The sequence below is a fragment of the Daphnia pulicaria genome, chromosome 5 (genome assembly GCF_021234035.1).
Source record: "Daphnia pulicaria isolate SC F1-1A chromosome 5, SC_F0-13Bv2, whole genome shotgun sequence".
Lineage (NCBI taxonomy): Eukaryota > Metazoa > Arthropoda > Branchiopoda > Diplostraca > Daphniidae > Daphnia > Daphnia pulicaria.
Window position 1 is genome coordinate 101,044 of NC_060917.1, and position 243,793 is coordinate 344,836.

At 41.4% G+C, this 243,793-nt stretch overlaps 21 protein-coding genes, 6 long non-coding RNA genes and 1 other non-coding gene across 54 annotated transcripts; 14 read left to right on the forward strand and 14 right to left on the reverse strand.

Annotated features, from left to right (window-relative positions):
- The first annotated feature begins 23,626 nt into the window (after positions 1-23,626).
- Positions 23,627-24,528, forward strand: LOC124340478. The gene is made up of 3 exons (XR_006918053.1): positions 23,627-23,822; positions 24,021-24,118; positions 24,318-24,528. It is a non-coding gene; the product is annotated as an uncharacterized LOC124340478 (long non-coding RNA).
- Positions 24,529-34,530: 10,002 nt separating this feature from the next.
- Positions 34,531-38,011, forward strand: LOC124340454 (forkhead box protein G1-like). Its single transcript, XM_046792976.1, has one exon. It carries the CDS (start codon positions 34,855-34,857, stop codon positions 37,006-37,008), a length of 2,154 nt encoding a protein of 717 aa, XP_046648932.1. The 5' UTR covers positions 34,531-34,854; the 3' UTR covers positions 37,009-38,011.
- Positions 38,012-41,559: 3,548 nt separating this feature from the next.
- On the forward strand, positions 41,560-41,665 carry LOC124341641. The gene has a single exon (XR_006918557.1). It is a non-coding gene; the product is annotated as a U6 spliceosomal RNA (small nuclear RNA).
- Positions 41,666-43,914: 2,249 nt separating this feature from the next.
- Positions 43,915-53,523, forward strand: LOC124340692. Of its 2 annotated transcripts, none has more exons than XR_006918172.1 (4): positions 43,915-44,005; positions 44,191-44,293; positions 44,357-44,541; positions 53,336-53,523. It is a non-coding gene; the product is annotated as an uncharacterized LOC124340692 (long non-coding RNA). The 2 variants fall into 2 exon arrangements; XR_006918171.1 differs by lacking the exon at positions 53,336-53,523 and adding an exon at positions 52,108-53,302.
- An 8,810-nt stretch (positions 53,524-62,333) lies between these two features.
- On the forward strand, positions 62,334-87,894 carry LOC124340632. Of its 4 annotated transcripts, XM_046793213.1 has the most exons (8): positions 62,334-62,506; positions 62,669-62,776; positions 62,983-63,164; positions 83,407-83,614; positions 83,678-83,933; positions 84,014-84,433; positions 84,518-84,859; positions 84,924-87,480. In XM_046793213.1, exons 4-8 carry the CDS (start codon positions 83,432-83,434, stop codon positions 87,176-87,178), a joined length of 3,456 nt encoding a protein of 1,151 aa, XP_046649169.1. In that variant the 5' UTR covers positions 62,334-62,506; positions 62,669-62,776; positions 62,983-63,164; positions 83,407-83,431; the 3' UTR covers positions 87,179-87,480. The 4 variants fall into 4 exon arrangements, with proteins under 4 accessions (XP_046649169.1, XP_046649170.1, XP_046649168.1 ...); XM_046793214.1 differs by lacking the exons at positions 62,334-62,506; positions 62,669-62,776; positions 62,983-63,164 and adding exons at positions 82,965-83,221; positions 87,809-87,894 and having other exon boundaries at positions 84,924-86,865; XM_046793212.1 differs by lacking the exons at positions 62,334-62,506; positions 62,669-62,776; positions 62,983-63,164 and adding an exon at positions 82,965-83,221.
- LOC124340641 (outer dynein arm-docking complex subunit 2-like) lies at positions 87,490-91,353 on the reverse strand. Of its 2 annotated transcripts, XR_006918143.1 has the most exons (11): positions 90,494-91,353; positions 90,074-90,430; positions 89,688-90,004; positions 89,487-89,592; positions 89,312-89,422; positions 88,891-89,247; positions 88,531-88,827; positions 88,271-88,459; positions 87,985-88,206; positions 87,755-87,900; positions 87,490-87,684 (listed from the first exon to the last, which is right to left on the reverse strand). XR_006918143.1 is itself a non-coding variant. In XM_046793230.1 (10 exons), the coding sequence occupies exons 1-10, from the start codon at positions 90,734-90,736 to the stop codon at positions 87,805-87,807; spliced, it is 2,295 nt and encodes a 764-aa protein (XP_046649186.1). In that variant the 5' UTR covers positions 90,737-91,353; the 3' UTR covers positions 87,732-87,804. The 2 variants fall into 2 exon arrangements, 1 of the variants encoding a protein (XP_046649186.1); XM_046793230.1 differs by lacking the exon at positions 87,490-87,684 and having other exon boundaries at positions 87,732-87,900.
- Positions 91,354-93,161: 1,808 nt separating this feature from the next.
- On the forward strand, positions 93,162-106,741 carry LOC124340623 (apolipophorins-like). The gene is made up of 32 exons (XM_046793187.1): positions 93,162-93,322; positions 93,456-93,497; positions 94,756-94,955; positions 95,615-95,794; positions 95,862-96,011; positions 96,075-96,276; positions 96,343-96,592; positions 96,657-96,729; positions 96,800-96,892; positions 96,956-97,291; positions 97,354-97,501; positions 97,563-97,846; positions 97,907-98,116; positions 98,191-98,831; positions 98,897-99,836; positions 99,908-100,040; positions 100,099-100,274; positions 100,359-100,564; positions 100,649-101,041; positions 101,118-101,499; positions 101,563-101,826; positions 101,895-102,450; positions 102,519-103,135; positions 103,206-104,682; positions 104,745-104,896; positions 104,958-105,110; positions 105,181-105,330; positions 105,396-105,558; positions 105,629-106,089; positions 106,159-106,331; positions 106,396-106,547; positions 106,629-106,741. The coding sequence occupies exons 1-32, from the start codon at positions 93,265-93,267 to the stop codon at positions 106,631-106,633; spliced, it is 9,420 nt and encodes a 3,139-aa protein (XP_046649143.1). The 5' UTR covers positions 93,162-93,264; the 3' UTR covers positions 106,634-106,741.
- Positions 106,629-108,514, reverse strand: LOC124340660 (secretion-regulating guanine nucleotide exchange factor-like). The gene is made up of 6 exons (XM_046793274.1): positions 108,150-108,514; positions 107,724-108,089; positions 107,503-107,647; positions 107,213-107,434; positions 107,028-107,150; positions 106,629-106,968 (listed from the first exon to the last, which is right to left on the reverse strand). The coding sequence occupies exons 1-6, from the start codon at positions 108,165-108,167 to the stop codon at positions 106,781-106,783; spliced, it is 1,062 nt and encodes a 353-aa protein (XP_046649230.1). The 5' UTR covers positions 108,168-108,514; the 3' UTR covers positions 106,629-106,780.
- A 223-nt stretch (positions 108,515-108,737) lies between these two features.
- LOC124340685 lies at positions 108,738-110,087 on the forward strand. The gene is made up of 3 exons (XR_006918159.1): positions 108,738-108,889; positions 109,167-109,423; positions 109,606-110,087. It is a non-coding gene; the product is annotated as an uncharacterized LOC124340685 (long non-coding RNA).
- A 986-nt stretch (positions 110,088-111,073) lies between these two features.
- LOC124340691 lies at positions 111,074-113,203 on the reverse strand. Of its 2 annotated transcripts, XR_006918170.1 has the most exons (6): positions 113,126-113,203; positions 112,927-113,056; positions 112,688-112,809; positions 112,002-112,482; positions 111,280-111,383; positions 111,074-111,210 (listed from the first exon to the last, which is right to left on the reverse strand). It is a non-coding gene; the product is annotated as an uncharacterized LOC124340691 (long non-coding RNA). The 2 variants fall into 2 exon arrangements; XR_006918169.1 differs by lacking the exon at positions 113,126-113,203 and having other exon boundaries at positions 112,927-113,114.
- Positions 113,204-113,550: 347 nt separating this feature from the next.
- On the reverse strand, positions 113,551-127,094 carry LOC124340631 (ensconsin-like). 8 transcript variants are annotated; one of them, XM_046793207.1, is made up of 9 exons: positions 126,964-127,094; positions 120,784-120,929; positions 120,296-120,591; positions 120,014-120,150; positions 119,346-119,615; positions 118,112-118,762; positions 116,489-116,639; positions 115,268-116,323; positions 113,551-115,206 (listed from the first exon to the last, which is right to left on the reverse strand). In XM_046793207.1, exons 1-9 carry the CDS (start codon positions 127,010-127,012, stop codon positions 114,531-114,533), a joined length of 3,432 nt encoding a protein of 1,143 aa, XP_046649163.1. In that variant the 5' UTR covers positions 127,013-127,094; the 3' UTR covers positions 113,551-114,530. The 8 variants fall into 8 exon arrangements, with proteins under 8 accessions (XP_046649163.1, XP_046649164.1, XP_046649166.1 ...); XM_046793208.1 differs by having other exon boundaries at positions 120,784-120,926; positions 126,964-127,053; XM_046793210.1 differs by lacking the exon at positions 126,964-127,094 and adding an exon at positions 126,134-126,374 and having other exon boundaries at positions 120,784-120,926.
- A 2,194-nt stretch (positions 127,095-129,288) lies between these two features.
- Positions 129,289-133,443, reverse strand: LOC124340646 (protein-methionine sulfoxide oxidase mical3a-like). Of its 3 annotated transcripts, none has more exons than XM_046793239.1 (14): positions 133,217-133,443; positions 132,112-132,200; positions 131,946-132,053; positions 131,795-131,863; positions 131,574-131,713; positions 131,405-131,502; positions 131,269-131,337; positions 131,035-131,203; positions 130,688-130,976; positions 130,348-130,627; positions 130,209-130,285; positions 130,039-130,135; positions 129,823-129,968; positions 129,289-129,712 (listed from the first exon to the last, which is right to left on the reverse strand). In XM_046793239.1, the coding sequence occupies exons 2-14, from the start codon at positions 132,160-132,162 to the stop codon at positions 129,485-129,487; spliced, it is 1,821 nt and encodes a 606-aa protein (XP_046649195.1). In that variant the 5' UTR covers positions 132,163-132,200; positions 133,217-133,443; the 3' UTR covers positions 129,289-129,484. The 3 variants fall into 3 exon arrangements, with proteins under 3 accessions (XP_046649195.1, XP_046649197.1, XP_046649196.1); XM_046793241.1 differs by lacking the exon at positions 133,217-133,443 and adding an exon at positions 132,726-133,095; XM_046793240.1 differs by lacking the exon at positions 133,217-133,443 and adding an exon at positions 132,710-133,095.
- Positions 133,444-135,316: 1,873 nt separating this feature from the next.
- LOC124340664 (proteasome activator complex subunit 3-like) lies at positions 135,317-136,835 on the forward strand. 2 transcript variants are annotated; one of them, XM_046793280.1, is made up of 6 exons: positions 135,317-135,428; positions 135,671-135,703; positions 135,850-135,998; positions 136,060-136,228; positions 136,304-136,474; positions 136,533-136,835. In XM_046793280.1, exons 1-6 carry the CDS (start codon positions 135,408-135,410, stop codon positions 136,719-136,721), a joined length of 732 nt encoding a protein of 243 aa, XP_046649236.1. In that variant the 5' UTR covers positions 135,317-135,407; the 3' UTR covers positions 136,722-136,835. The 2 variants fall into 2 exon arrangements, with proteins under 2 accessions (XP_046649236.1, XP_046649237.1); XM_046793281.1 differs by having other exon boundaries at positions 135,318-135,428; positions 135,853-135,998.
- LOC124340661 (myeloid leukemia factor-like) lies at positions 136,832-138,737 on the reverse strand. 2 transcript variants are annotated; one of them, XM_046793275.1, is made up of 6 exons: positions 138,590-138,737; positions 138,030-138,264; positions 137,884-137,967; positions 137,604-137,805; positions 137,293-137,539; positions 136,832-137,218 (listed from the first exon to the last, which is right to left on the reverse strand). In XM_046793275.1, the coding sequence occupies exons 1-6, from the start codon at positions 138,631-138,633 to the stop codon at positions 137,143-137,145; spliced, it is 888 nt and encodes a 295-aa protein (XP_046649231.1). In that variant the 5' UTR covers positions 138,634-138,737; the 3' UTR covers positions 136,832-137,142. The 2 variants fall into 2 exon arrangements, with proteins under 2 accessions (XP_046649231.1, XP_046649232.1); XM_046793276.1 differs by lacking the exon at positions 138,590-138,737 and adding an exon at positions 138,328-138,512.
- Positions 138,738-138,832: 95 nt separating this feature from the next.
- On the reverse strand, positions 138,833-140,215 carry LOC124340668 (pollen-specific leucine-rich repeat extensin-like protein 3). Its single transcript, XM_046793286.1, has 4 exons — positions 140,125-140,215; positions 139,802-140,003; positions 139,712-139,742; positions 138,833-139,615 (listed from the first exon to the last, which is right to left on the reverse strand). Exon 4 carries the CDS (start codon positions 139,610-139,612, stop codon positions 138,923-138,925), a length of 690 nt encoding a protein of 229 aa, XP_046649242.1. The 5' UTR covers positions 139,613-139,615; positions 139,712-139,742; positions 139,802-140,003; positions 140,125-140,215; the 3' UTR covers positions 138,833-138,922.
- On the forward strand, positions 140,034-142,613 carry LOC124340652 (pancreatic triacylglycerol lipase-like). Its single transcript, XM_046793252.1, has 14 exons — positions 140,034-140,190; positions 140,249-140,331; positions 140,396-140,418; positions 140,490-140,546; positions 140,627-140,789; positions 140,908-141,008; positions 141,119-141,246; positions 141,325-141,477; positions 141,552-141,662; positions 141,734-141,857; positions 141,933-142,054; positions 142,126-142,240; positions 142,302-142,484; positions 142,550-142,613. The coding sequence occupies exons 1-14, from the start codon at positions 140,136-140,138 to the stop codon at positions 142,608-142,610; spliced, it is 1,479 nt and encodes a 492-aa protein (XP_046649208.1). The 5' UTR covers positions 140,034-140,135; the 3' UTR covers positions 142,611-142,613.
- A 213-nt stretch (positions 142,614-142,826) lies between these two features.
- On the reverse strand, positions 142,827-143,570 carry LOC124340463. Its single transcript, XM_046792995.1, has 2 exons — positions 143,323-143,570; positions 142,827-143,259 (listed from the first exon to the last, which is right to left on the reverse strand). Exons 1-2 carry the CDS (start codon positions 143,568-143,570, stop codon positions 142,827-142,829), a joined length of 681 nt encoding a protein of 226 aa, XP_046648951.1.
- Positions 143,571-143,806: 236 nt separating this feature from the next.
- Positions 143,807-145,511, reverse strand: LOC124340612 (probable methyltransferase-like protein 24). The gene is made up of 3 exons (XM_046793177.1): positions 145,485-145,511; positions 144,301-144,841; positions 143,807-144,236 (listed from the first exon to the last, which is right to left on the reverse strand). The coding sequence occupies exons 1-3, from the start codon at positions 145,509-145,511 to the stop codon at positions 143,833-143,835; spliced, it is 972 nt and encodes a 323-aa protein (XP_046649133.1). The 3' UTR covers positions 143,807-143,832.
- Positions 145,512-145,997: 486 nt separating this feature from the next.
- LOC124340671 lies at positions 145,998-148,481 on the reverse strand. Of its 2 annotated transcripts, none has more exons than XM_046793288.1 (2): positions 146,595-147,010; positions 145,998-146,519 (listed from the first exon to the last, which is right to left on the reverse strand). In XM_046793288.1, exons 1-2 carry the CDS (start codon positions 146,921-146,923, stop codon positions 146,171-146,173), a joined length of 678 nt encoding a protein of 225 aa, XP_046649244.1. In that variant the 5' UTR covers positions 146,924-147,010; the 3' UTR covers positions 145,998-146,170. The 2 variants fall into 2 exon arrangements, with proteins under 2 accessions (XP_046649244.1, XP_046649245.1); XM_046793289.1 differs by lacking the exons at positions 145,998-146,519; positions 146,595-147,010 and adding exons at positions 147,520-148,024; positions 148,103-148,481.
- A 1,752-nt stretch (positions 148,482-150,233) lies between these two features.
- LOC124340663 (cell wall integrity and stress response component 3-like) lies at positions 150,234-152,185 on the forward strand. Its single transcript, XM_046793279.1, has 2 exons — positions 150,234-150,750; positions 150,838-152,185. Exons 1-2 carry the CDS (start codon positions 150,320-150,322, stop codon positions 151,172-151,174), a joined length of 768 nt encoding a protein of 255 aa, XP_046649235.1. The 5' UTR covers positions 150,234-150,319; the 3' UTR covers positions 151,175-152,185.
- A 657-nt stretch (positions 152,186-152,842) lies between these two features.
- LOC124340654 (cell wall protein DAN4-like) lies at positions 152,843-154,429 on the forward strand. Of its 2 annotated transcripts, XM_046793255.1 has the most exons (3): positions 152,843-153,222; positions 153,286-153,807; positions 153,896-154,429. In XM_046793255.1, exons 1-3 carry the CDS (start codon positions 152,933-152,935, stop codon positions 154,236-154,238), a joined length of 1,155 nt encoding a protein of 384 aa, XP_046649211.1. In that variant the 5' UTR covers positions 152,843-152,932; the 3' UTR covers positions 154,239-154,429. The 2 variants fall into 2 exon arrangements, with proteins under 2 accessions (XP_046649211.1, XP_046649210.1); XM_046793254.1 differs by having other exon boundaries at positions 152,843-153,807.
- Positions 154,430-156,268: 1,839 nt separating this feature from the next.
- LOC124340647 (mucin-2-like) lies at positions 156,269-158,438 on the forward strand. 2 transcript variants are annotated; one of them, XM_046793244.1, is made up of 3 exons: positions 156,269-156,772; positions 156,812-157,765; positions 157,863-158,438. In XM_046793244.1, exons 1-3 carry the CDS (start codon positions 156,333-156,335, stop codon positions 158,233-158,235), a joined length of 1,767 nt encoding a protein of 588 aa, XP_046649200.1. In that variant the 5' UTR covers positions 156,269-156,332; the 3' UTR covers positions 158,236-158,438. The 2 variants fall into 2 exon arrangements, with proteins under 2 accessions (XP_046649200.1, XP_046649199.1); XM_046793243.1 differs by having other exon boundaries at positions 156,269-157,765.
- Positions 158,439-158,871: 433 nt separating this feature from the next.
- LOC124340680 lies at positions 158,872-165,772 on the forward strand. Of its 4 annotated transcripts, XR_006918147.1 has the most exons (14): positions 158,872-159,082; positions 160,006-160,068; positions 160,132-160,408; positions 160,492-160,735; positions 160,918-161,168; positions 161,244-161,349; positions 161,420-161,450; positions 162,215-162,412; positions 162,487-162,775; positions 162,866-163,083; positions 163,152-163,897; positions 163,967-164,042; positions 164,101-164,189; positions 164,598-165,772. It is a non-coding gene; the product is annotated as an uncharacterized LOC124340680 (long non-coding RNA). The 4 variants fall into 4 exon arrangements; XR_006918145.1 differs by having other exon boundaries at positions 161,420-162,412; XR_006918148.1 differs by having other exon boundaries at positions 161,244-161,324; positions 161,420-162,412.
- A 319-nt stretch (positions 165,773-166,091) lies between these two features.
- Positions 166,092-167,573, reverse strand: LOC124340690. Of its 2 annotated transcripts, XR_006918168.1 has the most exons (6): positions 167,422-167,573; positions 167,164-167,292; positions 166,814-166,955; positions 166,473-166,743; positions 166,314-166,414; positions 166,092-166,244 (listed from the first exon to the last, which is right to left on the reverse strand). It is a non-coding gene; the product is annotated as an uncharacterized LOC124340690 (long non-coding RNA). The 2 variants fall into 2 exon arrangements; XR_006918167.1 differs by having other exon boundaries at positions 166,314-166,743.
- A 1,719-nt stretch (positions 167,574-169,292) lies between these two features.
- Positions 169,293-171,594, reverse strand: LOC124340655 (P2X purinoceptor 4-like). Its single transcript, XM_046793256.1, has 8 exons — positions 171,079-171,594; positions 170,772-171,003; positions 170,535-170,710; positions 170,389-170,464; positions 170,024-170,319; positions 169,751-169,898; positions 169,592-169,690; positions 169,293-169,514 (listed from the first exon to the last, which is right to left on the reverse strand). Exons 1-8 carry the CDS (start codon positions 171,207-171,209, stop codon positions 169,464-169,466), a joined length of 1,209 nt encoding a protein of 402 aa, XP_046649212.1. The 5' UTR covers positions 171,210-171,594; the 3' UTR covers positions 169,293-169,463.
- Positions 171,595-173,195: 1,601 nt separating this feature from the next.
- Positions 173,196-181,040, reverse strand: LOC124340639 (disintegrin and metalloproteinase domain-containing protein 10-like). Its single transcript, XM_046793227.1, has 12 exons — positions 180,627-181,040; positions 178,647-178,928; positions 178,051-178,260; positions 177,226-177,886; positions 176,853-177,127; positions 176,584-176,718; positions 176,341-176,505; positions 176,059-176,246; positions 175,760-175,984; positions 175,564-175,680; positions 175,200-175,485; positions 173,196-175,129 (listed from the first exon to the last, which is right to left on the reverse strand). The coding sequence occupies exons 1-12, from the start codon at positions 180,688-180,690 to the stop codon at positions 175,014-175,016; spliced, it is 2,724 nt and encodes a 907-aa protein (XP_046649183.1). The 5' UTR covers positions 180,691-181,040; the 3' UTR covers positions 173,196-175,013.
- A 142-nt stretch (positions 181,041-181,182) lies between these two features.
- LOC124340678 (complex III assembly factor LYRM7-like) lies at positions 181,183-181,943 on the forward strand. The gene is made up of 5 exons (XM_046793296.1): positions 181,183-181,287; positions 181,381-181,453; positions 181,538-181,608; positions 181,672-181,753; positions 181,826-181,943. The coding sequence occupies exons 1-5, from the start codon at positions 181,219-181,221 to the stop codon at positions 181,879-181,881; spliced, it is 351 nt and encodes a 116-aa protein (XP_046649252.1). The 5' UTR covers positions 181,183-181,218; the 3' UTR covers positions 181,882-181,943.
- Positions 181,938-222,741, reverse strand: LOC124340627 (zinc finger protein GLI4-like). Of its 3 annotated transcripts, none has more exons than XM_046793197.1 (10): positions 221,733-222,741; positions 218,169-218,459; positions 201,054-201,252; positions 192,646-192,938; positions 187,769-187,891; positions 187,301-187,498; positions 186,401-187,176; positions 186,167-186,331; positions 184,394-186,085; positions 181,938-184,326 (listed from the first exon to the last, which is right to left on the reverse strand). In XM_046793197.1, exons 2-10 carry the CDS (start codon positions 218,182-218,184, stop codon positions 182,698-182,700), a joined length of 5,091 nt encoding a protein of 1,696 aa, XP_046649153.1. In that variant the 5' UTR covers positions 218,185-218,459; positions 221,733-222,741; the 3' UTR covers positions 181,938-182,697. The 3 variants fall into 3 exon arrangements, with proteins under 3 accessions (XP_046649153.1, XP_046649154.1, XP_046649155.1); XM_046793198.1 differs by lacking the exon at positions 221,733-222,741 and adding an exon at positions 219,517-219,611; XM_046793199.1 differs by lacking the exons at positions 218,169-218,459; positions 221,733-222,741 and adding an exon at positions 203,098-204,025.
- Positions 222,742-243,793: the final 21,052 nt, after the last annotated feature.

The following is a 243,793-nucleotide window of genomic DNA, read 5'->3' on the forward strand; positions in this document are numbered from 1 at the left end:
TTCTGGAAGACTTCCAGCAGTTGTAAAGAATTGCGACTGATCTATCCTTTAATTGCTCGTTCGAAACGTTTTCTTGTTTCTGTTCAAAGAAAAAGTATTACAAGCAATGAAGGAAAATGAATGAATGCATGCATTCCCGTCGTCGTTAAGTCTGTGGAAAAAAATCAATGTATATAAATATGTAGCTGCACCTTTTAAAGACTTACTTATGACAACCTGTTGAACGACACTATCTAATGCGATTATGTTTAATCAACCTAAACTTTAAATGTGCATCGGCCTATTTCACTTATGAGCAATTCAGTTCATTTGTCTGAAAATTGGTTTTCATTTTGAATAATTCTGTATGGATGTAATTAGTAAATCTGCTGTCGTCATGAGCTGGATTGGTGAGCCGAAGAAGGAAGGTTTAACACTTTCTCCCGTTTACAATACCATTTAAACTGTAGGCCCACAAAATACCGGCCTTGTTGGATGGGCTACAATTTCAATCCTGAAAATAGTTGTGTCTGTGTGCACATTTATTACGAGTTGCTGGGTGCTGTCGTTTTCTACCACTAAATCTCACATCAATCAAGTCTTCGTACGTATAGTCGGTTAACTATAAAAAACTCCTATGGTGGTACATTATAACCTTTTTTTTTTCTTCATTTATCATGTTAACTTTTCGAAATATTAAAGAGCATTAACAAGCGATTTAGAATGCTACGAACTGTGTCATCAACTTCCAATTGCGTGTGTGATAGAGCGATAGTCATATAACTATTAAAGTGAAGATGTCGTCCATCAATTATCTACCATATAAACATTGATATTCTGAAGAATTTCCAGTCCAGTTAGGGAATAAGTTACTGCCGCAATAATCACTTTAAGAAAGGGTGGAGCTGCTGGGGGAACAGCGCACCGTAATCTTTTGTCTGAATCCTCGATGATGTGAGGTTGTAGCAGTTCCGTACATTTTTATTATATAGAAATCAATGTATTTAACCGTGTAGCAACCCTGCATGAAGACTGACAAAAGTCAACCCATGAACATCAATTGTATAAATGCGATTGTACTCAGCCGGCATATGAATAAATTTGTAACAGCCTTACAAGTATGACGCTTACAAGTAATTCAGTTCGTTTGTCTGAAATTTGATTTTCCTGTTAAATAATTGTCCATAGATGTAATGAGTAAACCTTGGCTCGCCATTAAAACCCTTTCCTTTCGGACACACCCCAAGTAAAATTTATTTTTAAACCCCGTTAAAGTTTCGATACTAATACTACTGTCGATGTAGTGGCTATAGAACTGGCTTTGTGAGCCAGATATTACTCATATAAGCCTATAGCCTAAGGATGGTTAAAATATTTTTCCCGGTAAAAAGTTTATCAATGATGAAATGAAATGATGACGTTACAATAGTAGGAATATAGGATATAGATAGAAGGCTCGGTACGCACGAAAAAGTTTGAAAAAATATTTTCACACCAAAACACGACACAGGAGGGTTGTGGGATATCGTTATTTGACTAAATGTCACATCAATCAAGTCCTCGCATTATAACCAGTTAACTGTATAAAAAACATTTAAGGTGGCTAATTGTTTTGTTTCTCATCATTCATTTTTGGAATACCCGAGGGAATACCTATGAGCACTAAGAAGCGTCTTGGGATGACACGAAATCTGACATCTACTTCGAATTATGAAAATGATTGAGCGGCATAGTTAAACCAGTAAACTGAACATGACGCCATACAAATATTAACTAAAAACCGTTAAAATTCTGGTAACTAACCAGTGATTACAGATCTGCGTGTGCTTGTCAACTTGCCGGGAATCCGACTGAATACGTGAAACCAGGAGTATTCTTTCGTTGCAGTCAATAATGCACCACGATGGCACGATCACGATATAAACGTTACCAAACAAATCAATATAGGTATATATGCGTTAATTCGTAGCTAATCAAGGCTGGTCAAAGTCGGTTTAATGTGGATCTCTTGTACTATGGCGTTTGTATTGAGTCAACATAAAATAAATTTGCATTGCCCCATCACGCCTAAGAGCAATTCAGTTCATTGGTCCGAAATTTGATTTTCCTTTTCTATAATTGCGTATGGATATAATTGGTAAACCTTGGCTCAACATAATTATTTTTAAATTCCGCAAAAGTTTTTTAGAACTGGCTTTCTGACCCAGATATTACTCATTATCTCATTATCTCATATGAGCCTATAGCCTAAGGATGGTTCAAACCTTTCTCCCGACAAAAAGTTTATCATGATATCGTTATTCAATAATGAAATAAAATGATGACGTTAAATAGGATATAAATAGCCAAGGCTCGGTACGCACGAAGAAGTCTGAAAAATTTATTTTCACGCCAAAACCCGACACAAAATCAACATCAATCAAGTCCTCGTATTATAACGGTTAACTGTACTAAAAAAAAAAAAACATTTAAGGCGGCTATTTATTTTTTCCCCTTCATTTCTTACCATTCACTTTTGGATTATTAATGAGCATTAGGAAACGTCTCAGAATGCTACGAAATCTGATGTCAATTTCGAAATATGTAATGATGATTAAGCGGCACAGTTGACCCCTTATATGAACATGAAGCCATTCAATCTTAACTAAAAAAGGTTTACATTCTGGAAGCTATCCATTTTATTAAAGTACTCGTCTTTTTCTGCCGAACCATTGATCCTAAATCATCAATCAAAATTCTTCTTGCATTATGATATTGACTGTCAATGTAGTACGATTCCGTCGAAATGAATTTTATATATACAGTTTAAAAGTTAAACCGCAGCTAATAAGGACTGGTCAAAGTCAATCTAATGTGTGTCGCTTGTACTGTGTCGTTTGTATTCAGTAAACTTGAAATAAATTGGCATCGGCCGTTACGCTTAAGAGCAATTCAGTTCATTGGTCTGAAATTTGATTTTCCTCTTGTATAATTGTGCATCGATGTTATAAGTCAATCTGCTGTCATGCTAGGATGGTTTAAACCCGTGCCCCGTTTACTGTACAGTACCTATAAACTTTAATCTCACAAAATACTGGCCTTGGACTTGGACGGGCTACAATTTCAAACCTGAAAATAGTTGTGTGTGGGCGCACATTTATTACGAGTTGCTGGGTGTCGTTCTCTGCCACTAAATTTCACATCAATCAAGTCTTCGTATGTATAGTCGGTTAACTGTAAAATAAATCATTTAGAGCGGCTGATTATAGCCTCCATTTCTTCTTTCGTAGGTTAAATTTTCGAATTTTTTATGAACATTAACAAACATCTTAGATTGCTACGAACTCTGACATCGACTTCTAACTGCGTATATGATTGCGTGGCAGAAAGAAGTCTATTATGTGATCATAACGCCTTTCAATTTTCAACTAAATACTACGATTGATATTCTGGAAAATTTCCAGTTCAGTTATGGAATACCGTACTATTACCGTGTCCATTATTTCTTATGTTGATCAGCTTGAATTTTTCGCATACTTCAGATCATGATTTGAAAGCCTCTTGTTCCAATAGCTGATTGGCAGTTTCGTAAGTGTTCTGATAAAAAAAGTCAATGAAGTTATACCTGGATCAACCCTACATGAAAACTGATAATATTCGAAATGTTATTTACTCTTGTAAAAATGGCAAAATGCGATTGTTTTCAGCCGGTTAAAAAATAATATTGCATCTGCCCATTACGCTTTCAAGTAATTCAGTTCGTTCTCTGAAATTTGATTTTTCCTTTTGAATGATTGTGCATAGATGTAATTAGTAAATCTTGGCTCGCGACTAAAATCTCTTTCATTTCGGACTCACACCAAGTAAAATTTATTTTTAAATCCTGTTAAAGTTTTGATACTATAATACTACTGTCGATGTAGTGGCTATAGAACTGGTTATGTGAGCCAGATATTACTCATGTTATTAACCCTAAGGATGGTTAAAACCTTTTTCCCGGCAAAAGCTTTATCATGATTATCAATGTTGAAATAAAATGACGACGTTAGAATCGGTTAGAATAATAGCAAAGCCTCAGTGCACTCGAAAAAGTCTTAAAATAAATATTTGTTTACGCCAAAACACGACACAGACGGTTGTTGGATGTCGTTATTTTCCACTGCATGTCACATCAGCCCAGTCCTCGTACATATATTAATCGGTTAACTGTAAAGAAAAAAATAACATTTAGGGCAGCCTATGTGTGTAAACATACACACAGCAGGACCCACAAAGGAGCAAACCGGAGCAAACGATTGCCAGCTTCCTTCCTTGAGTAAAATCACCGACAAACGAACGGGAAAAAAAATTTGTAAGAATGTCTAAACAAACAAATCGAATATTAATTTTTGTTTGCCTAAAGATCTTTTTTGTTTATGTTTTTCAAATATCTCTCCCTTCCGGAGCAGATTTATTCCGTCTGATGGAGAAACTGAACCAGCGCATTAAACGAATCCCCTATTAAAATCATGTCGTCCACAAATTCCACGACAAAATCTGCTCGGAACAAAAGCATCGGGGCTTCTTATCGTTGGTTTTTCAGAGTGGAGATGAGATAAAGATCAACTTGAAAACAATCGCCCCAATGGCTCCGCTGATGAGGATCATCAGATTTCAAAATTGATTCGCCAGTTTCTCTCCATGGCTCTCCGCTGCGACTCGTCGAAAATGGTGAATAAACGCAGATGAATAAAAATAAGAAGGGGAAAAAAAACTTTCGGTAATTATATATCTAAGCCTCGAGAGAAAATACCCCCTGGTATATATATCTTTGATTGTTGGCGGTCCTTGTACATAGCCTTTCGAGCGCCCTGCCAAGACACTCGTCGGTGTACACAGAGATAGTATAGCGGAACAGTAGTATAGTTAGTGTTTTGATGTGTACGTGTGTACGTATAGAACGCAGTCAGCCGTTCACAAGCGGAGAGGAAGAATAAAGCTTTGAAATATTTTCATTTGGAAGAAAAGAAGAAGAAAAGAGGGCGCTGCTGAATTAAGCTTTTTGCTTAAGTAGGTGTGAAAATCTCTCGCAGCCGGCCGGGCCGGCGGGCCCCCCTCCGTCTGTGTCTTTCTTCAGAACATAAAGAGGTCCTTGTGTGTTATATTCTCAATTTCTCATTTCGTCTTTCTCTCTTTCAAACCATTCTTTCAATTCACTGATTCTCCTAGGAAGCCACAGCACCGCAGCGGCACGCACTTTGAAGCATTATATTGCCTTTGCCCGTTTGTTGGCCGGCACATCGCCGACGCCTTTATAGACGACACAGAAGAGACCACCCCGGCGGCCGTGTGGAAATAACCACTTCGATCATATCGGTCAATTACAGACATACTGTATACAATATACATCCCTTTTTCTTTTTTTCTTTTACATTTGTTGTTGCCATATTATTTTATTATTTTCGGGCCTCCCAATGGTGTCGATTACCTGCGCTACGGCTATTATTATTGTGTATAGTAGCTTGTTTTCATTTGTTGTATTACTGATCGCTTCCTCTTATTTTTTTATTTTCTAATTGGTCCCGGCCAAACACATATTACTGTACTCTAGCTCGAAAAGGGTATGCTCCTTTCTTCTGGTCTTTTCTTTATAAAAGAATCTGTTTGGGTGTGCGCTGTTTACCGACAACACATTCTATTGAGTGAAAGAGAAAGGGCAGCACACCGAAAGGAGCCGGCGCTTCCGATAGGATTGCCCGCGTCAACTTACAACCAATTTAATGCCGAATTCAATTCCCATACTGCACTGCAGAGCGGCGGTCGGGGTCTCAAAGAAAACGTTTACACGTTCATTAGGGTAAAACAGCGAACTGGGACACGGCCGGCGAAAACGCGAATTGGGACACAAATCGACTTTTTTTTCTTAAAGTAAAATACAAAAAAATTTGTGGTTTATTGCAAAATCTAATTAATTAAATTTAAAATATAGGGGGGGATACGCAATTAAGCAAAAGGGCGTCATATAATATTCAGAATTAAATGAGATATCGTTAATTGAAATTTCAGAATTTTGCTTACGGCCAAGAAATTTGGGCTCTGTGTTGGCTGTTAGCAAAAATAATTACGGCATAAGGAATATCTAGAGTATAAGTGAAGTAATCCCTTAAATAATTATATCAAAAGATAGAGAATGAAAAGTTCTACAATATTGTAAAAGGTTTTGTCAGTATTTTGAATATTTATCGAAATATTTCATTACCAGGAAATGGAAGGAAATTTTTTCGTTATTTCGCCTTGTCTATACATCAATCGACGCAGAATTTGAAGGCGAATCGATTGATGTATAAGGTTTAGGGTTTTATTTTGTCATTTAAGCATTTTTTGAAAAATAATATTTCGGGGACTCAGGATCGATTCTATCCAGGTTCAAGAAAATTGTCATTTCAACTTATTTGTTTTTTCTTCTTTTCATAAAATGGCATTGATAGCGAATAGGGTTTCAGGAATTTTCGCGAAAATTTTTGAATTTTATGTCAATATTTGAATTAGATAATGGCTCTTCTTTCTCATAGTGCCCTATCTTATGTCCCAAACTATAGCCCCTTATTATTTTATTGGCAATATTATTTAAGTCTTAACTTTTTTCATTAATCCCGTACACTTTCATAAAATGTTTGGGATTCGCTTTAAAAAATGCAAAAAGAACGAAAAACCGATAATTTTTTGAAAAAAATAGTTGCAGTTTTGCTGCCATAAGGTGCTATGATGCTAATTGGGACAGCCGAATGGGGGACTTTGTCTATACTAATACTCTATCGCAGACATCTTCGAAACAAATCGTAGCTCCGAGGTTTAATGCTAGATTGGAATGCGCGGTATCCTTGGGGTATGAAGTTCGAATCACATATCCGGTAAAAACAAATAATTAATTCGTGGTTTAATTCCCAATTGCATTTATATCTTTAAAAAATTCCTGATTAACGTCCATTGTCAAATGAATTTTTTAAAAAAGTTATTCTGTAAGAAATCCCGCTCTGATCCCACTATATATCACTAGTAAGATCTTCAACATATTCAAGGCTTGAACCTTCGACCTTTGTAGTAACAATCTACTACCATATCCACTAGACCACCAATAACAAATTTTCAAAAACAATAACTTGTTAACATTTCATTAGCGAAACCTAAGCCAACCACCCAATTTCATTTCTATTTTCATTTGATATCGCAATTTCATTTTAAATGATCGCAATTATCAAAGAGAATAAGAATTGTTGCCGATTACATAATTAAACATTTGGTCATTTATGAGTATCGAACTCACAACAATCTTCTTCGTTCACCGTGATTATACCGCTACGCCATTATATATTAATGAAACCCTAGGTAAAGCTAAACCTTGTTTTGCGTAAGTTTGGGACATTTGCAACACGGTCGTCCAACTTCCCAATCGAATTTCTCGATAAATGAACAACAGAATTTAGTTAAGTTTTTTATTTTGTAAATCGTATGTTATACCTTTTTGATTAAGCTAATAAGTTCATAAGATTTTCAAAATCACATTTTTGTGCTGCTGAACAGTTTTGAAACACGATCGAAATTGTTTAGCAGACTGAAAAACTTTTTGACAGCTCAATATTTTGATTTTTTAAATCAGAATATCTTAATATTTTTCTATTGCACCATACTTAGTGTCTTAAGCAATTCGATTCAGAAAAAAATTCTGCGTCGAATGAAATAATTAGTTTTTAAAAATAAGTCTGTCCCAATTAGCATTTTTTGTCCCATGATTACACGTTTTGTCCCATAATTCGCATTTCGTCGATACACGTAAATGCCATAAGAAAGTCTATTAGGAAAAACGCTGTCCCAGTTCGCTGTTTTACCCTAAATGTTGGACTTGAATGTTGGAAAAAAATAATAATCAGGTCGATTTAATTTTATTAGGAGTAAATGAATTACCATCAGGTTGAATGTCACCAACATTTTCATATATAGAGTCGAGGGGAATGTTTTTTAACGGCGCGGGATGTTAAGACGGACGGATTTTTTTTTAATTTTATGTCTACAGCGCTGGCTGTTTCGACTGAATACATAAGCCGAGTACAGAAACTGGGATAACGACTAGAGAACATTTAATCTGCATAAATAGACGGGAAGAGGATGCTCGAGGCTGTGTGTGAGCGCAAGGCACAATGAAATCTGGGCATCTCGCCAAGTGGAATGTCAACGGACGTTCTCGATAAAGTTAACAATAAGGCTCGAGTGTGTGTGCGCTGCAACGACCAACCGACCGAGAGTCCGCGAGAGTCTATATTGCATAAGAAGTTATCATGGACCATTATTACCGTGAATATTTTACCATCGATCCTTTTGGCTGGTGCTATAGAAAACCAAGCGGATTTGTTTTGCAACTTTTGGCAAACAGAAAAGAAAAAAATTAAAAGCAGCGCGGTCGATAATAACAAGAGCGGAGAATGAAAATAAAGGATGTTATGAAATCCCGAAATGAAACCGCATCCTTCTCTCTTGGATACGCCAAATAAGTTTCGCACAACGCCATCAGCGAAATCGAAAGTTTCCATTACCAAAGGGAATGCTATTGTCTAGTCTTTCTTCTTAGAAACCATAACACTAAATCATCAACTAATTGATGAATAAGACGCATTTTTCTTAGTGATGGGGGAACTTAAATCTGATACGTCCTCATTTTGAAACCCAAATTTTTGATTCATTACCCGATATTTCCCACGATTTTTTTTAAAAGTCGATCAGTGCCGTTCCGACAACTTTTGTCAGAGTTGAGGCCAGCACAAGTTTAATCACGCGCCATATCTTAAACTACGTATCTCTCTCTATTGGCGCATATTAGAAAAACAGAGAGAAGTCGCAATCTAAACTTTGTTCCTTACATATATTTGCTTGTCACTGTCACAACTGTGACGGCTCCTAAAGTCAACGGGGACTCTCACAATAATATAAGCCAAATCGACCAACTATCTCAAAGTTTGTACTCATATCAAGTTGTATAGTCAACCGAGTAGTGATGTTTCTCTCGACTGCCTTCCGACAACCGTGCACACTGCACAGCGCGAAACACACACATCATATAAACACATATCAATTTGTCCGGGCGCAAATCATCCACCACCCAAGCGTGAAGTACATATTGGAAAACGCGCTCAGCGATCCCATTGCCGCCGCACCCTTTCTCGCTCCTCTAGCGCCCTCGTCTCCCACACACCTCTGCCATAGGCGCCTCGTGTGTAATAAACTTGTTGCCATGCCGCCAGTATATAGCTTATTTCCCCCCCCTCACGTTTTTCAATATAATCAGATGAGATAGGGTGGAAAACAGGTTGACACTTTTTTTTTATTTTCTATATTAAGAAAATAATAACGCGCTGATGCCAGCTATATAGACAGTCGGATATAAAATATAAAGCCCAGCCAGCCGTCAGGTGTTCTGGGTTCGATTCCCCTTTTTGAATAAATATAAAATTGACATCAGATCACCCCAACATGTATCCCATTTATTTTTTGTCAGAAATTTTGTCGTTGTCGTCGTCGCCTTAGATTTGTTATCGTAATCTTGTTATTCCGTTTCAATTCGTACACGCATACGTGTTTCATCCACGTGATTTTTGACATCCGTATATTTATATTACTCCCAGCATGCGTGAGTGGGTGATATTTGTCGCCTGATGAGAGAGCCAGACACGTTATTACTTGCGCCTTTTGATTCGGCCAACATGGGGAGACACACACACACGCTCCGGCTCATCCGCTAATATGTGATAAAGGATTTGTGATATTATTTTATTACCACATCCGAGAGTAGAAACGTTTCATCGCCTATTGTGCGTCGCTGATGCAATATGACAAACGCGCAATCATTGTTTTGTAATAAATATGTCGACCGCGTTTTTGGTTTCAATTACAAAATGATGAGTTTTTGGGCTAATATATATTTGTTGTTTGAATTTTTTTCGTCAAGAAGCTGTGGCGCTCTAACAGCCGGATGTGGGCCTAGTTTGTCAACACAGCATATCCCCTATCCTATTTAGCTGATAGATTGAACCCCTGGGACAATCGTATAGGCTGGCCAAACAATAAAGGAAGCTATAAGGCCGAATCTCTCTCCTTTTGCTGTCTAAGTTCCACCGGCTATACAAAACAATGGGCGGATACTACTATACATTCAAAGAGAAAAGCCCTTTTTATACCGATGCGGCTGCTTTTGTGTTGCTGCTGGAACCCCCCTTGACGAGTTTGCACACATTGTATATATGTGTGCCTCATGTTGAGCTACTGATTCCTCCTTCCCTGTGTTCAAAACATGTACACATATTATAGATAGGTTACTGGCCGGTTGCTGGACAGAAGATCTAAAAGAAACCCCCGGAGTATTTAGAGATGCAGTTGTCTTCTCCGCTGGATGGGTTTGACCCCTTTTGTTTTTATTCTATGACATCATCAGGTCCAGCGGCACGCTTCTTGTGTCTCTGTCTCTGTGTTTTTAATAGTCCAGTTTCCGTTTATTTGAATGACGCGCCTTTTTCTTTTGGGCGCTCTCTGTGTGTGTGTCTGTTTCCGAGCGTGAAAAGAGGGGCTTTCTTCCCTGCATTTCGTGCTGTTTGCGCACACAAAGAAAAGGGAAAACATTCCTCCATCATATAAGGCCAGCCGCCGCTGTTCGGGTGACTATAACAACGTCCAGCACAGCATCCAAATAAAATGCTGCATGTGCTGGGCGGCGGGTGGTGCAGATTGTGATGCCGTTGGCCAGCGAGGGACAGCCGAGAGCCGAAATCAAAAGGAACTTTTGTCTTTTTCGTTTGTTGCGCTGTCGATTCGTCGAAATGGCCTCTGGTCCGCGCGTCCCGTTTCAAATCCCAGCAATCGGCCGTCTGGTTTTTCTGTCGCTTTTCCTCTTTTGGGGTTTTTTCTAGAGACGCGCGTCCCTTGCTGTGTGTGCCGCATAGTGCCGCAGACCAATATTTATACACGCGGCCACTCCTTTGTAGAAAATTTGAAAGAAAGAAGAAGAAGAAAAAACGCGTTGCACACAACATCAGACACAGCGCACAAATACAAACCCCGACGACTATAAAAAAAAACAGAACGGACTCTATTGTGCGCTGTCCGCTCGCGCCGTCTTTGACGGCCATCCTACCCGTCTCTTTTTGGTTGAATAAAAAAAAAGTAAGTAAAGTGCAGTGAAGAAGAAGATAGAGAGAAGAGTTTTTATGGACACGTTCTATTGGAAGCTTTCTTTCTTTTTTTTTTATCTGTGGTTTGTTTGTTAAGTTTTTCCGCTGATTGCAATCGTATTTCTCAAGTAATCTATACAATAATACCTCTACAAGAACAGTTTCAACAGCGGGTTATTTTGTGAAACTTAGTGCGTATTATTAGAATGGAATTTCTTGGTAGGCCTACGGAAAACATAAGGCTTCCCGAGTCAATCAAGCAATAAAGCATCGCCAGATTTATTACAGTCTGACAAGTAGACAACTAGACATGAATTATTTTTATTTTTCAATTCATGTCTTATGTTATACAATTAAGTTATAAATGAGCATTAACAACCGTTCTGTAAATATTATGAAATCCAATGTATCTTACAATGGCCCCTTAAGCTCGGAGAACTTAAACAAGAATACATAGTATAAATGACGTAACTCAGTTTCTATGTGTAATCTAGTTGAAATTCTGGATTATATTCATTTGGTTATAGGTCTGACCATGTCACCATGATCTTCGTATACACATCGAATATTAGTGGTAAATTACCTGCTAATTACTAGCTGGTGAAATCACTAATATTTCAGGATCCGAAGATCGATGACATTTGCATCATAATTTCTACTTAAAATTAACTTGTATTTAAATAAGAACTTACACGTTATAACGAATGGTGAAGAATTCAGTCGTTATAGTTCATTTGAATCGCTGCGTTTCTATTCCATGAGCAAAGAATTTAAACTAATGAAGTCCGTTACTCGTATGCGTCTCAGTTCATTAATCTAAAATATTATTTTACACTTGAATAACGGTACCTGTGAATGTAAATAGTAAAACCCTACCTCATCACTAAATATCTCTCTCCTTGCTAGACACACCCGAACTGAAATTTCTTCATCACCTGATTTGGACGGGCTACAATTGCAACCCTGAAAATATTTATGTATGTTCACTGGATGTCGTTTTCTGCCACTAAATCAGTAAATCTCACATCGATGAAGTCTTCGTATGTATAAACGGTTAACTGTATTAAAAACAATTAGGGCAGCTTATTGAAGCCTTTTTTTCTTCTATCTTACGTTAAATTTTCGAAATTTTTTATGAGCAGCAACAAACACATTAGAATTCCATGAACTCTGACATCAACTTCTTTCTGCGAAAAGGATTGGGCGGCAGAATGAAGGATATTGTGTGATCATAACGCCTTTCAGCTTTATACTAAATACAATTGATATTCTGGCGAATTTCCAGTTTAATTTACCATAATCGCCGTACTACTGTCGCGGAATACTTCAAGGGCATGTCGAGGAAGAACGAATGATATTCGTTACGATCTAGAAAGAGCTTCATTTGGAGTCAAGCGACAGTATCGGTTAAAATAACTTCTAAAAATTAATGAAATTGAACGTGTAGCAACCCTACATGAAGACTGATGAAATCAAACTGTTATTTACTCTTGTAAAAATGCGGTCGTATTCAGCCGGTACAAAAATAAAATTGCATCAGCCCATCTCGCTTACAAGTAATTCAGTTCGTTTGTTTGATTTTCCTTTTGAATGATTGTGCATGGATATAATTAGTAAATCTTGGCTTGCCACTAAAACAATTCCTTCCACTTGAATAACGGTACATGTGACTGTAAATAGTAAAACCCTACCTCATCACTAAATATCCCTCTCCTTCAGGACACACACCCCAACTAAAATTTATTTTTCCTCGGTTCACTCTAATCTGATGTTTCAATCTTCTTAGAATTTATAGCCTACTTACAAAGTCAATCAAGACATATAGCACTATAGGCTGATTGCAGTCTTTTTTTTTCTCTCTTCAATTCTTACCTTTGAATTTTTGATTTATAATGAACACTGACATTCGCCTCATAATGCTATGAAATCTGGCATCATATACCGACAGCGAAAAGGATTGAGCGGCTGAAGGAAGCTCACATAATGAACCCGACATCATTCTATATTTAACTTAAATACTGTTGATATTCTGGATAATTTCTAATTAACAGGGAAGGCTGAGCACTACCACCAACGGGTTGTTGATTATGAAAACTTATCGGGAATAATCAAAAAATTCCTCAAGTATTCTTCTTCACAGCCCCTTGCGGAGTGGTAGGTCAATGAGTATATTGAACTAAATAAAAACAATTATATATGTAGCAGTAGCAACATAGCTTAACGAGTGATCATAAGTCAACCATGCCAACACTCTCCTATTGATATGTTTCTAATCAAGTGTAAAAGCCACAAATTTACAGCGGACCGTTACGTCTGAATTATTCAGTTCATTTGTCATAAATTTCATTTACCCCTTGAATAATATGGTGCATGGATGAAAATAGTCAATCTTGGCTTACCACTAAAATTCCTCTCCTTCCGGACACACACCCCAACTAAAATTTACCCTCGGTCCGCTCTTATCATGTGTTTCAATCCCTTCTCATATATTCTTAAAAAAAAGATACAACATTTTTGTCTTTGACTTTCCGACTGTCACAACTGGCGCAGTCGAGCTGCTCAACACGGGAGGAGAGCCGAGTATTAGCTCGCCGGCGTCCCTCACACACACACAGCCAAACGGTAACATTAACAGCTTGTTTTCCAGATTTGACTGCCCGCTTTCCCTCCTATTTGTTTCCCTCTTGTTCTGCCCAGCTCACGATGGTCCATCACCAAATGACGGTGATGGGAGTCCATATAATATCTAGACTAACGCCTCGGCGTGTGTGTGACGCGCGACCGTGTAACTTTAAAACCAACACCGACTTTCTCCCGCTGATTCTGTGTTGATTTGGGCTTCTGCTCCTGCTGCTTCCAAACTCTACACCACGGTGGTCTTATTCCCTCCTCTTCGTGTTTGGGTTTCTCCTTTCTTGGCTGTTTTCTCATCTACGACTGACTGACTCGTATACATATCTTCGAAACCTCAACGTAAAGATGTGTAGCACAAGCCCGGCTTGATATACTAAACACATCTAGCCTATAACTTGCCATAATATATCTACAGTATAGACCAGGCAGAGAGTTTGAGCGAGTTTGAGTCGATACTATAAATTTCGTTTGAAAAAATTTAGAACCCCGAGCCGCTCTAGCTGCAGCAGTATGTAGCAGCAGTGCTCTGCTCGGGCGATGATTGTCTAAATATTTTCACAGACTGTTTGGTTTTTGTTGCTGTCGATTTTTTTGACCCCCTCGTCGCTGGCCCGGACGGCCGGATTTCGACTCGTTTTCACTTTTGGGCGTCTGTGTCTCTCTGTTGTAGTTATTGCATCACATCTATAGACTATATATACTACCGCGTTAAGTATACATATACGTATGCGTACTATTTATGTGTCAAGGTTTTTTTTATTGAATAGCGTGCGTGTGGGGTGTGTATATCTATATCTATATAGGCCTGGTTGCCTGCCCATGTCATGTCTTTTATGGTTTGCGTGTGGCTGTGTAGTACCGTGTGTGATGCAAGCCATTTTGCTTCTGGTTTTCAGGGGTAGAAGTTCCTTTTTTCTTCCGGCGATTTTTGATTCTAAATGTTGTAACCATACGAAAGACTATGCCATAGATACAGGCAGAATGAAAACGATTCGCCCAAAAATAAGCAAAAGAATAGCAAGACTTCAATTTTACATGTTGCAATCGATGGGATCGACAATGGCGTGATTCGACTAGTGAACACTATTTATCGTTCCTAAATGTCACATTTTAACTATAATCACCTTAGGGAAATTACGTAATCATACTTCTCACTATTCGATTTCTATTATTCTACATACTATCGTACATGGTGTATATCTATTAGTTTATATTCTGGCATTTACAACCGGTTAATTAGCTTGTTTCGGTTCGTTCGTAAATGTTCATGTAGTGCAGTTGCCCACGGTCACAGTCAGCAACTAACAACCACAACAACAACTTACGAATCAAATACGAAATACAAGTGTAATTAAAATAAAGGTTTTCGATCCCAACTTACGATGCGCAATGGTAACTAAATAATGTGATCCGCTTTATGGCAATAAACGAATCACCAACAAATTATAGTTACCTATCCCGATGCTTGATTCTTATCCCTATCTAGCTCGTGATTTATAGTGTAGATTATTTTTGTGAAACTCTGCCATAAAAACGAAAATATCCTAAAAGAACGAAAACTCATTCATCTATCTATTGCACTTTTGTGTTTGTGCGGGTTCAGACCTGGAGAGAGAGAGAGAAAAAACCGCGACGCATTGAAAAGTGTCTGAATAAATATTTATTGTTATTGGAGTAATTTTGACTAATGAACTTTAACTGGCGGATTTATAATTTTGTTTTCGATTCGCTGTTACTTTTTGTTACATTTGCATTAGAGCGTGTTGAATAACATCTTTTCATAAGCATTCAGCATATGTTATACATGTCATGAGGATCAATTTAGATTCCGAGTTTTCGACCATATTTTAAAATAAACTTTGGTTGTAATTGCTTACGGAACTTGTACGGTTGTATCTGATTATTAAACAATTATTTTAAAAATAACTATCACAATTACATTTCTTAGCGACTATGGTGGCAAGCAATCTACCTCACATTCGATCGCAACTAAAATTAAAATATAAAGAGATATCATTCTTAAAAAGAAATTGGTTTAAACGGTGAAATGGTAATCTCCAATCCGCCTTAAAAGATTGTCTTAGAATATCTTAGGATGACGTGCTCACCTTTTTTGTTAATCGGCTCATTTTTTTCAAATAACAATATTATATGAAATAATCATAAATAACTAGTATATTAAAATGGAGTGAGGGGGGGGGAGCAATTAAAAAAGAACTCACTCGATTGATTTGATTTGACTTGTATAGTCTCACACCTTACAACTAATTTGAACAATTCAATTCGCCATCCACCAAATGCAGTCCGACGTTGGCATATGTTTCTTTCACTCGTTATCGTCCAATATCATTCACCACACACGCTATATATTATTGCCTATCCATATTTCTACAGTCGAGATGACAAGGGCTAGGTTGCGTCACATTTGTTGGAATAAACTGGCCCCCACAAACACACAATTTCTCCTGTTGATTTACATTATTACTGCGGGGGCCTGTATAGACGCTGCATTGACATGTCGTCCGCTGCGATTCATTTATGATGTTTGACCAGCCAGAGAAAGAAAAGTCCGTTCCCCCATCAAGGTCCCCATTGCTGACCATTGTCGGCCGGTGACAAAACGGCGGAGTCATGCAGCACGCGCGTCGTCCTTTTGTTATTTGTCGTCTACACACTATATTGCAGTATAGTCATACAAACGAAATGAAACACATTCCACACGTCTAAAAAGGAAAGAATAAGCGACGAAAGGGGGGAAAGAAGTTGGCCCCGGTATATACTCTGCTCTGATGTTCTATGTGTGTATACACGCGCTCTCTGCTGCCCGTCCGTGTGTGATGCGCATGATGCGCCCGGCAGGCGAGAGTTTTGTGCTTCTTGTCAAAAGACAATATTGTCGGCCGTCATCATCACACGTGTCCGTTATAATATTGACGTATAATAATCCCCTTTGGCTTTTGTCATCAAAGGCCAAAAGAATTCTCCGTGTATAGTACGTACGGCATCAACAAGGCAACATCCTCTTGTATATGGCGCTATATAACACACCACACAGCATTTTGCTTTGTTTTTTTGCTGGCCGTCATTTTGGTTTGTTTCTTTCGTCGTCCTATTTCTTGTTTTTTGTTATTCAGAGTCAAAACACATCATGTTCCATTAACCCATTTTGCGCGCAGATTATGCAATCGGATCGTCGGATACATAGGAGGGCGATGCAATATCAATTCCAATAGTCTAAACAGTAGATCGACACTGTCGGACGATGTTTCGGGTTTAGATATGCGCCTGAATTTCAGCGGGAAATGCGAAGCCGTCGATGCCAGTCGTAATTTATGGATCGGATGATCGCCTAATTGCCAGCGGGTATTTGCGGGGAATTTTATGAAAAAGCGACATCAGGAAATTTGGGGTGAAATTTCGTCCATTATTCATCTCTATTATATTATATACCCATCGTCAATTTAATATTGGCTGCTTCCCTAAAATATTCCATTAGCCAATATGGACTATAATACACAGTATGTACTCCCCCTATATAGTGGATAACAATATAAAAATCTGATTGTACTGATGTATAAGGCCACACACACAGAGGCATGTACCTATACCATGTATACACACATATATGTACTGGCTACACAATTTATAAATAACTGGCGGACTACACAGGCGAGGTGTGGGGGCTGTTGAGGAAATAAAAGGGAGGGTGTGTGCGGACGAGGTATTTCTCCAGCAGCAGCAGCAGCCTGTTGTATTGTATACGTATAAATATATATTTGACGATAGTATTGACTGATGAATGTTATATCCACTGCTGTGCATGTGGGTGGCCCGTGCCCAGCCAGCGCCCAGCAGCAGCGGCGGCCAAAGGTTTTCTCTCTCCTTGTGAAACATTTTGAAGACTGTTGGCTGCTGCTGCTGCTGCTCGCGGGGGTGCGCGAGGTATACTGGCAAGAGCAAAGAGCTTATTCAATATATGAGCAACGATGCGTGCTTATATCATCAGTTGGCCCCTTTTGCTTCAAAGAGGTGCAAGATGGGAGGGGAGCGGAGGGAGGGCGTTGGCTGGGCTGTTGTGTGATGCCATGGCGATGTCGTATCCCCATCAAGTGGCGAATGTCGAACGCGCCGGGTGTCGGTCTGGAATGCACAGCAATTATGAATACCGCTCGCTCGTTGACGCTCGAAAACTGACTCAAAGGAGAGGCACGCGGCTATCAAAGAGCATCAGGGGAGATATATATATATATATAGTGTGATGCTGGTGGTGGTGGTAGATATGTGTTATGTCTAAAACTTTGTCCTCTTCTGTTCTCTTTGCTCAACAAAATAAATAACCTTCGCTCTCCATACTCTCCGCCGCTCTCCGCGCTTTTCAAAGTTCTTTTTTATTGCTTTTGATTGAAATCTATGCCCCATCTTTTCCCTACTATTGTCCTCCTCCTTCCTGCAGCAAAACTATACACATATTTTCTATCAAATAAAAGATCGATTCGAAAATATTCCGAGCCGGTTCTTTTTATTTATTTTTCTCCCGACAACCAAACTCTATGATGATGCTGCTGCCCCGGCTCTCAAAGTGGTCGTACGTACACTACACGGACAAATAATTTGTTTTCCCTCTTGCTATGTGCATTCTCGGCATTTATTTATTTATTATTATTCCTCGATTTTCCTTTCTTTTCTTTCGCTGTTGTTGGTGTGATATGGCGCAATATCACCAAGAATAAGCAAAACAGCGGATGCAAGGAATTTCTTTTGTTGTCTTCTTATAATATCCACATTCAGTTTTTTCTTTCACCAAATTTTTTTTAAAGTTTATTTTAGATCGGCTCTATCTTTATTTGCGCGTTAAGTAGCTCTCACTCAACTTGTACATACGCTGTAACATTTGGGTCCGTCCTTCTTCTACACTTGTGCGGATATCGGTCGTCGTTTGACTCGAAACTTTTCGGTTGTGAATTTCGATCGATCGGATGGCGTCAAATTTTCCGATCAAGGAAATTCGACTCGAATTATTGGCCGATATGGCAGCCATCGAGCATTGATAGCTATATAGCTATAGCTTGTCTCGTATCTTGTGATTTGTTTTCTAGTCCATAACAGATTGGATTTCCGTTGTTCCTTCGACTCGTTCCCAGTCTCATCTTTCCCGCTCCAGTGAGCGCCGCTCTCCTTTTTCTAATATTCTTTCAGACTCGACACTTTAAACTCTTATATATTATAGTTGTCCATATCACGCCGGCCCATTCCAAACGTGTGCCGAGCTTTACAGAACTGGGCCGTCGAAGCATATAACTCGGAGACGCGGCCAATACTTTCTCCGTGTACAGTATGTAGGTCGTCTCTCCGACTCGAGTTAATCAATATATTGTGGCGCTGTGTCTTTTCAAACTCTTTCCGATATCAAAGCCGTTTTCTTTGATGCTGCTGACGGCGACGTATTGATTTGGCATGTCATTTTGTTTTGCTGGGACTGCTGCATGCAGATGGGGGATATGTAACACACGTTTAACAAACCGAAACAAGCTGAAGACTGTGTACCCGACATACCCGAACGCACCGATTATTGCGGTCGATGAATGAATAATTTGACATAGCGCCGGCCAACAACAGCGGACACTGGGACACAGCTGCAATGTTTTTACGAATCGCTGACTCGTCAGTCTGCCTTTTTGCATCACTCAAGTCTCTCTGTGTATGTAATATTACCATATAGGGCATTGTCAAACGAGAGGACACTGTGCGAAGAACAATGAGATACAGTCTGTGATATGCAAATCGGTGACATAATAATGAGAGAAAGAAAAGGATATGTATTAACGGGTTCGCAATGGTTTTTTTTATTATTTCATTCGCATTTCGGGTGTGCTTGTTGTACAGTTCAGTCCAGGGGTCGAAGGATCAACAAGAGCAGAGAGGGATTATGAATAATTCGTCGATCGAGTTCATATTTGTCTATAGCGAGTGAAGTACACTGATGCGCTTCTGTGGAGAGAGAAGAGCATACATAGATGATAATGATGCGCACCCGTAGTATTATTTTTTTTTCAAGTGCGCTATTTAGCCAACTGGCTATGCGCAATAAAATAAAATAAAAAGGCCTTGCTGCGTATGATATAGTGCACACAGAGTTTGGCTCGCGCTACTATATTGTTAGTTGCCCGTATTATATTGAAAAGGGCCGTCTCTACTATATAGCAACCGCGAGAGAGACTCTTTTTATATTGCATTGTCCCGAGCGTAGACATATATGTACACACATATGTGCATATATTTGTCTGATCTATATATAGCTGCCACGGGGATTTTTATTTTTTTTCCCCAGATGATAAAGAGGATCGAGCCCCCCCTGCTGTTGCCCTTTCTCCGTTCAACATCTATAACACTGCTGCAGCACATAGCCAGACTGGAGGCTGTGTCTATGTGTGTGTGTGTTGACCGATGAAACTTTTCAGGCTCCACCCCTATACAAAATGCTGGAGCCTCTCCTCTCGCCTATTGTTGTCCATTGTATTATACTTATAGACTTGCGCATCATCTCCAAACACAGTGGTGCCCTCGCTTATGTACGTATATATGTGCTGGAGCCCACAGTCGGGAAAAACTTGTGTCTCTCCCCGTGAATCTTCACCAATAACTTCTGACCCCCCCACCCCACCCCATTCAGCCCTCCTGCTCCTCTTATTCCCTCTAAGCTTTATATTAGAAAAATGCCATATTTTCTCTATGTATGTATACAGTGTATATCTACTCGCCATCTTTTTTTTCTTTCTTTATATTCTTCTTTGCCCTTTTTGTCCTCGCCTTGTTTGCACTAGCCTCAGCCCTTTTCTCTGCTGCTGCTGCTCCTTTTATGATGCCATTCAGCTCCTCTCCGCTGTGGCTCCTATTGTTGTGTGTGTTTCGCCCGCATCGATGCGGAGGAGGAGGACGACCGACGCTTGTTTGCTCACATCAAGTCCTCATGCCCTACCCCCCCACCCCTTGCTGCTTTCCCATCTTGTCTATACGGGAAGATATAAGAAAGAAGAAGGCCATTGTTGCCCCCGTCGCTCCTTGGCGAGGGCTTAATCGCCTTCATAAGCCAATCGACGGAGCTCTCGGCGGTCGCTCCAATAGCCTTTGCTCGCTGGCGTCCCTCGCATCAGCAGGTCTTCTTTATCAATACACTCAATACTCACCGATAGAGTCGCATCTGTGTAGTGTACAGAGCTGGGTGGAGAGAGTGGGGCATGCATAAGTCAATATGTAATATGTGTCTGTGTCTGTGTCGTCTGCGACGACAGATCTGATGTGCGGACGATGATGAATGTAAAATATCAAATAGAATTTCCAGCCATCATCATGTTTGTCCACTGGTTCAAATGCCACACAGAAAGTCAACAACTTGTGCTCTAGATGTTACAGTAGTAGTATAGCTAGTCTACCACACACTACATGCTGATGGGGAGCTGTTTGCAGGTTATATAGGCCTATAATTCGAACGAACCAAAAGTTGATTTCTAAATGTCACTAAGGAAGAGCTAGAGCTGAGTTTAATCGAGTATGAATGTGATACATAAATTGGATGTGCTGAATTTGGATAAGTGAACTGTGGCCAACCCACCCTCGACGGGATTAAAAACTCTGAATTAATTTACAATTGTTAACATCCTTCGTGGGTTGTGGGAGTGAGCGATATAAGATTGACTATTCTGTATGAGGACTGATCGATTTCATAATTTGAACAAGATTTTGTATTTTAATTTCAGACTGGTGATTTTACTGTCCGATTTCAGCAACACTAATATCATTATGGCCACTTCAAGACGGTTCAATGTCTTTTATTGCCTTGGATATCGTGTTTAGATAAACTCGTACAGGAGTGCACATAATTAATTGTAACAATAGAACTAAATAATTGTATGCCATTCAGTTAGCTTGATGGTGATACCGATGCTAATCTGTTCCTGAAAAACTAAACGTAAAATGCCCATTGGCAATTTTAAAAAAAATAACAAGACGAATCGTACGGGCAGTTAGCAAGCTCATAGTTTAGAACTTCTATACAAGCAAACCAGCACCAATATATGTCAATATGAAAGTCACAATCGATGGCAGTCAATCAAAAACAAATAAAAAGAATTCCTCCTTCGGTGAAAAGGTTGCGCCCTTAACCATAATAATTCTGGAAAAAGCCAAAGCTATTAGCTATCAAATGTCAGAGACTGAGCAAAAGGTTTATCGCATAGTTTAAATAGTGAGCTGTGTAGCCATTTACGTGATTTATCATCGACACTATTTGTGTTACAATTTGGCACAGTTTCATGGGCGTTAAGAATAGCATCTAAGTACAGCTTGCATATTCAGGGTTGATGAGGGGAATCATTTCATATTCTGAGCTCGGGGCCCAGTTAAGTTGAGAATAATGTCCATTATTCAACGATAAAAGACTTGTGAAAGACTTTCCGCATCAACTCTCACATTTCATAGGATGATGAATGTAGACTGTAGAGTGATGCGTTTAAGAATATCCAAGGCCTTTTAATCGGACAATAATAATCTAGCTCCGTTAACAAGCAAACAATAATCGTGAATTCGTTGATATCTTGACCCGGCCTCGCCCTCTTCCACTTTGTTTCCCGAAACAAATAGACTTCTACTTCACCATCTGGCACCCCCAAAATACATAATCAACACTTGAATCGCCGTCGGCCGTTGGACGTCACCGTTAACACAAGAACATTCAAACTTTAATGTCTTCGCGCTCGCTACTCGACTTTGTTTTGCGTCGACAAGTGAGTCGGCGGAAGCAAAAAAGCAAAGAAGCTGGTGCTGTATGAAGGTTTTTTTAGCCTACTCCCAACGAACCAAAGCTGATTTCAGAATGACTTCGTCTTTTGTGTTATTACTGGCTATCAAATGTCAAACATTGCGAATACAAGGTTTAACACTGAAGATAGCAAAATTTTAAATAATGAACTGTGGTGACATTTAGGTGGTTATCCATATACCTTAACTGAATATCAAGTCAACACAGTTTCACGGATGTAAACAAAAGTGTGAAAGTTAATTTTTCACAACTGAATTTAAAATGCTACATGATTGATATTCTGAGCTCTTAGCTCGTGTAACAGGTAATGATTGTGAAACATTCAATAAATCCCGGAGTTAACATACAGATGGTCCAGATTTCATGGTGGCCAGTGATGATCTATGACATCAGGCCTTGAGAAGACCGATGATGTCACCCGAGATCTTGACTAGACAACGGAAGTCTGTATCAGTCTGTTGAGAAACTCCAGTATTATAAAATCACTACTATTAATAATATCACCAACATTTTATAAGGCATTGACAACACTGATTATCGCTGGTCAATTTGCTGTTCAATAAACGGTGCCACGTGTGATTCATAGCAGAGTAGTTAGTAATACTATCATCCTAGCTGATGTATCTTGTCTTGTACAAAATAGCTCAATTTTAAATTACAATGTGTATTATTAACTTTAACATCTGTGTTAGTAGTAACTAACGAAAAATATGTTTCCCTGTTGGCTGCCTAGAGGGTCCTGGAGTGACTAACTGTGGCAGTTTCGGTTTTTAAAGTATATTTATCCGTGAGTTTCGTGAAAATTTTACTTTATCTTGAGAGTGGTAGGAGAACTTAATTTGATGAGAACTGTTTACTATTAGATAGGAAAATAATTCCGATCCTTCCGTTTTGTCGTTTTTGCGCGGTTTGGATTTGAAGGGGGGCCGATTTTTAATGTCTATCGATTTCTAAGCGAAGCGTGGCTAATTAGAATATTAGTGTCGTCTGCTGTCGTAAGTTTCGTTTTGTTTTACAAAGTTTTGAAAATGAGAGTTGTTTGGAGACGCAGTTTAATAAAATAACAAAGAAAACACCAAAACGAAACGATAACTTTTTACGTAAACGTGGCTGCACGAAAAATAGCACAAAAATAAAATCACAAAAATGTGGTCATCGTGTGAAACTAGGAATCTTTTGTCATAGTTGTGGCTCCATGCTCTCCACTCTATTTTATTAAGCAGGTAAATAATACTAAGAATTCACAATTTCACATAGATTATTTTGGGAACTTAAATAGAAGACAAACCTGTTCCACATTTGTGAAACATTATTTAGTTTTTGATTATAGGATTTATCATGTGGCATATGAATGCTGGGCTTGTATAAACTGTATGTAACCTTTAAGTTTTTTGCACCATGTTACCATTTCCTTGGTCCAGATTTTAGGCCTGAGCCAGTCGTCACAACAACAAGATGCCAGTTTTGCTTGTGCTGCTGTTGACCTGTCATCAGCAACAATCTCATCATCATCTCTTGGGTAATCACTTTCGTTACTTAAATTACTCCTGCAACCTGCTACATAAATTTTAATGATGCATGACCTGCATGAATGCAGTGTATTAGTATTACGTGGAAACCATGAATTCTCCTGTTCATTCAACTGTTTTATTTTCAACTTTTCTTTACTGATTTTGTAAACATTTTTCGTAACCCATTTTTTATTTTTCATTTATTAGATAAACAGCATCCCAGTTGATTGGAGAAATTTCCCTTCTTTAAATATCCTCTGTCCTTGTGTACACCCATGTGTGTGTGAGTGTATTCACGAGGACCCCCTTTTTCCCTATCCTGCCTGGTGTGTTCAACTCTTCAGGGAATGGATAGATGCCTGGCTGTATTTCCCAGGCTTAAAGGTAGGAAAAATCTATCTCAACCCTCCTTTTTGACTAGTTGGGGGGCGTAGATTATGAATCGTTCATAGCATGGAGTACGATTATTCCTGAAATATGCGTTTTGACTGTTTTCTCTTTGCTGTTTTTGTTGACTCAGTAAGGGATCAGGCTCGGTTTTGTACCTTACAACTTTGTCTGTGGGTAAACGATCAAGTTTGAACATTTTTTAACTTTTGACACTTGAAGTAAGAACTGGAAAATTGTATGGCCAAGAGGTACCTGCCACCACACCGGCACCTCCTCGTCTATGGCTGCGTCAAAACAAACAATTATCGTGAATCGTGAACTCATTGATTTTTAGACTTGACCCCGCCCCCTTCCCCTTCGTTTCCACAACGAATATAGGCTTTTAATCTTCATTATCTGGCACCCATAAATAGGTTGACGTCGTCCGTCAACACAAGAAAATTCAAACTCAACGTCCTGTGCTCGATACTCGACTTTGTTTTGCGTGGTGATAGGATAGGAGCGATGGCGAACCCCGAATATAATATTTTGAATGACAACGATGGGCTTGGTCGCTGTTTATTTGTTTGTGCCTAAATTATCGCGAAAACCACATTTTTCCCCCACTGAGAAAACACGGCGACGCCTTCACGCTCATTCAAACGGCCCATTTAACATCCACATCCGTCCGTTTCCCCCCTCACACTTAGTCGTATTTTATCCAAACATCATTAAGTTGACTGGGAGCCTTTTCTGTCGTGTTTGGGTCAATAATCATCAGCGGCCAGGAGTCTGGAGCAACATTATACATACAGCCTTGTGATGACCGTTGGTGTTTTTGAAGATTATTCGATGGTCAGTTGGCGTTCGTTTATAGCATCCAGCTAAAAGTTCCCCCCAACATAATAACGCCAAACGTTCTATTATTCGTCCTCGTTTGATTATTCCGGTTCTCTGATTTATGTATTTACACAGGGATGATGTCCATACACAGGAAAGATATTGTCCAGTGTTTGGGCCGGGCATCGACGATGTTGATCCACCTGGTCCACTTCTCATGGTCCACATATATTTATAGTTCTCCGGATCAGAGAGTGTGTGCAGCACAAACTTGTTTCCTCTCGGAAAAAAATAATGTCTTTCAAACTCTTTTGACACTCGACGCCTCCTACTCCTTTTTCTATATAGCTCCGGGGCTCCTGCTGAGCTGTCCCACCCTGCCCCGCGGATAGTGTGTACTATATGCCCGGCCGTTTTGCTATGCTCGTTCCTGATCCTCCCAACAGATTTTTTTTTGTTTTTTTTTATTTTAACGCGTCGGCGGCGACAAGCAGTCTGCCGAGACGCGTTGGAAAAGAAAAAAAGAACCATGTTCTTTTGGGGTTTGTTTTTTTCTTATTCTCCCCCCTCTGCTTTTAACTTCCCCCATCCATCCGGATAGAGATGACCAGCTCCGCCTTCTTCAGTTTCTCTCAGAAAAGAAACAAGTTGATGGAGAGGACATAGTCTTGTTATAAGTGTAATAGCAACTTCTCCGCCCTCTTTCTTTTTTGTTTTAATGTTCCAGTTTTGCGCCTGCAGGTTTTCTTTTGGGGGGATCCCATATACTTTTGCTCCAGTTGGAAAGATCACGTTTTTTGTTTTATGGAAGAGCCGAAACCGGCCTTTCACCTATGCACATAGAGCGCAGTTGGTACACTGGTCCTACGCATACATATACATAGATGACTTCCATATGTTGGTGTTGGTGGCTAATTAGGTTTCCGGTGCTCGCCCTTTACGCTACTACAAGCAACAGCCTTCTCCTTATTCCATCTGAGGAGGAGTTTTGGGTTGTTCCACACTCTTTCTTACAAAAATGTACTCTACATACGCACGCAGCAGAGATTTCTGTGAGTGACTTATTCGCTTTTCCGTTCCGCTCGAGCTGCGTCAGATATACACTTTTCTCGGTACACACACACACACATGCATGAGACGCGCTCTGCCGCCTCTACGCCGACATTTCAATTAACTTTGGATACAACCAACCCTGTAGTCTCTTCCTTTTCTCGATTTCATATTTTGAATCCGTATGTTGAAAAGACCGCCCCTTGTTTCACTTAGACTTTTGTTTCAAGAGAAGAAAAAAGGGCGCGGAATTTGAAATGGAGAGTCGTAGATCTCTAGTCAGCCCGTTGCCCCCAAAAAAACCAAAGGTCGTCCACTCTTGTCAAGTTGTTGTACAACAGGACAGTTGCGAAGATGGCACAACAACATGGAGAATTGGAGAGGAAAAAAGTGAACTCTGTATATTGATCCGGGTCTCAATATACGGTTTATTACGAAAGGCAAGACAACGATTAACTTTAGACGCAACTACCTTACATGACCGTACAAGTTAGACAGAACATCTTCAGCATCTGTAGTAAGCAGGTTTTTTATTTGTTTTATTGTTCTCCGAAAGATCGACACTTCAATTTATTTTTGGATATTTTCCCCTCGTGATGGTGAAAAACTTCTCTATCGCCCCCCTCTCTCTCTCCCTCCTCCCTCCCACCAAGTGGAAGATTTGACATGTTCAATTGTTCTCGTCACAGTTATTGGAGTTTGGTTCCAAGCTTTTCAGCGCATTATATAAATACCCTCGTCGATATTTATGAATTCAGCGCCCTCTTTTTTTTCTCCTGTGCCACCCCTTTCTCTTTTTCTATGGCATACAAAAACCCTAGACTCTATTCACTCATCTATTTATAGTGTACAGTTCATATCAAGAGCGACTATACACTACTCCAGTGTTTGATTGCTCCGAGACTGGCTGTCTGCCTGCCTGCTGGTGTGTGTGTAGTATAGGACAACGTCATCAAACTCTGAATCATCAGTTTCTTATATTCTCATATCGTCGAGCTTTTTTTTTTTTCTTTTTATTATTATTGCCGAGCCAGGCGCATAATAAAAGCGGTTGACAGAGTTCCTTCTTGTTTGTCTGAACCGTCTACACACCGTTGGTTTGTCATGTATAAAGTGGGAAATCACTTTTCAGCACAATTTGTTTTTTACGCTCGCTCTTCTTCTTTTTTTTGTTCAAATAAATATCACTTTCTATTTTCCCCGATTTTCCCGGGGAAATAATATATCGTTGACGGTCGCAGATGTGTCGACGATGGCCAGCAGCAGCTCTCCACCAGTCAAAGCGCTGCTGAATGTATAACATGAAGAGTATCGGATGATGGAGAGCAGAAAAATGGGAAACTCTTTGGCTATCTAATGTACACACACACACACACACTGCTGGTTTTTTGTAGCCATCAAGCGTGAAGAGTATCTTCTCATGTTCGCTCTCCATCGACTCTGCTGTTCTTGTGAGAAAACGATGGGCCCACCAGAGAGTTTGGTTTCCCTCCTTTATACTTTTTCCAAAAGTTTTTTATGAACCACCAACTTTAATATGGCCAGCGCGCTCACTCTTCTATATACACCCCATGTGGGATGCTGTGAACCCCATGGAAGATCTTGTTCCTATACTATATATGTGCACAGAGAAAAGAAGCTGAGCGTTGTATGTTGTCCGTGATGAGGGATCTTCTTTCGTCTATTTTTTTTTCTTCTTTCCCCCCACGTCTTTTCCGTTCCTGGTAGACAGCCTGTCGCCAGCAGAGAAAGTCGCCGTCGGCGTGTTATCCTCTAGATGGTTATCAAAAAAGAACATCCGCGCCTCGTTTCTCTCTTAAAAAAGGGAAAACTCGTTTTTATAGTCTTGGTCGCATTTTTCTTTTCTTTTTAGTCGCATTTAAACTTCCCGCCCATCTTTTGACAGGACATGGATCGAAGGCCGTAACCCGTTTCGGCAACTTTTTTCTAGCCAACTCAGAATTCTCGTGCAAATGTTTACATCTTTGAAAAAGGAGCTTTAATCATATTGCTATGGACATTTTATTTTTTTTGGTAGCGATTGCAATTGGTTACGGACAACCTCGATACCAGGTGAATTTAAATATACTGATAGATTACAACGTTTCATCCAAAAGCAAAGTTTATATTTTGGCAGTAATTACCAATCGTGAAGGTAGAAAGATTTATTGTCTCGCTCAGCGTTTTTCTCAGACGTACCTGCTGATGTAGATTAATGTATCAGAAGCAAAGTACAATATGGAAAACTACTGTGAGATGAGTAAATCTTCATGTTTTGAATAAAAGTAAAGCATCAATTTCTAAAAGAAATGATTTAGCAAAATGAATCGACACGGATGACCTTAGTTAAACATCGTTACTTTTTTGACGCGCCAGAATTAGAAAAATTACCATGAATATAAAAATGCGCGTTAAATTGATTAGTACTGTTCATTTTTGGGAAAAAAAGACTGATCGCAATTAAACGAAATATTTAGTTACCAAGGAATCAATTTGATATTATTCGTAATAAATCAGCATCATGGGCACATTTTTCAAACAGTATGATTATGAAGCGTTCTCGACTTTAGTTAGCCTCGTTCAATCGCCTGAACCTAGAAATCTTATGATCCCGTTTAGAAAATATCAAAAATTTATAGCTTCAATTTAACTTCTTTCCTATCTTGGACTTCTGTTTCGACAATAATTTTTAGGCGACTCAGAAGCCCCGTGCAAATTTTTCAAGTTTGAAAAAAGAACTTTGACCGCATTGTTCTGAACTTTGACATTTTATAAAGATAATTTAAAATTGACTTTGATAATCTCGATGCTGAGTGATGACTATATCAGATGAAACACAATTTAGTTTGATCTATAAGCCGCATTTATGTTCTGGCAGTTCTTACCAGTTATTTACTAGCAATTATAGCTCGACTAAGTTTTTTGCTGTTTGTGGTGAAATGTGTTACGTTGGTGTACTCCTACGAATTGCTATTCGTTTCCACTTTCCAACATGAATCTACAATGACAGTGAACCTTTAGAAGAGACTTAATTTGTATAGAACCAAGAATAATGCTCCGTTATCTAAATTTTCAAACCCTAAAGACTTTTTGGACAAGGTAAATACTTTATAACCATCGTTAATGTTAAGTTACCTAAGAAAATCAAGATGTACTTAGAATGTAAATTGCAAATTATAATAAATAACCTAGTTCATTTTCCTAGTTCATTGTTTTAGGTTGACAGCCGATCCTTCTCTCGTATTCCCTCCTCCTCCTCCTCCTTTTTTTTTGCGGTCGCTTATTATGTCATCCATCCTGTTTTGTTGGCCATCAGATTCCATCCAATTACATTACAGCCCCCGCCAGCTGCCTTTGCTGTGCAGAGATAAGCGGAACGTGTGCCGCCGCCGACTCGACTCTCGCGCGGGTGTCCCCCTCCATCTGAACCCGCCGATGACGAATGTTTGGCCGCAGCAGCGGCAGCACGAATTCCGGCTCTATTAGGTACATATCGCTATCCGTAGTGATATGCTGCCATCATCGTTCATCGTTGATCAAAAGAGGCGGATAGAAAAAGCGCTATCAAGGTACATTTATTTATAGACCCGAGAAGAAGAAGAAGAGAGAGAACAGCACAGAGTATAGGACACGCTCGAACGGGTCGAAACGACCTATTAGATTATCGGCGAATCGGCCCGGCCCCGCAACCTTTTTTTCCGCACCAGATGACGACTTGAGCCTTATAACATCATCAGCACATCAGAGAGCCAAGCAGCCTCGGCATCATCAAATTTGTCCGACTGCATACAGATGATTGTTGTGTGCGATGGCATAGACGTAATCCCTCTTCAGTTCAGTTGGAGCCCCAACCGCATCAGAGCGGCCCACCCTCACCCGCTCAACCGCTGCGCACTGTGTATTGTAGGCTAGCAGCAGCAGCAGCAACTGAATATAAAAGCATTCGTTTTTATTGATGGATGATGCCCCCACAGAGCTCTCCGGATGATGCCCGTCTGTCAGCCTGCTGACGAGGCCCACTGGTTTTTCAAGAGGTTTATTTTTTGCGGCTCGATTGTATAATGAAACGTCATCTCCTTTTGTTCTTGACTCAGTTTTGATTCCTTTTTTCCTGCCGATTTATATGAGCTAGAATGGATCTGTAGCCGAAAGAATGGCGGATGCACGTACTTTACCTTCTGTACATGCTGTGAAATCTTGTTTGAAAAATGCGCGCGTAAACACACACGGGGCGTTGTCCGGATCAAAAGGAGCCAAAAAGGGCTCGGCTTGATGACTAATAAAGGGCCACTTGGGCCCGTATGGCGTCATCATTAACTATACTAGCGCTTCTTGGAGAAAAAACAATTAAATGAGCGAATTATTATTTTTTTTTTCAAAATTCCAAACTGATTGAAAAACAAATTGTGTCACTTGAGTTGCACTAAAGTTCTACAATCTTCTTGCGCGTGTGTTTAAATTTTTTGTTTGCACCCTTCCTTTTCCAGAGCCAACTCTACCGATAGTGCCGAAGGGAAATGCACGGGAATGTATTCGAATTAAAGCTACACGTTTGAGATAACAAAATAGGTCGACGAATCGTTATTGGCGGTTTAAAAATTACTCTTTTGAAAAGTGAACAGTCAGCACACATATAAAATATTAGAGCATTTCGTAATTGTTTGATATACACGAGTCATTTTCCGAATCACAATCGGCATTAACTGCCCCGCGACATACAATCATCGATTGCTCATAGAATTGTTATTTTACGGTCTTACATTTCCGTTACAATTGATTGTTACTGCTATTATCTTGGAGAGTGGCTAACGAGATGAATCCCTGAATTGAAAACCCTATCAATCTCAACAGAAAGTTTTTTGTTCATTTTCATCGTCGTTACCACAAACACAAAGATTCATAAAGAACAGCTTAGTAACTTTATTATAATTCAAAGATCTTAACTTACCATCTTCTTAAAAGTAGATGATAAATTTACTCTGCGTTATAACCTTCATGTTCTGCTGTGTCGGTGCCACGATGAAATCAGATTGCACGTCAATACGCGAGATGTTTTGATTGCTATAACTCATTTACAGAAACACTTGGTTGTCGGCGTAATCAGAATTTTATTATCATCCACAAATAAGTAGAGCACCTTAAAAATATTCAGTGGTCTTGTAGCCTGGAGGCACTCGTTTAGGCTATTACCAAAGCTTTCAATTTCTTTTCACTTTTTTCATCAATACGTTCAACTCAATCTCCACAAAGCCACTTTTCAAATGCCGTAGTAAAAACCCAGAAAAGCAACTGCTTCCATTGGTCCAAATGTTAAGTTTTGTTTTGTTTTTACTTCCCCATGCAGAGCCATTACTCTACTGATAGCGCCGAAGGGGAAATGCGCAGGAATGTTTGCGAATTAAAGCGACTCGTTTCAGATAGCACAATAAACCTGTAAACTACGTTATGGGCGTTTAAAAATAACAATTTTGAAAAGTGAACTTTTAGCAATTTAAGAAGATATTTGAGGAATGCTATTTATCTTTGTAATGGATTTGTTAAATACCGAATTATTTACCTTATAACTGAGCTAAATCGTACAATCGAGAATCGCCCAGAGATATATTATTTATTTTATGGAGTCATACCCCTTCGAAACTAGACTTATTCCTACGTCGCTTTTTGTCTTTCTCATTTTCGGTTGCCAAATGTGCAGTTGATTCCCCATGAAAAGTGTGAATTGAGCGAAGAGATGCAGTAGAGTAGATTAAACGTTTCAAAAATAAACATCCATTCATCAGCCCTCCATCTGCCAAAGATTCGATGGTAAGATTACTTAACATAACATGTTACGTGCCGGCCGTATTGATGCCAATACAGCGTAAATTTGTATGCGTAAACGTAAGATGCTTAAAATAACAGAACTCGTTTTTCAAAAGGTGTGATATCCCGCGTCAATGTTCATCATGTGAAATTTTGAATCATCATGTTTCAATTAAGTAGGGCACCACCTTGAATCTGTTATGTCGTATGACGTATGAAACATCCAGAAAACCAACTGGAGAACTACTTACTCATTGGTTCAAATATTTTGTTGTATTAACCTGCTACCCCCTACTTCCCCATGCAGAGCCATAACTACCGATAGTGCCGAAGGGGAACTGCACGCGAATATATATGCGAATTATAGCGACGCGTTTCAGAAAGCAAAATAAACCAATAAAAGCGTTGTGGACGTTTCAAAAGTTTCAGTTTTAAGAGTGAACTTTCAGCAACTAACAAGAATTTTGAGGAATATTAAAACTTTGTAATGGATTTGTAATAACCCGAAATATTTACACTTTTAACTGAGCTAATCCGCACAATCGAGAATCGTTCATAGACAGGTTCTTATTGCGGAGTGAGGCTCCTCGTTTCTAATAGGGAGACTACTGTAAACACTCGTTGGTAGTGACTTATCTATCTGGGCCATGAAATTGACGAAATTTCTGGTCCTAAATTAAGAAATTCCCCTCCAGCTGTAACGTGTGTTACAGTACAATCAAATACAGAAAGAGAAAGTATCCATTTATCAATCCACCATCTTCCTAAAATTAGATGGCTAGTTTCCTGTACGGTAAACCCTACGTGCCGGTCCTATTGGTGTCAGTATAACGTAATTTTGCTTGCTTTAACGCGAGATTCTGTAATTAACAGAACTCGTGTTTCTAAAGGTAGATATGTGATGTTGTATCGCAGTGGCGGCACTAGTTTAGGCTAATAGCAATGCTTTCAATTACTTTTCACTCGTTTCCTCAATATGCTCAATTCAATCTACATAAACTTGTTCATTGGTTCAAATATTTTTTTTTTGTTAACCTGCTGCCCCCTACTTCCCCATGCAGAGCCATAACTGTATCGATAGTGCCGAAGGGAAAATGTGGCGAAATGTATGCGAATTATAGCGACGCGTTTCAGAAAGCATAATAAACCAATAAATGTGTTATGGGCGTTTAAAAAATTACATTTTTGAAAAGTGAACTTTTAGCACACTAACAAGAAATTTGAGGAATGCTGTAACCCTTTGTAATGGATTTGTGCTATTCCAAATTATTTACACTTTTAACTGAGTCACTTCATACAATCGAGAATCGCTCATAAACCTGTTATTATTACGGAGTGGTGCTCCTTTCAATTTAGGTTCATCTGTAAACACATAAGTTTCTTTAGTCTGTGGATCATTTCTCACCATTAAATTGAGATTCCGCATTCCTCGATCTTCGGGAATGGACAAAGACAAATAGTGTTTATCAGGATATGTTAATTAATAAAAAAACAAACACCCAAATCAATCCACCATCTCTTTACAATTAGATGACAAGCTTACTGTACGTTAAACCTTGCGTGCCGGCGGCGTCGGTGGTAGTTTAACGTCAATTTGTCCGGCTTAACGTAAGATGCTTTTAAGAACAGAACTCGTTTTTCAAAAGGTGTGCTTTCCCGCGTAAAAAATTATCTAGTGAAATTGTGAATACAAATTTTAAATTAAGTGAGGAACACAATGCATTCCGCTGCTGGGCCGATGCTATTTCGGCCAATTCGGCTATTTCGGCCAATTTTCAATTGCATAATAGCCCGTTTGACAGCCTATATAGATTATAAGAGAAAAAATAAAAAAAGAGTTCTTTAGTCAAATTGCGCGTCTATCGCCTAAACACATTAAAGGCAACACACAGCAGCGCCTATCATGTACACTAGAGTGTAGGCGAGGAGCTTGTGTCGAAGTTGAGTAGAACTCGAAGAATAATTTTCTATACGACAGTTCCGTACCGTGCGCCGCGCCTCTGCTGGCAACTTCCTTCCTTTCTCTCTATTCCATTGAAAAGGCTACGCCCATCCGTCCCAGCGCTAGGTCAACCAATGGCCGTTTGATTTGGCAGCTGCTCTGCCTTTTACCATTGGATCGACAAACCGCCCCTCCCACACCCCACCCCATCCGAGGGAGAGAGGTACAACCGAGAGCTGTAAAACATGTATACACACAAACATGTATATATATACACAGTATACACACACACACACACACACAGGGAGAAACAAAAAGGGGGTGGGAGTTTTGGGTGGGTACGGTACACTTTTTTGGCAGGAAGCGCAGCAGCAGCAGGAGCAAGCGACCAAACCGAGCAATCAAAAACCCGCTGCGCTCGTTAATAGACCGGCATTATCTGGCTGGGCTCTCCACGCAGCTGACCGGCTCCTCTCGCTCTCTCACTCTCGCCGGAATCGCCAACGGTTTATATACATCGTCGTATATACTCAAGTTTTCTTATATCAGTTTGCTGCGATTGTTTGGTTTCACTCCGCAGTGTTAGTTTTTCTTTCCACACCAACATTTTATCTCGACATTTTCATTTATTTGACTTGTGCAAAAAGTGTCATCCATCGAATTTCGATTGTGTCGTTTCAACTATTTGAATTTGTTTTCGCTACAAAACCCAAAATTCGTTTCGGTGTCGATTTGCGACCAATGTGCCAAGTGATGAACGATGATCTTGGGCCCAAACGTACGGCCAATCATTCCAGCCATCCATCAGTCACTTCGTTCGGCCATCCGCATCAGCACCGCCACCAGCAACAAATTAACAACAGCAGTTCGCTCTCTGTCGCCATGAACGGGCACGGCAATCTGGTGATGAACGCCATGTCTGCTGGCCGGCAGTCGTCTTCAGCTTCCCACCATCACGGCCTGTTTGCCGCAAATCACTCGTCGATGATTCCGCTCGACTTGCGGGGAGCGGCCATCGGTGGCAACGGCAACGGCCTCGTTCCTCCGCCTTCTTCCGCTTCGTATCCGGCCAGCGATGAAGGCGACGCCCTTGACAGTGGGACGGAAGAGAACCACCACGAAGACTTGTGCGAAATCAACGTCGACTCGGACGATTCCGACGACGCCGGCGAGGAGATGGACGACAACGACGGGCCACTCCACGGCCACCACAATTTCCCGTTTCCCTTCGATCCGCACAGTCCGTTTCTAGGCCAGGCGGCGGCCTTTTTCGGAGCCGGCGGAGGCGTTGCCGGAGGACTCATGAATCCGGCCATGACGGCGGCGGCGGCCGCTCAGGCCGAGTGGTTCATGCAGGCCGCCATGGCCAATGCGGCCACCATGAGCCAGCAGCAGCAAATGCACCAGCAATTGCCCTCCTCCCATCCGCATCCGGCCGGATCCTCCGACATGATGTCCAGCCACGGCGGCAAAGCTTCTCACAGCAAGTCGTCCAGCCGCCATCACCAGGAGAAATCCGGAAAGGACCAGCACAAGGACGGAAAGAGTCACAACAAGAGCCACAATCGGAGTTCCGGATCCAGCGACGGCGAAACCGGCGGAAGTGCCGTCAGCGGCAGCGGCGGTGGGGGTGGCAAGTCGAAGAAAAGCGGATTGGTCAAGCCGCCCTATTCGTACATTGCGCTCATCACCATGGCCATTTTGTCGAATCCGCACAAGAAGTTGACGCTGAGCGGAATCTGCGAGTTCATCATGAACCGGTTCCCTTACTACCGCGACCGTTTTCCCGCCTGGCAGAACTCGATCCGGCACAATCTCAGCCTCAACGATTGCTTCGTCAAGATTCCGCGCGAGCCGGGCAATCCGGGCAAAGGAAACTACTGGACGCTGGACCCGATGGCTGAGGACATGTTCGACAACGGCTCATTCCTGCGCCGCCGGAAGCGTTACAAGAGGCAGCAGTCGGACTTTTTCCGCGATCCGGCAGCCGCAACGGCCGCTTTTCTTCATCATATGGCCGTTACAGATCCGTACACCCACCAGGCCTTGATGGCCGGGCATCATCATCCGCATCATGCGGCCATGGCGGCGGTGGCAGCCGCTTTCCCGCCTACTCCTCTAGCTACTCCGCAGGATCGGATGCCTCCGACCCAGTCGGCGGCGGTCAACGGACCGGCCAACGGACCCGGTAATTTCTTGCCACCGTTCAATTTGAGTGGCTTGGGTCTTCCGTCGGGTTTCTCACTGCCTCCGCAGCAACATCATCCGCACAACATGGGCCATTCATCCGGCCAGCCACAGCATCCACTAGGCGGTGGCTTCCATCCCAGCCCATCCGGCGGTCAGGAGATGCAGCAACTTGGCGGCCAATTCCAGGCCGGCAACAACATCCTCAAGCCCATCGCCGTTCCGGCCAGCAGTAGCAACAGCACGTCTTCTGGCATTCAGCGATCGCCTTCCATCGGCCGGCACGTTTCAAGTAAGGGTCCAGCCGTCCCCCAGTTTTCTCCGGAATCATCCGGAACGCCTGGCAGTCCGACGACTCCCAATTCGCCCGGCTCTTCTTCCGTCCCAACCGGCCGGAAGAGTGGCTCCAGCAAGACGACTTTCAGCATCGACAGCATCATTGGCAGCGGTAAGGGCGAAGCCATGGCCTCCATCACGTCCGTCGATGCCGAGCTGAAAGCCACGGCCACGGCGGCCATGTCACCGACCAGCGGAGTGACAGGCCCAGCCTCGGCTGATGGCCTACCGTCCATCGTCGAAACCGAATTCAACTTATCCAACTTGTCCAACGGCGATTTAGATAAACTGCGCCGTTTGGCCATGGTGTCCGGCGTCCAGGGCCTGTCACGATTCGCCAACAGCTTGGCTCCCGTCACCTGGGCAAGATGAAGATGAGACACTCCCCCCCAAAACTATAGAGCCTATCCCCCCCCCCCATATACTCCCCATGCTCATTTGCAATTTCTAGTTCGACAAAGCAGCTAAGCGATTCTTTTCCGTCGCAATTTTAATGTGTGTGTGCGTGTGTTCCTGTGCAAAGGGTTTTTGTTGTACGTTGTACGTTAGGTGGGATTTATTTTAGTTGTTGGTTCTCTCTCCCTCTTTTTATATAATATCCTAAAACAACCCACTCTATACCGTTCGCGTCGTTCGTTTCGTTTTTTTTTTTTACAATCAGGCAAATTGAAGGAAAAATTGTAATTGCATTATTATTGTATTATATATATCAAATGTACATATTTAAAAAAAGAATTTGTTAGAAATAATAATGGCGAACCAGTTTCGATTCCGGAGCAGGAACGCGCGCGGTTCATTTCAAAAATATTTTGATCTCAAAATTCAAACAAAACATTTTTTTTTTTTAGAAAACTGATAACGACAGAACCATTGAAAATTGTAGACTAAAAAGAAAAGCAAAAAACAAGATTCTGTTTAGGCCCGCGAATGTGTCTGTGAATGATGATTGGAAAAATTGCATAATTGTCAGCGCACTTGCGCTATATATTACCCACCACTACATAGTTGTATCTATACATAATAATAACAGCCACGTTTTTTTTTTATAAATATAAATACTACACATAATTTATGTCATAATACGCGGTATACAGTTTCATTTGGAAAAACGTGCTGTCCTCCTCTTCCTCATGTGTGAGCGCTCCACCATATAATAAATTAAATGTCTAACAAACCGTTTGCGAGCTCTCCTGTTCTCTCTCTTATATTATTATATCTCCCTTCTCTTTTTGTCTCCCGACCTTGTTATTTTTTTCTCCTCTGAATTCCTCCGCCGAGCGTACATCTGAAATTTTGTTGTGCACATGTTGTCAATGTCGATGTGCTGCTGCCCATGGAAAAAGGCCGTTAACAATATACAATCCCTCTGACAAAATGGTTTAGTTTTTTTTTTAATTTTGTGTTGTTATTACTACCAAAATTATTGATATGGTAGTACATGGTGTATGGTGGTGATGTGTGATTTATGGCGCAGCCTCTCGTCTTCTCTGGCGAGGTATTAGTTTCTCGCCTTGTCACACGAGAACAATATGTGCCGAAATGGTTTTCTTGAATGGAAATGGCCATCTAGAATTCCAAGTGTTAGTGTCTGTGTCCTGTACAAACAAATGTATAGCCTATACAGGGGCTATCAGAGACTTGGGTTTTTATAGTTGATAGTGCTGTTAAATCCGATCCGCAATGGATATTATTATGTGTGTTATTCGGCCCACATAATAATAATAACAAGGTCCTCTCAGCATATAATCATAAAAGGCGCTCTTATAACTTTCAAAAATATGTTTGTTCATTTTCGGAAGTCAACAAGAGTTCATAATAACAAATCTACAGCATAGACGCTGGCGCGTGAAATACTAGATATAGCTTCTTCATCATCATCGTTCCCGCTCCGTCAAAAATAGATATCTATCCAATGCTGCTGCTGCTGCTGTGTGGTATTATTATGGTCTGTTGGTGGTGCTATGGACGGGAGTCATTTGTTGATTTATGTTTATGGCTCCAATCAGCCCCAGCAATCATCTCTCTCTCTCTCTATGGCGGTGAACGCCGTCTTATTATTTCTATTTGGCTTCCTTTTTCAGAGCTGTCAAAAGTTTTTCCAATGTGTGTAGAGAGAAAGAGCCGAGCGTGTGATGTATGGACCATTGACACACATACCGTACTCTATACACACATAGGCCATAGTACGTATATTACACAGCGATACCCTCCCCTTCAAAGTTGGTTAGCTATGCGTTCCTAGGCGGAATGCTGTCGAAGGTTTTCCCAGTGTGAAGAATGATCGGTGCGCGTCGGTTGATGATTTTTGTGTGAAACCAACAGGAAAAATGACGGAAAACCAAACACAACAACTTTCGGTCGTTGTCGTCGTCGTCATCATCATCATCATCATCACGCCGAAGTCAGTCGAAAAGCAGCGGGGTCACTCGGAAGATGATGGTGGGAAATGGAGACATCAAAAGGCCCAGCAGAAAGACGAGACGAATTGATGAATGGCCGCCGCTCTCTTCTTCTAGTCGCCTTTTGTTTGGTTTAAAAACAAAACAAAAATGCGACCGACTTATGAACCAACTGATTACACACACACACACACACACGGCCACTTGGGGGTGAACGACAAAACGACTGTGTGTATGTTCAAAGAGGAGAAACGGATCCCGACGGAAAGAAACATCAGGCCGGCCCGTTTGTCGTTGATGAGGCGAGGCCCCCACAGCCAAGAAAGCGCAGCGCCGAAAAGGCGTTTTGTAAAAATCCAAGTTTTTCCAACCGGCTTGTTGCATGTCTGCATGTGTGTGTGTGGATTCACTTTTCCCAAGTCTGGAACAGCAGCACAGCCGTTTGTTGACATAAAAAAAGCCAGTCAGTCAGTCAGTCGGTCGGTATAGAGTAGCGAAGCGCAGGGGAAAACATCGCGGCGCAATCGAGCAGCAAAGCCGAGTCGAACGCGCATCAGCGGCGGCGCGCGGTTTGAATGGACCAGAGGAATAAATAACTTGCGATGGTTTTTTTTTTTTTCAAAAGCTTCAGCTTATTCAGCCCGTCCCTTTTTTCTTTCTTTTCTTTTTCCCCTCATTTTGTTTCGTGTTTTTGGCCTCCGTCACCAAAAAACGTCCACGTCACTCGTTCGTGTGTGTGGACTCGTTGCTCTCCGGTTGTTGTTGTTCTTTCCCTATTTTTTCTTTCTCTCTTTCCAGTTTTAAACTTCAATGTTATCGTTTTGTACAACACACGCGCACGATCCTGGTCGCCTTGTTTTCCATTCTCTAAAATCCCGACGACGACTCTATACAACCCGTTGTTCCAGTTAGGACAAGAGCAATAGAAACAACCATAACACACACACACACAAACAACACAAGGCATGCGTGTGTGTGTGTATGTCTGCATCTGCTGTTACAACTGCGTGTGTGTGTATATAGGACTTCTTTCTTTTTTGATTATATATCTTAGATATTCATTTCGTTCCGTTTTCTTTTTGTCCCGTTTCGGCTATTGTTTTCACTCGGCTGCCCAACAGCCAGCCAGCCAGACAGCAACAGAGAAGTTCTCTATTTCGATCCGTTTGGGATTTTTCTTTCAAAACAAGAGACAATAAACAAACAAGCCGAGCTGCTGACATTCTTCCGCTGATGAGGCGCATATTATAATATATTGTATGTTGTGTGCATACTGGCTTCGCTTGCCTGTGCTGTTCATTTAAGTATATCAAGGCACTTTTGCCCTTCCGCCGTGTCTCGTTTCCATGGCTATTACTTCATTAGTCGACAGTCGACACAGACAGAGCAGCAGCAGCTATCGCCCGGTTGGCTATTGTGATTGCCATATACACATAAGCCAGTTTGTGTTATTGTTACGTGCTATGTACAAAGTGTTGGCCTGTGCTTATAACGTGAGCTGCACCTCCCCTCTCCTCGATGTGTTGCCCCTTAAATGTAATATTACGATGGAAAGAGGAAGAAAATTGACTCGATTGTTTGCATAGTTAGCGGGTCCGCGAGAGCCGACCGCCGGGCCTCGACCGATTTGTCTGATGCGGATTGGATTACTCCTCTGAGCCGCTAGACGACGACGGTTACACACACACAATCTCTCTCTCTTATTGCTCTTAATTTATTTTTCTTGGCCGGATGAGATCGGATTATATGTTTTATTGTATACACACACACACACACACACACTAAGGGGAGTGATGGAGACAAATGTTCAAGACAACAAAAACAAGACAAGTTCCAAGAAAGAAGGTCAGGGACTTTTGGGTTCCGCTTCATTTTACATTTTGATGCGAATCGGGCAAAAATATGTTTTCTTATAACTCGGAGCAGATTTTTGTGCGGATGCGTGTTTTAACAATTGTTAACACGCACATTTTGCGGCACAAGTTTTTCAAGCGGTTTGCGATTACAAATATTTTAAAAACAACTTTTTATTTGGCAGTTTGTAAACAAACTTAAAAAAATTTGTGCTACAAGTTTGTTGCATCTTCTAACTTTTTTTAACGCTTGCGCAATAGTACCTGATCATTCCCTGCCCAATGATTGCTGTGTCAAGGACAGAACCGGATCTCCCCCCACTAGAATTTACACCCTATGGGTAGGCTATACCCTCCCCTCCTCCTATACGTATGCGGAGAGGTGGAGCGGGGGGAGCGCCAAAGACATTAGACAGAATGGCGCCGCGCGTCGCCTATTTGAATTATACTGAATTGACTTTAATGCAGTTCGTGTAAAGCCTTAAAAAAAATTCTAACTAACCAAATAATGAACTTTGACAATATTTTAAGAGGCTACATGGCCATTTAAATTGATTTCCGATTGGTTGTACAGTTTTAACAAATAAGAATTATTTGATTTAATAAAAACACCACTCATGGTTTGGGCGACGTGGATTTGTATAAATACCATGACTGGACATCATATAAGTGTATTCCATACGGAATACATATACTAAAATTGGAACGATACAGAGAAGATTAGCATGGCCCCTGCGCAAGGATGACACGCAAAATCGTGAAGCGTTCCACATTTTTTGCTAATTTTTGCATTAATAAATATTCGTGAGTGAGTTGCCAACAAATTTATCGCAAAAGATTCGCCGTTCGATGCTTCCCGGCGCCTGAAAAGGAGATTTTGTTCGTCGAAGTTGTCTAGCCTGATCTAGCCTAAAGCCTATTTCATACTCGTGATGAAGCGCTTAAACCTTTAAAACGTTAAAAACAAGTTAGTGGAATCCGCTCGAGAAAGACGGAGACTCGTTCAGCATGAATCAAATTTACAACTGGAGATTTGAAGATAAAATTCGTCTAACCCAACCAACGTTCTGAAAAGTTCAAGTTACGGATCCTCAACGATCACTAAGATCAATTCTGAGAAATGAAGGAAAAGAGGAACATATATGAGTCATCCTTCCCGCAGAAAAACAAAAAAAAATCAGTGTCCATTTTGCATGTCCGCACAGGCTTATCTTTTAAAATTTTCGTAAAGTAATTAGCAAAAACAAAGAAAATTAAACGAATAACAACAGCTACTTCCATTTGTGACACAAGCAATAAAATGTTTGATGATGACGTTACGGCTGAATGATAGCCATACATCGTTTCTCTGCGATTATACATATTTTAAAAAATGAACTGCACTACCTAATTAAACGTGCATATATATAATAATAATAATTTTTCTAATTCTGATACGTCTAGAATAGAACGGTGCTTAAAGAGGGGCGTCCGTGCTATTTGGATTAGTTAATTCAATTCTTAAATGTATTGAGGCAATGTACGTGAACTATATGATTAATTACTCGTTGATCAGAAGAAATGGAGGAGAAATTAAAGTAATAGATTCTCTTCTTGATGACTTCGAATCGCTGCTATCTGAAGGTTAACCAGCTGGGTAATTCAAGAGGTAGATCGACATTGACGATTAATCATTTTTCACACAATAATGGCGAAAATTCCCATAATATGAATATTGCATGTGAAGAAACGAGCTGAGGTTTATTTGTTTGTTAAATACTTGGTCACCGAGTTTACCGTAACCAATTCAAATTTAATAAATAAAATTGTACATGTTCATAATAATGTGGAAAAAGTTCTTTTTTCAATTTAGAAAAATTTTGCGTGGGCCTTCTGATATGCCTAAATAAATTGCCAAAACAGGGTGATTGCCTCATTTCCATGTTCTACAATGTCCAATATCTGGCGTGAAGTTGAAACCAAGACTTAAGACGAGAGAAAAGGTGATAAAGAATAAAAGCGAGTTTTTCGTTTTAAAATAAATGGATTCTACGTTTTACCAATAATGAACTGCATTACCCAATTGAACACACTTTTTATTTCAAAAGTTTTTTTTTCTAATTTTGACACTCTAAGAATTAAACGGTGTTCAAATAGGGCTGTCATTGTAGGTTGGTTTTGATAGTCTAATTCTTTTAGATATGGAAGCTTTACTAATTATTGTTCATGAAAGATTGCTCGTTATCCTTATCAACAGAAGTGCATTGACGAGATAACTTTGTCAATGTTGATGAAGACACGAATCGTTTCATCCTTTATTTAAGTGTATATCTGTTGGTGTACACGAGCAATCGATTTGATATTCAGTATCGGCAATTACTGCCGAAATATAAATATTGCTTGTGGAAGAAACGAGCTGAAATCTTACTGTTTGTTTTTTACTTAGTCATCGGGGTTACCGTAACCAACTCAAAATTTCTTCTCAAATCATCACATGCTCATAATAATGTGATCAAAGTTCTTTTTTCAAACTTGAAAATTTCGCACGGGGATTCTGCGATGCTTATAAAATGTTGCAAAACGTATTTACGGCATTTATTCCATGTCCTGTGCAATGTCCAAGATGGGCGGGAAGTTTTAAACCAAGCCTAAGACATGAGAAAAGAAAATGATGGTCAAGAATAAAAACGAGTTTTCCCTTTTAAAGAGAGAAACTAGACGCGAATGTCCTTTTGGTAACCATCTATAGGGGATAACACGCCGACGGCTGTCATACCAGGAACGGAAAAAAAAAACTTTTGGGAAAGAATGACACGCAAAATCTTAAAGCTTTCCCATTTTTTGCAAAATTTTGCACTAATGAATATTCGCACGAGAGTTGCTAACAAACTGATCGAAAAAGTTCGCTGTCTGAGCTCTGAGGCTTCCCCTTCCCGGCGTTTGAAAAAGAGATTTTGTCAGATGAGGACGAGATTGATTATCTTAAAATAATTGGTCGATTTTTTATTTCTATCGATATCTAAGCAATTGCTAATTAAAAGATCAGTCACATCAGTGTCGTCTGCATTTCGTTTTGTTTCGAAAAAAAGTTTCGAAAAAAATTACAAAATTGTGGTCACACTCCACGCAGTTAAACAGGTAAATAAAACCCAGAAAATTAAATAATAAATATTACGATTATTATGGGAGCTTAAATAGCAGAGTAAAACCTGTTTTGGAAACCCCAAATGTGTAAAATGTTTGTTCCTAAATCCTGACTAGCAAGCCCCCTGTCAATGCATGGCAGTCTGTTTGCACTGATTGTAACCTTTTCCTTTGTGCAGATTTTAGGCCTGATTAAGTCATCATCACTACAATATCTACCAGCTTATTTGCTTGTGCTGGTGTTGCCCTGTCATCTGCAACAATCTCATCATCATCGCTTGGGTAATGATTTGTGTTAATTAATTGTAAATATTTTTCGTGACCCATTTTTAATTTTTAATTTAGAACAGCATCCTGTTTGATTGCAGAATTCCCCCATCTTTAAATATCCTCTGTCCTTGTGTACACCCATGTGTGTGTGGGTGTATTCATGAGGACCCCCTTTTTCCCTATCCTGCCTGGTGTGTTCAACTCTTCAGCGAATGGATGAAGCACTTGTGGATGCCTGGCTGTATTTCCCAGGCTTAAAGGTAGGAAAAATCTATCTCAACCTTCCTTTTTGAATAGTTGGGGGCGTTGATTATAAATAGTTACAGAGTACGATTACTCCTGAGCTAGGCGGTTGATTGGAACTTGTTGTTGGTTTTCACTTGCCGTTTTTGTTGACTCATTTTACCCCGTCAATCCCATTTTACTGGTGCGCCCTACACTCTCCTGTATGCGCATTTATTTTCTAGCTGTTTTTGAAGGGTGGTACAGCAACACCACGGATGCAACAGCGGTTTTGACACCGCCGGACTTTTGACATGTGAGAGTCATCGATGGACGCGTAGTGTACGAAAACGAACAAACTCGAAAAGAGCCCTCGTCGTTTGTTAAAGGCAGGCAAGCCCGAAGGAGAGTGGGGTGGCAATACAGCAAACGAAATATGTCCGTGCCTTATATACATATAGGAAAGGAAAAGAGAGGGAATATATAAGGATACTCTCGGAGAGTGTAGGTGGGGAGATATGGAGCAAAGCGAAGGAGGTGTTGGGTTGTTCCGATTCCAAAGTTTCAAATGGCCCTCCTCTCTCTCTCTCTCTCTCCGATGTCGTTCATTTCGACATTTTCCCTTGGCTGCTAGCTGCTAGGCTGAAACACGGAAAGCTCGTTATGTAGGTTCCCCCCTTATATACAGTCAGGCAGTTTGCTTTAGCTTCTGTTGCACAGCACAGGGCAGCTTATAGGCATCAGGCCCCGTTGATGGTCTCTACACTCACATAAAAAACGGGCGGTGAATAAGGGACGAGAGGCTGCTGTGGCAGCACAGCAAACTTGATGAGGACGACATGGATATGTTGTTTTTTTTTTCTCCGTCTCTCTTTTTCTGTATGTGTATGTAGGTTTTTCCTATCTAGACCTCAGTTTGAAACGCTCCTCCTCTTTCGACTACTGACTTTTTTTTCGCTCGTATTTTTCTTTTCACATTTGTGAAGAGAGAAAGACCCCACGGCCCCGTTTTTCGCTTGTTGTTTCTTCTTATTCCCAAACTCTTAACTCCCTTTTTCCCTCTTTATTTTTCTCTCCAGGGATAAATGACAAGAGTTTGGGAGCTTAGAGCCTCTTGAGTATAGACCCCGTATAGTATCCCCCCAGCACTGTATGGCATATATATAACGACTGCAAGTCCATAACTTTTACAAGTGTAAAAAAAAGGAAAAAGGGACATTTGAAAAGACGGCGATAAATCAAGGAGAATACAAGTGAAGTGCAGGGAAACCACATCGGGACGCGTTTGAAATCCGGACGTCCGGGATTCCAACAAAAAAAATTTCATGTCCTTCATTAACTGTCAATCGTACAGCCTATCAATTTTGATTTAACTTTGAACTCGACTATAACTTTTATGGAGCAATAACTGATTATTGAGTAGCTATCATTTTTGAATGATTTACGTCGGTCGTCAATTGTCGCTTTATACCGTCACACCTGGAACCTGCCAATCAACAAAAAGGGTTATATAGCGGATCAACTTGCGGATAGATTGAACGCTATAGGCAGCAGCCAGTCCGTCAATTCGGTTCTGTTTCCCGTCTCGCTTTGCGTTTGTTGTATATGACGGACTCGCCTCCCATCCAGTTGATGAATCCCAAACATTTTGTTTTGGTTTTGTACGTTTGGCTTTTGCATTCTTCGTTGTATGGCGGAATTCAAAAAGAAACTCACACGCCGCTCCTGTTTTAACCTCTTCCATGCCAACCCCCTCTTCCAACTCTCTCTGATAAGTACAAATAAATATATATGCGGCATAGGAAAACAAAGCCTGTCTCTTCTTTTTCTCCGAGGAGACCACACGTGGATCGTTTATGGTTATAAGGGATGTAAACGACCTATATGTACCCGGAGCTTCAACTTTTCTTTTTTTTTTTTTCCTTTTTTTTTCCCGAGCTGCTGGCTCTCTTCTCGCCGTGAATGCCAGTGTGTATATCTCTTTTGTTGCTCTTGGTGAGCTTCCAAAGTGTACAGCTGCTCAGATCATCAAGAGAGAGAGAGAGAGAGAGAGTGGCAGGGCCCTATAGAGCTATATCCTTGCGTGCTTGTGTACACTCTCCGGTTCTTTTTCTTATATATTTGTATACACACACAGAGAGCACACACACACATCCACATACAAACACTTTCAAGTTGCTCATTCCGAGTTGCTATACGGGCCATTACATCGCTCTCGATTGTGTCTCACGCGCGGGAATATTTGAAAAATGCAAAGGTGCGCTTTAAAGGTGGAATGTGTCAGCTATAGCAAATAGAGACAAATAGGACAAGAGGAAATGATTATTCTTCCAGCGCAAACCGAGTCGGGTTGTTTTGTGTATGTGTAAAACACATGTGATAACAAATGATATTGGCCAAAAACTGCTGATGCGCGCTTCGCCATCTTTTCTCTCTTTTTTTTCTTTTTGGCTCTGGTAGACAAACAGTCGCCGACTCGGGGCTTGAAAACAAACGACATACGATGAGGACCCCCCTCTTGTACTTGTCTCTCATCTCCGTTTGTAGACTATACGCGCCTATATACACGTCGGCCTGATTTAGTGCGCACTCTTTTTCCCTTTTATTTTTCACAGGAAGTCGCCAAGCTGTCTGACTCTCTCCTTCGTCTTTTTTTTTTTTCCACCCTTCTCTGATGTTAACCCACCAAAGGTCTCTCCCCAGCATCTGCCTATGGGTGGGTCTTTTTTTTTGACCGGACCGGGGGACTCCCATGTATGCTGTTGCTCCGCATTCTTTTCTTCCGGAGCGCGGAAAAACAACCGAGAAACTATCCATCAATTCTAATAGTTACCAACACACATTTACAAAAGAGTGAATGTGTACACTTGATTCGATTCTTCCGGTGTGGAGTCTATATCCAGTCCACCACACCGGAATGCCGGATAGCCAGGGGGAAATCGCCTCAATTAAATTTTTAAAAATGGTTAGGAATTACAATCGATATTATTTTTCGGGTGTGTAAATGCAATTGGGGTTACGGCGGGGTTGGTTAGAGCGTGTTCTTTTACGTACACATGTTGTCTGACATAATAAACTCGAGTGACATGGAGAGAAAAAAAAACGGAAGATGGCCAAGTTGTATTTTCCTATGTTTCATGTGTTTATGCTATGAAATCTCTTTAACGGAGGGTTTTGAAAAAGAGTTGAGGATGTGGAGCTGACAGCGAAAGGTTTCGGATGGCCAGCGACGGGAAAAAAAATCCAAGAAGAAGAAGATATGGGGGTGGTCCCCGGGATTGCTGGAGATCCCAGCAGCTGTGTTGGTCTGTTTCACACTCTCTCGTCTTCTCTCTTTTTCTTTGGCATTGCCGACGCTCTCTCTGCCTGCCTCTCTCTGCTCTTGTCGTCTTGTAAGCCTCATCATCATTTCCCCCCACGGTCGGCCCAGACAGCTTGGCACCAAATTTTTCTTGTGAGTTTCTTATAGTGCAGCCCCCCTCGCCCTCATTCGACCTCTCAACCATCTTGTTCTTCTTCTTCTCGGTGACTTGACTGCCATCACACACATTCTCCATCGTTTTGTGTGTGTGTGTGTGTGTCAGGGAAACACCACACCGACCCGGGTTCTATGCGGATAATAGAAGATTTGTGTACTCGCCTTTCCGCAGTACATGCACTTTCCGCCGTACACATTTTTTTTCGCTCATGTGGACTGTTATAACTAGGCGAAGACAATATAACACATGACTCTGTTTTTCCGCCGTTCTTTCGGTGTATCATTTGTCCAGCCTTTCCTGTTAGGATACACCAAAATGCATCAGCCTATGCAAAATTCAACTGTCAAGTTCTATTTTTTGGGGGGAGAAAATTCAGGAATGCGCTTTGTGGTGGTCTGTATTGTTGAGAATTAGCGTCCAGGATGTGATGATGTAGGTCCATTATGTTTGCGTTTATTACATGATTGCGTCTGAAAAATTTCGTAGCGCGCTGGGAAATGTTGTAAATAATGACGTAACCAATGCGACGACCCGGTAGAAGACGGAAGGAAACGCTGGGTAGAGGAAAACAAAACAAGGGGAAAAAGAAGAAGAAGACGAAGAGAGGATGGTGTCGATGGAGGAAAATGTATAAAGAGCAATGGACCACCCAAGCAGCGAGAGTATAGGTATATAGGAGAAATAGAGAGAAGAACGCGCAGGAGCATCTTATTCTTTTGTCAGATGGTTATCGTCACTCTCCTTCTCCTTCCTTGGGCTTGGGCTGGCTGCTGCTGGCCTCGTCTGTTGGATAATAACCGAAACGGTTGTTTTTCTTTGTACAAGGCACACACCAAAACACACACACAAGAACATGGGGATAATGGGATATATGCTGTACGTAACCTCCTACTTTTTACTTCCCCCTTTTCGTTTTGTTTTTTTCTTATTTTCTATCCGTTTACCAAATTTCATGTCCGGTGTATACTGATCCAATCTTGTAAATGCCACCCACAATACGCGCAAAATTGACCGCATTCGCACGGTGATGATTCAATTATAAAATTGAGTCGGGATAGAAATTTTTTAAATTTTGATAGCACATAATAGGCTATTTGATTTTTTTTATTTTCTAGCGAATCAATCGTCTATTTCTGTCTATTTCGAGTTATAACTTTTTTTTATTTGTTAAACAATTCTGACATCAAATTCCCAGTTGATTGGGCCAACGGGAAAAACAAATGCGCGATAGCGCCTCCTCATTTGCCTGTTGTTGTTTTCCGAAAGGAGTTGCCGTCAAATTGTTTTATCGTCTGCCCAGTTGCTCTGCTTGCGTGTGTATATACAGGATTCACAAGTCCTAATTGATGATCCAGCCACTCCCTGCCCGTCCCAACAAAACGTTACGTATTATTAGCTTCTCTAACCAAAGTGTCGTCCTTATAGGATCTGTTGTGTTTCAAAAACAAAAACCCAAACGAAAAAGACACACAGCACAACAGACAACACACACACACTCGACTCGGGCGGAGGATTAGTTTGGCGTGTCTTAACGCGTTGTTTTTGCATCGCCATCGTTTCTTTCTCTCTCTCTAGATCTGTTAGACGGACGCGGACGGAGGGATCCTGAGATGTAGCACATCTCCTAAAGTCCCAGAGTCCGTGCGGGTCTCACCAGCAAGGCGCGATCCTGCTGCTGAAACCCGAGTCATTTGAACTCGTAAGCCGGGCCTCCTCGTCGTCGAGAGTTATGCTGTGAAAAAACACACGGCTCGGTATGAAAACAGATCAGGAATAAGAAGAAGAAGAAGTCTTGTGTGTATGTGTGTGTGGTATAGAGATTGTTGATTTTGAACAAGGGGGTGAGACATTTTTCAGTTTGGCCACTTGAGTTGACTGTTTCTCAAGCTGTAAGCTCTCCGTCTATATCTACCGCAAAAGCCTCTCTCTCTCTCTCTCGGCTGCCCGTGTGTGTGTAGTTGTTGTGTGTGTTGGTCGTTGGTGGCTGGGTGCGAGTGTCAAACAAAGCTGGGCTGATTTGTTGTTCAATCTTCGACCGTTTCTTTTTTCTTCTTCTGGTACTTTTTTATTTTTTTTTAGGTTGCGTGTGTGTCAGGAGCCAGACAGTTCTCTCTGTGTGTGTCTCTCTGCTCCTGTTTCGTCATGTTGTTGTTGTTGTTGTGTTCCTTTCTAGAAATCCCCAGCAAACGTCTCGACATACCCAACAGCTCCCGACGCGCGCCTTTCGACAGGCCCCAGCGCTTCGTCTCCATCGTCACTCGCCCCGCGTTTGTCGATCGCAGCTGGGCGGAGGGAATATAGTAAGAACAAGAATCAAAGATCCTTGCCCAAAAATGGACAAGGGAAACATTTTCTGCCATGTGCCATTCCTCATTAGATATATCCGTAAGCATTCGATCGGAGAATAGGTATACTAATAATTAAAATTAATTGTCCATTATCGACCGGCTATGAATAAGCTTATTCGATCCCTATGCGGAGTGTACAAGGAGCGAACGTGTTTTGTAATCTAATTCCGGGAGTTTGATGAAGATGATGGATTTGATTTCTATCATCGCCGTCAAACATTATCACGTACCGGGTAACCTTCTGCATGTGTCAAAGACAGGCCATCGGGGCCATCCAGCAGGATTCGACTTGGTATAAAGAAATATACGTCCAGCAGCGCCTAGATCTAAACTATATACACCAGTACATCAGGGAAGTTGAGTCTCATCCTTCTCCTTCCATAAGCTGAGCTATATAATGAAACTTTATTACACAGAAGTAAACTCAATCTATGTTTCGACGCCTCCTCACGGCGCCTATACAAAGTACAATTTAACGCCCTGACAAAATGTTTTATCCAAAAGTCAACGTTAACTTTGATTGCGTCTCACTAAGGGCCTTGATTTTCACCTCGCGATCGCATAGGCCGCGCTGTCCCCGTACCGAATAAAACGACTAATTAATCCAAGTTTGACAATGAACCAGCGATCTCCAAGTAGCCTGATTTCAAGTAAGCGGGGTTGTACAGGCCGTCGATGTACATACGTAAGGCAATGTTAGATTCACTTGTCTAGTTAAAGCCCAGCAACGACGAGTCGAAAAGTTTTGCCCAGATTTTGTAACACAATGTAAGTCCAATAATTTGATTTGTTATTGCTGCTGTAATAGAACTTGTTATTTGGAGAATTGTCTTCGTTCCGCTTAAACGTTCCGCCTTCAACGACCGTCAAGCCCATTTCTTCTATAGGCCTATCAAAGTATAGTGTCTATATATGTTTTTATGCTAGCAGACTCCGGCTGCTGGAGATTATAAAGAGCACGCCTAAAGGCCTAAGAAGGTAAAAGGGATTTATGGATAATGCTCGTGATGGAATAACGATAAACGGCCATGGCAGCTGCTATCCACACAAGTCAAACGCCCAATGACAGTTCAACTATATTTTCATATGCAGTTAACCCAAACGAATATTGCGCCACCAGTTATGCATAGAAATATAAAAGTGGCTATGCCAAAAAAAGATGCCAGTGGGTCTGGCATATTATGAGGCGGGCTAGATCGTATAAGAGCAAAAAGGGGGGATAAGCATTCATAGGCGAGCCGGAGGAACGAAATGACGAGAAAAGTTGTAAATGTTTGTTGACAGAAATCTTTTGGTCGTTATATTCCTTTAGGCCAAGTAGCCTAGTTAGTCTATAGGCCTTTTGCACCGGGCCCAAAAAGGGTCCTCTCCTTGTGTGAGCGCTGTTGAAGGAGATCCTGGCACCGTGGATTGCTGATGGGATGACAGTTAGCGCGCTCGACAAGCAAACATCTTTTAAAGCCTAGCCTGGGAAAATCTAAAACAAATAAAAACGAGAAAAGAAGAATTTCGAAGAGAAACTAGTCGAAGAATGTCGTGTCAAATGGGTGTCTAAGGTTTTCTATCCACCACGGCCCAGCCATTAGTGATATGTGGCAGCCACTGCGCATCGTCGAAATTCTTTCTCCACGTTCACACAGCAGCAGAGATACTAAATACAAGAGAGAGAAAGGCATGTTATCTATGTCCAATAATCCGGCTGCTGGTAGAGCCTAAACTATTAAGACCTATTTGTGAGGCTAAATGATTGTTTTCTGTAAATGTCGTCGCTATATAGGCGCAGCAGTACCGGCGTGTGGGGGCTCTATGGCATCGCGGAGACTGTGGGAAGAAGATGAGGAGATTATCGCAAAGTAAAAGTCGAACACACACAAGAAGTTTTATACACCGCGCGCCGCTTCTGTTTGAATTGCTGGGGGATTTTCTTCTTTTGCATCTGCTAGCTGCTCTGCTGTGTGCCATGATATTCCCATTGGTCCTATATTAGTTGATGTCCCTGTGCGCATTCGTGTTCATCCTCCTGTGTGTTTTGTGTCCAAACAGCCAGGCAAACATCATCCCCCGCGCAGCACGGAAGGAAAGCAGCCGAATTGCTATATGATGGTCATTCAGTCCCAGCAGCACAGCAGCGGCAAGGATTTTCTCCTTCATTAGCTATCGCGGCCGTTATTGTTGTTCCGTCTCTTTCTCTCTCTAGTCTGTTTTCCTCCACGCTGGCTTTTTTCTTCCGCCAACAAAAGCAACACTGTTATATTTTTTTTTCTCTCTATGCGCTTCTTCTTCCTCATGATGATGATGTGGCCCTGTATATTATGTATATAGTAGAGCTGATTCAGCCGGTTTGGCAGCTCCGGCTGCGTGGGAGGGCGGAGTATATATCAACACAAACGTGAAAACAAGATATTATTTTCTATACATACCAAGCCAGCATTTTTCTTTTACGTGATATACTCTATAAGCTTTAAGGGGGGTGGGAGAAAAGTCTACATGGTGTATATAAGAATGGGCGGCCACGCGACGAAAACCGTGACGTGAAGACGGACGGACATACGCGGATCATTCCGTAAATAGCCCCGGAACGCACATCAGGATGCGGAATATAGTATGCGGAAAAGATTTTCAATTAGATATAGACCGACGGGGAGGGATATTGTATAATAGCCATTCGATCTGCCTGTTAAATGTTTGCTTGCGCAGCGGATGATGTGATGATGACGTTGTCGATCGACTTGATCCCAACAATGGCGGGCTATTTAAACATTCATATTTTCTGGATGAGAATCTATTAGCTTTATACACAAGGCGTTTGATTGTGATATTTTAAATTGACGGGTGGATGAGGGGAGTTTTTGAAAGTACTTGAATATTATTATCAAGTGAGTATTTAGAGAAAGCTGTACGTTTATTATACGTGTGAGAGACAGACCACCCTTATTACTCTTGTGCGCACTGGGGGTTTGTAGAACGTACGTATAGCAGCACACCCTTTTTCTTTTGCTCTCCAGTTGCTCTCTCTCCTTTCTTCCGGATGAAAAGACGGGACCTACTCCAGAAGCCAAACATTGTGTGAGCACTACTCTTTCAAGTTCTTTCTCCTCTAGCTCTTTCATGAAGGCGGTTCACTCAAGCGACAACCATGAAGAGGTCCCATACAATCGTCTGTTATACCATTGCCTACTACTACTACTATACTACTGTGTGTGTGTGTCTAAAGAATATCAGCGAACAACAAAAAAAATAAAAGAAGGAAAAACCTTTTTCTTATATTTATATTTCTCAAGCCGGGCGGCGGCGGCGATTTTACAAGAGGTTGGTGATGATGGTGGTTGGCATAGAGAGGGGGTTTATAATACTGGAACACTTGAAGCAACACATCCAGCAGCCCCAACTCTCTGTGAGATCAGTTCGACAAACTCCCTCCCCCTGTGCATATAGTCTATTCTCATTGAAGGAAAAAAAGGAGATCTAGAAGGAGAATCTAGCAAATACCCAGATCATGGTCGCAGCGGTGGTCTCTCCTTGACAATAAAGGGGGGAAAGAATCTATAAAGAAAAGAGAGAGGCAAAAATACAATCAATCGATTCAAATGTACGTCCACAACTGCGCTTTAACTATAAGGCTTTTTTTTTTAACCTACTCATTTGGCTTCAGTCGAGCGTTATTGCCTTGAGTGTATTAGTAGCTGCACAGGGCTGAGCTCTTGCTTTATGTATAGGTATAAATACAGTAGGGTTTATAGATGATATCCTTCTGTTTGCGACCTATTATACAGCAGACTGTATCATCGCGGTCGTGATGACTAAATAAGAACATCTTTTATTTTGAATCGAGTGCCACTGGATGGGATATCCATAATAAGGATCTGCGGCTGTGCTGTGTGGTGATGTGGGCGGCTCCGCATCGCAGTGTGTTACTGTTTTCTGTGTGTGTGTATAGAGACAAGCAGCAGCAGCAATGGCCGTGTGTGTGTCGCCGCCATATAGGCAGCGATGGGGAAATGCGAGTTCATTGGAGGAGAAAATCGGCGCAGGCCGATAAAGAAGAAGAACTCGCCGCCCGCTAAATATTTGGATTTCGATGCCTATCGTTTGTATACACATACATACATGTATATCTCTCTATATACATGTTATTGTGTATACACACACACAAAATACTGGCCATCAAAACAAAAACATTTGCGACCCCCCAATAACGCGCGCTATTCATTCATTTTTCATCTTTAGATCAATTTTGGACCATTTCATTTCATTTTTTTCCCACAGTATCCCACCGCCATAAGCAAACTCCTTGGGATGAAAATATTGGCGACCGCGGGTTCTTGTTGTTGAAGGATTTTTATTTAGTTTAGTTCAGTATACAAACGACGAGATAAAATGAGAAGTGAAAAAAGATCAATAAGAAAAGATAAAGTCTAGAAAAGGGATAATAAAATCGAAGAGTACGAAACTTATAAGAGGACGTCTGCCCGTCTAGCGCCAGCACAAAAGGAGGACAATTGTGCATTTAATGCGCAACAGCAGCAAAACACTTGGAGAAAATAAGCCATAAAAGGGACTCGGGTGCATGCGAGTTTCATTGTATAAAACGTTGTACAACATACACGCAGCCGAAAAAGCCTAAACACGATTGGTGCGGGCGAGAGTATTTATAGAGAGAAAGGACGTTCTAATTGATCAAAGGCGTGATGGAAATAGCCGAGCATCGAGGCGGATTTGACGCATATTATTCTTTTTTTATATATATTTCTTTGTGCATAGATATCGTTTCGTTTGTAGTCACAACAAGAACCCAGTAACCTCCCGTCGCGGTTACTGTTCAATTCCGATATAATCTGCTCTCACATTCTCCGGCGCAGTCTATAGCCAGCAGCTTTTATTCACAATTTTGAACAACCTAAATTTGCTCTATAAATTACTAACACCAGCTCGGCCAAAAATAGAAATGAAAAATGCAACGGACGCGTTGATAACTTGATATCTAGCTCATATGATTGCGGCACAACGAACAATTGAACATATGTGTATAGCATATCAGCTCAAAGTGTGTTTTGGTCTTGTTGACGTGTATATAGCTTGTAGTTGCAACAGATCGCCATCAGCTGTTTCCATTGGGCGCGGTATAATAAACCAGCACATGTTCACAATCAAAGTAAATGTGTAATACGCGCCATGTAAAAACAAAACAAGCGGGGTCGGTCGAGTTTGGGAGATTACCGCAACGTAATCATTTACAGTGCGCATGTACTTCATCACACCTATATATAATGCCTGATAAAGCCGGCCATAAAAATTCACTTGAAACCGGTCGGTCGAGTTTACCCGGCCGAATGTTTTTACGACATCCGCGCGGCAAAGTTTTTCGATTAAAGGTAAGCGCCTAAAACCTACAATTTGTACGTGAAGCTTAGAGGAATACAACGAACTCGATAACCACACCCCTGCCGCACCCGCTGGCCAGTGTCAACATGTACAGAGCAAACAGAAAATTTATTATCACCATTTTTACATGTGGTGGTTGCTGGCGAGCTTGCCCGACATGCAAAAGCGGTTTGGCTTTGTTCTTCTAACGCTTTGACTGCAAAATGTAACGTGCATTTAACGCACGATCCTTGTAAAACCTTCATTTTTTCTGGTCGCAATATTCTAGTCGCATATTTTCATTATTAAAAAATGTTGGGTCGCCTGTAATTCGTTATGGTGCAACAAGTCACATACGGCACCAAAAAGCTTGGTATTGTAACGCCACGCATAACAGTTGACGCAGTTGACGCTATGTGAAAGTTGGACAGCATATTACGACGAATGTTCTGAGGGGTTATAGCCAATGACGAGTTTTTGAACACATCTTTTGATTGAAAATGAATAACTAATAGATTTTTTGTGCAAATTAATTTTTCGGTTGATAAATGGGTATTTTAATTAACGAGCAGTTTACAGTGGTGCACGGTGCATCGAATTATTAAGCCACTGGCAGTCGGTAAAGTTAACCTTTCGTTTATATATTTTAATTCGTTTTAGTTTTTATCAGAATATTGTTTATAGTCAGGCAGGTTAACACAGATTAAAATTTGTTTTATTGTAAAGGTGATTTACTCTCGTTTGGACTTTCATTGAAAGAAGATCAAGAAGATGGAGTAAAGACGGTGATTTGTTAAGAAATCACGTAGCATCTATGATCTATCTCCGTTAATCATGAAATTTTTGTAAGAACGAAGAGAGTAATTCAAGTTACGTGACGATAATAAAAGAAAATACTTCAATTCAAGGTACTACGCGATGAGCAAGTAAGGTGATAAAAATGATAATTCAAACGTGGTAGGGAAGACATTTCCACTTATGCTAACTCCAAATTTCAGTACTAATTATGACTTTAGATTGCCGTACACGTAATGTTCATTACACACCGATTGTGCATCCTTGTAAAATTAACAGCTATGGAATAAAATTTTGTCACTTCATCGACATTGGATGGCCGTGTGGTCACGTTGTTATAAGCTTGCCTGCGACTGTGTAGCAAATTCACCGACAGCAATACTATAATCTTGCCTAAATTAATTCATTAAATGGTACCAACAAGCTTGGTAGTTTACACCTAAGAGTTGACGCTCTTATGTGATAGTTAGTCAGCATACGACGATTGTGCTGATTGAAAAACGCAAATAGCAAGAGGTGATGGCCAATCATGAGTTTTTCGAGTTTTTGAAAACAGGGATATCTAATAGAAGTTGTGAGCAAATTAATTATCGAGTTAAAAAAAATGGGCAGTGCTTATGAATTTATGATATTAAATAACGAGCAGTTTAAGGCAGTGTGCGGTGCATCGTTTTTTGCGAAGACTCTGGCAATTGGTAAATTTAACCTTCAGTTTGAACATTTAAAGACGATTCAATCTTTGTCTAAACTTTGTTTCGGAGTAAAGCATATATTTTCTGAATTTTTTCTTTTTTCACATTCAACGTGTTGCACTAACTTCCTCAACAGATTCTCCCTGAATTCTCAGTGAAAATCTATGTGGTGAGGTGATCAAGTGATTAATCACGGTCTGGTACATAATTAATGAAAAATACTTAGTTTTAAGTGAGAACGCGATTAGTAAGCATGGTGATAAAACTAATATTTCAATCATGGTTGAAAAGGCATGTAAACTTCTGCTAGTTACAAATTTAAGCAACAATTTCAACCCCAGACTGACGTACACATAATGTTCAATTGTTCATTAGCTACATAGCCTACCAATTACGCATCCTTGTCAAATAAACATATATCCAATAATTTTGTCACGCAATCGACATGGATGGCCGTGTGGTCACGTTTTTACAATAAGCTCAGACTGCGTCTGCGTTGCAAATTCACCGACAGCAATACTATAATCCTGTCTAAATTGCTGCTGATATTTTCATTAAACGATATTTTATTATTATTCGTTACGACGGTCGAAGATGATAATAATACTGCATACGACGACTATGCTGATTGAAAAAGCTGATAGCAAGGGTGATGGCCAATGATGAGTTTTTGATATAATAGATTTTGCGCAAATAAATTTTCCGAGTTGATAGATGGTAATTTTAAGTAACGAGCAGTTTAAAGCAGTGCACGGTGCTGCCTCGAATCATGTTAAGCCCCTGGCAATCGGTAAAGTCTTACATCTAACCATGTTGGATCGCCTTGTAATTCGTTATGGTGCAACAAGTCAGATACGGTAGTACCAACAAGCTTGTTAATTTTACACGTAACGTAACGCGATATTTATCTGAAAGATGGACAGCATGCGACGACTGTGCTGAGGGTTACAGCCAATGACGAGTTTTTGAATACAACTTTTGATTGAAAATGAATAACTAATAGATTTACTGGGCATATTCATTTTTCAAGTTTATAAATTGGTATTTGAATTAATGAGCTATTTACAGTGGTGCACGGTGCATAGAACCATGTTAAGCTTCTGGCAGTCGGTAAAGATTACCTTTGATATATATATAGTAATTGGTATAGATTTTATCAGAACATTGCTAACAGTCAGGTAGATTTATTCAGATAAATTTTCATTTTTGATTCACACGGTGACATACTCTCAATAGAGACATCCTTTTCAAGTTAACTGTCTGGAATTCAAATGTTTACCTGCACAGGCATATGAATCCAGCTTGAACATTGAGAGTATTCCGAGATTCCTAATGATAAGAAAGTCAACCATTCTTTTTGAGGTGTCAAGCGATGAGCAAATAAGTTGGTAAAACTGATAAATCAAACGTGATAGGGAAACAATTTTATCTTAGCTAATTCAAAATTTTAGTACTACTTATGAATCTAGATTGCCTTTCTCATGATGTTCATTACACACCGATTGCGCATCCTTGTAAAATTAACAGCTATGGAATAAAAATGTGTTACGTCATCGACGTGGGTGGCCGTGTGGTCAAGTTTTTATAAGCTTGACTGCAAGCGTTAAGCAAATCATCGACGGCAATACTACTATTCGGTGCCCTATAATTATGCCTACCATTGCGGCTGATACTTTAATTGAACCATCATTTATTTCATTCGTGTGATGGTTTGGCAATATGACGACTGTGCTGATTGAAAAAGTTAATAGCATCATGGGGTGATGGCCAATGACGAGTTTTTGAAAACAACTTTTGATTGAATATGAATATCTGATAGATTTTCTGGGCAAATTAATTTTTCAAGTTGTTAAATGGGTATTTGAATTAACGAGCAATTTACATTGGTGCATGGTGCATAGAATAATGTTTAACTTCTGGCAGTCGGTACAGTTTACCCTTGATTTAAATACATTTATTGGATCAGATGTTATCAGAACATTAATTTCAGTCAGGTAGATGATTGTATTTCGATTCATTTTCGTTCTAGTTAGTTTCGGAATAAACTCTCGCAGATTCTAAACTACTTCGGATTGCAATACCAGCACAAATAATTTCCAATTCCAATTGTAAAACCTTTTCTGGGTTGACCTTAGAGAGTAATTCGAGTTTCTTGAAATATTTATAGTCAACCCTTCGTTTAGAAATACCACGCGATGAGCAAGTAAGGTGATGAAACTGTTAATTCAAACGTGGTAGGGAAAACGATTGAACTTACGCTAATACCAAATATATGTACTTATTATGACTCTAAATTGCGTTCCCATAATGTTCATTACACACCGATTGCGCATCCTTGTAAAATTAAAAACTATGGAATAAAAATGTGTTACGTCATCGACGTGGGTGGCCGTGTGGTCAAGTTTTTATAAGCTTGACTGCAAGCGTTAAGCAAATTCACCGACGGCAATACTGCAATTCGGAACCCTATAATTCTGCATACATTGTGATATGCATATACATATCCATGCACAATATGACAATGGCCACCGAAGAGTTTTTGAAAACAACTTTTGATTGTCTATGAATATCTGATAGATTTTTTGCGCAAATTAATTTTTCGGGTAGATAAATTGGTATTTGAATTAACGAGCAGTTTACAGTAGTGCACGGTGCATCGAATCATGTTAAGCCCCCTGGCTGTCTGTAAAGTTTACCCTTGATATACACAATAAATGGTTTAGATTTTATCAGAACAATGCTTACAGTCAGGTAGTTATAATTGGATTGAATTTCATTTTCATTTTAACGGTGATTAACTCTCGCTTGATTCTTCGTATTCAAGACAACTTAAAGATATTTTCATTCATCCCTGACAAGATATATGAAACTTGTCTTGAAATCTGAAATGAGAGAGTTACTCCAGGAACATATTGATAAGTAAAGTAAACCCTTTCGTTTAGACTTACTACGCATGAGTAAAGAAGGTGATAAAACTGATAAATCAAACGTGATGCGGATAACTTTTCAACTTGCGCAAATTCAAAATTTTAGTATTAGTTATGACTCTAGATTTCCGTTCCCATGATGTTCATTACACACCGATTGCGCATCCTTGTAAAATTAACAGCTATGGAATAAAAAAAATGTTACGTCATCGACGTGGGTGGTCGTGTGGTCAAGTTTCTTTAAGCTTGACTACAAGCGTTAAGCAAATTTACCGACGGCAAAACTAAAATTCGGTGTCCTATAATTATGCCTACATTGCGACTGATACTTTAATTGAACCATCATTTACTTTATTCGTGTGATGGTTTGACAATATGACGACTGTGCTGATTGAAAAAGTTAATAGCATCATGGGGTGATGGCCAATGACGAGTTTTTGAAAACAACTTTTGATTGAATATGAATATCTGATACATTTTCTGGGCAAATTAATTTTTCAAGTTGATAAATGGGTATTTAAATTAACGAGCAATTTACAGTGGTGCACGGTGCATCGTATCATGATTAGCCCCTGGCAGTGCGTATAGTTTACCCTTGATCTATACATAATAATTCCTCTTAAATTTTATCACTACATCGTTCATGGTCAGGAAGGTATAAAAAGATTAAATTTATTTGTAAAATTCAGGGTAATTGACTCTCATTAGATATAGAGTTAGATTTATGAAATTCATTGAGAATTTCGTAATCATATCAGCTCTGAAACGTCTTTGAGAGCAAATGTACTATTTGTCAATGCTGAATAGAATTATAAAATGTAAAGGTATTAAGCGTTGAGCAAGTAAGTTGTAAAACTTCGGATATACACACGGATGAGAAGACATCTCAACCTATGCTAATTTCAAATTATAGTACCCATAGTGACTCTACATTGAAGTCCCCATATTGTTCATAACATACCGATTGCGCATCCTTGTAAAATTAACAGGTATAGCGAAACAAATGTGTTACGTCGTTGGCATTGATGGCCATGTGGTCACGTTGTTATAAACTTGACTGCGACCGTGTAGCAAATATATTCACCGAAAGCAATACTATAATTCTGCATACATTGCGGCTGATACTTTCATTAAACGATCATTTATTTGTATTCGTGTGATTGTTAGACAGCATATGACGACTAACTGATTGAAAAAATTAATAATAGCAAGGAATGATTGCCAATGACGAGTTTTTGAGAACAACTTTTGATCAAACACGAATATCTAATAAACTTTTTGTGCAAATTAATTTTTCGGGTTGATAAATGGGTATTTGAATTAAAGAGCAGTTTACAGTAGTGCACGGTGCATCGAATAATGTTTTGCCCCTGGCAGTGGTTGTAGTTTACCTTTGTTCAATTAATTTAATCCGTTTCAGTATTTATCAAAACATTGTTTATGAATCGGGCTATTATATTGAGATTCAATTATTTCCAGAGTGGTATGTGAATTACTTGCTTGCACAGATGTTCCTCTTTAAAAGATCTACCAAAAAAAGAACCTTTTTTCGTGGTGGAACAATATATTAGGCTTGCAGCAACAAGTAAAATATTCCAACTGATAAAAATGAAAATAAAAATTAATAATATTAAGACAAAAAGCGAGAGTAAAGCGCTGTGGTAAACCTCACAACTTAAACATGATTGAGAAGACATGTTAACTTCTGCTAATATAAAACTTAAGTACCAATTTGGGCTTTAGATCAGCGTCCACATAATGTTCATTACATTACATACCGATTACTCATCCTAGTGTATCCAATACAATTTTTTTTTCGACATGGATGACTGTGTCTGGTCACGTTGTTTTAAGCTCGACTGCGACGGTGTAGTTGCAGCAAATTCACCGACTGTCAGCAATCCTATAAACTATAACCCTACCTAAATTGCGGCTGAAATTGTTTTTCTAGTGTCGGTCTCGGAGTCTCGGAGAAAATATGTAGATCCGAAATGCGAAGTTGAAATATTTATGGGAACATTGTATTGGGTCACACGGTTGTATATTCAGATTAAATTTCTTCTTGATTTGAAGGTGTCAAGTAACTCGAGAAAACCCTCTTTTCGTTTTTAGAGCGTTTTGGGTTTGAGGGTCGATTTAATTTCTATCGATACTTAAGCAAGACTAATTGCCTAATTGGCAAGATTAGTGTCGTCTGCATTGAATTTTTTATCGTGTTTCGAAAAAGAGTCGTGAAACATTACAGAGAAAATAGAGAGATAATTTTTCGGAAATGTACACATAGCTGCACGTAAATTAGAACAACAAATAAAATTACAAAATTGTGGTCGTAGTGTTAACTCTGGTCGCGTCTCTTTATAGAATCACTCAATACAGACTCCAACCATGCTGTTTGTGGCAGGTAAATCAAACTAGGAATACAAATAAGAATGATTGTGGGAGCTTAAATAGAAGAAACCTGTTCCAAATTTGTGAAATGTTAATACCTAACTATAGCATTTATTATGTAAGCCCCTGTTGATATATGCCAGTCAGTTTGTACTACGTAAACTTTTCTTTGCAGATTTTAGGCCCGAGCCCTGCCTGAGACAGTCATTCCAACAACAAGATACCAGTTTTGCTTCTGCTGGTATTGGCCTGTTATCAGCAATCTCAGCTTATCATCACTTGGGTAATGATTTTCATTATCCTGTGACGTGTGACAAAAATATTTAAATAATGCATGATTTTCATCAATGCAGTGTATTACATCAAAACCTTAAATTCTCCTATTTATTTACAATTAGGGTTTACTCAGTGTCTCAATTCAAAATTTTCCCTTACTGTCAATATTTCTGTAAATATGTTTTCGTAATCCATTTTCTATTTTTTACACAGATAAACAGCATCCAGTTTCATTGGAAAAATTCCTTCTTCAAATTTCCTCTGTCCTCGTGTACGCCCATGTGTGTGTGGGTGTATTCACGAGGACCCACTTTTTCCTATCCGGCCTAGTGGATTCCAGCTTTACTGCGGATGGAGCAGTTGTGGATGCCTGGCTGTATTTCCCAGGCTTAAAGGTAGGAAATATCTACCTCTGTTCTTCCTTTTCAACCATCTGGTAACGTTGATTATCAATTGTTACATAGTACAGAGTACGATTACTCCCTAACTATCCGGTTAACTGGATCTGTTTTCACTTGCCTTTTTTTTTACTCAGTTAGGGCTCTTTAAATAACTCATTTTTTTAATGACTGCAGATCAGGTCTGTTTTTGTACATCACTAGAATTTATCTGTGGGTAAAAAATCAAATTTTGAAAATTTATAACACCGCCGTTGAGTTTATTTTTATTTTACCGATGGATCTGACCTGTTGCAAGCGTAAAGTCTCTCACTTCAAATGTCCAACGAAGCGTCCCGCGATCGCCGTGTATAATAAAAGGAGATTTATATTGCATCATCCAATGATATGGGTGTATAAATGAGAGAAACGTTCCCCATCGTTTGACAGCGCTTACAGTGTAGTGTTTTTCAAGCTGGCGGAGCATCAATAACGTCAGCACAGATAGACCTTTCCCCCTCATGTTTTATAGAAAGAAAAAAAATCCCCCAAAATAAGGCTTCTGGAGGGCGAGGGAGATGGGCGTATAGGTGTATGATGTGTCAATAGATCCGCGACCGTGTCGTCATAATAAGGCGAAATAAAAGAAGAAGGAAACGGTGGACAACATCAACAAACAAAAAAAAAGTCTCTCTTTCTCTCTTCTATCGAGCATAGACCACATTAGATAGAGACGTCCAATCCTGTCAAAACTAATCCCTTGTTTGGGAGGGTCTCCCTTTTTTTGTCCGTTTGTTACGTTGTCTCTGTGTGTGTGTGTGTGGATATCGTTTTGCGACGGTCGGGCGGCGTTTGCTTTCAAATCCGGGGCAAACACAAGCATCGGTTCCACTCGGACGGATATAGTCAGGCCCCTATCTTTGATACAGAGAGGCGGGGACCCTGTGTGATGTATATCCCCCCCACTTATTCACGTGTGCCGGCGCAACGAGGGGGAGTGCGCTCAGCAGCAGTCCGTTGATTTTTCATCCAAATAAAAAAAAAAACAGATCTTAATGTAAGAGGGTCGTTTACAGTCTATATTGCACGTGTCTCTTTCATATGTGGAATATTGCCGATATATTTCGGTTGTCACACTCTTGGTGCTGCTGGTGGTTGCCCTTAACAACCTTCAAGTGAATAGACGCCAGCACCTATTACCAGAGTGCGCATCTTTTTGATTGCCTTCTTTTTTTTGGCGCAATGTAACAGAGATAGATAGAGAGAGAGCTTTATTGGAGGATGGCTTATATCGAGTTGCTTTTTAGCGCACAGGGTTCGTATTATGGTACATGTCTGTGTGTCTCTGCGGGGGTTCTTGTTTATTTGATTTGGAGTTTCATCGCGCCCTGTTTGTTGCGCAGCTGCCGGGTGATAAAAAAAGGGACTCAAAGGAAGAGCTTCGAAATCTATGTAGCAGCAGTACAGGTATACTTGAATAATCAAAGGGTATATTTGCTGGATATGGCGTGGGCGAATTGAAAGGGATTGTGCGTTTCTATTGGCAACAAAGTTCTTTGGGGTCTTTTTCGATTTATCAAGCAGTTATATCTAAGAATTAAAAAACAAACTCTTTTGTATTCGTTGGGAAAACGGCAAACAATTATTCGGCAAATTGATTGGCTAGTTTGGTCGACCAGGTGATGTGTGTTCCTCGGCGCATTCGCCGACAATTGTTCGCCGATTCCCAGATTTTTATTGGTTTAACAATTGGGGTATAAAAATGAATCAAATGGTTACGAGCTTTTCGCAGTGTCAACCCCGAAAAAATCGTTTCGATTTAGATCCTCAGAATTTGACAGAGAACTCAACAAGCAACAACTATCAAGTTTAAAGAAACTGAACAATATACAGCATTGATAGTTAGGAACTTCAAATAAAGTCACACGACCTAGGGCAACATTTATTTCCGTCGCCTATACGTCTAGACGTATCTAAAGTAAAGAGTTGAATAGTTTTCGTTTCTTCCGACTTTTTTTTCCCCCATAGCTCCATGGAAAACTTTCGCAAAAGGTTGTCAAGTCAGAGTTGTTAATAACGAGCCATTAAAAAAGTCGAACAAAAAGAAATCAGTTAGATAACCATGTCGAGCGCATTTAACTGCGGATAGAGAGAGCAGTGAATCAATGTATCGCCAGCACAAAAGAGAATAAGAGTTATTGTTGAGAAACGATAGCGCCGAGGTTGACGCCCCATCCGAGGGCGACTTTGTTGTATCAATATGTGTCCGGTGTGTGTTCTGTGTGTGTGTGTGTGTCGCCCCTATAAATAGCCATTAAAGAAGGAGTCGAGAAAAAACAGACGAGTTGGAAAAAAACATGGAACTAAGAAATAACAAGAGAGAGAGGAGAAGACTCATCGGCTGGGCGACTCATTTCCGGCGCATCCAACGCATAATGGCCGCGCTCTGTTTCAACCGCCAAAATAACCTTTTCCGCTCTCAGCAGTCTCGGGAGTCGTGCTGTTTTTTCTTTCTTTCTTTCATTCCCGGCACATCTCCTCAATTTAGACTTGTCGCTTTTTTTTTCCCTCTTCCCCCACTACATCCAGCTCAGCCCATCATCTCATCCGTCTGCGTGTGTAAATATATACAATACTGCACTATATAGGACTACCGTACACACACACATACACTTCTATATAGACCGTATAGGTATATTTATATACATTTACCCGCGAGATGTGTTTTGCTAGAATCTGACTGCCGCGAGTCTCAGTCGACCGTGACACGCTCGTCTTCTTCCTACTCAGGACTCCTCCTCCGCCGCTGACGCCTTCTGCCCGAGTGCGGAATGAGATGAACGGAAGAAGAGGGGGACGGGGGAAGGGAGGGGAACAAAAAAAATCAGGTTTTTATTTTAAAAAACATTCGAGAAATTATTTTTTGTTAATTTCACGGGTCCGTGCAAACGAGGGGAGTCATCGGGTTGACACACGTCATATCAGCCGGTCGACGAGTCATCCGGCAGGGTTGTAGGCCGGATACAAGTTTTTCGTGCAAAGCGTGCGCTTTTACAACCGGCTAACTACGCCAGCTATCCAATAACTATTAGTCTCTTCGTGCTGTATGATGACACCTTATTATTCTACTGCGTGAAAATCTCAATGATTAAGCCAGATTAAGCGCTCAATTGAACCACAAAAGTTTCTTATTCCGATTCTGTTTTTACTGTAACTCTATTCGGTACCTTTGAACGTGATTGGGTGATAGTTTCAGTAAATTGCGTATTTATAAAGGTTCATAAACGTTACAAATGAGTTATTCAAAATTTTTATTGAGAACCCTTTTGTTGATTTGTTATTGCTCAAATATATTCAATTTTTTTCTGGAGGAGTGCGTACATAACAGAGAACGAGAACGACAAATCGAGTCGCTGCTGCACAACGTAATATTGTGGAGTAACTAGGTTTATATTTTGAATCTTTTATTGATTTTTTGATAAGTGACTCGCCGGTGTGTTAGGGGCGTTGTAGATGAGAGTCAGTTTGCGTGTTGTGCAGCAACCACCGTAACACTGCTCTTTTTTCAACGCCATCAATCGTTTCGGGCCTCCGGCCGAGTCTACTTAGTCTACAATTTACATGCCGATACTGGTGTGAATTTTAACCTTTTCTGAATTCAGAAACTATCATGTTTAATTGTTACGTCTGTTCAATTTTATTCTGTGTCAACTCTCGTCGACAACCGGAAATTTCTAGACGCCAAAGAAAGCTTACGTTGCTATTAACAAAGTTCACAGCTACATAATTTATGTTTAATTGGAAACTAATGTACGTTTATACCGTTTGCAAATCTCGGAGACAAGCGCTCGATTGAAAAAAATTTTTTTATTCCGATTCTGCTTTTTACCGACTCTATTCAGCCCCTTTGAACGTGATTGGGTGGTAGTTTCAGTAAATCGAGTACTTCACTAATTCATAAAAGTTACGAATGAGTTATTCAAATTATTTTTATTACGAACGTTTTTGTTTATTTTTTATTGCTTGTGCTAATTCCAATAGATGCTTGATGAGTGCGTAGGTTTACATTTGAGAACGACATTTCGAGTTGAGACTGCATCACTCTTAAATGTGGAGTGACACGGTTGATATTTTTTATTGTTATTCACTTTATTTAGGGTAGTGACTCGCCCGTTAAATTACAGCCAATGTCCCATTGTAATCGAAGAACACGTCCTCTATGCTTTACAACGCCTCGAGTCCCTAGACAAAAAATTCGGTTAAATGAGGCAGAGTGAATGGATTCGCCCCTGCAAACGAGTCGACTTTAACATCAATTGACATTCCGATACTGGTGTGAATATAAACCTTTTCTTAAATCAAAGTCTATAAAGTGTAATTGTTACGTTTGTTCAATGTACCATGTTATCACCTATCGTCGATAATCGGACATATCCAAGTGCCAAAGACAGCTTATGTTGCCAATAACTAAGTTCACTACTAAAAGTTGATTTATACTGATTGCAAATCTCAGTGATTCAGCGCTCGATTTAAAAAACATTTATTATTCCGATTCTGTTTTTACTGTAACTCTATTCGGCATTTCTGAACTTGATTGATTGGTAGTTTCAGTAAATCGCGTATTTTTACTGGTTCATAAACGATACAAATGAGTTATTAAAATTTTTTATTTGAACGTTTTTGTTTATTTGTTAATGCTCAGAAATATTAAATTTTTTTCCTTGAGGAATGCGTACATTTAGTTTTGAGAACGAAAAATCGAGTTGTTGCTACACAAAACCTATATTTTGAATGTCTCGGTTTATATTTTGAAATTTACTCTTTTAAAGTACTTTAGATTAGTGACTCGCCCGTTTGACAATGACATTGTTGATGAAAAGCAAATTAGGTGTGCATCTATACAACAACCAGAAAGAGCACAAACAAAATTCTTTTCCACGTCAACGGACGAGTATACCTTCGTTTAAATTAACATGCCGATACTGGTGTGAATTTAACCTTTCCTGAATTCAGACACCATCAGGTGAATTAGTTACGGCTGTTCAATTTTCTTCTGTATCAACTCTCGTCGATAATAGGAAATATCTAGACGCCAAAGAAAGCTTACATTGCTATTAACAAAGTTCACAGCCATATAATTTATTTTTATTAGATACTAGATGCTAAACTTTTATACTATTTGAAATTCTCAGAGAATAAGCGTTTGATTGAAAAAAAATATTATTCCGATTTTTTTTATCGATTCTATTCGGCCCTTTTGAACGTGATTGGGTGGTAGTTTCAGTAAATTGCGTATTTTTACTGGTTCATAAACGTTACGAGTGATTAATTAAAAATTGTTATCAAGAACTTTTTTGTTTATTTGTTATTGCCCAGATAGAGTCGAATTTTTTCTGGAGGAGTGCGTACATTTAGAACTGAGAACGACAAATCTTGTTGCTTTTGCATAACGTAATATTGTGGAGTAACTCGGTTTATATTTTCAATAATTTATTATTTCTTTTTTATGGGACTCGCCGGGTTGATGGAGGTGTTGAAGGCGTTGAAGATGATAACATCACTGTGTTTGCAGTGCAGTTATCTATCCAACACTTTCCTTGTTAAACATCTTCCCTGTCTCCGGCCTAGTCTAATTATGTTATAAATAAATAAATAACATGTCAATACTGGTGTGAATTTTAACCTTATCTGTATACAGAAACTATCAAGTATAGCTGTTACGTATGTTCTATTTTCTTCTGTATCAACTCTCGTCGATAACCGGAAATATCTAGACGCAAAGAAAGCTTTCGTCGCCATTAACAAAGTTCACAGTTCGCTATATAATTTATTTTTAATTGGAAAGTAACGTACGTTTATGATGTTTGCAAATCTCGGAGGCAAGCGTTCCATAGAAAAAAAAAATTATTATCCCATTCTGATTTTGCTTTTTACCGACTCTATTCGGCCCCTTTGAACGTGATTGGGTGATAGTTTCAGTAAATCGCGTACTTCACTGATTCATAAACGTTACGAATGAGTTATTCTAATTTTTTATTACGAACGATTTTGTTTCTTTGTTATTGCTTGAGGTAATTCCAATAAATTCTTGATGAGTTCGTAGGTTTAGATTTGAGAACGACATTTCGAGTTGCAACTGCATCACTCTTAAATGTGGAGTGACACGATTGATATTTTGGAATGTCATTCTACATATTTAGATAAGTAATTCGCCCGTATTATTAATTCTGTCCCGTTGTAGTTGAAGAATACCACTTCTTTATACAACGACTCGACGTGGAATTCAGATAATAATAAGGCAGAGGGAGCAATCTAGCCTCTACATAAACGAGTTGACTTTAACTTCGAAATTGACATGCCGATACTGGTGTGAATATAAAACTTTTCCTAAATCAAAGACTATCATGTGTAACAGTTACGATTGTTCAATGTACCATGTTATCACCTTCGTCGATAATCGGACATATCTAAATACTAAAGACAGTTTATGTTGCGAATAACTAAGTTCACTACTAAAAGTTGATTTATAGGCCTACTGATTGCAAATCTATGTGATTTAGCGCTCGAATTAAAAAAATTCTTATTCCGATCCTGTTTTTACTGTAAGTTTATTTGGCATCTCTGAACGTGATTGGGTGGTAGTTTCAGTAAATCTCGTATTTTTGCTGGTTCATAAACGTTACTAATGAATTATTCAAATTTTTTATTTGAACGTTTTTGTTTATTTGTTATTGCTCAGAAATTTTCAAATTTTTCCCTCAAGAAATGTGTACAGTTAGATTTGAGAATGACAAATCGGGTTGCTGCTGCACAACACATGTATGTGGAGTATCTCAGTTTATATTTTGAATTTTATTCTTAGTCTTTAGATAAGTGACTCGCCCTTTAATCAGTGGCGCTATATCAGGAAGCTTTCGCAGGTGTACCTGCGTACAGCGTCAAGACAACGCTTAACCAAATAAATTTTATTTGAATCGGACGAGTTTACTTTCGTGACAATTAGCATGCCGTTACTGGTGTGAATTTCAAACTTTTCTGAATTCAGATTGCATCAAGTGTAAATTTACGACTGTTAATTTTATTTTTTATTAACTCTCGTCTATAACCGAAACTATCTAGACGACTAAGAAAGCTTATGTTGCTATTAACAAAGTTCACAGCTATATAATTTATTTTTATTAGATACTAATGCTATAATTCTCAGAAAATAAGCGTTTGATTGAAAAAAATATATATTATTCCGATTTGGTTTTTACCGACTCTATTCGGCCAGTTTCAGTAAATCGCTTACTTCACTGATTCATAAACGTTACGAATGGGCTATTCAAATTTTTTATTAAGAACGCTTTTGTTTATTTGTTATTGCTTAGGTTAGTTCCAATATGTTCTTGAATAGTGCCTAGGATTAGACCTGAGACTGACAAATCGAGTTGCGGCTGCATCACTCTAAAATGTGAAGTTTTACAGTTTATTTTTTTGAATATTATTTTATTGAAAATGACTCGCCTGATTGATTTCGTCTATGATGGCGCAACGCTGAACATGAATAAGATTTTTAGCTTTTTTGTGGGCGTTTCTAGACGAGTCGATTTTAACTTGAACTTACATGCCGATACTGGTGTGAATTTAAACCCTACCTTACTTCAGTTTCTATTAAGTGTAATTGTTACGACTGTTTAATGTACCACGGTATCAACTTTCGTCGATAATCGGACTTATCTAAATGCCAAAGACAGCATATTTTGCTATTAACAATGTTCACTACTAAAAAATTGATTTTATACTGATTGCAAATCTCAGCAAAGCGCTCGATTGAGAAACATTTATTATTTCGATTTTGTTTTTACCGAGTTTTATTCGGCACCTTCGAACGTGATTGGGTGATAATATTAGCAAATCGCGTATTTATATTGACTAATAAATGTTACGAATGAGTTATTCAAATTTTTTATTGAGAACATTTTTGTTTATTTGTTATTGCTTGGATAAATTTCAATATCTTCTTGATTAGTGGGTATGTTTAGATCTGAGAAAGACAAATCAAGTTGCGGCTGTATCACCCTTAATTGTGGAGAAACACGGTTTATATTTTAGAATTATTATTCCAATTTCATAGTTTAACGATAGCTTCCTCACTCGCCCATCCAGCGGCGATGATTAAGGAACATCATCGCTCAGTTCGTTGACAAGTCAGCTGGCGAACGTGGATCGATTATGAATGACTAAGCTATTACATCCTAAATTCCTATACAGGGGTGAATATAATTCTTTTCTCAAATCAGATTCTATCAAGTGTAATTGTTACTACTGTTCTATGCACCACGGTATCAACTCATTGATAATCGGAGTTATCTTAGTGCCACAGACAGTTTATATTGCTAAAATCAAAGTTCATTACAAATAATTGACTGCTATTAGATACTAATACTATACATTCATATTGTTGACAAATCTCAGTGATTAAGCGCTCGATTGAAAACTATTTATTATTCCGATTCTGTTTTTACTGGTTTATTCGGCACCTTTGAACGTGAATGGGTGGTCATTTTAGCAGATCGCGTTTATTGATACTGATTACTAAACGTTACGTATTAATTATTCAAATTTTTAATTATGAACATTTTTGTTTATTTGTTATTGCTCAGATATTTTCTCTTTGTTTCTTAAGGAGTGCAACTGTTTAGATTTGAGAATTACTTAACGAGTTGCGGCTGAATCACTCTTGAATGTAGAGTAAGACGGGTTTATATAGTTAATATTTATCAATGAATTTAAATGTTTACTTTAACGTTCGTCCGATGTATGTTTAGCAAAATAGAGGGACGGACCAGTCTCCCGTTGAATGATAAGCTAGGAATTCCTATGATTATCTTATTCAGGGACAAGTCACATTGCATTTCAGCATACATTTCGTAAATGGGATGAATTTTAACCTGATATTAATACAGTCTTTATCAAGTGTAATTGTTACGAAGCACAATGTACCACGGTATCAACTCTTGCCGATTTTTGACATATCTGAATGCTAAAGACATCTTATGTCGCTATGAACAAAGTTCACTAATAAAAAATGAACTATTATTTGATTCTAATACTCATTTATACTGCTTGAATCACATCTCAGCGCTCGATAGAAAAATATTTATTATTCCGATTCTGTTTTTACTAGTTTATTCGGCACCTCTGAACGTGACTGGGGGAGAATTTCAGCAAATTGCGTATCGATACTGATTACTTAACGTTACGTATGAATTTTTCACATTATTTATTGTGAACATTTTTGTTTAATTGTTACTGCTCTGATTTTTTCTCTTTTTTCTGAAGGAGTGCATTGGGTTAGATTTGAGACGGACGAAACGAATTACGACTGTATCACTCATAAATTTTAAGTGCCATGGATGATATTAGGCGTTTTATTTCTTGGTTAGCTAAGAGACTCGTCCAGTATTGCAAAATTCTGCTCTCTATCGGGAGGTTATCCGAGAGTTAACTTCTAAAGTCTTATTAGTTTAAGTACCTCTTAAAGGCACTAAATAATATTCTTTAGAAGAATAGTTCTCGTCCATTAATGGAAGAGTCTTCTCCATGTATATCACATACCGTCATTGGTGTGAATAATAAACGTGTGTTTTTTTCATTTCATCATGTGAATATGTTAATAGAATCTAGTTTATTTCGTTACAATGTCTTTTCGATAACGGGACAAATTTAAATGCCTTACGAAGCTTAAGTTGCCACCAACAATGTTCACTACTAAACATGTTGATATCATTAATGACAAAATTATTTAAGACCGTTACAAACATTGCTTTAATTTTACAGCATCCTATACTTTCGGCATTTGAATTTCGCTCATTTGTTGGGTTATCGTCATCGTCAGGTCTGATAACACGAACAAAATGCAAACAATTGATTTTTCACTACAAAAAATTGACTATTATTTGATACTATACATTTCTAGTGTTTGCAAATCTCAGTGATTAAGCACTCGATTGAAAAACATTTATTATTCCGATTCTGGTTTAGTTTCTTCGGCATTTTTGAACGTCATTGGGTTGGTCATTTTAGCAAATCGCGTATTGATACTGATTACTAAACGCTATGCATGAATTATTCAAATATTTATTAGGAACATTTTTGTTTATTTGTTATTGCTCAGATATTTTCTTTTTATTTCTTAAGGAGTGCATCTGTTTAGATTTGAGAATGGCGAAACGAGTTACGGCTGCATCATTCATAACTGTTGGGTGACATGGTCTATATTTTACATTTTATTTAACTTCGTAAACTCGTCCAAGAATACTTGCAAGGTTCCGGAATGGGTATAGGTTTCCTCCTATATCAAAATTCCAGGTCAACAAGTTTGTGAAATTCCTGGTGATATAAAGGCAACAATGCACTATCCTTGAACGAGTCTTCTTCACTTGATCCGCATGCCGATATTGGTATGAATATTAAACGTTAGTTATTTCACGATCATTGAAGTGAAAATGTCAAGATAACCCAGTATAATTAGGTATGATGTCTTGTCGATAACCGGTCATATTTAAATATCAAACAAAGCTTAAGTAACACTCAATAATGTTCTCTAATAAAAAATATGATATTAGGCTATTCGTGACAAAATTAATTATAAGACCGTTACAAACGGTTCTATAATTTTACAGCATCCCATACTTTCTGCATTTTAATTTTGCTCTTTTGTTTGGTTATCGTCACCGTCAAGTCTGATAACACGAACCAATTGCAAACTCATGTAACGGTCAAGCAGTACACCGGGGGAAAATCACATAACACAGACGACCGGACGAATTATTTAGCGCTTGAATGTGTTATTGCATAACAAAGCTTCCAACATCAGCGGAAGGAGGCTATACTGTGTACACTGTATTGTGTTACCGAGTCACTCGAATGGCTGGAGATCGTGCGCCGGGCCTGCTATGTGGTGATGATGATGTTGCCCCGGCTGTTATTGACAGAAAAGCGATTGGATTTCGATCCTATACCCGCCACAAAAAAAAAAAAAAAAAGAGGGCTCGCGTCCTCGTTGTTATTTACCCAGCAGTGCAATATCTTATTTACATTCCGGCTTTTCCAGCAAAGTCATCATCCTTAAATATTGCGAGACTTTTTTCTTTTATATTTTCTTTTTGCCAAAGCAATTGAGAGTTTCCTCCGGGTGTTACTCGTCGATAGCTAATATACCCTGTCTGTAAACGATTGATACAAACGGATCGTATTATCCATTTGCCGTTCATATGAGATCCGTTTAACTGTCTAAACGCCAGCAACGGATACGACGATTAGATTTGTTTTTCTTAACCAAAGAATCAAGAGATGGGCGTGTTGCAAAAATTCCCCGTCGGCGTCATAATATCTTCTTATTTTTCCCGGCTGTAGCGCCAGCGTTGAACGGGAAATCCGCACTATCTGCTTCATTCTAACGCGGCGTATCTCGTAACTCAAATCAAACTTTTGACTGGTCGAAATTGTATATCTGGAATAAATTTTGAAAGGGCCAAAACGTTTATTGCTTGCGCTCGTTCAGGGTGATTTTGCGAAACACGAGCTGACGTTTTTTGTGAAAACAATCTCGTGCTTGTAACTCGGATACGTATAATCCAACCTTTGAATTCGTATATGCAAACTACACGCGTGCAATTGGGCAGGAAGTGCGGTATCGTGGCGGTATCCGATCAAATTCAAAGATATCTCCGTAGCAACACATCCAGTAGCAGTAGATATACGTGTACATGGTTCAGCTTGTATAATTTCTCACTTTGTGGCTCATATTGAATAGCTCATAAAACATGTGCATATGAAAACTTGGTGATTTGTCTGTGTGAGGTTCAACCGGGAGCAGAAAGGCAAAGGTTTCGGTTGCTTTGGTTATATTGCATCACTGGCAAGACTCAGCCAGCCAGGGGAAAAGCAATAAGTTGACAGACGAAGCATAAGCCAAGCCAAGACTGAAGAAGAAGAAGCTGTGCTCTGCTGCCAGAGCTAGCACCCTACTACTGAATGTCATAAGGTGACGGGTAATAAATTGGATGAGCAGCCAGCACGCGTGCGAAACTGACACGCTCCAGCGACACAACGCGTATCAAACGCTGCCTGAGATGCTGTTCCAGTTTTGTCGGTAGATAATGAATAATAATAGGAGCACACAGTGCTGCTGCAGCATATGCAAAGGAAAGCTTCGTCCTCGTTCATCTCCGCGTTTCCTGGAGCCTCGTTCCAGTTTGTGGAATCTAGGAGGATCAATCCTACGCTTACAAAATATCGTGCAACAACATATACGGCACACAGCACGTATTATGATGCACGTACGTCCAAAAAATAGCGAAATAATCATCAACAAACAGAGCGCCAGCACACGACGCAAATAGAAGCAACACGGTGATGGACGAGGAGGTGTCGTTCCTGAACATATCTGCGGCTTTCCCAGCAAACGGCATAGCACAAAAAAAAAGATGATTAAGGATAGTGTTATACCGTGACGAGCCAACGCCCACCTCACACAGCAGTATCATACCCACAGCGACTGATAAGAAACTTGCGCGCTGCTCGTCGTCCGCGAGTTCAACATTTACATATTTCCGTGGTGATGAGCTGATTGCCGATGCCAAATAACTCCATCGTCCTATACAGAAAAGAAATACAGAACTCTCAGTGTTATTTACGATCCGACTTGTTGACACCATTGCCGCTCTGTAATGTCAGGCAACAACCCGAATTATTTCGGAAACGACCCGGCCATAAATTATAGTCTAGCGAACAAAGAAAAAGGGACAGCTCAAAGTGAATTATCTGAGTTATTTCAATTGGTTTCTGTATAGCTCACCGTTCGACAAAAAGGAATGACGGATGGTCTTGTTGTTATTTATATATGTTGCGCTCTAGAATCTACATGCTAAAGACAACGGATGCAGCTTAAAGTTGGTTATAGCTTTCTTATAACTGCGGCCACTCCCTAAATTTATGGGCGGCCGTGTTGCCGCCTATATGCCGGTGCCGGGTAAAGGTTTCGCCGACAAATCTCTCCGAGGAGGCCAGCGAACCTCATTCGTTAAACAGGAGCGAAGGTTACGCTACGTTCATTTTTCCAAAAAGTCTTACGTATCGCACTCGGTGCGAGAAAATAATCCACAAGTCAACCAGCTCCGGTAAATTTATATACAAACGGGCACATTGGGAAGACGATGAGTTGCCGGGAGATGAATGTCCTGTCGGGAAAATATACAAGAACATCTTTTTTCTATTTAGAAAACGAGGACAAAAACGCGAGGAGAAAGAATCATTTGTTTTTTAAAGGCAAAGATAACTTGACAAAAGAGCTCATAAACATGCGGGCATACAATAACAGCAAAGGCACACACAGGCGCGAGAGCCGAGCCCAGTTTTTCAACATCCTGCCGAGCGCTTGCACAATATTTGCACCGTTTCGTCGCGCTCTCTCGCTGTATTTATTCTCCGTCTCAAAATAAACATCTCTCATAGAAACAATGGCAGTCAACTGTGTTTATACCCAAGGTTATATGCACACTGCGTCATTCCTGCGATGTTGCTTATCGCCTTTCATTTGAAGGTGATTGTCCCCGCAAAAGATTCCACCGGGAAATCGACTCATAACAAATATAGATAACGAGGAAACAATTGTCTGAACTTTGCCTGACGATTACGTTTGTAATTCCTGTCGATTTTGTTTTTTTCCTTTTGATTTTCTGAGCTTCGAATTGCATCTGAGTGCAACTATCTTCCGTCCGTGCATATGAGGGAAACATCATTGCGCATCGTGTCCCGTGTCCATCTCTTCCGGTTCCTCGACCCCTGCCGCAATTTCAGCTGCACATGCTGTCATCCTCTCTCACGTCTAGAACTTTTGATTTGAACAAGAGCGAGAAATGGCTACGGCCAAGATCGATTGTGCATGTATAGCTGTACCAAGTCACTTTTGTATAACACGACGACCTTTGGAACGGACGGATGGAGCCTATATGCGGACAGCGTTATATACATACTGGATCAAAAGCGGATAGATGTATATAATGTACATATTATGTGCGGCCGTCATCAAATAGTCTAGGAAACGACGAGCCGGTTCTCGAGATGTTATTGCACACGCTTGAACAAACATTTCAGGCCGGGGCCGTCCGGTCACGTCGCGCTTATTTCTTCTATATTCTCCCGTTTCGCTTGTCCTTTTTCGCTTGTTGTTGCCATGTTGATCCTTACGTATTATATCTCTTTCTTGCCTATTGCATTCAACAAAAGGGCAAGAAACTGGAGATGCGGCGACCGGTCGACATCGACGCCATTTGCCTTTTTTGATTAAAAACTGATAGCAACGCACCGCGATTGGGGGCGTCGTCGCCATCTCGTTTGGCTCGATATACTGCAACGATGACCGTTTCCAATTGACACTGTTTGTTGGTTGCTATACCAACTACCGCAGGAACGTGAACTCAGCAGATTCGCATGGCAAGCGCGTTCTATAGACGGGGCGGGAGGGAGGCCCTTGTTATTGTGCGACACTTAATACTTCCTCCGATCCGGTTGCTGCTGCTGCTGCTCCTGAAACTGCTGCATGCGGTTTCGGCCGTCGTGGAATTCCACCGACGGGCAGAATCAATCGACGGCACATGGCCACAGCAAGCGCTATGCCAGTGCTTGCGCACCTCGTGATGCTGGATTGGAGTTGTTATATTCTCTTGTTGCACGCATATGGGACTGAGTGGATCGTATGGATATGTAGAATACAGATCGCTGCTGGTCCCGTTGTTTCAACATCCGCGCCAGATTATTGTAGTTATGATTCCGCCCCGCTATTACACACTCGTGAATTCCGAATTGAGGATAAATAATACAACACGATATACACCACGGGTGTATTAGTCGCGATGCTGACACCCGATCTCAATCGGTTGACACATCGACAGTGTCCAACTAAAGAAACCGCCAGCAGTTTGAATTGCGCCCTCAAATCTTTTAGAATGTGATCGGAATGCCCCCGTTCAGATTCTTTTTGATTTTTCCTAATAACTTTGGGTGTCCCAATTGATTCTTAGTAGTCTAAATAAAATTAGAATAGCGTTCGAGGAACTGGACTATACAGAACCATTTTATTATTTTGTTCATCTCACGTTGCAAATTGATTTTAAAATATGCTCATCTCAAGACGAATCAGTACGTGTTAAATTTAATTAATTATCGGAATCACGAGATGAACTGTTTTCTAGTTGGGTTTCAAATTCCTATTTTCTCATTATCTAAGAAATTACTGTCATATTGCATCACACCGTCGGTAAAATTCTCAAATGACAATGACGAAACGGACGCCCTCAACTATAACATCACGTGCGAATTTTTCCTGAACGGTTGATAGCTATAGCTAGTGATTACAACCTGATATGACGACCTTATACTATATTATTAGGAGACAACAGAAGTTCAAACAGCTGTTTTGTCTCATTATCTTAAACAGTCGGCACTCTTGTTGTATTTCATTTTTTATCTATACGACTGCCAACAAGTACGCGCGTTTACATCCATACAACGTGATGGCCTAAATTACTCAAAAAATTTAACGAACACACATGCGATTAATCTATTTGTACATGACCTAATGCTCGAACAATTCCACAGGTTGGTGCTGCGCACATCTCATAAACACACGCGGGAGAGGGGTGTGTTGAAACGAGCCCGCTCTTTTGCTCAGTCTATCGTCCTCTTAATCCCGCGGCAATTGCTGGATTTGTGGGCGCCTGTTGAAACACAAACACGCAAACTGTTTGCCCAGCCAAGTCCGTTTTGGGGTGGTTGTGATAACGCGACGAAGGCGGATTCCTTTACAACTTTGTCCCTATTGTCAACGAGTCCGACAACAGCATAAAAGGTGCTAGCCTGGGATAAAACAGAGCCGCGTGTGTACATGGCTGCGTGTATAATATGTTTTTCCTGGTTTAAGAACAACAAAAAAACCTTGTCCAAAAAACTTGTGTGTATACGATCTGGCGCCTTATCATAGGACGAGCCTACGCAAATAATTACACGTGCACACAATGCGCTTTGCGTTTATAATACGACGCACACACACGGGGGTGTATACGGTATACCGGACGTGAAGGATTTAAAAGATTTCCTTGACAAGGTTTTTGAGTCAACAACCCCCCACCGGTGCTGTGCAATAAACTTTGCAAAGATACGCAACGCAGCAAGTTGAAGTTTGGAGTGTCGGGAGGTCCTTTTGGTGACCAATGTTGTAAGAAAGAAAGAAAAATCCGGAAATGGTTTCATTATAGTTTTGCTGTGCTACGTTTATTTAATGCGCGCAATATTTTTGGATCTATAGATAGTATAATGTAATAACACGGGAGTCGGTTGCAGCACCGACTGAGCGCACTTCCTCCTTTTTCCAGCTGAATATAAAAGAGCGGCCGAGCGGCTCGACTCCGGTTGCCGCTCTCTTTTAGATGGGAGAAATAAATCCCCACGTCAGCGGACGTGGATAATATAATAATACAATATTAATAGAAACCGACAGGTCGGCCAACTCTCCCTATTACTTTCTCCTACCGTTTTCTTTTGTGCTGGATAAATAGCGCAGCAAACGGGGTGTGCTGCGCAGAAAAAGAATAATGAAAAGAAAAATCTCCTCTCCATCAGAACGGCATCAAAAACAAGCCCGCCATCTATTGAGATTCGTTTTGTCTGTTATTATTACCAGCGACTCTTGTATGCAGTATCTCAGTGATGACCTCATGAGCCTTTTGAGCGGCCATCTCCCCCCTTTTTTTAGCTTTCTCCATAATGTTTACTGGCGATTCACCTTTTCCCTTGTTACACACCTTTCTATTTAGCCCTCAAAGAAATACCCGCGCACGTTGGTTATATGTCTCTCTATATAATATACCAAGGCACAACAAGAGATCCGATATCTGCCTCTTTAATAACGCATCGGCAGTCATCAACCGTGTATGTTATTAACCATCTATATTTATGATATCATTGAGGCCTTCCATGTATTCACCCCCCTCCACAGCCCTCTGCTCTCACCTATCGTTTTTCCACGCGACCGGCTGACTGCCGATTGGGGTGCGCAACATTTGTGAAGGACGGAAGAAAAAAAAAGAGTGTGTGTTGTACTCTCTCACTCAATAGATGTGTTTCCGGTTGGACGACCTCTGTTTTTCCAAAATAGTGTATAGGCGGTCTTACCTCGGATGGAGCCGTTTGCAAAAGCAGACTCCAGTGTACTCATTCACTCCCCTCTCTCTATGTTTCTTTGCCGCGTTAGATGTTGAGGGTTGAGGCGGAGCAGCATATGGAAAAGAGTATCGAATTCGACCGAGCATCGCAACAACAACAACAACTGTTTTCCCGTGCGCTAATGAGAGTGAACGCGCCACTGCTCCTAACGTACATACGGCGCTCGCTGTTGTGTTTAGATATACAGCACGTAATACTTTCTGCTTTACAACACAATAATTCGACTCTTTTCAACTTTTCCAACATCCTATTGAAACATTTTAAAGTGAGACTAAAAAATTCAATGAAGAATTCGTTTGTGAAATATTGTTCGTTCAAGTGTTTGAAAAACAAACTTCCGTGTCCTTCGAATTTTGAAAACTTTAGAAAAATCACAAAAAGGTGTTAAAGTAAACACTTGAAAATGATAACAAGCTATCAGCAATTGCGTTTAGAGTAGACGGGGAGTCAATTTTGTACAAGGCTACGTACATATATAGCTTACTACTTATTATGAGAATGGCATTCAAAAAGCTCTGTGTAGTACAATAAATAAACGTCAAAGCTATTGTAACGCAATACGTTGATACGTGTTCGGGTGGAGCCGAAAAAAACCAGATCAGAGACGGCATTATATAGCTCTAGCATGTGTGTATACGCTTTGACACAGGATAGGCGCTAAATCAATAAAAACAAGAGATTAAAAAATTTTGAAAAATAATAAAAAAATGTGTGGATTATCCACAATGCCCCGTGATGAAATTCTTATTGCGTAAAAGCATTTTTCAAAAAAACCATTTAAATCTTTTTACGCACGGCAATCGCAGTCAACGTTTGCCATCTCTGCACAGTATTGGTTACTAGGGTCTAATTTGAGGGACTGTTTGTTGTAGCGATGACGTGTACCGGTACCGACAATAAAATGAGATTCGTGTATAGCGGATGAGTTCAAGAAAGATGCTAGTGCGGAGCTGCAGCTGCGGAAACGGCCAAGGTCTTGTAATCACGCAAGGAATAACGCCTTATTGATGGATATTCGCTATTCGATCTGCTGAGCAAAGGCAGAGGAAGGTAGGTCAAATTCGGCTACACTCGGCATTGGATTCACTGAATTCCGAACACTTACGAACCCAAATGAAAACAACACCGGGGAATTTCGCAACTAGGTATAGGCAGTAAGGCAGTACGTGGCTATATTCTGCTTCTTATAGGATACATGGATACAACGTCCGAGTCGACTATCTGATCTAAGTCACGTATGTATTCGAGTGAAATTCATTTTTCGTTTCTTTTTGTTTTCACACCACTCCAATGTATACTAGTCTACACGTGGAGGCAAAATGATCCATGGAGCGAATTCTACTCGGAATTCTAATTTCAAAAATTTATTTTTTAAATAACCGTGCAGTCCTTATTAAACGGGTTGCAACTCGAATTTCTCGACAGTGTAATAGGAAGAGAATGAATAATAGACAATGTGAAAACTATTTCAAATGTTGGATCGGTGCCGTTCTCTTTTTGCACTCGTTACAGTTACAGAGGACTTCTTGGAATAAGTTAACCAGTCATCACTGTGACTTCAGCTTCAAAAAGGAAATGGGAAACTTTCTTGACCCTTTACGGCTTTACTCAAGAACTATTTCGCTTGTGTTGAACATTTTTAGAATTGGCAGAAATCGGAATGGATTGTGAGTTTAAATAAAGTTGAATTTAAGTTAACTGTTATTTCATCGTATGTCTGCGTTCTGTTGCCTTGATTAACCCCTCCCCTAAAACGTAATTAGGATACCGTAAATTGCGTAATTTATTTTGTAGAAACTTAAAAAAACACTCACAGAAAGTTGATCCTATGGAGAGGAACTCTTGTGCACAGCAAGGAATCCAATTTTTTAACGGGATACAGTTTGCACCCTCTATCGTATGAATACCGAATCAGCAGCAAGGACTGTAATGAAATAGCTTATTAAATTCAATTTCAATCCGTTATGCGTACAATCCAACGAAATAATAGCTCCACAAGAGTGCAGTCGAAATATGAGCAGTGAAGCCCAAGCCAGGAGCAACTGACCAGTGAATGAAAATATAATGGGTTTAGGGAACGTTTAACCTGGTTTAACTTCTTCTGTGATGCTGAATTCAATCAACGCATTCGGTTTAACGCCAGCTCTGTAAGACGCGGTGCTCTCTCATCAGATTCCTAATGAGATTGAACGAGTAAACTAGTCACAGATTTAAAAGTGACGATTGAGATTAGATCGCCATTAATTGTTGGAAATTAAAAAAATGTAATTATCAAAATAGTTAAAGTATTTCATAAATCATAACTGATAAACACAGTCGTCATGTGCAAAGCCGCTATGTAACTTAAAAATTTTTGACAGTTAATTGATGAACCTGTTAGTTGCTGGTTACATTTCAGTCCGCAGTATTCATGACTTGCGGTTTGAAATTATCAATGTGCTCATCTCCTGATTTCTGATCATCTGAAATTATATAATTTTAAAATATCGACGAAAAATTGAGTTAGCCTATTTAAGGGAATCTTGCTATGTTGCACTTTATAACGACAGCAAAATGGCTAGTAGAACAAGAAGATGAGCTTTCGTCTGCTACCAGTCATTTTAAGTTCGCTCTTTTAATAAGAGCACGTTTTTGCGCAGTTTTGTCACGAAGATTGAAGATTTTTTTCATTTTCTAGCCGAAAAGTGAAGAGTAAAGAAAAAAACTATTAGAACAATAAAAAACGAAATTCCCACCCGATGGACGAATAACGAAAAACAAATGAATTTTGTATCATAGCTGTTACTGATTCTCAAGCTTTTCTCAAGGTATGTCTCCATGCTTCCATGCACAGCTTATTCAATGCTTAAAGAAATGCGTTTAAACTTTACAGTTGAGTCATGGTTGAGTTGTGAATAAGGTTAAATGCATTTACTGGGAAGTGGGAACAGTATATTTTTCCTTTTTACCGTAGTCGCCGTATTCAAGTAAATATTTCATTTACATGAAACAGGTAGCCTAATTGCACCGTGTGAAATATGAATTTGGAAAATTGTGAATCTGAAACTGAAGCTGAAAAAGAGGAGTTCTTCTCTACAGAGGAAGCTATTCAGCAACACATCTTCGAGTCTACAGCAACATGCATTCTACTAGATGAAATTGTTTTGAATAATATTCAAATTCAAGAAGTAGGTGACATCGCAATACCTGTGTCTCTTCAGGTAAAATAAAGTATTGGGTTCTATTCTTATGAATGATGGTGATGAAAAAAATTTACTTCGCAGGATGTTACCAAACTACAGGGAGCTTCAGAAAATGGAAAATTCACCAGAGCTTTTGATCCTTCACTAACACGAGCATGGGAAATTGATTCCTCTAAAATTCTAACAGAAAATCTAGACTTGTCATCACTAGTCATCAGTCATTTAGGGTTACCTGCTGACAAAATTATGGTTACTCAAGCAAAGCTGACTAAACTGATAATGTATCAAGCAGGAGGACGGTACGAGCGTAATCTCAACAACTCGGAGAAAGAATTCGGTATGATTAGATTGCGTAGAATCGAATTTTTCATTGTAAATATAATGGACATTTATTCCAAATCTTGTTTTTGGGATTAGGGACATTCCTCACGGCTATCCTTCAATTACCAGTGGAAGGGGGATACGAGGGCGGAAGAGTGAGGGTTGAAAGCAAAGGGAAAAGCAAATTGTTTGACAATCACCGAAACAGCGACACTCTTTTCTACTTAACGGAGTTTTATGACAACTTTGAGTATATTGTGGAGCCAATTACGAAAGGATGGCAGTTAACGCTTGTTTTCGATCTTTTTTGGACAAACGCCAAACGCCCGATTGCGAAACCATTTGATGCTTCAGTTTCACTTGCCGCTCTTAGTGAATTAGAAAACGTGGTAAATCATTGGACTGCCATTTATCCGAACAATCCTCCAGTCGAAAAATATGAAGTGCCGTCAGCGGAAAACGAAAACGAAGCAAGACCAGCTCCTCTACCATCAAAGATTATCGCAGAAGAATCAGGTAGTGAAATCATATCAGTACCAAAGAAATTATTTTTTATTTATTTTTTTTTCCTGGTGATCGATTTGGTCTATCTTTTTCTAGACTGTACTCGTTCATGGCGTCCAGCTTTAAAATGGCAGGAGCTGGCCCGAGAACAGCTCAGCCGAGATTTACATCAGATTATCGCATTTTGGTGTGCCAAACCTCAACGTGTGTGGATTGAAGACCCTGATTTGGAAAATGGAGAGTTAACGTTAAGATTGCTACGCCTTTGCATCACATTGCGAACACGCGAAGGGGGCCTTGCTCTCTTGAATGCAATCGGCTCGGATTTTAATTCGCCTACATCTGCTGAAGACGGTTCTAACTCCCTACAGCTATTTGAAGGAATTCAAAACGAGCGAGTGGCCCAGGCGATTGCAGAGTTCAGCTGTCAAGTCTCAGGTTAGTTTTTTCTTTTTCTTTTGTTGCATTGAGACAATGTCTGATGCTTTCCGATTTCGCTTAGATTTTGACGAATGTGCTGATCTTGTTAAGAGAATGATTTCTCCCAATCGGCTTGCAAAGCAGTTTGTACCCATAATCAAATTAGTCCATTCCTTTCTCGACAACGACTGCATTCGAGGAGCAATTACGATTGGGGACTGGATGGCGGCATCGGTTGATGAGATGGACAAGTCTATGGTCACCCACGTGGACCAGTCAACTGCAGAAGCTTACCTCGACTCGATTGTTTCATTGGAAACGCATTCTGAATTTTTCTATGAAGAAAGACTCCCCTCGTTTGTTACCTTTTTTCGGAAACTTCAGATATCGCTGCAATTTCATTTGGTGTTGGGTTTAAAGGCACAGGGTACTTCACGCTTCAAGGGAATCAAATCCTTCCAATTCACGTTCCAAAATTTATGTAAGGCTTTATGTGAAGAATTTTACGTTGATGCGCCTTCCGTTAGCGATATTATCGTCGATATGATAACATTTTATATTAAACTTCAAAGCGTCGAATTTCTTCAACGACTAATCTACAAGATTTGCCCATGGGGTCGTTCCGCCAAGGTGTTTTTTGGGAAACTTAACGATGCCAAAGACGTTGACACTAAGATGGTGCTGCTGAAGAAACTCGTGTTATCTGAAGAAATGTGGGAATTATCCAAGTCATCAAAATTAGGAAAGACCACACTAGCATCGTTTGTTGGAAATTACTTTACTGTGCTACTGGAAAAACTATCGTTCATCACCAAGGAAGAACAAGAGTCAGCTATATCCCAGGTGGAATCAATTGGTGATGCTCTTCTCTGCGATTTTTCATCTTGTCTTCAGTTTGTAATACGAATGCAATTCAACCCTCAACTGTCAAACGAGAATTTTGCGCAGATAGCTCAATTGAGCGTTGATAAATTATGGCACCTTATGAACGACTTGAAAAATTCAGAAAGTGAGCTCTTCAAAAATCATCCTTTTTATGTCAAGATAATGTCTCATCTCTGCTCTTCCGTGGTGAATCAGTTGAAAGTGAAAACAAGACTAATGCCACGTCGAGAAACGATCCTGAATGTAGTGATATTCTTCGTTGAATTTCGTGGTGAGTCATCAGTAAAATCGTTAATCAAGACCGTTTGCGCTAGCGAAGTGACTGCGCCTTGGGACCAACATTTCAAGTATGAATTGTTCAATGCTCTTCTCCATTTTTCTGATGTGTGGATCAAACTGCCTGTTGTTTCGAAGACGAATATTCTGAACTCGTGCGCCAAACTTGCAGAATCATGGATTGCTGAAATTAGTATAGTATTGGACTCCATAAACAACGATTCTTCGATTGAAATTGAACATCTTGTTTCCACGGAATCAAGAATTTACGAATGCGCCAAGCTTTTCATCTCGTTGGAGAATAAACGATACGATGCGCACCAGGAGGACATTACATCTGGTATGGCTCACGCTCTTCTTGATCTTTCTCAAAAGCTTTCCCCGTCACAACTATTGCGGATGCTGGATTGTGTTTTCAAACCTCCTCCATTGCAAACGGCTAGCGTTCCCTTCGAAGGTACTACCGTCTGCCTTGATTGGTGTCACGAAATGTGCGAACTTTTATTTTCCAAGGATGTGTTGTCTCTCTCCAATTTAGCAGAAGATGCTTCCAAGATTATGGACTGGCTGTTTTGGTTAGATGACGATCGATGCTGGCAGTCTTTTACAGACAACGTTTGTGCTTCCCCCTGTTCAGAAAGAACCCATCACTTTATTCGAGTTTTTTTGCTGAATCCCCAGATTGAAGAAGCCATTGCTGAAAATCTTCCGGCGTTCACCACTTTAAATCGGGTCGCTGATCACTGTGCTTATAAATGGAAATCCCTTGAAGTACCAAAGTTTAGCTGGCAGATGCCTAAAGCTACTGTTCCCGATCACCCTGAAGTGGAAAAATTTCTTCGCTCTTCAGAAAAGACTTTGAGGTACACCAATTTATCTGACAACGACCAAATGTACATTCTCGCAACTGATCTGGAGAAAAATGGTGCCCGTATGGGTTTCAGTGTTTCTGTGACGCCAGATGAAACATTTCCTTGTTGTGAAATTGTGAAAACTCGAGAATACTACACGCGTGTCGCTCGTGATTTTAAAGAAATGAAATCAGAGTCGGACGAGTTCACAAAGCTGCGCCAAAAAGTTAGTCTGATGCGTATTAAAAAACAAAATACCAAGCGATCGGCCCCTAAAGCGCTTTCTTCCACCCTCGTTCCTCCTGCTAAACGTCGTACCCTTTGAATAACCTTTTCTCCTTGAGTTGTGTAATTACAGTTTTCCCCTCGGTTTCCTTATTTTAAATGCTCTGCCCAATACTTGCTTTTGTGGTAGATATACTATTGTATTCCAGTTGTTCGATTGTATTTACATCCAACTGTGTTGTTGGAAATACCGTTTCGTGTGTGACCCTTGAAACTTGTGCCTTTTTTTTGGGTAAGAAGATTTGATAATGGATATTTCACAAGCGGTATTTTTTTTACTCGGGCGTAGGGTACTTCTGTACCATTTTTTACAGGGGACATGTTACAAACTGATTTTCTACACACCCTGTTAATGTTTGTCCGATTTTCGGTATAATTTTCTGGCTTTGAATCAAAAGTCACGTTGAAGTCATGTTTAAGTGTTTTCCCAGGAAGTACACTAAAAGTTTATGCAAACAAAATTTACGCATTTTTCTTCGCTGATCTATTTGTAGACGGTTGCATTGATGTGACGCAACTGAGACTGAGGATGTAGTCATTATTTAACTGTGGTTCAATAAGTAGACACATACATGTAAATTTTCAATTGATGTACTAGAGGCACACAACAACTCACCTATATTCTTCTAAAATTTCAATTAAACTAAAAGGAATTTTCGTTTCGTTTCAGGCATTGTGAATAAAGTTACGGATGTTACTCAAGCAACCAGCCGCTGCCGACTGAATCTCCACGTCACCACATCCAACCAATTTCAACAGGAGCTGAGTCATTCAGTCGAGTTCGAGAAAAGGTATAATTGTTATTATTTTTTAAAAATCAGTATGTAGCATTCGTGTTGATATTACCATGACAGCCCCGTGATGATGAAGTATAAAGCAATTTTCACGATCAGATGAGACTTGATGAAGGGCCCTTGCAGCCGCCCTCCTCAAATCGAGATGACTCGATCGAAGATAGCCAATAAGTGGTTTGACTCCTCCACCTTGGCCCAGTTGAGCTGGATTGCCTGGCCAACGGCAACATTCGGCAATAGCTTCGGCCACACGTAATTTCAAATCTCGATTTTTCTGTGAAGATTAATTTAATAACGGTGTAATTTGCTCTATCATAAAGATTAAAATAAAAACACACGTGTCTAACTAGCGATGCCAGGAGCGAAACCACATGATGGTCAGACAGGACGGCCAGCGTCTCATCTTCGGTTGCCATCCTAGCCACAGCTGCAGCGGCCGCCGTCACCACTTCTAGTTCAGGAGCTCGAAGAAGGCTCACTAAAAGTTCCAGTCCACCAACCAAACTGCGGGCTACTTCACCAGCTCTCTACGGTACGTCAACGAGAAAAAATAGAATTACAAAACAACTATTTGTTTTGATAGAGGTATAAGACTTACTTTTGAACGTTCAGAGAAAGCAGCGATGGCTGAAGCCGCACCAGCTTGCACTACTGGAGATGGGTGCTTGAGAAGCGACCACAGAAGCCTGGCAGCATCAATAGTTTCCAAAAGCTCCAGAGCATCTACATCTGCTGTCAAATTGGCCATGGTTAGTGCTGCAGCTGATAGCAATCCAGGGTGATTTCCCGACAATAACCAGACGAAACGTGGTACAGCACGCTCCGTACGAAGTAGGGCTAAGTTCTCCTGATCGGTTCCAATGACAGATATACTGCTTACAATGGGTAATAGAACCTGTCAATCATATGAGAAATGGTTCTTGATCAAGACATGTTTAAACGTGTTCATCGTTTGTACTTCTTCTGTTGGTTGATTTAGGTGGCGAATGAAGATGCGGACTATGCCCAGCTGTCTGAATCGATCACGAGCTTCCGGCGAGAGAGACAATTTCCAAACGGCAGTGGAAACAGCTTTCAATAGTGGTATGTTAACTTGTGGTTTTTCTACTGGTTTTTCTTCTTGTGGCGCCGTTGTTGGGCGGCCCTGAACTTGAAGCTCTAATGGTTGTTCTTCTTCATACTTAGCGCGAGCCATTGCCGCTGTGTAACTGGAAGCCAACTGAAACTGATATTCACCTTGCTTAAGGACCCAAACGAGAGTCTCCGTGGCTTTAAGTTGGGTCAGAACCTTACGGTTTGTCTCATCCTCAGCAAACTACGTGGAAAAAGGTAAAATGCTATTACGTCAATTTTGATTAGTAGGATGATTTCATTCCTACGTGAGCTATGGTCGACGCGCAAAGTGTCTGTAGTTGCTCGCAATCGTAACGCATATGTCGTAGAAGTTGGCCTAGTAGGATGTCCGCCTTTACTGAAGCCCGGAATACGTCCTGCGTGAATAAAATTCTCAAATCACTGCAAATATTTCAGTAAAGGAAACAAGTAAAAACGTACATCCGCCGCGCATTGATGAATAACTCCATTGACTGCTGTCAATAACTCAAAGTCGAGCTCGGAGTCCGTGCTGGCGGAAGCCGCAGCAGCTTTTTTATGAGCCATTCTGTATTTAAAATTATTATTATTATTATTTTTTAAATAATGTAACAGATGTAAGAGGAAAGGGCAGTGCGACACAATTTTAAAGATGATCAACACCTTGATTTCACATTAACAGATGGCTTTTGACCAGTGACGGTGCTGGCAACTGAAGGAGCGCGGTTTGTTGTTCCCAACGATGAATTGAGATGCTGATACTCCCGCTGGATGCCGCCAATCGAAAGAGTCAAACGAGTCAAAAGTGGTATCCCTCCTGCCAGATACAATTCACGACGGGCCGACGCGCTGTAACTCAACGATCGCAACGCTTTGGCGGCCGCAGTGGCCGCTTGAATTTTCTGTTTCGTCGCGGCTTTAAAGTTGAATTCGTCGGTTGTCACGATCACCGGCCCACTTTGAATGTCTAGTAAATCCACCTGAGACGATCATGTGATTGATTGAGACGATTGATTCTAATTAAAAAGTGGACGATAATCGAAAAGCACCAGCAGAGGAACGGCGCCAGCTTTACGGGTGAGCATTCTGGATCGGTGATTATTGACAGCGTGCGCCAACGTACCGGCAGCTAGACATCGGACATCTGGTTCTGCCTCTGAGAGTAAGCGTACGACCGTTGCGATTCCGGACTTAATAACCAACAAGCGCTGGAAATGTTGTATTTTCACCAGATTTTGTAATACTCTTAGGGCTGCCACTTTGCACTTATGGTCTTCGGCTTCCAGAACGTTGATGAGGACATCGACAGCCTCGGAATTCTCCAAAGCTTGCTGGCACATTGGAAGAGTGAGGTCGTAGCGGCTCAGTCCGCATAGTGCCAGTAACGTGGCTGTCGGACTTCCAAACTTTTTCCCGTCATTCGTCGTGAAATGTTAGAAATCCTTTGAAAAGATTACAATAATGATTACCTTGATGTACTTGACGACTTTGAGGAGAAACCAATATTGTGGAGAAAGTTCTGAATCCGGAATGGATTGCCTAGGTAAAATAGGAAGTTCGTCATCTTCGGATTCTTCGGATTCTTCAGCCTTTTCTGCCGTCTGGCCACTGGCGTAACCAGTTTGGGACATAGCGAGTGAAAGAGATCCTGTGGAATGCTGTGAAATTCTTCTTCCCCCATTAGGGTTAAGTTTACGTCTTGACCTCGCCATGCTGCTCACTACAAAGAAACTAGTTCCAGAACCAACAATAGCCGCCCGTATTTATAACAAGAAATGCCCAGGTATTGATCAAACTTCGTGGCTGTTAACACCTCCGCTGTTGGTATGGTAACTGAATTGGTCTGACTTACAATCGTACAGGTATGTAATGCGGTAGACGCATTGACGTTACATTTAGAAGTTGATAATCGATTTTTGATTATTAAGTCTAGTTTATTTATCCTCTCCACAGTCAAAGCAGCTCTCGTCCACTCCGAGGAACGTCTAGTTATTCAGAAGATATCTTAATGCTGTGCATCAAAGAGGACACGCTGAGCAAATCTCAAGGCTTTTTCTACAACTTCTTGAAATGCTGACACTACACCACGTGAAGTTAAGGTTAGTGCGACATTGGACGCAATTATTGACATACTTTCAATATTATTTCGCCATTAAGGCAAAGGTTCGATCAATTCTGTCATGTCTCAGGCGAAACCAGGTTAGGAGGTCACTTGCTTTGCCTCATTTCATGATTGCAGTTCGCAAATGTTGCTCAGTTGAAAATTACTTGGGGGTTATGTGGGGCGGGTTTTTTCGGGGTTATGTATGATTTTCATGAGCACGCAGCTAGGCACTGTTTTCATGTCATCGCTACTTGTTGCTTGGACGTTCAGCGAATTTTTCACGGTGGACATGTTTGTCCTTGTTAGTCGATGGGCCGTACGTAACGAAACAAGGGAATTGGAAAATTCCGCTGAAGTATCAAAACGTTTTGTTTCATTCGCTTTTTTACATTTAGTTTGTATAGAAGTACATCCGTTTGTAGGGCAAAGTTCTTCCTTCTCTCAATTATTTTGCCGACGTCACCGGACGGAGCTACGTTTTGCTGATCACAAGGAGCATTTAGGCCATCGGCAGTCCCCGAACAGATTCAGATGTAGTGATTAATATCCCACAATCGACAGTTCTCACTCTTTACTATTTATTTTCCACAAAGCACAACAGACACAAAATTGTGCTCGATGATCTTATACATCCGCTACCATTTCGACGAATCTTTTTGCCATTTTGGCTTTAGTTTATATGTGCGTTTGGGGGAAAAAAAACAACAACTAATTAATGTATAATTTAATTACGCTTCACCTTGGCCTTTGTAGCCCCGGCTAGAAACAGAAGTCACAATGTCTGTAAAAAAAAAATTCCGAAAAAAATAGTGTACAAAGTAAACGAAACAAAAGATAGTTCACCATCTATGCGAGGGGGGAGTTTGGCCTTGATGGCGGCTATACGGCGATCCCTGGAAGAAGAATCACTATCAGCGGAAAGTTGAGCGACCCGGTCAAAGTTTCCTCTCTTCCATGCTATTATCGGTGGATGCAGAAACACTCCTTGCTAAATAAATTGAAGAAATTTTATATTTCTTATTTTCGTTTAGGGAAAATATGATCGCCATTTCATTTCGGGCCGTTAGAGACTAAAGAAACTTCTCGATGTCGATAGTCATGCAGTGCGCCAAGCGCTATTGACATAGCTTGACTAGATACCGAGTCTCCAGAGCATATATACAAAAAATTGCTTAACACGACTGTATTCCCCCACTTCCCTCCTTCTCATCTCCACGGCTACACACAAAGGCGATAAGCGAACGCACTTTTGCACAGTCCAACTAGCCTTTACCGAAAGTGGCAAACAAAACCAATCCTGTTGGCCTGTTTTCGTTACAATCATGATAAACACGAGTGCACCGTTTCCCTCATTTAAAATGGGTCCACATTATTGCTGACAATTCGGTTTGTAAATTTTTAAGCAAACAGAACCAATCAACGATATATAGAACAGAGAGAGAGTGAGGAAAAATAACTCTAAGGTTTTGAAAAATGTCAAAAATTGGCGCCACGTGATTAAATGAACTCGCGTGTTAGAAAAATTGCGATCAAGTACGACATTCAATGAAACAGTCGCTTATAACGATGACACAACATCAGATGTCTACACTATGTGACCTTGTATCCTCAATTCTACGTTTGAACATAAGTTGTTACATTCAGTGAGTGGCATACTCATTGCAGCGTTTTCTTGAAAAATGTGCCGACTATTGGGAATCTCTCGAACCATATATTTCTACTATATTTCTTTATGAGTAGAGTTTTTTTTAAATCGAAATTCAAGGTTATTTTTTCTGGGTGGTAGCGCATCTCATTCTGTTTCTACAGCATGTACAAGACGTGGCTGTTTTATCTTATTGGAACAGCTACGCTTTGGCGAATCAGAACCGAACGGGTGTTTGTGTGTGTTGACTCTTTTGCCGCCTACTCTTTTGGCCCTCTTACATGCTTCCCAGCAAGTTCTCGGTGCTCGTCGACCTCTTTTGTCGACCCTCCCACCAACCCACCAGTGATGAAAACAACTTAGCTACATTGAAAGTCAAGCTCTTCGATAAAGCCCTGAGGTGTGTCGATAGAGCAGTCTTTCTTATAAAAAGGGACTGACTCCAAGTGACTCCTTGTCTATCGTTGGTGCGTCTCTCGTACGAAACCAACATGGGAAAGACGAGCTCAATGTGGGCCTTGCTCCTCCTCGTCCCATGTGTCCTTGCAGGTTTGTCGCATTCTATTAGTCGCGAAATCGGGCTTTAGCGCTCCGCTTTTATTCGCATTAAACTCAATTCATTTAACTAAAAGATCTTTTTTTCATTGTTTCTTTCATGTTCTTGACTCATCCGGATTCACAGGACCCATTCTACAAAACTCTTGCGCTACGGAATGCCGATCACGTAAGTACCAAGTAACTAAAATCATTGTGGGGTCTGAATTAAGTTGATTTTAAACGGTCCGTTTTCAGTAAAGTTGTGTAGTGTTCTTCGTCAGGAAAATTTGAATTAATCCAAAGTATAGGTCTAGATCAATCAAGCGTTGATTTTTACTGGCCCAAGATTTACTTTCAATTGTAAATTAGTTTCGAATTCAATTAGGTTATAGTTGTTGGAGAGGTTTGAAATTTGACTTGGAAATTAACTTTTAGCACTTCAACAAAATTGCGCATTGAGCATTTTAAAAATCACTGCAAAATTTTACCAACTTAAAGGGGATGTAATAAATCTGTTAGTGATGGGCTTTTCTAGGCACGTGTGCATATCATAAAGATTCAAAGCTTATGAGACTTACGTTCTTTTATCTCCCTTTTAAAACAACATATAATTTCACACTAGAGATAATTCATTCTTCCATTACGTAAATTTTCAATATTTGTGGGTCTGGGTATCATAAGAGGTAGGAGATATGTCTGTGCCCCCCCCCCTTCTCCTTATCCATCTAGACTTCCGGTGCAGGCGCCACAAGTTAATTTAAAAAATAATATTAAATGCTACAGAATGTGCGTTCTGGATTTGACATTTTGTTAGCCAAGTGGTTTCAAGGTTGATTATATGTAGTGAAATTAGACGTCGCGACAGTTCAAATGTCTTTATCGGCTTGAATCTAGTGATACGACGTCAAACTCTGCAGACACACAGACCAAGTCTTTATCAGCCGAATTTGCTTTTTGCGTAACGTGAGTCGTCATTCCAGCCGAATGGGTCAAATAGGTCGTAAGCCAGCGTGAGGCGAAGGTCAACTTTGCTTGGAGACAGTAGCGAGAGTTGGTGCGCTTCTCTCACTCATTTGGCAATACATGTAGTGTCTGGTTACGATCAACAAGTTTCAAAATTCATGCTGAAATAATAGACGGCCACACCCGACGACATTGGCGTAGGCCTTGAGAGATATCATTTAATTGGGAGTTAGATTTGGGAGTTAGATTTCCTCACAGTTAAAAATGACTTACTCTTCTTGGATAGAAATGCGATATGATTTTTTTTTTAAATCTTACGTAATGGTAGTTCATCTAGCTTCTAGACACAATATATAAACGATATCTCTTCCTGGTCTAAAAGGATGTTAGTAAATTTATATTTCTCTACAAACTGTATTCATGTTAAATATTAGAACTTTTGTTAAGTTATATAATCAACTTTTTGGTCTCCTGTGAAATAGCATTGAATCCAAAATTCCGTTATGCCGCTGGCCAGACCTACACTTACAACTTCCAAGCAAGAAGCAAGACCTGGATGATGGGAACTTCAGATGATGAAGCTGTCCTTGAAGTCAAAGGCCAGGCTCTTGTCACTTTCCGTGATTCCTGCGACGCCGTTCTCCAGCTCCGACAAGCCACCATAAGCGGCTTGGACGAGAAGGTTGGTGTTGTTATTGTCGTTACGGCATTATTTTCTTCTTATGAAACTTTTTTAATTGAAGAGGCCACTATATTCTTGCATAACAGTCGTAGTCAAATATCAGTCTTCGTAAATAATATAATTAAAATGATAATCAAGGATCAACAAACGATCTCAATGTCCGGTTAGATTTTTATGGTTTTGACAGAGCCGTTAGTGATTGTAGCACCGGATGGATTTCGTTTTACAGACGGTGTTTTGATATTGGTCAGCATAATATCATCTCCTTTGCAGAATAGCAGTTTAATCAGGTCAATCCCGGGGTTCACTTGTTAAGTTTTAAATAAAATCGAGCAAATCATTTGGCTCAGCAGGATCAAGTTACGAAAGGAGTTCTAGTCAGCAGCGTGCTATCTTCTTGTGTCTAGTTACTTGTTCAGCAGCTTAATTTCCACAATGATGATGAATCAAAAAGGGCGATTGACCTCATATTCACAAGAGTCATTCCATTCGTTGTTTTTCATGACCAAGCTTCTTTAAAACTCGGTTGTTTTCCCAAAGGTTCAAAACCCCCGAGGAATTGTTTCCACGTGTTGATAATGTTGAATTAGCTCATCACTGCAAATAGTTTTTGGTTGAAAGGGAAAGTTTTTAAAAATTCTTTTCATTCCTACAATTAGGTGGAAGCCATCGAACTTGAGAAGAGACCTCTTTCCTTCTCTTGGCAAGATGGTACGGTTGACTCGCTGTGCCCTGATAAGGAAGATCCCGTCTGGGTGGTCAACATTAAGAGGTCTGTCCTCTCTATGTTGCAACACACCGCCCAGTTCCTCGAAGTCCCCGAAACTCACGTCATTGAGGTAATGTAGTACTATTTATTTTCTTACACATTCCAATTAAGTAATTAACACAATCTTTATTTTTCAGAGTGACGTGATTGGTCGTTGCCCCACCGAGTACACCGTTGAAGGTACTGGCAATTCGATCAAGGTGACCAAGACCAAGATCCCCAACCAGTGCAGCTTCCGTATTGACCGTCAATCATCTATCCCTACCGTCTCCTACAATGTTCCTGCCGTAAGTTTAAAATAATCAATTTAGTGACTTTATCTTGACTCATCGAATTCATTCACTTTATAGGAAATCCAGACCATCCCCTTGATGAACTCTACCACCATTTGCGAAATGCAAATCAAGGATAATGTCATTGAAAAAACCGAATGCCGTGAGTCTCATCTTTTCCGTCCCCTCTCATCTGAGGAAGGAGGTGCCCGTACCGAAGTCACGTCTTCCGTCTCTTTGGTCTCTACCACCAACGCCGGCGCTGCCGCTAAGCTGTCAAGTAAAACTTCATCAAGTTAAACTATTCATTCCGTGTTTGTTGCATTACAAGTTTTCTCTATAATAGGCAACCGCGTTTCCAGCACCTTGATTTTGGATCCCCGTGGTGTTCAGCTTGAATTCCAGGATGCCAAGGATGTTAACTTGGTCGTCCGCAACATCTGCCAGCAACTTGCCGGTGATGCCCCACCAAAGTTTGTCTCTCAACTCTTCACTGAGTTGGTTCACTCTTTGCGCAAGGCCTCCGTCAGGGATGTCAAGACCGCTTACAACAATCTGCGTGGCAAGAAGATCTGCCCTGAATCTACCAAGACCGAGTAATTTTTCGATTAATTTTCAGATTTCTGAAATTGGTTTTTAATGGATTCTTTAAAAATTCAGGAAACTTTTCTTGGATGCTCTTCCTCAAGCCGGAAACACCGCTTCCATCTCTTTGATGGTCGATATCCTCAAGGTAATAAAACACAGTATTTCAAAAACTCAGTTCAAGAATTCCCTAATCAACACGAATTTTTATTTTACAGGAGAACAAGTTGAGCGCTCGCCAAGCCCTTGGCTGGTACCTGTCCATGCCCCTTGCCAAGTTCGTTGATCTCGATTCCATCAAGGCTGTTCTGGTAAGCTCCATAAATAGTAAACAGAAACTGTAATATTTCTAATTCTGGGCGAATCTAAAACAGCCTTTGATCGAGACTGCATCAAGCTCACCCGTTGCTCTCCTCGGTTTGACTGGCTTGGCCCGTCGCTACTGCAGCGAAAACGTCGAGCAATGCCAGACCAGCCCCGAAGTCCTTCAATTCTCTACCAAGTTGAGCAAAATGCTCGGCAACAGGTGCAGAGCTGACGCCAAGGAAGAAGTTAAAATCATCTCCGTTCTGAAGGCTCTTGGTAACTTGGGTGTCATGGCTGCTGAAGTCCGCACTGTCGTTGCCGATTGCGCTAAGGATTCCAAGCTGCCCGCTACCATTCGTTTGGCCGCCATCGAGGCTTCCAGGAACAGTCCTTGCGTGAAACAGGTAATAGAAAATACGAGCAATTATTCAAACACGTCAAACTAATACTAAACACATTTGCCTAGGTGAAGGATAACTTGTTGAACATCCTCGAAGATAAGAATGAAGAGGCTGAGATCCGTATTGCCGCCTACCAGGGCGTTATGCGCTGCGCTTGCTCGCACTCTCTCCTCCGCATTCAGAATGTTTTGAATGCCGAAGAAGTCAACCAGGGTAGGATTAGTTGTATTACGTTAGCCGATGATTTCTTCGTTTCAATGTTATTTTGTTTTAGTTGGTAGCTACATCAGCAGCCACTTGCAAAACATCAGGTTGAACCCTAATCCTGGCAAGGAGAGGACTCGTCAATTGGTCAAGAAATTGAGCTTTGACAAATCTTTCCCGGCTGATTTGCGCAAATTCTCTCGCAACATGGCCGTTTCGCACTTTTGCAACATTAACAACGCCGGATGGGATATCGACACCAACATCATCTATGCTCCCAAATCCTTCATTCCTCGTTCAGCTTCTATGAACTTGACCCTAGACCTTTTCGGCCAATCCGTCAATCTTTTCGAGGTAAGGACAACGCAGATATTTAAATATGAAAATGAATCCAAATATTTTTCTGTTCGCCAGGTTGGTATGCGCGCTGAGAACTTGGAACGCCTTTTGGAGGCTTACTTGGGTCCCGATGGTGTCGTTGACAAGGAAGGAGTTTCCGGACTTTTGGAGAAGACCAGCGACTCAGTTAGTCAGTTTGGTGAGGGCATTTGGAGCCGTGTGGCTTCCTCCACCCGTTCCAAGCGCGCTAATATCAAGACCAACGAGCTCAGCAACTTGGACAAGGTACAATAATTAGTCTTTTCTTCATTTCGAATTGAAGTTAACTGTTGCAATGGCATTCTATTTCTGGGGATTAGATCGTTAACTTGAAGGACAAACCCGCCAACATCAAGTTGGACGCTTTCCTGCGCGTCTTCGGCTCAGAGATTGGCATGTTCGCTTACCGTGGATCCGGCAACAGCCAGTCCAAATTGGAACTTATGGAGGGCATCCAGTCTCGTATCGCTAACGCCTTCCGTGACCTGATTGAAGGAGCTAAGCGCGTCGAAATTGACGTTGCCCGCTCAGTGATGTTCCTCGACACTGCCGCCACTTTCCCCACTGTTGCCGGTTTCCCTCTCCGCTTGGCCGTCAATGGAACCAGCACTGTTGGTCTCGGCCTAGAGAGCCAGATGGACCTGCCCGCACTCCTCAAGGATCCCCTCAACGCCAACATCAAGTTGAAGGTGAACCCCTTGGCCGTGACTGAGCTGTCCGCCTCCATGACTGTTGACATCGCCGTCGCCAAGACTGGTATCAAGATGGCCGCTACCATCCACTCTTCAATGGCTGCAGATTTCACCGCTCGTGTCCAACAGGGCTCCACCGTTGAAGTCAAGCTGGACCTTCCCAAGACTAAAATGACTCTGATTGACTTCAAGTCCGCCATTTTGCTTGTCCAGCAGACTACCGACAAAGCTGAGCGCAACAAACCCGTCAAGATTGTCAACGAAGCCACGTAAGTTTTATTTCACGATGTTTATTTATTGCTCATTTGTAATGAATCCATTAATCAATTTACAGCTACGCTCGCGGTGGATGCTCTGATCGCATGAGCGCCATCACTGGTATGCGCTTGTGCGCTTCTTCGTCCGTCTCTATTCCTCGCCCGTTGTCCGACTCTTCCAAGGATCCCGCTCCTGCTTTTCCTCTGAGCGGCTCTGGCTCATTCGCCATTGTCTTGGAGAAGACCGAACCTACCATGAAGGGTTACATTCTCTCAGCCACCACCAGCCAAGAGGGACCGAAAGCCACTTCCTTCTTGATGACTTTCGATACTCCCGGCTCCAAGACCAACCGTAAGGTTTCCGTCAAGGGATTGTTGACTTCTGCCCCTACCATGACCGTCAAGGTTGACTCCAAAGCTCCATGGGGCAATTTGGCCGTTGAGGCTGAAATGGTCAACGAAGCTGATGTCAAGTCAGTGCTGTTGAAGGTTCTCACTCAAGAGAAGCGCGAATATTACGGTAAAGTCAATGTTGCCGTTACCCGTGAGGATCGCAAGTACTCGCTTGCCACTACCGTCGAGGCCGGCTGGCCCCAACAGGCCCGTGCCATCATCTTGGAGGGAGGTTTTGGTCATGAAGTTGGCCGAGCCGTCGAGTTGAGCCTCAAGCCTAGCGGTCCCTACGCCAAAATGCCATGGGCTTTCCAGGTGACTGTTGGTCGTGAATTCACCGCCACCACCCAGAAGGTTTGGTTGAACAACTTGGAAATGACCACTCCTATTGGCAAAGCTCTTTTGTCCACCGAAATCAGCCGCCAAGATAAGAACCTCGTTGCCGCCTTCAACATGAAGTACGGTACCGAGCAGAAGATGAACGCCGTCAACTTCAACGGACACATCCAAAGTGCTTCCCAGTCAGACAAGTCTATCTCCTACAAGACTAACGTTTTGTACAAGTCTAGTCGCTTCCCCGCCATGAACGTCGACCTCAAGTGGGACATTATCACCTCACCTACGGTAATTGATTTAATTAATTTTGGTCACTTAATATGCAAATGTATTAAAATTCTTTACGATTGGCGTAATAGATGTTGAGCAACGTTTTGGTTTTGGTGCACGGTCCGGAAGTCGATCATTCGACCAACAGACTTTACATCAACAAACAAGTCCAAATGAAGGGATTCGGCACCAAAGATTTCGTTTTTGACAACAAATTTGAAGGTAAGCAGTTAAAGTAGGTTAAAAGAAGTGACTATCTAATACTTATGGTGTATTACAGTGACCTACCCTCGTTACGCCTTGAACCTTAAACTGGATCAGGCTGTCAAGATTGACCAACGCCTCATCAAGGGAGTGATGTCAGTCCAGATGGACAATGTCAAGGTTGTCGACAGCGAATTGGCTTTGGTTATCGCTCCCAAGGATCCCAAGAACCTCTACGAGCTCACCGCCAAGGTAAAATAATTTAAACAACAAATTTATTCTAACATTTAAAAATGTTTTAATAACCTAATTTACGTTATTAAATTGCATTCTTAGTTGGCTTATCCTGGTCGTACCTTCAGCTTGGTCGACACCGGTAAGAAAATCGACAGCAACAGCTTCTCCGTGTCTCCCGTTCTCGAAATCCAACCCGGCACCAAGATTGAACTCAACGGCAAAGCTTCTCTGATCAGAGATCAAAATGGCATGTCAGCCAACATGGACTCTGAAGTCCGCATCCGTGGATTCAACAGCCCCATTAAGTATGTTCAATTTTTCTAAAATGAATAACAAAACCCCCAAAATTGTAAATTAAAATGGATGGTCTATATCAATAACTTAAATAGGGTCAGCCACAGCTTCCAGTATACCGGAGATATGTCTTCGATGACTACCACCAACAAGGTCGAATGGGCCGGTCAGCCCCAACTCGTCCTCGACGGTAAACTCTTCTTCCGCACCCGTAAGATGCCCGCCGTTGAGCTGGCTTTCTTGTGGAACAACCGTTTGGATGCCAAAATGGAAGCCCGCCTGTCCAGAGCCGAATCCAAAATGGATTTGGATATGAACTTGATCCGCCTCCAGAGACGCGTTAAAATCAACAGCCAACACAAATTCTTGGGAGATTCCAGCTCTGGTTCTCTCAATGTTGCCTGGGACGCCGATAGAGATTCCACCAAGCAAGTCGGAGTTGAAGGATCCTTCACCCTGTCATCGGCTCAACGCTTGGTTGATTTGAAGTGCGTCCATATTGCATTTCTTGTCGCGTTTTTTTAAAGCACGTTTTATATCAATTTTTACTTTTTTCCAATCCAGGGCTACCGCCAACGTTGAAAGCCGTGTCTACTCCTTGGGTTTCAACGGCAAATTGGGAAGCGCTGATTTCACTAACGGTGACCACACCGTTCGTATGGAACTCCAGTTGCCGACTACTAAGAAGATGTCGATGACCATGAACCTGTCTAACGTTTACCAAGCTAGAACTTTCAGCAACCGCTTGGAAGTTGAAACCCAAACCTCTACTGGTAACACATACCAGATTAACTTGGGCAACAATGTCAACGACTGGGACCGCAACATGTACACTTACAACGCTAACACCGACGTCTCCATCAAGGGCACTGGTATTGAGGATATCAAGTGGAGATTGGACAGCAAGCGTATGGTTAGATCTGACAAACGCAATGTTGAATTCAAGGTAGCAATAAGAGCAGTACTATTTGAGTTAGTGTTATTATATCACTTTTAATACCTTAAACAGAGCTTGCTCATCGCACCCAAGTGGGGCCAAAACATCGATAGCTCCATTACCGTCGAAGTAACCAAGGATTCCTTCCGTGTTGGTACCAAGTACCAGCGTGGCCCCATGCTTGTCACTGTTGATTCGGCCGGTAAGAGGAGTAATCAAAATGGCAAAGTGAACGTTGATGGCTTCATCGAAGTTAAAGCCCCCAAGACTACCTGGCAACAATCCAAGATTGCTTTGGTCTCTTCCTATGACATTACTTCCATCTCAAACTTTGATGTAAGACGAGCATCTTTGTATGTTTATTTTTATTTGGTAATTGAAATTGACCTCTTGGGTATTTACAGATCAGCGAGAAACTTTCCATCGAATACAAGTCATCCCAATCCATCACCCTCGACGCCAAGATGAAGCTTTCACCATCAACTGCCGATTTGAGCTTGATGTTGGAGACTCCCTTCGAAGTCGCCCGCCGCCAGGGTGTTATCCTTAGCGGCCGTTTCGAGCCTACCAATCCTCGCAGCGAAGGTTCTTTGGTTGTCATGTGGAGTTCCCCAAGCCAACGCCAAGCTCAGGAAGCCCGTGTCGAATACGAAATGGAACGTCGTCCCGGTCAGGTGCGTTTCAAGTTGACCACCGCTACTCCCATCAAGTCCTTGGAAAGCAGCGAATTGTCTTTTGATGTCCGCTCACTCGAAGATAGCCAAATCTATGAAATCGACATTGTCGCCGGACTTTCGGAAGATAAAGCCAAATTGAACGGCAGAATCAACCTGAACCCTGCTCAACGCGAAGTTGATGTCACTGTGACCCTGCCCAACTACAACCCTCTGCGTGTCCTTATCCGTGTTGGATCTCAGCCTTCTCTTTACACCGTGGAAAACCGCATCGATTGGGGAACTGGTACTTTCTTTTTCCCATTTTCATCAATAGATCTGGTAATAATTGCTTGATTTCACGATATGTTTCAGGTACTTTCACCGTGTCAGGCACCACCAAATTCATCAACAGCGGTAACTTTGAAGTTCAGATGCAGATCCACAGTCCTGAACTCGGTATCAACAACTTTGAACTGAAGGGAGCCAACAAGATGGAAAACAACCAGCGCGTCATTGAATTCACCGTCGTGAGGAAATCATCCACCGTTGCTAGCATCAAATCCGTTTACGGATACAAACAAGACAGCACTGGTGTCCAGATTACCGGTAGCGCTCAAGTTTCTACCCCCGAATCTCCATTCTCCGGATCAGTCAAGTACTTGATTGAAAGCAAAAAGATCGACAGCGCTGACGATAAAGGTATCCTGTACAAAATGGAAATCGATGTGACCGCCGACGAATTCGTCCTGAACAAGGTGAACAGCCACCTCCGATTGACAACCAAAGAGAAGAGTGGATCCCTCGTCCTCTGCGCTTCAAGCAATCAATGCTACGAAGGATCTTTCGGCTTCAAGAACTCCGGAAGCAGGACTATCGTCGCTAAGGAGATCTACGCTTTGTTGAAGACCAAGAAAAGTGGTGTCGAAGAGGTTCGCGGCATGCGCGTGAAGCTCTCGTCCAGCGCCACCAAATTCGAACACACTTTTGAGGTGATTCAATCTTGATTACTTTTTTTTTACAGACCAATTTTACAATGAAAAAATATTCTTTTGGTTTCAGGTGTTGTTTGATGAGACCAAGAACCGTCTAGTTGGTTACAAAGTGTACAAGAAGGACAGCGAATTGGGTTTGGAAATTTACACTCCCAAGCGCATCACTGGAGCTGCTCTCGAGATTGTTAGAGGTAGCGGTCGCCAGGTTAAGAGTCAGTTCATCCTTACCGTCTGGTTGGATAAATCCAAATCCCCTGAGCGCAAGCTAGTCGTCACTACCACCGCTGAATCCAACAAGATGGGCGATATGGAGGGATACTCGACTACCACTACCATCAAGCACCCCATGCTGTCCCGTGAACTCGAATACAAAATTGAATTCCACAAGCTCCCATCAGTGAAAAGCGGTCGTGACCTCGTCCACTTCAAGCTCGATGCCGACGTTATGGATCCTAAACACCAACGCTGGGTCTTCGAAACTTACGTCAAGAACACCCTGGCTGACAAAAATGGTCGCAACATCACTGTTGAAATGGAATTGCGCAGCGTTGGAGCCCAATTGTCCGCTCTGCTCACCGTTTTCGGAGGAAGAACTGCCGAAAATGTCCTATTGGCTGGAGCTAACTTGAAACTGAAAGAAAAGGAGCGCATCGAGAAGGAACTTTTCGTTCGCGCCGATGCTTCTGAAAGCTCGGCTTTCTTGACTCTCGGCAGCCCTGCCAAGCAGATGACCGTGGAAGCCCGTATGAGTGTTGATGACATTGTCAATTACAAGCGCCTGCAGTTGTCCGCCTCTACCCGCATCTTTGGACTGTCACCCACTGTCTACATCTTGGACATGAACACTTCTCCCCATGTTGACATCCGTGTCTTCAGCAAGGGATCGCCTGAAAACTACCATCAGCTCGCTGGAGGTCTTATGGACGATCGCCGTTTCGAACTCGCCTTGATCCGCCAGCTGAACGTCCAGAGAAAAGAGCTTGCTGCCGTCTACGTCACCTTGAACACCTCAAACTTGTTGACTGAACGTATTACCTGGAAAATCGAAGATCTTCGCGCACTCCTCACCACCGTTCGTGCTCGTTCCGAAGCCATCGTTAGCGAAGTCAGAAGCATCCGTACTTCATTGACTCCTGAATTGAACACTTTCATGCTTAAGTGGCGCTCTTTCGGAAACTTCAAGAACATTTACGAGAAGATGTCCGTCGATTACTCCAAGCAGTGGAACCAATTGAAGGGAGAAGTCGAATCAGACGAAAGCCTGAAATCCGTTGTTGACCTGATGGTGATGATCAACTCTTTTGTCCAGAAAATCAGTGAGCGTCTCGAAGCTGTTCTGGAACAATGGGGAGATAAGAGCGAAATGGTCGAAGCTGCCCAGAAAGCCATTGAGAACGTTATTGAAACTATTGGCGAACGTCTCGCCGAACACATCAAGACTGCCAGAAAGAACGCTTCTCAGCTGTTGGAAGACCTTATTCGCTATATCGAGCAGTGGAAGATCCAATACGGTCAGGAGAAAGGCATTCTCTCTGCAATGAAGAGTAAAAATATAAAAATTTATTAATCAGTTTTACATTTAAATTAACCCAACGTTGACTACTAGATTACTACGAAATCAAGTCTGAGGAAATCCGCCAATACGTTGCCAAGTTCAAGCTTAGCATCGACGAACGCTTCCGCAAGCTGATTTCATGGGTTGAGTCACTGAAGATTGGCGATCGCAACGTCCTTGCCATTTGGAAGGAGGCCATCTCTGTAACACTCTATGACAGTCTGATTTTTTACTGAGTTTCAAGAAAAATTTGTAAATTTTTAGAATGCCAACATGGACATCATCCGCGAGAGAGTTGCCAGCTTTTTGGACGAAACTGTTCTCCTGCCCTCCGAAGATTTCCTGAATGAAATTGTCAAGGCATACCCCGAAACCACTCGCACCGCCTACCGCTACGGCAAAGTTCCCATCAGCAAGGTATTATATTTCGCATCATTAAAGGAAAGACGTGGTTTAATAACGGCAATATGTTTTGATTCGAACATAGATTCGCTTCTACTTGAAAAGGACTAGCCAGCTCACCAAAAATATCAGCCAAGCCGCAGAGTCTTCCATTGGCGACAAGGGAAGCCTTTGGACTTCAATGATCGGAGAGGTTGTCGTCTACGACGTGAAAAACGGAGAAATCAGTTACCAGGTAAAATTTGTTTTACCATTGATTGGAAATTCTCAATTATTATATCTTAATACCTTAATTTTCAGCTGCCTCTGAGTCGCAAGGTTAACAGCCTACGCGATCTGCTCAGGGTTTATGATATGGAATCCTCCCCCCTCAAGGGATTGGTCATCTCTTCTTCGTTGAGATCCATGTACCGCGAAATGCGCGCTAAATACCACCCGGCTTTGGCTTCTACTCGTCTGAATGGTACGTTTAGTTTATTAATAATAATCATCATTTTCGTTTTTTGATTGTACTAATTTTGTATTTAATTTAGGATATGCTTCGTTGATTGGTTCCAAGGGTGTCATCACCTTCGATAAAAAATCATTCGATTTGAGCGGCGGCAGCTGCCAATACTTGCTTGCCCGCGACTTCCTCAATCAGGACTTCGCTGTAGCCATCAACTTTGAGCAACCTACTGGCGATCGTATCAAGAAATCAATCATTTTCACCGATGGAGCCGACCAAATTGAGATCAAGGATGAGCAAGTCTTTGTCAACAACAAGCTTCTTGCCGTCGCTCTGCCCGCCAAACTTAAACTTAAAACCATCACTGTCGAACGCGAAGAAAACATTGTAACCGTCAGACGCCATTCAGGTGCCATTCTTCGCTGCAACGTTGTTAAAGATGCTTGCACTTTTGAGCTGAGTCCCTTCTATGCCGGCCGTACTATGGGTCTTTGGGGCACTTTTAGTAATGAACACTCTGATGATATGAGCGAGCCCAACGGAAAGGTAAAAATCATATTTTCTCTACTCAATTACTTATCGAATAATTTATACATTTTCTTTCTAAATCAACAGATCAGCAAAGATATGATAAGCTTCGTCAATAGCTGGAAAATCAACAAGAGCTGCAAGGACAACGTTCAAACCGTCACCGACTCTCGTCATGTTCTGTTGCAGTCGATGTCGACTTCCGGAGTTGATTCTAACGTTTGTGACAATCTCTTCGACGACAAGGATTCCGATCTGAGGTATGATAACATATTAAAGACTACTCAACTGAAAATTTTAAATTCTTATTTTTTGGTTGATCAGTTCCTGCTTCAAGATCGTTTCTCCTGCTCCTTATCACGATCTGTGCCTCATGTCTGCTTTGAAGGCCAAGAAATCTGAACCTGCTTTCCAACGTCATTTGGAAAGCTTGATCGCTGGCTACCGCGCTACTTGCCAACGATGGGATGTTTCTCGTAAGTTTTCAAACTAAATTTCACAAAAAACAATTTCAATGCAGGGAGAATAATTATACTTTAATAATTTCTTTTCTGCAGTGTAAACATCAAATGGGAAAACGGCACTATAGAGAAAAAATACTTATTATTATAATACTTTAAATGTAACATCTATAATTTCGATATTGATTGGAATACACCATTTCAAGATGGTCAAATTGTATTAATTTTTGCCACAAATGACCGATGCTTTATTCAACAATCGCAAAAGAATGACCAGCGCCAGTGCCAATAGATTGGATTCTACCGGGAAAGTAATGGCTGATGTTCACAGGACGGAATTGGTTTTCGGTGTTTCCGTTTCCAAGACTCCCATGCTCGTTCCATCCCCACGTCCACAGCTGGCCGAATTTATCGAGAGCCATCGAATGCTCAGAACCTATTTTGACAATACCGTTCCATATTATTAAAAATTACGATCCTTTCCAACTGAATTACCAGCAGCAATCAACGTGATCCCCTCCAACTCAGGAATTCTTTTTGGGAGAAATGAATTATCATACGACGCTCTGCCTAGTTGGCCATAGGTATTTCTCCCCCACGAATATACGTGTTGGCGATCTACCAAAGAAATGTGACTAATCAATCAAAAGAAAAACTAAATTTTAAGCAATGTATAATACCGGTGAGTACCAAAGAGTGAGTCCAACCAGAAACGACGTTTTCTATTCTTCCATTGCTCTCGTCCCATTCAATACTCAATGGCTCTTTGATATGTTTTGTAGTTGTACTGCTTTGACCACATTGCCCATGATTATTTCCTCCCCAGGCTAGTAGCTTATTTTTAGTAGTTAAGGCCACAATGTGTCGTTGTCCGCAAGAAGCTTTAACTACACCGGTAACATCTGGAGGAACAAAATAAAACTTTTAGCACATTTTCCATAAATAATCAAGTAAATAATATGATAAGGACCTGTAAGCTGCTTAACATACTTCTCAATCCCCCATATTTGTAAACAGCCTGTGTTTGTTACAGCTGCTGCATGTCTTAAGCCAGCAGAGACTTGAACAAATGGTTCATGGTCTAAACTATGTAAATTTATTAATCCATTCACTACCTAACATTTTTTTAAATTAAAGAGAGTTAACAGTGGTGAAACTTTTAACCAATAATGAATAAGTGTTGTTTCATACTTTATTTGTAATTCCTAATTGATGAAACGTGTTTGAGCCACATCCATAAAGGTTTCCATTGGATGCAAGAAATAAAGTGAAGTCCCAACCACATGCAACAGAAGTAACATTACAGCCAGCCAGGGCATGAATTTCAGAAAAGACGCTGGCAGATTTTTTCTCAGTAGAACATATTTGCCCTGAATTGTCTAGTCCAGCAGCCCAAACTCTACCATTGCTAGTGACAATAGAATGGTTGCCTCCTCCAGCTATTTGACAATTATAAGCTATGGATTGTTGAAGTTCCTCCGGAATGTGAGCTGCTGTTGGAACAGATAAGAGCTCTGATTCAAATCCTTGTCCTAGTTGCCCATGGCTATTAGTTCCCTAAACAAATGAAAATTTTTATAATGTATGAAAAGTTATACATGTAACATTAAAGTATACCCATGTGAAGAGTTGCATTTCAATTTTAGGGTGTTTTAGAAAGAAGTTCTCAACACAATGTTTCTACTTTTCTAGACTATCCGTATTAAGTGCATTTCGATCGTTTACAATTTTGAACGGTAAAGAATGAAAAAAAAGCTATAGAGAATTCCACCTTATATTCTAACTTAAGTAAAAAATGGATAAAGCACCCCAGAACGTACTAAAATAAGGGGGTTTCACAAAGCAGTAACACTCAAAATATTGTATGTTTTGAAGTTGTCGAACTCGATTGTCAGTCATGGAAACAGACGATGCCAGACATTTTTATTGTGCTGCACGACTTGAGTTTGCTTGCGTGTCTTTGGACTTTGGAGTTCTAGGGTTCTACTGTCGCTGGAGTTCTACTGTCGCATACAAAAAAATTTTAAAAATTATTTAAAATATTGGGGTTCTATTGTCGGTGGAGTTCTTCTGTCTTTGGGATTCTACGGTCGCCATAGGCCTCCTACCTTGCCTGATGGCTGTCACTAGGTGGATAAAACTATGTCCGCTAGATGGCGCGAATGAGTTCGTGAGTGACGAAAATAAATCTGCCATTTCTTTTAAAGACACTGAGCAGAAAGGTACAGTTACTTCTGTGTGTGTTTTTTCCATAGTTTTTTCCTGACATATTTCGTGGGTGTTAAAACTGTTATCCATTTTCCCAAAATGTCTCTTGCTCGTTTCGTCACATGCGGAACACTTTCAGAACAATTGAAGTAATTATAGTTTCAGATCGCTACCGATTTAGTTAATTTAATTACTTGAGAATAGACCCCTTTGCTTCTCTGTTGCAATTGTGAGTTAAAACCATTATGGAAATGTGGTTTGCATTTGTTATTTTTAAATTGGAAAACTTGACAACTACAAATTCCTTTGTAAGATTTATCAAGGTAATTCTGAGAGATTGTATAGTTTAATTTCATACTTCTGTCCTTTTGTTACATCACATGAGATTATGTTCCTTGATAGTAACTTTATTTTGTTTTTCAATAGCCAGGTGAGGTGAAGTCTGCAGTTCTTTGTTGCAGTCTAATGTGCACATGGATTGGTTGCAGTCAAACAGTAAAAGTTGTGAATAAACTGAGCTGTTGCATGCAGTCTTTGGTGCTGATGTTGTCCTGGAGTGTGGGGGAGTTCCATGCTTCAAGTCTTATGGGATCAGCCATATCTGGTTGACGCTGGATCATGCTGCATTTTGGTTGCCAAAATGTTAGACATCTAGTAGAACTGCAAGAAACCTTCTTGAAATGGTAATTTGATAAAGATTATAAGTTCTAACTTGGGAAGTATCATGCTTGGACTACTATAATTGCTTACATTCAGATAATATTGCCATAGAATATATGGGTTAACTCCATTTGAAGTGATGTATTTGTTTTTATTTTATACAAAATTCCCATTGATGCAAACATTAATTTCATTTTGGTCATAGGTTTATGTTTACGTAGCAGTGATGTTGCTGTCCAATATGGCCTGCTGTTGCAGCCTATACTGGTGAAAGATTTTTTGCATCGAGTTAAACTGTTGCTGTTCCTTGGTGTTGGACTGCTGGTGTTGTGCAGAAAAGTTACATCCAGTTTTAATTGTTATTTGTGTCTATACAGTTAACTGTTTATATGTTGAAAAGGAACAGAAACAGTTCCTTGGTGTTGAATCGCTGGTGTTGTGCTACAGAAGTTACATCCAGTATTTTTTATCTAATTGCTATTTGCGTTTATGAAGTTAACCGTTTATATGCTGAGAATGAAAAAAACAAATAGTAACACGGGGAATTTTTACGTTGAACAAATAATAAACATGCCTTCGCGATTGGGAAATCAACGAGGAGATTGGGTAGGGGGTATTTTTATTTTCATTAACTAAAAGTTGTGGTTTGTTTTAATGAGCTAGTAATAAAATCCTTTGTTAATCACATCCATATACCCACCTATAAATTCACATCTATTCCTCAAATTCCATGACATCCACCAACATCTATCCCCCATTTCCCCATAAACGTTTGTAATCTGTATATATTATCTATAAATAAATAAACTATTTACATAACATGTAAATCCCATTTATATTCTGGAACGTACATAAAATAAACAATTCATTAAACAGAGCGTCCGGTTCAAATCAATTTTTTTTTGTGCGAGGCTTTTTAGCAAGTAATCCGCCACCCAATTTGACAAAAAGTGATAGTTTGTTTTCACGAAAATTGCGTTAGACGGTTAAAAAATTTCTAGTTCAACAATCTCATGTAGAAATTTGCATCTAGTCTACTGGTGCAAATTGCGATTCTTTAAGCATGATTATTTAGGAGATGTGTAAAAAAATTTTGAGTAGCCAATAAATTTAACTAATTCGCTTTTTCAGAAAATTTGAAGATAGATCACAAGAAAGTCTAAAAACAACAAAGTGATCTAAAACCAAAATATTCAGAAAAAGTGGATTAGTTCAATTGTTTAGCTAGTCACAATTGCTTTTAACACATCACCTAAATTAATCAAGCTTAAAGAATCGCAATTTGCACCAGTAGACTAGATGCAAATTTCTACATAAGATTGTTGAATTAGAAATTTTGTAACCGTCTGACGCAATTTCCGTGAAAACAAACTATCACTTTTTGTTAAATTGGGTGGCGGATTACTTGCTAAAACTCGCACATGCAGTGTCGGCGTAGATCCAGGGAGATTACCTGGAAATGGAAGAAGAGAGAAGAGTGCGAGGCAAGTTTTACTGGGGAGCGATTAGTCATACTAGGCTTCCGGGTTAGACTCATGACCCTCTAAAATTTTTCGACGGATCATGCGCCTTCCAAGTCCCCGTTCGACCAGAGCCCTCCCCTCCTCCTGGTTTCACAGCGGGTGAGTGACCACCGGCGGGCGTTGGTTAGTGGTTAGTTAGGGAAACGGGGCCACAGAAAAGAAGGGAGCCCAGATATGCACTTTCAATTTATCCAACATCTACACAACTAATCAGTCTTGAATTACGGCGGTCTCTCGTCAGTTTTCACCAATGGATGAAGTCCATGATAAGCAGCGAAGGAGTTACCCTGTAAGCAGAATGAACAATTTATTTGGATGACAGTAATTTTAAATAAGATTGCGACAGAAAGCAATACCTCAAATCAAGAAGGCCCCTTTAAGGAAGTGAAAAGGGTAGCAGCCAAGAACATGACTTCTCATAAAGTCTGTCATGCAAATTTAGATACCTGTAGTTCAGAACCTGTAAATAAAAGAAAAATAAGTCATCTTGTTTATGATTTGTGTCATCAATGTGCTTGACGTCTAGATCTAAAAGAATAATTAAACAGTTATTAGTATACACTCGAAATCGTCTCTTAAACATTAGATGGACTTTAAGGGAAGATCAATACTTTAAAATACTAACAAAACTTGAACTGCGCACTTTAATTAGCTTAAACCTATTAGACACCTTAAGAAATGTACATAGAATAAAGCTCACTTGCTGTAGTTCAATGCAAATTTGTGGAAGTAGACCGGAAGTAAGTAAGTGATAGCATTAACTGATTTAGAAACCGGAAGTAAACGAAAAGCACATTATAAAAAATCTAACAAGTGAGCTTTGTTGCTAGAATCCTAAGGGTAAAAAATCACCTCAAATTTTCTTACATTAACTCCGACAAATATATATAGAAATGTGCAAAATAACAGTAACTGAAGCTTTTGCTTCTGATAGCTGAAAAACAATCTTAGGCCATGCTATAGCCATCTAATGTTAAAAAGAAGAAATGCTTTAAACAAAAATGTCCCTGCTTTATCTCATCGACACTCAAATACTCAAGAAAACAAATAACTGACTAAAAAAAAACTAGATACTCACGTAATATTCTCGTCCCCAAATTCACCATCTCGTCGTCCTCAAGGAAACACCATCACACATCAAACAACGGCCAAACAATCTGAAGATGAAAATTCCGTGCTGTGTCGAATGATGCTGGCTGCGTAGCTGGAGCAGGCAGAAGGCTCAACTCCCCCATTCCTCGGAGCACGAAAGAGGACGGCAGGCAAGTGAACAGCATTGCTGAATGACAGCACGTCAGTCAGTCGTCGCTAATCTCTCGTCAGGTTCAATGAACGGCACAAGATTAACATGAAATGAGAATGGATGTTACTTTAATTACCCAAAATTTCAGGAAGATTGTAGCGACACCAAGCAATACCTCAAATCAAGAGCGAGCCTGAAGTCAAAGAGGGAAATTTAAGGTAGCCAACGGGTAAACAAAAAAACAACTTAGTCGACCGTGTTACTGACCTTTTAGTTTTGGAGAGAAAACCAGATGGTTCTCATTCAGTCTGTAAATCTAAATAAACAAAAAAATAATCGAAAGTGCTGTCAGCATAACGAATTCTCAAAATTCTATTGTATAATCATAACTTAATAGATAATCTGTGATAATAACAAATAAAATAGAATCTTGGTTGTTGCCATCTTCTTCACTGAAAATAGCCACAAACTGTTTTCATTTACACATTTAGGCAAGAACTAAAATAGCAGCACAGTTTTACCTTTGTTTGTTTTTGTTGCAAGGTTTTCTGCATGCTTTTTGCTGAGAATGCCAATATGACAGTATATATCACTACTTGATCAATTGCTTTGGAAGTACAAATAACTCGAATTTAGAAAGAATCTGTCAAATGAAAGAATAAAATCATATCGTTTCTAATTTGTTATCCTCAATGTCAAGATAGTCCTACAACTTGTTAATGTGTTCGATGTGGTAGTAAAATGATAATGTTATGCTTACCTATTTTTCGTTCATTGACAATTTTTGGGTTATTAAGGTGATGTTAATTGAAGCTGAAGTTGTGGTTACTATGAAGTACTCAGGAACTTGTTGTAAACTGGAAATGCCAACAATGATCCATGAATATCACCTGATGAGACAACAACAGACACAATATGAATGCAGAGAGATATAACAACGATCACTCTAGACACATTACACTTAAGGATTTCCATATGCATCAAATTATGTTGAATTTGGTTACTAACACCATGCTAACACTAGGAAGTAGGAAAATCGAACAGAGAGAACGAACTAACCAGACTAAGCAACATTAGATTTGTTCGCCGGGAGCGGCCGTGAGTGAACAATACCAATCGCCATCTAGTGTCGAAATTTGCAACATACTTTTTTGGCCGGACTGCATTGTCAACTTGACTCGATTGTTGTTTGTGATAATATTTGCTTTTTTAAAAAATCCAAATGCATAAGATTTTCAGTAATTCGCTAATAGCCGTAATAAGACAATAATAAAAATAGTAATCCGACTATTATGAACGGTCTTGACCAGAGCTTGTTTAGAATTAAGGTGCATTACAATTACAACTAAGCAGAGAAGCAGTAAAAATAAAACGATGAACGCGATGAGATTACAAGAGTTTATTCATCTTTTACTCCAACACGCCGGAGAAAAACGAGTGTGAAGGGGTTGTACACATTTAAATCATTCCTGGAACTCGTTTCCTTTTTTATTTCATTTTTTTAAAGTTCTAAAGACACATCTCCCCTCATCACAACTTCCAAACTCTCCAGCCCTGCCGACAAAAAAACACGCACTCGGAACACACACAAAAAAGAGGGTGGGGGTGGGGGGGTTAAGACAGGGGAGGACACACCTTCATTGTTAAACATTGAAAGGTATAAGTTATCTTCTTCTATGAAGGACAAGGAGAAAACATGGACAAAGCGGGGAGTGAAACTAAAGGAAAAATACATTTCAAAATTATATAAGAATTGAATCAAGAATGTCTATAAAACATCCTAGAAAGGAGGCAGTTTGATAGGAAAGGGGAAATGAAAGTTCTCGTCGGAACATAGACATGCAGATGTTTATGAAAATAGTTAAAAACTCATCGACCGCGATTCGAAAGACGAAAAGAAAATAGAAGAAAACATTAACCAGCTGCAACTTTTCCTCGCACAATTTTCCTCGTGAAGAAAACTCCTTTTCTTTCAGTTTCGCTATTAAAGCCCACGACCAAGAAAAATGTGGAATACAATAAAAAAAAAATTATGTAGAAATAGATGGTTACCAGTTGAAAAGTAAACAAACAAACAAGGACTTTTCCTTTCGATGCGAAGAAGAAGCGATCATCTACATTTGATTTTTCTTCACTTTTAAATAATTCTTTTTTTTTGGGGGGTCAAAAAAAAGAAAATCGAGGAAAACGATGGCCGTGATTGATCCGTCTAAACCCCAGCGCGCTGAGCTTCTTTCTCTAGCAAGAATATTAAGAAATGGATAAACGACGTTTTAAAAAAAATCAAAAAAAGGAAAAAATAAGGAAGGACCAAAAAAATAAAGAAAAAGGAGGAAATGGGGGATACAGCCGAAAGTCAACTTTTCAAGCTAAAAATTCGACAGGCTCGACTTCGGCGGTTATGTTGTTAGTACTGGCAATCGAGTTGACGCTGTCGCTGTCAGCGTTGGCTGTGACGTTCGAGATGTCTGGTAAATCACTGGTGGTGCTTGCTAGGGAGGAGGAGGAATCTGTCGCGTCGATATGTTGGTTGTTGTGATGGTGATTGTGGTGTAGGTGGAAGCCATTGTTCTTCTGCTTGGTGGTGTCATCATCCATCAGCGAGTCGTCGTCGGGCGACAAAGACGATTGCCCGTTGCTGTTGTTGCCGTCGCCAGAGCCGTTGCTCGTGCTTTTATTTACAATATCGCCCAGCAGATCGGGTTGGCTGATGCTGTTGTTCATCATCCCGACGCTGGTCACGTCACTGGCTGACTGGTCGCTGCTCACAGCGTTGTTGAGCTCGTTGCCGCTCTTGTTGTTGCTCGACCCAGGACCGCTGCTCTTGCCTCGCGTTCGAGCCATGATAGCCTCAACTCGCTTTCGCCTCTCCTGTCGCTCTTCTTCTTCGCGACGCAGACGCTCCTCGTTCTCTTTGCGCAGCTTCTCAGCTTCTTCGCGAGCCTTGCGATCCTGCTGCTCCTTCTCGACCCGCTGGCGAGCTTCCTCCTCCCGGCGGAGGCGCTCCTCCTCTTCACGGCGCTGCGTTTCCTCAATGGCTCTGACAAAAAGAGAATAATGTTATTGATTGAACAACAACTTGTGATAAAACATTTATATACTTTTGGAGGCGTTCCTCTTCGGCTTGACGAGCTTCTAGCGCCATCCGGTCCATTTCTTCTTCAGCCAATTTTTGCTCGAGCTCTTCCTGCCTCTGTCGCTCCTCTTCCAGCAGACGTTCCTCCTCGGCTCTAAGGCGCTCGCGTTCGGCTTCGCGTTCCATCTGCTCGCGGGCCAGGCGCCGTTTTTCGGCCAGGGCCGCTTTGGCCTCCTCTTCAGACGAAATGATTTTACGCGACGTCAACGACAAAGGAACCGAATCACCAGATACCGAGCCCGTCTCCGATGGAGTCGTCGCTCCGGACGGAATCGAGTCGACGGAGACTTGTCCCTCAACGTTCGATACTTCCGACGGAGTGGAAACGACAGCCACGTCATTGTTGGTGGTGTTGACGGGAGGAAGAATTTCAACATCCGGAGCATCACCGGACGCAGTAGAGTCCGTCATCGAAATCATTTCGGTCTCGTTGGCAGCCGGAAGCGTTTCAACAGCTGTGGGATCGTGGCTTTCTTCAACTTTGACGTTCACCACTTCCTTAGATTCTGGCTGGGAATCGGCTGGCGGAACTGTCACTTGAACCAGTTCTGCTGCCTTGACGGCTTCCTCATCCGCCTTTTTGGTTGCTGCTGCTGCTGCCGCCACCGATTTATTATTAGCTTTGCTAGTGGTAGCAGCTCCTTCTTCCGTCTTGACTCCTTTGGCGCTCTTGGGGGCCTCGGCCGTGGCTTTGACGGGCGTTTTAGTCTCTCTGGCCGACGGATGTCTGCCGGCGTCCCTGTTTGGCCGTTTGGCGTGGCTCGGCTGCGACGGAGCACCTTCGGGACTCGACTTGTGTGTGGCGGCGTTATTGTTGTCTTTACGCATGTCAGCACTTCGCGCTCTGGCCGGACGTGGCGTTGTCGCTGGCGTCGGTTGCGTCTGGCGAGTTCTCTCGTTCTCCTTCTCCTTCGTTTCTTTACTCCGCTCGCGGCTGTTGATGTTTTCACGTGAGGCACGAGAGGTTCGAGCCGCCTCGCTGAGCGACATACCCGTTCCGGCTATGCTTACTGGACGTGGTCTAAAAAAATTGAATATTATCATTATTATTAAAACATCTACTGCAGCATATATATACTGGGAATGATAATGAGAAAGAAGTTGCAATGATCACAGTCATCTCGTTTCTCTCTTTTGAAAAACGAATTAAAAGAAAAATAATGGGGCACGGGAAAAAGCGATTTACTTTCTGCCTCCGGCCGGAGCGGTACGTGCTCGGACGTGTCCACTGATGCTGGCACTGCTGCTAGCCACCGTCGTGCTCACGCTGCTCACCTGACTCAAGGCACTCAACGGCCTCGTCGGCGACGATGGTGTTATGTCTCCACTCCGTAGACCTATTCGTTTCCGATCGTAAAACAAAAAAAATTAGAAAAAAGAACGCACAAGATATCAAATATAAATACACGGAGGTAAAAAAGTGAATAGGAAATGAACGAGTCGGCAATCAAAAAAGTTCTCTCGTGATCATAAAAAAGAGAAGAAAAAAAGGACGAAACGCCGAAGAGCCAGAAAAAGGAGGTCGAAAGTTCCTGTTGAAAGAATTAGACAACATGGAAGCAGTTTCCAATATATAGTGGAGCCAGGGAAGGAGGAGGAGGGGGGAGTAGGTAAGAGCGGATGTACATTTAAAGCAACAGCAACAGTGCGGACGGTTGAAGACGTCACGGTGAATGAGGTTGAGCCCAAGATGAAAGCTTCTCTAAATTACGACAACAACAACAACAACCACCGAGAAAGAAAATACTAAATTGTTCAAAACAAAATGAAATAAAACGAGAGAGAGAACCCGTTGCGGTTTTTTCTTCTTATATCGCGTGGCGGTACGAGGAAGATGACGATCTTCCTCCATTTTCCATCCTAATACCGCCGTCGCCGCGTCACGCCATCATCTTTCCATAAGCAAATCGGATTGGCCCTGTTATTTCCCCGAGCAGACACACAACAGCAGCACAGACGCGCCAGATGTTTACCCGACAAGAGCGGCCCTTCTGCTCCCTATTTCTATTTTTTTTCCGTCAGACCACGTCGTGATGCTATTCAGTCCGCAAAATCGCGGATAACTGGCTGCGCCGTTTTATTTATTTTTTGCGGGTTTTTGTGTGCCAACCGACTGTCGCAGCTGCTGTGACGCAGTCCCAGTTTTTATTTTCTTTCTTTTTTTTTTAAACCCGACTTGTGTACTTGTAACTCTCTAATAGACTGGTTTAGACAATCACGTTAGGGTCAAAGATTACTATAACGAAATGTTGCCGAAAAAGAACATTTTCTACTTTGATCTTTCGAAATTAATTCCCCCCTCGATCATCAACTTTTAAAAAAGACAATTTTTTCACCCCAAATTTCTTTTTTTTTCCTTTGACGACAGAGAAAAAAAAAGAGAAAAGGTTTCACAATTATTCCACTTTTTCTGCTGCTGCTGCTGCCACCGCTTTCCGGGTTGCCGGCGTTCTCAATGCCATACAAGGCCGATATCCAATTTTGTGGTCAACGGACGAAAAATAGAGAAGCCAGCGGACGTGACGGCGCGGATGACCAAGACACAAATTCCCCCCAATGTTGGGAAACAATTGGAATTTGTTTTCGTTATTTTTTTTTCCACCAAAGCCGAGGCGTGAAAGGAAAAAGAAAGAGAAAAAATGTGAGCCAAGAGAAGCGACGAGAAGAAAAACTTGCACCGAAAGCCGTTTGAGCGCAGACTAAGACAAGACATCACCACCAGTCCACGGGTGAGGGATGTTGCGTGTTGTTGGATTTGTCTTTCAAGCGCCCGTATATACCCGACACCAATCGAAGCCAGTCATAATACCATGTTGAGGGCGTTGCGGTGCATGCTGCCGCGCTTTCTGGCGCAAACGCTCGGCTCGCGTCGTTGTTGTCGTTGCGCCATTACGTGGCGGAGGAGTCGAGCCGTCGACTGATGGAGCGCCGGCTTTATTAGCCGAAGAAGAAGAAGGACGGCCAGGAGCCAAATGGGACATGCTTTTTGACATGCTGCGATTGCCTCGTGCTGCAATCGTTCCTTGGGGAGACGACGGAGACGACGCGGTTGTTGTTGTTGTAGCCGCCGACGAGTGGTGCGATCGGGATGCGGGTCGAGACGACCGTGTGGAGGAATTGGAGGCCGTTTTGGTAGTAGAGGAGGAGGCCGTTGGTTGTGGCTGTTGGGGCTCGGATTCGTGCAAGGGCTGTAAGGGAGTGGTGGGGGAGGGCAATTGGTTTTGCGAGAGTCGACGGCGATGGTGCGACAATTGATCCAATCGCGACATCGAGACCGACATACCTGTTGAGCGATTGACGGATCCCCGGCTGGACGAGGCGCCGGACGACGAGCCGTAGAGAGGCGAGCGCGGCGATCGATCGCCTTCACCCCGGTGGATTGGGATCGTCGGAATCAGATCCGTCCGTTTCCTCCTGCCGCCTTGAACAGCTGAAGTCGATTGCGTCATCAAGTCATCACCTGCGAAAAAGGCAATCGACAGACCAAAATGAGACGACGCGAATAGGCCAATTTAAAAAAAGTTACACAAAACATGCAAACGAAACCCGAAACGGCAAATAAAAAAAACAAACGATTTCATTCCTCCCGTTAGTTAATTGGAATTGGGCGTCAGCCAACATTGTTGTTACGTTCGTGTCAAAACACACACACACAAATAAAAAGAAGAAGAAAAAGCTTAAAACAAAAGGATGCAACGGAGCGTGAGTGTGTGACAAATGGAGGATTGAAAGGAACTAAACAACGAACGAAACACAGTATGGTAATGAAACAAAAAACAAGGAAAAAGAAAATAACAAACAAAATAATAACGATCATTTCTTAAGCCGAGTGTGTGGATAATAATAGTGTTTCTTGCCAGAGGCCATGCAGGATTCATCAGAGCGGATCTTTTTTGGTTGTAAGCATTCCATGGATTATAAGGAGAAGATTTTTCTTATAATTTTTGTTTTGTTTCTCCCTCGATCAAAGGAAGCCGATCAATTTTTTTTTTTTTGTGTTTCAAGTCAACGATCGTGCACCACCGGATAGTAGAAGGCCTCACCTAGAAAGAAACATCCGGCACCAAAGAGTGAACTTGTATGAGGTCGACCAGCCGACCACCTATTGTAGTTGTGATGGTATTGGTAGTATGGCTGTTGCTGTTGTTGTAGTTGGTGTTGTTGGCCCAAAGCCGAGATCTTGGCTGTGTCGTTACCAACGGCGGTCGTCGTCGAAGGGGACGACGTCATCACTTCTGATGCTCGACGCCGAGTTTCCCATTCAACGACTTGAGTCCCCCGCTGTCGTTGCCCGCGGTCGTTGCTTTCGTCATCTTCTCATTTTCGTATTCATTTATTTTGTGTTTTGTTGTTTGTTGCCCCGTTGGCGAAACATATGTCATCATCAGCATCGTCGATACGCATGTTTAAGATGATTTTCAGTATTTTTTCACAAGATGGATGACGTGTCAAAAATAAATCGAAAGAAAAAACGCACGCAGCATAACAACAAACGGACCGGTATGTACAAAGCCTCAACCGAAACAACATGACGACGGCGATAATAAAATAAAATTTGCAAGTATGAAAATGAAATGAGCAAAAAAGAGAAAAAAAACCCAAAACGAGGCGACAACAAACAACCGATTCAAAATGGCGGTGTGTATAAATAATAATCCCCTTCCCACATTTTCTCGATTAACAAAATGAAATGAAAAATGTATTTTTTTACCTTGATTCTGATCAAGTCCAAAGACTGAAGAGGCTCGAAGTTTGTTGTTATTGCCACCGCCATTGGGTGTGGTAGCCTCGTTCAACGTCACGCGTCCGTGACTGGAGGCAGACATGACATTGGTGGTTGACGTGGCCCTGTGTCATTTTTGAAATCCCAAAGTCAAAAACGAGAGACGGAGAGAATGAGAAAAGGGGAAGAAATTCAATTTAGAAAAATGTAAATGAGCCATTCCAGAAAATATGCTTTTGGCAATGGGTTTTTCCTCATTGACGTTGTTACCTCCTGGAACCCCAATAACTTGAGCAGCTGTCGACAGGCTCCAGCATCCTCGGCGTGGAGCTGCCAAAGGCAAAGGCGATGGATCCGCGTTCGTTGCGGCGCTTCGTCTCCTGTCGGATGCCGCGGTCTTCACTGCGACGCAGCATGGCCTCCCGTCGTTCGCGTTCTGCTTCCAGGATGGCCTTTTTGCGCTCCTCGACCTGGGTGCGCCGTTCCAGGTCGCGTAGGCGCTGCTCCTCCATTCGGCGACGACGTTCCTCTTCTTGCTGTTCACGAAATTTTTGCGTCGCCAACGCCTATTACCATTTTTACCAACAGAAAACCAAACCAATGAATAATGATGACGCTACACGCACACACACAACACAGTTGAGTTGCCAAAGAGGACGGGCCAGGCCGAAAATGACCCAAGGCAGCAGCAGCACAAATGAATGAATAATAATAAAGAAGAAAAAAAAAAACCATTTAAATAAGAGTCTTTTGTTTACTTGTTGTTTCAGCTCCTCCAACTTGCGCTGGCGCTCCTCGTTCTGTCGCTCTCTCAACACTTTGGAGCGCTCCTCCCGCTGGACAGCCGACGCTGCTGCTGCTGCGGCGGCGGCAGCGGCTGTTGCAGAACAGCTTTCCTGCCCTGCTGGTATACATAATGGGTGGAGAGAGAGAGAAAAGAGAGAGAGAAACATGAAGTTCGACGAACTGAGAGAAAAGTAAGGCGAAAGAGAAGATAACAAAAAGGAAAGAAACAAAAAAAAAGAGAGCCGCACATACGCACACATCCAGAGTCAGCGATCTGGATCCGTTTCTCTCAGCGCCTTCCACACAGACAGAAAACAGCGGAGAGAGAGAGAGATACCAGAGATAGATAGATAGATATATATACACAAAAGAAGAACAAGTGGGAGCAGAGAACAGCGAAGGGGGGTAGGACTAGATTCCAATTGAGTGGACACCCCGGCCCACGTGTTCAACAGAGCGAGAAGCCCTCGTGACCAATACGTCACCGCAAAAATGAGAAGAGGGAGTAAGCAAGGAGGGAAAAATAACCAACGGACACCACTCCCACCTTCTCATTGCACACGCCATCAACGGGCGAACGAACGAACGAACGAAAAAATACATATAACTGTACACTCAACTCGACAACAAAAAAGAAAAATGGAAACAAGGACGGACAAGACCAGTTCGGACCAGTGGAGAGTCTCATCTATTTTTGAAGAAGAATAAACCGGATTCTTTTTTCTATTTTAAATCAAAATATTCTATCCACAATCTCGGCACCCTTAGAATAAAAATAAAATGCAACAAGACAAAACAAAACAAACACACCTGCTGCTGTTTGCTTGTGTTTCTCGGATAAATAAAAATAAAACAGAATGAAAAGACAAGAAATGCATGACGCAACTGTGACAAGATACTGTTCTTCCGGTCATAACGCGACATGTCGTAAAAGAAAAGTCTTTCGTGAACGCCCCAAGAGATAGCAACTATCCAGCGCCACCAACACTGTAAAAGTTCGTTCCATTCTTCCAACGATTTTTTTTTCTTCGGGAAAAAAATAGAAGAAGAGCCAGTCACGATCACAAAACCGGATGATGGGATGACACACCAGACGGCTGGCCTACGTGTCGAACACAAGCTAGGGAATAAATAAACATAAATTGATTGATTTCCGCCATTTGGCTCGATTCGACGTCGAAAATCTTGTTCTTCGCTTTCCCATACAAAGAAACATTTGTTCACGCAGGTCCATATTTATCATCGATGACCGAGAACCAGTCCCGCGTCTCACCCCGTTTTTTTTTCTTCTCTTTCTTGTGTATCGCTTTCCCAAAAAAGAGCATTGCGGTCGAGCAGAGATGAAACGGGAGTGCGAAGGAGGGAGGTAAACCAATTCCCGCGTGACCAACAAGGACGAACAAGAGACCGAAAAAATGTGCTTCATCTTGGATGGACTTTTGGTCCGTCTCCGAGCCAAAGCAGAGAGAGAGGAAGTGGGCGTGACGTGGACACGGCCGCCAATTGGATGTCACGGCCCGACGACCAACAGCCCAGAGCCTAAAAAAAGCTCACAGAAAACTGGAAGAAAAGAAGAAGAAAAAAAAAGCCACTTCCGGAACGGACAGTCGACGTGATGAAGCCGACGCCACTATGTAACGCGCAGGGGTATTACTACCGACTACCGAGCTACACACGCGGGGGAAGGCCATCATTCAAAAGACAATTCTCCTCTCCCATACGGCCGTCCCCGGTGCGCGTTCACACACCAATTAGCTGGCACCGTGTGGATTGTTGTTATTGTTGTTGTTACCATTTCAATTCCACAGTCCTCCCCTCAAGACAAGAAAAAAAAGGGAAAACATCATTTGTATATGTATATTTCCCCCCCTTTTCCTTAACGACACGTCGGCTGGTCACCGTGGCCGCACATGTCACGAGCCAGATTACATTTTTCAATTGGCCATTTGATTTCCGACTTTCATTCACTTTTTTTTCTAAAAAAGGACTTGGAACAAATCGTAATGGGACACTGAATGAAAAGGCCCTCAAGCTTCTCTACACACATAAAACGGCACGCCAATTCATGGGAATCTAACGGCACAAACGCGCAGAGATTTTTCAACTTTGATTCTCCAGAGCGTGAAATCAGAGGGAAAACACACATACAGACAAACAAGAAAGAAAAAACATTTTTCCTCCTCCTAATCGTAACTGATGGAAATAATAATCTCCAGTTAAGAAAAGAGTGGGTTCGGTCTGGCCCCGTCACGCTCGAAAGAGGATCAACTCACAGGGCTGGACAACTGCTGCTGCTGTTTGCTATCCTCCTCCTTCGTCGCTTTCGAGCAAGTTCAGTTCACATGCAATTGACCGTCAATTTTTTGGATGAAGACGAGCTGCTTCCAAGTATTATACGATGGCCAGCACACACACACACAGGCGCTGGGGCCAGAAGAAAGGGGCAATGACTGGACAAATACACGCACGGCTAGTTGCACACACCTCACTCTGTAATCCTTCCCGACACTCGGAGGGACGAAACCGGCGAGAAAAAAAGCAACAACAAGAAAAAAAAAAAGAAAAGAAGAAGAAGAAGCGAAAGCCAATCATCGGCTATTCAACGCACTGTTACCTTTCCCTTTTTTCATTGAGCCACGAACACCACACGACGTCTCTAAACTTTAAATCCAATCGTCGATTTCGACCGAGACAAAAAACTTTTTTTCCCCTTCACTCCCGAGCGACGGGAAATTCAACGACGGACGCAACTTTTATTTTCGAAAGTTTCTTTAGAGTTGACGAAATTGGACGACATTACGCCAATCGACCAAGGACACGCCAAGGCGAAATTCAATTTGAGTTTTAAAATAAAAAGACAAAATTAAACCAGGGGGGAATGTTATTCTTTCGCTTCCGCTCGTTAGTAACCGTCAAGATATTTTTCATTTAAAAATAGAAACAAAAAAAAAGCGAAGAAATCGGAACTTTTTTTTTAATGAATCCGAATGCGAGGGGTGAGAAGGGAGGGGGATCGCATCGTGAATTCCCAAGTTTAATTGGCTTCTTCTTCTTTTATATAAAAACAAGAAAAAAAAAGTTCCAAAGTTTTATAGCCTTCCCGCTTAACATTCTTATGGGTTCTCGTGAAAAAAAGAGGGACTCGGAAATGTTGTTTTTAAGGTTTAAAAATGGAATAAAATCTCGAGATATAGACATTCCTGGGTTCGCTTGTCACTATCGATCCGACGCGTTAAGCTTTTTTTGTTGTTGTGAGTTAGTGGATAACTAATAACAAGTATCCTTTAACCTTCCCCCCCCCCTCAAACCCCCCTCCTTGTGTGTGAGCTCTATTGTTGTTGTTGTTGATGTTTGGAATCCAGACGACCAGAGTCTAGGACACGGCCCCTTTCCGACACAATAATAAAAAAAAGGCCGAGGGTTGAAGGAGAGAAAGAGGAGAAAGACTTTAACTCTCTCCCAAGAAGAATGGAGATCCGTTACGACTCCCGTGGAAAATATGTCAGGCCTCTCTCCCTTTTGTTGGGAGTCTTTCACATGGGCCAGCTCTGCAGCCTAAGATTCAGAGCCAAGAAGAAGAAGATGAAAGAGGAAAAACGAGTATAACTTACGGTCGGCTGATGTGGCTATGGCAACAAAAGGAGATTGTGGCTGGCCTGCTGAAGAATTGACCAAACTCCAGTCTAAAGAGCGTCTCCTGCTGTGAGGGAACCAGCTATCGGAGCCGTCATGGGACGAAGAGGAGCGTTCGTGCGGGTGGGACAAGAAGGGAGTCACTGAATAGTCCCTACCGCTGCTGCTGCCGTCACCCCTGCCGTGACCTATGACGGAATGGGCCAGAATCTCGGCCAAATCGGCTTGCAGCCAACCCGAGTCCATCGTCAGAGCCCGTTCGGGCAACAGGATCAAGTGATCCACTTGATCGCCCAGCGTGTCCCAGCACTGCACCGACCAAGTCGGACTGATTTGGTCATGTTCACTGCCACCGCCGCCGTCCAGGCCATCGACGCCAGAACCGGGAGTCGCGTTAGAACCAGTCAGGTTGACACCGTGACCCAGCGTCACATGACCCCGTCCTATCCCCATTCCCACTCCGACACTCATTTCTCGATGGAAATTTTCAAATAAAACTCGTTCGAATTAGCCGAACCCCTTGTTTCTCTAGATCGAAGGGTACGACCGTTGAGGTGGACAACACAGTTTACAAAACGAATAAGCTGGACGGAAAGGCTCGTAATCCGATCCTGTGTTCTTTCTTTTCCAACCCTTCCGTGCTGGGGAGAACTGCAACGATGACACTCGAGACGGGGCAAATATCTCCACCTTTTTCTACCCCCCTCAAAAACACCCCGACGTATATTTTTACTTGTCGAAGAAGAAACAACAACAACCCATCAAAGTGCGTGCGCTTGTCCAACCCTAACACACAATCCCATTAGTTTTGTCAGGGATTTTTCGTGGATGTTGTTTGGCCAGTCAAGAAGCAATCGATGGCTCGTGGGCTAGTTGTTTGGTAAGTTCTCTCTGGGGTGGGGAGTTGGGAGGAGGTTAAAAAAAGCACGTCCACTTGGAATGAAATCGCGTAAGCAACTGCCGAGCAGACGAGTCCGGGAGAAAGAAAAAACAAAACACGAGCAACAGCACACGGTCGGAGCCTCCCCGAGCGGTTCTGACGTTTTCCCAGCCGCACAGGCGGCCCTTGGCTATGGAGGCGGTGGCAATGAAACAACTCTCGTCGTATACTTGGATATTTGTTCTTTTTTTTCTTGTTAATTTTTCATTCTATTTCTTACTATCTCTGTGAATTTCGACCACACATTCGTTGTAACCACATCAACCTGCAACGCAACTTTTTTTTCTTTCTTTCTTTCTCGCATCCATTCACTAGATATTGAAATCTAATCGCTTTTTCGCCCTTTATTTGCTGGCCGCTGGCCAGCAGCTAGAAAATGTGCTAACAGGTTCCAATGAGAAGGCAAGTTTCTGACACCCAACTCGCCCATTTTGATGGGGCTCTAATGTAAACGCAATGGCGATCGTACGGCTGAATGACGTCATATACATGCCCGCGCGACCCAACTAACGGTGACTGTCCCTGTTTTTTCTTTCCAGCTATACAATAAGACTGTGCCAAAAAGAACCTGCTGATGGATGGCTTTTCTACTCTGACACACGCAGACACTAAAAAGAAAAAAAGGCGAGAAAATGGAAAGAAAGAAAGAAAAGTTGCATAGAATCTTCTCTGAGTGCACGACGGATAAAATAAAAACAAAATAGATAAATATATATATATAAAGCTTGCAGCAACCATGGATGACTCACCCCCAAGTGCTGATGTGTCCAACAAAACACTTTCGGGAGTTGATTACAGCAGTCAATCAACGGCTTTCGCTAAAAAGACGACAGATAATGCACATTCGAGAGATGGGGGGAGAGACTGTGGGTCGCGACCTCAAAGTTCTTCTCAAAAGGGAACACTAGAGTTTTTCAAAGTCTTGTTTTGCAGAAGGAAACTGACCCACATCTGGCCAGCAGAACCCATACACTGAGACTGTTCTGCTAACACACAGCTCTCTGCAGCTGAACAACACATATACACAGGAAGAGAGAGTGAGTTCCAAAACAGTTGCAATAAATATAAATATTTGGGATGACGAGCCAACCCTGGCAACTTGGTGATGACAAATTGCGAAAAGGAATTACGGGTCACACCCATTTGACAGGGTTATTGCTCTCACGTGATCAAGTCTGATAAACAAGTGATCAGAATCTTGATGATGTGAGTGAGAGGAGAATGGTAATTTTTGGGTTGGTAACGAAGAGCTTTGACTTTAGTTGTTACAAGGACGTACAGAGATCAGACATAAATATCTGATACCATTCATGAACACAACTATGGTCGTTCATCATGATATTATTCGCCTAGATAGGTGTCAACTTACCTCGAAAATGAGGTGATAACAAATTGCTACCAACAAAAAAAAGAAGTGTGGGTGGGTCCCACAGATACGTATGAACCCTCCCTTCCGTTATGTACAAACATGGAATTTCGTCATAATAGTTCTCAATGGTTTCAAATGGCCGCAAAGAAAACTTTCCTTTAATCGATCGTAAGGGAAAGTAGATTGAATAAAAACAAAATTTCGACTTACTTTCTGTGTTTTGTAGAGCAGAGACCGGATCATTACACGGCGACTCCATTTTGACAGTCGGTCTCTTAAAATACAGACGACGGTTCACAGCCGAGCCACTAGATGGCTTTCACTTTCTAGCAAAAAGGAGGAATATAATATTAAGGGCCTGGAAATGGGGAAAGGGAAAACAAAATGATGTTCATGACTTCATGTCCGTATATTATACTAAACCACTTCCGGTCAAACTCTTCGTTTCGATATTATAAGAAAAAAAAAATAAAAATAAAAATAAGCATTTCCAATGTGACAATTTCCACGTTTTATTTTTTTAATAGTGTGAAAATAAAATGTATAGCTACCGTAAAACTCGTAATAAATGAATTACACGTACAACGTATTAGTCATTTGATTTATTTACTCCTGCGTCACGATTCATTATATTTACACTCGACGCATAATGAGGTCAGACGAAAGGCCACACCCAAGGGTAGTGGCTGCTGGTTAGCCAAGAAATGTAACACAACAACAAAAAAAGCAATGCGCGTGAGAGTTTGTGCCTGTGTAAAACCTGATGGCTGGATTATAAGCTCGTGCTTTTCCCTTCTTTGTAAGTTAAGACCATATCAAATGTTGGATCCAACTCGGGGGGCATCGTGATAAGAAAACGTACAAGTTCACGTTGTTGACACTTGACAGACCCTCATGGCAAACAAGAATTTAATTAGGCTTGTATTTCTAAGCTCTTTCGGGATCGGGAGGGGGGAAACAACGAAGAAGCGGAAACAAGGGAAATTCCGGAAGAAAAAACAAACAAACCGGATTACCAATCAAAATTAACAGTTATTTCAGGCAAGGAAAGATATTTCATTATAAACGTAGCCAATTTGAATTGAATAGTTCCGTCTTTTCGTGAATGGCTAAAAATAGAAATGAGTCATGAGCATTCGTACTCAAGGACTGGTCTGTGCTATAAGCAGGTGGTTCGTTACAAAAAGGTGTGGTAGTTCCTTTTGCTGATTAAAATATTAAGATTCTCCCATTGGACATGATTGATCCGCCCTTTTGTTGGCAGACTGGGTGGCGGTTCCTCGTCAAGAAATTGAATTATACGTCGCTCTTCCGTCCCTGTGGTGCAATGCATTCATGAGTTCACGCGATCCTTGGCTGTCTTTTTGTTTTTTCTATTCGTGGAAAATATGGACCGAAGGCGTTGTTGGCAACACGCAACAAATGGCGCGCGATGTAATTTCGAGTGAAATTCCGACGGACCGTGACACGCCACCTCATTATTCAGACGCGCCTAAACCCACCGCAACCACCCAGACGCGATACATAGCTTCTTCTTCATTGTGTAGTTCTCCTCAATAATCCTACTGACCAGCGCCAAAACATTTTTACAATGAAAGAAAAAATAATTTTTCATTGTCTTGTTTTTATTTTTTGTTTTTATCTCCCGGAGCTCTGCAATAACAAACAGGCGGTTGAAATGGACGGCCGTCACGAGCACACACACAATCGGAAACAGCAATTTATTGATTACGACCGGTTCGTGAAATAAAAGAAGGGAGATATATATTTAAATGACTGACTGTGAAAAATTATCACCTATAAATATTGTTTCTAGACCACACATAAAACAGAAAAGAAATGCGCAGCAGTTTGATCTCATTTTTCGAGAGACGTTGTAAACGACTGGGCTGGCGCACTCGTTCGCACTTTGTTATAACATCATTAAAATTAGGGACTTTTTAGATTATGATCCTCCCGTTCTTTATGGACGTGGTGGCGGCGACGAAGCGCATCGTTTTTCCACTGGAAAGAAAAGAAAAAAATATTACAACAGAAGACGCTGCACTTCCTCCCGCAAAACCGAATAAAATAAAATAAAAAACTACGTGGCATCGCTCCATTAAACGACGAGAAGATGTTCCTGGGTCTATTATTGCTGCGGACGTTGCGCTCGATGGAATCAGTTAGAAGGCGCACACACCGCATCCGTGAAGAACCGCAGCTCTGCATCCGCTGGATTACAGCATATATAACCTGCTGCTGGCCGACGTGGACTCGCCCAAGTATCTAAAGAGTTTGGATCCCATCAAAAACAATTTTTTTTCTTTTGAAATTTTACGACTTCCTTGAGTGTATATATCGCCGATTCAATAGCAGTAGGCCAAAAACGGTTTCGAAAAAATTCATCCGGCGTTTTTATCCGTTAGCTGAACTACATTTGCCTCAAGTGTCGGACATCGACTCCGTGATCGCAGAGCAATTCACCCAGAAATAACAATTTTTTCACAAGAAAAGAAAACGATTTCCTTTATTATTTGTCTGGTCACCATCTAATTTTAAGCTTTTGCAAGTAAAGTGTATTTGCTGTCAATCCAAGTGTGTGTTAAAATTTTTTGGGTTGAGTATTACACAGAACATTTTCTTCAACGACAAATTTGATTTAGAGAATCCTCCCCTTCCCCACCCCACTTCTCACCCGAGGACTTATTCGTTTAAACCGTGTAAAAAAAGAAAGAAATCAACAAACTCATCAAACGAATCTGTTGACTTTGATCCTGGGCTTCTCTGGTTTTGGCGGCTCATTTTGAAGGTTTTCAAACATGGCGCGCAAGTTTCTGGTCGTGTTTAATGACGCTTGAATCTCTTCCGACTCGGGGATCATCATGGTTTTTTCGTAAGCTAATTTCTCTTCATCAGTGCTGAATTCCCAGCGCTCAAATTTCTCTCGCATATTTTTGGCCACAGCCCGATCTCTGGCCTAAAGATAGACAAGGAAAAAATAAAAAGGGAGGCGACCATGAACGTGCGCTCTTGCGCAATTCCACCCTCCATTTTCTGGAACGTGCTCAAAAAATCTATTTGACTCACAATTTGTAAAAGTTCCTGTTGTTGAGGAGTCAAACCAACAGGTACATTTTCTTCCTCTTCGTTATCGGAGCCCTGCCCATCATCTGAATATTCTCCGTCACTTCCTTCTTCCTCTTCTTCGTCGTAATCATCTTCATCGCGATTATCTACAAAAGAATGCGTTCCGTCAAAGATTAAAATTTACAAAATTTGTCATTCAAGGAATGTCAACGTTACCTCTGAAGGCGTCGGGCTCCTTTTCAAGTCGACGGAACAAGTCTAGCATAGCTGAGGTGCTTTTAAAAGTATCCTTGTTTTCCAGCCCATATTGCTCCTGAAATCCACAAAACGAGTTCCAGTCAATTCCATACTAAAGATACATAATTATACAACTATTCGGATCCTACTCGTTTCTGTTTATTCTTATCTTGAAATCCATTTTCCTCCATTTGCTTAAAGATGTTGCGGGCCTCTTTGGTAACAGCTAAAAACAAAATTTCAAGTGTACAGTCAAATGTTGCATTCGCTGTATAAAATGTGAGTTACCTCCTAGAATCACTTCTTCATGGCGTTCGTGTTTCTCGCCAAAGTTTTCGCCACCACTTTCAAACATTCCCTTCAGTTGTTTGAGCTTTTCGGGGTCGACCAGATGCTCGGACGTTTTGTTTGCTGACGTTTTCTCCTCGTTTCCACCCATTTCAAAAATATCTTTAATGTGCTTAATCTTCTCCGGATCAACATTGGCATCGTTGACATGAAATTCTTTGCCGTCTTTTCCTTCTTGAGTGGCCTGCTCGTATTGCTCCTTCAAACGAAGTTGCCGGCCCTTGAACGACAGAGACACAAATAATTTCATTACTCCAATCGATATTTTAAAAGCGAATACTTGGCATTGTCGAGCCCGTAGGATCTTGAGCTCTTCCTTGCGCTGTTTAGCCAATTCTTCTCGCCTGTTGAAATGAGACCCGTTCTTGTCATCCTCCCATTTCGATTTGATGTCGGATATAGAACCAAAGTTCACGGAATTATCCGGTCCCAAATAAGAAGACAAGCGGTTGCCGGCAACATCGTCGTACATGTACCCTTCTTCACCTTCAGAAGACGAATCTTGGATGTCTAAATTACCACAGGATTTGGACAAGTCGCCCTTCAGGGTGGCATTATCACGATCAAACCTATAGGGAAGATGATGCATTATTATTTTTGTTTGCTACAACATAAAAATTATCCTACCGAGCTAGTCGTGACAGAATACTCTCAGAACGTTTCACTGATTTGTGATCTTCTCTAATTTCCACGTCAGCTTGCGAGTTTGATGAGGCTCGCTCAAAGATTGTAAATCTAGATTTGAGATCTAGGTTTGTTAACTCGTCCATGCCGTAACTATTAGACGTCTCACTTGCTGTATAAGTAATAATTAATGTGTTTTACTGTTCCATAATGTAATTTAAATTAAGCTTATCATACCTCGCACAACGTCAGCCGGTAGCTCTATGGGCTGACTTTCTCTGATAATCAATTCGGGCTTTAGATAATCTGAAATTTTAAAAATGCAAAATCAATTTAAAACTCTTTAAAATTACGATATTAAATACGCGTTTACATGGCTCATCTGATTCCAGAACTGCTTTTGGTTGAAATAACTGTTTAAAGTGAGGCTTGCAGTAAATGAGTCCTTCATGACTATTGTATGTGTCTACCCTGTTTATTAAAGTTAAATAGTTGTAACACTTCTATGAACTGATTTGAACTCACATAATATGCCTACTCACGTTAGATTCTTTTGGCATTCAGTGCACTTGAAGCAATGTTTGTGCCAAATCAACTTTTCAGCTTTCACTCTTTCCATCTGAAAAACTTGCTTGTTGCAAAGCTTGCAAAGCGTAGTAGCGGCATCAGCATCAGATGCTACCTGTAAAAGTAACATAATATGTTTTTTTTTTTTTGTGTTAACTGGTCACTAATATAGTAGTCTTTCTATTTCTGTATTTACCTTATTGAACTTTTGCTGGACCTGTGCTGCATCAACTGAACGGACATGGATTTTTTTCCCTTCAAATTTCTAAAAAAAAAGAAAAAAGTTGTTTAATATTGGCTTATACCTACAGCAGTAATATATCATGGTAAATAGAAAGTAACTGTACCGTTGTCTTAGAAGCAACATCTTGTTTTGTTTTCTTTGATTTTTTGGTAGTAGATTTCTTCTTCTTTTTTTCGACTACAGGAGTTTCTTCTGTTTGGTTTTCATCTACCTAAAATCATGCATAATTTAGTCATTTCCTTTTAATTAAGACATCAATCTTTCTTTACTTGTAAGTTGATGATGTTCTCCAGTACAACAGTCTCAGCTTCAGAATCCATGTTTCTCTTCTTATAAAGAAGTTGATTGGATGCTTGACCTGTATTAAATATGACATGATGAAATCCAATAATAAACTGAAAATGTAACACACAACACTCCAGTGGATGTTTAGAGTGGAAACAGACTAGAAACTCCACAGAAGCTCAGTCGTTTTCAAAACAAAATAGTGTAAACAATTAAGCGTGGTTGCCAAACGGAAAAATTCCTTATTTGGAATTTTTCGACATACAAATTCAAATTAAATCAAATCCCTGATACACTTTCCGTTACAATTTGACACTCGCAAGAAACGAATAAAAAAAGACAATTTCTAAATTTAGCTAACCTCATTATATCTAGACTAATTAGTTGAAGTAACAAATAAACAAGATTAGAAATTAGAAACAATACAAGTTCCCTTTTAACCGTCGCTGTCGTCTTGCAAAATCGTGCATAAAGTTAAGAATTTCTTGTAACACTTCAATGAATATTAGGTAGGCTGTTTTCCGGGGAAAAAACTGACACTTCTACAAATATGGAAAAATGTTCGTAACAAGATTTTCTTACGTAACCAGCGTTTTACTTTATGACAACTGATCCCAGATGGCAGTTTTATGGCAGCTTCAAGTACTTCAAGTAGTAAGAATGACTGTGAAACGAGTTGTGACACGTTCAACTTCTAGAACTGTAGAAAGCTTTAAAACCGGCGTTCGGCTGGCTCTCGTCTTGTCGACCGAATACTCACGCGCACCATGTAACAACCAATGCCAAAGTGTGTATATTGTCCCGACTGCAAGCTAAATTTATCCGAGTCCGTCGTGTGTTCTGACTAAGCTGTTACTGCGGGGTTAACTAAACAAATTCTTATATTTTCCTTCACATCGTCGCATCCCTTTTTATGTTTGTGGGGGTCAGAAAAGTCTACACAATCTTATCATTGCAGGATTGTGAGGAGTTGGAAAATCGTAAATCGAGATGCGCACAGTTTGACTCGGTGACGGGTGGAATTTTCAAAAATAAAACAGCAATTTCATTCAAACGTTGATTTGAAGTAGAGAAGAAGTAAAAACTCACTTGAATAAATGCTGTTGAACAAAAGATTCGTCACACACAATCCTGTAAACTGGATTGATTTTAAGTTTCGGATGGAATTTACCACACCTCAAACGGACACGACGTCGAAAACAACACGACAGCACGATCCAAAGAGAGAAAACACGAATATAGTGGCGAGGGCGGAACGTCGTCGACGGGGTGAGAAAGCTCTTTCAACGTGAGCCCTTTGCGCGTCGAGACGCTGCTCTAATGATTGTTGCTGCTGCCGTCTTGTTCGGAACCAGGGTATTCTTTCTAAAATTAGAAGCAGCCCCCGTAGTTTTAACCGCTTCTACCGTATCCCGTCCATTGCATCCAACGAAAAAGTTTCTACAGAGACTTCTGTTCGCCGTCAAAATCAGAATAGTTGGGCTCTATATGGATGTTTTAATGCTGGAAAACGCAGGAGCGCAAGCCCATCTCATTGGGCTATATTCTATTTTTAAACTTGGAGAAATATGCGTTTTTACCCTCAACTTGAGATTATTATTTTTTGAATGACCTTGCATGATACAATAGCTCGCCATCGATAATTGCTCACGATTTATTTATTTTGTCCATTGTTTACGTTGTACAATATTGGGACATGCAAAAGAGTTTTGGTAAAGGCTCTTAATGTGCTTCGCCACTTAAGATAAGAAGCGAGGCCATTGTTGAAACCTATACTCGAACTTGAGGACGAGATAGTTGGACAAGAACTAAACAACTATATTTGGAAGTCTTTGAGGATTGTTATTAGAAAACTTTTCTTGGAGTGCGCAGTTCAATTTCCTTACACATTTTTTCTTAATTAAACCAGAAAACACATGCCAAAACTAAAAATTCCAGCATTAACAGTATCCTACTAAAATTAAAAGTAATGTATAATTCTTGGGATAACTTGCAGTATATATAATTTTAGCCAAGAGTCAATAAAAAAATGGGGACATCCACAAATGACGTCTCTAGTGTATCCTACCCCGCGCGCTAAAAATTCTTGACTTTGCAGAAGAAAAAGCATTTGTTATTGTTGCAGTTTCTTAATCGTTTTTCCTTTTTTTAAACCAGCTGTTCACGAATATACTCCGGTAGAAAAAAAATAAGACTCGTTTATGTTGATCTTGTAAACGGAATGGATACTGTACCCAACTGGGCTTCGACTAATTTGTTACGCAACTCGCCAACTTCAGTCTATTACGAGGATACATTGCGCTATAGCAGTAGATAAACTCGTTTTCGATTTGTTTACCCACTCGTGGTGACCTAGTAGATTTTTACTCTACAAACATTAAGTTTTTTTCTTGTTTAACTGCACACAATAAGGATTTTTCTCCATTGGACCCCCAGTCTTTAGAAATCGACAATTCACAGAGCTGCCGCCTGTAGGGCTTCTAGACTGTTAGCGTTACGAATTACTATGTGGCGGTAACGAGATATGTCTGTAACGATTTAAACATGGTAATGAAATTTTGATGTTTTAATTTTTAATATTCCCGACGATTTCACATTTTGTTTCGTTTCGCTTTTTTTGTCCACAGGTTTTTTTTTGCGACCTACGGATGAAAGTTGCCCATTGCCCTCAATAGATAGCGTTTTGAAGCAGTAGATTTGAACTGCGCGCTTAAAAGAATTTTACAATCTGTAGAGAAAGGAGATCGACCGCTGCTTGATATAGCAAAAGCCAACAGATTCCTTGCCATCCACCACGACTAGACGGAACGGCTGAAAATTATGTCCAAGTTCATTTCAAATAATTTACCGCTGTGTTACCGAGTGAACGAAAACGGTTACGGTTACTAATAATTTCATTGTTATTCTCATTAAGGTAATAGGAATTCCAAGAATCCCAATTCAGTACCACTCCGAAAAATTAAAGAATTTTTTTTAGATTTCGAAAGCATTTTTTGCAGGTCCGGTCCTAAACTTGATTGATCAATCGGATTAATTGATGATTACAATTCTACGACGATGAATCCGATACAGAATTATAAAATATATGACAATAGCAACCAAGAAATTACAAATGAATAAATGATAAATAAAAACGAAGAAGAGAGAATGAAATAAAAAATATCTGGAAATATGAATTATGAATACGAAAAAAAAAGTCTCGATAGATGAGGCAACGTTGGCAACACATGGCCGCTGAGCACAAAAGTTAATCGTTAACCGGTTAAATTTAGTGAAGAAAATGGTTGACAACGCTTCAAAAGTAAGGAAAATAATTGTATAGCGTGGCCTCGCAATGCTTGTTTTCAATTTTTCATGATAGAAACTCGGCTTTTGATTTTATTTTACAATTATGTAGTTTTTAAATTCATTTTGTCTACTGATGGCACTTGCGACTGAAGTTGGAGGGTGTAAACGTCGACAATTGTTTTCTAAAAAAACGCTTGAAAAAATGATTTTGTTCAATAGTGATGATCATAGAAGTTTTCTACTTTCACTTTCCAGGTGCTGCAGTACAAGGAGACAGTAAAGAAACAGGTTGGCACCAACTTTGTGTTTAACAGATAGTTTGGGCATACTAATCTAATATTGGTCTTATCGGTTATAAATGGGTTTGCTTTGCATGAAATTTTTATGTTAAAAGTGTACACAAGGTTTGTGCTCCTTTAGTATTTGTTTATCGGCAGGCAGAGGACCTTATCAATAATGGATTTCCCAGAAAGATTGTGGAGCTGAATGATCTTCTTGCCACGCCACTTTTTAGCACAAAAAATCTCGAAGAAGTTCATGAAGATCTTAAAGTTCCAGTTCCCTCATCAATTATTTCCAATAAGTAATTGTTACTTACTCACATTCATTAGTTGAAAATCCCATAACTTTTTTTTTCATTTCAGTCATGACAGCTGTGAAACTGAAACCAAAAAGAGGAAATTAGATGAAGTTACCAGTGGAACACCTGTTCTGGTGCTACCCACAGGAATTGTTCCTTGTAATTCTCACATAAGACAAATGATCAAAATTGTCAAGCCCTACATATGGCACTTGGTCGAAGATGCAAACCTGGTAAAGATAAATTATTTTTTACTGTTTTTATCATCTTTGGAGAGTTGATATCTAATCAGTTGTTATTGTTTTTAGTTGAAAATGTGGATTTCTTTTTTGATTCCGAAAATTGAAGACGGCAACAACTTTGGAGTCTCAATTCAAGAAGATATGTTAGCTGAAATAAGAACAGTCGAATCTGAAGCCGCAGCCTTTTTTGATCAGATTTCCCGATATTTTATCACAAGAGGCAAAATCGTAACAAAGGTATGAGGTTTAGTTTGTTTTCGTTGCTAAAAAAGTGAATTATACTTTTGATTTATAGGTGACAAAATACCCCCACGTTGAAGATTTCAGAGTAACTGTCGAAGAGCTTGACGAAAAGGAATACGTTAGTTTAAAATTGGTGATGTGTGAGATCCGGAATCATTACTCAACGCTACACGACATCATTATGAAGAATTTAGAAAAAATTAAGAAACCACGTACTTCCAACGTGGACAACTTATATTAAATTCATTTTGATGAACGTTTGTTTGTGGGTTTTCACCGAGACTTTCCATCCGATTTCCTGTCTAATGGTGATGGAAACACATGATTGATAAATTAAAAAGTCAATGGAAATTCAGTTGTGTGTTCTTGTATTTCCAACACCGACCACGAATTTTGTGTTCGTCTATTTTTATGTGACTAAAAGGGTTACGTGGAGATTTCTTCATTTCACCGTACGATGGTAGTGAGATTCTAAAATAACAAAACTGGTGTTAAGGGTAAAATAGAGAAGCCAGACAAAAGGAAAGAATACGCTTAACACTTCATTGGGAGGAGGGGTGGGACATGTTGCAGGAAAATACGTGCATGTCGAACTTGGCGATTTTGGAGCTTTATTGAATTGTGATTTGATTTTCCTCTGAAAACGATTTCCTATAGGATATTTACATTGAGGTCTCGTGGCGGCTCTTTCCAGTACGATGGCCGTCTCTCTTCCTTGCATTCCGATCGGGGCCAACACTTTTAAATCAACACAACATAAAACGCGTAAGTAAATATGAATGGTTTTATTCAGGTATGTTTAGATGGGATACCCGCGTGAATTGGTTGAGTGACGAGACCTGGGCGGATCAATTTCATGGCTAGGACCAGCAGTAATAGCTAAAGGTGCTCCCATGTAGTTGGAAGAATTGGATTGATGATGATTATTATGATGATTATTATGATGATTATTATGATGATGAGGACGTGACATTTCAATGCGAGATTGGCCGTGCATGCCTTGGTGATGGTGAGAACGAGCTCTCCTTTGCCACTCCTCGTCAAATTGGTGAGCTTCCTCTATTAAACGGTATTTAGACAATTAAGAAATGAAAGAGATTCTGTTCTAACATCACAAACTTACCTTCTTCAATGTTGATGAAATCTTCTCTTTGTTCGGAGTCCCCTGTGTAGCAATTTTGCTCTTTTTCGACAACATGGCCTCGCTCTCCTAAATGTCGCCCAACAGCCATTTTACGAACTCCACTGCGTGAATCGCTTACACTACGTTGAACTTCCCTTACACCTCCTGGAGCTGTGCGAGTGGTAGTTGAAGCTTGATAGACCTAATAACAGACGTCAAACAAGTTTAAACAATCAGTGTCTGAAGACAAATATGAATACAATTTTATTTTTGAAGTTACCTGTGGTTGCCCATCTGGGCCAGTTGTCATTGTCATCACAGAACTGCTGCTGTACATGGGGCTTGCTCCAAATCCAGGCTGCCCCTACACAATACAATTTTGTTGGTAAGTCAGTTTTTGTGAAATAAATGTTTGTGATAACTTACAAAGCTCTGAAACATTTGCCCTACTGATGGCATTCCAAATGGATCCATACTCATGCCCATGCCCATAGGGAATCCAGGCATTCCTCCAAAAGGAACCATTGCGCCAGCAGGGTGACGTTGTTGAGGAGGAGGTTGAATGCCCATCATTTGGTGATGCATAGACATCATACTTGCAAAAGGGTCCATCATTGAGTTCATCATTGAATCCATTTGTCGCATCAAGTGATTAGTACCTCTGTAAATTCAATAGATTAGTTGTTGTAATTTTAAATGTAAACAAAGCAAACAAACAGTGTACAAGAGAATAAATTCAGATGAAAGCTGTAAGATTTGGTGGGCTGCTCGAAGCACAGTTGGCAAGAAACTGAGTTTCTACAACCAGGAAATGATAGACCATGAGAAGGAAATCCGAAAGTATGGGAAATTTGGGGTAATAATGAAGAAAGTTGCATGTTTTGGGCGTAGGGAAATGTCAAATAACGGTAAGAATGAGCGGATAATTGAGCCTCAGGTTGTTCGTTTCTACTGTTTGGTTAGCCAAGGAATGGAAAGAAACTCACGCAAAGAACGGATCTTCACCATAGTCCCGGAGATATGAACCCATATTGGTAAGTCAATTTAGAAATAGATTCCTTGACAGTAGCACCAGAGGATAATACTAAAGCAGTCAATGTCAGTAACGTAATGGATTTTTTCTTATTGCTGCACCACACCGTTGCCAATAAACATCATTGACGCTTCAAAATTCAAATTGCGAAATACAAATAGAAAAATAGAAAATACCAGTAAATTGAAATTTGAAATACGGTCAACGATCTGATAAATTGTATTCACAACTCATTGGTATAAAGTCGACCGAGATTTAATATTTTCATGCAGGTAGTAATTCGGTACTAATGCCTTTGATAAGCAGGTCTGTACATCGGCCGCATCGGGGGCGGGGGGTAATTGTAGACGGGACGACGATACATTTGAGGTGGAGGTGGAGGAGTGTAATAGGTGGGGTAAACGTGTTTTTGATAGACGGGTGGGGGTGGTGGTGGAGGTCGATACTGCATCATAGGAGGTGGATTCGGCTGCTGAACAGGATATGGTAATTTCTGTTGATGAGGAGGATGTCCTTTTGGAGCGTTGCTGCTGGCGAAACCCGTTGCGCCGTGCGGAGCTATCGATGCTGCGCCTGGTTGCGTTATATCGATCGGTTGCTGAATGTCTTGGATTACCTTGGACTGCTCCGGCTGTTCAGCTAATGGTAGCGAAGAGGATCCAATGGTACCTTCGGGCATGATACCTAATTGGGCGAGCTCGGCCGGCGAGAAGCCTTCAAGATCTTTTTGCGTCAATTTAGTTTCTTTGGGCGGCGGCGGATCACGTGGACAACATGGAATTTCGCCAGAATTGCGACAGGGCGGGATTAGTCCGAATTTTTGTATGTCTAGTTCGTCACGACCGAAAATGTGACGATCGTTTTGGCACGAATCCTCGGCTTGACAGGGACAAACCTCTTCGGGAGTTGAGCCATCTTGGCCGGCAACAGCAGCCAGGAAGAAGAATAGCAACTGATTAGTCAGCAAGCGTTTCATTTCCTGATTTAGAAAAACAAACAGTGACTATCAGATAGTTACGCCATTGTGTCGTCAACCAGACTAATAACAAAAAAAAAAATTTTATTAATAACTTACCGTTCAAAGGTAACTTTTTCGACTGATGAAGCTAATAAAGTTGGGCTTCTATTTATAGGGAACCAATAATTCCATTTAAATCCAAATTACCTTGAAAACGACAGGTGAAGTATTTCTAATAAAAACATGATTTTCTCGCGAGATCGTGGCTTAGGAGAATTATTTCCGCTGGAATTTATTCCAACCTTAAGACAAAATTCTTAGTCGCATAACATAACAACTTTTTTTGTTGTTCGTTTCAATAGACGTGGGTTTTCCTATTACCAAAGGGATCACAAAGGACGCGCGATGTCTGCAGATATTGATAACTATTAGCGTATCAATTTTTTGTTAAGATTAAATATCAAGGTATCCCCACAAAAAAATATAAGAGATAGGAGTTGGACTTTTTAAAATTTTACTTCACGACATACGTTGTTCCGTCATGGGTGTGTTAAACTATTTTGTCTTGAGTTTGGTGATTACTGCCGTCTCAGCAGGTGATATAATTGAATTTTTTTTTATTCGTTCATTTCTAATTTTTATTCAATAAAATAGGCGTGGCAATCACTAAAGGAGATTCTAAAGCCAGTGAAACCGTCTGTTACGGAGATTTGGGATGCTTCACTACTGCGGAACCTGTAAGACAAATTCGTCTATATTTAATTATTATTCTCTGAATTATAATTGGTTTAAATTTTACAGTGGACATCTTCCGTTCGGCCTATGTATGTTTCATGTACTCACAACAAATTATTTTAATATTTGTTAACGTTTCAATTAAAATGATTGGATATAGTTCCGCTTTACCCGAAGATCCGTCAGTGATCAACACTCGATTTTTGCTTAACACAAGGTTAGTACAATCACTTCTTACTTCAATTTCACAGAAAAAGCTAAATATTACACTTTGTGCCTTTTTTTTTTAATAATAAGGACAAATCCAGTGGATGCCATTACACTCGTAAGAGATGACGCACTCGGACTATACAATTCGCCTTACAATTCGACTAAAAAGACCGTGTTTCTTATTCACGGTTGGACAAATGACGCCAACCATCCATGGATCATATCATCCGTCAGGGAAATTCTAATCAATGTAGGTAGCAACATTTTAAACAAATTCCATTTAACATTTAATTTCTTAACATTTTATCACTATTACACGGGCGAGCTCAAATAATGATGCTCACATTTCCTTGTTTGTTTTAATTTAGGAGGATGCCAATGTAATAAGCGTTGATTGGGCTCCAGGAGCAGGGCTTCCTTATCTCCGTGCATTGACAAATGCGCAAGTGGTTGGCGCTGAGATGAGTCTGTAAGTCACGTAGGCCTACCTAGTTTTAATCTTGTCTGACCTTTTATCTTTGCCTTTGTTTATTTTATTCTTTTTACCACAAAATTTATCGCATTTATCTATCAACACAGCTTTATTTTGTTTATCGCATCGAAAACGATATTGGATTACGCAAATATTCACATGATTGGCCACGATTTGGGAGCTCACGCAGCTTCTTACACCGGCCATCGGCTTTACGGCATTGGGCGCATTACAGGCATTTTTGTTTTTCATTCAACATCTGATTGAAATGATTTTATTAACAGCCCTGCTTATTTTACATTAAATGACGCAGGTTTGGATCCGTCGACCATCTATTTCGAGGGCGGAGATGTTGCGACTCATTTGGATCCCACTGACGCTCTTCTGGTTGATGTTATCCATACGGATAAAACATTTCCTTCGCTGGGAAGGAATCACGTTGGTTTGGGATTCGAAACTAACACTGGTAAGTCCTTGGATTATTTTTTTAAATGTTAGTTACTTAAGGTTAAGTTGAGTAATGTTGTTTATTTCTTTAAGGCCATGTCGACATTATTGTTAACAACGGACAGGAACAACCTGGATGCAAAGACACCCTCGACAACTTAGTAAATAAACCCGAAGATTTGGTCACCTTGACCGATCTCGATGGTCAGAAATGCGCTATTTTTACGCTTGTGTTATCTGGAATTGTTATTTCATTTCTTATTCATTCTTTTCAGGTGCTTCTTCCATCGATCAATATGTTTGTTCTCACCTGAGGGCTGCCGATTATTTTGTTGAATCCATCAATTCTGTCTGCCCATATTCAGCCTTTTCCTGTTCGTCTTGGGACAGCTATTTGAAGTACGCTTTATTTTTCTTATAAGAACAACTGAACAAGCGGGTGGATAATGTTTTTTGGGTGTTTATTCCTTAAAGGGGGACCTGCTATTCGACGTGCCGCAACCCTAATGCTTGTACATCCCTCGGTTATCACACAGGAGATTATCCAGCTAGAGGCACATTCCACCTCGACACACAATCAACCGGACCTTATTGCAGTAAGACCAAAAAAGGGAAATGTTTTGTAAAAGACAAATTTAAAATTCTTTTTTTTTAATTTCACAAACAGATTTGGTGCTCCGAATGGAGGTAGATGTCTCTCCAAATCAAGTCGAAACTCACGGATCAATTAAATACATTTTGATTGGCGATGTTGGACAGACTAAAGAAGATGAACTCTACAAGTATTCCCGAAATCTAGATTGACGATAACACTATTTTTGTATTCAATTTTGTTTTTTATAGCGGAATCATATCGAATGGGTTTATTCTGGCTGAGTACGTGACAGTTGCAGGTAGCAATGCATACCGTATTGGGAAAGTAGGGTCTGTTCGTCTACGCTATCAAAAAGACGCTTTCGACGAGAATGAAATCGTCGTGCAAAAGGTCGTTGTCCAACAAGCAGAGACTACCATCAACGCTGTCGAGTAACTAATTATGCATTTAAAATTTTTTTTAAACCACTTGTATAATAATTTTATTCGTTTTTTAGCAACGTTTTCCAGGGAGCAGTTTTACCAGATAATGAATACGTCACCGTGTATCCAGTTTAAGAAGAAAGAATATACATTTACTAGCAGCCACTGTTGATTGGGGAATTTTCATGCTTATACAGCTTAAAGTTGGTTAACATAGTTAGGACATCATTCACAATATAAAAAAAAAAAATATGAATATTGAATATTATTAAAGAATTTTCTTACTAATGAAATGCGCAAAACTTTAAATCTTCTTTAAACGTCCAAGGTATTATCCACTGTTAAAGAAATTTATTGCGCAAATTTTGCATTGTACCACGCCAACTCTAAACAACCGGGACCCGACACATTATACTTGTCCAGATAACTATTTGTCGTATAAGGATTCTCGCGAGAAAAGAAGCGAACGAACCCATTCGCTTCCAACCGTTGAATCAACTGATACTTTCCCGGAATGGTCTCTGGATTTTCCAAGTGAATCTCCACCGCAAGCTGCTTAACGCCAGACAGGTCGCCATCAATCAGCCAACGGTCAAGGACGGGCCACTCTCCTCCTTCAATGTCCATCTTCAAATAGTCGATGACAATGTCGGTGTGATTCAGCATTTTCCGCAAAGACGTTAGGGTCATGATCCTCCAACCTCTTTCGTTCCTTTCGTCGTCCTTTTCTCCGATACCCACACGGTAAAATAAAATCTTTTTCGAATGACGGCGCTTCCAGTGCCTTGCATTTAAAAAAAATCAAACTTGATGATAAGAATATAAGTTAAACTTTAAAATATTATACCAGACGGAAGGGTCGAAAACATACACGTCGCACCCATACAACTCGATTTGTTCGTCAAACGACCATTCGCCGTTATTGCCAAAAGAGTAAACGACGCACTTGTCGGGTGTCGGAGCCACTCCCGGATCGAGGCAGACAGATTTCTGACCGTCGAGAAAAGTTAACGACGATAAGCGGTTAATCACCCCGCCAAATTCGAAATACGTCCGACAAGCCGAACTGTCTCGCCGAGAAAAAAGCGGCAGCATCTCCTTCCACGTCAAATTGCCATTATTATTTTTTAAATGCGACGATGATTGAAATGCGATAAGCAATTGCTCCTGCTGATGGAAACCCACCAGGACGAGGCAAATAAAAGACACTAGAGAGCACTGCCGCCAACGATCCATCATCATCCATCACTACCTAATAATTTATGAAAAGCGGAATAGTCGTTCAACTTTCAAAAACCCGTTAGATGACATTTGGGAGTGACAGGTACGGTCGTTGACATATGTTTATTGATGTGCGCTACACAATAGGCGGAAACTTGTTATTAAATAGCAACTCTTCTTCTTCTTCCTTCCATCCGCTCTTTTTTGAAATCGGCAACTGATTGCCGAGAGAATAGTTGACATTGAACCAGGCCATTTCGTAAGCGCTATTCATCCAGCGGTTCTGGCGGGAGAAGAAACGGACATAACCGGAAGCTTCTAGTCGCTCAATCAAGTTGCGGTAGTGGTCGAGACGATTGGGATGTGAAAGATGAACTTCCATGCCAATCTGTTTGACAGTTTGAAGCGAATGGCCGTCCTGTAATATTTGCTCTAAAATGGTCCACTCATCGCCTTCGATGTCAATTTTCAGGTAATCTATCGGCCGATAGCTGTGCAACAGGTGCTTCCGGATGGAGGCTAACGTTGTCATCTTCCATCCTGAATAAATTTGATTGAAATTTTTAAAATTATTTTAACAGTTGGTGATTTGCGAATCTCTTACCCCGTGGATCTTTTCTTGTGTTAATTGTTCCCAGTCCCATTTTGAAGTAGTGAATGTGTTGGGAATTGTTGGGCATTTTAGGATGTTGAATGGACGGATCGAATGAGTAAATATCACACCCGTACGATGCCATGGCTGAATCGAAAGACCAGTCGTCTGAGAGGCCAAAAGAATAGATCACACACATTCCGGGTGGTGGTGCCAGACCGGGATCGAGACATACAGCTTTCTGGCCGTCTACACCTGCCAGGGTGGAGTTGTTGGGTCCGTTTTCGTTTCGGTAAACGCGGCCTCCGAATTCAAAATATAGATGGCAGGCGCCATCCTTCCACCGCTGGAAGAAATTCTGGCTCACAGTCTCAACCTTGTTTTCTGATTTTCCAGTGTGTGTAAAGATGTAGCGGTTATTCCAATCAGCTGACGAAGTAGAGAATATTATAAAGGTGGTGTACAATCCAGCAAATGCTAGGAACAGGAGTCCAGTTATCAATCGTGTAGCCTGTTGGCGTTCCTTCTTAAAAGTAAAATAAGAATCGAAAAGCTACAAAAACATTAAAAATTAAACTGACCATTTTAAGAAAAAATTTGAAGAAAGACAAATACTTTGTGTCGCCAAGAAGGAGAACTAGAAAATGGGATATCGTTTTATTTGACAGAAGAAAAATTGGCTGGTATTCTTTATGAGAATGAACACGCCCCGAAGCGACTTCCTGCCTGTTGGGCCAGGTTATGCACATGACACGTAGTTTTTCAATGTCGTGTAAAGAAATAAAGGGAGCTAAATGTCTGTGTGTTCTTTTGTGACGTCAGCAGTCAGCAGAAGGTCTCTAACCTTGTCTTTCCCTTTACAGGCTTAAAAACAAATATATAATTGTGCTTTGAAAGAAAAGCGTTTTAGTTGCAAAAAAGCGTATGGCGTGTAATCAAAGAAAAACTAAATGAAGTCGACCAATACCATGTGGAAAGAAAATTGTAGATTCATCGAGATTTATATGTTCACAAATATGTTTGCTATATAGATGAATTTTGGAATTTTTTTAAATCTTTTTTCTTTTTAATCTTTTGAATTTTGAAATCTTTTTAAGCGAGATTTACGTAGTTAAACGTATCTTTTTTAAAACCGCACCTTTATGTAAAATGTGGTGAGTGCGTACGTGCGTGACAATATAACCTTGCCAATTTACCTGAAGCAAGACAAGATTTGTAAACATCGTTATTTTTGCAGTCTACCGTCGCGCTATTTTATTCTTCTTCCTTTTGCGAACGAAGGAAAATGTAAGCAGAAAACAGAGTTCGTTGATCTGGCCATAAAAGAGGTGGAGTTCCAGCACATAACCTCAGCGGTCGGCATAAAACATGGGGAAGGACATGTGAAAAGGCAGCCACCCCAGTTAGCTGGAAATGATAGAAAATCTGACAGGAGATCAAAGAAGAAGATTGCACGAATCACCTTTCTATTCAAATTTCTCACTCAACAGATTTACACTTTAAAATGAAAGACAAATAACATTACAATTTCTCTAGAACTGCACTTGATTTTTCGTTAAAATTTTAGTTAAAATCTTTTTTCTCACCATCATTCGTACCGGTACTGTACTTTATTATTATTTTCCAATTGTATATAATAAAATCTATGTGTACTTAGGAAATAGTTGTGTGTTCAATCCAAAGTAGAATAAGACGAGATATCAGCATTGTTTTGTTCTTGCAGAAAATGTATTGAATTTAACAAAGACAGAAAGTTACTACTTTAAGGAAAAAATATTAAATAATATGGTACGGGATTCTTCAGTTTGAATTCTCCAGAGCCAGCATGCGCTTGGTCGATATATTGAACATCGCCATCAACATAGGGCAAGGAAAAAAATCATTACGTGCCTGGGCATCGAAGAGCTGCGGGTGGCGGTCTGCAGGTTGCAACCGAGGTGGAAGTGCTGACAGTAAATGAAGTTGATGTTACCGTAACCGTGGAAGTCTGCTTCAAAAATGGTGGGAGAACCGCTTGCAAAATAGTGCTTAAGAAAATGCGATTTCCAGCAGCAGGTTGTGCGTATGAGCCATAGTAAGGCAATGGAACAGATCCGTAGTTGTACGGGGTTCCATAGAAACCAGATTGAATTTCTTGAGGGTAGTAAGAGTGGCCAAACGGAGACACCACGAAATATTGCGGATCAGCAGCGCGTGTCTCTCTGTTGTTTGGTACTTGAGTTGCCTCGACTCTTAAAATGGGATCAAATTTAAATAATGTTCTAATTAAGCTATACGTAAATATGACTACAAATGTGTATGCTTACCGTTGTACAACAGAAGGAGCAATGGAAAATTGCTCGTCGTTTTCTTCATCAAGTAATTCAAGAATACCTCTTCTTCGACGACCAGAACAAGGATTCAAGGCTGCTACGGCGGCAGCATCAGCAAGCCCACCAAATGCACCCGAGGTACAAGGGATGACAGAAGTCGACACCGTAACAGTGGTCGTCGTAGTAGTTGAAGTTATTAAAAATCTTGGTCCCACCAGCATGTTCTGCCCATAATGCAGTGGGTAGTAGTTGTCTTCTACTTTCTCGGTTGTGGCTGCAAGGGCCACGAAGACAATCAGTAATACAGATAGTGCTAAACGCATTTCAGACTTTGAAAAAAATTGAAGTGTTCCTCTTGAGCAAGTCAATGCTTCACACCGAAGTACAGGAAACTGCTGATTACACCCAGGAAGACAGTCCTTTTTATACAGGATTATAGTCCTTGACTTGACATTGGTGCATAAGACGAACACATTAACCGTTTAATTTTTTGGGTTCTTTTATTTTTACATATTTTTTAAAATGGCAAGGTTCTCATGGGCTTTTATGATCGCTGTAAGCATTTGGTGGGATGCCAAAAAAAAGAAATTGTAGCTTTTCTGCTTCTAACGAGACAGTTGTACTTTATAGTCTGTGCATACTTTATCGCAACATGTGCAAGCCGTTAACTTTCCGCAAGGGAGTGAGGAGGACTAAAAAGGAGAGGGGTCGAGACTGAAAGATGGAATTATTAACTAAAAATATTTGGAAAAACAATGAAAAAGTTTGGCGATAGCTACGAATATCGTGATCAATTTCAGAAGGAGATCTCATCACGCAAAACGACTTCAAGACTCTCTGGGGAACTCATATAGGCTTGTCAAATCCATTGAGTTGTTTCCGCCAGAGGATGAATAAATTGGATATTGATACGTATAAGTTGATTTTGCAAGAATGTATTAAATAATGCAACAATAAAGCAATTTTGCTACACCCACAGTAATAAAGAAACTGGTAGCTGCTATTTTACTCATATGAAGCTCAAAATTGTTTTTCTCTTATTTTGTTGGTTCTTCCATTAGAGGCAAAGCATTTAACGTGAATCGCATCGAAGGACGTTCGGTGGTGGGCTGCAGGTGGCAGTCGACTTGGAAGTGACGACCGTGAAGAAAGTCGAGAAAATTGTCGACGTGGACGTCCCTTTCAAATTTGACGGAACCAGCGCATTAAAAACGCTACTGATTGTCGTGCCAAAAGCGCGTTGCTGGCCTTCGACAGGTTTGACGTATTTATAAGGCAAGGCCCCATAAGGATAATAGTTGAATGGACTGCCGTGGAATCCAGCTTGAATCTGTGGTTGGAAGCCAAATGGAGATAGCACCAAATATTGCGGGTCAGCAGCACGACCTTCCCGAATGGACAGGGCCTCTTGTGTAGCTTCGACTCTGTCGTCAGGATAAGCAAAATGAAAATGTGAACGCGCAAAATTAAGGAACATGTATGCAAATCAAAATAGGGTTTACCCTTGAGTAGCAGACGGAGAAATGGAGAATTGCTCGTCCTCATCTCCTTCAAGTAGAATACCGCGTCTACGGCGACCGAGATTGATGGAACATTTAGTTAGAGCATCGATGGCCGCTTGATTGGCGAGTCCAGCGAATGCACCAGAGGTACACGGGATCGTGGATGTGATGGTCGTTGATACAGTCGTTGTAGCGGTCGTCGTGGCGAAAAGTCGTGGGTCTTGAACGAGGAGAGAAATTTCTTCGGCTTCTTCTGCTGTTGTGTAAGCCACGAAGAAAACTAGTACACACAGTGACACCAATAGTCGCATTTTGAAATTGGAAAAAAATATTATGAAGTTTGACAAGTTCTTTCAAACGGATTGCAACACACTGCTGAATTCAACAGGGAATATCTCCCTTATATACAGGCTACGGGTCTATTCAACTAGACAACTACGCAATCCGTGAAATAGTATGATGTCCCAGGAAGATAGGAGGAACTATATTTCCTTATAGTGTTATTCTGATATGATTTTGGCAGGCTTCGTTCCAACAAATTTGCTACGTATAATAGTTCTCAATTTTCGCTACGTGTGATTTTTGGGTAGGGTTACCATATGAAGAAAAACAAATCCATAAAGCGGAACGTTGTTTTTTGCCTTTTTTTACGAGTCTTATCCTTACATGGCAATGCCCAACATTATTTCGGTTGCTGCATTTAAAGTTTTTTTTTTTCGTGCAGCAGAGTTCAACCAACGACTCAAGGATAAACTTACACACATATTGCGTAGCTAGTGCAAAAGTTCAAAACAATTTTAGTTTTAAAAATAGCGAAACACATTTCAACAAGTTTATGACGAAAATCGTCTTGTCTTCCATCAATGTAGCTCGAAGGAGGCGCAACGAAATTTTTTGTAAATTTGAGCTATTTTAAGATTTTGCGGGAGCATTGACCATACCCTCAAAAAAAGAAGAGAAAAATATGTTGCAATGCAAGCTGGCCTTGAAGTTCCATAATTGGTCTGCCTCCACTAAAAAGCTACGCAGTTCTTTAATGGTGTAGTTGAACCTATACAAATTGCGCATCAACAGAAAAGTCTACAGGCGGAAAATGACGGCCCCCACTGATGTTTCCATTAGCATATGTTTAAGTAACAGAGCCCTCTAAAGCAAAATGAAATGTTTTAAAATTATTTTAATGCTTCATTCAAGTTTAACAATGTTCGAAAAAAGTTGACACTTGCGTAAAATTGGAAAATGCGCCCGTTTATAACAACGTTCACTTGTAATGATTTTACTGGTGTACACACTCATGAATAAAGCATCAAGAGATACAATAAGAAATTCCCATGAGTAAAGGTCGAGGTAAAGGCAGGTAAAATTTCGGAAACAATAATTCTCTTTCACGGATTTTTGATTGGAGTGATGCACCAAGCTTGGATGATCGAGACATTAGCATATCGAGATAAAGGCTTTTTGTATCCGGAGACACTATACCATCAGAACCTTTATCTCAGCCATTTCAGCTAATTTTTCAAGGATCAATATTCTTACGTTATTCGACATTTATAAATGTCGTATTATTATGTCACGTACACGATTGGCCCAGGTAGTTGGGCGACACAGACGAATTAGAATATGAACAGTATAGAACGCTGGAGACAAACAACTGCATTATTTCCATTTTACAGGGGGGTATAACGTATAAAAGTTCCATTTAAAATTGTAACCGCATAATCCAATGACAGCAGGGCCAGTTACGTATGAATGCTTCTCCTGTTGTTTGACTTGTATATCCTTGAGCGACAACGACGAAAAGAAGGTTCATTTTCATATAACTGGAACCATGAACACGGAAACTCAACATTTTTTATTCCTGAACGTTTGATTGCAAGGCTTCTATAGTTTGCGATACAAGTTCCACAAAACCCCAATACGATACTATGGGATGAAAGAGTTCCTTTATTTTCTGTGAGCTATCGCACAAGTTCCTTATATAGCCTAGTTTATTGGTTAATATCAAATCCATTTTCTGACAGTACATCACGATGATGTATGCTGCTTGTAGACCCGGCCGTCACGAAGATTAATTGTTAATTCAAATTTCGGTTATTGGAATCCTATAGACTGGATGTATAAAAGAGTCGGATGCTGTAACTTTGATGCAACAGTATTCGCTAACCTTTGCTCCGGGTGCGTTGTAACAGTCGAGATTTTCGTTCGAGTTAAAACAAAATGCGCTTAGCTCTATGTCTATTGATATTTTTCGTCGTGTCTTACGCATCCAAGACACCCAATAAAAGGAGCAACTACTTCCCGTATTATGAGCCCAACATAGCAGAACATCAGAGATTTCTTAAGAGCTCAACAACGGTGACGACAACGAAGATAATGACCGCGATCTATACAATTACTTGCACCAAGTCAACTACAGCATGTACTTCTTCTTCTACCAGTACTAGTACTACTTCAAGTTCAGCAACCTCTACCAGTGCTACCACTACTTCCAGCAGCTCTAGTTCTACAACGAGCAGTACTTCTTCTACAACCAGCAGTACTACCTCGAGTACTGCTGGTCGCCGACGAAGGCAGATTGACATCAGAGATGTAGAAGCCCAAGACTGGACAAACGAGCAATTGCCCATTGTTCCTTCAAATGTTCAAGGGTAAAATGTTCTCTTTTTACTTTTGCATTTGGAATTATTTTGCAAGTCCTTTTGATTTATCCGTTTGGCTATTATATACTGTTACAGGGTTGAAACTACCCAAGCACCAGTTCGAGAAGGACGTTCTACATATCCACAACTGTTCGCTATGATGCCCCCTTTCGGATATTATCAACCCCAAGAAATCCAATCCGGTTTCGACAGCGATCCTTCTCTCGCCCTGCCTTATTATGGGTCGTATGTTCAACCTGCCGCCATCAGCCAACCTCGTATTTTCTTCGGCGCCTTGAACGGCTTATTATTTCCAAATTTTGTGGTAACCAAGACAGAGACGGTTACTATGGTTTCCATCGTCCCTTCCACTTCGACTCTGAGTCCAACTTGCAGTACTGCCAATCCTGGTGCTTTACAATGTCCAGCATAAATCCACACAATATCCGACCGCTTTTCTTTCTACTTCGGTGGTAGCCATCTATTTTTAATATTTATATCTAAGCATTTAGACTTTATATGTTTGTTTAGTAGGCCTACATAGCTACATTAATTTGAAGCGTTTAAATACAGCAATCCCGCAAATCAAGCCAGACTAGTTCAGACCTGCTCTGGTATGAAATTGAGTGTATTAACACTATACCAAGAAAAAATCGTTTATTCCATGACCACACCCACACGTCCAGTCCAGTCTAGAAGCTGTCGGGAACAAATAAATCCGAAACTGCAAACGGCGTGTTCTCTTGAGTGAACCTGCTTTGACCACACGACGAAAACGAAAGAGGGAAGATCGCATACCATGTTGAGTGTTTCTGCGCTGCTTATCTGATGTGCAGGCTAGCCGAAAAGAATTTCGGGACAGCATGGACGACGCGTTTATGTAAAAAGCCTTTTTTGTCTGTGAAACGCTTGCCCTTAGCTCACGTCACAGTACAAGGGCAAGTTCCAAGTTTACTCGCCGGAAGGATCAGAAGGTTATAACGAAATGCTATTAGCGAAACAGTTGATTTATATTTCACACAGTTTAGCCTAGTTCTTATAATGACTATACAGCACAGAAACATTTAATCAATTCCCCGCTAACAGACCTCACTCGCTTAAAAAATAACAATAATGCCAATAATCAAATCCGCACCAATAGAATTTCAGCAATCGAATCCGGACAGGCAAATAATAAAATACGTTGGCTGCTTGGTGAAGTGTTTCCTGGGCGAACCGCGATTTTAAGCTGGCCAATCCAAATATGGAGAGATTCAGTGTCTGATAACATCTGCACGGACCACAAATTGACACTGATAGATACAGCTCCGACGACCATCCCATCGCTATGGTGATAAATATTTCCCCAATCAAGCTTCTCCACGTTTTTTGTTATAGATATAGACTCTGAATGAAAGTGATTGCCTTCCACTCTTTCTCGCTGAATACAAAATCGAAAGTAAAATTCTTTTCATTCCTTAATGACGTTGTCGATTTCAGAACAATACGCCTTAAAGTCACTTTGTCGCCCTGTCGATAGCTGAAACATCACAAAAATTTGTTTTTGAAATTATATTCATAAACGGCGCTTGTACGTTGGAATCAAGGTCTGGACTTCGGTCCCCAGATGAAACGTTCGACATTCTCAATGCCAAGTTCACCGCGGACATTGTTTGTAAGAGTATGTAGCCGGTTATATGCAGATAAGGTTAAGGACCTTTGTGGTCAAAAGGACGTTTGGCTCAAGACAAAGTTTGCTGGTATACCTGTTATGGCTATACAGTGATAGAAGGTGTATTGATTGTCGTATACATAGTTGATCCTGTGCTGCTAATGTTTTGCCACGTTCTTCTTGGGTCCGTAGGACGAGATTGAATAAATTGAGTGATAAGAAAACACGCCAACCACAAGCGGAACTCTTTTTAGTATTCACTTTTTATTCCGAATTCAAATGCCATAGCACACCGAGCGCATTGTAATCGTCTATACCAATAAAATTACCGAAGAGGAAAGGGGAAAAAAGAAAAAAAATTGCCGGAGTGCTGCCAGTATATACACCAAAAAGTCATGAACCAACCAAAGTCCAGTGAATCTGCGTACGTATAAAACGACTGGATGCTGAGACTTTGGTTCATTAGTATTTGTTGAGCAGCCTTTGATTGGAGCTGTGCTTACTGTATACTGCTTTTCTAAAATAAGACTTAAATCTAAAATGCGTCTAGCGCTATTGGTATTAGGACTCTTCATTGTGGCACTGGCAGCCACAACAAAGAAAGAGGGAAAAAGGCAGATCAACCACTACCTGCCGTATTATGGAACCAACAACGTAATCGAACCGAGGCAGTTTAGGCCCACGAGAACGGCTACTGTGACGCAGATATCGACGCTGACTTATACATTTACTTGTGTCAAATCAACTACAGCGTGTCCTTCTTCATCCACCACCACCAGCACAACTACCCCTTCCACTTCCACCAGTATTACCCCAACCCCAACTTCTACGTCTAGCTCTACGTCTACTACCCCAACGACATCTACGTCTAGCTCCACTATTACGCCTACTAGTACCCCAACCACTTCTACGTCTAGCTCTACTACTACGTCTACTACCCCAACCACTTCTACGTCTAGCTCCACTATTACGTCTACTACCCCAACCACTTCTACGTCTAGCTCTACTACTACGTCTACTACTCCAACCACTTCTACGTCTAGCTCTACTACTACGTCTACTACCCCAACCACTTCTACGTCTAGCTCCACTATTACGTCTACTACCCCAACCACTTCTACGTCTAGCTCCACTATTACGTCTACTACCCCAACCACTTCTACGTCTAGCTCCACTATTACGTCTACTACCCCAACCACTTCTACGTCTAGCTCTACTACTACGTCTACTACTCCAACCACTTCTACGTCTAGCTCTACTATTACGTCTACTACCCCAACGACATCTACGTCTAGCTCCACTGTTGAGCCTACAACCGCTAGTCGTCGCCGACGGAGGGAGATTGACAACATAGATGTAGAAGCCCAAGACTGGGTGAACGAGCAATTGTCTATTGTTCCTTCAAACGTTCAAGGGTAAATGTTTCTGCTTTATACTGCTGCATTCTGCATTTGGAATAATCCGCAAATTCTTTTCTATTGGTCCGCTTGGTCGAATATACAGGGTGGAAGCTACCCAAGCGCCAGTTCGAGAAGGACGTGATGCTGCTGCTCAGTTCGCTTACTCACGACGGTTGGGGATGATCCCGCCATTTGCATATTATGATCCCCAAGAAATTCAGCCAGGTTTCGACAACGACCCCACTCTCGCCTTGCCTTACTATGGGTCGTATGTTCAACCTGCTGCCATCACCCAGCCTCGCATTTTCTTCGGCGCCTTGAACGCCCTTTTCCCAGGATATGCAGTAACCCGGACAGAGACAATTACATCATTTACCATCGTCGCTAAAACTTTGACTTCAAGTCCAACGTGCGTTCCTCCCGGAATCGTACAATGCGCAGCTTAAACTCGTCCAGTTATATCAAAATTATCCGACCGACCAGCTCTTTCAATGAACGAACGGACATTTCCGGTGCAAACCTTCTATATTTAATATAAGCATTGAAATTTATAGCATCGTTTAGTTTAGCATTAGGCATTTGTTTGTTGAGTTTATTTGACACTGCAGATCATTTAATACATTCACGCAAATCAAATTAATCTGGAAGATTTCAGCATTGGCAATATAATGACATAATAAGGCACAAGAAAAAATCACCAAGATGGGAAGTCCCTTTTTCTTTTCTCGGCTCATGTGTGTGTGTATACGAGGTAGCTGGATCTTGTGTGATAACGTGAAGCCACATAAAATGGAATAATTTATTCCTTAACTGTTGACTACACACCTATGTGTCTGCCTTGCTGGATGCGGTCTATAGCAAAGAAAGCCAAATCTACAAATTGTGTTCTCTTGTTGGGCAAACCCATTGACCCATGGGAAACACTTCCTATACTTTCCAATTTCTTTAATAGAAGTGTAGACATAGTCAGTATTAAGAGAACGAGAGACGGGAGGGAAAGAACACACGACCTTTTTCGGGTGTTTCTTTGCTACTTATCTGATGAAAAGAACTCCATATACACAAAGTTACACTTTAAGTTTTCAATTATTGTAAAACCGTTGCCCCCTCCATAGTGGGCCATATAAGGACAACTTGAAAAGTCAATCCTGGGCATAACTCAGGGTCACCATCGCAAATTGCGGCAAATTGGTGAAATGCTATTGAATCCGATTGAATCAACGAGAATTCATTACAGGCCTGTACATATAGTGGTTATATTGAGGGAACTCGTCGTAGCTAGATTGTCGTATCTCGCTAGTTCTTGAATAACTAGCAAAATCATATTTATAGTGAAAAATGTCTACGCAAAATGCATGATGGGGTGTATTGCCACCCAGGGCGAAATATTTATCGACGAAAATATATAGATCTATGGCTAGTCATATGATTTTATAGTCGATTTACTGCTGTGCTTAGTAGTTAGTTAGTAAGCTGCTGGCCAATCCTGATGTGGAGATTCAGTGCCTGTTTGTGGGTAGCAATTGACAGGTAAACGAAAGAAAAACAAATAACCAAAAGTGAATGCAAATACCAAGGAAGCTAGGCATGACCTTTTTCAGCAATCGCGTCTACATTATATACGTGCGTACGGGACACGATGCCCATTTAAATGTTTTGTATCAGCCCCAAAAGACATTGACCGATGACTTCTTCGGCTGACCCATCGCATTGGTGGGGAAAAGATTTCGAGGTTCCCCCAACTGCTTCAACTTATTTTCATTTAACTCAAAGAAAGTAATAATAAATGAATTTTTATGATCTTTTTCTCACCAATAAGAGCTGGAATTTGAAATTCGCATTGTATCTTCCAATTTCTTAAAGACGTTATTCTTTCATTTAAATCAGGTCTTCGGAGTTAAGCAATTTGTTGCCATAAGATTTCAAAAAATAATGCATCATCCATATACAATGCCCTCAGCAGTATACCTGTTAATACATACATATGCAGATTAGGTCATTCCCTTTGGAAGGGTCAATGGGGACATCGCGGCTCCAGACTGAGATATTGTCTCTGATTGTCGTCACCTGTATAACGAGGATAGCGCTTTACAGCAGTGATAGGACGGTGAACCGATGGTCATTCAGGGTCAACGGTGTCTTATATTAATGTTTTGCCAAGTTCGCTCTTAAGTTCGCAGCACAAACATATAAACGAGATAAAATAAAATGATAAGAACCACAAGACAAAATCCAAAGCTTTATTTTTATCGAATTCCTCCTTCCTATTATAAGAGCAAAGAATACGTTTAGAGGAAACTGATAATGTCACGCTGACATTGTGGGCTTTCTATAGATTTTAATTTGGCGAGAGGAAAGAGGAAAGCATCAATATCAAGGCAGCATTGCCCAACCAAATCCAATCCAGCAAAGTCCAATGTGTCTGCGTGTATAAAAATGGCTAGCAGTTTACGACTCGCCTCAGTAATATTCCACATCCAGCTATTGATCGAAGCACTCCTGTTTTTTTCCCAACTGTCTTTGGTTTTCTTACATTAAAAATGCGGCTAGTACCGTTTGGATTAATAGTACTTTGTGTCGTGACATTTGCAGCAACGGCAAAGGGACAGATAATAAAATATTTACCTTTTAATGGACCTAGTGAAGTGGAACCGAGACAATTAAGGCCCACAAAAACTGTTACGACGACAATGATAACAACATTAACTTATTTTTCGACCTGCACTATCTTAACCACTGCATGTCCACAATCAACTACTACCACCCAAGAACCTACTACAACCACTACCCAGACACCTATTACAATCACACCAACTACAACAACTCCTAACACAACTACACATACACCTCCAATTCCTACAACTACAGAATCTACGACCACAACAACCCAGAAACCTACGAATCCCACTACTACAGAGTCTCCAATCACTACAACTACACAGACTACACCGATCACAACAACCCAAGAACCTCCGATTACGACAACTACAGAGTCCCCGATCACAACTCAAGAACCGATCACGACAACTACAGAGTCTCCCATCACAACAACACAAGAACCACCAAATACGACCACCACAGAAGTTCCAATCACAACAACCAATGAACCTCCGACCACGACATCTACAGAGTCTCCGATCACAACAACCCAAGAACCTCCGATCACGACAACTACAGAGTCTCCGATCACAACAACCCAAGAACCACCGATCACGACAACTACAGAGTCTCCGATCACAACAACCCAAGAACCTCCAATCACGACAACTACAGAGTCTCCGATCACAACAACCCAAGAACCTCCGATCACGACAACTACAGAGTCTCCGATCACAACAACCCAAGAACCACCGATCACGACAACTACAGAGTCTCCGATCACAACAACCCAAGAACCTCCGATCACGACAACTACAGAGTCTCCGATCACAACAACCCAAGAACCTCCGATTACGACAACTACAGAGTCCCCGATCACAACTCAAGAACCGATCACGACAACTACAGAGTCTCCCATCACAACAACACAAGAACCACCAAATACGACCACCACAGAAGTTCCAATCACAACAACCAATGAACCTCCGACCACGACATCTACAGAGTCTCCTATCACAACAACTCCAGAACCTCCGATCACGACAACTACAGAGTCTCCGATCACAACAACCCAAGAACCACCGATCACGACAACTACAGAGTCTCCGATCACAACAACCCAAGAACCTCCAATCACGACAACTACAGAGTCTCCGATCACAACAACTCCAGAACCTCCGATCACGACAACTACAGAGTCTCCGATCATAACAACCCAAGAACCACCGATCACGACAACTACAGAGTCTCCGATCACAACAACCGAGGAGCCTCTAATCACCACCACTCCAGAATCTCCTATCACGACAACAGACCTTATTACTACTACAGATCCGACTACGGATTCCACTACTATCGGTGGTGAAGATTCAGGGTATGAATAATTATATTATATTTAATTTAACTAGTATTTTCGTATTGTAATATCTATTTTTTTTTTAAATCTCTTGAAACATTATTTGTTTTAATAGTTCAAGGGCTATTGAACATAGGCAAGCACCAGTGCGAGAAGCGCGTGCTGCTGATCCACAATGGCTAGTGAATTCTCCACTCGGTTATTACTATGACCCCGAAGAGATCCAGCCCGGTTTTGAAATCGAACGTGGTGTTGACACGCCTTACTACAGTTCATTCGTCAAACCTGCCGCCGACATCCAGCCACGCATTTTCTTCGGCCTAGTGTCGAGATTAATATCACGATTTGCTACGGTGACGAACACAGTAACAGTTAGTTCGTATGCTGTTACTGTTTTCACTTACACGTCGACGCCAGATTGTAGTACTCCTGGCTTTTTACAACAATGTGCGGCCCTAAAATGCACCAAGGTGTGCGATGCATTCTAGATCAAATCAATGTATTAAAGAATCTGCGTCGATTATTTATTTAAAATATATTTTGTTCCAAAGGTTGTCGTATCAACACTCCAGTGCATCATAATTTAATATATTCCCACAGAATCATTATTGTCGCAAGTATTTTTTTTTTATTTTGCTTGGTCAAAAATGCAAAATCGTAAATACGCAATACATGTTCGTGGAAACGCGTATCAAGTGCATGCAACTCTAGGTGTGTGACTGGTGGCTAATTACTGGTACGTGAGTAGCTTTTACATAAAAAGGAAAAAGGCCAAAACCAAGGCCAAAGCAACGCAACAGTTTGCTAATAGTCCCTAATACTTTATTTGGTTAGAACGGCATAATTAAAAAAAAAAAAAAAAAACGTTTAATTTTGTAGAATAAATCGCGTGTACTAACATTTCCGAATTAGCGTAAAATTATGAAACTACTTCAGCTGTTATCTGATGTCCGTTCCGTTGTCCTTCTTATTCTTATTCAATTCAACTAATTAGCTTGTCGATGGAGTGAATGAATGAACAAGTGTAATTTGTTAACGCTCGATGTCGCTCTTCCACTAGGTGGCGTGTCAGTAGCCATAAACTGATGATCGCATCTCATTTCGCATGATCAGTCAAAGACAAAACAGTCATGAGTCATGTTGTCGGTTGGTCGGGTAGAGTGTAGAGATGCTAGAGAAAGCAAAAAGCATGCATGATAGATTGATAGCTATGATAGTAATTTGAAAACAGAAATCATGTGGTTATTACTTTTTAGTTTTTAGTCATTGATTCTGTGTGGGATGCACTGCTGAAAGCTGAATGCAGATGCGTATAGAACTAAAGTGTAAATTACGGTAAATTCAAATGAAAATATTAATTTAAGAGTAAAATGCTTTTACAATTTTAAATTGCAGTTTCACCACTTCACTTTACACATATTTTTCACAGAATGAGTAGAGAAATCCAAGTGTGGGTTAGAACTTAAAATTGTTACACGAGAAAATGAATTAATAGTGAATTGTCAGTTTGTCACAGGTTAGCTCCACCATTTGATCTGGATTTGCCCTGTACAAATTAAATAGAACTAGCATGCTGTGTGGTGGAGTAGTGAAATTCTGGATGGAATGTCTAATTGTCGATTTTAATTTATCATAAAATTTGATTAGAAAAATTGCACAAAAAGTATTACGAAAATTGAATATGTAGTTCTGATTTCTATTTGCAAACATACCCTTATTGTAGCATCTTTCATATTAGTAACTGTAACCAAAAACCAACTTTTGCTGTTTCTCAACTAGATTAAAGTGTTCGGCAAATTAGATGCTTTTTCTACATCTAACATTTCAGAATAATGTGTATTTTCTCTTGAAAGAAATGAAGTAACTAGATGTGGTGTCAGTGAAACAGGAAAGTTGTTGAATAATCGGAAGGCTCTTTTCTTGTCATTAAAAGTAGGACTTTCTTAAACTGTTTCTACCAGATTGTGAAATCCCTTGTTGCATTTTGTTATAGAATGTGTTAGGTCGTCATTATTATTTGGAAGGTGAACTATTTTGATATGGTTAGAGCTGGTTAGAGAACTGGGTTCTGTCTATTCACTAGGCAGAGTGAAATTAATATTTGGTATAAACTTGGTTAAATGCCAATAGTAATTTAGTTCTTTCATTTGCGTTTCATTTTCGTCGAAACCATATGGATTAATTTGTTACTTGAAATTTTTTTCATTCTTCCATTTATTTCATTTCTTCCATCGCGTTCATGGGCCTCGTCTGCAAAGGTGACCTGCACTAAGAATGTTGCTTAAAAACATTTTTCATCATGCATCAAGAGAAAACGATTGGTGAGAATTGTATGCAATATTGTTGTCCTGATTTATTAATTAGTTGTTATTCACTTGAATTAGAATACCCGTCATGACAGTCAGCCTCCGAATTATTTGCTCTCCTGCCCTCAAGCCACATCGAACCCACATTGCTTCTCCTTGGCACCGAAACGGAAAGGCGAACATCTGCTGAGCATCATAGGCAACGCCGGAATATTCCGGTGGAGCGTGAGGAAAATCTTCTTCTGAGATTGTCTACGACAGTGATGACCTCATCTTTTGTTTCCTCGAACTCAGCACCATTCCGTTCCTCTTCTTCGTCTACCACAATAAGACGCTGCTCAACGTCATCCACTCAGTGAGTCGAAACGGAATGTCATCGTTCTCGCTGCCGTTTCGGCTCTCATCCTAGTCAATGTTCCATACTGGAATTCTTTTTAGCCAGGTACATCTTCGAGGACGACTTTTTTTTATTGAAGTGGATCCTGTTCATCCGACGATATTACATGTACCAACAGTTCTGCTAATTCGTTCGTGAGCCGAATTGAAGGAGGAGAGAGTAGTGGTGGTGAAGTCGAGAAATAAGAGCCTGCGATTCTCTCATCATGTGCATAGCCACAACTCCAAACAAGGCCCACGTAACGGTGACTACATCGGTAACATTCTGCGCGCATCATCCAGCAAGGTAAAGATGTTCTAACTTCTGTTACTCTTTCAAAAAATTATTTTCTTCAATAAATTCTTATCCTACTTTCGTTGTTCCGGATAGAAAAGCGTAAAAGGTTCTTTAAAATTCTCCAGGTTTCTTGGCGATTTATTTTGTTAATACCCCATAACTATTTTTTTGTTTACGGATGGGAATTTTAGGAGTTGATATTAGGAGCTCGAGGGATTTACGACATATTCTTCTTCTTCGAGGTCATCATCGCCCTTGACCTTATTTTCGGTGTCATCGTTCGCTATGAGGAGTGAGAAACAACAAAAGGAGGAAATTTTCCGACAATAAAGCCGTCAGGTTCGAGGATCACATCCGCTACGAGCACAACATGTAGCGCCATCTTTTCTCCGATCCTACAGAATTCACTGAAACCGATAACAATTTCGACGCCCAGGTTTAAGTAAGTCTATTTTTAAAAGTTTCTTATGCGCAGTTTTTATTTCTCCCACGTCTTTATAAACAACATTAAATCTAGGAATTGTTTCCACGATTACGGACGACCTCATTAGCAGCCGACGATGAACAGTCCTAACAAAACGAAATACCTGCACTTCAGGTTCAACTTGAAAATCATTCTAACTGTAAATTTTTATTATATTCAGAAGATAAAATTATCTAAATGTAATACAATATGTCTTCTATTCATTTCAGGGTTGTCCGTTTGTATCTACATTTGGTGCAGGTGAATAAAAAAGATAATTGCACTTTTGTTGCGAGTGGATTTATCCCCTGCCACCTCTACCGTTGTTGTTAAAATATTCCCTTTGTAGGAAACCAAAAATGTTGTACATTCAGGGTTTCCCATCTCATACCGGTCTACTACAGCAGTAGTCAATGTTCGAGTACAGCGGCGTACAAGATTGTCCATGCCTTACGATGATTATCGATCTAACTCCCCCTGAACTGTTTGTCTCAAGTCTTTCCTCTTAAATGCGACAGCACATGAGTGTTAGTAGATGTGTGAGTAACAGTTAATAGTATGTGTGTAAAGTTAGTACGTACATTAGGGTTATATTATACAGTCATGGGAAACAGTGGGAGACGATATGGAGGGAGTAGTAATCAAACCCGGGGCCATTGGAGTTAACACTAGGTGCCATAACCATTTTACCATGGTCGCACATCCGGTATGAACCATATCCGGAAGTTGATTATATCCTTAAGTATATACGGCTGAGATAGTTATGAAATATTGGATATTGGAATTAATGTTAATAGCATATTGGTTATAGTTTCCAACTGCCACGCAGGGGTCTCGTGTTTTATGCTTCGATTCTCGAAATGTTTTCGTGTACGTCAGATTGTAATGTGTTATAGATGTTAAGTTCACTGAATCACTTAAGGAAGACAGATATTAATTTTGTTAATACGGTATAATTTTTTAAATTTTTATTAAAGTATGTTAATGTTTGCATTTTACATGCGGCCGCTGCAAATTCTTCAAAGAACTAAACAATTAATTGAGATGGATACCTGATGCCTGATGGATACCTGATGACAGGCCGGCAATTAAACTGGAAGTCGGCAACGAAAATTAATTATCGAGATCAACAGAAACAAATGCAATTGTGTGAAATTATAAAGGCTAAGATGAAGATGAGCTGTAGTCGCGAGCTGTATCTTGTATCCATTCTTCTCACAGAGGTATTTTTAAATTTTATATCAAAAGTTTCGTTTCAATTTTCAAGATGCTAATTGGATACGATTTGTTTTATCAGCTGTGTCGACTGCTGTGACTTCCACGAGTGGTCAGCTATCAATTCCAAGTAGCTCATCAAGAAAAATCATTCAGATCAGATAAATGTATATCATCATCAGTCCAATTAGAAAATTTAATTGACGACCGATGGCAAAGTTCATCGGTTCGCGCTGAAAGAATTTATACGGAATAATCTCAAACTCGTCTACCAATTTCTGAGCTCTTCTATGACCCAACCCCAACGACATATATACTCCGCTGTGTCAACCGCTGTGTGGTTTTTGCTTGACTGTTTGGTTGGTTCTAAGGTATCAAAACGTTTCATGAATTGAATGGTAGTGTAGTGAACATTCACCCAAGTTTTCTTTTGTTTCTCTATTACATAATTGATACCACAGGTTTATTCACGGGCACCCCATCACCTTTCACGTGCTGGTTGAAATAACACGTAATGAATCTGCTTGACCATCCATTTCTTGCAACTGGCAGACCAACCAATGGCTGCACTGCAAATTTGCCTAGCTCTTCATTAATGCCTGACTGAAATTGTCTCTGTCATCATCCATAAGTTCCTTAGCCTGCCGTCCAGTCCGGAATACGAAATCGAATTACAACTGTAAATTAACTTAAAAGATAAATAAATAGATTAAATTTACAAATAGTTATTTTTTTTTTTCATTTCAGGGTTATTAGTTTGGAACCGGTGAAATATGTTGTTTTCAAATTTAAAAAAAGTCATCGAGGAGATCATCCGTCAACGTCAATTCTTATTTGCCAACCAACAGTGCCTGAAGAGTTGATCCCGAGACCACTGTTTCATGTCCCTTGACACGAACGATACGAATTACGTGTAACCTAAAAGTGAGCGAAGATGATTGACGAGAGTGGCGCCATACGGAAGCGGCTCACCTCTGGAAGATGTTTAGCGAAGATGAAGTGGAAGCAAAATGCAGTCAATTCCGTATATCCTCCACTACCGAATCAGTACCTCTGCTCACAGTCTGATTGAATTGTTGACGAGTATGGTTAATCGGTCCATTCATCTAATTGGCCTAGTAAAATGAAATCCTGATGGATTTGGTAGTAAATTGTTGGTTATGAGCATGGTTAATTGGTCATGAGTATGACAGGGGCTTGGCCGCTTGGGGCACTGAAGAGGACATCTGGTGGCCAGGTTTGTCTTCAGTTGTTGGATCTTCTCCTTCTTCTTCGTTTCGTTCATTGTTAGTTGGAGCGGTTGGAGCGTGGCTTTTGAGAGAAAGCCAAAGGGACGCCATTTTCGTCTTTATGGGAGGTTTTGATCATTTTGATGTAAGCTTAAATAGCTGTATTGCTTGGCAGATGCCAAATTGATTTCTTAGAATTTACGATGTGTGCCAGTTGGATCGGGTTGGCAGTTGGAGAGCTTGCTACTATTCTTGGTGTTACAGGTTCGATTAAGTTGTATTTGCATGTGTAGTAATCCGAAAAGTGTGTAATAACATAATTTATTTTTATAGACAAATCTTGGAACCATGTTGTTGTCTACCACGTCCAGGAGCTGAGTAATATTTTGCATGTGCAATGTTTTGTATGGTAAAATTATTGATAAAACTGATTGAAATTTAGATTGTGACATTTATAATGATTGCAGGCACCTTTTACTTTGGCCATCCAATCGGGCAGGCTGCATGGATTCTCATTACTTTTGGTGGGAACATCAATAACATACACTAATTGGAGGTCAGTAAAGTGACAATGTTATCCAGTTTATACTTAAAGATTTAATATAAATATGGAAGTAGGGCTTCAGAATTTTTCATGATCAAGCTTAGTTTCCATTGATTAGTTTTAAAAGTTCGGGATTTCATGAAGTCAACAGTTCTTTCCTTTAATCGTGTATTTAGCTGGGGATTGTGTTAAGGAAAATTTCTTGTACACAAGATAGGAAGATGAAAGAATGTTTCTTTTTGTTTAAATCTTAAACTCGTCATCTAGTTTCATGTACATTTTTGTTTCAACAATAGGTATAGTTTAATGTTGCTATAGAATATTAGTGTTGACTAAATGAAGTAATATTATGTAGCATTAATTTATTTTTTAATGTAGCATTTCAATTTACGCTGAAGATTAATTTCATTTTGGTCATAGGTTAATGTTTACGTAGCAGTGATGTTGCTGTCCAATATGGCATGTTGCAGCCTATACTGGTGAAAGATTTTTTGCATTGAGTTAAACTGTTGCTGTTCCTGGTGCTGGACTGCTGGTGTTGTGCAAAAAAGTTACATCCAGTTTTAATTGTTATTTGTGTCCATGCAGTTAACTGTTTATATGTTGAAAAGGAACAAAAACAGTTCCTTGGTGTTGAATCGCTGGTGTTTTGCTACAGAAGTTACATCCAGTATTTTGTTTACTTGCTATTTGCTCTATGAAGTTAACCGTTTATATGTTGAGAATGAAAAAAAATAGTAATACGGGGAATTTTTACGTTGAACAAATAATAAACATGCCTTCGCGATTGGGAAACCAACGAGGAGGAGATTGGGGGGGGGGTGGTATTTGATTTTCATTAACTAGAAGTCGTAGTGGTTTAATGATGTAGAAATAAAATCCTTTATTAATCACATCCATATACCAACCCATGCATCCACATCTATTCCACAAACCCCATATGTCTCCACCAACATCAATTCCTTAAACCCCAATTTCCCCACAAATGTTTGTTATGTGTGTATAATATTGTTGAATAAATAAACTATATATGTAACATGTAAAACCCATTTGTATTCTGGTACGTACATAAATTAAAAAATTCAATAAACAGAGCGTCCGGTTCTAGATCATTTTTTTGTGCGAGGCTTTTTAGCAAGCAATCCGCCACCCAATTTGACAAAAAGTGATACAAAAAGTGATAGTTTATTTTGGCGGTAAGTGCGTCAGACGGTCAAAAAATTTCTAGTTCAACAGTCTCATGAAGAAATTTGCATCCAGTCTACTGGTGCAAATCACGATTCTTTCAGTTTGATTATTTAGGAGATGTGTCAACAAACATTGTGGGTAACCAATAAATCGAACTAATCCTCTTTTCAGAATACTTTGATGTATGGATCACAAGAAAATCTAAACACACAAAGTGATCTAAAAGACTAAAACCACTTCAAGATATTCTGAAAAAGTGGATTAGTTCTATTTTTCGGTCTAACCACAATTTTTGTTAACACACCTGATAAATAATCAAAACGAAAGAATCGTGATTTGTACCAGTAGAATAGATACAAAGTTCTACGTGTGACTGTTAAATTAGAAATTGTTTTGACCGTCAGACGCACTTTCCGCAAAAATAAACCATCACTTTTTGTCAAATTGGGTGGCGGATTGCTTGCTAAAACTCGCACATGCAGTATCGGCGTAGATCCAGGGAGATTACCTGGAAATGGAAGAGGAGAGAAGAGTGCGAGGCAAGTTTTACTGGGGAGCGATTAGTCATAATAGGCTTCCGGGTTAGACTCATGACCCTCTAAAAGTTTTCGTCGGATCATGCGCCTTCCAAGTCCCCGTTCGACCAGAGCCCTCCCCTCCTCCTGGTTTCACAGCGGGTGAGTGACCACCGGCGGGCGTTGGTTAGTGGTTAGTTAGGGAAACGGGGCCACAGAAAAGAAGGGAGCCCAGATATGCACTTGTAATTTATCCAACTACACAACTAATCAGTCTTGAATTACGGCAGTCTCTCGTCAGTTTTCAGCTCTCGTCAGTTTTCACCAATGGATGAAGTCCATGATAAGCAGCGAAGGAGTTACCCTGTAAGCAGAATGAACAATTTATTTGGATGACAATAATTTTAAATAAGACTGCGACAGAAAGCAATACCTCAAATCAAGAGGGCCCATTTAAGGAAGCGAAAAGGGTAGCCAAGGACATGACTTCTTATAAAGTCTGTCATGCAAATTTAGAAACCTGTAGTTTAGAACCTGTAAAAAAAAAAAACACAATAATAAGTCATCTTATTTATCTTGTCCCCAATATCACCATCTCGTCGTCCTCAAGGAAACGGCATAACACATCGAACACCGGTCAAACAATCTGAAGATGAAAATTCCGTGCTGTGTTGAGAGCAGGGGTAGTACAAGTCGGTTGGGTAGTCAAATGATGCTGGACGCGTAGCTGGAGCAGGCTCAACTCCCCCATGCCTCGGAGCGACGGCACGCAAGTAAGCAGTATTGCTGCTGAATGACAGCAAGTCAGTCAGTCGTCGCTAATCTCTCGTCAGGTACAATGGACTGCACTGCACAAGATTAATCTGAAAAGAGAACGGATGTTATTTTAGATACCCAAAATTTCAAGAAGATTATAGCGACACCAAGCAATACCTCAAATCAAGAGCGGGCCCAAAGTCAAAGAGGGAAATTTAAGGTAACCAATGGGTTATCAAACAAATAACTTTAGTTCACCATGTTACTGTCCTTTTAGTTTTGGAAAGAAAACCAGATAGTTCTCATTCAGTCTATAAATCTAAATAAAAAATCAACAACAAATAATCAAAGTGCTGTCAACACAACAAATTTTAAAAATACTATTTGTAATCATAACTTAACAGATAATCTGTGATAATAACAAAAAAACAGAATCTTGGTTGATGCCATTTTCTTCACTGAAAATAGTCACAAACTGTTTTCATTTACACATTTAGACAAGAACTAACATAATAGCACAGTTTTACCTTTGTTTGCCTGTTGCAAGGTTTGCTGCATGCTTAATGTTGGGAATGCAACAACAGTATATATCACACTTGATCAACACTATCATCAACTGCTTACGGAAGTACCAATAACTTGAGTTTAGAGAGAAACTGTCAAATGAGAGATTAAATAATCTTATTTCTAATTTATTGTCATTGATGTCAAGTCCGATGATGTCCCTATCCAACTTGCTAATGTGTTTGAACTTTGAAGCAGTGATAAAATGATCATGTTCTTACCTTTTTTCATTCACCAACAATGTTTGGTCATTAAGCTGCTGTTATTTGGTAGCTAAAGTTGTGGTTACCATCACAAAGAAAATCGAACATGGAAAATAAACTAAAATAACTATAGATTTCGATATTAGATTCGTTCGCCTTCGCCACAACATGGCCACGAGAAAACAACAATATTCGACATTTCGACATCTAGTGTGGAAATTTACAACATATTTTTTTGTTGGTCACCGGAATCGGAATGATTCGAGCTTTTAAAAAATCTGGCCTTCGACAAGGCAATGCTAACCGTGATAGTTCATTGACTTGTGACTTGATGCTATAGTGCTTTCTAAATATAGCCTAATCGTTGTAAATTTTCTTACCGCCAAATAATTTCTTCATCCGTTTGATGCGCGGCAGGTATACAAGTTCAAACTGAACGAACTGAAATGTCCCCAGCACTTCTTTGTCGAATGGAAATAGGAAAATCTGATTGGTTATTGGGACATAATAAACATGCATTACAACAATGAAAATTGAAAACTTATTTATAGCCGTCGATCAATCCATTTACGATGACGATGAAGTATCTCCTGTTGACTATGCTCTGACTAATGCATACTGCCTAGAGCATTACTACAAAAGAGTTCATCAAGAGCATCTTAGCATGTTTGTGGGCTTCAGCTTTAAAATATGCGTGCTCATTTCATATGAAATCACTTTCGGTTGGATTGCATCATTGTGTTCGGGTTGGGATATGTCGCAGTTAAAATGTTTTCTTTATTACCATTTCACTGTACACAGAGAAGTCGGTATAAAGGAGTGCTGGGAGAAATGAAGCTATCATTGAACTGCATTGTCTTCTCCTTCAATAACGTCGCTTCTTTTTGCTGCTTACCCAACTCAAAAGAAAATAAAATGAATAAGGTACAGCTGTCTTTTAAAATTTAACTTGATTTCAGAACTTACTTCGTGACATATTTATGTGAATTCAACTATCATACCAGGATAATCTCAGAGTTTTCATTATGCTGACCATGACCGCTGTCTTGACAGTTTTGCCATCGACGGAAGCTACACCAATGGGCGAGTTGGCTACACCTATAGACTTATCCAAATCTGTTCCACAGCCACTCTTAACTGATGAAACAATTGCAGTGGATCCAAGATGTTCCACATGTACAACCGGATGTCCTCCTACTTGTAGGCCTCCAACAATACATCCACCTTCATCGTGTCACAACTGCGATCACCAGTGCCCTCCTCATATGCCGAAAACGAATAAATTCCTACTACACTATACGGCACCAATTGCGATTTCTGCGACCACGAACTCTATACTTTGACTTGTATAGAAACAGTATTTGATTGCTCATCTCGCTGCGCCGTCGACAGGAAATGCAGACACTTTACGTACATCGCCGGCCTAAAAGGTGGGACCTGCATGTTGAAAGAAGCACCTGGTTCTGGTGGAAGTTGGGCTTCTGCAATTCCGTCTCCATCGCCCTATATGTGCGGTTACATTCCTAGACGTGCCTTGGTTAATTTCTTCCTTAACATCTGTCTTGGAAAAGATATAACCGGCGGTAACCATTAAAACAAGCGAGTCTTGAGGCTTCATCAACTAACTATTAACAGAACAAATTCCAAGCGAACACTGGATTACATTAGTAAACAATTAAATTTTTCTTTTGTTTAATGTATGACGAATGAAAATTGTTTCAGTTATTTTGTCCAATAAATTTGCAAATCAAGTTCTTTCCGTGAAGGTAATCAGCTCAATCCGTCAATCTTCCAGTATTAAATATACAATACAACACACGGAACTAAGACCCAGTTCAGGAAAAGTCAAACTTCGCACTGCAGGAAAACATGTTAGGATTATGAAACAATTTAGTTTAAAAGATTATATTAGTATCCTGGTATGTTTTAAAAATTTGGTTCATATTAGAATTCAGCTAAAAATAACATGAATTTCTGACTAGATCGCTTAAAAGAATAGTAACTTCTGTTTAAAGTATGTGAAAATTATTCGGAATGTAAAATAGGTAAGGCATATTATTTCAATTGCTCCCATAAGTTGTCATTCCCGCTTCCGTTTGAAGTGGTGCTCTCTAAGTTAAGTAACGCGAAGAAGAAAATCAGATTTGTTAAATTTAGAAAACAATAAAAAACAGAGCTTTTTATTTACCTCTGGATCTTCGCCGTCAACCAACAAGTATTTTACTCCTTTGTAAAACATGCGCTTTTTGGTAAAATATAAAATGATGAAGTCGCAAACCACAGTTGTCTGTATGAATAATTCTGTGTTATAAAACCGCTTCACATTATAAAATAAAAATTTTTTTACCACTCCAAGAAGGGCTAGTCCAGATCCAATATTCAACATAGTTGGAAGAATGTTAAATTTCCTACCCTGACCTCGGACCTCAATAACAAAGCGAATACCGTAAGATTTGACTAGCGTTCGCCGGTTCTCTTCGTGATAATTGGCGTGTCTTATTTTAAATAAAGAAAAAGGTTGTCAGTTTAAATATGAACACAAAAGAGAGTAAACTTCGTTTTGCTGTTGTTGGTATCTCGAATATTCTGAAATTATTAAAAATTGTTTCACATATCTTACCTAAAATTCCAGCCAGGAGCGATGTTGGTATTTGGATCATCAGCTCTTCTGAAACTGTAAATAGGTTTGCAAAATTCAAGAAAATCTAAATCAAGATTGCAATTCCAGTCGATGGAGATGACGATAACTCCCCCGCGGATTGCTAGTTGTGTAAAATTTTCTCCCGCAAACGAGACTATATCTTCTATTCGGAACACAGGGCAGAAGGGATCTCTTTCTTGATTATAATGACAAGACTGGAGATAGGTTTTGTTAGCATCTTCCATGATGTTTCGTCGACGAAATGTTTTCCCAAACTTGTTGTAAAAATAATTGTAATTGTCAGAATAAACAAAAGACGTACGTACGCAACAAATATAACATACCGTTGGAAATTCGATGAAGTTTTTAATCAAAACAGTAAAATCGGCAGTTTCTTCAAGCAATGGGCGATCTGTTCCCCTGTAAGGAATGAATAAAAATAAAAATTGAACATATAAACTGATTCTCAAACATTTGAATGTTCGCATACAAAGGAAAAATATCTTGTTCAATAGGACACCAGGCAAATATTTCACAGACGTTAACACTTGAGTTAGCATCACTTGGAATGCAACGCCCAGTCATGGCTCCATTTCCGATCGGCAAAGATTGCCCCCTTATGCAATTCTGTGGTGAATCGCATAATGCTCCATACACATCTGGGTCCTGTAAATACAAAAATTTTTTAAATAAAATATACACAAGTTTAAGATAAAGCATTGACTACCTCACTGCAGGCTCCTCTAGTTTGATTTGGTGTAATGATAATATTCGTTGTGATGAAAAATGCGTCATTTTCGGATGGAGGTACAATCAAGTCAGAAGTATCCCAAATTCTTCTGTAGATGTCAGGAATGTTTTTGTTGGTATTCGTGAATGCAACACCTTTTACTTTAGTTACAACTGCACTTTCAACATTTGCAAACTCTTGATAACCTTTATTGTAAACCATAACATATCTGCAATGGGGAAAATAGTACAATTTTAATGGATTGCTGGAATTAGAATTTTTACAAAAGTAAGCTTTACTTTACCCAACAATGTATGAAAGGACACACAGCTGCAGAAATCTTCCTAGTATTCCAACCTTTTTACTTCGAATATGTACTACTTTTGGTGTTTCATACCAAAATAGGAAATTAGAAAATGGTTTGAAACAACCCATTCTGCAAAAATTACAAATGTTTACTGATCGAATGGGATATAAATCAAACTTTGAATGCAGGTCATTGAAACTGTTGCAACTTTGAAATTTACAATCTTATGTATTAAAAAGGCATGAATTTCGGCTATAAACTCTGTATACCAATAATGGCACGTTTTACTAGTGAGATTTAACGGAAATGTCAACTCATGTCAAAAGTAAGAAGCAAGAACTGAACTTTAATCAAATGTGAATGTAAAAACATGAAGATGTGCTTGGCGAACACGGAAATGAACTATCTAATCTATAATTTGTTCAATTTTCAGCTGCAAAATATAATCTGCTAGAAATCAAATTTTGAATAAACTGAGTGAGATGATAATCACAGTCTGACACTGACTGAATTTCGTCTGTATCTGAAATTGGATTATACTAACGCTGTTGCCAAGTTATTCTTCAATACAGGCTTTCGATTTTTTAGCAAAAATATCAAATGTTCTCAAATATTTAGGATTTATTATTTTGTAGAAAGAATTTAAAACAATTAATTGTTTATTTAAATTTATTAGTGCTGGCTCGGACGATTCGGTACCAGAGACGAATTCAATATCCCGGCCTCCCGGGAAATAACACAGGATGTAACCACAGTGGTCTTTATCTGTGATGTAATGATAAAAATACTTGATACAAAATACTTTGTAGAAAATTCTATAAAATACTTATAGTGTTCGTCTCTGATGAAATATATGTGTTAAAAGAACAGAATTACGATTTTGAATAAATTAAACATTTAAAGCAATGATAAAAGTTGCATTATCCGAAAAACTGTCGCAAAAAGTACTTGCAATCACTAATTCTGCGACCTGAGCTTATATAACTGTTCCGTTACAGTTGTAACTTTAAATTTTTCATGATAAAAAATTGGTTCGTCCATCTATTTTTTACGAAACTATGAATCGATTGAGAACTGCTAAAAATGTCGAAGAAGCCAATACTAATCAGGATTTTGACGAAAACGAAGATGAAAACGATACAGACGAAGAGACTCAGCCTTCGAACTCCGGTAACAGAACCCAGGACCCAGTACCTGGCGTAGTGGTTCTAACTCTAATTTTAATTGTTTATGCCGGTTTGATGATGATCACTGGAGTCATGGTCTACTCTGCGTACGGAAATGAAAAAATTGCAATCGAAGGATTTACTCCAAGTAATAGTGCAATCAACGTCGCTGTAATAACCGGCATTTGCCCCGTCGACAACATCTGTCCGTTTGACTGCATCAAAGATCCAGACGCTTGCATCCCTCAGTCAAAGCCACCGTGCACACCTCAAGTCTGGCCGTCTAGAAACGATTGCTGGGATTCAACTGCAACCAATTGTCCAAACGGTGGATGTGCGCCGCCGGAATGTCCAATGACCACAACAACTGAACCGTCTATCCAAGTCTTCCGAAGCGCCTTTTACGAAAATCAAAGAGTGGTCGACTTGATCAATCTTTATCCGCCGCATTCACCCAACCGACTGGAAGTCGTCACAACTTTGCTGTACAAGACGGTCGAGCAATTTGCCATGTTAGGGCATTTCCATCGATGCGGAAGTTCACTCAATGACAGGCCATTGCACACGACAATCTGTTCATTCTGCAACGACCGCTATGAGTACATTAGGTGCGCAATGTCAAACAACTTGGTGGGTCAGCTTTATCCAGATGAGCCGCCATCCGCCAATCACCTCGTTCCCATTTTCTGGGAAACGGAACTGAGTAAAATGCACGATGATTTGGTGACCAATGTGTACAAGACGTGCTGGCCAAGAAACATGGATTACATATTCGATCGCATTGAAAAGATGATACGACCGTTTGCCCTCAAGACGGCTGCGGGCGACGAGTGCCGCGTCTGCAAAGATTTCAGTAGGGCCATTTTCGATCGATGCTACACCAAGGATACGCGCTACACCTAAAAATGTTGAGTCTTCTCGATGAGTAACTTGGTTCCAAAACTCATCTTGTGATCCATGTTGAATGTATTAACTGTCAAAAACATCGTCCTTAATTCAATAAACAAAAAAGTTACTGCAAAACACTTTAAGTTTTGATAATATCATTTCAATTATTGTCGGCTAAACCTGAATAAAGGAATAATAAAATAAGTCTGTTGTCATGAGAGAATTATCAGCATCTCCAAAAAAGAAACAAAAGAACCATGTATCAATCCACGAATAACATGAATTATGAATCCTAGATAAAGAAAGTTTACAAATAGTTTGAACGTCACGAACTTAGGTTAGCAAGCGTAGGAAAATCTTCGGAAAAATTAAACTAAGTTGGTCTCTTTTTGTTTTAATGGGAACACAGTTGTATTGTTCTTTTCAGCACACCTAGCAAATTTTTTGTTTGTTTGTTTAATAATAACAAGAACGAATGAAAGACGAGTTGATGGAGGGGGAGGGAGTGGTAATGGTTGGTGGCAGGGTGCACCGAATACGCAATCATTGTGTCGATTGTCGTTTGTTCGGAGAAATAAAAGGGAAAATAATTGCAAAGCTGAAGTAGAAGAAAAAGATTATTAATCTATTGTTCGGGGGTGGCAAGAACTCTAATTTTTGAATAGATATTGTCAGGGTGTGATAGGAAGAAATAAAGACGGTGAGATTGTTCTTTCCTCGAGAGGAATCGACTGATGCAACAAGCTACACTGACAACACATATTTAAAAATGGCAAAGAGGAACAAGCACGTTTCTTTTCTCATTTCTTTTTAAAAAACAGCTGATAAGTCATTCACACTATGTACAATCGTGGTGAGAAAGAGATGAGATGATCGAAAGCGAACGACGGGATCAAACTATCGAGCACCAACGACACGCAGCACTTCCTACACGACGTGTTCTCAGAAAGAAAAGACAAAAAGGGAAAACTCTCCAATGCAAAAACGAGAACACAAAATTGATGATACTATGACGATGTTGGCGCACTAGGTTTCCAAAATGTACGCTTGGGAACTACCACTTATTTCCAATCTCTCTCTCTGTTTCAAGAAGACAAAAAAGTGCTTTTATTTTCTTTTGTGAAAACTTGAAGTTGATCTGTGTGACGTTATTGATATTGTCTCTTCCTTTGTATACCTCCCTCCACGGCTAAAAGTGCTATTTCCGCTGCATTGCAATGAAAAAAACAAAAGAATTGGTAGAAACGTAATGGTAATACTACTACTTTCGTGTTCTCAAAAGGTCACTTGTGGCTTTGAGGGAGTGGAAAAACGACGACGCCATTAAATCCGTTTCGGAATATGTATACTGAATAATAACTTATGCAGAGATATATTAGATAGAACCGCATCGGGTGGGTGGGGGGAGAGAAGGAAGTGTCTGCGGTTCCCGAGTGCGCTCGACAACACATCAAAGACCAATGATAATACGCAAATGAATTCCTGCAAAGGGCGAGATGTAAATTCTTCTTTTTTTCTTGTTAGAGAGGATGAGAACTTGGTCCGTCGTAAGAGGAGGATTATTCTTCCTATTATGGGGGTGGGGGGCGTGTTGATGAGGTGCTTTATAGAAGGAGCTGTGTAAGGCCTGTCTTGTTTTGCCAACTATTCATTCAACAGTGCCTATACGCAATTTCAGCTCTACTTGGCCTGGGGAATTGGGTCTGTGGATGGAAGGACATGACAATCGAATAATTCAACGTATAAAAACACGAGTCATTGGGCAAATTATAAGCAGGACGTGTAAGGGGAGGGACGAGGGGAAAAAATATAGATCAAAGGTGTGGACAGACCAAAAGAGAAAATGGCGACGACCTTAGGGGTGGTAGATTCAACCCATCACACCCGATGCTGTCGCACGTTCATTTCGTAAGCATTGGCCCGGCCTCCTTGGCCCCCTGAGTAAGCGTACGGCGACGATTCGGCACGATGGCCCCATCCACTAGCCGGACCGCCTAACATGTGAAAAGCAAAATTGTTAAGATTTGTTAATTAAATTAATAAAAGGAAAACAAACCTAATTACCTTTAGGTCTATTATATTGATTACGGGATTCGCCGTGAGCAGCTGGATTAGGAGCGGCAATGTAAGGAGCCGTCGGGTTGGCATGTTGTTGTTGTTGCTGCTGTTGAGGAGGCTGATGCCGCTTCCGCCGTAACGTGCTGTACGGATGCCGCAACGTTTGCGTGATACTCAAGGCGGGTTGTTTCTTTGGGTTGGACGACGGGGTGTGTACCGCGCAACACTTGATGAAGACGCCCATAAAGAGAACAAAGGCCACACCCATCAGCAAGACAGCCCACCAGTATTCCTGCGTCATAAAGAACAAAAGAAAAATGATGACGATAGGTCACGAAATTTTACAACGGAAGACGAGTAGTTGTGGTACCGTGATCCATTGGGCTATGGTGAGTAGCGTTTCTCGATTGAAGAGCAAGTTCTTCAGACGAGCCAAAGGACCTTCGGCATCCACGGCACGGCACTTGAGAAAGACATCACAGTAGCCCTGGAGGAAGAAAGAAGAAGGCCATTATAGGGGGGGGGACTGTAAGGAAGTTTGTCTGACTTTTTCTTTTATTATCAACCTGATAATTGTCACAAGGAGATCCAGGTCGTAAAGAAATGCCAATGGGCAATTTCGTGATGGAAGACAATTCAGAGGTGCCTTTACACGTCGTGTTGTCGTTGCCAATCTGGCAGGCCAATTCGCATAGTTTGCGCTTGTCGTCAATGACGTTGGACGTCAGGAAACATTCTTTCATGCCAAACTTGGAACAGATTGATCCAGAACATTCACCACTCTGGCAGACCTGATAAAATAGGGGAGGAAACAATCATAAATTAAAACTGACATTTTCACCCCACTTTTTTATTGGTGACTCACCTGAGTATTGCCGTTGCATTCCGTTCCGTCAGGGTTATTAGGTGGTGGAGGACATTTGGCAGAAAGACCATTGCAAAAGGCCTTTCCATTGCATTCGCCATCTTCCTTACACTGCTGTCCGGACGTAACCGGAACAAAAGTGCAATTGCGGTCGCAGCATTGGCCTTGGCTTGGGCTGCATTGAGTTCCTGAGAATAATGTGAAAATGAGGCTCATCATATAATGATTCTATCCTCGAAGCGAGGCGCCATCACGTCATTCACTCATATATATATTTCTTACTTGGTCGACGTTTGCATCCTTGAGCGGCCGGGTTGAGGGCTCTATCCGGTTCGCTGACGACGCGCGGATAACAACACTTTTCTTCGCACTCCTCATCATCGTAGCCGCAATCACATTCCTCGCCGTCTTCGACAATCTTGTTACCGCAGAAAGCGCCCTTCCAATCTGGAGAATAATAATAAAGAATGAAAAAGGGAACCATTAGTTGGTCGGCACGATCGACCGAAATGACACGATCGTTACCCGTAAAGCAGTTCTTCTTTTTCCCCTCTTCGATGGCATCCAGCACGGACGAGATGTTGCCGACGCTGCAGTTGGAAAAGCGCGAATTGTTTGGTCGCTCGCCGCTCGTTGCCGATGCGAACATGATGTAATTACCTAAACAAAAGAAACGAGAGAAATCGCGTCGTCGGTCAATGTTGGCAGACGTCAACACGACAATAGCGTGTCCGTAGTTTCTTTTATATAGTATATCTTGCGACGGCAATTTGGAATGCGTCGACTCGACTCACCATTTTGGCCTCCGGGACGACAATGGCTGGGATAATCATGGGGAGAGCCGAAATTGTGTCCAATCTCGTGGGCCAGCGTGAGTTGCGAGACTTTCGGAGGAACGCGACTATTATAGTTGACAAAGGTGATGATGCCAGTGTTGAGACTTCGCCTGGTAGTACGCGGATAGCCAGACATGTTCTCCGTGTAGACTTTGTAGCGTTCACAGATGCCACCGGAAGCGCCCGAGGGCGAGGCGACCCATGCGAGACCTAAAGTTCCGCCAGTGAAATCCCTGAAATTCCAAAGAAGCAAACAAAGAATGTTTCATTTCATTTTGAGAAAAAAAAACCCACAACCAACTGATAAAAGGATGAAAATAACAATTCTTACCGGTACGTGAAGACGTAGGCCAGGCAGAAATCTTCGTGGTTCCCTTGCGAGTGGAGATTCAGGAAATTCGAGACGTCAATGTTGGGCAAACAAAATTTGTTTTCTTCGCCATTGTAATTAGGTTGACAGGCCTCGTCGTCATCAATTTTGATCCGCTGCACTTCGAATCGTGTCATGCGGTGGGGGAATTTCCCATCAAACTTTGTTTCCATATAAATAGCATTGACGGCCTTTACGTGCTGGGCAATCAGGGATGTGATCTCTTTACGCGTGTTGTCTGCATTTCTCTTCTCGGCTTCATAGAAATGCCTCCACAGCAGCGGGTCAGTCTGGATAAAGAGGGAGCAGGTCGTCCTGCTGACGTTGTTTTTGACAGTTGAGCGCCTGTCACGGCGCCCCCCATCAGATGGATTTGCATCCGGCCGGTTGGCTTGATGGCTATACTTGTACCACCAGGCCGATGATCGAGGATGGGCCGTGTTCCATCCCTGCTGGTGGTCTTTCTTGTGCCGATTCTTTTCAAGCTTGACGACCCTGTCGTTTGTATTGATCTCGTTGCTTTTCTCATCTTCGTCCGCTTTCTCTTCATCCGTGGCTCCGTGCTGGATGTCGTCCATCCACGCGGCCACCTCATCCGTCACACCACAACCGCCCACATGTCCTATGAATCACAGAAGGGAGGAAATAAGAGAGTAAGTAAATGTCAGTAGCAATCCATTGGTCGAAAAACCGATTCGTCGAATTCCCGCCGACCGACTTTTTTCTCTTCTTCTTCTTCTAGTTAATCGATAAGACAAGAGAAAAATGCCAAATGGAGCCAAATACCTGTGCGATGCTCTTCGTAAGGATCGACGACATGTGCTTCCTTGTAGATGATGGAGTGAAATGGATTGCGACGATGTGACTTGGCAGTCGTGGTGTTATCGGGAAAGTATTTGGTTGCCTTCTCGACGTAGTAGACGCCATCTTGGCTGTGGATTTTCCCGTCGAAGACTCCGTCAATGATCGATCCGTACACCATACTTTTTGGTTCGCCTAGGGAATCAAGGAGGGAAAAGACCATTAGCGAGTCAATTAGTCGGGACTGATTCCCTTCATCTATCACGCGGCAGCATCTCGTGAAGGAAAGAATTACATCTCTTTTTTATCACGGACAACATGGGAAATAACGCAATGCTGCTGCGAATCGCGTGAGAAATTCTACTGCCAAACGGAACTTGTGGTAAATTTCAAATTTTTTAGTTTTCCCAAGAACTGGGTTTCGACTTTACTATTCCGGTTGTGTAACAAGTCCACCACGGACGCGGCCATGCAAACGCGCGGCTGCGATCTACACGCCAGATATTATTTTTATACATGGCCACAAAATTATCAACGTCTTGACGCCACAAGGTTTTATTTTTTTTTTTACTAGGACTCACCTTGAAGATGTCCTTCGTAAAGGTGCGAAGTATCGACTTGGAGGGGATGGCCTTTATGGGATACAAATTGGACATTGGGACTGAACGACGATGTGTCCCTCTTCAGTTTTAACCGGAAGGGCTTCCCGTGGCTTCGAAAATGAAGTTGAAGATAAGATTCTTCCTTTTCGCCTTCGGCATTTCGTTTGTGACGGCTGTGCTGGGCAGCTACCGCGTCCGCATCGTAATCCAGCGTCTCGTAGTGAAGGACGTACTCGTTCAGCCGGTTACCCGTTTTCGTACCTACATATAAATGTCAATCGTCACAAAAACATTAAAATAAAACCAGTTCAATTCATGTTTTTTTTTTCTGATCCTCGCTCTCATTAAAATGAACCCACTGTCGCCGACTGGCCTCACGATTTTCACCAAAAAGTATTTCAAACGACAATAGGGTGGATGGATTTTTACCCACGCAAAACAACGTGACCAAATTGGGCCAAGGTTTCTTTTTTATTCTACATTATAATTCCATTTTCTTTTTTCGGAAAAAGTGGGGGAAATCGATTCACGGCAGCATGCCATGCGCCCCCCATGCCCCCACCGTGGACTATAATGGGAGAAATGCATTCTTGTGGACAACACGTCTTCAATGACGTCGTTCGGATGCAAGACAGGGGAAATGGAAAGGGAAACTGCTGTTTTGTGATGGGTTGTAAAACGGCGAAATGCATGGCATACAATGCGTCTAACCTTTTAATTGGAATTCCTACAACGTCACCGTGAAAAGATAGCGTGTTATAAGAAGGAGATTGGAATGGATATAGGACCAAATAACTGCTGCTGCTGCTGCCATCCCAACCGGAATGAGAGCACACACACAAAGTCGTTGGGCCAATTCCGAATGTTGATGGACACTGGTGGTGTTCAACGTAACGTAAAACCGCCATCGACAATTTGGGGTACCTCGTCTCGTAACTCGGGAGGGGATTCGGTTCGTGGTATCATTCCACTCGACTGACACAAAACAAAACAACGCCAACAAGAGAGAGAGAGAGAGAAAAGCCAAAATTAGAGGGGTAACGTGTCTTTCTTTTTCCGGTTTTGTCTTTCCTGTCTCTTTCCGCTTTCAAGGGGGGGGGAGGATTTTGTTTTTGTGCGATCACTACTTCTATTGAAATAAAAAGATACTAATAGCCGTCTGCTACTGATGTGAGTGTGTGTGTACATACTAACAGTAGCAGTAGCATGGCTCGTCATCCGGTGTGGACTTTGAGTCACGGCCTCCACTCATCAGAATGGACGCCAGCATTGAAAGGAAGGCGAGTTAAAACTTGCACAACAATAATGTGGCCAACAGTCATTTCCTGTTTCCAGGTGGAGGCAATACACATCATCATCATCATCACGTCTAAGAGAGAGAAAAGGGTTACACATCAAAAGAAAGCCGTCGTATCTTCCTAGAATCTAAAAAAAAAAGTATGTGTGTGTGCGAGTATGAACGAGTCTACTTGTGAAAAATAACACTGACTGCAGTGTCACTACAACTTCTGGTTAGTTTCTTTTTTGGGGGAAATTTGCGTACAAGCCATGAACCGGTACGAGAGAGAGAGAACCGAGCCGTGATAAATGATAATAAACCGGGAAATGGTAGAGAGAGATACAGTCCGTTGAACTTGAAGCTGAAACACGCATTTATAATGACGTTGGAAAAAAGTCTACTCGAATGTATGAGGTAGTACTTAATGTTTCATGACTTTCCAAGAATAAGGAACAAAGGGTCGTCCCCCTACCGTCAAACCACTTGCGCGACGATTGCTACACTTTTTCTAGCGACAAAGAAAACACCCCAAACGTCAAGAAATTCAGATTTATAAGTCACGGGAGGGAGGAATACTGGTTTTCTCAAACGGTTGCACATTTTCATGGCCTCTGGACGAGGTGAATAACATCAGAAGAAGAAGCCGATGATGGGGCAATCACAAAAAACAGATGACTCACCGGCCGAAGTGGCGAAATGTGTGGTGACCAGATGAATGCATACTAGTAACAGCAGAAAACGCATGATTATCTTCACTGGTCTGCTCAAACAATCCAAAACCAGCAGAAGATTAGAAACAACACTATAATATATTTATATTTTTTGAAAAAAAAAAAAATATGAGTTGAGCTAGAGAAGCGAGTACAGCTGACTGGGTATCGAACCACAGTTAAACGGCACCACTTTCGGGAGAATCACTTGAGGTAAAGTCATAATTCACTTGTGTTATGTCTTTCGCAATCAAGGGACGCTTTAAATTCCACCACCAATAACACCACAAGTCCGAATACAACCCAACACTCCGTTCTAATCCTTCGTTACTCCATTACTAACTAAAACGCTTGTCTTTTGTTCGGCCCTATCCCTCTTCTGTTCTCTCGCTGAAGGCTGGGCCAATACACCCAAAACGTTGCCAAATTCATCAACACTTCGAATGTGCTGTTAAATTTATACTAAACTAAAAAATTATGGAAGAAATCATTAATTTATTACATAAACATTGGGAAATGTGAACCACACTATTAAAAAACACGTTTAGGTGTAATTTTAAAAATGCTGCGGTTCTGTATTCTCCAACGCTGTTTGTCAAAACAGAAAATGGCCGCCCCCCTTAGAGCAGAGGTAAATAAAGAAACTTTTAGATGTTATTTTTGTTCTTGTATTTATTGATTTACAACTTATTTATTGGTTTCCTTTATTTTGTGCCTCGCATAGGTTCTAAAATGTTTTCGGTGTCTACATCGAACTCGTACCAAAGTGTTTACCAATGATCAAATCGCCATGGATGGTAGGAATTTCTTTCGAAATCTGACAAATCATAAGAAATGTAATCATATATCTGGTTAATTGATGAATTTGAATTACATTGTAGCCGCTCGCCTGAAAATCAATTCTGAATTCCGAAAATATCAGAGAATATCAAGTCAAGAAGCAATAGCAGAAGTAAGTTGATCATTCTCGTTTTGTGCCGACATTCCAACTGAAACCCTGTTATTCCTTTGGCAGTTAATCAAGCTTGGACACGAAGCAGAGGAAATTCTACGGACAAGTGTTGTGCAGGTCACCCCCACCGAAGAAAACACTTTCAGTAATTTATACCTTGAGATTGTGATCTTCATTCTTTATCTAATTGCCTTTTATTATTCTTTATGTGTGGCAGGACTCCATATAACAAAGGACACCTTTATGCACAACAACACACCATATAGGGGATGATTTAGAATGTATGTTAGTGTATATATAGGATTGTGAAAAATAGAGAGACTGTAACATTTCAACAGACATACAGTTTATTTTATTGAACATGTAAGTACAGTTTTCAAGTACCACAAAGCACAATTCATAGGCTGCCATTTGGGCCAGTCCACATGCAAAAAATCTTGCTGTTCAAGAGAATATATATATATGATGATGTTCACATCATTATACAACTGTCATGGTACCAAGGCGCTCCGATATGGCACTGCAGCAAAATCATTAAGCTGTCAAGGCACCGGAGATATGATTGATGGAGCAAACAAACTAATTCGAAAAAGGCAGTATCACAACAAATATTATTCGAACAGGCACGAGAAATAAGGACACGCAAAGGCACACATATACACATCTCCCCTCCCACAAAAACACCTCCCAAACCCAAAAAAGGGGGAAGTAACAGCTGCAAAAGTAAGGCAGAGACACCAACCACACACACACAGTATATACGAAATAACGGCCAAAATTGTTTTTTTTTCCCCTTTTGGCACTCGGCGCACGTCATTGAGTCTCCACGGAACACAATTTAATGTACAAGAATATTCAAATTATTATTAAGACACGTAGGCAGCACTGAACAAATAAAAAATAATAATTAAAAAAACAAAAACAAAGAGTAATTGAGGCGAGATCTTCACACGCAGTCTTGTTCCATCGGAGCCCAGCCAAAAGAGACGAATTTGTCGGCTCTGATTGGCGTGCGGTTTGCCCAGCTTATTGCACTAGAACTCACTCAACGAGAAAGAAGAAGAAGCAGAGTAGGCAACAGTTGCTATACTACTGAATCATTTGCAAGAAACGGTTCTCCTGCATCAGCGAATTGAGTGAAGTGTTCATGTCGTTAACAACCATGTTGTTAGCCGAGGAAGGCAACAGTGCTGCAGCAGCCGCCGCCGCCGCTTCCTGTCGATCCGTTGAGCTGGAAACGGCGTCCTGGCCTGGGGAAAGCAAGGCCCGTCCGACAGCGGCCGTCTCGGCCGTCTTGGTCATTTGAGGCTCGCAAGCCCCAGGTTGTTGTTGTTGTTGCTGCTGGGGTGGTTTGTTCTCCTTAGCCGCTCGTCCGCCATTGTTGCCGTCTCCTGTCGATGACCAAGATTGGCACTGCTGGACATATTCCAATGTGCGCTGGTACGTCTCAGGACGCATATTACTCGGCGTTGTGACACCGGTAGCCACAGACGGAACGGCTGTGGCCGCGTTGTTAATCTGCTGGCTGTGCTGCTGCTGGACCGGGGTAGCTGATGGCCCTTGCTGCTGGGCAGCTCCTTGAACGCGAGCTCGGTTGATGAAATCTTGAGACTGGCTCACATCTTGGCATTGAATGGCGGATGCCACTTGGCTGTAAGGTGGCGGACGAGGATAGTTGTTGTAGGCCATCGCAGCGTTGCTCTGCATGTTGTTGTACATCAAAGACTGGGCATTGGTCGGTGGAACCTGGACGTTGGACGCTCCGTTTCCTGGACCTTGCATAGCGTTGTTCTGCCACGCAACATTATTGTGTTGTTGCTGCTGGGGGAACGGCATCGCCTGATGGTGTTGCTGTTGTTGTTGCGTCATGGCGTTAGGGGTGGGATATCCGCATTGCCAATTTTGGTTGTTTCCAGGATTGTTGTTGCAGACGGGTTGGGGCTGTTGGTGATGATGGCCGGTGCACGGAGAGCAAGGATTGTTGAATCCCTGGGCTACCGGATTGGCTTGTTGCTGGGCGGCTTGCATATGACCGCATTGTTGATTCATCATGTAGCCATTATTCATCGCCATGGCAGGTTGTTGGTTGTTGTAGTTGTTGTAAGGCATGGCATTGACGCCGGCCGCGTGGGCTGGCCCATAGTTGGCTCCAGCCTGCGAGTAGTTTGACGGCTGCATGACGTTACATCCGACCATATTTGGTTGTTGTTGCCCTTGCTGGGCTGCCACCACACCGCTGGCGACGACAGGTGATTGTTGTTGAGCTGGGCAGGTGCCGTACATCGCAGGAGCTTGTTGCTGTTGGCCTTGAGGCTGGCCAACTTGAGCTTGATGGCAAACGGCTGGCCCATTGAAGTGCTGAGGAGCTGTGGCCGCCAATGCCGGACTGGCTTGCATTCCCAGTTGATTGCGAGCGGAAGGCGTCGGACTAATGTGCATGGCGGCTCCGTTGTTGTAGCCAACCATCGGATTGTTGGGCTGATGGTGACCTAGATAATTGTGACTGCCCATCATTGTCGCTGGATTGTACTGATTAGTCATTTGTTGCTGTTGTTGTTGTTGTTGCTGCTGTTGCTGCTGAAATTGGTGGAACTGTTGCTGTTGGTGTTGTTGTTGCATCGCCCTGAACTGGTTGTGCGGAGCCGAATCCGGTCGAGGGCTTCGACCCATAAAGTAGGATCGTGGAGAGGCCATTCTTCCATCTTGGTTGACGCTCACCTTTTTAAAAACAAAATTCAAATCCGTTAGAACCGATTAATCGATTAATTAGTCGTTCAATTCTTACCTGATTGAGATACTGGAGCATTTCGTCAGGAACGACAAGCTTCTCTTCGACCATGTGACCCTCACCGACTTCTTCCAAGACGATTCCGCTGTTGGGGTGGTTGGGAGGATACCCGTTGACACCGCGGGCGGCCGGATTGTTAGTTCCAGTGGCGGTGGCTGTACGGAGCATCATCGGCTGCTGTTGTACGTTGTTGACGCTGTGGTGTCTCTGCAGTGCGGAGTTGAGCGGCGGAAGAGGAACCGCCGTTTGAGCAGCCATCGGCCGGACTGGATCCGACGCCCGTCGCATCTCCCGCTGGCCCTGAGTCGGTTGTTGCGTGTACGACGGCATCACTGCTCCGGGTGTTTGGCTCTGTCGAGGATAGGCGACTCCTCCGTTCATGTTCTGGACGCCCTGTCCACCGTTCATCCATCCGGATGCGGAATTGTGTTGGTGGTGATGAGGGTGAGGACTTGGTGACGGATTGGCGCTGGCGTTGGCGGCCAAATTCTGTTGACTGAGTGACATACTTTGCGTTTGGAGGACCAGATTTTGAGTGGACGTCATGTTCTGCATAATCAGGGCCCGTCGTTGCATCTTCTGGAGATGGGCGGCCATCGAGGCCGTCAACGGCTGGTTACTGACCACGCCAACTTGTTGGTGCTGGCCTGGCTGGGCGACGTACAAATTGCCGGTTGTTGCACCACCGATTTGATTGCCCTGGAAGTTGGAGGCCTCGCTGGATCGTCTGGAACTGCCCGGTGAAATGGGATCGTAAGGCGACGAGAGGAAAGCCGCTCTTCCGGAGACGTTGGAAATTTGCGAAACTTCCGACGATCGGCGGCTGAAGGGAAGCGGAGAGGCGCCGGAACGCATACTTCCGTAATAGGAGCTGACGGTGGTGGCGTTGCTGTCCCTGCGGATCTCTTGCTGGCTGCCGGGCAGAAGCATCGTCTGGCCCAGCAATTGACTGGTGGGTCGATTTCCCGTCTGAGGCGACTGGGAAGTGACGGTCGAGTTGCCACCGCCACCGCCCATCCGCAAATCAGTGATCCGCTGGTTGATCTCGCTCAACCCACTGCCCCGACGGTTATTGGGACCGTTGATGCTGGGCAAAGAAAGAAGTGCGGGCATGGGTTTAGCTTGAAGACGGCCCTTCATCCGATTGCGGGCATTTCGGTCCTGCAAGTTGAAAGCGGCCGCTCTTCCGGGGCTGTTGCCACCACCGTCGTTACCTCCGCCAGCGCCCAAAGCCACTGAGACGGAAGCAGACAGTTCGGCAATATCGAATTCGTCGATTTCTTCAGCTGCCCATTCCTGGTCGAGGACGTCAGCCATGCCACCGTTGGCCGTGCTGACGCTGTCCGGGTCGTCGCACGGACCAAAAGTGTCGGCGCACGAGACGACGCCCGGCGTCATGATACTCGAATCGGTGCCTGGACTGCCAATCTGTCCCGGTGAGCCGGCCTCTTCTGATTTGACGCTGGGACTGGAGACGCTGGCCGTCTTGTTGCCACCGTCGTCACTTCGTGGACTGGCTCCAGCCATCATGCCACCGCCGGGACTGGGACCCGGTCCGGCCGAGTCACCGCCTTTGTGTTTCTTGTTGGCGTAGAATTCCGCACCGTGGACCGTTTTCACGTGCTTGCGCAACGAGCTGGGATCCGTGTAGCGTTTGGTACAGCCAGGAGCTTTGCAGACGTAGGGTTTCTAAATTTTAAAAAACAAATTCCACAAAAAAGATCAATTAAAATGACAAACCAAATGGATAATAATTTTATTTGTACGCACCTCATTCGAATGGGTTCGATTTTGATGTTTGGCTCGGTCGGATGCGTTGCTGAATGCTTTGCTGCACCCTGGGAATTCGCACATGTAAGGTTTCTCGCCCGTGTGTGATCTCAAATGAGTCTTCAAGTTCTCCAGACGGGAATAAGCTTTGGAACATCCCTCAAACTATTTTCCCCAAAAAATAAAATGAATTAATAAAGTTCATCGACATTTCTTTTTTTGATTTTGACCTACCGTGCATTTATGAGGTTTCTCGCCCGTGTGTCGGCGCATGTGGACGACCAGCATGTACTGAGCTTTGAAGGGTTTCTCTTCGCGGGAGCATTCCTTCCAGCGGCAGACGAAACTCTTTTTATTGGCGTGAATGTGGTCGTTGTTGATGTGCTTGACCAGGTCGTCCTGCGTGGCGAATTCCTTGTCGCAGTCGCGCCAGTGGCAATGCGTTTCGATGAAATCGCCCGGCTCGTCCTTCATCGGGTCGCCGGAACCGTCGTGACCGTCGTCGTCCATCGGCTCGCCGCTGTGCAAGTGGTGATGGTGGTGGTGATGGTGACTGTCCTTGCTGGACATGGGCGGCTGGACGACAGCGGCGGCGGCGGGAGCGGTGGCCATCGGCTCCTTCTTGATTTTGGTGCGCATCTTGACGACTTCCATGTGAGTTTCAGAGTCGACCGTGCTGGACACGGGATTGTGCGACTCCTTCTTGGCCGCCTCGTACTCGGGCTTGACGCTGGTGTGGTGCCCGCTGTTGAGATGGCCGTGAGAGCCGAAGCTCATCGGTGGCGGATGGTGACCCAGACCCGAGCCAGACAACTGGAAGAGATTGTGCGGATACTGGTGGGGCTGGTTGCTGGACTGGTGCAGCATTCCAGGGTAAAAAGGCGAGCCGTGCCCACCCAAACTGCCGCCCAAACTGCCTCCCAGGCTGCCCGTCCGTATCAGATGCGCCTGCAATTGCTGGAGGTGAGCTGTCGGCAGAGGTGGCAAGCCCATGGCCGGACTCAGTGCACCTGGAATCACGGAAAGATAAGAAAAAGAAGATCGTGAATTTGGTTGAACAAGTAAACAATTAGATTCATTTTCAACACGATCCGCTGTTGGCGGATCGTGTGAGATGACAGGCCCGTTATTTACCTGCCGACAGATGGCCGTAAGAGCCTGAGGTGGAGGAGGAACGGGATCCGTTCATGATGGAGACGAGAGAATTGGGCGAGAAGCGGATCATCGAGCCCAGATCCAGCGAGTCCGAATAAGGTGAACTGGACAAAGCTCGTTTGCGACTCTGTCGGATGGCGGGTCGAGGGCTGGCCAAACGCGAGCCAAGATCAAAACCTGCACCCCCACCAAAAAAGAAAATGAATGAATGAAAAGATGTAAATTTTACATTGATGCCGAGAAATGTTGGCGCAGAATTATTCAGTCGATGAATAAGTTATAGATCATCGTGATGCCCAGCACAAAAGAAAGAGGGGTGGTGGTGGATATTGAGCTAGGCATGATTGAGTTTTGGCCTTTGGCTTTTTAGCTGGGCGCGGCTCTTTGCCCGATGTAAATTGAGTTGTAAATCTAACGATTCTGATATGATATGATTATTTGATTTACCATCCAAAGAGAAAGGTAATTCCGTGGAACCGAGGAGCGACGGCGAGTGGTGGACCTCCCCCATGCGTGATCCCAGCACCGACATGTTGGCCATGTAGTCGATCGAATGTTGAAGGGCCAAACCTGAATATAATTCGATAAACAAAAGATGTTTTTTTAAGTAAAATTGAGTCACATAAACAAAACAACCAACACACACATGACATGCAATCCGGTCACCGCCATCACCGGCTACGGTTTCATGTGTGCATATGCAATGATCCAATAAAGCGATCGATGGCGATAAAGTCGAGAAATAAAAATAAAACAAAACATGGGACGGATATGCGGGTGCCGTGTCGGATTTTTGGGTGGTCACCGCGTACACATAGTAAAACCGTGAAAATGTCCAGGACTATTATATATAAACTGAAGGTCCGATTCTGATCGTTAGCGAGTACAAATAACAAATAAAAATTGCCTCGATGAAATTGGTAGTAGGACGGAAGTTTGTGAAAAAGGATAAACGACGCCAAACAAGACAATGTAAGCCGTACACAGTTTTAAATTCGTTGATTTTCTCTCTGTGTGTTTGTGTGTTGCATGCTGCTGGTCGTCGGCAATAATTGTCGTCACGATCACGAAAAACCATCGTGGGGGCAATACCACCCGGTTTTTCCTTCTCTCTCATCGTAATTAGACGATATGAAATTACGCGGATGCCCGCACTTCCGTTCTTCATTTCGGTCATTAAAAAATAAACAAAAAAAGAATTCTGGAAGGGAATGAATTTTTCATTTCTTTTCTTCCTTTGTTCTTCATTCCCATTTTTCTTTCCACGATTTTTTCCAAAAACAAAAGACTATAAGGCTGCGTGCTGATGGGAAACCATTATCGCCTTCCTTCTTTTCTTTTTTCGACTTCCTATGTAAGGACGTATACACATTTGGACAAACCCACACGACGGTACGACACAATCTAACGCTATAGGCTCCCTAGCAACGGCAGTTTTGGAAATTGTCGAGACTATTTGACCTTTTTTCTGGTATCAGTGACTCGGTTCAAATTCCACGTCAATCGGAGGAAATTATTTCCAGTTTTTCCCGTTTTATTTGTGACAGTGTCGCTAATTTCGGAGCTGCGGTCGTGTGACAACAAAACACCAAAGTGTCGAGAGACTTTTTAAAGAAACGTTCGCCCCTAATGAGAAATAAAGTTGTGTCGTCGAATCTTTTTTTCTTTTTCTCTTAGCCTTAAGTTGTTTCGTGGAAAAAGACATCTGGTCAACACATTGGTGACTCTCTCACACTTGGTTTCTTTTCTTTTCTTCCCTTTTCTCGGTTAATGACGACCCAAACAACCCGCCAATCTTTTCTTGGCGTTTGGTGAAGTTGGTTTTTGACTAATGTTTGGAAGGATATTCTAATCTTGGGCGAATGAAAGATGGTGAGACGGAGAAGTGCGTCAATCAAGCCTTTTTTCTGACCGAAAATGGCCCGGCTTATATACATATGTATGTGTGTGTGTTCGAAAAAGCTCTTTGGGTTCCCGTGTAAAGTTTGGGCTTTTTGATGTTCTTTTCTGGCTTTTAACGATGATGGCCGGAGCTAATCGCGCACAGTAACAACTTTCCCTGGGCTGATACACACAGGAACCAATTCTCCGCTACTTGGGACCAGCAAACGGCGACTCCGACCGTCCTTTAAGGAGCGTGTAAGGTCTTTTCAGTTATGTGCTGCTGCTGCTGTAGTGTCTTCATTAAAGAACTGCAACGGAGACGGGCAGCAGGCAGCTAAAGGCAAACGTCTATACATATAATATAGAACACGGATGAGCTACCACTCTAACCTTATAGCATATATAGTATAGTGGGTAGAGTTGGACAAGTATACTGCAGCGACAACAACTCCCCCGGAGCTACTTTTAGTAATTGGCTGTAGTAATCGTAATAGTAGTAGTAGTAGTAGTCCCATGTTATTTTTATTTTATTTTCTGGCCCCCGAAAAAAAAGTAGTTTTTTCCATCTACAACAGTTCCGCCCTCTTTTTTCTTTATTTTCCCTTCCATCGCCACCTCCAATTTCTTCCCCATTTCCCTGCTGCTCTCGCTCGTACCTCGCTGCTCCGACTGCGCACAGTCTATAAAGAGTGTGGAGGATAATATTCGACAAACAAAAAGCACAGGTAGCCACCACCATCATCATCATCGACTCTACTCCTCCTCACCATCATCATCATCATCAGTACCGAGTCCAAGTCTCTATCAGAGTTCGACGTGTTCGCTCTTATCTCTCTCTCTCTCCGTCTGTATAGAACACACGGTTGCACCTTTAATTACAAGGCTCTAGCTCTCAGTCCCTAGCCCATCCACCGAAAATGTTCAATTTGATTTTTCTCTATACACACTTCTTTCTCCTAGCTCTGTTCAATTTCTTTCTCAGGCGCTGTTGTTGTTGTTGTTGGATGATGAGCCAAACACAAACGATTCATTCCCTCCCGATGAAGGGGGTGAACACAGCCGCGAGCTTCGACACGACGAACCATCAAGAGTCGTTGAGCGTGCCAGAGAGTCGTCTACCTTTTAAATTTTCTTTCTTTCTTTCTTTCCTTCTCTCACGAAAAGAGTTTAGCCTCAATCGACGCGACGACGGAGGCCAACACAAAGAAAAAAAGACCCAAACAAAATTCTTCAGGGCATCATCTAGGAAAAGATGAGATCCACGGGGGTTGTTGTTGTTCAAGTCTTGTGAATGAGGTCCTGCTCTTCTTGTTGATTTCTGGAGAAGGAAGTCTGTCATCTGTTGAGTGGCTCCCCAAAAAAGAAAAAAAAAGTTTGACATTGCCATTCGCTTCACTCACGAACCAAATCACTCAAGGATATCCCACCCCGGCTCTCTCCCCCCCCCCCAACAACAACAACAACAACAACATCCATCCAAGCTGTGCTAACCGTGATGTCGAGTCTATTATTAGTCATTCCGTGTTATTTTCATTTGATGTTTTCCTCTAGCCAAGAGAATCTCTGCTTGGCTTCGTTCGTTTACCTTTTTCCTCCTACATCTTCAGCCCCCCCGTCAAAAAGGTAATTCGAAAAGTGAGTTGAAGCCCCGAAAAAGAATTAAAAAATGAATTTAACAAACGTGAATATGTGTGTGTGTTGCTTGTCCTACTACTTTGTAATCGTTTCTCTCTCTCTCTCTACGTTTCGACGTATGTTTTGTTGGTCCATTACACGTCGAACCGGCCAAGTCTTACACAGCCGCCGCCGTCTTATAGTTTTCTACAAAAATTCAGCGCCCATCAAAAACAATATAAGGAAACGGAGCTGTCTTGCGCCAAAAAATATAACTTTACTGCATTTCTTCCTCACTGAAAGAAAAAAGGGCCTATACTAGCATAATTGCAGTTCGTCTTTCATATAGATAGATAGTACCTCCTCTTTTTCTTTTCATTTTCATTTCCCCTCCGAGGAGAAAAATATGAAACTTCCAAAGAAGATGAAGTTGTTAAAAACCAAAATTCTCGGCAGTCGTTGTATATTAACTATGCAGCGTGTGTGTGTGTTGTGTGCGCCGGGGGTTTTTAAGGAAGAATAACAATAAAAAAAAAGTTAAGCGAAGCAAGGACCTTCCACCTTGTGTAGAGAGAAAACTACTGGCAGCCACAACAGTCGTGGCCAGCCAACTCTATACTATTCGACCCTCCTCTTTGGCCCCAGCAGAGAGCTAGAGCTATATAAGCCCCTCTCGCCTCATTAAACTCGTTGCATAAATGAGAGCTCAGATTATTATATAGATGTAAAGATATACACAAGAGAGGCGAAGAAGGAGGAGACGATCATAAAAAGAAAAGAAGAAAAAAAAAATGTCTGTCCGGTTTTATTCCTGAGCTGCTGAGCCACCAACCAACCAACGCACGCACGGGAATAATCACAAGAGCTCTCAGCTGTTGCACAGCTAAAAAAGGCCTCCAGAAGAAGAAAAAAAGACTAAATCCTCGATCTTTGTTTGAGACGAGTTAGTTGCTCGTTAATACTAAATAAAGAACAATAGAAGGAGCAGGAGGAGTCCATCCGCAGAGGAGACCAGTGGCCCTTTGGGTTGGTCGGAGAAATTCTTGTCTTCTTCTTCTTCTTCTTCTAGAATCGAGTCCGGTTAAGTTTAATAGTTGGCAGTAAGGCACGCGGACTGGGCTGGGATAGAGAGAGAGGAAAGAGGAGTGGCCCGTCTCATTTTTCATGGCCAAGTTCTGGACGGTGGAAAATAATTACAGCACCGACGGGACGGACCCAGACAAAAATTTATGCCGCGTTATGCGCCCAACTTTTCTTCAGCCCTTTTTCTCGACTTGGCCTACTAGTTAACGATGAAGACTTCATTGCTGCTTTTTTTTTCTTATATATCTTATTATTTCCCCTGTCCGACTTCTTATCCAATAGAATAAAGAAAAGAGAAATTTCATAATATAAAACGCGCTTTCATCTGATTTTCCTGCCGGGTCTATATTAAGGGTTGATTCCCATTGGACAATCAATAGATGACCAGAGCTAAATTATACATACATATTTTTTTTAAACCTTTCTAGTCTATTTGGATGTTGCGCCTTTTGTAATGGAATAATCAAAAAAGCTAGAAAGAAATAAAAATAATAATAAACCCCCCTCAGAATTCGAAGGTCTTATTTTTTTACTTGTTACGGAATGGTGTGTAATGCCTTTATTTAGTGAGAGATAGAGCCTAAGGCGACGACCGCAAGAGGAAAGGTGAAGAATGTGTCGGGCGAGTTGTATAGCGAGAGAGAGGAAAAAGAGAGAGCGCCAGAAATAAGAGACTAATTGAACGAAACCCTCGGTGTTACACAGAAGAAAAAGAAGAAAAAAAAGGGCCAAGTTTTTGTTACCTCGAGGGTCGAGTGGGCTGAGACCCCGTAGCGAGGCCGTGGGACTCGAGTGGAGTGAGCTGTACAGGTGCTCGATGGTGTACGGGTTGAGCCGGTAGGCCGGATGGAGTTCACCAGGGCCGACGCCGGACGACGGCATGCCCACGCCCATGCTCATCGGGTGGGAGCCGCCCGAGCCTCCGCCGCCCACGCCGGCCGCGGCCACAGCGGCTGCCGCCGCTGCCGAGCGACGAGCCGCCGCTAATAATGTGAACTCCTGGAGACTGGCGCTGCTGGCACCGGACGAAGCCAACCTGCGTGTGTGACAAGACAAGACAAGAACAAACAAAAAACATCGTTAGCTTCACACAGACTCTTCTTCTTCTTCTTCTTGAACATCAAAAGTAATCAAATGGCAGCCAATTGGAAGAAAAGTTATTCCAAGATTTTAGTTGGGTTGTTGTTTGTTTTTTTGACACGACGCGCCGAAGAATTCGACAGATTACACAAGGCCAGTTTCAGACCCGTTATAAGCCCCCTCAACAATTCTTGGGGAAGCTTAGCAGCAGCAGCAACAGCAGCTGGACCAGTTAAAAATGGTGTTTACGCTTCAGCGAGAGCTGGGCTGACGCTTTTCTGGGTTTGGTTTATATAAATCTCACGGCCGGGACTAACATCGGAGCAGAAGAATCAATATACAAGACAAGAAGTAACAGCGGGTTTGATTTTGATATACCCCCAAAAAGGATGAAGGGAGGGTGGCAAACATGTTTGGGTTTTGGGGCCAGGCGAGGACGGACAATATCCAAACGGCCGATGACGAGATAGCGTCCGAAGACCAAAAGTTCAAGTGCGTCCACGACCCACTCGAACGGACCGAAAAACTGGAAGATGCAACAACACCAGAAAAACAAAACAAAACAACCGCAGAAATAACAACAACTACGTACGGCTCAAACAACATTGGCGGGCGTGTTGATGGATAGTGTTGAGCGGACGCGCGAAGGAAGGGCAAAAAAAGGAGTGGCCTTCATAAATAGATAAACCAATTAGCGCTAGTGTGAACGCGGATGTATCACACACAAACTGAACTTTCTGTTTAGACTTTTTCATTTTAGTTTGAGCGCGAAAAAATTTTGGTTTAAAATTTTAAAAGAAAAAAATTTTTGTTTTTATAGGAAACGCCTTAAACTTTGTGCTGTATGGCAAAGAGATGACGGGGCTCATAAGGACAACGTTATCGGCTTTTCGAGTACAATATCTGGTCTATTTTTGAGGCCGGGGGTGGAGGTGGGGTGAGCTCTGCGAGGGCGTCGGCGTCGTCAGAGGCGTCCAAGTGCAATCTGACACGTCGGCGGGAGAAATTTTCACGCGCTTTCAAACACAAACGGTGAAGACGACGCGCAGAGAAGATTAGACACCGACGAGCCTCACAGTGTGTCTTGGCGACGCTGCCAAACATTCCCTGTAGAAAGAATTCCTCCCGTTTCCTCCCTTCTTTTTTGTAAGGATAAAAAAGAAAAAAAGAAATAAAACAACAAGGCTGTACTGGCTGCTGCGTGCAACTGGCGGGTTCCCTTTTAACACGTCGTTGTGTCAGCAGTCTGATTCCCTCGTTTATCACGGCGCCATACACCGACATTGGGAGCCAAAATCTTTTTGTCTTTTTTCGACTTGATCCTCTGGTGCGTGTTTGTACAGTACACACTCACAATGAGCGTGAAAAAGCCAAAACAACAACAGACACAGACACACAAATCCCCGGCCGGGCAGTCGGTTGTCTCTTTCGATCAAAATCTCGAAGCGACGACGACCGCGACGACGCGCCACGCCCTTGACGCCCAGACAACGGAGAATGTCCTTTCTGGGTTTCTTTTGATTCGTCGAATAATTTCACCCTGAACTGGGTTGTTGCAATAAAAAGTGGCGACTGGCTGTGTGCAGCTGTGGATAGACGAATCAATCGATCACCATGTCGTTTTGTCTAGCAGATCTAATCAAAGACTAATGATGAAGAACAAATAGGAGCAGAGAGCTGACATTTCAAAACGCTAAACGCGTTCGAATGAGCTTTTTTGTTTTTCTCCCGAGTTTCTCTGATTGCGCAAAAATTGGAGAGAGAGAATTGCGCAACGCCGATTCGTTTTTGCCGACACCGTTATCCATCAATGGACCCAGTAACCTTCGGTGCACATTTTCGTGATTTCTTCACTTTGGTAGAAAAAGAACGTCACGACCAGCGCTTGCAGAGAACGTTGAAATTCTCTTATTTATTCAAAATGTTAGTTGAGAAGAAAGAAGAAGAAGCTGGAGGGGTGCTGGGCATTGCGTGATGAAGTCGCCGGCGTCATTGCGCCGCTTTCCCCCCCCCCCCCCATCTCGTGATACACAATTGAGTCGACCGAGTTCTACCTTCTCTTCTACGACGACGACGACGGGGGCTAATGCATATCTAAAGGTGCATTTCGCTCGAGGGTGTTGACTTGGCCGTGGTGGTGGTGCATCTAATGACAGCCACCGAGCGTACAAGAAGTAGAGTACATTCATCCTGATGAAATCCCTCCCGTCAAGGCGGCGACAGTCGGCCAAAAGTATTACACAGCCGCCCCGTGAAAGATCAACAATTTCTTCGGGGTTCGACGCGAAGAACCCGCCAGTTTCTCCACAAAATGAATCAAAATAAAGCTCACTGTGTTGATAATCCAACAGCCCGTAACGGGGCAGAGCCAGCAGCTCAGCCCAGCTCTGCTCCAGCAACTTTAAACTCCCATCACCTTGATAGACCCTTCAAGTCTTCTCTCTTCTCGACCCGCTTTTTTGTTTGGCTTCAATTGTGTTCCGTGTTTTTCTTTTCCTGCTCGCCATTGTGTCAATACAACGTCATCTTCTCCGCTCCCAACCAAGACTCTCAATTCAACTTTGTTTTTTGTTGTTGTTTTAAATAGAAAAATTTAACTCAAGTCATGGAACTTTTCGAAAAAGTGAAGAGACCTTGGGGGAGCAAGGCTTTTTCTTTTTAGATTAAATGGCCGAGCTCTTCTTTTGTTCTCGCTCGCATTCCGCAGATTCTTCAAAGTGTTGATGATGAGGCCGGCCTCATCTGCTTGAGCTTTTCTCGAAAAAATAAAACAAAAGAAACAAAAAACAAACTCGCCCCCATCTCTAAAAACCGGAAGTCTGTTTTTTTGTTTTTTTTCGGGTGGGTGTTGATCTCTTTCGCTCATCATCATCATCCTCCTTTTGTTTGTGTTCATTAGAAAGACTTTCGTCCTCTAGTAGATTCTTGAAATATGTCGGTCCGAATTTTTTAGGAAATTTTTTTTTGGTCCACCCTCATCCTGATCGGTTCCCACCGATTTCCCTCGGTAGGTGGAAGAGATGCAAGTCGGAAGTGTCACGTGTGGAAGAGGTGGAATGTCGCCGGAACAACAACAACAACAACACCACCAAAAAGAAAAAAAAAAAGGACTAGAGAGAAGAAGTGTCGCAATGTGTCGGTCTGGGCGGAATATTCCGTCAGCTGATGGATGATGTAGGAAGCGGCGGAAAAAGGAGGGAAGAAAGAAAGAAAGAAAAAAATGGTGGAAGAATTCCCGGTCATCTGGCGTGCAGACGGTTTTGTACATGTACGAGCTGCCGCCGATCTATTCCAACCCCGAAGGAAGAAAAAAAAGAAATGTGTGCCGAGTGAACTTTGACTTGTTTCGCTTCTCTCTCACACTGCAGCTCGTTATCACGTGTCGAACAGAGTTGCCAACGACACCAATAATGTTGTGGTGACTGCTGTGCCGGCCAGCCACCGTATACGGAGGCAAGTGGAAGGAATCAGCGCGTTCATTAACAAGTCATCTCGTCGCCAATGCGATCCGTTTTCTTCACAGGATTTTTTGGGAACATTTTCGGGTGCTAATCGAGTGCCGGCCCAAAAAGGAGCACACACAGCACTATATAGAGGCATCATTTCCGCAGCTGGAAATGATGACCAGATGCTAACCGGGCCAGACTCTAGAAAGTTATTCATGACGCTGTTGCTGTAGCTGTGCAGCACAGCTTCGGCCGGTTATAGAGTTTTTCATGGGGAAGAAGATGGAGACCAGCAGAGGGAAAACATCCAGTCGCACTTCAAATAAACAAACAGAAAACACTCTTGGCGTGATGGCAGGGCTTGTTCCTTTGATCGGGTACGTGCAAAGGATTTTTTCTTCTTCCTCTTTTTCTCTCTGTGTGTGTTGCTTGCGATGATGGAGGCAAACGGACAAGACGGAACTCTGAATCATAGTCAAAACATTGGCGATAATGGGGCGCGGGCAAAGGCAAGACCGTTCATCTCTCTCCCCTGTGTACACAAATAAGACGGCTGCTTCGTGACGGACCGTTTCGTGAATAACTCTAAAGATATAGAACGACCAAAATCATCATGGAAAAAAAGAGAGGCTACACGTATAACACAACATCCAAATCGCGTTGAGGTGGTCTATTGTCAACCACACGGACAACATTCAACCGCTCACGGAAACTGCCAGTTTTCTTCTTCCGCGAAAAACCCCTTGAACTTGTTCGTTCGACCGTTTTTTTTTTCTTCCAGTTCCGTTCAAAAAGAGAAAAACGTGCAGTGCCGATCATCGGGAAAAAATCAAAACATAACCAAACAATACGAAAGAATTGAATTTTTTTAAAAAAGAACGAGAGATATTAAGTTTTCTCGATTCGTTCGCACTCGAATCTGTCCGCTCTCTATCGTACATCTCTCTCTCTCTCTCTTACGCAGCACAATATTTATAGATTTTCAATAGGAGAAAAAGGCCAGAGAGATATATCGGCATCGTTAAATCATGTCCAGTCTTTTTTATTTATTTATTTAATTCTTTTAACGTGTTTTTTTTTACTATTTCCCCGGGTTTGACGTAGGGGTTTATATAGACATTGGGTTCTAGAGTATGGATAGCTCCGGAATGATGTATAGACATGGCCGGATGGGAAAGATGAGATGATAGAAATTTCTCCTTCCCCCCTTCTTTTTGAAAAATAACTTTTTGTATTGCGTCAGAACGGAACGTTATGGCGGTACTTGGATGAGGGACGAGCTGGACGAAAAAAGAGTGGATCGTGTGGCTTCATCTGCCATATAAAAAGAACTCGGACTGTGCGGATCAAATGTCCGACGTTTGAGCGTCTTCTTTTTTTTAGTGGCTGGGCTGGATGATGTCGTCAACGGACCCTTAAGATCCGCCGAGTGTTTGGGGTACTATAAAAGCGGAATGGATAGTGATACCCCCAAACAGATTTTCACACGATACGTTTTTACCATCAACAGGTCTTTTTTCTTCACTCCAGCGGATGAAAGAGAGAGGGGAGGGGACTTTTTTTGATTGGAAAAATAATAAAAGGAGGAAGCCATTGAGTATATAAGAGTTATGGTTTTGATATCATACCCACCAAGTCCCTTTTCTCTCTGTGGTCACGTCGGAGACGGACCATCAGTTTTCGACCAATGTCCTTCTTTTTTTTTTGACTTGCCCCTGTGATGAGACTCTTTTGCCCAGTCGCTTATCTTTTTTTTTCGTTTTTTCAGTTTTTGGTTTTTCCATGTCGAAGAATTTCTCAACACAAAAACTGAGCGGGGGGGTAGGGAAAAGATTAGGTCACCACGACGACGACGACGACATTCGAGACGATGTTTCCTCTCTCTACTCCGGGGGCGCCATGTTTGTTGTCGTTAGGCCATCTGGTTCTGATGCGCTTCTTCTTTGGACGTATAGGCTAACGCGTTAAATCTTCTTCTTCTATTTTTCAAAAATATACATTTTCCCGGCTTAGTTTTGAGGAGAGAGAGGGGGGGGGGGGGTTCTTGTAGTACACTCTTCAGCTCATCACACACAACATGACGTTCCTCAACTCGGCTAATAGAAGAAAAACAATAGGGGAAAGAAAAAAGAAATTCAATCGAGTCCGTTTGCCGGCTGATGAGAACTTTTCCTACAAGAAGAAAGGAGAAACCACGTCAAGAGTAGGAGGAGTCAAATATGTCACATTGGGTCTTCCATTGGCTTCTAAACCAAGTGGTCCGAAAATGATCTTCCGCCTGTCCGGACGCATTAAAAAGTCCAGTGAACCGATAACGCCCGTTTAAGGTTCTTTTTTTTTCCTTTGGGAGGGACTCGTTTCCATCAGGTAAATCAAATATGAAGACTCACGGAGCCCCATGCACAATCTGGCCAGCGCAGGCCTATATAAAGACGCTCCTTTTTTTCCAAAAATTTATTAGGCATCGAATATCATGAAAATGTCGGCCTCGGAATAAGGAAAAAAAGAAGGGGGAAAAAGAAAGGAACGTTTCAAATTTCAAAAAAATATGGTAGAATGCGCAACAAGTTGAATACAAGTTGAATATTACAGGCCAAAAATACCTGACGGTGGGACCTGCTGCTGTGCCAACAAAATGTCTAAGATATTCATCTGTTTGCCTCATAACGTTTTTACCTTCGACGGGCAACTTTTTTGACATACAACTGAGCGTATCGTACGTCGTAGAGTATTATGTATGTGTATGTGTGTGTGTGTGTATATTTATACCCGTTGGTATTATCGGGTAGTTTTCATTGGCGGCGGGAGCCCCCGTGACAAGCCGACGACAGCTGGGACGACTCTGCAATGGCCCGTTTATTTGTCCGGCTCTTAAAAACGAAAATCTTTTCTTGGCCTAGAAATATATACGCCATCACTATGTGCGTGCTGCTGCTGCTGCTGCTCTGCGTGTTGTGACAACAGCAGGTCTCTCCTCGTCCAACTTCCTTCCCTTTTTTTTCTTATTTTTCGCTTCTTCTTCCTGTCTCTATACGTGATGGTTTGTGTTTCGTTTAAGAGACTCAACAGCAGAGAAAGCACCCCCGGCTTGGCAGAGCTTATCTCAACACACACGCACTTTACGGGTCGGAAAACAATAAATAAGTGCAAACGGTGGGCAACGAAAACTGGTCCAGGCAAATGAAGAAAAAGACTCTCCTCTCTCTCTCTCTCTGGCTCGATTTAGATTTGTGAGATGTCTATAGTCAATCTACGGCGCCTATATTGACAGTGTGGATGGTGGGCAGCTCTGAGGCGGATCACCACCGTCGTGTTATCGGTCAATTTCGTTCCCCCAAAACAAAACTACGGCCCCCATTTTCGCTATCTGTCCTAACTCAATTGCCTTTTGGACATAAAAAAATCTTCTTTTTTTCTCTCCGTTTGAGCCTGGGAGAGATTTCTCTCCCCCCGAAAAACAACTCTACAACAATAAGGAGGAAACTATAACTTGCACCCACTATCCACAGTCCAATAGGTAAATTGCCCAGCGGCTTGACGACACTTTCCGCGATGGGGTCGGGGTTTTTTTTTTCTTTGGTAGACACAAAAAAAGGGCAATAGACCAAGAAGAAATAACCATAAAAGTAGATGAGAAAAGTGCCCTTTTTTTCCCCCTTGGCTTTTAGTGGGGACTTTTTTTCAACGTTTGGTTTAACACAAAACAAAAAAATAGTTACTATAGTATATTGCCTATCAATATCTATATGGAATGGGAGACGGGCCTATATTAGACGCGAGCCTCCTAGGATCCCTTGAGGGAGAGAATGTTGGGGTCAAAATTCGTGTGTGCCCCCTAGAAGATGCCATTTTTGCCGGTCTTTTTTTAAAAAGTAGACGGTGGCGGCGGTTGATTTTTGTCGGCGTATCGAGATTGAGGTGGATTGAATTTGTTTTGGTGCGCTCACACACGGTCGGCGCAGCAGCAGCAATAAAACCATTTAGGCCTATCCTCGTCGCTCACAGACATTCTTCTTCTCCGTCTGAAAATCCTTTTTTTTTTTTCTTGGGGATTTGAAATTTGTGATATCGCCATCGGACATCTGGGCACTTGTCAACTGTGCTCAGATGGGCGACCATGTGAAACCCAAACGTCGATCTAAAAAAAAAAAGAGACGTCCAAGATGCTGGACCAGAGTGTCGTGTCGCATTTCGCTCCGACGTGGCAAATGGCAAGTCCCGTGGTGCCAATTCCGACCACTTTTCCGTCTCATCAACCCCAAAAGAAAAAAAACAACCCAAATGGAATGAGGGGGGGAATTATAATAAAACCGAAGAACATGTCGGAGTTGATGTGGTTTTTATATCTTTTAAATATGCCGGGGACTCATCAAAATCCCATCTTTTTTTAAAAAATGGGGGACGTTGGGGTTGAGGGCCACTTTTAGCAATAAATGTTAAAAAAGAGAGGGGGGTCAGGAGCAATTTGGCATATAATAATAAAATAAAATAAAAAAAAAAACTTTTCCCCTTTGTAGGTTGTTCTGTCGGCCGGGGGTATACTAATAATAATCAAGACACTACTTGCTACTACCATAGACGAATGTCCAATAATAAAAAACAGGGAAAATGTCGGTTTGGCTTACCCTGGGTGTCCGTGATAGGTGGGATGAATGCGACCCGACGGGTCCCATAGGAATCGGCTGTCGGGTCCTCCGCGCTGATCGGCGGCGGCATGAGCCGCTGCCGCCGCGGCCAGCGCTCCCGGACCGGACGCGGCCGGCGGGAATGCGGCGAACGCAGAAGGCATGTGTAGTGGAAGGCCCCCTGCTCCAGGCCCCAGTCCTATTTAGAAAAAATAAGAAAATAAAAAGATTAAAACATCTGAGAAAAACAGAAAGAAACAAAAATGTATGAGAGAGAGACAAGTGAAATAAAAGAATGGAAGGCGCTCGTGTTATTTATCCACTGTCAACGATATACGTGTGCGTGCTGAGCACTGTCCACTAGATACACATTCTTCACAATGGTCTAGATGGTTGGTGGTACACTATATCGGTGGCATTTGACATGTTTGCACGGAGCTATTGGTCCCCCCTATAGGCAAACTAAACAAAAACCAAATCAACATTTAGTTTTCTGTGTGCAGAGAGACGGCCGGAGTCTCTTTTTTCTACTTGTTGTTTGACTTTGCAACTCTCAAATATTGGGCCAGACATCGGATATATGTATGCGGATACTGGATTGGTCCGTCGCTGAGAGAAATGGACCGAGTGTGTATTCTAGATTATCACCTAACTGTCCTAATGTTGTCTCTGATGTTTCGAGACCGATAAAATAAAAACACAAAAGAAGAAGAAAAAAACAAAAAAACAAGTTTGAAATGGAACCAGAGACCAGAGATACAGGGGAGAAAAAAATAAAAGCAACTAAATCAAAATTGAAGCCACTCCGAGTCGAGTAAAATGACGACTGATAGTCATAAAAATCCAGAAATAAAAAGAAGATTGAACTCTTCGAGAAAATGGATTTTCTTTAGTGAGTAGCTAGCTCTTTTTTTCCGTCTGTGATGGCGGCAGCCAACGGGGGCAGGTAGCAATCGACAACACACACACAAAAAAAAAGAAGAAGTTGAATAGCAGGTGTGGTGCATTAGTATGCGAGCAGAGTGGTCAAAGACATGGCGAACAAGAGAGGGGGGTCAACCCATGGCCGAATTGTAAAAAGAAGAAGAAAAATCTAAGCGAAAAAATTGAAATTGAAGGGGGGAAGCATAGCAATTCAGGTTCTAAGCGCCGTCAATAGAGAATGTGCTGCTCGGCTCTAGGCACACTTGTGTGAGCTCTCGTATTTGTGTGTGTGTCTGTATGCGATGGTTTGACACCAATTAGCCGGACTCGGCTCTCTGGCCTTTATTAATGGCCTCCACTCACTGCGGAGGAGAAGAAGAAACTGGTCTGTGTTGTGCGTCCCTTTTCTTCTTCTTCTTCGGCTCCTTTACTATCGAACATTTCCATCAGTTTCTTTTCTATTTGTGAAGGTTTTCCTCGTCTTGGAAGAAGAAAAACGAGTTCTTTCTTTGCCACCATTTTCAGTGATTCTTTTTTTATTTTTTCGGGGATATGAAAAGAAGAAACTTTTGCCAATAAATTTCTTCATTACCAAAAGAAAAACCTGTAATGCTAAATAACAACAACAACGGCGAGATGGGAGAAAAAAAGCCGAAAAATTCAAATTTTCAAAAGTGGAAAAAGAGAAGAAAAACGAAAAAGGAAAAAAGATGGTAATCAGATAATGTCGGTGTAGGCGCCACTGTGCACCGACCGACTCTCTTATACACCTGCTGACTTGGCTGCGGGACTAGAGAGAAAGAGAGAGAGAGAGGGAGGGGCCGCTTCAATCAACGGGGCAACAACTCAATCACCATCGCCCCGGGCCATGGTAATCCACACACGTCCGAGAAGAAGAACTGTGAAGAAGGCGATTCGGATCACCGCGTCAAAATGGCAAAATAATAATAAAAACAACAACGACCGACCGACAGTTTCAACTGGTTTTTGTTTTCAGTGGCGCCCAAATTCTTTTTTGAATTTTTGTTAAATAAAACAAAAAAAAGTGGGTGCCCTTTAGAGATGATAACGACGACGACGTACGAGCCCAGTTTCCAAGCGTGTTCATAACATTTTTTACCTGCAATTTTCGCGGCGGACCGGTTGGTGCTAGAGAGTCTTCAAATTCACGCACACAAACACACGGGGAAGATTGAAAACACTGGGAAATTTTATCTTCTAAATTTGGTTTCACCAGGATCCTGGGCTACCGGGTACGATCGAAATTTGTTTGACTGTGAAATGTCGATCCGTCCCGTCACAAGTGTGTAATCCAATCATGTACGGGTACAGTGTAGAATTTCGACGGCGATAGTCAAATCACGCTGGTCATCACGTTGGAGAAAACCAAAAAAAAAAAGAGTTGTTCAGTTTTAAAATTCACGCCGATAATTAATACAACACACAGACGCACTCACGATCGCACACGGGATTGAAATCAATTTTGGTTTGAGGCGACGGTTATTTTCTCTTTCTTCTTCTTTGATGCGAAGAAGAAGAAGAAAAAAGAAATGAGAAAAAATAAAAATAGTGACGGCGAGAACGACGGTGGATTCGGTGTTCACCGTGTCACAGCGGAGCGGAGACTGGCGCGGCCTCGCTCCGACTTCTCTCACGTTCTCCTACACCCTCCCCGCGCCAACTCTCCTCCTATTGGACGAGGAGGAGGAGGAGGATAAGGATGGCGGGTGGCGGTTAGGGGGCTGGAGGGTGGTGATGGTGGATTCTTTTCTCTTTTGTCCCGGACTGGAACACCACACTACACTACACCAGTGGTGTAGTATATAGCGGTGGCGCGGGTAGATGGAATAAAAACAGGGGGCCCCCCTCAAGTATAAGAGAGAGAGAGAGAAAAAGCGCTAGAGTGCCCGGAGGGTATGAGCCTCTAATTCGAGAGAGCCGAAGCTGGGCTGGCTGGGCAATGACAGGCCGGACTTCCCTTCGACTTACAACTCAACTTGGTGCGACTCTCTCTCTTCTCTTATTCCTCCTCCTCCTTATCCCTCCCCCTTCTTCTTCTTCTTCTTTGCCTTCGCTCTTTTATATTATTACTTTGGTTTGGATTTCTCCTTCTTCTTCTTCTTCTACTCTTAACCTCTTCATTTCTTCCTCCTCCGCCACACTCCGCAGCGGAGTAGAATGTTTTTTTTTTTTTTTTTTTTTTTTTTTACTGCTCAGTGGGAGTCCCGTCTCCACCCCCTAGCACCCACCTTATTCCATCTTCTTCTTCTTCTTCTTCTCTTTTGTGTCTACATCTTCTTCTTCTTCTTCTCCAAGAAGAAGAAGAATGGAAGAAGGAAAAATAAAAAATAAAAAGGAAGGTCAGAATATTCTTCGGCACCGATGAAACAACTCTGTGCTGTTGCTGCTGCTGGTGTGCGCCAGAGGCGATACATTCCTCCACACAAACGCACTCACTCACACGACCTCTCTCTCTTTCCGACCGAGCACACCAACACATCACCTATATGTATATAGACTTGTTGCAGAGTACCCATTTGATTTATTCTCTTAAAAAAAAGAAAAAGAAATAAAAATAGTTATTCCCCATTTTCCCGGTATTTTGCTCCTATTAAAAAAATAACTCTCAAAATTCTTCACTTGGATATTCAGAAGGGATCATCATTAGCTGCCTCCCCCCCTATAATGCCGGCAGTCGGCCTTTTTTTCAGGCAACGGCCGTATCTGAAATGACTCTATTCCATATTAGGCTTATAGTATAGACAATGTTATTAGGGAATACCCCCCAAACTGACTTGTTTCATCTTTCTTTTCTATTGATTGGCCTGGCTGATGATTTAAAAAGATACACTCGACTTCTATTGTTGTCTGTAATAAGAGTTGGATAGGGCTGCTGCATCCATCATAACCTTATGAGAAAGATCCTTGTTTCTCCCGAGATCCTGTTTTCTAACTACATGACGAGTCTAGGTATGACGTGACAATGCACAAAACTTGAAAAAATTATATAGACCGGCGTTATGCAAAAGAAGAAGAAGAAGAAAGTCGTGATTTTTCTACGTCAACGTCATCATCTTTTGTACAATTTTCAGTTTTCTTTTCTTTTTTTTATTCCTAATCTTCTCTTTCCATCATTGCTCGGTTCGTTCCTCCTCCTCCTCCTCTGGCAGGGGGCTAGCACGTGTGTGTGTTGTGTATGTACACACAATTCCGTCTCTCCACTCCGGAGAGAATTGAAGGTTGGGCTTTTTTGGAACGTGCCCGTCTAACCTCCGCCATGAAATAACTCTCCGGCGATCCGGATGTTGTTTTCGCAGATTGCACGAACGCTTACACGGTTAATTGCGTCATACTAGTCTACTCAATTCCCCCCTCCAACCTTTCTCTCTCAGTTTTAACGGCACAATATAACCCTGGCTGAAGCAGTAAAAACCTGTAATTTTTTCAAATAAAATAAACATTCAGTTGATTCTTTTTTACGTCTCAATTTTGGAGAGTTTTGATTTGAGAAGAAAAAGAAAAAAACGATGAGAATGATACAAGTTTTTTTTTGGTTTGGTAGAAGAAGGAACGACCCCCCTCCCAATCGATGACCAAAGGTGAAGGATGACTGGAAAGCTGGAAGAAAAAAATGAACGTCGAAACGATCGAGGACTGAATAGCTAAGGGGGGGAAAGGGAAAATATAAGAATTGACTGACTGACTGAGAGATGTATGGCTATAGACAAACGGGCCAAAGCGAGAGAGAAAGAAAAAGTTGAAATAGTCTGTAAGAAGGAAGGTATCACAAGAATGCCACGTAATGACAAGACAATCTGGCAGACGTCATCATATCCAGCGGAGGTCCACACACACACACAGAAAAAAATATTTATTTATCTTTCCATTTTTTCCTTTTTCTTATGGGGGAGGAAAGATACAGTCTTCTTTCCCTTCTAAAGGATAAAAAAAAGGAGCTATAAGGAATACAAACATACGCAGAGATGATGGAGAGAATGTCTGTCCTCTGCTTATGAATTCATATCGACGCTCCGACTGAATTCATCCACCAAAAAGGATCAAAAATATTAAGAAAAAAAGAAACTTGGCGGTGTGTCTACTCCCAAATTTGGGGAGAAACACAACAAATGAAAAGGGGAAGTGAATTTCACTTGTTTTTTTGTCTTTCAACTTGAGCAGTACCGTGTAACCGCCAGACTAAAAAAAAAATTAAAATAAAAAGATTGAACGATATTTTAAGGGAATTGCAGGTGAGCGTTTAACGGCTGGAAGCGGCGGATCTTTGTCCCGGAATTTAATATGTAGAACTAGACAACACAAAAGTCGTGTTTGGCAAATTTCACGCAAAGACTTTCCAAGATTTTCGGTAAGCGCGCATATGTACATGTATAATATTATATCCAATCCCGCCCACGGTGTCTACAAGTCCGGCCCGGGAAAAACAAAAAAAAAACAAAAAAGCTGTTTTAGGTATGCCAATCACGTTCTTTTCTTTGCTTGGGTTGGAAGAAAAACAAGACAGAAAAAAAGCTAACGGCCTCATCATCATCATCATCCGTTGCCCATCTCTTTTCCTTTGCTCCTTATCTACACCTTATCCGTATAGGAATATATACATATAACCAAAACGAAAAAAGAAAAGAACAACTCCATTGCGCTTGAACATTTCTTCGGTTGGTGGGCTGAGCGCGCGCGCGCCCGCGCTCACCCAACTCGTTTAACCGCCTTGAAGAAGACATTAATGTAAGCGAATGGAAAGAGAGAAGAGAGAGAGAGAGCTGATGGCGCGACAGGCGCGCGTGCGCCATAAAAAACAAGCCAACATCTATAAGAATATATATCTATAAGTTGGAAAGCCGAAACAACGAATATTTATAGGAGAAAAATCTTGAAAACTTAAAACAAAAGTAGACCGAATTCTTTCATTTCGTTTGTAAGAGACCCAATCAGCAGTTGCGGTACACTGGAGGGATAAATCATCCCCGTGAAAAAAGAAACGATGTTTTAGTTGTTTTTTAATGAATTTCAAATGACGAAATGATGATGAAATACATAAAAAAAAACAAAAAAAAAAGTTGGAAGGATAATACAAAAGATGGAATGCGCTAGCTGCTGTTTTTACGACAATGTAAGACTTGATGTCTCTATATCTTTTCTAATTCTTTTCCCCCCTTTATCTTCCTCCGCATTTTCTTGCCTGCCGGATTCATTTGATAATCAAAGCGGATTTCCCCGTATTGAGATGGACCCGATTGTATAATCCCACCGGTTAGGACGTGGGATCATTCCAGCTCGACTACTTCATTATCAGTTTCAAAATCCTATTGGAAAAATATCTCGATGCCAAACGGGCATTGTGGGATATACAATGTTTTCGGTTGTTTACTCTCCTTTTGCATGTGCCCCCTGTTAAACTGTACTAGTCTCTCGGCTCTATCTATCTTCGCTTCTGAAATATCTTTTGTGAGTTGTTCTTATCCGAAAATGAGTTTTTCAAAAAAAAATATATATAAAAATGAGAGGGGAGAAGATACGAAAAAAGGGCCATAAGTTGTTTGATTTTTCTCTTTTTTTTATTCTTCTCTCGTCCCTCTTCTTCTTTTCTCTCTACAAGAAAAGAAGGAGATGTCTTGTCGAGTTAGCGTTCCTCGATGCCCGCGTCCTTGTGGCTTCGCTCGAGGGGAACAACACAAAAAAATGTACAAGACACACAGGGAAGAAACAAGAGAAGCGAAGCAAGAAGACGAAAAAAAAAATCCAAGTTGAGTGAGATGGAAGCTACCACCTTTTGTGCTCCGTCTATTACTATACACATGCAGCACGTTGAATAGTAAGGTACGGAAAAAGTTGGGGGAAGAAAAAAGAAAGGGGGGAAGATGGTTGTAGAGCACCTGAGAAGAGCAAAGCAGCCACCTCCATTCACTGCAGGGAACCTATCTCTTGTCCATCACACTCGGCACCTATCATAAAATGTTTCCCAAAAAGTTCAAAGACTCTATACGAGCTGGGCGAATAGGGATGAATTTTTCTACTCTAAAGCGCCAGCTTCTTCATCCGTGTTCCCTTTTTTAAAACCAAAAAGCCCATCAAAGTTGTGTGAGCACACACATGAGGATGCCAACTGGCCAGCAACTGTTAATTCAGCTTCTTATTTGTCTATAGAAAAAGATTTGGGGCATTTGCTGGTGCGTCGCGCCGAGTTATTGTGAAGGACGCGGGACAGAGCAACGAGTTATTCTTACAAAAGAAATAAAAACAAGTCTCCTACTGTATATTAGACCTTGCCTCTCTCTTTGACTTCCATCATCGGCTCTCTTGTGTGTGTGTGTCTCTTTTTTGTCTTGTTCTTGTTGTTGTTTCTCCATTTTCCATCCATCCATAAGAGGAGAGAAAGGACGTTCGTATGGAAAACCAGTCGCGCAACCAGTTGGGGAGACCTGAACTTTGGGTTGATAACTAGATCAGAGCAGCAGCACTCAACTCGACACACACAAGAGGGCGACATACGGGGGGCTATTGGCGGGTCCCAACTTGGACCGAGTTCAGCGCCCGCCGTCTCTCTCCACACGTCGTTGCATCACCCCAACAAACAAATTGCCAACTGGATATTTCAGACCCTATACACATCATGTGTATATACCAACTTTGGAATACTTGTAACTCACATCGAGCATATGAATTACAAATTAAAATTTCTGGTGCGTATAAATGCGCTGACCATAATTTCGCTTCGTTTTTTCCTATTGCAATTCGCCTTGATTTTAAATGAAGTACGTTGGCGAGTTGCGTCGGAAACACACACAAAAAAAAAACGAGTCGAACCAGTTGCGTGTTTCGGTCTCCGGCGCGCGCGCGAGCAACACCGGGCCATCAGCTTTGATTTGTCCAGTTGATAAAAAGTGCAAACAAACAAAAGAAACTCTCTCTCTCTCTTCGCCCAGTGAGTGTGTCTTTCACAATTGGAAGAAAGAAAAAAATAGAAGAAAAACAAGGTACATAGACGGGGGGAAAAAAGAGCGTCGCAATCAACAATAACAAACATTTCCACGAGTCTCCTGCTGGACCGAAATGGCCATCAGCAAATAAAAGGTCCGTCGTCGAGGTAAAATACCTTCTACGTCAATATAACGAATTAAAAGAGTTGATGCATTGCACTTGAGTACACAAACAAAAGAAAGGGCACCGCCGCCGCCGCCGCTCGTATTTTATACACGGCAATCCTTTTTATTCACGACCGTATTATCTGAATCTGACACGAAAAAGAAAAACGGACGGGAAAAAAACAACAACTGAAATTTAAAAAAAAAAGAAGGGCAAGTGTGCAGAGCGATAAAGAACAAAAAGACCATTTTTCATCATTTCCAGATGGAGATAACAAAAAAAGGAACTTTTGCAATCATTTTCAAAAAAAGTTCCCTTTTTTATGGGTTTTCGGTGTATCTCTCTAGTCATATGGCGTCCCGACCAGCACTCTTTGGGGTTTTTTTTTTCTTTCGATCGTGCAAAGAGAGACTCAAATGAAAAGAAGAAAAGAGTGGTAGAGGACGGTTATAGCCTGGCTGGTGCGATAATGAGAAAAGACAAAGCACATCATCATGCGAAGCGTAATTACACCACACAGACAGGTAACAGATCCAATAAGTAGTCCATCACCTCCACCAAGCGAGAGAGAGAGACTCTCTGCTGTGCGTCCGCGTGTACCACGACCATCTCAATTATTTTTTCCCTCGGCAGAGAAACACGGCAATTAGCTCCTATATAGCGCTGCTGCCAGCCAGCCAGCCAGCCAGCCAAAAACCTTCGTTAAGAGGAGATTTCTTGTGTTATAGCCCAATCCAATTTTTCTGGCTTTCCATACGACCGGCTGCTGTTCGGTTCTCTGCACAGCTTGGCGCAAAACAACTTCATTTCGGACGTGATCTCTACTAACACACACACACACACTAGTCCACCAGGTATATTAGAAGCAGCAGCATATCTATGTGGCGCCTGGACCGCCCCTTTATGTACCCATATAACCTTTTTTTTTACTTTGAGAGGGGGATCTGATGACTTCATCATTGCTTTTTTTTTTCTTCCACGATAATGATGATGATGATCATCAAATACTGATGTGCTCAGTGCAAGTCGTTACCTAACTGCCAGTTCGGACGGATGACCGCCAGGCAAACACAACAACAATGAGCCCGGGTGAGAAAATTGAACGCGCAAACCTTAACATTTACACATCTCTAAACAGAAAGAATCTTATACAGGCAGCCACTTATGTGAACACCTTTGGTGGTGGTGTGTGTGTGTGTATAGTAGTAGCCTTGATATTCAAGCGATGGCCATCACGGTGTTGGGTCGTGTAATTGAGATAATGCCGAGTGGGAGGGGCCGCTTCTTTCCCATATTTTTTCTCAGCATCAAACAAGTTGAGGAGAAAACAAGAGGAACGAATCAAAACGCCATCAGGAGCGTGTTGTTCTTTTTGGTTGGCGGGAGAGACAGGCTCCTGCTGCTCCTGTTCACCAAAAGTAACCGGACACGTCCCTGTGTGAGTGTATTACCTTATTTCTGTACTGGCGCATGTATATAAACTATTCTGTCGGCTAAAGATAACACACGAGGGAAAAAGCTAAGATTTTTCTTTTTTTAAGGGGGGTTTTGCCAGCATCTTTTCTTGGTCGTTGAGAGTGAGGAAATCCAAGACACAGCAGCAGCTTCTAGATTTTTTTGTTTCTTGGGGGAAATGTGAGATGGAGAAGGGCTGCTACCGGCCCTTCCGTCTTTTATTTTTTTCTGGTTCTCGTCTTGTAATAAGTGGCCCCATTCGGAATTGAAGCGAGACCCAACAGAGCGCCCAAACTTATTAGATCTCTCTCTCCCCTCTCGCTCACTCTAGATATGCGTATGCTTTGCATATGCCACCAGTCACAAAGGCGGCATAGTCGGATGACACGAAAGAATCCACTAAACAAGAAGAGAGGAAAAAAAACTAAACATCTTGCGACCGTTTCTTTTTAGCTTCTCCAATCCCTGCGACACTTTGTGTCCCATTTATTTTTTGGGGGAGGGAGGGCTGTTTGTTGTTTTGTTTGAGAACTTTTGATTGAGCTCGTTTTTGGGGCTTTTTCTTAGCCCAAACTCTGCGTCGGGTCCGTCGGAGACGACAGAAAAAGGTTACGCGGGGTCGAACCGCATACACAGGACAACACTTACACAACAAACAGCTCTATAACAATTGAGAGGATCTACTTAAAAAAAGCTTAGGGGGGCGACATTGCAGCTTACTTAGACTTAGACACGACAAGTGTACGACGGTGGCCCCAAAAAAGTCAACCCGGTTTGTTTGTTATAGTCGACCCCCTCCTGACTGAAACACGCAAATGTTGGTAACAATCAAAGTAAAAATGTCCCCCAAGATTTGGCTGTCATTTTCTATCGTCATCATGAGCAAAGAACTCATTTCAGTTTGGAAACAAACAAACAGATGATGATCATCCCTCCGAGCTCTACATTTTCTAAAGGGAAACAAACGAGCAGCTGTCGGGACTGATGTCTAGTGAAACAAAGAAGAAGAAGAAGAAGTTGTTAAGTTGGTGTCGGTGGATGGAGAGGGGTGAAAAAGAGGTGCGGACAAGATCATTAATCCATGGCCAAAGTGAGCGAGAGAAAATTGGGGGAGAAAAAACCAGAGAGTCGACCAGGGGGTCGAAATATACAAGAAACACCAGTCCAACAATTATTTGGGGAAAAAAAGGAGAGAAAATCAACAACATCTCAACAAAAGAATAAAAATAAAAGAGTTGTTTTTCCGCACCGGGGGCGAATTTCTCATGTTATTCTTTTTATTAAAAAAAGAAAAATAACATTTTCCAACCTCTTTCTTCAAGTCCCTTATTTTCACGTCTGGGGTGGCGACACAAATTGATTGCTTCATGGTGGTGGTAGCGGTCGAGTCGTTTTATTTTTGAAACCATCGCGGCTTGTGTCCGACCGACCCCTATACACCATTTGACGCAGGACACTGTTGTTGTAAAAACAAGCTCTCAACCCTTAAAACCCCCTCAAGAAATGTCGACATTTTCAATCAAAAAAATTTATCAGTGTACACAATGTTTGTGTAAATGCGTATCGGAGAAAGAAGCTGGTTCGCCAGTCTATATATACACGCACGCACGCACGTTTAGATATATATATATACGTAATATAGAGCCATCACGGAAAAGAGTCGGCCATCAGCAGCAGTTGTGGAGCGAGCGGCCACAAGAGCTGAGGAGAGAGAGAGTTGCGTCTCCCGCTGAGCGAAGGGCAACACACACACACAGCCAAAACGCATAAGCAGCCCGATTTGTATGCAAAGGTAGCGACCATGCGTGATGACCGCCAGGCTGTGGAAAATTATCCCCTCCTTCTTCTACCACCCCTTGTAGGTTCAACAGCAGCCTGCCTGCCTCTCACTCCCAAAGTTAGATAATATCCGCAAGTGCTGCTGCTGCCAGGACATGGGCAAGAGCAGCAGCAACAACACGGGTGGTAATTTCTTTGTCGACAAGTTCTCTTTTCCATTTTCCCTTTTTGGTTGTTGTTGTTGTTGTATTTATTAACTTGTGTGTGTTCCCTGAGTGGCCGTGATTATTCAACAGTCCCACCTGCGCATTCTGCGTTGCCAGGAGCGAGTTCCACTGATTATTTCGTACATTTTCATTCGACCGTAAGTTGAATATGTATTTTTTAAAAATGTTTTTACCTACACGGCCATGGAGGTTCGGTCTGATTATCCATCAGACACCAAACAAAATTTTTTTACAAGCACAAAAAAAGGGGAAATTTATATATTACAAGGCGATGGATGGATGGCCGGCTCCAATCACACACCGACCGCCTCACAGTGACTCAATCCTTATCCCATCTATCTCGTCCTTATTATTTTTATTTTTTTGGCTCGTTGTTATATACCTGGGCCGGCACCTCTTGTCTTTTGCCGCACTGCCGTTCACTTTTTTTTTTTCTTTCGAGAAAAAAGAAACAACAACCAAGTGGATGGGCACAGCTAAATCACCGCCGAGAGATTTTGATAGGAGCGGCGCTATTAAATCTGTGTGGGGCTGGAACATCTCAATTCCGACCGCGTTCTTTTTCCCTACCCGGCAGACTACACACATCACAATGTCTTTCAAAAAAACGGGAAAAAATATGCGAGTTATTTCCTACCATTTTCTCTCTGCGCGTGTTGTCTTTCCCTCCTTCTTCTTGTTCTTTGCATTTCACGACTCGACGCAACATAAACTATAATAAATGAGCGCTGCTGCTGCCGTTGGTTTCCTAGCTAGCTAGCTAGCTGCCAACGGAGAGAGAAACAATTTTTTCCCCCAAAGAAATAGAAGAAGAGAAAAGAACAGGTTTTTCGTTCGGACTTTTTCTCCTCTTTTTTAAAAACTCCCCCCCCCCCCCCCACAACCACCACCGAAATTTTTTAATGAGAAAAGATTTTTGAGAGACGTTGTTGTTGTTGTTGCATTCTTTGGTTCGTTCGCATCGCGATGCGTACGACTCCAAAGCGGCGAGATCCTCTTTATTTTAACTTTTTTCGGACCGGCTTCCATTATACATTTCCTGACGGTTGATGTCGTTATTCATAAAGTTCTCCTCCTAGCTCTTTAGTATCCCTATCCTATCTATATATATATACCAGGCTAGCTGTATATGTATAGATATCAACATAAATTTAAATATACAGGACTCGCCTCATTATTATCGTCCACAGGGGGGTAGGTTATAAGGAGCTTATAAGTTTCTATTTAAAAATAAATAAGAGGAGGTCTTTCCTTTTTGGTTAAAAATGTGGACAGGTGGATAGGACTGACCAACAGGAGCAGCAGCCGAAAAAATGAAAGAAATAAGGGGGGAAAGAAGAAGAGCTTCAATTGAAGGGAATGTGGTTTAAAGCAGTCCAAAGAAGAACATAACAGTATAGACGCAATTGACTCTCCCGCCGTTGTTTGGGTGCCGCAAAAGGGAACCCAACCTCATCTGTCTCTATGGCGCAAGAATGAAGACGTCCATCTACATGTTAAGTACGTCTTACATCACACAAGAGACACATCAACCCATTTCCCCCGCCAACCGAAAAATCAAAACAGCCATAGTACATTTTCCAACCAAAGTTCTACCATGTCCCGTTTGCTGTCCGATTTATTACGAGCGTGCAACTTTCAAAGAACAAAAAACACAAACAACACACACACGCAAGCCCCGGCGTAGAGGCTCATTCGTTATTGCGCATTCAAATCCCATTTTCTGTGTTTCTCTCGAAATGACCCGGTTCTCTCCTTGTAACTTTTTGGTTTAAATGGAGATCCCTCGGACGTGTATGTATAATAGAAAAACATGTCGTCCATCACCTCGGTCGACGATGACGACTGTTGAGTTTGTCCCGTTACGCAGCCCAGCACGCTGCGTGTTCCAAACGATATGCGCTTTCGCAGTGTCTCTCTCGGCTTTGTTGTTTTTAAATCATCTCGAAAATAGAAAGAAAAACGGTCAGAATAGTATTAGAACAACAAAAAAAGGGCGACTATCTTTCTTCGCCCATCTGTCTCTCCTCATTTTCTATCCCTCACTCGCGTCGACGGGAATCATCATCTCCCCCGCTCTTCTATTATCTTTTCGGACTTGGAATTGTTTTTCTTAGATTTTTACGGGTGGGATGATGTCTTTGCGCCGCCCCCGTGGCGACATGTAGGGGTGTGTACACCTTCTGCATCAATTTCGTTGCTTCTCTCCCTGATGGATAGAACAGAATGAAATGGGAAAAGAGAAACAACGAAAAATACGGTGAAATTAGGGATCCGCGCATATCGCGTCATCTTTCTCCCCCCCCCCCCCTCTCGTTTTTTCGGTCAAAATGCGCAGTCGGAATAGGTCGAGAAGAAAACCGTCAGGGAGGAGGACGTCATGATGATGGCCCTTTTTTTCTTTTATAATAATCATTTTTTTGTTTTTCCTTTCTGTTTGTCTTTCAGCATTAGATTTGTCGTCCTATCCCTAAACTAGGAGCTCATTCTCTCTTATATGCATTTAGAATGGGAGAAAGAGGGGGGACCCTGCAGCTTTCAGCTCATTTATCCGTCGAAATGTGTTTTTCTGGAGTTTCTTATATATTTTTGACCGGTCGGATGGAGGAGTCAAGTGTCTCCTCATCCGTCTGATGTCATCCGTCGTCGGCGGCAATCAAGTCTCGATCACAAGAGAACTGCGGCAGGCACCAGCAGTTAGGGGGGAAAGGAGGATTATATATAGTTTAGTTTTCTATTTTTTTTAAATAGGAAACAAACGAAAAAAATTTCTCTTTTCATATCATCCCCTCAGCATGAAATGGGCCGACCCCCCTGAGAAAGAAAGAAAGAAAAAATGCCGAAAACAAAACAAAAACATCTTCTCATTCTGTCCTGTGTGTGTGTGTGTCTATACACCGCCCCTATTGTATGGGTTTGGCCCATGTTTTCTGTTCACCTCCAATAGTTCGGTTTCGAGATGATGATGCTCCGGTCATATTATAAAACATCATCACAAGATTCACACAATAAAAAAGGAGGCAGCAGCACAAAAGAAAGAGATTCTCCTTGTGTAAAACTTGCGTCTTTTTTGTTTGTGTGTGTGTGCAATGATCGAGAAGGAAACCGGTGCATTCTAACTAATAGATGCGGAAATCGGTCAGAGGGTCAATCAGTCTTTGTGTCTAACGTGAAAGATGCATTATTTGTATCATGTCCAGAGTCATGCAACTGAAAGACATCAGACTCCAGTTCCATATGGATGATCATCTTTTTTTTCTTTTAATATTCCGCCAAACAAAAACGACCGACTGAACTTGTTTGCCATTTTGTGACAGTTGCGAAAAAGAGGATAGAAAAAGGAGCCGACTTGATAGCTAGTAAATTTCAATTTTTCCTTCCAGTCTAAACTAAAAGGCGGTAGAAATAAGCGTACACGATCGGGCCAGCCGCCTGGTCTCTAGTGCGCATATCTGGTTATCTCTTTCCGCTAACGCAGCTAAACAAAGGGTAGAAAAGAAACGAAAAAGAAAGAAAACGAGTAATTTAACATAAGATAGGAGCGACGGTGGGAGTCTGGAAAAGAAGCAGACACGATTCTGTCATTATGCGAAGTACATTAGCGCGGGGACAGTATACATTGACAGGTTCATTCCTTTGTAGCAGTTGCCATGGCAACAGGATTGCATGCAAATGGACACACCAAAAAGAAAAAGAGGCAGATGTTACGCGTAGTGCAGCAGCTCGGCTCCTATACCTTCAAGTCTTTTAAGGAGCCGATTGTCACGCCAACTCCTCGGCTAGCCCAGTCGCACACACACATAGACACTCACTTGAGCTCTATCGCGGCACTTGACATTTCCATATGATTAGCCCAGGTGCATGCTGCGCTTTTGAGCTGTGCCACCGTCTCTCTCCCCATGGGCAGCGATAAGGAAAAAAAAGGAAAAATTTCGAAGAAGATTGTGTCGCTGTGCGACGGTAGCCAGCGACCAAGCCACACACACACACACACACCTTATATATAAGCTGAACTATAGTATAGTTAGCACAGAGTGCTGTAGTACTTTCTGTGCACGCTCTGGTGCCGTTAGATGAGATCACAGGCAGACAAAACACACAGACACGCACATAGACACAAGCGTGAAGGGAGGAGATGCCAAGCAAGAGGAAAACCCATTCATCAGTCATCGCCCTCAGACTTTTTTTTCTTCTTCTAGTCGTCGGCCGCGACCTGTTGAGCTAATAGGAAACAACCGGAGAGCTACTTTTTTTTGAATACACGCCAAACAGACAGCAGCAGAAAATCGGTTGGAGGGAGAAAAAGAAGAAATTTTTGTTACAAACAACTCTGCGGACGCGATAGAGGTACACACATGAGTTATTATACGGTACAAAATGTGTGAAGAGAAAGAGAGAAAAAAAAGTGGTGGGCTGTGTGACGTGGTGTTTCTTTTTATTCGTGGAGAAATTATATAAGCCTCCGAAAGTGGATGGAGACGAGAGAAAAGGAGGACCACCTTTTCTCACGTCAACACCGGGGCGGCGAAGTTCTCAAATGAAGACGTCAGCACCTTTACATCTTTTTATTTTCTCCTTCTACGAAATGTGCTGTGTGGGGGGAAACAAACGCATTCAAAAACCAAACCATCGTTCATCATTCCCAAAAGTATCAAAAGAGATGAGACCCTTATAAACGCAGACGAAAAAATAAAATTAAAATTCGGGAGAAAAATAAACGAACGGACGTAAATACCGAAAATGTGTAAATCAATTTTCAGGTCGTTTTTCTAGCCCATCATCTTCTCATTATTTGTAAGCCTCTCTTTCTCTCTGCGGTGTATATTATATACGTACCCGATGATTATATGACGATATAATCATCGCATTCGTATCCCATAATACCCATAAACCACACACACAAACACCAACCCCAGCATGTGAAAATCAAAGGAGGGAGGAGGAGGAGTCTCACACGAAAAAAGAAAATCCCCCCAAAAAAGTTCATGTACAGATCACGTCATGTCTTGTATAAATCCGTGGCTGGTGGATGCCTTGCGGGGCCATTCTTCTCCCGTCGTCTTATACACAGGGGTGTGTGTGTGTGTGTGTATATAAATATTATAATGAAGGAGGGGGGGTCATGTGATGATGAACAACAATCTCGAGTTGTGTGTGTGGGGAAAGAAAAGATATGAAGCCATTTTGAAAGAAAGATTATTGCGTCTGTGTATATCATCGCGTGATGCGAGTGTGGGTCGGGATTGTTTTTGTTGCGACGGTTCACCGCCTTTTTTCCTCCTGAGCTCCGCATAATATTGCTGAGAAGTAACAACAACAACAACAAGAACAACAGAACGTCGGCATACGGGGCCGCCAGTCACCGGCGGCGGCAACATCATCACACGGCACTGATCTCGTCTAGTGTTTTGAGCCGCACCAACGAATCACGACGCAGACCATACACCCCATCCACACGCATCAATCAATCAAAAAAGTGCAGCCAGAAAAAGAAAGTCATTTTTCTTTTCTTTTTCCTGTTTCTCAGGTATATCTACAATGGCTGACGTCGCCTCTATTTATATACAACTCAAACAGACCGCGCCGTTTGATCCAATAAAAACACAAAACAGTCCAAGATGGGACTTACCCGAATTGGGATCCATGGATGCGGGAGAAGAAAATCGGTCGGGAAACCCAAAAGGAAAATTGGTCCAACAATTGCGCGGGGTGGTAGGAGAATCGGTTTCAATGACTTGATGGTGAAATCAAGACGTTTGTGCCGTTGCTGCAGTTGCTAATGTCGGCATGACGATGATATCCGCCTCCTTTTTCCATCTATTCTCTCACGCCGTGAATCTCCAAAGGCGATGAGGAGGACCTGCGTGAGTGGCTGCCTGTTGTTGCTGTTGCGGCAGCAGACCGAGAGAGCGATATATACCTGTGCATACAGAAGAAAAGATTTTAAAGAAAGAAAAAATGAGCGGTCGAGACGTGATGTTCAACCATTTTTCACGAAAGTGGAACGTACGAACTACCACAGCGAATCGCGCGCCATTTTACGCAGCCGTAACATAATACAACCAATTGCATCGAAAGATGTATTTGAAATAACCTCTGGAATCTTATGACTTATTGAAGTTGCCAGTGGAGAGATTTGCCCGGCTCAGAGAGCTGCTGCTAACCTTTCCAAAAAGAAATGAAAATGTGTAAAGTGTCGATAAGCTGAGCTCCTTCTAAAATGTTGATCTTATCATGAAGGCATTAAGTGCCTTCACGGTTCTTTTTCTTAATAGACTTGCAACGCTTTATTCTTTATTTTTTTAAAAACATTTTTCACCTTTTTTTCTTTTTGATGGGTGGTGGACATTTTATATGGTCGCCACAAATAATACCGGACACATTTCCAAAGTGTGAATTTTTTGTTTTTAAAAATTTACTATTTAACATTTTTAAGTATGTGTGGCCGGATGTGATGAAGAGATTTGGAGAACCGTCAAAAGTCCTTCACTTTGAATTTTTCATTTGAAATCAGCGAAGCGAAATGTGTCGAGCAAAACGGAAATCTGCAGTCCTGATGCTATTTTCTAAAGCCCATACTTATGCCGGAAGAAGAAGGAATAAACACTAAATATATATCGTCCGTCTGCTGTGTCCCTCCCAAGTCAACAGCATATGTGTTTCCCCAAAAACGAAAAACCCTCCTGCTGGGCTGATCTTTGACCTGACAAGAAGCCGGGCTTCAATTTTCTCGCTCACTCGAGTCTTGGACTCGACGAATTGGAATTTAATTCACTGGCCAGTTGTACATTAACTACCCCATTCAATTTCAACTTTCACTTTGACTCTACTTCACTTTATTCTGACTTATTCTTACACTATTCTTGTTGGTTCAAAATTTCAAATGAAGTGAACGTTGGCTTAACCAAAAGTGGACAAAATAATTCTTGAATCCTTAATATCTACAAACTGGAATAGATTCTAAATGGAGAACTTACTCATTTGGACAAAAATTTCCAATATGGTCCATAACACGTGAATAAAAAACCGCGAAAATGCACAACTTGCTCCATGTCTCATTGAAGAATAACTGACAAAGAGATTCCCGAATCTGAGCTGTGTTGCAATTTCTAAATTGCTAAATTTAATTTTTCTCGAAGATGAATAATTGAATACGTGTGTACAAATATTTTTTTAAATAAAATGTTTTTAATTTAATGACTATAATTTCAAGATTGTGAGTCAATTATAAAATACTTTAATTAATTAAAGTCATTAAGTGATCTTTGACAACGTGGGTGGGTGAAAAACAATGGAGTGGGAAGGGAAGTGGCAACTGCCCATCACAGACGACGAATGTGAAATTCAGTGTGTTCTTTTCAAATTTATTGAATAAATTCCCGATTTCAATGAAATTTACGCATAACACCAACTACATTAAAATACTTAAGTTTGTTTATTTCACTTGTTCCAATTCTAAGCAGGTTTATGTTTGATTGGCTAGCTATTTTTGGTCAACACTAAAGTATAGTCAAAGTAAAATAAAATTGGGTTAAAAGTACACATTTACCCGCTGGCCTATACCGCCCGTGTATTATTATTATAAGTACTTTTGAGTGTCGTCCACTACTTTGCATTTTTACCCTCAGAAAACTGAAAAAAAAGCCTTTTTTTCCTTTTTTTAAACTTTTAATCCGCTGTGTGTATTTGGCGGATGGAGGGAATTCCGCATGGGGTCAAGTCAACGGAAAGGGAAGTCTCCCACTTTTTGATAAATGAACTCCCCCCCCCCCCTTCCACCCCCTTGCAGAGGTATACAAAAACGGCCGATTGATCTCTGGCGGGTCAGGAGAATTAAAGAAGAAGAAGATAAAAGGTAAAAAATAAGGGCGGAGCACATCGTGGCACTTATACACACTCTCACCAAAAAATCCATTTGGATTTCATTTTATCTTCTTCAAATGTCTTTTTGTTCCGGAATCGGAATTAATCCGAAAAGCATTAAGAAGAAAGTGGATGGAAGCGAAAAAATGAAGTGGCCCCAGTACTATACTATATAGAGTGTCGTAAATTGGTCGAGGAATTTTATATAAAGATTGTGCGCATATCTAAGTAGATGTAGAGTAGGTGCGACGTTGGCTACTGCGGCGGCAGCAGCCAGTTTTTCCTCCGGTCGTAAAAACGGAAGAAGAAACAACCCAAAAGGAGAGTATACCGAATGTACAACAACGGAAAGCTTTCGTCACTGCTATAAGAAAATTGCGGTTTCGTCTGGGAATCTATACGAGACATTGAAAGGTGCAGGACACATTTCCCAAAGTATAAAAAAGAAACAATTGACCAACTTACTACGTCTTCCTAGTTTTTATTTCTCGACTATTAAAATCAAGTGCTGGGGAGTGTATCCGACATTATTTTACCGCTAGTGGGTCTCGATGAATAATAAAGAGTCTTACGTTCTCTTTTGAATTTGTATACAAGTTCATTTAAAAAAAATAATAGGCCATGGATATTAAAAGACAAACAATTTTGGGGGTTTCTGAGCAATTAGGAAGGAGGGAAGTCCCCTATAACGTGAATGCCGGAACACGGCCAGTGCTGTTGACCAGCAATCGGAACAAAACTACAGAGTGTGGAAAGCGATTGTGTCATCACCGCAAGCCGGAAACAACTGCGGTGTGGCCTTTTGTCACTTAGTTGGAAGCATTTTGTTTCTTCGTGGTTTTTTTGGGAATTTATTTTTTTTTTCTTGGGGAGGTGTGACGGGACTTATACCGAGCGTGTGGTCAGCGTTACGACCGCACAGTCCCCCCCCCCCCCAAAAAAAAAACTATATAATATGTAGCAGTACAAAACGAAAGTGTATTAGAACGACAGCGGTCGTTTTTTTTTACAGGTGCGTCTTCCAACAGGTGAAGAAAAGACCCATTAGATAATTGACTGTGCGAGCGTGGACAGGTCGAAATAGAGAGAAAATGGAACTGCTGTAAGGATAAATGATGGGACAACTATATATCCGACGCCTATTCAATTTTTCTTTTTTCTTGAAGTTATTTACCATCAATTGAATGGACTAAAGCCGATATATTAAGTGTCGCTGTGTCTAATCAATTTGCCCGGCAGATTACGTCTACAGGTGTTGTTCGCAGGCACACACACACACACAACCTTATAGTAAAAGAAATTATCCTTCGTTGTTGACGGATCAACTTACCGCCCAGAATGCCGTTGATGGTATCTCTTCAGTCTGTTGTAATCCACCGTATACACACACGTCTTTTTAAACTATACGATAATGTCGTACCGTTGGCTCAAGTTCACTAAACACTCGATGGCTGGGCCCGGCACTTTAGCGCCAACTATTCAAGCCGGGAGGAGAATCACGACTCGATTAAAAATGGAAAAATATTAAAAAAAGATTGAATGAATCCAATCAGATTCTGCGCTGCTGCCGTGTCTAATGAGCTAAAATCTAGGCTACGGAGCGATTAGATTACGTCACGTTGTGGCTCCCATTGCCGGCGGTAATGCGATCAGGTAGACACTTTTGTTTCACGGGAGCTCGAATGTGTAATATGTGAAATAATTAAAAAAGGAAAAGAAGAAAAGTCTTTTGACGCCCGATCGAATCTCGGTCGATTGTCGGGAGAGGCTTGTGGCACTGGTGGACACGAATTGGCTCGACACTTTGTAATATACGACACACGCAATTGATATATTTTCTGGCTACTATTAAACGAATCGGCGTAAAAGGGCAAAGAACACGAATAAAAAGAGACGAGAGGCGACAGACGAGACACGAGAAATCGTCGAGACGGATGTCAAGTCGAAAAAAAAAGGAAACAAGAAGTAAAAACAAAATAGAAAACGACGAGAGACGAGAGAGAGTCTCTTCTTTCTCGAGTTGAGGTCGGGTTCTCGGTCGCGTCTCGGGGTCGACACGATCTGCGGAACTTGCGCGAGATGGGAAAAAAAAACGACACAAACTGTGCGCACAATCAAAAATAATCTGATCTTTTTGGGGCGGGGAGAAATGGCGACGGTGAAAAACTGAATGGGAAAACGCGCAAGAGCGAACGTAGAAAGAATCACGCCACTGCCTTCGACTCGGCCCGACTGGGGAGGAAGGTTTGTTGTTGTGTCTTTCGTGAAAACGGTTGCCCGTATAGCGTCCAACAGCAGCAGCAGCGGCGGCGGCAGCAGCACCCGGCAGCTAGAGTCGTGCTGGACGATAACACAAAAAAAAAATAAGAATTATACACGAAAAACCAGAAAATGGTTAGTGGCGCCCAGCGTTGCCACTTTTCCATTCACCATCATTTCTCGATTTTAAAAAACAAACAAAACAAAATTCCTCGACACTTAATTTCCTTTTTTCTTTTAACATTTATTTGATGTTTCTATATTTTACCATAGTTTTTGGCTTGATTGTCTTTTTGGTTAAATTCCTTTTTTTTTTTTTCTGGTTGGTGAGACTGGCCTTCTCCCGCGGACGCGGACCTGATGGAAGAGCCTTTTTGGGGTGTTTGGCGGCGCTGGGGACGAGAGTCATCGACTCGTCGACCGGTTATCTTAAGGACGTCTTGATTCTCCCGATTCCTCGACTGATATTCTTCCACCTTTTTCTTGTCGGGCATCCTCATTTGTTTCCTTCTTTTCTTTTCTCCCGAGGAGAAACAAATAAACGGACGCCTCCTCCCCTCATTGGTTGCCTCCTTATCCGAATGAATGACGGCAGCCTTAATGTCATTTAAGATAATGTAAAATCCCTTTTCTCACTTTAGAAGATCTTTGGGGAGAAAATAATTTCCTTTTATTTTTTTGGAAAATGAACGTCGGGACAGTTTGTCCTTAAACGCCAAAGAGGCGGAGGGACTGGCGGGGACGAGTTGTTTGGTTGCAGCAGGAGCAGCAGCGATGAGTAAGGCGGCGATCGAGTTCTTGTTTGATGTGTCAGCAGCTTGTTTCTTTCTCTCATCTCTTTGAGGGCTGCTGCTGCTGCTGCTGTTGAGCCATCAGCTATTTTCCTAAATGGCGGATCACGTCATCAGGATAGCAACTGGCGCAGCGATACGGGGAGGGAAAAAACCTTGGCACATTAGGAGAGAGGGGCGTGAATTCCGAACGCAGCGACGACGACGACGACTATAGTAGAGGACGACGACGGGATTTGATTACCGCCGAGTTGGCTGGTCTGTCTGTTAAGTGAAACCGTCGCCACTGCTGCTGCAATAATAATGACTCGATTGCATTTCGGATATATAATAATCACTACACAACGGTCTCTAATGCGCGCAGACAGCAAACAGACACAGCAAACGGGCGCGGTTTCCTATGGCGCCGGAGCTGGTTGGCACCGGCTGCTGCTGCCGCTGCTGCTGCTGCTCGTATGTGTAAATATGTGTGTCCGATTAAAACGATAGAAAATGTTGTTCTTTTCCATTCAACCAAAAACAAAACAAAAAATAAAATAAAGAAAGAAAGAGAAGGCCAAGATAAGATGACACCAAAAGGCCATAATAATAATAATAATAATAAGCTCCGGCTTCTTCTTCTTCTTCTTCTTGCACGCTGTTGCCAATGCTTGTCAAAAAGGTTTGTTTGTACCGGGCAGCTTTTTGATATCACACAACTTCGCCTGCGTTCAGACCAAGTTCCCGAATTGTCAGCAAAAGAAAACTGAACCGCCAGTTTCAACTAAACACCCAACAACATTTGACACACACAACAATGTGTGTGTGTGTGTGCGTGTGTGTGTGTGGTTCTCTACCGACCCAAAGATATGCAACACACCCACAACAATCAGAGAGCCATTTGAATGCAGCCATGACTCGGATCATTAGAGACTCCCGGGTTTTTTAAAGAAAAAAAAAAGGAAAAATCCAAGAAGAAGAAAATGGAAATTCATTTTTTTCCTACTGTCAAGACACCAGCAAGTTCATACATAAACATTACGTCAGCAGAAAAAAGAGAAAAAGAAAAGCGATTCTATTTTCACGCAGCACTTTTTTCTCTCTTCTCTGCTGGGCGAATGAATAAAAAAAATATCTACGAGTCTCTTTTTCTTTCTATCGTGTGTGTTCAATAAGATAGAGATGCGCCGCTGCGGCCCACCTTCACGGCGCGTATAAACAACCGCACACAAGAGAAAGAAGCGGGGCGGGCGGGCGGGCGGCTCGCGCGCGTTCAGACCCCCACACACACGCTATATAATATGTGTAGCCGTGTGGACTTGTCTGCTGCTATATAGCAGGTTGATGCCCACAGTAACACCCAGCGCCGAGAAGAGATGGGCTCAAAAGATTCCACATTACCGGCCCTATTGTCTTGTTCTCTTGTATCTCTCTCTTGTCTCTCTCCCGACTCTATTTTTCTTTTGATTGTATTCGATAGAATTTTTTAGTTTGAAAAGAAGAAAGAAAAGAATCGGCTCCTCATTTTATTTCATATTTTTTTTTATCCTTTGTAAAATAATAAATACAAAGAAACAAAATATTAAAAAGAAAGAAGAAAAATCAAAACGAAGGAAAACAGAAAATACAAAAATTGATGGATTGATTTTTGGCCTCCAGTCGATCACTGCACGATTTCCCATCGGTTCGTGAACACATTTTTTCTTACGTTAAATGTTTGAGTCTCATCATTTTTCGTTGGCTTTAACGGGAAATCGAAAGCCAATAACCCACAACATACGGAAAGAAAACTCTCTCTACGAGACGCGTGTTATACGTCTCTACGCAGCGTCTATACGTATATATATACTCGATAGAATGTTACATGTTTAATATAGAAATACATCGTCAATGCACACACGATTGATTTTCGTGCGTCATCGTCGTGTCTATACTATGCGGCCGCCCCCCTCCGCTATGGGGATATCGAAATGGAAGGGAGACGGGAAAAAATGATAAGGTTCGTCCATCCGTCCGTCCGCGCGCTGTGCATTTTCGATATCGCGGTGGCTGTAATTGAATTGGGCACAAGTCGTCGGTAAGACATTCACGATTTTTCAAGCCTCCGGCGCGCACACACACATGTCTAAAAGATCTTTTTTATTTATTTATTCAGAACTATACTATCTCCTCCACGATTTTTCCGCAACAAATCAAATGCATTTCGAAAATTCGAGACGGGAGAGGATGCGCAATGTCGTGACGTTGTATAGGTGGGCCGCGTGAGCGCGTGAGTCAAGTATTTAGAACTTTCTCACATCAAATCCAATCAAGCCGCAATGAATATCGATGACTCCGAAAGTGCTATAGCCAGCCAGAAGAAGCCTGCAATTATACCCCTTTTTGAATTGATCAAGATTGGCGGGAAAAACGGTTATGAAGAGATAGCGCTGCTATATACACGGGCCGGCCCCCCCGCCATTGTCAAACATCCACGACCGACCACGAAGACTCTCTCTCCGCTTCTTTTTAGTTATTTTTTTCCTTTTTATTCTTTGGCTTCATCTCAGTTTTCTCGGCTATTCGATACGGGCCATTCATTTCAACGGGGGCCCATACGAATGAAGGGGCTGAGCTGCCGCTCGGCCAACTCTCAGCAGCCGCAGCAATCTTCACGGTTCTCCTCATTTCGCTGCTTGGCAGTGCCAGTGCCCAGAAGAATAAGAAAAGTGGGCACCATCAAATAACGACACGGAGAGGCAAGAGAGACACACAAAACAACATGACACGCCGACAATAACGCTGGAAAAAAAAAAGAAATGGAACAAATTCCAAAATTCAACAATTGCCGAGGGAATAACAACAACAACAACAAAAAAAGACCTTCTTCTTTTTCCTGTCTCCGGGTCTATTTTTTTGTTGTTTTATATTTTTGAAACCCTTTGGCACGCAAAGCTTCATTTACCTAATCACATTCATCATTTCCTCTGTGATTATATTCTTCCCTCCTTGCCTGCATTTCTCACTTGAAGACGCGGTGCGCAATCGACTAGACGAACCGAGTCGCACGCTAGATAGAAATGGCCGGACCCGGATGGTACATACAACACGGAGCTGACACTGCTATGTCGGCCTTAAAAAAAGAAAAAAGAGAAAAATCTAAACAAAGACGAGAGAACCCGACAGTTGCCTTGCCGTGTGTATGACATCATTGGCCTTTGAAATTTATTCAGCTGCTGATCTTGATTCTTCACAAGCCCCTCTGTCTTCTTCTTGTTCTATTTGAAATGATGAAAAAGTCAGTTTTTTTTTCTTTTTTTTTCTGGAATTGGTAAATTCCCGCAGTTGAGTAGACGCTCAGGAGGAACCCCCTGGAGGGAGGCCGTCCTTTTTTCTTATTTCAATTTTTGAATTGCAGCCGCTGCTGCTGCTGCAGCAGACGTCATTTCAATTTGATGAAAAAGATTTGATAACAGCAGCCAACAGAAAAATCGACAAATAAATAATAAAAATGGGTACGCTTGATTCGCTGTACAGATATCGTGGTCGTGATTTACTTTTAGCCAATTTGCTGGTGTGTATATACACGGCGCAGGTTAATGCACGTGCGTGACCGCTAGAACTATATAGAGACGTAACGGCAGTCGGGATTCAAATGTCCGAGACGGATGGAACTTGACAGTTTTCGGGATGAGAGGCAACAGTCAAACAGGTGACTAGAATAAACAGCCCCAAAAAGGGAAAAGTTTGAACCATTCTCTCGTGCCATTTTTCAGCTCAACACAAAAGGATCTGTTATTTTACCGGGCCAGGGGAAATGAAATCAGATGATGAGATGAGACAGCCGGACACGGGAGAGTCCCAGTATACATATAGTATCAAAATCCGTTATTGTTCTGCATCTTATTTACAATCGTATAATGAGAAGGAGCGGGGTGTGGTTGATTTAGGACAAAAAAAAAGAAACTAGCTGCTCTTAATTTTTTTGGGGGAAAATATAAAGAAAGAAATGTACATATAATTCCTCCTGGGCAATGATGAGAGAATGAGATAGATAAAAGCCGCAGGGAAACGGCACAAATTTTAACACAAAAGTTCCAGTCTTTATTTAAAAAAAAAAAATAATAAAGAGGAGGGATGAAGGGGCTGGTGGTGTTGATCCGCTTGAGTTGAGTGGAGGGAGGAAAGAAAAAATAAGAAGAAATAAACTCGAAAAAATCGAGTTGGGAAAAGAAGAAGAAGAAGAGAAAAACTGTTCGTGCCTTGTGTTTAGTCATGCAATCTGGTCGTACACAATATAACAAGCTCGACCCCCTCCCTTGGCTTCTCTCTCATTCTCCTAAGTGTGTAAACTGTACATCAGCTTGTATATATTCTTCGTTGCTGTGTATATTTCGTTTTTTCCACCGAAAAAGTTCAAAAATTCGGGGAAATAATAAAATAATACCCCCAAAAAGAATCGAGCGGAAATTTTTCACAAGAGTCTATAAAACTTGGCTATCTATATTGAGTGTGGTGTACGCTATGCTCCGGTCATTATACCTCGTATATTTCATCGCCTCTTTTTGAATTCTCCTTTTTTTTTCTTCTTTTACATAACAACTTCTTTAGTATAGGGGCGCCTCCCTATGTATACGGGCGCTCATTTCCTCTCGAGCTTCATGTAATAAACGTAATAAGAATTTAAGACACAAGGCTCTCTTCGTCGGTCTTGATGATTTTAAATTTGTGGGCGATGGAAAGATATTTTTCTTTTCTTTTTTTGAATCGACCGCCAAGACCGAACTTGGTTAGGGGAGGGAATTGTCTTGCGTCGTGCGTGATGTGGTTGTTATGACCAGAGACCCTGCTGTGGCGAGAGAAGAAGCAGCAGCAGCCTGAGAATATCTAATATATCCCTATTGTTATTCTTATAGTAGTAGCCCAGATGAAATCCGCGTGTCTTTATAGCCCGGAGGTGTGGCATCTCTCCCCGTGCGAGCCGACATGGAGGCAACAACAGGCAGGTACGCAACAGAGAGAAAGAGAGAGAGCCCCACAGCCACAAAGTGTATAATGAAGCTGTCTAAGGGCTGAATTGAGAGGCTAAAAGGTCAATTAAGATGCAGACAAGAAGGATCGGGGCCAAAGGGGGTACGGAGAAATCGCCCAGCTGGATGAAAAAAGCCTTGGGCGGAGGGACCTGAATTTTGATATTACAAACGGATGTTCGAGCCTCATCATATCAAAAAAATCTACGCTGGGGTACAAACTGAATACAAGCGACCATGTACTACTAGACAACAAACCCTATTTGTACATGCTGCTGTGCACACATAAAGTCTAAACGGACTCTACAATAACTATATCCAAACCCACCGCCGACTAATATAAAATAACCAGGTGGCTCATTTTGTGGACTTTGCGGACACGCTCCAGCACACACACGTATACGGGCAGGCAGGCAGACGTCTACACTTTGTTTCCAAAGTAACACTAAACCGACAGGAAAACAAAAGAAAAGGAATTGCAGCCGACGAAATAATATTTTCGGCTGGAGAAAAAGACATTCCTGTGTGATTCCACGCCGATGGTTTCATGCCTTTTTATTTTCGATTAGGCCTCTCTATCGAGGTGTGCCTAATGGCAAGACTTAGAAGCGTCTATTCCTTTTATAATGCACGTCTTATTAGACCCATAACTAATAATCAGCCCAACGGTAGATATCCGGTAGATAATTATCTCCTTTTCTTGCGCTCGTATGTACTGTAGTACAATTGATATTATAATCAGATGCAGCTCAACCACAAACGTCTCGTTGCATATCCTTCGCTTTTCTTTTGTCTTTTTTATTCAGTGCAACTATCCTTTCTTTTATATTGCCTTTTTTTAAAAAGATGTTATTAGGTTATATCTCCATTCTTCACAGACGAGCAACCGCTCCAACTGGAAGACGGGCATTCAAATGATTTTTTGTTTTTATTTTCTGCACTGTTTGATGTCTGCATTGTCTTTCGTTGACATTTGCATTTGTCTTTCTTCATTTGACGGTTGAAGGATCAAATTGTAAAATTGAATTGATAACAACTTCGCATCTGCATTTTGAATACTATAATAGCGATCAGAAAATGTAAACCCCTTTTTCTTTTATTAGTACGACGCAGTGAGTGCAACTTGATGTTACGCGATGATTATTATGATTATTGTTACACCGGTCGCATCGGCTCACGATCGGCCAGGTCACGCTCCAGCGGACCGAGAGCTGGAGGTGCCGGGGCACTTTCGTGCTACGGAGATATGTGTGTGCGCGCTGTGTAGTTACTTATAGCGTGTGATTCGATCCGCTCCGGCGGATTCACTCGGTTCGTTTGGTGTTTTGCGGCGTCGATAAAAAGAGAGGTGCGCAACGGCGCCAAGTTTCCAGAACAAACCGGCAATGAACGAACGGCAAGTTGTGAACAACAACGTGAAAATAAAAATAAAAAAGGGGGAAATCTCACACATACTCAAACGTGAGTAATGTAATTGATGTTGTTGGAAAAAAAGGGGTATATAAGCTACTATAAGGTATACACGTGTAATTCCACTGCGTGTATCGATCGGGAATCTACACGCATGAAAGGCAACCGCAAAAGTCGGTACAGTTACGCCGAGATTTACGACAATCAATTAACCGCACCTCGTCGTTTGATTGATGACGCAAGAGAAATGAAAAGGTAGACACAAAAAACCAGCGCTATTAAACTATGCGGTGTCTTTTTAAACAAATTGCCAAACAAAAATAAAAAGAATGAGACACGGGATAAAAAAAGAATTCCCGTCGTCGCATTTGTATCCGCCGTGACACAGCCGATGAAATAAGGCGACACGAAAAGTCGGAAAAAAACGGAGAGTTAAGAGTTAACCATCTTCGTCTTGTTTGCTTTCCTCTCTTCCCTTTTTATTGAAGATTCTTCTTCTTCTTGATACAATCTTGTGTGTGTTGCAAAGAGAAAAACAAACAATTTTGTTTCTTTTTAAAAACAAATAAAATCAAGGGCCGAGAAAAAGAAAAAAGTTGACAAGACAAAACGGTGGGGGGAGAGTTGCGCGATGCCCAAAGAGGTCATAAACTTACGTAAAGAGACATATGCACAACTCGCATATATATATACGCCGGTTCTAGTAGTAGTAGGAAAATCAGTTTACTGGGAAATACTTTTTTCCCCCATAGATGTTTTTTTTCTCTTATCTATTTTTCTATTTCTTTCCCATATGCCCATAAAGATAGCGCAGGATAACTTTTTCGCTTTGTGTGTGTGTGGAGAATATATATAAAGAGGCAGAGGCCTTCTTCCATGTTGTCGTGTTTTGAAAACGTGCTGGACCTGCTGCTGCGACTGATTGCCGCTCGCATATACCACCGCCGCATACCTTTTGGTCGTCCCTTATGTAACGTTATATATCTAAATTCCCATTTAGAGCTTCTTTTTTTCTTCTTCTGTAATTCTCTCTCCCCGGCCGTCTTAATGCGTTTCCTACCTCTCGCGTATTATTACCTGGAACATCGGCTGGCACTTCTTAATCCGCGCGCCCCCTCTCTTCTCTTATGTTCCAATGTTACGGACTGTCGCCCGTATCCGCGTTTGGCAGCTTTACGAGGTTTTTTTCTATTTTCTTTTTTCTTTGCCCATTTTTTTTTTCCACCCCCAAAAACAGTCGGAGTCAACTAGCCCCTGGTCGTTTCATCGCCTATCTGTCCTCTCATCATTCAAGCCGAGTCCGAAGAGAAGAAAATTGAAGAGCTTCCTATACGCCAGCAGAGAAAAGATATACTATAAGAGGGGGGAACTGCTGGTCGATGGTACATGGTAGAACCGAAAAGTCATTCCACTAGTTTGAAAAAGACGTGTGGGCTCTCCCAACTGATTTCTAACCCCACTCTGCCCCTACGTCTCAAAAAGATCCTTCACTCGAATGCTGTTGGTGTTTTCCCCTTTTACGGGGCTGTTGTTGTTGTTGTCAGCAACAGCACAACAACAAGAAAAATATATCTTAAAAAGGGGGAACCTCCTTTTCTTCTCGACATGGAAAACAAGGGGGAGAAAAAGAAAGAAGAAAGAGCTAGTGGAGATAGTGTGTTTACCTGGGAAATTAGTTGCGCGCGGGACTGACATTTCAATTCCCCCATTTTCCCAACTGAATTTTTACTCCGAACTCTGCTGGCCGATTCTGTGATGGGTGGAGTGGGCCAACTAATAACTCGTTGATTGAGACATCCAGGCCGGCCTTATACAACACTAACTGGTATGTATGTTGGCAGCAGATGTTCCAGGAATAAGGAGGAGGGTTTCGATTGAATCTAATACACAACGTGATGCGCCCTTATAAGACGAAACGATGCGGAACGAAATTTCTGGCCGGTTCAATCCCCCACTTTTCACAGCTTTCTCTCTTTCCCTGACTGATGTGAAGACGGGAATAGATTCCTATGGCTATTGTCGATACACACAGTCGTCACGTCCGCTACTGTTTATAGGTTGGCTGCCATATAGGAGAATAGACATTCTTCTACATTTCCACGTATCTGTATTGAAAACTTCTTGATATGGTCTTCCCTTTCTATACACGTCCAGGCGCTTATACACACACAGATACATTGGGTGTGTGTGTGCTAATGTCATACTTTATGCTCTTTAAAAGGGAATAGACCTTTTCTTGACGTAAAAAAAAAGGTTTCCAATCGCGCTGGTTGGTCTATTTATCAGAGTTACGTGGGGTCGTCGAGTCAAAGCGGAAGACAGTTTTTACTGCCCAGCAGCTCCGGATTACATTGGCTTGTCGGATGGGTTTTCACCCTGGGCCGGTTAAAAGGAAAAAATTGCTACCGCTGTGCGATCGGAAGGCATTATTCATTTACTCGCGAGTGTCTGTGCCGGTGACATTGTTGGGGTGAGTATTTATAAGCGACTTGAGCCTATTTTGTGGGTATTACATAATGGGACACGACGGAGCTATTAAACAGATGACAACAACTGGACAAAAGAAAAGAACGGGGGGAAGAAGTAAAAAGGGGAGGAAACGGTTGACAACGGACTCGGCGCTATTATAGGCTCACGTATTATATAATAAACTGAACGGCCGAATGAATACAAGGGAGGAGGATCGTTGCGGATCAATGAGACGTGACTTTGTGACTCAAGAGAAGAATCCCCTGCCGTGAGGATTTCGAGGCCGATATGACATTAAAAAAATTACAGGGAATAGAAAAAAAACGTGGTGTAGAGGTTAATCGGATTGTTTGTCACCACGACCGCATCTTATGTGTAATTTAACAAAAGGCTTTAGATTAGACATGTAAGGTCCCATGCCGAGAAGAGACGCAACTTAATTGGTTGTCTTGTTTGTTCTTTCCCTGTGTGAAAGTCCGGAGGGTCAATTATTAGTCGCTAAAGGATTTCAGAGTGTAAAAGATGTAAGTGAACTATTAGGGCAATCTCTGATATAAGTACAAGGACTCTTTGAGTTGCGTGATGGTGGAATAGAATAGTATATGGACAAAGTGGTCGGCGATAAAAGTCTAGAAAAAGAGTCGCGCAAGAGTGCACCGGTCATTTGATTCGGTCGCCGTTTTCTTGCCGAGGATTTTGAATGGCCCCAGGAGGCGGGAAATACAAACGAGAGATTTCAAAACGATGTGATGGAACCATGCAAAGAGGAGAAAGAGCATTTAAGCCCAAATGTATATAAGGAGGGAATAAAACATGAAAGGATCTCTGATGCTGATGGCTAATAGATGTTGAATGTGTTGATATTGTCGCGCATCAACGACTTTGACGCCAAAAGTCTCGACGAGACGATGACGAGACAGTGTCAGCGCCGCCAGCAGCCGAACAGCACCTCCATCTCCAATCTTCTAAAATATATTTTTATCCGCGAGCGGCGGATAGCTAAGCGCCAAAACTCTTACGGGCGGAGGACGACAACACACACACACACACAAGTGTGTGATAGAGCCGTGCGTTAAAGTCGGAGCGTCGAAAAGTAAAAATAAAATAAAATAAAAAAAGTCGGCGAGAGCAGAGCGTTAAAATCCCATCCAAGTGATATATTCAGTGGCGGAACAACAGACACACACACACACACCGACATGTAGAGAAAAAGGGGCCGCGCACAGCCGAAGGTGAGTATAGTATCTCTCTTTTTTATTTTATTTTATTTCCCTTTAGTCCACAAATTTATCAAATCTTTTTTTTTTTCTCTTTCTTTCTTCTGCGGCTCTTTTCTTCTTCTTTTTGAAATTTATCGTTTCACGGAGCTTTATTTATGATCATGATTTTTTCAGAGTCTGGCCGCTCGTTCGCTTAGTTTTTTTTCTTCTTTTTCGTGAATGCGCCCCGGGGACGAGCAAAAGAGATATGGAAAAGCTTCAATTTCACATCGACGCAGATGTGTGTGGGGGAATCCGCAATAAGATTTTACACACATCCGTTTTTGGCCCATCAAAAAAAGACAATCAGGTGGAAGAGATAAAAGGCGGATTGCCTGCGAGTATTTTGTCAAAAATTCCCGAATGGAAATTTCCAGTGATGATGAAACAATAAAGGCGTAGGCTTTTTTCGTATGGATTTAACGGCAAAGGTAAAAATAAAAATGACGGATGGCTTTGTGCCAAGGTATCGAAAATGAAAACCTGTTGTTGCTTGTTGTTGAACAACAACTCTGACGCGCGGTCCATCTCTTATCGCCCGCCTTTTTTTTGTCCGATCGAGACGTGGCAATCGTTTTGATTATGATGTAACGCCTTTTGAATTGAAAACGCTCATACACCGAATCCTTCAATTCTTCCTGGGCGTTTTTTTTTTCTTTCTCCAATCCAGAAGCAGAAAAAATAAAAATACCGGCGTGTGTGGCTATGGGCATAGAACTTGTGTGTGTACATAAAAAAGAAAAAGAGAAAAAACTACAAATCGACCGTGAAACCGTTTCGCGGCGGAGAAATCCGCTCCGCTCGTCCTTTCAATTTTCACGGCTCGTACCGTCCTGTAAAAACATTTCAGCACCTCCTCCTCCTCCTCTTTTTCCACGGACAGTTTGTTATTTATATTATTAGTGAACCCCCCTCACTCTCTACTCTTAACTCGTACGTGGGTAGAGTCTATGCAGTGGGCGTGCGTGATCTCTCTATCATCCGCAGCAGCGGAAAAATAAAAAAATAAAAATAAGGCGCAGTTACTTTTTCATCGCGCGACGCATAGGCTGTTGTAGTATAGACGATTCGGCTAATACGTTCCAGCATTTCTTCCCAAACGAAAGAAGAAAAAGGGCGGACTTGCCATCCAGGATTTGAGCGATTATCAACGGTATGTAATAAACTACCTGCCGAGAGAGTCTATCCTTAAAAAAATAAGTTTTGGGCGAGAAACATCTCTCTTAGTAGATATTGAAAACAAGAGGGGGGCAGTTCAGCACAGCCAAAAAATGTGGAGAAAGAATATAACCCAAAATATTGTCGATAAGGCGCGGACCCACACACACACAGTTCGGAGGCCGGCACCCATCAGCAACAAATCGTTTGGCAAATGAGTTCCATCCGGGAAAACGGACGCAGGTTGTTGGCGCGGTCGTCGATTGGGGGGAGGTCGGGTCATGTCGGCCATCCTTCAACCAACTGATTACGAATTCGTATTGGTTTTGAGGCGGCACTGCCAACGATGGCCATCACATTCTGTCTGTCCGTCCATCTCTCTCTCTCTGCTGACGGATATATTCTCCTCTCTTTCACCACCTCCTTCCATCTTTTTTTTCCCATGAATAAGTTTTCTCCCTCGGCTTTTTTTCTTCATTGTTGTTTCTTTTTTGGCCAACACATGATTGAGAGAACCTTCTTGTGTTATTTACCTCGTTTTGTTTTCTCGTTGGATGGATCCCAACAGGTGGGCGTCGAGCTGGTGAAGATGAGGAGGGGAGGAAAGGCCACAGCCAAGGAGCGGCACACGGCCCGACAACAGTCAAACCAGGAATGTGTTTCTTCAAGTGGAATTATATGAGCGTAGCAAATCGCGACCGACACCATCAGGTGGTGCGAGGCCATGAGTTCGTGTGTCTCTCTGCTGGACGTTTTTCAGGAAAAAAAAGACAAGTCGGAAGAAAAAAGGGGGACGCGGCAAACGAATGTGGCCGTCAAGTCCAAATGGCTATCGGTAAACGTCAAAAATAACAACAAGGAGAATTTTTTTTTTATAAAAATAGTCAAAAAGGAGGGGGGTCACTTCAAATATGCTCGTCAAAAAGTTGCCACAAAAATAACCCAAAGGGAAAAAGAGAAAAAAAAAATTAAAAAAAGTGCTGAGCAAAGTGAGCAGAACTCTTTTTTTTTTTTCTTTTAAAGAAATTTAATTTCAATATGTGAAGGTCTGTACCAGCAGGGGAGCCTAGAAGTTTGTAGGATCGACAGGAGAGAGAGACCTGATTTTCTTGGGGACCTGTCAGGAAAGAAACTCGAGGTCTAATTGGAGCTTGAAGGACCAGAGACCAGCTCATGCAGGTAAAGAAGAAAGGTAGTAGCTCTGATGGTGGAAGAAACTCGACAGAGGGGCCGTGACATATCCGACACGTCCGTGTCCTGCGCTCCTTCACAACCGAATCTCAACACAAAGGCGATGTGAAAGGTAAAGAGAATGAACGTTTCCAGGGGTGGCTACGCACTGCCATGTAATTAGCTCGACTTGTCAGGAGGGGGGAAATTATCAAAACAGGCGAAACAAATTCTAAAGCGTCTGGGAAAACGACCTCGTTCGTTCCTTTTTGACGTGTAAAACTACAAAATGCTGCGCCAGACTTTCAGGGTCGAGTGCTGGAACAACGTCATTGAACTTTGTGGCGTTGACAATTGTCTCTGCCTTTTCTTTTTTGAAGACAAAAATTAAAAGAAAAGGACTTGATCGGTGCGCGTTCGTTACTTAATTGAATCCAACGAACGCGCGCGATATTTAAACTAATTTCTCTCTAAAAAAAAAACAATAAATCAAATCAACTTGTACATTTAGTGCGAGACTAAACGAGTGTTATTTTATGCTAACCCTACCGCTCTTTAGGGTGTTTTGTTTGTTTTGTTTGAAGCGTAAATAAACATGTCGACCGGCTCCTGACTCTCTTCTCCCATAACCCCGCAGTGACATGTGACGTGAGCCAACGACGACGACACTGGAGTAGAAGATTTTAAAAAGGGGAAGGAAATCTTCATTCGTGACCTCTTTGAACAAACAAAACTCCTCAGCAACAACAACAACAATCCCAAAAAAAGTTGAAATGGCCACTCTCGAAAATTGCTGACGAGTTCATCAAAAGGGGAGAATGACGGGAAGAAATTTCCTTGGTGGTGGGGTGCTCGTCGGTGTGAAATATACGATTAAGACATTTTAAAAAGTAATTTGAAAATAAAGGGGGGAGATCGCACCTTTTCCTAATAGAAATCCAAGAATACATTTAGTAAGGAAAAAATGATAATAAAAAAAAACATATGACCCAAAAGGCAAAAGATACGAGGAAATGCCGGTGTCGGTGTGCCGGCAGGTCGCTCTTGGCAATAAAATTTTCTAATTGCACTTTGCTTGAAGTGTTTAAAAATTAAAATATTTTTAAACTTGATTGTTTACCCACAGAGAAAATTGTAAGGTACGAAACAGGGCCTGATCTGCAGTTGTTCTACGATGAGCAACCACTTCCATTGGTTATTCAATGAACCATAATTGAGTTAACAAAAACGGCAAGAGAAAACAGTCAAACGCATATTTAAGAAATAATTGCATCGCTTCTACGTAACGAATAGTCAAAAAGGATAGATAGTCAAAAAGTAAATAGTCACAAAGGAAGAATAGATGTACATTTGTCCTACCTTTAAGCCTGGGAAATACAGTCAGGCATCCACAAGTGCTCCATCCAGAACAGTCGAATCCAGGTGAAAGGCATAGGAAACAGGGGGTCCTCGTGAATACACCCACACACACATGGGTATATACACGATAACAGAAAGGATTTACCAAAAAGGGCAAGAAAAGATCCTTAAATCTACCCGACATAGGTAGTTTCTCTAAACAAACGGGATGCTGTTTCTCTAAATAAAAAATAAAAAATGTGTTACGAAAAAATATTGACAGAAACAACAGTATGTAAAGTGGTAAGTGATCCAGTGGGTTAATTGTTAATAAACAGGAGAATTTAAGATTCTTATGCAATACACTGCATTACAAGTCATGCATAATTAAAAGATCTAGCAGGTCAGGTGATTATAATAGCAACGAAAAATTATTACCCAAGCGATAATAACTGAGATTGTTGCTGATGACAGTGACAGCCTGACAGGTAAATAGCAGAACAAGCAAAACTGGCATTGTTACGATGGCTGGCTCAGGTCTGAAATCTGCTTAAAGAAGGTAGAAGTCAGGAATTAAAATTTCACAAAACTTGAAACAACAACAGATTTCTTTAATATTTAAGGTATACCATATAATCTTTCTATGGTAGTATTCTTAATTTTCTTTACCTGCTACATGGCACGGGGAGTTGTCATTAAGTGGCATTAAGTAATTCAATAAAGAGACGCGACCCGAATTGACACGACGACCACATTATTGTAATTTGTTTTGTGCATTGTTGTGCTATTTTTCGTGCAGTCACAAACGTTTCCTAAAAGTTATCGTTCTGTTTTTCTTGTAATGTTGACCTTCGCCTCTTTTTCGAGACTTATTGAAAACAAAAGCAGAAGCAGACGAGAGACACTGGGGTGTGGAATAATAATTTTTAAGATATCGATAGAAATTAAATATCGACCCCCTCCCTAAATCCAAACTGCTCATGAGTACGATAAAAGCGGTTGTCTGATCGTCTCACCCGCGCTCGACATCCGTTGGACGGATCGAGATTATTTTACACCTTCAAATCAAGAAGAAATATAATCTGAATATATGAGCTTTGTTGTTCAAGGAAAGATGCGTCGGCTTGAATAACTTTATTACCAACTCCTGTTTTACAAATCATAAGCGGATTCGATTAATAAGAGACAATTCTACCAACCATACAACTAAACGTTATTAGCTTATACATAGATGTAACATAATTTTTTATTAATTAATGATTCCTAAAGTAATGCACATGATGAAATGGCCAAATAGAAGTTGGAATTGATGAATCATATGTAATGTTGCATATCATTCAACTCTCTCCCAATTTTGGTATTTAAGCATTATTGCATGACTATTAGGAAAACGCTTTACTGAACTGATCTTGGACTCAGAATATCAATTATTTCCTATTTCAAACTTGATTGTGGAATCCAAAGTGGAGTTAGCATTCCATACTGCTTTAAACCTGCGCTGGCTTGAAAACAATTAGGGAAAATGAACAACCACAAAAATGTCGTCACTGCTCATTGTTTAAATTTTTGATATGCATCATGTGCAGGCTCTAACATTGTTTGGATAAACAACTTGTCTTCGACGGATGAATTTCTTTATTGGTTTTTAGTTGACCGTCATCGAATGAGATTTTCTTGTTGACAAATATTGGTAGTTTGTTTTTATGTAAGTTATAGACTATGAACTTGTTAACTAACTGCACGATTTATCTTGTTATTTATTATTTTATCTTCATTGGGCATTTTCCTTTAGTGTTTCAGGACGGAAGCTTTTTTAGTTTCATTATCGTGTTTATAGAATGGCATTTCTATGAAGTCTTATATTGGTTAACAATAAATATAACACCAGAATTATATCTGATGATTATGGGCTTTATGGCACATAGAAGTGAATAGAATTCTGTCTAAATCTATAATTTGTAGCAGGATTTATTTCACCAGTGTATGTATTGGTGATAAATTCGAAAATCATTGAAAATTGGAATATATTGGTTCAAAATATAATATTACTTGTATTCAAACTTGGATGGCAAATTAAACATATTTAATTGCCATATGTACGCGATGGGTGTTAAGTGCTACACGTTAATTCAGCGTTTTTAAACTCGTCGAAGGTAGGTTGAGCAAAGATCACTAATCCAAGTATTAGGTATAAGTGATATCCATGGATTGAGACTTTCTTTTGCGCTCGACATCCGCTGAACGGATCGTGAACCTTCTCCCTATCAACAGGGGAGAATGACGGAAAAGAAAATTCATTTTAGTTCGGTGGTAGCGGGTGGTAGGGCGCTCGTCGGCGTGAAATACGATTAAGACATTAAAAAAGTAATTTGAGAAAAAAAAGAGGGGGGAGATCTCAATCATCAATTTCCTAATGGAAATGAAGCAGGTCACATGAATAAAAGCAACAACAAATTATTACCAAAATAAAATTCCGATATTTTTGCTGACGACAGCCTGACAGTCAATAGCAGCACAAGCAAAACTGGAATATCTTGTTGTTATGATGGCTGGTTGAGGCCTGAAATCTGCACAGAGGAGGATTAGTCAGGAACTAAAAACATTTCACAAATTTGGAAAAGGTTTCGTTTATATTTAAGTTACCGTAATCTTTCTATGGTAACAATAGTATACTTAATTTTTTTTACCTGCTACTCGGCATGGAGTATGTATTAGCAATTCTATTAAGAAACGCGACCATGGTTGTGTTGACACGATAACCAATTGTATTTGTTGTGCCTTAATTTTTCGTGCAGCCACAAATGCTCCAAAATGTTATCCATCTATTTTCACTGTAATTTTGAACTTTGTCTCCCATTCGAAACTTGAAAACATATCGAACGCAGACGAGACCACGAGTCGACGCTATCTTCTAATATCGATTGAGAATAAAAATCGACACCCTCCCTGAAACCAAACCAAAATTACAAGCAAATAAAGGAAAATCGTTATTTCAAAAAACCATTTGTCAACTCGAAAAATCCCGATATTCATGTTTAGTCACCGAAGCCTATTCATTCGGAAAACGAAATGGAAGTGGGCGGAGCCGGGTCTGGAAATCAATGAGTTCACGATAATTGTTTGCTTTTGACGTAGATAGATTTAATTACTAAATGTTACAGTTAATCTGCATTTAATTTGGATAATGAGCTTTAATCTTTAAGAAGAATTCATTGGCTTGGGTAACTTTTATACCAACTCATGTTTTACGAATCTTACGCGGGACCGTTTTTAAATCGACCAATTTATGAACCATTTCAATTATTTATCAGGACACATACATTTTTACTGGTAGTCATTTTTAACAAGAAATATTTTCGAGCGATAAAATTGGTAACTGCGTCCATTATCTCGATATCCAAACGCTTTCATCTGTCACCAGGATATAGTGATTATCAGCGGTGGCGGTGGATTGTATTCATCATCTAAATCATCAATTAATTTAAACTGACCCTGAGCTCAGAATATCAAAAGGTTTCTCCTTATCAAACGTGATGGCGTAAACTGATTATTGGTATCATGTCTACACGTTCATAAAACTGTACTGACTTGTGAAACAGTTAGGGCTAATGATAAACCACGTAAATGTCGTCACAGCTCATTATTTAAACTTTGTGATATACCATGGGCGCAGTCTCTGTCATTTGCTAATAACTATTTCCTGAATTGTTTCGGTTAAGGGTGCAACCTTTTCAACAACGGGCGAATTTCTTTATTCATTTTTAATTGACTGACATCGATTGAGACTTTTTTTATTGACAAATATCGGTAGTTTGCTTTGGTGTAAGTTATGGAAAATGAGCGTGTTAACTGACCGCACGATTTGTCTTGTAATTGATCCCTATCTTCATTGGACATTTATCTTTGAGTGATTCAGGAATTGAAGCGCATCAGTTTCATTACCGTGCTTATAGAATGGCATAATTATATAGTCCTATTATGATTACAATTGAAATTAATACCGAATATTTTGTCAATGGGAAAATTGGGGAAAAACATCAAAAAACCAACCTCTAATGTAGGGTTCGTTTTTGCTTCAATTTCCTTGGCAATCGTCGACAATTATTCGGAAACCCACAATAAAATTGGATATCACAGTCCAAAATAACAAAGCCTTGCTCCCCAACTAAGTTGGTGAATAAAACATCTTTCATTACCATAAACAAACGAAGGTTGTTAACTGCTACACATAAATTTAGCGATTATTATCGCGTCGAGGTAAGGTTGGCCACAGTTCACTTATCAGAATTTTTGGTATATAGCTCAGCACATCCATGGATTGAGATTTTCTTATTGAGACGTTCTTTTTGCGCTCGACAACCGCTGAACGGATCATGAATATTTTAGTAAATAATAGTTTGTCTCAACAGAGCCCCCTACCACAGTTAAGATAAAAGTAATAATGTGTATGAAATCAAAAAGACAGCAACAACCCAGAATAGTTGAAACGGCCAATCTCGAATATTGCTGACGAGTTCATCAAAGGGAGAGAATGACGGAAAAGAAAATTCATTTTAGTTCGGTGGTGGTGCGCTCGTCGGTGTGAAATACGATTAAGACATTAAAAAAGAGTAATTTGAAAAAAGGGGGGAGATCGCACCTTTTCCTAATAGAAATCAAAAGAGAATATACCCAGCACACAAATGCATTTAGTAAGGAGAAAATGATAATAAAAAAAGACACAAGCCCCGAAAAAAGAAATAAATTTTCATCAAATAGAGAAAGAAAATTTAGAGTCACGGTAGACGCCGAGCTGTCGGAGTGTGATGGAGGCAATCCATTTTTTGGTGTGTTCCTCCCTTCCAGTTTTTTTTACTATATAGGCATATAATATAATATCCACTCGAAGAAAAACGTTTTATTTCATTTTTCCAGATTTTTTTTTTCTCTTTCAAACCGGAGAGCTCGATGATATCCCCTACTGCTTTATTTCAGCCGCAAGATGTTTTGAAAACGGGAGAGAATCTTTTATCCTATAACCTCTAAAAGAGTCTTTAGACTTTCGTTCCTCCCCTATATACGAACTCAGTCGGATAGATTTTTCTCTCCTTTTTTTTCTCCCCCTTTAACCCCGTCAGTTTTTGGGGTTCTTATATTTCTATTTCTTCCCTCGGAGTTGTGTGTGTGTTCATGGGATGGAAGAAGAACAAGTCGGAGGGAGAGATGAGACTTTTTTTTTTCGGGACCGTCAACGCAGACGCCCGCAGTGCCAAGTTGGAAGACCTTTTCCATGTCAGTTGTAAATTACATTCGGTTCCCGCTGAGGGGGGAATTCACCATGTGAAGTGAACCTTCTCTTATTGGTCACCTGCTGGGCCGTGGGGCCCGTGGCCTCCAGCGCAGATAAGACCCGAGCTCTTCCCACCTTTTAGCTTCCATCCTCCTCATCACCTTTAGACGGAGTCCCTGTCCTCCGAGTCCCCTTATATTTCTACAATTGCTGCCCATTGTTTAAACCAATTACAAGCTCGTCTCGACTTTGAAACAACAACAACAGTCATCATCGCACAGAGTCCGCTGCTGGACGGGCAGAGTAGAAGAAAAATCAAATCGAAAGAAAACAGAATGGAGAAGATGATGATGCGGCAGCCAAATCACAGAAATCAGAGCGCGACCAATGGAGCTAATCAACACACGGCGGCAGCACACTGATGCCTTCATCATCATCCCACGTTACACTCGGCCTGACGTTCGTCATCCGCCCGGCTTCCCATCCCCCCCCCCCCTATACTCACGTCATAATAATATAATGGGAAGGGTTGCGCTGCTGCATCTTCCATCCGTCAATCCATCGCGGCGACGAATGATTACGGACAGCGGGGCAGCAGCAGCAGCATCACGGGATGGTGGGTAGTCCCATCAACTCCCGTAATCTCCCAGCCAAATTTCTCTAAGCTACGTCGTCGGAGAGAACAGAAAAAAGAGATCAGACGGACAGAGAAATGTCGGTGTTGCGTGGCAAATTCAGCGTCAGTTTGACGGCGTGATATTTTCGTCTGATGCGCCTATCTTTTTTTCTTTTTCTACCTTTTCTTATTGCACCTCAAGGGGGCCGATGATTGCTGTTGGTCTCGGCCAGTCCACACAGTCCGGCGCAATCGTCCGTTGATGTCTTCATAAACCGCGCGCTGTTTCTCCCTTTTTCCCTTTTCTTTTAACATCTCCATAATCAGCGACCGCACCGGCGGCCCAGCACGCGGACCGCGCGCATATACACGTTCGTGAGGTGATGTCTATACCTACCTCGTTCGGATGGGAAAGTCTGGTTATAACGATGATAGGCAAAGGGGGAAAAAGGATGAAGGCCATCCAAACGGTCAGACAAAGAGTTGGAAAAAAAAACATAAAAGAAGAAAATCAAAACAAAATAAGAAAAATAAAAGGTGGTGTTATTATCATCTTTGATGACTCTCTCTCTTTCTTTTTTCTTTTTTTACTCTGGATGGTGGATGGATGGGCGGCATTTATCGAGGTCAACCGAACAGACCGGCCAGCAGCGGACCGATGATG

Bases quoted from the DNA above. Each gene is read 5' to 3' on its own strand.
- LOC124340454 (XM_046792976.1), top strand. From the start codon at position 34,855: ATGTGCCAAGTGATGAACGATGATCTTGGGCCCAAACGTACGGCCAAT.
- LOC124340632 (XM_046793213.1), top strand. From the start codon at position 83,432: ATGAATTTGGAAAATTGTGAATCTGAAACTGAAGCTGAAAAAGAGGAG. The intron at 83,934-84,013 runs GTATGATTAGAT...TTTTGGGATTAG, and splicing joins CAACTCGGAGAAAGAATTCG to GGACATTCCTCACGGCTATC. The intron at 84,434-84,517 runs GTAGTGAAATCA...ATCTTTTTCTAG, and splicing joins GATTATCGCAGAAGAATCAG to ACTGTACTCGTTCATGGCGT.
- LOC124340641 (XM_046793230.1), bottom strand. From the start codon at position 90,736: ATGGCGAGGTCAAGACGTAAACTTAACCCTAATGGGGGAAGAAGAATT. The intron at 89,248-89,311 runs GTAGGAATGAAA...TTTTCCACGTAG, and splicing joins GCGCGTCGACCATAGCTCAC to TTTGCTGAGGATGAGACAAA. The intron at 88,828-88,890 runs GTACAAACGATG...TATGATTGACAG, and splicing joins TAAATCAACCAACAGAAGAA to GTTCTATTACCCATTGTAAG.
- LOC124340623 (XM_046793187.1), top strand. From the start codon at position 93,265: ATGGGAAAGACGAGCTCAATGTGGGCCTTGCTCCTCCTCGTCCCATGT. The intron at 96,593-96,656 runs GTAATTTTTCGA...TTAAAAATTCAG, and splicing joins CCTGAATCTACCAAGACCGA to GAAACTTTTCTTGGATGCTC. The intron at 98,832-98,896 runs GTAAGTTTTATT...ATCAATTTACAG, and splicing joins AAGATTGTCAACGAAGCCAC to CTACGCTCGCGGTGGATGCT.
- LOC124340660 (XM_046793274.1), bottom strand. The intron at 107,648-107,723 runs GTATGAAACAAC...AAAAAATGTTAG, and splicing joins AATTAGGAATTACAAATAAA to GTAGTGAATGGATTAATAAA. The intron at 106,969-107,027 runs GTAATTCAGTTG...TTGTCAAAATAG, and splicing joins GATCACGTTGATTGCTGCTG to GTTCTGAGCATTCGATGGCT.
- LOC124340631 (XM_046793204.1), bottom strand. From the start codon at position 124,915: ATGAGTGTCGGAGTGGGAATGGGGATAGGACGGGGTCATGTGACGCTG. The intron at 120,930-124,422 runs GTAAGTTATACT...TATGTATACCAG, and splicing joins CATAGCCACATCAGCCGACC to CAGGGCAGGAAAGCTGTTCT. The intron at 118,763-119,345 runs GTGAGGCCTTCT...CCTTTTTCGCAG, and splicing joins TGCCGGATGTTTCTTTCTAG to GTGATGACTTGATGACGCAA.
- LOC124340646 (XM_046793239.1), bottom strand. From the start codon at position 132,162: ATGGATTCTGAAGCTGAGACTGTTGTACTGGAGAACATCATCAACTTA. The intron at 131,714-131,794 runs GTAAATACAGAA...TTACTTTTACAG, and splicing joins TCCAGCAAAAGTTCAATAAG to GTAGCATCTGATGCTGATGC. The intron at 129,969-130,038 runs GTAACGTTGACA...ATTCTTTTGTAG, and splicing joins GGAGCCCGACGCCTTCAGAG to ATAATCGCGATGAAGATGAT.
- LOC124340664 (XM_046793280.1), top strand. From the start codon at position 135,408: ATGGTTGACAACGCTTCAAAA. The intron at 135,704-135,849 runs GTTGGCACCAAC...TTTGTTTATCGG, and splicing joins AGGAGACAGTAAAGAAACAG to CAGGCAGAGGACCTTATCAA. The intron at 136,475-136,532 runs GTATGAGGTTTA...TTTGATTTATAG, and splicing joins GAGGCAAAATCGTAACAAAG to GTGACAAAATACCCCCACGT.
- LOC124340661 (XM_046793275.1), bottom strand. From the start codon at position 138,633: ATGGGTTCATATCTCCGGGACTATGGTGAAGATCCGTTCTTTGC. The intron at 137,540-137,603 runs GTAAGTTTGTGA...ACCGTTTAATAG, and splicing joins TTTCATCAACATTGAAGAAG to AGGAAGCTCACCAATTTGAC. The intron at 137,219-137,292 runs GTATCCCATCTA...TTGATTTAAAAG, and splicing joins CACTCAACCAATTCACGCGG to TGTTGGCCCCGATCGGAATG.
- LOC124340668 (XM_046793286.1), bottom strand. From the start codon at position 139,612: ATGAAACGCTTGCTGACTAATCAGTTGCTATTCTTCTTCCTGGCTGCT.
- LOC124340652 (XM_046793252.1), top strand. From the start codon at position 140,136: ATGGGTGTGTTAAACTATTTTGTCTTGAGTTTGGTGATTACTGCCGTC. The intron at 140,547-140,626 runs GTTAGTACAATC...TTTAATAATAAG, and splicing joins CGATTTTTGCTTAACACAAG to GACAAATCCAGTGGATGCCA. The intron at 142,055-142,125 runs GTAAGACCAAAA...TTTCACAAACAG, and splicing joins ATCAACCGGACCTTATTGCA to ATTTGGTGCTCCGAATGGAG.
- LOC124340463 (XM_046792995.1), bottom strand. From the start codon at position 143,570: ATGCTGCCGCTTTTTTCTCGGCGAGACAGTTCGGCTTGTCGGACGTAT. The intron at 143,260-143,322 runs GTATAATATTTT...TTTAAATGCAAG, and splicing joins GTTTTCGACCCTTCCGTCTG to GCACTGGAAGCGCCGTCATT.
- LOC124340612 (XM_046793177.1), bottom strand. From the start codon at position 145,511: ATGTTTACAAATCTTGTCTTGCTTCAG. The intron at 144,842-145,484 runs GTAAATTGGCAA...ATGTTTTTGTAG, and splicing joins CAAATCTTGTCTTGCTTCAG to CTTTTCGATTCTTATTTTAC. The intron at 144,237-144,300 runs GTAAGAGATTCG...AAATTTATTCAG, and splicing joins CACAAGAAAAGATCCACGGG to GATGGAAGATGACAACGTTA.
- LOC124340671 (XM_046793288.1), bottom strand. From the start codon at position 146,923: ATGCGTTTAGCACTATCTGTATTACTGATTGTCTTCGTGGCCCTTGCA. The intron at 146,520-146,594 runs GTAAGCATACAC...TCCCATTTTAAG, and splicing joins GCTCCTTCTGTTGTACAACG to AGTCGAGGCAACTCAAGTAC.
- LOC124340663 (XM_046793279.1), top strand. From the start codon at position 150,320: ATGCGCTTAGCTCTATGTCTATTGATATTTTTCGTCGTGTCTTACGCA. The intron at 150,751-150,837 runs GTAAAATGTTCT...ATACTGTTACAG, and splicing joins GTTCCTTCAAATGTTCAAGG to GGTTGAAACTACCCAAGCAC.
- LOC124340654 (XM_046793254.1), top strand. From the start codon at position 152,933: ATGCGTCTAGCGCTATTGGTATTAGGACTCTTCATTGTGGCACTGGCA. The intron at 153,808-153,895 runs GTAAATGTTTCT...TCGAATATACAG, and splicing joins GTTCCTTCAAACGTTCAAGG to GGTGGAAGCTACCCAAGCGC.
- LOC124340647 (XM_046793243.1), top strand. From the start codon at position 156,333: ATGCGGCTAGTACCGTTTGGATTAATAGTACTTTGTGTCGTGACATTT. The intron at 157,766-157,862 runs GTATGAATAATT...TTGTTTTAATAG, and splicing joins ATCGGTGGTGAAGATTCAGG to TTCAAGGGCTATTGAACATA.
- LOC124340655 (XM_046793256.1), bottom strand. From the start codon at position 171,209: ATGGGTTGTTTCAAACCATTTTCTAATTTCCTATTTTGGTATGAAACA. The intron at 171,004-171,078 runs GTAAAGTAAAGC...TCCCCATTGCAG, and splicing joins GTCCTTTCATACATTGTTGG to ATATGTTATGGTTTACAATA. The intron at 169,899-170,023 runs GTAAGATATGTG...ATTTAAAATAAG, and splicing joins GCTCCTGGCTGGAATTTTAG to ACACGCCAATTATCACGAAG.
- LOC124340639 (XM_046793227.1), bottom strand. From the start codon at position 180,690: ATGCGTTTTCTGCTGTTACTAGTATGCATTCATCTGGTCACCACACAT. The intron at 175,486-175,563 runs GTACCACAACTA...TTTATGACGCAG, and splicing joins CCATAGCCCAATGGATCACG to GAATACTGGTGGGCTGTCTT. The intron at 175,130-175,199 runs GTAATTAGGTTT...TTCACATGTTAG, and splicing joins TCAATATAATAGACCTAAAG to GCGGTCCGGCTAGTGGATGG.
- LOC124340678 (XM_046793296.1), top strand. From the start codon at position 181,219: ATGCTGCGGTTCTGTATTCTCCAACGCTGTTTGTCAAAACAGAAAATG. The intron at 181,288-181,380 runs GTAAATAAAGAA...TGCCTCGCATAG, and splicing joins CCGCCCCCCTTAGAGCAGAG to GTTCTAAAATGTTTTCGGTG. The intron at 181,754-181,825 runs GTAATTTATACC...TATGTGTGGCAG, and splicing joins CACCGAAGAAAACACTTTCA to GACTCCATATAACAAAGGAC.
- LOC124340627 (XM_046793197.1), bottom strand. The intron at 187,177-187,300 runs GTAAATAACGGG...CCGTGATTCCAG, and splicing joins TTACGGCCATCTGTCGGCAG to GTGCACTGAGTCCGGCCATG. The intron at 186,332-186,400 runs GTAGGTCAAAAT...TGGGGAAAATAG, and splicing joins AGAAACCTCATAAATGCACG to TTTGAGGGATGTTCCAAAGC.